The sequence below is a fragment of the Erinaceus europaeus genome, chromosome 21, assembly GCF_950295315.1.
Source record: "Erinaceus europaeus chromosome 21, mEriEur2.1, whole genome shotgun sequence".
In the NCBI taxonomy this organism is placed as follows: Eukaryota; Metazoa; Chordata; class Mammalia; order Eulipotyphla; family Erinaceidae; genus Erinaceus; species Erinaceus europaeus.
In genome coordinates, this window is record NC_080182.1 from 38,799,557 (window position 1) to 39,087,914 (window position 288,358).

At 39.8% G+C, this 288,358-nt stretch overlaps 1 protein-coding gene, 1 long non-coding RNA gene and 2 pseudogenes across 6 annotated transcripts; 1 reads left to right on the forward strand and 3 right to left on the reverse strand.

Annotated features, from left to right (window-relative positions):
• Positions 1–39,593: 39,593 nt before the first annotated feature.
• SATB1 (SATB homeobox 1) lies at positions 39,594–143,944 on the reverse strand. Of its 5 annotated transcripts, none has more exons than XM_060180870.1 (11): positions 143,569–143,944; positions 118,920–119,154; positions 115,026–115,202; positions 114,135–114,261; positions 113,266–113,389; positions 91,502–91,613; positions 88,781–89,235; positions 80,044–80,256; positions 70,196–70,351; positions 44,065–44,268; positions 39,594–41,333 (listed from the first exon to the last, which is right to left on the reverse strand). In XM_060180870.1, the coding sequence occupies exons 2-11, from the start codon at positions 119,128–119,130 to the stop codon at positions 40,833–40,835; spliced, it is 2,280 nt and encodes a 759-aa protein (XP_060036853.1). In that variant the 5' UTR covers positions 119,131–119,154; positions 143,569–143,944; the 3' UTR covers positions 39,594–40,832. The 5 variants fall into 5 exon arrangements, with proteins under 5 accessions (XP_060036853.1, XP_060036855.1, XP_060036854.1 ...); XM_060180872.1 differs by lacking the exon at positions 143,569–143,944 and adding an exon at positions 143,269–143,289; XM_060180871.1 differs by lacking the exon at positions 143,569–143,944 and adding an exon at positions 122,548–122,773.
• On the reverse strand, positions 132,027–132,067 carry LOC132535379 (small nucleolar RNA SNORD116; annotated as a pseudogene).
• Positions 143,945–167,648: 23,704 nt separating the features above from the next.
• Positions 167,649–190,269, forward strand: LOC132535258 (uncharacterized). The gene is made up of 3 exons (XR_009547027.1): positions 167,649–167,725; positions 169,416–169,492; positions 189,198–190,269. It is a non-coding gene; the product is annotated as an uncharacterized LOC132535258 (long non-coding RNA).
• Positions 190,270–236,002: 45,733 nt separating this feature from the next.
• Positions 236,003–237,446, reverse strand: LOC103119716 (26S proteasome non-ATPase regulatory subunit 5-like; annotated as a pseudogene).
• Positions 237,447–288,358: the final 50,912 nt, after the last annotated feature.

Consider the following 288,358-nt stretch of genomic DNA (forward strand, 5'->3'; position numbering starts at 1 on the left):
AATAAAATAAAACAGCAATATCTACCTTTTCATTTTCTCAGTTCTCTCAAATTCTCTTTTCTGTAAGCCTACTCCTCATAATCCTCCTCATAATAGTTCTTTTTAAAAAATATTTTATATTTACTTATTCCCTTTTGTTGCCCTTGTTTTATTGTTGTAGTTTTTATTGTAGTTGTTATTGGTGTTGTTGTTAGATAGGACAGAGAGAAATGAAGAAAGGAGGGGAAGACACAGAGAATTAGAGAAAGATAGACATCTGCAGACCTGCTTCACCACCTGTGAAGTGACTCCCCTGCAGGTGGGGAGCCCGGGGTTCGAACCGGGATCCTTATGCCAGATCTTGACCTTTGTGCCACGTGCGCTTAACCGGCTGCTCTACAGCCCGACTCCCAATAGTTCTTGATTTTCTTAAACTTGGATTACTTTATCTAATTCCAAAATCTTTAAGACTCTTTTCATTAGATTTCATCTTTCATCAATACAGTCCTGCTAACGCAGCGGATGGTCCCTAGATCTCTACCATCTGTCTCATCCTATTACAGTCCACATACAGAGAGCAACACAGAGAGAGAGAGAGCTGTAGACGTGTCTATGTACATACATACATGGATGTGACTGCCTATGAGACCTCTGCCTCCTTAAATGTATGGTATCCTGAAAAGCATTCCTCAACCACCCCCACCCCCACTGCCACGCCCATTAAGTTTCTTTGTTGGCTATCTGCTTGAGCAATTGAATTGCAAACCACCTTGCCTCCAGGTCAAAACCAAGCAAAATGCACACAAGTGACCTCTCTCCATTGTTATTTATATGAGTCGAATCACCTTGCCTTGTGAATTGGTTCTCTGAGATATTTCACAGATTCTTTCTTTGTCAACATTGACAACGCCTTTGTCATTGTTATAAAAACCACTAAAATTAGTATCTAAATCAAATCTGAGAAACTACCATACAGCTGCTTATAAAACAATATATTCTGAAAGCGAGACAGCAGTGTAAGTTTACAGTGAAGGAAATTCCCAGGAGGAAGTAAAATTATGATAGTATCATATGACTGTACTTTAACTTTTAGTGTGCATTTCTTTTAGCATAGTAACTTCCAAACACCAGAGCAAAAGTCATATAAAATCCTATAGTTATGTTGATACATTGATTTAATATGTGAGACCAGTTTGGGATTATTACCATTTTTTTCATCTTGGAACTATTCCAGTTTTACTGATTAGGATTCCATAATTTATTTGGAAGACTGCAGCATATCTGATTATTTAATGGAACTCTTTGGTGTGGAATTTGACCAACATTGCTGAAATTTTCATGGCTGTTCAGCTATCAGTGCTTCCACCCTTCCATAGAATCCATGGTTTCAACATTGGAAAAAGAAAAAAAAAATCACAGATCCTATTTTTATTGCAGCTATAACCCTGAAGGTATAGGTCTATAACTTTAAAACATTTTAAACTGTTTAAAACAAAATTAAAAGACAGTAGTGCCTTTTTTTTTTTTCCCCTGTGTGGAATTTAGAAGGAAGTCATTTCTGAGTAGAGATAGAGAAGTCTAGGTTGTGAACAAGCAATGCTTTCAATAAATATCCAAGAAAAAGCTATTTCAATATAGAGGCTCCAGATGGCTTCCAGCCAGTGTTCCCACCCCCTGCACTCCCCCTGTTACTTATGCAAGTCCTTTTATAGATACTCATATGCACATTGTTCTCTTCAAGGGCTGATGCTTCTTAATAAGTGTAAAGGGGTATTTTTCTGACTTGACTTGGAATCCAGGTGGTAGCTGATGAGAACAGCACTCACTCCCAAGCTACCTACCATCAGATGGTATAGGCTGAGATTCATGTTCTCAGGACTTAGTTAGATGGGAAGAATTTGGTGGAGAACAAAGTGCAGAAAATACAGGAGGAGGTGAGTACCCTGGAAGAGAGGATAAGTCGTCTCTGTGACTTAGTACAAGGGCTGGGATTGGATCTGTCTGAATCTGAGGGCCATTCTCAGAAAACTGCTTTGATGACAGACTCCGTGAAGTACCGGGCAGAGGACAGTCTGTGCCAGATCCTAGGATTTGAAGTGTGGCACGGAGTAAGGAACAGAGCCATACTCCCTTTCTTGGCATTGGCTGTTAGCACACAGCAACGACTAACAGGTTTGGGAGCTAGGAAAGCAAGACTTCTTCACAGTGTGCACCAGTGACCATGGTAGGAGTGAAATTCTGAGTGACTTTCAGAAATAACTAGATATGTCAAGTAGGAAGGAATGAAGGCCAGTAGCTGCAAATAGCACACAGCCTAATTTGTCAACACATACATGAGTGTTAGTGAAAAAAATATGTAACAACTTGACAACAGCCTGTTAGAACAGAAGCCAGTTATAAACCACTAGTACACCACTACCTGCTGGTGGAAGGTCAGCCCTTTAGGGAAGCTCCGGAATATTTGGAGGAGATCTTGATGGTGGGAAAGGGTTCCAGGTTGCACAGCCAAGAACAACAAGAACTTTGAGTTCTTGAAAATTAAGCTGCATATATAAAGTGGTGAGGTGTTGGTTTTATTAATAGTATGTGTGGATTAAATCTCAAGCCAAAATAAATAACTAAATAAATAAACATTTACCTTGGGAATATCAACTGTCATGAAGGTTTCTCATCATGAAAATGGGATATCTATGATTTGATTCCTCTAACAAGCAAAATAACCCTTAAGCCCCATCATGTAGAGAGCAGTACCCTGAACTAAAGTACAACTAATATAACAGTCTTCAAATAACTTCAGTATTTCAGTCAGTAGACTTCTTCATACAGAATACATGAGCTGCCAAGAATACATTCTTTCATAATATAGTGGGATTTCATGAACCAATTCTGGCAAGTAGACCAGGTATTTTGTAGAGATTAAGAATCAAAATTAAAACATTAGAGGACTGAGAAAATCCTATTCTTTGTGAGTTATGATCTATTGCAGAAAAAAAAATTGTGTTTTATTTTAGGATAATTAGGACAGCAAAAAAAAAATTCCTGCTGTAATTTCTCAATACCATTCTCTTATTTTCACAACATAGAACCTATTAACACTTTGCATGCATCAACATTTACTTGGGTATTGATCTTCCTAATGTATTAACTAGTCACAAATCTCCAAGCATCACTCGTTTATTACAATATCAAGAGTTGTCATTTATTCATTCCCACCCTATTTCTCTCTATGTAAAGGAAATAATAAAAATTAATTATTTTTATTCATAGACTTTTCTATCATGCTTGAAACCATCAAAAATTATTCTTCATTTTATTAGCACTTTTCTCCACTATACCACATGAGAACATTTTGTTTAAAAATAACTTGAACCAAACTAAGGTAATAGCAAAGAAATTTTGATAGAACTCCTATTTCAGGGAATGTATTCATAAATCCTGGTCTAGAATTGGTCATAAACTAACTTGGTAATGCTGAGTCTTGTTTAATGTGACTAGATCTCAGGTTCCTGATAGATAAATCATCTGAGCTCTATCTTGTAAAAAACAAACTATGTAAAACACAAGCTGAACAAAATTCCCCTTTTCAAAAGATGATTGACATATAACAAAAGGATGTGAAAGCAGTAACTTGAAATGATATATCTACCTCTTTGTTTACGGCTGCACTGTTCACAATAACCAAAGTATGACAGCGATCCAAATGTCCACGTATAGAATACTGGGTAAGAAGTTATCGGATATATATGTCCAATTGGATATTACTGTGCATTAAAATCATGAGATTATATGATTTGAGACAAAATGGATGCAACTGGAGCTTACTATGCTGAACACAATAAAAGTGAAAAATTATAATTATTAAAAGTGTGCCCGAAATCAAACAGGTTTGGAAACAGTTTCATATCGATTTTGATCCTATGAATCTATATGACTATTATCATAACTCAAATCTATGTATTTACTAATGAAATCATTTTTCTTAGAACATTATATATTTTTTTTACTAGTTATTTAAGTGTTTACAAAATTTCATGGTATATTTCACACCATAGATGGAGTAAGTCAACAGACCCCTCATTAAAATCCTATGTCCCTCCACTATCATAATTCTCACAAAGTCTGAGACACACACACACACTCATACACACACACACACACACACACACACACACACAGTACCTTTTTTTTTGGCAAATTCACTTGATTAATCTTCTGTCGGGTTGCATTGTAGGGGAGAGAAGAGACCAGGAACTTGTGGCTGAGCAAGAACACAATGCAATGCCTTTATTGACCAGAGAAAACGCATTTATATCCTTTGAAATGGAAGTGGCAGGTCGGAAAAGGAAATGGCTAGGAGAGGTGGTGGAGAGAAGAAAAAAGTGCAAGGAAGGTAGCAAGCTTCCATAGCAGCTGTTTCGAAGGTTCTAACCAGTGGGGATTAAACCAATACCCTGCAGGCAGGGCAGGTCTCAGGCAAAACAATGATTATGTAAATAGACCACAGCATCAAGCAATGCAGGGGACCTGGCCTACTGACCAACTATTTTCTATATTCCATATGTGATTAATACCATCTGGCAGTTGTGTTGCTGAGGACTTATTCTGATGCAGTCTCCGCCCCCAGGTTTTCCTATGCTCCGCTAAATCCTAGAGTGCCCCCTTTCAACCAATCCTGGCTCCGCCCCCAGGTTTTTCTATGCCCTGCTAAATCCTAGAGTGTCCCCTTTCAACCAGTCCTGGCCCTACACGTCACCCCTGGTTGTCGCCCAATAAAAAGCCCCCTCACCCCTCCCTTCTCTCTCTCTGGGCTCTCAGCTCTCCCTCTCTGAGGTCTCGCTCCCTGCTCTCCTCCGTGGTCGGCCATTGCTGGCTGGCTCCACGTGGTCTGAACCAAACCTCCCCCCCCATCCTCTAATAAAGATCTGTGTACCCCTTTGCTCTGGACGTCCGCTCTCTTCTCCGCGGTGCAGCCCGACACCAGACCGCCTCAACAACATCTGGCGCCCATCGTGTTCCGTACCCACACCACGCCTGGCCTGAGGTCTCCGAAACCGCCCAGACACAGGTAAGTGGCATCCGCCCGCTTCTGTGGCCCCGCGTTTCCCTCCACCATGGGATTTTTTCCGTTTTATGAGGAGGTGTCCCAGACATTCTATCCTTCTCTCCTGGGACAGGCTTTCGATCTCAGAGACGCTTTAATTTTTGCTACACCATGGGTTCTCATGGCTATATTTACTATTTTCAGGATATGTACAAGGCCTCCTGCCAAAAGGTTAAGTGACCTTGAGGCTGAGATACAGGAGTTAAAGGATATTTGCTTAGGACTTAAACACCCTAAGCAATCTGCAGTCAGCCCCCAAACCACTGCCTCCGGGGACACGTGTTCGGTTTCTCCTGCGGCAGCTTCCGCTTCCACGACCCCTCCCCCCACTGCCCCTGAAGACACGTGTTTTGCCGCTCCTTTGACCCCTCCCCCAGCTGTCCCCACAGACACGTGTTCGGCTCCTTCTGCAGACAAGTGTTCGGTCCCTTCTGTGGCAGACACGTGTTCAGTTCCTTCTGCTTCTCTGGCCCCGCCCCCTGCTTCCCCTGAGGCTTCCGGTTCTCTAGCCCCTCCCCCTGCCGTTCCGGTTTCAGCTCCGCCCCCGTCCCCTGCCGCCGCTGTTTCAGCTCTGCCTGCAGCTTCCGTTTTCCTGACCCCGCCCCCGGCCCCTGCTGCCGCGGTTTCAGCTCCGCCTGAGGCTTCCTCGTCCCTGACCCCGCCCCCTGCTGATACGTCATCATTAAGGGACCTAGTGACTGAGATACGAGAGCTAAAGGATATTTTTTCAGCACTTAAGGATTTTAAACCATGTGCAGTCCACCCCGGGAGCTCCGTCCCCGTAGATATGCGTTTAGTCTCCCCTGCAGCCACTACAGCAGTTTCTACTGAACTTTCCCCTTCTGTAGCTCCCTCTCCCATGCCATCGGACCAAATCCACACATTCCCGGTAAACTTGGCCCCTTCTAAACAAAACCCTCAGCCGTGGCAGCCATATTCCTCAAAAGAACTTGGAACGCTCAGGCAAGCAGTCAGGGAGGATGGTATGCACTCTCCATGGACCAAGTCCGTTTTGAGAAGCTTTTACCATCATTTAAATATACCACAAGACTGGAAAGAACTGGCTCGTGCTGCACTCCCAGACCCACTCTATCTTCAGTGGCAGGCATGTTTCCGTGATGAGTGCTCTAGGCAATCGCAGGAAAATAGTAACAAACAGGTAGAATGGAATTTTGATGCTTTGTTTGGAGCAGGAGCTTATGAATCTGGAGCTCAGCAGGCAGAAGCCAGGTTTCCAACCGGTTATTTTGAACAGGTACGCATCTGTGCAACACAAGCATGGGAAAGGGTGACCACACCTGATGTAGATCCATCAGCTCCCATTAACTCTTTTCACCAAGGCTCTGATGAGTCATTGGCGAGCTTCATCTCAAGGGTGAAGAGAAGCTTAGAGAGAAAGGTTTATAATCCTGACGTCCGCACACTACTCCTGCGCTCTATTGTCTGGGAAGGCATGACACCACAATTCTGTCAGGTATGCCTTAATCTTAAACACCTACACCCAGATAATTGGATTCTAGCGACACAGGAACTTACATCAGGCAATTATGGGACACCCGCTACGACGCAGGTCTATGCAGTTGCCCCACGTAAGCAAAACGGGGCCTGCTTTCAGTGCGGTCGCCAAGGACATTGGCGTAACCAATGTCCTGATAAATTGCAACCACGCCTCCAGTCAGGGAAACCACGCCTCCAGCCAGAGCAACCCCGCTTTCAGTCAGGGAGCCAGAGACCACGTACTGTTTGTCCAAAATGTCGTAAGGGGTTTCATTGGAAGAGAGATTGTTGGTCCCAATTTCATAAAGATGGTTCGCCCCTGAATAGTACAAATTCGGGGCCTGAGATTTTGTGGACTACTCCTGTTTTAGAACAAGGTCACCCTTCTATGACAGTAAAGATAGGCAACATTCCTTTTAAATTTTTGATTGACACGGGGGCAGCAAAGACGATTTTAAGGCAAGAAGAGATTCCCCAAGATTGGGAACTCATCCCTGGACCCAGTTTACATGGAATAGGAGGGATGACGAGAGCATTTTACACACGAGACTCGCTTATGTGGGAAGACCCAGAAGGTTCTACTGGACACTTCTGCCCTTTGGTAGCTAATATTAGCACCAACTTACTGGGCAGGGATCTTCTGGAATGTCTTAATGTTAGGATATCCACAGACGCCTCTGCAGAGCGTAAAACTCATTCCCGCGATACCAGGTCTATTCAGCACCCCCAATACTAAATGCCACTGTTCGTAGCCAAACACCCCGCTTAAGCTGGCTTTCTAATGAGCCTGTCTGGGTGGAACAGTGGCCTTTATCTAGGGATAAGCTAAAAATTTTAAAAGAGCTCGTCCGAGAGCAGTTGTCCTTGGGACACATTCATCATTCTCGAAGCCCATGGAATACTCCTGTCTTTGTGATTAAAAAGCGCTCGGGAAAATGGCGCCTCCTTCAAGATCTCCGTGCAGTAAATAAAACCATGCAGGTCTGGGGCTCCCCCCAAAGGGGTTTGCCTCTTGCTTCTGCAATTCCCACGGGAATTCCAATCATAGCTATTGATATACAAGATTGTTTTTTCTCTATCCCCTTGCATCCGCGAGATTGTAAACGTTTTGCCTTCTCTGTTCCATCTATTAATAATGCCAGCCCCGCTGATAGATTTGAATGGGTGGTGCTGCCCCAGGGTATGGCCAATAGTCCTACGATTTGTCAGGAGGCTGTTAAATCTGCCCTTGTCCCATATATTCATAAGGGCCTTAATATTTTTCATTATACAGATGATATTTTAATATGGGGAAAATCAGATACAGATCTCTATGCCTTACGTGATTTTCTCATTCCTGCATTAAAGAAAAGCGGCCTTAATGTAGCCCCTGAGAAGATACAGCTAATCCCTCCAATATCCTTCCTAGGTTCAGAGATTTCTCTAACGCAAATTCGTCCCTTAAAACCTAATATTACCTTCCCTTCTAACCTTACTCTTGCTTCTTTACAAAGTTTTCTAGGAAATTTAAATTGGCTTAGGCAGTATCTCTATCTGCCTACAAGCTGCCTCCAACCACTGTTTGACCTGTTGAAAGGAAACAAACAGCCCTCTTCAAAACGTAAATTAACTCCTGAGGCCTCCTTGGCACTGGAAAGGGTTAACCAGGCCCTCCAGGACATGCACCTTGTTCGATTCTCCCCCTCCTCTCCGGTAAACCTTCTAATCTTCAACTCCACCCCCACAGTAGTAGGGGCACTGTGGCAAGACCATGGGGTTCTCGAATGGCTTCACACGCCAGTAGGAGGAGCTCCAAGACTCCTCACTGAGATAGATGCGTTAGCATTCATGGTTCGCCAAGGGAGAAATAGGTCTGTGCAGGTCTTAGGGAAAGAACCGGATTTAATCATTCTGCCCTTTTCTCTCACAGATACAGAGTGGCTTATACGCCATCATTCCCGCTTTGCCATAACCTTCGTGGGGTTTCCAGGACAAATAGATAACCATTTTCCTTCTAATAAACTGATAGCTTCTTTACCTCTTCTGCCTCTACTAGCACCTAAACTTTTCTCTCGGGATCCCATTCCCTCTGCTCCTACAATCTTTACTGATGGCGGAAAAAGGGGAGCTGCTGCCCTTATATATTACCCAGACAAACAATCTCCTAAACCTCTCTTTACTGAGCTTCCTGATAATTCCCCTCAGTACAAAGAACTTTGTGCTGTTTTTCTTGCACTAAAAGCTGTACCAGAATCCTTCAACCTTTTTTCTGACAGTGTGTATACTGTTAACTTACTTCCATGGCTTGCTTGTTCGTATGTGAAAATTGATGACAACCCACTTTCCCCTCTCTTGATTCAAATCGCCTCTATGCTCTGTTCTCGAACCCAACCACTGTATATTCAACACCTTCGCTCCCACAGCCCTCTTCCTGGTTCCCTGTCCGAAGGGAATGCCGCAGTTGACCGCTTTGCCTCCACAGGAACTTTCCCAGTCTCTGTCTCTGATCCTGCTAATTTTCACTCTCTAACCCACGTTAATCTTAAAGGCCTTCAAGCTCGATTCCCTGATGTTCCTGTATCACAGTTAAAACATATCCTCGCTACATGCTCTTCTTGTGCAAGTCTCATAAAGACACCTGCTATCCAGACCCTTGGGGTTAATCCCCGAGGTTTAAAAGCTAATGCTATTTGGCAAATTGATGTCACCCACATACCAAACTTTGGCAAACAAAAATATGTGTTTGTCTCAATTGATACCTTTTCTAAATTTATGTGGGCTACAGCTCAGACAGGAGAAAGTGCTAAAAAGCTTGTAAGCCATATGCTTTCTTGTTTTGCCGTTATGGGGGTCCCATTATTTTTGAAAACAGACAATGCACCTATGTTTACAAGTAAACAATTTAAAGATTTTTGTTCCCTCTGGAATATTACTCATACCACGGGCATTCCCTACAATCCACAGGGACAAGGCGTTGTCGAGAGGGCCCATCAAACTCTGAAGGCTCAACTAAATAAAGATAAAGGAGGAACATATCCCCCAAATATCCAGCTAGCAAAAGCCTTAACTACGTTAAATCTCTTTAATATTTACAATAACTCAGCCTTACCCCCTATTATTCTTCACTGGCAAACACCATCTACCCTCCCATCTATTAAGGTCAAATGGAGAGACCCACTTGATAAAGTTTGGAAAGGGCCTGACCCATTATTGACCATGGGAAGGGGTTTCGCATGCATTTTCCCTCAAAATTTCTCTAAACCTGTCTGGGTTCCTGCCCGCCATGTCTGACAATACCCGCAGGATGGCGCTGTTATTCCTGAAGAACAAGAAATAACACAAGAGGACCAGATGCAGGATACATCCCAGGATCCATAATATGGCATGGCAGAACCTACAAAAGTTGGCTCACAGAGCCCTCTCTCCTACCCCTTCCCTGAATGTCTTATGTTATGAATGGCCAGTTGTGTTTTGTGAGTGAGTGTGCTGAATGACCAAAAATTTTTTGTATGACCCATCTGCTCAGAAGTACTCTAAATGTTAAAACCATTGTTACTAACATGCATTAACTCTCTAAGTAACCTGAGTCTGCTTATAGTCCAAAGTCAATTATAGTAAACCTCTAACTTGTTACAAGTTTTATTGTTTTTCACAAGTAAGTGATTACAGCTATCAAGCCTTCATATGAGGAATCATCTGTTCATACGGTAAGGTATTAAACTGTAAGAAGTTCCTCCATATCCAACCTATGTGAATTAGCAACATTCACATATTCTTGTAAACTTAACTGGTGTATCTTGTCTTGCCACCATAGGCCTGCCTTTGTCAGCCAACAATTTAAAGATGTTTCTCTTTATAACATCACCCATGCCACGGACATCCTTTACTACCCCCAAAGACAAATGGCTGTTCCCCTGGACATCACATTCACTGACTGCTTCCCTTAGACTTGAGATATGATCCTACCTCTTCATATCAATGGATACATTCCCCCTTCCTTACCTGTATACCCTTAGTTGTGGGACCCTAGCTTGTTTTACTTCTTCTGCTCACAATAGGTCCTATAATTCTTTTTTTTCAACATTTTAAATTTATTTATTAGTGAGAAAGAGAGAAAGAACCAGAATCACTCTGGTACATGTGCTGCCAGGGATCGAACTCAGGACCTCATGCTTAAGAGTCCAAGGCTTTAGTCACTGCATCACCTCCCGGACCACAGTCCTATAATTCTTAACAAGCTCATGGCCTTTTGCAGCAACAGATTGATGCCATAAAGATGCAACCTATACAAAGTCACTATCATAGGCTGGACATGGCAGAATATTGAGTTGCTGTGGAGGATTTGCCCCCCTCCATCAGAACGTCCATCATGTAGAGGGCTGGCTAGCCAATGACGGGTAAGAGGAAACTAGCGCTATCCAGTCAACCTAAGACAGGGCATCTGGTACTACTGGGCAAAAATGACCAGGTGTTCCAATGACGGGTAAGACGGAAGGCTGATCCCCAACCTAAGACAGGCACAGTCCACCCTGCCACAAAACAAAGTCCGCCAAACATCAAAACATGATATAAGACAGGGGGACATGTGGGGAGCCACATGTGCCCTCAAGGTTGCTATTGGCATGGCCATAGAGTTTATGTTAAAAGATAGTTCCTGGGAATTGGGTGGTGGCGCAGCGGATTTAGCAAGAACTGGCTTGAGGATCCCAGTTTGAGCCCCCGGCTCCTCACCTGCAGGGGAATCACTTCACAGGCGGTGAAGCAGGTCTACAGGTATCTTTATCTCCCTCTGTCTTTCCTTCCTCTCTCCATTTCTCTCTGTTCTATCCAACAACCACAATATCAGCTATAACAACAATATAATTACAACAAGAACAACTAGGGCAACAAAAGGCAAGATACAAGATACAAAAAAAAAAAAAAGGGATAAGATAGTTCCTGCTTCCCTACACCTTAGAGTCTTTGTCAAAAGATAAGGTCTTTCTCCCCACGAATCACCCAGGACCTTCCAGATAAACGGCTGACTACCATGACAAATAATATAAAATGTAATCATAAAGAATAGGAAAGATACATCCCCCAATACTCAGTTGGTCAAGGCACCAAACCTCTTCTTCTATAAAGCATTCAAATCAGATGCCCTGCTAACCACGAGAAGCAGATTGTTTGTGTTTCTTTACAGGAATCCCGGAAAAACCATCTGAACCCCTGCACACCCTGACGTCACTCACTAGATGGCACGACTACCGTGGCACAACCCCGGAACCCTAGATGTCACTCAACGCGATCTGAAGAATCTGATTCGCAGACTCCAAGGACAGAACCTTTTTACTGCCTGTCTGCCTTTCCTGCTTTTGCTTTGACCTGTCACGTTTTGGCGGTTCCAGCTCACAATCTACAGAAAAGCAGAATTCCAGAGGCTGACCTTCCTCATGCAGCATTTCATCCCCTGCCATTTCTCCCCCTAGTCGCCTACTTTGGACTGAGACTTCTATCGGACTTGCTGGTATACCCTTTGGACACTTTAGACAATTTTACAGCAGCTTCCTTCCCTTCACGTTGCTGGTTTTTCATAGACTGATCCTGAGTAATTCATAGACTTTACAGACTGTTGCCTTGAGGACTATACAATGCCAAATAGCCCCTCTGTTTGGTGGGTCATGCCTCCCGCCTCCCCCTCATTATGTACCCTTGCCCCTTTCCCCACCCAAACAGGGAATGCTCCTTTACACACCAATCCTTCCCTTCACACCACACTGGCTTTTACTTCTCCCCTTCGTGTCCCTTCCTATTTTGTTATGTCATGTAGGCTTATGCCCAAAAGGTTTCTGCCCCATGATAGTCTTTTATAGACTTTGTACATCTTATGCTATTACTAGGTAGAAAGATAGAAAAGATGTAGAGATATTGTGAAGAGATGGTTGAGCAGGCTGCGCTTAAACCTATGAGATGAGTCTCTCCAGGTAAGTCTCTCTCTCTAAAGAGGGGTTGAGCACAGGAAGACGCATAAATCTCACAAGGTTGGCAGCCATTTAAGCCTTCCCTTCTCCACAGAAAGTCCTACATCTTCCCACCTGAGCATGGCATTCCTCTAAAACATTTAAGCCTGCTCCACTCCATTTTTCTTTACTGTGTCCATTTAGATATAAAGGGATAGGAGGAGATGTTGCTGAGGACTTATTCTGATGCAGTCTCCGCCCCCAGGTTTTCCTATGCTCCGCTAAATCCTAGAGTGCCCCCTTTCAACCAATCCTGGCTCTGCCCCCAGGTTTTTCTATGCCCCGCTAAATCCTAGAGTGCCCCCTTTCAACCAATCCTGGCCCTACACGTCACCCCTGGTTGTCGCCCAATAAAAAGCCCCCTCACCCCTCCTTTCTCTCTCTCTGGGCTCTCGGCTCTCCCTCTCTGAGGTCTCGCTCCCTGCTCTCCTCCGTGGTTGGCCATTGCTGGCTGGCTCCACGTGGTCTGAACCAAACCTCCCCCCCATCCTATAATAAAGATCTGTGTACCCCTTTGCTCTGGACGTCCGCTCTCTTCTCCGCGGTGCAGCCCGACACCAGACCGCCTCAACAACACAGTTGTCTTTCATCTCTTTATTTGTTTCACTAAACGATTACCTATAGCCCCACCCATTGTCTTAAATGATACAAATTGACCTTCCTTGATTGCAGAGTAACAGAATCCATGTCTGTTTCTAGTTAAGAAAAACTCTTTAAATAACACATTAGGAACCAGGTGGTTATTTATCTGTTATAGTATACATGTTACCTTGCCCAATGACCTGAGTTCAAGTCTCCAGGCCCCACCAGCAGGGGGGAAATTTCACAAGCAGCACAGAAGTGCTACAAATATCTTTCCTTCTCTGTCTCTATCTCTCTCTCTCTCCCTCCCTATGTCTGTCTTGCTCCTTTATCACCAAGAAAGAGGAAGAAAGTCCACGGGAGACCATAGACACATGCAAGCACCAAATACCAGAAATAACCTTGGTGTCAAAAAAAAAATCAGATGTTATAAGAATAGTTGAAAAATGACAAAATTAAAAATGGTGACTTCAGTAAATATGACTTTATCTTATGGAACACTAATGTACAAAATTAATGCTCCACCCAGAGAGAGAAGGAAAAGGAGAGGGAAATATGGAGGTAGTAATGAGTCATGAGTGGGTTGTTGTCATGAGTGGGTTGGAGGGGAAGAGAGGATTGGATCAGGAAGAAAAAGGGGGCAATTGTATATAAATGTAGATAAATAGTTGTAGAGGTAATGGTTAGCCCATGTCTACAACCTTGGGGGAGCTGTAGTGTCTTGCAGTGGGGAGACTGAAGATTCAGAACTCTGGTGGTGGGAATGGAATGGATTTAAACCCCTCTTTACATGCAATTTTGTAAAATAAAAAATAAAATAAAAACAAAACAAAAATAATGCTACAAAATTGATAATATTATTTTATCATTCTCATAACCTTGTCAACATATTGTTTTTATAAGTAAAACATTAGTAGAGTAGTGAAAAATGGTTTCTATGCTAGCAAGTAGTATCATTCTAAGAAATATAACTGCCATTCTGAAAAATCCTTATTGATGTTTTTAGCTATTCTTTGGTGAAATGTAGCCACATATAGCAAATGAACATTTGAAACTTTCAGTGACTATTACTTCAAGACATAATAAGACCCTGTGGGGACAGGAAACCCACACATACATGTGCACACACTCACACACACAGACACATTATATTTGTATGTATCTCTCCCACTGCACTTGTACCAGCTTCCTTAAGATATTGAACCAAACCTTTCAACCACTATGTGACTTTATCCACTGAACTAGAAAAGAAACGAGTGATCTTATCCTCCTTACCCATATTCATAACCTGTCCCATTGGCCAAGGTCAAATTAACCTCTGCACCCACACAGATATGCTGATAAGAGTCCTGATGGCTCCTCTGAACTTAACAAACTTTGGAAGGATGACTTTTTAGATTGTGTCTTCAAATATAACTTACTGAAAGATTTTAAAAGGTCTATATTCATCTAGTTTCTATTTTCAGTGATATCAAGAAATTTTGTTGATTAAAGTCTTAGCTTCTTTCGTTTAGTGCGTTACCCATATTAGGCATGCTGATCTTTATGGTTAAAAAAAAAAAAAAAAGAAATACTTCTCTTTCAGTGAGCCAAGTAGAGGGCTTTGTCTCTTAGGAATAATTATGCATTAATTCAAATAAACTCTATGTTTAGATAGAAATTAAATCCAGGGGCTTGGCGGTAGCAGTGGTTTAAGCGCACATGGTGGGTTAAGTTCTCTTGGCAGAAGCGCAAGGATCAGCGTAAGTAAGGATCCCGGTTCAAGCCCCAGGCTCCCCACCTGCAGAGGGGTTGCTTCATCTTTCTCTTCCCCTATCTTCCCCTCCTCCCTTGATTTCTCTCTGTCCTATCCAATAACAGCAATGACAACAACAACAACAATAATGACAACAAGGGCAACAAAGTGGGAAAACATGGCCTCCAGGAGCAGTGGATTTGTAGTGCAGGCACTGAACGCCAGCAGTAAGCCTGAAGACAAAAAAGAAAGAAAGAATGAAGGAAAGAAAGAAAGAAAGAAAAAAGAGAAAAAAAAGAAAAGAAAGAAAAATAAATAAATTAAATCCAGGCAGTAGACCCATGTAAAGAAGAAGTTGAAGTCTCAAGAGAGAAGCTCCTCCCCCACCCACATTTTGTCTTTGATCCTTGTGGTGAATCTAAATTTGATAATAAGAGGAAGTGCTGTTCTTCCTTTGTTTTTTCTACTAGAAGAGTTCCAGAACATAACGAACATAACTGCCACTGGCAGTAAATGTCTTCGCCTCCAAGATGTTTATTTCCCCCTGCAGTCTCTGAACATTGACAGCCTTGCCTTTTGCTAGCAAGACCCAGCAGGGAATCTGCCCACCATTTTTTTTTTCTTTTTTTAGCTTGAGGTTACTTCAGAAATACTTGCACAGATTTGATTTATGTCTTCAGCCTGTTGATGGCCTTTTTTTTTTTTTTAAATCACACCTGACTCCAAATAGTTTCAGCATGCTGTCAGACTCTGTTCATATTTCTGGGTGGTGATTAGAGAATACTGATTTGTTTGTTATCCCAAAACTAGAAAAACTACCCAAGGCTTGAAGGGCACTTGAATATTAACCCTCCATTGAGTTGGAAAAAAAAAAAAACATAGAAAGGGAGAAAGAAAAAAAAGGAAGAATAGAGAGTTGGGCGGTAGCACGGCGGGTTAAGTGCACATGGCATGAAGTGCCAAGACCAGCTAAGGACCCCAGTTTGAGCCCCAGACTCCTCACCTGCAGGGAAGTCGCTTCACAGGCGGTGAAGCAGGTCTGCAGGTGTCTGTCTTTCTCTCCCCCTCTCTGTCTTCCCCTCCTCTCTCCATGTCTCTGAGGATGTTGGGGGAAAAGGGACACTTCTTCACTGCTGGTGGGAGTATATGTCGGTCTAACCCGTGTGGAAAACACTTGAAATTTCTCAGCACACTAAAGGTGGATCTTCTCTGACCCAGCAGTTTCTCTCCAGGGGATTTACCTAAAAGAAACAAAAACACCTATCCAAAGAGATCTATGTACACCTCTGTTCATAGCAGCATAATTTACAAAATGTATTAGCTATTTAATATTGATTTGCAGAATTATAAGATCACGACCCACATAGTCAACGACTGCTACCTCTCCAGATTCAAAGGAGGTCTCGAAACTTTACATCAGGCTCAACCTGACGCTGTTGACTGGCTACTGTCTATGGAAGAAGGGCAAATGCTAGGAGAAGAAGAATAAGATCACAGGGTATAAGTCCACACTTTTCCCACCATCAGGGTTCTGTATCCCATTCCCTCCATTGGAAACAGCAGTAGTCCTCCCGAGATCACAGATATGGATTGACTATTTAGCAAATATGCATATATTGGAGTTCAGAGCCCTGTGGTCATCTTTTCCTAACATTTACCCCTCTAGGAGTATGTTGTGTAGTATGCCAGCTCCCCAGGCTTAAAGCCTCTGTCTCTAATCCTGCTTAACTAAGCACCTCCCTCCAGGGCATTGGTTTAATCCCCACTGGTTCACGACGTCTTTTTGCTCCGCCCCCTCTCCTTGTCACACCATGATTTTCACCAATCTCTTTTTTCACTCCACCCTCTCTACGTCACACCCTGTTTCCATCCACTTTGGCTAGTATATATACAAGCTGCTTTTCTGAGTAAAAACACTTGGAATTGCTTTCTGGCTCCGAGAGCTCCAGAGTGTATCTCCTGCGATGTTAGCTCACACGAGTTCCTGATCCCTCTCCCATGCAGCAGCCTAGGTTGGCTCCAGTTGAGTTCTCTCCAACTCAGAGAGCATTTGCTTGGGAAGAAGCACTCTCAGGCTATCCCGGCAGGAGTATAGACCAAAATTCTTTATGGGGCACAAAAGGCGGAGAGTCTGGCTTCTGTAATTGTTTCTCTGCTGGACTTGAGCATTAGCAGGTCAATCCGTACCCACCCCCACCCAGCCTGTTTCTAGCAGCACAATTAGCCAAAACTAAGAAGCAACACAGATGTCCGAAACCAGACAAGTAACTAAGAAAATTGTGGTATAGATTTACATAGTAGAATACTACTCTACTGTTAAAAATACTGAAGTCAGGCTGGGCAGTGGGTTAAGCTTACATGGTGTGAAGTGCAAGGACTGGCCTATGGACCCTGGTTTGAGCCCCCAGCTCCCCACCTGCAAGGTCCTAGAGAGAGATTCCTCTTTATATCATGATAGTGTTTTCCACATGGCAGGCTTTCTAGTCATGACTCCTTTGTCATCAATAATAACATATCACAGCATGTTATCAACACTACTCCAAACCTCCATGGATGCAATGAGTTAGGTAAGCCAAAAAGGGAAGGACAAATACTGGATGACCTTACTTCCAGGTAGAACTTAGGAAACAAGGATAGACAGAGAGAAAAAACAAAAGCAAACTTGGACTGAGTAGGGTGTACTGCACCACAGCAAAAGACTCCTGGGAGGGAAGGCAAGGGGGAGTGGGGTGTGTGGATGTGTGAGCCTTGGGATCCTAGTGCATGGTGGCAGAGAAGGATGTTCATTGGGGTTGAGAGTGCTCTGAAGACGCCTATCACAGTGAGATGAGAAATTGTGTGCCTGTGTCGACAACTGTGTTCCTCAACAAAATTTTTTAAATGGGGCCACAAGATCCAAGTGACTCATTTCTAGGTTCTTCTTGTTGTTGTTGTTGCTGTTCTGGAGTGCATATTAACAACATCCCCACCACCGAAGGTCTGTATCACTACCTGTACCCCCCCCCCCATAGTGAAGCTGAAAATTCCCCCTGCCAGAGCTTTTTCCTTTGGTGCAATAGTCCAAACTCAAGTCAATTTCTGCTTTGAATTTCTGTTTTTGTAACATGTAAATGTTTGCTTACAACTGCTTGTCAAAGACTGGTCATACAATAAACACTAATTAATGAATTTGTTAAAACAAACAAACAAACAAAAACCCTCCATGACCATGTGAAGTGGGCGGTAGAGCAGAATGGAAGAGATTGTGATATACAGAGTTGGGGGGGGAGGGACTTCAGTCAGAAAGTTAGACATCTTTTAAATAGTGCAAGAAACGGAAACCATGAAGAGTGGTTTTCCTTCATGAACAATGGCACCGAATCATCTGTCTGGTCCAACAGTTTAGTATTTTTAGATGACTGGGAGACAGTGAGATAGAGAAAGGCAGAGAGAAGAAATAACCAAGCATGAAAGCACTGCTCTGCTGCTCTTCCATTGCTCCAACACGCAAATCTTCAAATGATGAGCTCCTTAATAAGGAATTTTCAAGAATGAAGCATATATGCTCTTTCTCCAATGTATCATGCTTTCCCTGCTAATAGGATCTTACTTTGGGGTTTAGGGCATGCCAGGTCATAGTTAAGTTTTATGTTGGATAAATCTCCTGACACTTCGTTGATGCTAATCTTCCTGGGAGATTTAGAAATCCGTATTTCTAAAAATCGCTGGAGGCATTTTTCTATATACCATATGATAAAGTCATGGCCCTAGTCAATACACCGTTGATTCATGCTCTCAGGTCAGTAAGCCTGAAATAAGTTTCACTCTAGTCGTATAATTTTTTGTTGTCCAGGGCTTTCCTGCTGTGTTTGAAAACTCATTGCCAATCAAGTTATGTAAAGAATATTTCCCACAGAGACAGAGACTTGACAAAGCCAAAGGCAACTAGAACCAGTGAGAGGAGAGAACCACTGGCTAGAAACCTCAGCCTTCCCAGGAGGTAATTCTAAGTTTCTTTTTATGTGGTTCCTCTGAGTCCTAAGGAGGCTGGGCTGTGATCTGCTGATTAGCATAAGCCTCATTGGCTTTCTTCTTTTCCCTGTCTAACTCCAATCTTGTCCCAAATACATTCTGGCATCCAAGTTTATGTTCAAGGGTCTTTGGGGATGCCTATAGGACCTTTGGGAAGTTTCTGTGTGTAAGACTTTCATGGGAATCTAAAAAAATAAACTAGATATTCAGTAAGTTTGTTGGATAACTTAAAAAATGTAGTTTTATCAAAAGAAAACATAATGTACATGAGATTAAAGAGAGAAGATGCAACAAGACATTGAAGTTTTCTAGGAAAACGCCTTTTATAAAAAGTATCTATCACTATCTCACAACCTCTGTATTTTTTTTCTTCTTTTGTTGCCACTGGGGCTTGGTGCCAGCATTATGAATCTACTGCTCCCAGCAGCCATTTTTCATTTTCTTTCTTACTATTTAATTTGCTAGGACAGAGAGAAATTGAAAGGGGAGGAGGACATACAGACGAAGAAAGATAAATTCCTGAAGACTTGCTTCACCACTTATGAAGCTTTCCCCCTGCAGGTGGAGAGCCAGGTCTTGAACCCAGATCCATGTTCATGATATTATGTGCATTCAACAGGGTGCACCAGCGCATAGTGCCTCACAACATCTGACTATGGCCTTAAATCAGGAAGTCCCTTGCTGAAAAGAGCCCCCTTGCAAGGGCAGAGAGCTCTTCCTTATTATTTCTTGACACTTCTCATCAAAAATATTTACTTTGGATACACAAATGTATATTTTTAAGTGAATTTTGCTCTGACCTCATTCAAGGCAGGCTTAGTGATCACAATTATTTGATTGATGTTGTCCATTTGTTTATCTTCTTGTCTGAGTAATGCTGGTTCTTTATATATTTCCTTCAATTCAACTGGCAAGATTTAGGGCTCAGTTGATCAGTCATTATCACAGTTATACTGTATAATGAACCAGTGCAGCAACACTTAACAATAAACATGTATTCTTCTGGTCATGAGCCAGAAGTTTGATGGGAGAATCATCTAGTCTAGGTTAGGTTCAATTGTGCTCTCCTCCAGGGTAGGCATTTGATTGAGCTCGGTTTCTGTCTCATGAGCCTCTAGTTGATAGGGCAGGAGTTGACCTCACCCATGTAACCTGGAACCCCACTTCTGCAGAGCCCTGCCCTACCAGGGAAAGACAAAAACAGGCCTGCCAATGTCCATGTCCAGCAGAGAAGCAATTACAGAATCCAGACCTTCCACCTTCTGCACCCCATAATGATCCTGGGTCCATGCTCCCAGAGAGATAAATAGAAAAGCTTCAAGTGGAAGGGATGTGATGTGGAACTCTGGTGGTGGGAATAGTGTGGAATTGCACCCCTCTTATCCTATGGTCTTGTTGATCATTATTAAATCAATAATAAAAAAAAAGAAAGAAAAGTAAAGAAAGCATAGCAGTTTCCCTAAATATTTAAAGTTCCTGCTTGCCTGATGAGAGAAAATATCTTCTTGGTCAAAAGCAAGTCACATGGCCACATCTCAGATGAAGGGGTGGGAAAATGTACTTGGTCGTGGCAGTGCTGATGCAAATTATATTACAGGAGAGTGAGAATTTTCACCCACTGCTTAGTCTACCACAAAGCTGTAGCTTGTTAACATATTGAATGGTATTATTTTGTGGTTCTCAAAGTGTCATCTGGAAACCTGTGGAAGTCCTCTGAAGGGGTCTGCAAGTTGGAAACTATAGTCGTAACAATAGCAAGATTTGACTAGTATTTATAAGTGTGCAGTGAAGTTTTCTTGTCTACAAGACTGCAGAAATAGAAAATTTCAGTGATCTTCTGAGAAGGCAGATACTAGAGATGTGCAAAAATGCAAAACAATGCCCCTGTTTGCACTAGTTATTTCAAATATTTGATCATTTTTAAGAAACAGCCATATTATTATTAAATTTATTTAATTTATTTATTTATTTATTTTGCCTCCAGGGTTATCGCTGGGGCTCGGTGCCTGCATTATGAATCCACTGCTCCTGGAGGCTAAGTTTTTTCCTTTTGTTGCCCTTGTAGTTTATCGTTTTTGTTGTTATTAGTATTGTTGTCATTGCTGTCATTGCTCTCATTGTTTTGGGATAGGACAGAGAGAAATGGAGAGAGAAGGGGAAGACAGACAGGGGGAGAGAAAGATAAGACACCTGCAGACCTGCTTGTGAAGCAACCCCCCTGCAGATGGGGAGCCAGGAGCTTGAACCGGGATCCTTACGCCGATCCTTGCGCTTTACGCCATGTGCACTTAACCCGCTGTGCTACCATCCAACCCCCCATGTTATCATTTTTTATGCAATGCTAGAGATCAAATACAGGGTCACATATGTGTATTACCACTGAACCTACAGATGATGATGTTATTATTATAAATTTTAAGTAAATGTATCCCCTTGAAACCAATGTGCCAGAACTGAATGGTGTCTAGTTGCAATTCTCTCTTCTCTCTCATACACACACAACAAAAACAACAACATACTACTTAAAACTAAATTGACTATTTAAATAGTTCTAACTTTTTTCATTTTAATGTCAAATACATTATTAATATATATAATCTATCTAAACAAAAGCTTTGTGGAATCTTCAGTAATGTATTTCTATTTTCCCATTATGTATTGTGATAAAAAAAATAGTATGTATTCCTTGAATATAAACACTTAATGTTTCAAGTTTGTAAACTGAATTCTAACACAGGGCTTAAATTTTTAATGCATTTCTAATAATAACTTTTTTGAAATATGAAATCACTTATAATAGGCCAGAGAGACCAGAAGCAGCCAGTCCTGTCAGTATCTAAGACATAGTTATAGATACACATACATATATATATATATATATATTTTTTTTTTTTTTTTCTACTCATGTTTAGGAGCTACTCTCTGCCCTAATCCAGTTTAGTAGTCCTGTTTTCAACTCTGACACCATCTTCCCAGACAATAGTCCTAGCCCACCTGCATGTTTGCTATAAGGCTTAGGCAAAAATGATTAAAGCCAGGGGCCCCTTGGAATATATCTAAAATGGACTGCCTAGCTTCTTCCCACACTAAGACCCTTAGGCCTGCTCTATTCTGACCTTTAGCTTGTTGATTATTAAGCAAATTGTCCTGTTTTATATCTTACTGCTTTTCAGCTACCAAGTTGCAGATGCTACCATGATGCCATCCTGAATTCCCTGGGCAGAGGGCCACACCAAGATGTCCTAGAACCTCACCTTCCCAGGTACCTTCCCACGAGGGAAAGATAGAACCAGGCTGGGGGTGTGGACCTACCTGCCAACATCCATGTTCAGTTTCTGCTCCTATGAGGAATTTTGGCCCATACACCCAGAATAGAGAATAGGGGAGCAGGCTGGGTGGTGGTATACCTGGTTGAGCACACATACCACAGTGCTAAAGGACCCAGGTTCAAGCCTCTAGTCCCCACCTGCAGGAGGGAAAACTTCACTAGTGGTGAAACAAGGCTGCAGGTATCTCTCTTCCTCTCTATTTCCCTCTCCCTTCTCTATTTCTGGTGGTCTCTATCCCATAAATAAATAAATAGATAAATAGATAAAAGATTAAATAAAATAGGGGAGCTTCCACTGGAGGGAACAGGATATGGAACTCTAGTGGTGGAAATTGTATGGAAGTGTACCCCTTTTACCCTACAATCTTGTTAATAATTTTTAGTGAAGTTTTTTAAATATTTATTTATGTATTCCCTTTTGTTGCCTTTGTTGTTTTATTGTTGTAGTTATTATTATTGTTATTGATGTCATCGTTGTTGGATAGGACAGAGAGAAATGGAGAGAGGAGGGGAAGACAGAGAGAGGGGAGGGACACCAGCAGACCTGTGAAGCAACTCCCCTGCAGGTGGGGAGCCAGGGGCTCGAACCAGGATCCTTACACCAGTCATTGCGCTTTGCACCACATGCGCTTAACTGGCTGCACTACCCCCTGACTCCCATTAATAGTCATTAAATCACTAATAATAATAAATAAATAAAAACTAACTAAATAAATAAATAACATGAAATTCCTCATCTTAATAATTCTAAGTGTATAGTCAGTAGTGATGGTAGGCTAATCAAAACAGATCCCCAGAAATCTGAAACACTACACCCATGAAACAGCACCTCTCCTTTTCTTTTCCCAAGTGTCCCAGGTAAAAACTATTCTAATTTGTGTCATTATGAGCTGGATGGACTGCTGCATATGTGCCAATAAAAGAGGATTCATACAGTATTTTTCTCTTTATGACTGGCTTACTTCACTTAGCATAATGGTCTCCAGATTGATCCAAGTCCCATTCTACCGTATATCTGTGTCTCATTTTGTTTTTCTATTCATCTTTCAACAGATATTTGAGTCATTTCAACCTTTTAGCCACTAGGATATGCTACTACAAACACAGGTGTGCAACTATCTCCTCTAGTCTCTGGTTTCCATTTCTTTTGTATGTACATGCACTCGTGGGATTGCTACATCATCTAGTAGTTCTTTTTTTTTTTTTCCTTTTTTGTGGAGAAGAGTCCTCATGCCTGCATGGTTTCTCTGCTCCCAAATCTTTTACATTTCTAATGAAACAGACATAGACACACACACACACACACACACACACACACACACACACACACTGACTACAGTACCACTGCTTTCCCTAGTGTCATTGCACCTCCCCTGTGCTGCCAGGGCTGGAACTTGGGTTATATGTATGCAAAGCATTCACTTGACTGAGTGAGTTATCTCTCTGACCCTCAGAAGACAGGTCTGTTTTTAATGCAATAATTTATCTTATGGTGGTTTGTATAAAATTGTACTCCTAAAACATACAATCTTGTAATATAACTTTATAAAAAGTTAATAGAAAAACATCATGTATCAGTATTGGTTCCTCAGTTGTAACAAATTTAGCACCCCAATCAATTTATTAACACTTGGTTAATCTAGCAAAGGAGCAAAGATTGCTTAAGGGAACTTTTTGGATATGCTACATTTTATGTCAAGTATTTATTTCTTACTGCTTTCAAAATAATTTCTTTTTCTTTGGTCCTCATAAATTTGATTAGCGTTTGTCTTGCTGTGGATTACTTTGAGTTTATCATATTTTGGATTCTCTCAGCTTATTGAATATGCTGTTTTGTTTTTATTTACTAAAGTTTGGAAATTTTTAGTAGTTACTATCCTAATTATTTTTCAGTTTTTCTTTCTTTGACCAGAGTCGTTTTTTTCCATGATAACATGTTCTAGAACTTCCATTTTGCTTTTGTTAATATCTTCTAAGTCTTTGATGAAAATTTCTGTTTTTCTTCAGTTGCTTTAAACATGTGTGCAATTGTTCTCTGAGGTTTTATGACTGCATTAAAATTTCTATTAGAAAATTCTAACATTTCAGTAATCTCAGTGTGTGTAAATGTAAACTGCTTTCTGTATGCCTAGTTTGAATTTTACTGGTTATTTCTGCATTAAAAAAAAACTCTGGATATTACTTGAATTCTCTGTTTCAGCTGACTTTATATTTATTTATTTATTTTTTGACATTACTCTGACAAGGGCAGTAGAAATGCCTCATTATTACTACCAGGTGAAAACAGAAGTTTAATTTCATCATTGACATCTGGAGGTTTCCCCTCATTGTCACTGAGGAAGCAGTGGAAGTTAAAACTCCCTTCTAGGACTGCAGTGATATTACTTTAACTGAGAAAAGAAAGCCTTGTTCGTATTCCCCATATGATCTCTACGATATCATTTGGGGGTGGGGGTGGGCGCTATCATTTCATTACTGGGCAGTGATAAGAGCCCTGACTTTATTTACTAGAACTTTTCTTACACCCCTCTACTGAAAAAGACTGGAGCACCTTGTCTCAGCTTCCCAAGAGTGGAAATCTAGAATCTTCTTCCATATTTATTGACTTGGGATAAACGCAGTGTCTTTTGTGATCCTTAGCTAGATCTGTAAGGCAGTTATTGTGTAAAAGTTTTCTATCATTCTAGGCCATCCTTTTTCTTTTTCTTTGGTTTGAGATAGTAGACTGTTGACATCTATTACATTTATGCCCACTGGAGTTTCTGGGCCATGAACAACTGATTAAATATAAGTGTTTTTAGATTTTTGACTCCATGGGTATATAAAATAAAGTAAAAAAAGTTATGTATAGAAGTGACCTTAAGAATGTTACTTCATTAAGTCACCTTAAATGAGTAAAAAAAAAAAGGTACTTTTATAATTTATCATTATCCTTTCCCCAAAGTTGTGATCTTTTAAATGTATAGATATAGTATTGGATATAATTTTAACACCATTTTTCCCCACCTCATGATGGTCCAGTGAAAACTCAGTTTTTCATAGGGCACATGGGACAAGCATATGCAAACTCTTACTTTAGTTTACGTTTCTGGACCTGGGGGTTTTAAAATAACAAACCCCTAAACATGAAATTTTCTAAAATGAAATTCTCCCCAGATGCCGGTCTCTGTTCAGGCACCAGATGCCAGGCTAGCTTTGCAGGCGGGAGACAGACCACCAGGGACTCATGGCTGAGCTGTAAACTCAGTTCAATCTTTATTGATGAGCAAGAATGCAGTGCAATCAATCTAATATCTCTTCATTAGAAAATCCTGTCCTTTATATCTCCTGAGGCAGAAGTGTCAGGTCAGAAGAGGAAATACATAGGATAGGGGGTGGGGGGAAGGAAAAAGCATGCGAACAAGTGGTGATTAAAAGGTGGAAAACAGGATGTGACAAGGAGAGGGGGCGGAGTGGAAAAAGAGCTCAAACCAGTGGGGATTAAACCAATGCAGGTTTCAAACAAAACAATGATTATGTAAATAGACCACAGCATTAAGCAATGCAGGGGAACCTAACGTGATGATCAAAACAGAAGGGGTCTTAGAAGCAGAATTAGAAGCAGACCAACACCCAGACTCATTTTGTAGGGCTTAAAGAGAAAGCCGGGAGTCGGGCTGTAGCGCAGCGGGTTAAGCGCAGGTGGCGCAAAGGACAAGGACCAGCATAAAGATCCCGGTTCGAACCCCGGCTCCCCACCTGCAGGGGAGTTGCTTCACAGGTGGTGAAGCAGGTCTGCAGGTGTCTATCTTTCTCTCCTCCTCTCTGTCTTCCCCTCCTCTCTCCATTTCTCTCTGTCCTATCCAACAGCGACAACAACAATAATAACTACAACAATAAAACAGCAAGGGCAACAAAAGGGAATAAAAAAAAGAGAGAAAGCTGTCTCTTAAAACGTGATCTATAAAATCAAGTTACTCATTTCCTGTAGAATACTGGACCATATATACTCAAGTTCTTGGATGACTGTTCAATATGGTGATATTCATGTTGTCAGATGGTTCATATGTTGTCCAGTACAGTGTTCAATAATTTCACAAGAAAAACTGTGATGGCAGAAACTCATTGCTACTTTTGAATCAATAATCATTACTGCAGATTGTTCTTTCTGATGTTTTTCTTCATTTTTTTGACCCGAGGCTATTGTGGTGAGTATATTTTTAGCTACTGTTTCTTTAGCTAATAATGTTGGATCAAATCCAGACAGAATTAGACACAGCAGTTGGTCTCCTCTATGTATATTCACATTAAGTCTCTGCAGGTTTCATGAACTCAGGCATCAAGAGTGATGAGTGCAAGGTCCTTTGCTCCTCCTGGTTTTTTCAGTAGTCAGAAAGTATTTCTCTAATACATGGCATCCAACTACTGCATGTCAGGAAATCGCTTTTTCTGAAGGAGTAGAGGATTTGTATGTAAGAATAATTTGTAATCCTGTAGTCTTAGTTAATTTCATCAGAACTCTCTCTAGACTGAATTATTTCCCAGCGGAAGATCAAGTCAAGTGCCGATTTAATCTCAGTCCTCAAAGGAAAAGTTTATAGTTGTCAGTGGCATGTCCTTCTCAGAAGAAAATAAGACAGTTAGTTGATTTTTGCTGGGCCAGGAAGCACTGATTGCAGGAGAGAGCAAATACTCCCACAGTCTAATCAATCTCACAGAGCAGATGGATACAGCAATTAGTGCAAAAATTATTTTGCCAAGAATATTAACACTTCTTAGATTTATCAAGAAGGGGTGAAGTTTCTAGTCAATAATTTTCTAAATTTATAGAACAGTTACTAGTGATCAACAGGGTGTAGGTTCTCTGGTCCTGTTATCTTGTGTAAACCAGTGAGGTAATTTGTAGAATTTGAAGAATAGGTTCCTCATACATATAAAGTCAAGTCCAGAATTGAAAACAAAAGAGTTTTCTAGTTAGCATATACCCCCACATAGTCTCCTAAACTGAATATGGGCCCCAGATCACATCAAATCGATGGGAATTATAGTCAACAATATTTATACCCCTTTCCCATATTTGGGAGCTACTCTCTTCCCTGATCCAGCTTTCTGGTCCTTTTTCCAGCCAGGACATCATCTTCCCAGACAATAACTTGGATCCACAGACATATCAGATTTCAGGCTCAGGGGAAAAAAGAAAGAGAGAGAGAGAGAGAGAGAGAGAGAGAGAGAGAGAGAGAAAACTAGTATAGCCATAGGCCCTTTGGTATATAAATAAAATATGCCTACTATCTATCTACAAAATGGAGTACCCCCCATCTCTTCATCTGCACAATTCCAGCCTTTAGGTCCACAATTGGTCAGCAATTTGTTTGGCTTTGTTTGTTAACTCTCTTTTCAACCACCAGGTTCCAGATGCTAGCATGATGCCAGCCAGACTTCCCTGGACAGACAAGCTCACCAATGTGTCCTGGAGCTCAGCTTCCCAGAACCCTTCCTCACTAGGGAAAGAGAGAGACAGGCTGGGAATATAGACCGACCCATGTTCAGCGGGGAAGCAACTACAGAAGCCAGACCTTCAACCTTCTGCATCCCACAATGACCCTGGGTCCATACTCCCAGAGGGATAAAGAATAGGAAAGCTATCAGGGGAGGGGAAGGGGTACAGAGTTCTGGTGGTGGGGATTGTGTGTAGTTGTACCCCTCTTTATTTTAAATTTATTTTTTATTTAAGAAAGGATAAATTAACAAAACCATAGGGTAAGTTGTACCCCTCTTATCCTATGGTTTTGTCAATGTTTCGTTTTTATTAATAAAAAAAATTAAATAAAATATATGATTAAATAAAATAATAAAAGACTGTGCTGAAATAAAATTTATTTATAAAACTAACTAGATTTGGCCCACAGACCATCTTTTGCCAGTTTTTGATTTAGGACACACTGATATATGATTTGATCCACTTTAACATTGTATAGAGGTATAATTTTTTTTTCAATTTCAGCACTTATTGGGAGTACCAACTTAAACACTGTCTTTAAAATCATTAAAAGAGGTTATTTTGCCATACAATTTTCATATTTTAAGATATGAAATTTAAATACAAATGCTTGTTATAAGCACTTTATAATACCATCATTATATACATATTTTTAAATATATTTTTAACTTGATATGAAAGAGATATTGAGATGGGGAAGGAAGATAGTGACAGAGAGAGAGGAGGAGAGACACTCCTTCAATACCTGCATGTGGAGACCTGAGGCTGGAACCCATGTCATTGTCATCTTTAATAATTCATACTATAGAAACATTCAAAATTTGTGTCTCCTCTTAGAGTAATCTCACTTTCAAGTCAAAATCTGGTTGTTGTTGTTGTTGTTTTTCTGTTTTCACTGGGGAATTAAAATTTTAAATCCAGCTGTGGACACATGAGTACAACCTCTCCCCATTATAAGTGTCTACAAAAGACCACAACTTAAGGTCATTTTCCACCTGTTGCCTTCCCGTGTCTCTTTTCTGTATCCCTCTTTTTCCTTTGAGTGCTTCTTCCTTATGATCTTTTGACATATTTTAATTTTATTTTTGCCAATATGGATATTGGGGAATAGAGTGACAAATTAGTCAAAGTATGAATGTTAAATTTATGACTCTGTATCAAGTATAAAGCAATAAAGTCAGGGGCAAAAACCTATGTGACATTTTGTGAAGCGAAAAGAATTATTGGGAGATATAGCCACTGGGGTCAGTTACATAGCATCTCCAGGTCTCAGTTCAATAACCAGTAATATGCTGATAACAATAATAATAATAAAAAAAAACCAGGGCTGGGCAGTGGCACATCTGATTGAGTTTACTTGTTACCATGCAGAAGGATCTGGGTCCAAGCCCTTGATGCCCACTTGCAAGGAGGAGAAAGCAGGACTGTACTTATCTCTCTCTTTCCCTCTCTAAATATTCCTGTCCTTCTCAATTTCTCTTTGTCCTATACAAAATAAATAAATAAGAACAAACTTAAATCCTAGAAAATTGTGATAACAATGGATGTACCTTACATATGAATTTGAATCATAAAGGGATTAGCACAGTGATAGCATAGGAATTAATGAACAAGACAATGGTTTGCTCTCATTTGCATTCAGTATTATACCAGATGTTCTAGAAAACAAAATAAGTAAAGAAAGCATTTATATATATATATATATATATATGTATGTATATATATATATATATATATATTTTAAAGAACTGGATAAAAAATTATGGGACACATACTCAACAGAGTATAATTTAGCAATTTAAAAAAATGATGATATTGTGTCCTTTGGGGTAAAATAGATGGAATTGGAAATGATTATGCCTCGTGAAGCAAGTAAGAAGGTGAAGGACAACTGCAGAATGGTTCCACTCATATGAGGAACATAGAGAATCGAACACATGTATGTGGGGGGAGAATCAACCTATATCTAAGACTGTGGAAGAACTAGAGTGGTTATCTATGGAGGTGGGGATGGGGACGCAGACTTTTGGTAATGGCAGTAGGGGAAAAATGACTATACGGTAAACCATTACCTAATAGAGCTCTAAAGTTAAAAGGAGAAGGAGGAAGGAGGGGGAAAAAAGGAGGTGGAGGAGAGGAGGAGAAAGAAAGGAAGAGGAAGGAGGAGGAGGAGGAGAAAGAGAAGAAGGAGGAGAAGAAGGAGAAGGAGGCGAAGGCGAAGGCAAAGAAGAAGGAGGAGGGGGAGAGGGAGGGGGAGGAAGAAGAAGGAGAAGGAAGAGGAAGCGGAGGAGGAGGAGAAGGAAGAACCTGGCACCACATCACCAGAAGGGCCTGGTGGGAGCAGCCCTCCTGCGCTGCACCCAAAATCGTGTCACACCCCTGCTTCTGACACCCTGCTTCTCCTTGAGATTCTGTGTCCTGTGGGTCACTTTCCCATCCACCACTGCCTGCCTGTCACCTCTCCCACATGTCACACCCTCACGCTCCCACACTTAAGCCGTCAAGTCTGTATTCACTGGCTCTTGCTGTGGTGAGGAACCGGGGGTACATGCTGACCTCTCTAGACTTCAGCTGACTTCCTGAAAAATGGACCTGTGCTGAGACTAAAATTTCTTCCAGGCTGAAAGACTCGAATTTTAGGAGAGATGGTTCCTAGTGCAAGGGCCAGTTGAGACGAGGCTTGCGTTTGACCCCCTTCTTGTTGTCCCCCTAAATTCTGTGTGCCCTTCTGTTGGCCTACCCCACCACGGCCCAGTGTAACCGTTCCCTAGTTATTTGACCTAGGCCCCGGACAGGTACACAGTAGGTACTCAATAAACGTAGAATGGAGAGAGTCAGACTGCTGTGTTCTTACAACCTACCTTCCTTTCCTTCCTTACTCCTCCAGAGATCTGAGACTCATTTCAAAGCCCTTGTCAAGGGAGTTAGTGGCTTAATAGGCCCTGTGATAATGAGGGGTTAAAGAGAGAGAGAGAGAAAGTGAGAGAGAGAGGGGGAGAAAGAGAGAGAGAGAGAGAGAGAGAGAGAGAGAGAGAGAGAGAGAGAGAAAACTAAAGCTATTTGTTGTAGATGATAGCATTGTCTACGTAGAAAATCTTCTGAAATATGCACACACACACAAAATGCAGGGGGCCTGGCGGTAGCGTGCTGGGTTAAGTGCTCATAGTACAAAGCGCAAGGACCCGCACAAGGACCGGCTCCACTATCCGGCTGGAGCCCCCAGCTCCCCACCTGCAGGATGGTCGCTTCACAGGCAGTAAAGCAGGTCTCCAGGTGTCTTTTTCTCGCCCTCTCTGTCTTCCCCTCCTCTCTCCATTTCTCTATGTCCTAGCCAACAGCAGCAACAATAATAATAGCAACAGCAACAACAACAATGGGAAGAAGATGGCTGCCAGGAGCTGCAGATACCTAGCGCAGATACCAGGGATCACCCTGGAGGCAAAAAAAAAAAAAAAAAAAAAAGGTCAATACAGAAGTCAGTGTACTTTCCTATACTATAAACAATTACAAATATTTAGAGTCATTTGTAATGGAATCCAAAATATGAAATAGTTTAGGGAGAAATCTGACAAAGAACTTCTAGAGCTGTACACCAAGAAAATATACAAAAAAACTGCTAAAAGAAAATGAAAGGAGACCAAAATAAATAAGTAGTTTAATTGTGCTCATGTGTCTAAATACTCAATATTGTTAATACACCAATTTTTCCTTAAATGATATGTGAAGTTAAAGATATCCCAATCAAAATCCAGTGATTGCTTTGTTAGAAATTGTTGAGTGAAGTGAAAATTCATAGGGAAACAAACAGACCCCAAGTCACCAAAAACAACTTAAGAAGAATGAAATTCAAAGACTTACATTACTTGACTTAAGACTTATAAAGCTGTGTTAACCAAGACACCACAGCTTGGATAGAAAGGGTGACAGAGAATAACAAAACAAAACAAAAATGTAACACACACATCTGTGGTTAATTGATTTTTAAGATTTATTTATTTTTTTCATGAGAGAGAAAGAGAAGCCAGAGTAGTTGTTAGGCATATGCAGTGCTGGCAGTGGAAACCTGGAGTTCTTGGAGGCAAGTCCTGTCTCCTCTTTCTAAGTCAATTCCCTATCAGTCAAATGGCCTTTAAGACCAAAGTGAATATATACGTGAATGAAAAAGAATAGTATCTTATGGAATTAATACTAGAATGATTAAAAATGCATATATAAAAAAGAAAGTGTTTATTTATAATTTGATTTATTGTACCATATACAAAAATTGAATTTCAGAGACAGGCTGGGAGTATGGATCAAACTGCCAATGCCCATGTCTAGAGGGCATTACAGAAGCCAGACCTTCCACCTTCTGCATCCCACAATGATCCTGGGTCCATGCTCCCAGAGGGATAAAGAATAGGAAAACTATCAAAGGAGAGGATGAGATATGGAGTTCTGATGGTGGGAATTGTGTGGAATTGTACCCTTATTATCCTATGGTCTTGTCAGTGTTTCCACTTTATAAATAAAAACTTAAAGAAAAAATTGAATCTCTATAGATTCAACTCCAAAGGAATTATAGATTTAAATGTAAATCCTGAGAGTAAAAAACTTATAAAGGAAAAGATAAGAGAATCTCTGTAACTTTAGGCACATACAACACTGAAATCAAACCATTAAATGAAATAAACTGTAAATCGAAGTTTACCAAGATCAGGTACATCTTTTTATTGTTCAAAGGATCCTGCTGAATGAAAATAAAGCCATAGACCTGTCTTTGTATACTGCATATCTGACAAAGGATTTGTAATCATAACATATAAAAGACTCCAAAAACTCAGTAAGAAAAAGAAAATAAATACCCAGTAAAAAAGGCGGGGCAATCCAATAGACATATAAAAGAAGATATGTAGATTGCAATTAACCTAAGAAGATACAAAATTAGGGAACCATGATTCATTATAGAAATGTACATTAAAACCATCATGAGAAATCATTGCACACCTAGTATCACAATTGAAATGAAAAAGATTCACCATATAAATGTCGGCAAGGACTTGAAGCAATGGAATGCTTATTCTTTGTTGGTGGGAGACGAAAAATAGTAGAGCCACGTTGGACAAGTTTGTCAATTTATTTTAAAAAGTCTAAATAATACCTATAATATGAGAAATGACTTTACTCCTAGGAACTTACTCAGAAGAAATGAAAGTCTCTGTCCACGCAAAGACACACAAATACATATGCCGGGCTAGCTTCACGGGTGGGAGAGAGACGACCAGGGACTCATGGCTGAGCTGGGAACACAGTTTAATCTTTATTGATGAGTGGGGATGCAGTGCAATCAATCAATCTCTATTCATTAGAAAATCCTGTCCTTTATATCTCCTGAGGCAGAAGTGTCAGGAAGAGGAAGTATGTAGGATAGGGGGTGGGGAGAAGGAAAAATCGAGTGAACCAGTGGGGATTAAATGGTGGAGGACAGGATGTGACTAGGAGAGGGGGCAGAGTGGAAAAAGAGCTCGAAGCAGTGGGGATTAAACCAGTGCGGGTCTCAAACAAAACAATGATGATGTAAATAGACCACAGCATTAGGCAATGCAAGCAAAGCTAATGTGATGATCAAAAGAGAAGGGGTCTTAGAAGCAGAATTAGCAGCAGACCAATATACATATATAACATCTTGCTTTATAACAGCCAAAAAATTGGAAACAACCCAAATGTGCATCAACTGGTTACTGGGAGAATGAGTTGTCCTATATCTCCAAGTGGAATATTTCTCAATAGTAAAAGTAATTAATCAGTAATCATTAAAATAATGAGTCTTAAAAGTAATGTTGCTTGGTGAACAAAGCCAGACAGAAGTGAGTAGATTTTGAATCGCTCTATCTGATCTATGAACAGTTCCACAATATGCACATCAATCATACAGAGACAGCGGTTTCATAGCAGCAATGGTAGATAAGGACATGGTGGGGAGAAGGGAGATGTTATAAAAATGACACAAAGAAAATACAGTAATGACGGGTAAGTTTAGAATGTACCCAGTTGTGGGTATATATGTATGTGCTTTTTGATGTTAGGAATACATTGAAAAACCTGTTACATTTTGTCCAAATGTGCACTTTAAATATGTTACTTACTGTATGGCAACAAAGTTGAGATTTTTGACAGTTCCCTCTAATGATCTGCATTTGTGTCAAGCATCGTTTTCAATTTGTATCACTGTCCATTCAAATTTTGCATTGTTTAGTTGAACTTATTATTTTGTTTATCCTTCATTATTATAGTAATCTGAGAATCTCAGGGAATTCATTTTGTGATAATATAGGGCAAGGGGCCATGTTGACTGGACACATACTATCATGCTAAGGACCTAGGTTCAGCCTCCTGTCCCCGTCCTCACCTGTAGAGGAAAGCAAGGTCTTTCCCACTTCCTCTTCCCTTCCCCTCTCAATTTCCTTCTGTCCTGTCAAATAAAAGAAAGGGAGATGAAAGAAAAAAAGCCTGCTGGGAGTGGTGGATTTGCCATTCAAGCACCAAACACCAGTAACTCTGGTGGCAATAAAAAAATAAATAAATAAAATGCATGGGCAAAATGGACACAGATACAGTGTTGCCCTATTTCAGCGGGACCATGAGATATTAAAGGTCAGCAGTAGTCTCTTTATTAATAAATTCTAAATGCTCCACAATTTGTCTTTGCCAGCTAAATAGCTCACCTGGATAGAGTACCTGTTTTCCCATGTAGTTGACCCAGGTTTGAGTTCAATTGCCAATCTGCTGGAGTCAACATCAGTGCTATTCTGTCTTTCCCACCTGTCTTTCTCATTCTATCTGAAAAGATCACCCTGGATTATTAAAGACAAAAAAAAAAGAAAGGAGAGAGAACTTTTTTGGGATATGAACCATATTTCATTCTATATAATCAACATTTCTACTAAATTGATCTCATGCATTTATTCACTTCTTAAATGGATGCATTATCTGAATTCAAAATCATTCATACAAAATGATTTTCAGATATTTCTGTGGCAGGATTTGGATAGTGTAAATACGTAACAGTGAATTTACTTGACTTTCTATGAGTGATTATAACTCTCGTTTGACCAGTTTGAGCACTGACTGAGAAACTATTAGAAACTTCTCCTGGTTTTAACTCCACAGTATTCTTTTTCTTAAACATTCAGGAGAAAAACTTATTTGCAGAATCACTCTGACACACTGACATTTGAGGTGCTTGATTTGATTGGACGCATTTCCTTTTTAAAAAAAACGGGACAAAAGCCAAACACCTCTATGAACTTCAGTGTTTAGATCATTGAATTATTCATTAAATTCAGTTCTTCATTTGAAAAATAAGCTTATGGGACTGTACCAATTTGAGTGAGAACTTATTTAATGTATTTGGAAATAGATGAATTACTGAATGCAGTTAACTTTCTACAATGACATTTCTATTGCTTTCAGTATATACCCCTGCTCACAGTTCACAGACCCCCAAGATTTGTACCCCTTTTATTTTTCATAGGCATGTGCAAATACTCTGCCCATGTTTTTTCCGTCCTATTGTAATACAGCCAATTCTTCATTTCTCTGCTTCTCACCTGTTCCTATTTATTTGTGTATAAGATGTCAAAGGAAAGTAAAAAGTAACACCTCAAATACCACCTTGAAAAAGAAAATGCCAACAAATTCTTTTCTGCACCCGAAGCTTTTAATTCTTTAATCCACCATGGAATGTTGCTTAATTACATATTTTATTATGCATAACTGAAAATTATGTACTTTAGTTTCAACAATGGTATGAAAGCATGTATTGTTTATAAATAAAGAGAGGACGGTTTGTCTCTATTTCTTATGATACAAATATTTATAGAATCCTCACAGCTTCCCCTTCTGAAATTGGCCTTTGAAAAATTCTCTGAACTCTGAGAAAAAGCAAGTTTGAGTATTTCCTTTAGAGATCAGAAAATTCATTACTTTGCAAAACATATGACGATGTTATAATGTCACTATAGTGAAAACCATCAAAGAATTTGGCTATTTCCATGGATTTTTTTTTTTAATTTTGAGGAGTTTCAAAAGGTACTTCTTATTGACAAAAAGGTGACAATTTTTCAAGTAGAAGAACTCCTGGGAGTTCATTGCACTACTCTCAAATTTTCCATATGTGTCTGAAGATTTGTGTACTAAATTGTGTACTGAAGATTTGTGTTGGATGTTATCCTTGGGTGGAGGAGCTTTGGGGTTCATGTTTCATAACGAAACATTTCACACACTTGATCTCAGTTACCTAGGAATGGAGTTTTTCATATTAGCAGAATAATTTCCATTATATTTCTGAAAATGTTCTTTATTTTAAAAGATCTTTAATAAGGAGAAAGTAGACACAGATATCAATAGATAGAAGACCTGCAGCCAACGTAGTCACTGAACCCCTGAACCCATCAGGTGCCCTATTTGAGCTTCCTCTCCATTGTCTTTGAGGTGGAATTCTCATTGTCTATCTTAGATATTCCCTAATGGAGTAGAGTGTGTTTAAACCAGAAATGCATGTAGCACGATTCTTATAAAATGAATCATTGTACAAATGTTATTGCTGTCAGTGTTGGAGCATGATGCTAGAAAGGGGACCTGAGAAGATAAGAGAGCCTTTATATAAGAAGTAAACACTTGGAAATGAAAAGCAGCAACAAACATGGAGTAAGAAAAACCTGCCCCCACATGAAGTTACAGCTGGACAGATGTGTACTCTGGACAAATCTTCATTTTGCATCACACTGCCACAGCGTCAATAAATTAATAAACATGTTTAAATATCTGAATCACCTAACCTTTCTCATCTAGCAGGCACTGTTGGTACTATTGTGCATGGAAAATCAGAAACACATGTGGTATTCAGCTTTTTCCTTTTTTTTCGGGGGGGGGTGTGGTGTTAAAGTGAGGATGGCTTAAGGGTATGAACAATTATTTGAATGCCACAAAAACAAATAGTCCCTAACAGTTAGCAATTCAGCTAACCAGATAGACTGCTCAACATTGAAAGTAACGCAAGTAATGTCACTTTGGAGTCTTGTTGCATTTTTACTTTGGAAGGCAACAAATACACAGTATTTCTACTACATCCCCCCCATCAACCACTGCTACAGAGAGCAGGATCAACTCGAGGGCTTTGGATCAGAGTAGGTATTAGCCACTGAAAATTGTGGGTGGAAGGTGACTTAAAATACCACATTAGTATAAGGCAAGAAGCCTTTGATAACATTTTTGAGGAATTGTTTGTTGACAGTAATCATACAAGCCACATAAGCAGAGCACTGTAAGAAAGACTTTAAAATGTTGCTCATCTCTTAAAACATTGATTTCAAACTTTTTATTTCACATTTGGTATAAACAGGAATAGTGTCCTGGATATATACCTTCCTCCATAATTATTTAATAAACATACTTTGTTTTATCAAAAATGTGCAAGTTAAATAGACTGTAGTTTAGCCTTTGCCAAAAAACAAGCAAGTATTTAGTAGTTATACTAAAAGGATTGCCTTAGAAGGAACATTGAATTCATGACACAACCCCTTAGAAAGTTAAGAAATATTTGTAGGAAAAACTCTAGTGCTGATAAGCATCTGATATTTTAGCTGATTACCATGTTGAGTTTTCTTTAGTTTCCACACTCTCATGCAAATTCCTGACTTGTTTTAATACAAGTCTTAGTACTATTAGCAATATAGTAGGGTGTACACATTTAATGGCTTTTTGAAAATATCACCAGGCAGTTCAGAATACCTCATTTATTGATCAAATTGTGACAATCAAGGACTAGAATATCAGCCAAAAATAACAACGGGGAGTAGGGCAGAAGTTACTAATGGAATGTATGGGATTGTCATGTTTACTCACGCTGAAGATTTGAAAACTGTTTTCTACTCAAGCTCTGTATTCTAGATAAGCACAGCTAGATGAAAGTATCACTACCTGGGGGGAAAACCACTTCTAAGCTCAAAATTCCTTAGGACTAAATGCTAATTGATACACATATATTTACAGATTATGTAGCCGAGTGCCATATAACCAGGGCACTTATTAGTTACCTTGGTTTTCAAAGGTTATGTGTCAACTCTGCATATTATATGCCAAGGAGATACTATCAACATTATTTTTTGCAACATGTACAAGTTTTATATGGCCACAGAGTGTATTACAAATTCGTGGCAAAGTGCTGAGGGAAGGAATCCATGACAGATTCAGATGCACAAGTCTGAATATTACCCGTAAACTTCCTGACTCTGCTAAGGTCTTAACAGCACTGAGCAGTGTGTCATGCCTGGCTTTTAAACCTCTGAAATACTCGGACACAATGAAGCTTCTTCAAAGAACTTTACCAGTCAAAGGCAACAAGAAGACTGATGTGGTCAAAAAGTGAAGAAGGGAGGCTATGTGGACCATCACCCGGAGGGAACTTCTCCAAAATTCACCATCTTTCCTGAAAACAATTGTCTTCATTCTATCATGACTGTCATTGTTGACATATGCTGTGTGTGTGTGTGTGTGTGTGTGTGTGTGTGTGTGTGTGTGTGTAAAATAGCAAATTTGCAAAACTATGCTGCTTAGGCTAGAACCTAAGTGAGAATTTTGCATTATGTTATTTATTATTATTATTTCTTAACACACTTCTGGAATCATTAAAAATGCTACTTCAAAAGAAGTTATTGGGAATGTGAATATTACATTTGCAACTCAGTTTTTGTCTTCCAAAAAATCAAATTTCATACTTATCTGACCCATTGTTAGACTAGTTCAAAAAAACAAATCTACCCCCTGCTCTAGCTTTCTTCCTTAAAACTCAGCAGAAAGGGAGAGGGAGATAGTTATTTTAAAGCTACCTGGCATTCTAATTTCTATTTTACTAATTTAAATTCCTTATGCTCAGATAACATCCTAAACTATAGTGAGCAAGTTCAAAGTCACTTTCTTAATAAAGGCAACTGAAAACGTAATTTCGATACAAGTTGAAGTTTGCTGCAAATACTTCTAGCTATGCTTCAAAAGCACACGCTAGTTTTAAATCTAAATTGGAAACTTTTCAGCAATCCCACTTCTTGTTTCTTAAGGAAAAGTTTAACAATGAAGTAGTTCGATTGCTTATCAATGATCTCAGCAGGGTCTACAGGCAGAAAGAGAACAAGTGATTTCAGAACAGGAAATCAATAAACCCAGTGTCTTCTCTTAGCATCTAGGAAACCTTCAAAAAAGGGGAAAGTGAATTAAAAAAAAAATCACCCAAGGCTACAACAGAGTTCTTATCTGTTCTATGACCATCAACATGCTTCATCCTTTCTGTTCAAGTTTAATGAATTTTAAGTTGTAAAAATTTTGAACATCATGCTTCAATTCCAGGTGTTATTTTTCTTCATGTAGTTCTTAGAGTTAGTATATATACAGCCAAGTGAGATCAAAGTTACTAACTTATACTTCATTTAGAACAAAAAATACATTACTAAAGATTTTTTTTTTTTTACAGAAGGTTCATTTCTCCCTTTTTATTAGTGGTTTTTCAAATATCTGTCACTAGCTTAAAGCGTTGCCATAATTTAAGTATTGTGAAATAAATGGGGGTTAAACTTTCCTAAGCACAGGTTAGAAGATAGATGTATGTTTCTGGTGGTGAGTCTTCTGACCATCTTACTATCTCTGCTTATTAAGCAGAAGCTAACTTACACCAGGCTGTCACCTTCATTCTTAAATCTAAAAAAAATGATGAAGTGTTTGTGACTTAAATTTACAGTGCCTCAAGTGACTTTTCAATTGCTCTTTGAAAAATCAGAACTATATTATCAAGGAAGTATTAACATGCATCTGAGGGTCATCCTCGAACTCTTCTTTAAAAGTTAATTCACATAAGCAGACAGACCCTAACATGTCATACCATACAAACAATTTTAATTGTGTAGTTACAGTCAATAACCACTCCTAATCAGAACATTTCTGCATAAAGAAAACTGTGATACACTTATAAAAACAGCCAGCTGTAACAAAATAGCTGGTGTTTTCATAGTTATGAACTCATAAAAAAAGAAATACACCTTTATACAGAAATTTTATACAGATGTAGCTTTAAAATTGATTGTAAATCAAAGGAAGACACATTGCAAACATCAATTATTTTCACATTAATTGCATAATTTTCTAAGGTGATCTATTCATTTTATTTACCTAAGCTTATTTGCATGATAGTAAAAATTGCATACGACAGTAAGAGTGAAGCTTATAGTATGAATTGCTTGGATAACATAGAGCACTTTTTATAGGCAACTGTGTAAAGCACATTTCCTCTATTTAAAACTTTTAAGACACTTTGTTTTACTGCCCATCAAAATACATTTATAAATAGAAAAGAATCAGTATGGTAACAAGAGAAGCAATATTACGCTTAACGGAAACTTCCAAAAAATTAATTACAACATGGTGCTGCAAGGATCTACAAATAAATAATGAGGACTGACTTGTGTTTCACATTTTCTTTTCTTTTTTTTTTTTTTTTTAAAAAAAATCATGTAACAATGAGAATGAAAAAAATTACAGTGAACTTTTATTTCCAAAATAAAAACAAATTTGAATTACGGCAGTGCCATATAATACAAGGCATTTGTTGGCATATGTCATCTTTAAACTGCATTCCACAGTCTATAGTTCTTTTGTAACATACAATAGAGTAACAAACTCTTTTTTTTTTCTTTTTCTTTTAAAATAAGGGGCGAGTTTCCAAAGATCAGTGTGGAGTGTTACAGAAATAATTAAAGGAAGGAAATAATAATCACAGAAAATGATAATGCTTGTTTGAGGCTCCAGAATAATAATAATCAAAAAAAAAAAAGTACTGGTATCAGCTAACTGGGTTCACACCTCTGTGTGGCCCGTTAACACGAATTTTAATCGTGAGTGCCAAACTATCCTTGGCGCTTCACCTGGGGCTGCCAAGTAGTCTGTAAAAGAGAGTAAAACAGTTAGTGCAGTCTGTACGATTCTTTCTCAACTTTCCTGTTTGTGCAAGTTTCTGAAGATTCATTGGCCAAACAATGAACAACGAAGGTTGTCTGGAATATTCCTTTCGCTAGTAAAGACCAGTGGCACTATTCAGTGAAAATGATACTTTGATCTCAGTCTTTCAAGTCGGTGTTAATGTCTGTGTTTGCCTCCACCGAGAGCTCTTCCTCCAGTTTCACCGAGAAAAGGGTGTTAGCATTTTTATCTTGGACGCTCTCCTCTAAATCCTTAAGCAGCTCCTCTTCTTTGTATTCGGCCACATCCACCTCTAGGCCAGAGTTGTCCTTCAGTTTGCCATGGTGCTTGAGATAATACCGCTGGTTCTGAAAGAACTTGATGATGGTGTACTTGGGAAGGTCAAGTTGGGCGGACAGAGTCTGGATTGCCTCCTCGTCTGGGTACAGACCTACGTCTTGGATGAAACTCTGGAGGATGCCCAGGGCTTCCACGGAAATCTTGGTTCGGGGCCGGGTCTTCTGCCGGCACTCCTCCTCTGCCTCCGCGGGCGAGGCCACCGTGGGCTGCCTTGGGGGGAGCCGGGGGCCAGCCGGCTGCTGTGCCTGAGGCTGGGGGGGTGGCGGTGGTGGCTGCTGCTGAGGCTGTGGTTGTGCTTGCTGTGGGGAAGGAACAAGCACAGAATCAGAGCCCTGAGTTCTGCAGCTCCACCCAAGGCTAGAATTCCAACACAGGCGGGTATACACCCCACTTAGCTTCCTGCATGGGGCAAAGGTGCTGGGTGAAGAGGCCAGGCAGCTCAAAGGCCCATGGCACTGAGAGACACACACACACACACACAAAAGAAACAAAGGAAGGAAGGAAGGAAGGAAGGAAGGAAGGAAGGAAGGAAGGAAGGAAGGAAGGGAGGGAGGGAGGGAGGGAGGGAGGGAGGGAGGTCTCCATAGGAACTGGGAGTGAGCTGGGGGGATGGGGGTGAGGGGCTGCAAAGAGGTTACCAGGCTTCCTCCTCTAAATCAGTCAATCAGTGGAGTTTCCTTACCCTGGTTCAGGACAGTGCAAACTCTGAGCTCTAAAAACACGTGAGCCATAAACTTCATTAGAGGGATAAGCATCAAAGGGGAAGACCGAAAAGCAAGTTAGGATGTAAATAATTAACCGAGATTTCAAATGAAGATTGAGAAGGGTTTCAAAGGCATTTGAGAGAGGAGAGCTACTGAGGCAGCAGGGCAAAACTGAATGGTGAAAACAAAGCAAGAAAAGCAAAGCCTTCTTTGAATTCCATACAGAAAGAGTGAGTGAGGACTCCTCTTCAGCACCAACCCTTACGTGGGCCTGAGGGTTTGGGGGATCCTCTCATGCCCTACCAGACAGTTCTGACTTTACACACACAGCACTTCTTAACACACTGCACAAGGAGGACGCAGCAAGTTTTTTCCCTTACCAACAAATGAATAAATAAATAAATAAATAAATAAATAAATAAATAAATGGCTCTGTCGATAGCAAACTCAGAGATGATTACAGACACTTTTTCGTAACTAATATCTGTATATGTGTATACAGACAATTTAGTGTATACAGACACTTTTTCATAACTAGTATCTGTATATGTGCTCTGATTTCCATATGCAACTACTCATAGCAGATGCACGACACGTGAACGTACTGCTGTATCCATGATTCTTATCAGAAAAGTGAATCAACCTGAGTAAGTGGAAATATACTGGCTTGTTTATGCTATGCCTGAGCATTTCCTTTTATCCCCCTAAGAAGCAATTTTATTAAAAACAATTCACATCTTCAAACAAGTTCTATTTTTATTATTAACATCTATCTTTCTCTCTTTTTTGCTAAACGGTAAGTTTTTCACAATTATTTTAGTGTGTGGTATCCTAAGGGATTCTGCTTTTCAATTTGTTTTATCTTTGATACCCACTCAAGGATTTTTTTTTTCCTGGTGGATGGATAACCCTATTATTGTTTTTAGCTACATGTATTTGTATACATAATTTTTTTTTCACTGCAATACCAAGACATAATGCAGGTGGTTCCACAAAGATAACAATCACTTTAGGATCTGAGACAACAATGGCATTTTCAGTTAAAGGAGAGAGCTAAAAATATTTCCTAGATTTAACAGAAAGAAGTTAGCCAGCTGAAGTTCAATTACAACATACTGGCTAAGCAATCAAGGGCATAAGAACACCAAGGAGCCACGCCTTCCCGGAACTTTCCAGTCTAAATTCATTTTCTCATTGGAAGAACGGAAACTAGCTGAGAAACAACAAGCCAAGCAGAAGGCTGAACCTGCAGGCACAGTGGTCTCTGGCTACTGCCAGGTTAGTCTGAAAACCATGGCCGAATGAGCAGGTCTGGATGCCACCCCCTCTCTGGTTGTCACAAGTAACACCTGCAGCACTGAGCCACGGTGTGGGGGTCAGCAGGCCTGGTAAGGAAACTCCTCTAGACTCTCCTTTCCCAAGGTTGGTGGGAGAGGGACTCTAAAGGAAAGACAAACAGACATGACTCACCCCTAACCTGTGTTCCCTGAGGGGGTGGGGCGGGAGTTAGTTGTAAGGTGAAGAAAAGGCCAAGGAGTCAGAATTAAGAGTTCATTTTGGACCCTCCCCTCAGAATCCAGGTATACCCTGGTTATGACTCCATGAGGTTCCTCTGCAGAACAGCTGATACTCCTTTCCTTGGAAGCCAGCACTGGTGCTCGTTATAAAAAATAGGTAGTGGGAGTCGGGCGGTAGTGCAGCGGCTTAAGCATACGTGGTGCAAAGCGCAAGGTCCGGCATAAGGATCCCGGTTCGAGCCCCCGGCTCCCCACCTTAGGGGAGTCGCTTCACAGGTGGTGAAGCAGGTCTGCAGGTGTCTGTCTTTCTCTCCCCTTCTCTGTCTTCCCCTCCTCTCTCCATTTCTCTCTGTCCTATCCAACAACGACAACATCAATAACAACAATAACTACAACAATAAAAAAGGGCAACAAAAAGGAAATAATATATATAAAAAAAGAAAAATAGGCAGTGTTTTTAAAATTCCAGTTAAAAAAAAAAGGAAAACCTCCTAAATTCTCAACACAAAACAACCCAAGCCTCATTTAAAAAACAAACAAACAAACAAAAAACCATACTTGCCAAACACAAAGTGTAAAAGAGAGTTCTGGCCACACGGAGGTTAGGAGGAAAAGAGACACAATATGCATGTTGGGAAAAGTGTGTGAATACGCCTTTTATTCCCCTGAGCAGGGTGGTCATTCATTGCTATGTCTTGCTAAAAAGCCCATGTTTAGACTTGCAGGAAGCAGAGGAAGCCTCATCTCCCTGCTGACTGTAAAGCTCACACTGACTGAGTGCTCTCCGGAAGTGGCCAGGGTGCACCAACCTGCATCTGCTCTGTGGGAACATGGATCATGTGGGGTGGCCGGTCCCCATGGTGATGCACAGCGTTGCTCTCCTGTTCGTAGATGGCATCACGTTCTGGCTGAGGAAGACTCAGGAACCTTCGGATCATGGAGAGGTTCTCCCACAGGGTCCGATTTTCTGGAGAAGGATCTTCTTTCCAGCGTAGCAGCTCACACAACCACCCCTAAGAGACAAAAGAAGCATCGGTCAGCACAGGCGGAGGAGCAGATGGCTATCCCATTATAAGCTAATGATGCGAGGCCCTGTAAAGTCGACTTTAAAAAAAAAGAAAATTATTTATTTATCCCCTTTTGTTGCCCTTGTTTTACTGTTGTGGTTGTTACTGTTGTTGTTGTTGGGCAGGACAGAGAGAAATGGAGAGAGGAGGGGAAGACAGAGAGGGGGCGAGAAAGAGACACCTGCAGACCTGCTTCACCACCTGTGAAGCGACTCCCCTGCAGGTGCGGAGCCAGGGGCTCGAACGGGGATCCTTGTGCTGTTCCTTGCGCTTTGCGCCACTGTGCGTTTAACCTGCTGCGCCACCGCCTGACTCCCCTGAAGACTTTTTTAAAAAAAATAAGTTTAAACAACCCTCAGGTGTTTTTTTTTCTTCTTCTTCTTCTTCTTTCAGACCCATTAAGAGACTAGCTGTGGCTCTTGAGGGTGGGCGGGGGGGGGGGCTCTATTGCTAATACACATTCAGATAAAGAAGAGTTTAGTCTATTATCCAAGCTCCAAGGGCAAGACACATTTGCCGTGGACTTCACAACATATAAAGAAAGCAGGAAGAAAGCAAAGCTTTCCTATATTTCAGCCTTGCCAACTTGCTTTTTCGGATGGGCAACCACTTGAGGACTCTAAAGATAATTAAGAGACAGAAGAAGTTTTTAGAATCACGTTTCCCTAGAAGATTCCTAAGTTTATGATTTTCTAATTAGAAAGGAGCCAAGGTATCAATACTCGTGTACGGGAGACAAGAGGTAAGTGTGCCTGTGTAAGGACACTGTTCAGGGATAATGATAAGAAAGATCAGAAAGAACTGTCCAAACACATGGCACCTTCCAACACTGCTTTCTTCCCCCCCCCCCCCAACAGCATTCTATATACATCTAGGACTTGTTGAGCAATGATTTCCATAGAAGACGGTATCATATGATTGCCAAAGCCTGAGCCCCTCTGAGTCCTCCGAAAGCCCAGCTGTTGACTCTTGAATTTTCTAAGATTTGCGTGGTCCAGGCAAGTGCACCGACTATTCATTTCATCACCACTTCCACCCTTCTGCATCTTGAGCACCACGGCAGGACACAGGAGCGCTGTGCTCTCCTTCCGGTACTCTCATTTTCTGCCGCTCTTTTTCTATTTGAATAATAATAATAACAGCAATAATAATAAGGAGGCGGAGGTGGAATGAAAAGAGCAGGAGGAGGAGAAAAAGCAGCAGGAGGGGTCATCATTATTACCCTGGGAGTGGGTAAAATTGCACATATCTTAATTCCACAAAAAAACAACCTTCCTTCCTTCTGGACTGTGAGAACCAGAGGAGCAACAACCACCAAGACAGGTCACACTCTTCCATTTGGAAATTACTTAGTCATCTCACCTGGAGACGCCTGGGTGATCGCTCGGCACGCTTTCTGACCCATCTTCACCCTGCGGTGACCGGGGAGAGGATGGCCTCGTGCTATCAGGTAGCCAGCCTTTCCTTTCCCAAAGTAACTTCTTCTCTTTGTCAGGGCTGAGACCTCACTTACCCCTTCTTCACTCTTTCTCTTTCCAGGTCCCTCACTACATCATGAGCACCTGAGCCATTTTAGACTGAGCACCAGAAAACAGAGCCAACGACAAAGGGGTTTCATGGAAGTTCTAATACATTACTGGGATGTGAAACTGTATTGTTTAATATCTAATTTTTAGAAAGCCAGGGTTTTCCATAAAATGTTATCTCTGTAAGGAGGCCAAAGAATGAGATGACTTTTTTTTCTGAACTGGAGCCACTGGTGAGAAGCTTCTCTAGATGCAGTGTGCAGCAGAAAAAGCAAGCTCTGTTCTCTCTAAAATGTCTTACCAGAGAGATTTGAAGTAAAAAGATGCAGAAGAGGTATATTTCACTTTTCAAGACTCACCTGCTACCCAGTCAACAATTACAACAACTAAACCTCACGAGATTTACCAATCTGAGAGATCTGATTCCATTCTCTACTCCACGGGTCTTTTAATTAAACAAATATGTACAGAAGAACATTCATATTCTCACAGCCAATACCAGTGAAAATATAATTCAAGGCTAGAAAGCAAACTGAAGATCAACCTGAAAGAATATATAGTTAATTGAAACACAAAACTAATTTTGATTGAATGTACTTCTCATCCTGGAAATTCTATTCTTAGTTCTAGAATCTGATGAGACATGCCACAAGCTAGTCCCATTTCTTGTGAGTGTAAGTAACATCAACTACAAAGACGCATTATTTGAAATATCGAGACCCACTGACATATGGTGCCCTTAAGATGTTTATTTAGCCTTCCTGCAAAGATTTACAACCTGGATTAAGTCATGAAAATATTTTATATTTTCCTACATCTAAGCTATTTCTTTACACTCCACCTATAAGTTTTGATGCTGTGTAGGTTTTCAATAGGTATTTCTCTGTAGGCTTGAATATTAACTATGGTTAAGATTACTTTCCTCCTCTCCCTTGTCTTCATTCTTCAGCTGCAGACCTCCATGTCTGAACACAGCAAATCGCTACAATTTCATTGACATTCCAAAAGATGTTATATGGAAACTTTACCAAAAAACAGCAAAAAAAAAAAAAAGTTATCCCCCCCTCAAACACATAGCTACTATTGTAATATTACAGTTAAGTCCTAAACATTAACTATCTAAGATTGACAACTAAAAATTGCTAACACCTAAATTAAGAATGATTCGTGTGAGCAAAGTTTCCTTAAGAGTTGAAAAACATCCATAATTTTTCAACTCCTTTAGTAACTTTTTAAAGTAAAGCAGAGATCAGTTAGCACTTGGATAAATGTGAGGAAACATGTGGATCACAGATGTTCTTTGGAAAAGAAAATCATTAGTTCTTTTTAAATGGCTAATAGTGATAACTAACTCCTAAACAATCACATCCGTGCTGGCTGGGCAAATATTTCAGAAAAAGAGCCTTGACTCATTCAACAAATATTTTGCTCATCTTGTCACTTCTGTGTCTCTACACTTGTAAGATGGATTCTTCTTCTTATTAATTGCCCATGACTAACATAACATTTCCAGTAGTTAGCTATTAACCTCTGCCCTTAAATAATACTTCTAATTCCTTATCTAAAAATAATTTGATGAATTATAACTTTGAAGCATGTCTCTGATAGCCTTTCATGAGACGTGATGATTTTAAGAGACTGAAATCAGATGCTTCTTAGAAAAATATTTAACGGTGCAGCTGGGAGCTGTTAGTGCTGCGAGGGTATTCCAAAAAAAGGGGGGAGAGGGGGTGTTTTCCTTCAAGTACTTATCTCTTAAAAAAAAATCAAAAGCTTGCTAATTCCCCAAAATATTTTTCTCGGACACTGTTCTATAAGTGATACTAAAAAAATAAATAAATAAATAAATAAAAATAGAAAAACAAGAACATATCAAAATATATGCAACATTTGAAAAATAACCACAATTACTTTCCTACTGCATTTGGTTTTTAAATAATAAGTATACATATTTACTTAATAAAGAAAGAATGAAAGGCAGCACTTATGAACGTAATTATATTTTTGAGAGCTTTCTGGGACATGAAATATTTTGAGATCAGAGGCAGGAAGAGGGAACTCATCTCAAAATTAAATTAGATCGCAAGCGTTCTGAACAGTAGAAAAGACGGGAGAGTAGCAGTCTTAAAATAAGGAGGACCAATCCATTCTCAGAAAACTAAAATGGTACAAGAAACAACCTAAGCTTTAAATGTAGTAAATTTGCCAAGCAACATTACACTGCATATAAAGAGGGCAAAATATAAACAGTAGCCACATGTAAATACATTAGTAAAACTTTCAGGATGTTACTACTTTTCAAACTGACAAAGTTTAATTTGACACCTTCTGTTCTAAACCCTTTGTTTCTATTCAAAATCACGCCTTGAGCTGTTGCTATCAATCACAGCGCTCCCCCTATTACTTAAAAAAACTGGCATGGACCCTGAGTAAGCTGAAAATGCCATGCAGATGAATTCTGAGATAATATGTTCAAACCTGTTATATACAACACAAATCCTGTAAAGTTATGTATTGTAAACCTACATGTATTGAGAACTAAAAGTCTTAAATCCATCTGCCACAAAGGAAATACTGTTATGTACTTTATAGTAACCAAGAACCATCTGCAAATGTCTTGCTACCGTAAGCAAGAAAATGGTGCAAAAGATGCTAATTCAAAGACCGCATGAAATAAACAGAATTCTTTTGACTGGTTTTGGTTAGGGCTCTATTACAGAAATATAAGACTGAGGGGAAAAAAGCATCAGAGAAAATGCAGAATGACTGCCAAACTAGTTCTGGGGGAAACACACACACACACACACACACACACACACACACACACACACACACACACACACCCCTCAATGACAACACAATAGGAATTTATTATGGTCCAGGAAACACAAGACTGTATGCTCATTTTAAAGGAAGAATTAGCAGTTCTAAACTCAATGTTCTAATGATGTGCTTTACTGACAGAATCTTGTTGTACCACATTTAAATAAAAATCCTGGCACCTTCATCTCTCGGCTGCTAATTTCCAACCAAACTCAAATCTCTGATTTCCACCCCACTCTTTTCAGAACAGCTAATTCAAGTCAATTCACTTTTAACATTTTTAGGTATAAGAGGCTCATTTTTGGAACTAGAGAAGTAACCTCCCTTCATGAATGACTTTATTATACCTACAAAGCCTCAGATACATAAAAAGAAATCTATCAAGGGCCTGATCTCTGACAAAGTAGGGACCACAGAGCACAACTAGTTTTCTAAGAAAAAAAAAAAAAAGATTTCAGTAAGAAAAGAAAATGTCATTTAATATAATACACAGATCTGTATATGTTACCATTCTGTACATATACATTCTAAAAGCAAGGGCTATAAAAAGAGAAAGTGACAAATAATCTTTGCTCCAACAAGGAAGGAAAATACATTTTAAAAAGCAGAATGGTAATTTGAGTTCTAAAAAGCAAAACATTTTATAGTCTATATTTATTCCTTCTCACCCTCATCTTTTATGTGTTATTTGCAGGAGTATTTTGTTCCAATCTCTGGGGCATATAGTATAATAATATATGATATTAAAAGAAATCAATCTAAATAGGGAGGTATTTGATACAAACATTTTAGTGGAAAGCATGGATTACATTTTAGCAAGTAGTAGGAACAAGGATTAAGTACATAATCCATTAAATAGTACTTCTAACACAGAAAAAAAACTCAGTATTGTAGACTAAACTACAGCAGGCATTTTGAATGAGTACATTTTCAACAACAACTAACTATAAAGCTAGCAATTTATCATTCAGCAAATAATTTTCTACTTTTAAAAGAATCTGTAAGTGTTACTTATGCTAATGAAGATAGTTTTTAATCTGCCCACAAACATGCTAATAGAGGGCAATTTTTTTTATTTACAAAGCTGTCTGCACTCAAGGGTAATTTCAAATCAATGCTCTATAAGCTGGGGGTGGGGGAGATGGGTTCTAATTGTCAGAGCAACTGAACCCCTCACCTTTATCAGAAAGGTTTAAAGATATCACAAAAGACACAAAGTGAGTAAAGATGTTTTAAACCAGCTTTCAACATTGCAGAACAATTCCATTTTCACATTTTTGTGCTTTACCTACATACTACCTATAAGGCAGTGTTAAATCATATTACTTCGTGGGAGGAGGCTGTCCTAATGCAGAGACATGGGGGTGGGGGGTGTTCAACCTCTCTTCCAGGTCCGAGGTCTGAACGCTTCTTACACGTCTCACCTCTTTTTGCGAATAATCCTAACACTTCGAGCAGTGAGACTCATAATGGTGGCAAACCAATACTGAAAGCATTTTAAATTATTTACTAGGTTAAAAGGGTGAAATGATACTTTAAATACATCAAATTTCATCATCTAGGCCATTTTTGGGGGGACAAAGTGGTATTGATCCTTCCAAATGCTTAAAATTAACTATTTTCCAGAAGGTCATTATTTGATTAAAGGCATTAAAGTTGAGGGAAAGAAGTGATATGCTTTCCCCCCCCCCATTCAAATCATATAATTTAATAAAAACCATACCATCATGTCCTGTAATAAAAACACTTATCTTAAGCTATTTTTCTCTCCCTAACATATTAACCTTTAAATGTTATGAAGTTCTTTAGAGGAAAAACCTTTGCTAAAGCATATTATTCTATAAGATAATGAGAGGCACCACCATTAACATTAATAAAGATACATGTTCTCTATGGACTTAGCAGGAAATACATTAATCTTTCTCCCTGGTTTAATAACATCCACGTCGCGTAAAGTCAAGGTAATGTCAGCAAGCTCTGTAACTTTCCCTGTTAAGTTAACATTGGTCTTATTAAAGGAAGCACGGGAAATAAATCCGCTCAAGAGACATACGAATAAATGCATCTTCTAACCTTAACATCCCACTTCTCCACTTCATTCAAAGATGAACTTTTAATTAAAAAAAGAAAAATAGTTAAAGGCATATATGTGTGTGTGTATGTGTGTATACTCTTGAAGCAATCTTTTCTGATATCTAAATTTGTTGCAAAGGAAAACCAACCATCACAATCTTTTACATTATTACTATTTTTAGACTTCTACACTGTTACTATTTTGAAAATCCTTCCAGACTCTACAGTTTATTTAAGGGAATTGAGAACCTAGCCAAAAGTGTGGATTTCATGTTGTGGTAATAACAGGACATAAAATGGTTATCCACAGTTGAGTAAATTTTTGCCATTTTGTTTGTAAGAGGCTAAACATACCTTTGCAGAGTTTCTAGAGGTTTGTCATTAGCAGAAAGAAATGTTTATACAAAGTGGTAGAAAGTTTCCACTAAAAGGAATATTCAAACTCACTGGTAAAGGTCTTTACTGTTCAATTTTGCTTAAAATTTCATCAAGTGAACAAGTAATATCATTTGTTTGATGTGTCTTTGATGTTCACATCTCTTCTACCTTTCTCAAAGACTCTGACTTGAAAAATAACATAGATTTGGTGCTTTTCCCTTTTACAGCAGGACATTGGGCACTTTACAGGATTATCAGATGACAACATGGCCAGAGTAGATAAAAATGGTTTTCTCTCTAAAAGGATGTCAGTCAAGGAGATCTCACATACAAAGGATTTCAGGAAGGAGAATGGGGAAGGGGGGGAGAAGGAATGAAGATAAAAGAAAAAGTATAGACAATGTATTAAACTGGTTATGGAAGGAATGGGGACACTGAACTCTAATGATGGGAATGGTGCAGAATTATACCCTTATTATCTCATAATATTGTAAATCGGTATCAAATCACTAATAAAAACTATTTTTTAAAAAAAGAAGATAATCTTTTAGTATGATTAAAATAATTTCCAACGAAAGCCTTGGTTCTGTTTTTAAAATATTAGATTTGCAAACTATCTAATTTAAAGGCTTTCTTCTCTCTCAAATATTCCAAACCTGCTTTCAGGATAGTTTCTTCATAGCTTAAATGAAATAAATAAAAATCTGGTTTATGTATCTGATGCTTTACTTTGGAAGAGAACTTGTGTCTCTGCCACCAAATCTATAAGATGTATTTTTGACACTAGATAAATTTTAGTGATTATTTGGCCTCCATGGATTATTATTTTTTATACACCTTGCCTTAAAATCTTCCTTAAGTGTATATTCTCTCCATATTCGTATTTAGTATCACGAAAAAGACAAAACTCACTACTCCCAAGGTTCGTACTATGTACTCTGACCAATGGTAGCCCATGCTATCATGAGGAATTATCTATTTCTTTCCATTCTAGCTTGTTGGAGTTGAGGTCTCCCTTCCTTTCTACAGTGTTCAGAAAACACAAAACACACTTTGAAATCATTTCAATGGACCAGTTTTTTGATTGCTCAATGATACAAATCATCCTTTTTCCTCCATCAATAGTATTTCAAATTTTGATTTCTTAAGTAAAATACACATAACATTTAGTTCAACCTATGGGACTTCCTAATAGGTACATAAATGGATCGAATTAAGCTTTCTTAATCATCTTTGAGATGCCTTTGAAAGTCTTGTTTTAGTCTTCTCCTTTCAAGTTGCCCAGAGTTATCTCACTGTTCAAAATGATCATCAATATGATTGTTAATTTCCCAATATGGAAAAAAAATTCACACTCTCTAGAACAAGTTTCATTCTAATTATACTCATATCCTCATTTTGTGGACTCTTTATTAGCTGTTATCCATTCTCTTTCCCACATTCTAGTTTCTAATCCTCATAGTATTCTTTAATGAAGTTCTTCCTCTTTTTTTCTTTGTATTCAAAATGCAAACCGCACCTTTAAAAACAGGGGATGACAATTCAGGACTCTAAAAGTTACGGGAATCATATACTAAGGGGAATAATTCAGTAGCAGGGCCCTTCTTACTCCCAAATCGCTTATGGTTTTACTGAGAAAGTGACCCTCAGTTTGTGGCCCCCAAGCCACATCAGTTTACCCATCACACAAACCTACTAACAGACGCTGACTTAACTGAGAGACTCAAATCTGGTAATTTTTAAAGTAAAAATTTTAAAAAGCAAGCATAAATATGACTAGAGGTGTCACACAGGTCCCACTCACAGTAGCTGAGTTAGGACTTTGCTACAAAAAGGAGACCAGGGAGGCTGGGGTCGGCTGAGGACGTGAACCTAACTTTATTTACCCTGTCGTTTCTAAATCCAGAGACCTCGTGCCCCCCACCCAAACTCCCTGAGGAAGTATATGTAGGCTTTTGTCAAATCAATATTGTGAGCAGATAAATTTGCTTTTAAATCTTTCCGTTGCCTTCCCTGGTATTACTAAGCAGTAACGGTGCTACATCCTGGGCCAGCAATAGGAGATGAAAGGACAGATACAATGGAGACTCATTTCTTCTAATGCTTATTGTCCAAGGAGTTAAGAACAGTTTAAGCTGGGAGTCGGGCAGTGGCACAGCGGGTTAAGCGCAGGTGGCGCAAAGCGCAAGGACCGGCTTAAGGATCCCGGTTCGAGCCTCCCGGTTCGAGCCCCCGGCTCCCCACCTGCAGGGCAGTCGCTTCACAGGCGGTGAAGCAGGTCTGCAGGTGTCTTTCTCTCCCCCTCTGTCTTCCTGACCTCTCTCCATTTCTCTCTGTCCTATCTAACAACAAGGACATCAATAACAACAACAATAACTACAACAATAATGAAAAACAACAAGGGCAACAAAAGGGAAAATTAAAAAAATTTTTTTTTTTAAAAAAGAACAGTTTGAGCTTTAGTTGTAAGCTGCTAGTTTTGCTATGTGAATGACCCAGGCTGAAGTCTGGCCTCAGTGTCATGCTACAAAGCTTCAGCCTAAGGGCAAAGGTTCTCTCACAAAGCTTTGTCCTGTCCCTTTTAAGTGGCAGAAGGATTCAAGGGGCTGGAGAAAATGTTACCAGCATGGCTTTTGTTGCTTCACTTGTTGTTACAATGATGGCAATGCTGACTGTATGTTCTAGAGTAAAAAGCACTTAGAAATAAGTCCACAGTAGTGTAACAACAAATTTCCCAGGGAAGCCCAAGAATTCCCTGTTTAATGTGTTAAAACTACTTTTACATTAATATGCTTTAAAAAAATTTTTTATTATATTTATTTATTTCTAGTATAGAGACTACCAGAAATTAAGAGGGAAGGGGAATGTAAAGAGAGAGAGAGACAGAGAGACACCTGCAGCCCTGCTTCACTACTTGTGAAATTTTCCCCCTGCAGGTGGGGACTGGGGGTTTCAAGCCAGTTCTTGTGCTCTGTACCATGTGCTTAACCAGGTGCACCACCACACGGCTGCCTGTAAGGTTTTTTGATTTTTCTTTCTACATGTAATTTAACTACTTATTAATCTCATCTAATTTGTGCTACAGAGATATCTAGCAGTTTGGTAGAACCCACGGACGCTTTCTTTTCATAACAATAGGTTTATGGGAGGCTGGCTGGTGGCGCACATAGTTGAGTATACATGTTTCAATGAGCAAAGACCTGGGTTCAAGCCCCCCAGTCCCCACCTGCAGGGGGAAAGCCTTACAAGTGGTGAAGTAGGACTGCAGGTGTCTCTCTCTCTCACCCCCTTCCCTCTCAATTTCTGGCTGTTTCTATCTAATAAATAATTAAAGGTAATAAAATAATTTTTTAAAAAAATAGGTTTTTGGTGCTGAAACAAATTATACGACAAAAATTATATTGAAACGGCTATTCAACACTTATCACATAGTAATGTGTTTATTAATACATTAAATAAAAAGATCTAGCAACAAGGTGAATGACTTATAGTCATGGTGATAAAGAAAATCGTATTTCAAAATACAAGCTGAAGAGAAGGCTCCACCCCCCCATCCAATCCTCAAGTCAATCAAAATAAATGAAGACACACACACACACACACATTTATATAAAAGTTGTATCAAAACAATGAAGTCATTCCCTTTGAAAATGTAAGAATGTAAGCTCCCTGGGAAATGAGTCCAAAAGAAGACAAATACCAGGTGATCCGAGTTATGAGTGGGATGCAAGAGACAAAGCAGATCAGGGAAAGATAAAGCGACTGTTGGGCTGGGAGGACGGACTGCACCAGCACAAGAGACTCCAGGAGGAGGGTGCTGGGAGAGAGAGAAAAGGGGCAGGGTGTGATGCTGCACCCACAGACCAACCACAACCCCTAAATTAAAAAAAATAATAAAAATAAAAAAATAAATTACGCTTGGTGGATAAGGTTTTAGTTCTTTCTTTAAATTTTTTTAATTAATCTTTTAAATATTTATTTATTCCCTTTTTGTTGTCCTTGTTGATTTATTGTTGTTATTATTGATGTTGTTGTTGTTGGATAGGACAGAGAGAAATGGAGAGAGGAGGGGAAGACAGAGAGGGGGAGAGAAAGACAGACACATGCAGACCTGCTTCACCGCCTGTGAAGCGACTCCCCTGGGGGCTCGAACGGGGATCCTTAAGCCGGTCCTTGCGCTTTGCGCCACCTGCGCTTAACCTGCTGCGCTACAGCCCAACTCCCAAGGTTTTAGTTCTTATAGTTAACCAGGATCCAAAATGTTTAATCTCTTTCATCAACATACTAAAATAAAAAATCATTACCCAGTAAGCGTTTACCTTTCTCCCAGTCTCCAAACATACAAGCAAAAATTAATTGCAAGTCAGGAAGAAAGAAGGTGATTTAGCTATAGTGATGGCTAGGCTCAGACAGACTTAGATTCCATAATAGCATTTGTCTGTTTGTGAATGTATATTTTATTTCCGTCTTTGCTTTCTTGATCCTAGCGAAAGTGACTGATTGTTACCTAATCTGCATTTCATTTAAATACTCAAAAATACTCCATCAATGAACCAGTCAAACAGTTCCCGTGACAAGTAGTCGTGATGAAACTGTGAGTAAAATGGGCAGATGAAATATTCTGGGAGCGAGACATCTCCTGAGCGGCTATTACACTACAGGTACAGACATGTCCAGACTCACAAATATGACCTTTGAGGTATTTCTTCAAGGGCTGGAGGGATAGCTAGTTGGGTGGAGTGCAGGCCTTATCGTCTGCTCAGTTTGGGTCAAATCCTGTTAAGAAACAGAGACCCAGAGCAGTGAAATTTGCATGTGCAAGGAAGGCCCGGCTGCCCCTTGGGGGAGAGGGAGGGTGTGGAGGAGGAATTCCTGCAGATGAGTTGTTCTGCCCTGCCTTTCTCCACATCAGCTCCCTTTGTTTCCTTATCTTTTCTGCTGGGAACTGAACCCATACATACATACATACATACACACTCATACATACATACATACATACATACATACATACATACTCATACATGCAAAGTAGATAGTCTACACAGAGCTATAGTCCAGGGCCCAAATCTGTTATTTCTTACAGACTGAGCAAGAATTTCTTTTTTATATTTATTTATTTATTATCTTAACTATTTTGCCTCCAGGGTTATCTCTACGGCTCAAGAATCCACCGCTCCTGGAGGCCATTTGTTCCCTTTTGTTGCCCTTGTTGTTTATCACTGTTGTTTTTATTGCTGTTGTTGTTATTGGATAGGACAGAAAAATGGAGAGAGGAAAGACAGAGAAAGGGAGAGAAAGATAAGACACCTGCAGACCTGCTTCATTGCTTGTGAAGCGACCCCCCTGCAGGTGGGGAGCTGGGGGCTTGAACCGGGATCCTTACTCCAGTCCTTGAGCTTTGCGCCATGTGCACTTAACCTTATGTGATACCGCCCAGCCCCCTGAGCAAGAATTTCTATCAATCTAAATAAAAGTAGACTTCTAAATAAAAGTAGACTTTCAAACACCAGTTGCCCCCCCTACCAAAAAAAAGGGGGCATGTTTAACAACCTTCAAATAATGCTGTCCTGGCAACCATCCCGTATGAAACCAAGTTCATGCCGTCTCATCTCTTCACTCTTCAGGGCCTCCACTAGGTCCCTACAGTGAGAGGGTTTCCTAGTTGAATTAATCTCATACTATGTGACAGCGAGTCCACACACTGAATTCCAAGTCATCAGTTCTGCACAGTCTATGCCACTCAATCCGTTTAGTTTTAGACTCCAAATCGCCTTCTGCCACCCCCAACTGAACAACTCCAGCATTCAAAGCCTCACCTCTGTGAGTCTTTCCCAGACTAACGCAGGGCTGTCAGTACCTTCATCCAGAAAAGCATTCTCTTTCTCACCTGAACATCTTCTTCAGCAATACACTCAAAGAATGCAGAACCACAAAGGACTAAGACAGAATCTGACTCAATTTATTTTACCTCCAGGAGGGGAAGTTCAAAGTCTCAGCGGGGATGCAACATAATGGTAGCCATGAATTGGGACCACTCCTCTTTCAATCCTCTATGCTCACTCTGAACAATGAAGCCAATGTACAAGTTGTCATGTGAAGCATCTCTAAGTTTACCTATTAGTCGCTGAGGTGCCGTCCCGTCCCATTCCTTTCAGATGGGAGTGAAAATATAAGCGGTACTGTAAATGGTGGATAACCTCAACAATGATGATGAAAAAAAATGCAGAGTGGACCCAAAGAAAAATAGCAAAGAGGATTACAAAGAACTATTCCTTTTTCCTCCCCCGCACACATCTGCAATAGAATCTGAGAACACTGGAGAAGAGCAACTGTAGGGAAAGAAAGAACAAAGGTGAACTCCACTGAGGCAGGACACAGCCTGCGAACTTCCTCTGTAGTGACTCTTTACTGGTAATCTGTTATCAGAAACATGAAAAGTGTTCTATTAGAAAGGTGCCTTGCAGGTTCCGTCAAGGAACTGTCAGGTTTTCTTTGAACTGCAGGGGGGGTTCCTGTCATCTAAACTGAATGGAATAGACACGCTGATCCCCCACACTCAGAAACACAGAATGTCTCCAAACGCCACACACGCCACACCATCCCTTTATGGCATCTTTCTCTGCCTTTTTTTTTTTTTTTTTTTTCTGTTCACTGTGGTATCAACAGGTACACTATGTTCAAATAATTCCTAGTTCAAAAGTTAATCTCTGAAAAAAACAGAAAACTGGGAGTTAGTTTTACCACGTTGTAAATGGAATCTGTCTTGTGAAGGAACAGTTGAAAATTCCTTTAAGTGGTGAACACTAATTTGCATGTTGACTTATCCTTAATAAATCTTGATGAGACGGTACAAAATTGTCTGGGTTATGAAATCAAGGGCCTTAGCAATGAAGGCATAAGCTGTAACTTTTTTTTTTTTTTTACATCTGCTGTTCTTACTTATTGGACTAACTCCTCTACACAACTGCACTGTTGATCAAAGTCTTCACAACAAATACAGTGACTGAAACAGCAGTGGGCTGATCTCATTGATCAGTAACTGGTGCCTTGTCCTGTGCTAAGGATTCTGAGCTGGTAATTTTGTAGTGAATAGGAAACAATGTTGTAGCTAATCAGTGATGTGGGGATTTAACAGATCTCCCTCAATAACTGAATCTTGCACAATGACTATAAAGTTAAATAGAAACAATGCAGAAACCTGACCTTAGCAGCCAAGACAGAATGTTTCTAACAAAAATGAAAATTATTCTCTTCAAAAGTGACACACAGACCTGAGGAAGATAAAAGTAGGATGAAGCAATGTTAGATTTCAAAGTTGGAAGGTATCACAAAACAAACACAAAAATACACAGAAAATAGAACAAAGGAGAACACCCCATTAAAGAAAAGGTGAGAAATAAAATATTTTATTTTTGAGAAAGTAAGAAAGAGACAAACAGAATTGAATAAGAGAACAAGAGGGAAACACCATTATCCTATGGAAAGTGATACCTGTTATCAGCTAACAAAAAGAATTGCAAAATAACAGGAAGCTTCAGCAAAAGTCATGACTGAAGCAGTACAAATAAATAAATAAATAAATAAATAAATAAATAAATAAATAAATATAAAAAAGTACATGTTACTTGGCATTAAAAGAGGGAGAGCTGGGCTAGACCTATCTGCCATGCTTTCTAGAACAGATTACATGAGCCTTCCCCCGAAGAATGATTCTGTTTCACCTGTAGTCCCATTTCTCTCCTCTTAAATCTAGTTTTCCAACAGTCTGTCCTCAATCCTGTACATTTTTTAACGGCTGGATTCTGAAATTGGCAACAGTAGTGACTTCCATGGTTACCTACAGTGCTTTCATTTTGTGCCAGTACTTCCACAGAAGCTTAATTCATCAACTTTTAACAGTCTCTTAGAATGATTTGTAAAAATCAACAAACACCAATATTAAATTTCCATAGAACTGACAACTCTCTGCTTAAAAACTATTTATGCTTGGTTGTAGAAACTCAGAATTTATGTTCAAATAAAAGATCTTAAAGCAATAGTTTGTCTTCCATTAAAAAAAAAAAAGGATAAAGATCTATGGGGAAAAAATGGACAGCCTAACTGAGAATACAATCTTTTTTTTAGTTTTATTAAAAGTGGATGCAATTTGATGCAAGTTTTGGAAAGCCTGGAAAAGAGTAGGCAACTTCTCCATTTTCCTAGACACTTAACTTCTTTTGATTGCATTTTTATTTTTACTTAAGCACATCTTCAGCACACACACACACACACACACACACACACACCCTTAAAAGAGGGGGGGGGTCTGAAATTTTAGTTACACCACATGTGGTTTTCATTTGTGAAAAATGAACAAGCTGTTTGTGGTTAAACTGTCTAATCGCCTGTTATCAATCTAGCACTGCATTCAAGATTTACAGGGTACATCAGCTCAGTGCCACATTAGCTGTAAAGGGGGGAGGGGGAGAAGGGGGAGGGGAGAGAGAGAGAGAGAGAGAGAGAGAGAGTGTTTATCCTGAGGAATAATATTTCCAATGCAGCCACACTCACACTACATCTGGTTGTGCTGGTAGCGGCAGTTAAATTGAAATATTTCACAGCGTGTGTCAGAAACATGCAGAATGGTAATTATGACAGATCTGATTAAGCCGGAGTGCCACAAGCTCCCTGGCCAGCGCTGGTTGTGCAGGTGTGACCTTGTGCGTGCCTGCGTGTGTAAATAAAATTAATTACAAGCGAGAGGGTGAAGGCTTCAGTGACATCACAAAGCGGAGAAACTCCCAAGGGGGAGACCTAATGGAATATTTTCCCTCAGTCTAATAATACAGTTCATATTGACTTGAGGTAATTAGTGGGATCATTAAAGCAGTTTTCCCGGCGTATTTGGCTGCCTGATCAGATTAGTGAAAATGTTCTTCAGAACAAGCCCTGTGTGGTCTGCCAGAGAGGAGGAAATAAAAAGCAACAAAGCATATTTTGGAATGATAAGCCATGCTGGACTTTTACTCTAGAAAAAAAAAAAAAACAGAAAAGAAAAAAGGAAGTTAAAAAAAAAGAAAGAAAAAACTCTACCTCTCCCTGAAGCCTACAGATCTAAGTGTCCTGTCCATTTTAATTCTCCACTCTACACACACACTCAGAACTATTTCTTCCACTCTCCCACTTGCCCTTTCTCTGTTAAATCAGGCTGTTATCACTAGGAGCTATCCCAACTCTCCAACAAATCTCTCTTAAACAAGGCACTTTTAAAATTGAGGGAAAGCATCTTAAATGACTGCCTGACTATTAACTGACACTATGGGCCAGCTGGGAGAAGTGTAAAAATAAGAAAACTGGAGGGAATGTCACTTGAAATTTACCTGCTAAACAAAAGATCCCCGCCCCCTCTTAGACAACCCATCACAGAGATTTAAATATTTCTTCACATTCGGACCTTCCAATGGGTTTAGCATCGGCCAAGGTTGAGGCAAACATCTTCCAGTTGAACAGAACACAGAGACCTCGTCAAGAAAAGGGCCATTTGTTTGAAAATAGTCTACTGAGCATGCTCCACCTTGCCACTGGATGATGCCAAGCACTGTCACAGATGGCAGGCTCTGACAGTTCCCATCCGTAGCGTCAATACTCGACAGTTCAGCACAAGATCAGTGACATTCTGTCTCATTAGAACCACGCTAATTATCACAGCTAGTTTCAGGGGAAACCATGTGTTGCAATGGTCAATTTGAAGGAGTCTGTGCATCAACAAACTGGTAATAAGGATCAGACACCTTATTATATGACAGCACGCTGCCTATGATCTGATTTACGGAATCAGAGGCACTGAGGCGGCCGAGGAGGCTGGCAGTTTATGAAACAGTGTGTTTAAACCCAATTCCTGAAGCATACTGGTTAGAAAGGGAATTGTTAAAACACACACACACACACACACACACACACACACACACACACGCAACTGGAATTGATGAATCAAGAAACCAAAGGAGGATAGAATCTCAATTATTAACACACAACTGAAGTAGACTGAGATTTAGAAAAGGGACGACTTTGTGAATTCAACAACTGAATGGCAACTCCACAAGCAGTTTAAAGCTCTTAATTTTATAAATTGCTTGCCAGTCATTTATAAGAGGAATACACAAACACATATGTGTGTGTGTGTGTGTGTTTGTGTACATATATGTATATTCCTACTAATCTGACATTTATTTTTTTACTAGGTGGTCTGTGATTTCATTGCGTCATTTTGCTAAGCAAAAAAAAAAAAACCTGCCTCTGGATTAACATTGAAAATATATTTACTAACTATTTATAAATAATCTTAAAGCTTACTTTTTATTAGCGACTTAATATCGATTTACAAAATTAAAAGGTAGCAGTGGTACAATCCCACACCATTCCCATTAAAGGTTACTTTTTATGATAGTAAAGGTATTCTTTAGGCAGGGCAGAAAAACTGACCTCAGATTCCTATTATCAACATAAGTTCTTCCATCCCTTCTTGCCTTTCACTGAGGTGTGATTTTAATGGTGCAGTTTCTTCCACAGCTATTTTTCTATTGTCATTTTGCATAACTACATTTTCATAGCTCATTCATTTCGTAGGGCTCTTATTTTCATTTCTCATATGAGGAAAAAGATCAAGCTAAAATAAAACTCACCTTTACTACCAAAAACATAAAAGACAATTGTTGAGACTTCCAAGAAAGCACTTCATATTTTTTTAAAAAAATATTTATTTCCTTTTGTTGCCCTCGTTTTATTATTGTAGTTATTGTTGTTGTTATTGATATAGTTGGATAGGACAGAGAGAAATGGAGAGAGGAGGGGAAGACAGAGAGGGGGAGAGAAAGACAGACACCTGCAGACCTGCTTCACTGCTTGTGAAGTGACTCCCCTGCAGGTGGGGTGGGGGGGCTTGAACTGGGATCCTTCCGCTGGTCCTTGCACTTCGCACTACGTGCGTTTAACCAGCTTCGCTACCGCCCGACTCCCAGCACTTCATCTTTTAACGTAGTACTTTGTTAAAAGATTAGATCAGTGTTACAGGTATGCACTAAGCTTAACTGAATGATATTCAGCTTTAAGATTAAGTCCTATTATGTGTTAAATCTCCCTGGTGTGTTCCTGTCCCTATGTGTACTACCAGATGCCGGGTCCTACCTGAAGAACTAACATTTCAACTTTCAAATCTCATAGAAGGCCTTCCAGAAAGAGGAACAATCATAGCCAGTTCTTCAACCTGTACTAACATTTTTTTGGACAAAGGTAGCCTCAGATTAAAGCTGATTCTACAAGTACACCATTGGTATATCCGTGCTTTAACATACGTGCACTGAACTGCTTGAAAGAGGCTCACTTCTCTGGCAAACTCTTTGGGTCTCCGCACATGATAATCTTCTACGAAGATTTTGCCCAAGAGTCACAAATTGACTCTTTCCGTGTCTTGTCTAAAATTTTCTTGTGACATCTTCAAACGATGGGGAAACTTGGCTTGGTAATGTATCATTGTATTTATACCAGTCAACTAAGTGGATCAATGAGGAAAACATGTTTCCATGACTTGAGTTAATTTCATATTTAGAGGAAAAGAGTGAAACCGTTCAATTTAAAAGAGATGAGAAAATAACTGGAAATATTCTGTTCAACTTGTTATAACAGATAGTACCAATTATCTAGGGAGGAAACCACCCTTTTAGTGACTTGTTAACTAAAAATAAAAAATGCAATGAAGAAGTAAAAGTTCTACTTAAAATTTCTTAGTTAAATCACAGGTTTTACTAAAAACCTATTCATTTTTTATAATGCAGAGATATTAAAGAATATATATTCAGATTCACAAGTTTACCTATCCCTTAAAAATGTAGAATTTACATTCATATGCCTTTAAGCTGTTAGTGTGTCAGTGTTTCTGTATTTAAAACTATTAATTTCCATAATTCTCATTAGGAACCAACTAGAAACACAGATAGGATATATTTAGAAAACTAAATCTAAGATGAACTTCTCTCCTTTACCAAAATATTGCTCAACTCTTGTTTTACAAGGATGTACTAGGGACTGAATTTGCAATTTTTGGTGTCTTTAGGCACGGAAGTATTTTTGGATAATCCTAATGCCACCTCGTCAGCTTAAGATTTTAAATATTTATTTATTTATTGCCTCTAGGGTTATTGCTGGCGCTCGGCGTCTATACTATGAATCCACTGCTCCTGGAGGCTATTTCTTCCCTTTCATTGCCCTTGTTGTTTATCATTGTTGTTCTTATTACTGTTGTTATTGCTGTCATTATTGTTGGATAGGACAGAGAGAAACGGAGAGAAGAGGGGGAAGACAGAGAGGGGGAGAGAAAGACAGACACCTGCAGACCTGCTTCACCGCCTGTGAAGCAACTCCCCTGCAGGTGGGAGCTGGGGGCTTGAACCCGGATCCTTACACCGGTCCTTGCACTTTACACCATGTGCACTTAACCTGCTTGCATTACAGCCCAGCCCTGGATTTTAAATATTTAAACAAAAAAAAAAAATTAGAAGTGACCACTGGAGCAGAGTATGTATGATAAGAATAGGAAACGAAAGGAACTACTTCTTATAAAAAAAAATGAAGTACTGGAGCTTCCAAAATGCGTGTTAAGCTGAGCACAGGAAGGCTGTTGGGAAGGATCTGCTCTGAACCCCTTCTCGCCTTGTTCTTCCTACTCTATTCTTGCCCCTTCCTATTCCAGGAAGTTGATTCAGTAAAACCTCAGTGTTCTCCCCACAGTTTCCTTCACACCCAGTAAACACACACACACACACACACACACACACACAGAGAGAGAGAGAGAGAGAGAGAGAGAGAGAGAGGGGCAGACCCCATTATTTGGAGAATGTGTAGACACAATTCTTAGGCTGGGGAGGTAGCTTTGCCCACAAGATACTAAGTTGAATGCCTCAGGTCACAGGTTTGACCCCCAGCAACACCTTACATAGTCTTTTGCCTAATCTGGACAGTACTCTGGCCACTCTCTTTCTTTCTCCCCTTTCTCTCAGTCTCAGTCTCTCTCATAATATATATATATATATATATATTCTTTTATTTATATATATTCTTTTATTTATATACATTCTTTTATTCATTTATTTTAAGAGACAATTCTTTTCACAGACCCTGGCCTAAGAACACACTGCCCAAAAGAAGGGAGTTCAAGGACAAAAAATAAAGCACTTCTCACACACTGTTGTTAAAGAATGTGACACCATAAATAACAGACACATGATTCTCAATCTGCACGGGCCTCCTGCGTGTCTGAAATAGAAGGCTGCACAGGTGAAGTCACGTTGCAGCAAAGTCTGTTACATGAACGTTCCAAAACAATGAATCAGCACAGAGCTTCAGAGCATAGTTTCTGGGAGTGTGATTTAATTTCGACAAAAGACGTCTCCATGAACATGCCAGAATACAAAATGCAACCACAGTTCCATGATTTTCTTTCCTGGACTATGCTGCTCTAGCGTTTTATTCTCAGGATTTAAAATTAGGTTTTCTTTTTCTTTTTCTTTCTAGCCCTATATCATGTCTTACATGAATTTAAGATAGTATAGTCATCACCTACAAACTTCAACTTCAAAGTTCAAAAAACATACTTTTTTTTCATTCAAGCTTCAGTGTCCATTAGTTTTCTCCTCTCTTCTTTCCTACTTTCCCTTCTTTCTCTTATTCTAGAACTGTTCAACCTCAGTGACAACAGTATCTGAAGAGTAGATGTGAAAATGCAACACTCTGAATGAGCTGGTCTCTCTACCAGTCGTGCTATCTTCATAGAGGCAGAAATGCTATTTAAAAAAATCATGAAAAAATCAAGTATCAACCATGAGAAGTTGGAGCTGACAGAGTCTTAGGGTTCTTCAGGATAGGTCAGTAGACATGACAGAAAAAAATTCAACTGAAAGAAGTTGCAATCAAATGGAAAAATCCCCAGCTTAAAACAGCACTAGAGAGAATTCATCTGCTAAACACAAGTGACGGTGAGGTGCTACTCCGTAAAAGTCCTTTGCTCTGACAGTACTACAAGTGCTGCCTCTGCAAACACGGAAATCAAAGTACCTATTCTACGTTGAAGACAAGTTCTACCCTGCTGCTAACGTCCCCTTGCTGGACACACACCTTACATCTCAGGGCTCTTAAGGGGTTTGCTGTGAAATAAAATGATTCTAACATCTGCCACCATTAAGAAAAGAATTCCATTTCCATCTCCCATATGAAAAACACTATACCCAATGAACAGGAACCGAACCTCAATACTGTAATGATTATTACCCAAGTCGACTCTTTGTTAACCAGTAAAATTAGTGAATTCTGCTCTCATCATTATTTGAATGTTATCAGGCTAAATGTTTGATGAAACTCCAATATGATTAACTTGGAGGAGCTGCTTATGTGAAAACCCAGACTGGAGAGCGTTCACTCGCAGCCCTACACATTATGTTGGAAGCATCTCATTTTTCTTAAAAGTTTGTATCAGTCTGTTTTCCTATGAAGGCACAAAAATTAGCCTATCTTCATTTTTCCACCTTCGTATTTTATTCAGACATTTCTGTTAGAGGAGTTAAAAACAATCTCTTGTCTGCTACTCATTCAAAGTGAGGTAATATCATACATGTGAAATGGTGGGATCTAGAGTTGGGTTCCTTTACTTAAAATACCCTGTGCATTAGTCACTGCATAGCACAACTATCATGTGTCGGTTTCCGTAACATTCAGGAACTGTAGTAAGTTTACCATAATCGTGATCTCCGCCATTCAGGGTAGCTATCTTTTAAAATGAAATTATTTAAGATACACAAACAGATAAGTCACTGAGTAAGGCCTGAGTCTGTTAGCATATAATAAGAGTTCTTTTATAAACACTGTAATCCCTTCTAATACTGAAAGAATTATGGGTTCAAAAAGGTTAAAGCATTGCCCAATATCATAGCACCATTTTCAGAGTTAGAGCATGGCTGTCACTGAACTGCCTCCCCTGCACTTCCTCCTCACACCTCATTCTTCCCCAGCAATGAAGAAGCCTGAATGCCAAGGGCACGGCATGGGCAATCTTTTGTACTCTATGAATGTATCAGTGTAGAAAACGTCCCCACTGTGTCCACTAACTACCACCTATCCACTCCTAATGCCTCTTCCTAGAGCAAGTTGTAACATCAGTGCCATGAAGCAGTGAGGAGATAGTCACAGAGCTCAGAGAAATGCACAGAACCTAGGGATGGCTCTACTACTGGCTAGTTACTTCTATATGTGGAAAACCACAACTCATGGGCAACTGGGCAGTGCCAATAATATGTGATCCATAATGAAGTCAAGTACCAGTAAAGGTGATGGATGTTTATGCAACCCAGAAAATCAGGGGGAGACACAGAAGCAGATGTCGGCGGATGGGCAGAGACGGAGGCTACTCAGGTAATTCTCTTCCGACATTCACTTCATGTGGGGTGGGGGTGGCTTGGCCTCATTCTAAGCCTTGGGTACATATTTTTAGGCAGAAACAATCCTTTTATTAAAAGTTAAGAATTTGCCAGTTTTTTTTTTGTTGTTTGTTTTTTTTTAGTATTTTAATATAAAACCCTTGGTTAGAAAACAGCACTTAACTAAATGTCTACCTGCCCTTGCTAAAGCAGATCTTAGTAATTCAATTTTTGGACTGTTTTAAGTAGTCCACCTTGCTACATATTTTCATAAAAAGACTAGTGCTAACATCTAAAAGGGATGCATAAGATATAAAACTAAAAAATACTAAAACGTCATAGGAAATTAGTGGCAAGGAGAAACTAGATCAAGAGGGAATAAGAATAATCAGTCTGCCTGATCCCACAGCCCACACCTGACCCCTGGGGTTCTCTCTCAACCAACACTGATGGGGGGGAGGGTTGGGGAATAGTTGGAGGATGGAGGTGTAAAACAAATTATCCTAGAAAACTTAATCTCTAGTTTTCAAAGAGAAGTCACCAAGACCTTAGTAAAATAGAGGTTGATTAGCAAAGATGTTTCAATGTCACCAGAAACTCACCCACATGATATTAGCTATCAACCATTGATGCCTCTGACTTAATAGTGGCAAAGTCAGTGTGGAGAAAACTGCCGTATCAGGAGAACAAAATGAAGCAAAAGGTAGCAGCGAGGTTGCTAAGCATAAGACTTTATGTTGAAGGAAGGAAGGAAGGAAGGAAGGAAGGGAGGGAGGGAGGGAGGGAGGGAGGGAGGGAGGGAGGGAGAAAGAAAGAAAGAAAGAAAGAAAGAAAGGAAGAAAGAGGTGGGGAGAAAGAAAGGAGAAGAGAGGAGGGGAAGGGAGGGGAGAGAAGGGAAGGGGAGGGGAGGGGAGGGAGGAAGGAAGGAAGGAAGGGAGGGAGGGAGGAAGGAAGAGAGTTGGGGTGAATTAAATTACAGATGACAAGGAATCAAATGACAAGTTTTGTTTGTTTGTTTGTTTTTACTGTCTCTGGGGCTCCATATCTGCACAAACCTACCACTCCTGAAGTCCAGACAGAGACAGAAATGGAGAGAGAGACAAAGAGAGGAGAGGCACCACAGCACCGCGCCCCTTACCATTCATGGAGGGTTCCCTTGGTTCTGTGCAATGATGCTTCCACCTAACGGCAGGGGTGCTAACCCACCTTACCTTCTCATGCACGGGAAACTATGTGCCTTAGCAGGGCCAACTGCCTCCTAGCTCCAACAACAAGTTCTGTTTGCTTTCTCTAAGGCCAATCTTTATTTTAATCTAATGTCTAATGTCTTTTACTCTATTTTTGTAATGTGGGAAAGAATCTGACCATGTAAGAACAGTTTGCTAAAATTTAATTGGGCAGGTCAGAGGAGACGGAGAATCAGAAAAGAGGGAAAGGTAACGTATGTTTAAATCGGAGATGCTCATCCTAATTAGACAAAATAACCCAAACAAGACTGTGTGGGGTGGGTGGGCGAGAACAGGACATTTCTCCTTAATGCATAGTCTTGGCATGTAAATGAAGACATCTGAAGAAGCACACAGGTTTGAAGCGGCTCTAACATTCTATCATAATTAGAAACATTTCAAGAGCCCTGTAATTTCCAATCAAAATTACAGTAATTTCTGATATACAAGCCATGATTCATGACAGAATTTTACATTCCACGAGAGATTACGGTGGCCTGGTGTATGACACGCTGAGTACAGCACTAACATAAACAATTTGGTTTAATGTTTAAACAGCACTTGATGTTTAGAATCTCACAATAAAAGAAACATATTATTGTAGAAATTATCACTTTGACAGTGATTGAAGGGTAGACAGGCATGTGGCCTATAAAGCTGTAATTTTTACAGTCCACAGCTTGAGTTTAATCATTTTATATAACATTTCCAAGATATCCCTTAAGTACTTCATCCAGCCTATAACTTAAACAAGAACAACCTTTTCCAAAGCAACACTCCTATCAAGTACGATTAATGTTCAGAGATGACAAATTTAAGTCAATACGACAGTATTGTAAATATTCTGAGGAATCTGATTTCTAACCAGACAGTGACAGCAGTAGGAGTGTTTCATTAATGATGGTAACAATATTTATTTGATTGTAATTCCAAGTTCAAATTAATAAAATCTCAGCTGAGCCCTTATTAGCTCTTAATCTCACTTTCTTTTTTTTAAATATTTATTTATTTTATTTACCCTTTTGTTACCCTTGTTGCTTTATTGTTGTTGTTATTGGTGTTGTTGTTGTTGGATAGGACAGAGAGAAATGGAGAGAGGAGGGGAAGACAGACTGGGGGAGAGAAAGACAGACACCAGCAGACCTGCTTCATCGCCTGTGAAGGACTCCCTGCAGGTGGGGAGCCAGGGACTCGAACCGGGATCCTCATGCCGGTCTTAGCACTTTGCGCCACGTATGCCTAGCCTGCTCCGCTACCACCCGACTCCCATCTTAATCTCATTTTCATAGTGTTACCAAACCTTTTTCCTAGGAAGAAACTTTAGTATGACTCTAGTTCTTTAGAAAGTATTCGTGGTTTTAGCAAAGGTATATAGATTGTGAGTTCATGAGATAATGCTACTTCTGATATACAAGATGTATCAACATATAACAACTTGATTGAAAAAGACTTTGTTATGAAGCCTTATGCTTTTATCTTTTTTTGTTGGAGTTTGTAATGTTTTTAATTTACGTTGATTAGAATTGGACAAATGTTGTAACTGTAACTCAAATTGTATGACTACATAGACTAAATTAATATGCAAAAATGTATGTGTTTGAGTGTCAGTATAGTTTGGTAAGTGCAATGATTAGTTGTAGCTACCTGAATTGGAACAAAGGAGACTGAATAGTATCTGTAGTATTTTAGGATGAAAATCAAGATCATCTAAATAATAATGACACAATAGTAATTCAAATTCTTTGTCCCATTACAGTAAGGTACACTGAGAAACATTCTACACTTTATGATATCCTCCCAGAAGCAACTATTAACTGACTTGAATGTTTACTGAGAAGTTCTTGATCCACAGAAATGGTGATTCAAGGGAGTTGGGCAGTAGCGCAGCGGGTTAAGCGCACGTGGCACAAAGCACAAGTGCCGGTGTAAGGATCCTGGTTCACGCCCGGCTCCCCACCTGCAGGGGAGTCACTTCACAGGCGCTGAAGCAGGTGTGCAGGTGTCTTTCTCTCCCCCTCTCTGTCTTCCCCTCTTCTCTCCATTTCTCTCTGTCCTATCCAACAACAACAACAGCTTTGACAACAATAACAACTACAACAAGCACAACAACAAGGGCAACAAAATGGGAGAAATAGCCTCCAGGAGCAGTGGATTCACAGTGCAGGCATCAAGCCCCAGCAATAACCCTGGAGGCAAAAAGAAAGAAGGAAAGAAAGAAAGAATTGGTGATTCAGGAAACAAAAATAATTATTATTTTAATTTTACCTCATCATCAAGCACTGTAAATGATTCCAGTAATTGTGATCTCTTGGTGGTAGAAATTAATTTTAAAGGTAGACACCCCTTTCAATGAAATTTTCATGGACATTGCAGATAAATGTTCTCAGCGCCTGACAGAGGCTCTTACCTGGCTTTTGGTTGCTGCAACCTTCGCAAACAGTGCTTGGGAAACTTTAGCACGCTTCATTTCCTGCTGAATCTCATCATAAATGGAAGCATTAATGTTCATGCTATTGTTCTCTGGCTTCCCATTCCTCTCAGTGGCAATAGTAGCTGTTTTCACCTACAAAACAGTGTGGATGGACATGACTGTCATTTTTCACTGACCCAAGCGCTTGGAAGGTTCTCAGGCTCAACATCCAAACTGGACACTGATGCTCTTTTTATGATCAGTGTGATCCACGGTGTAGTCATTCCACATCAGTTACTACCCTGAGACCAGATTGCGTAAGTTAAGAAAGTCACATTAACATAGGTGACTGCATCTGTAATGTGACAGCAACTGGCAGATGACAACCAGGAATTATAATGCTATAAAATAAGTTTTCTGGAAAACAGGATAGTTTCAAAGACTTGAATACCCTAATCTAATTGTTTCCCAATTACCTTCCGTCGCAATTCTAACAAAGGAAATTCACAATTAAAATCATAATGCACAGTACTGTATCTTCACTGGGCGTGCACTGCCTAATAGACAACTGCGTCACTAATAGCTATTATCTAGTATAGCCTTTTTAATTTTAGATTCTTTTTTATGCCTTTTCCTGTGTTTCATTTAAAAAACTCTTCCATAACAAAGCCATTTGCAGAGCTGCATATTTAAATCTTCTATCCATCCATGAAACAGGTACAGTGCCTTGCTGAATTATCATAAAGGCTGGCTGCATTTTTCACGTGCATGCCCAAGCTGCTCTGTGTAATTATTTCATTTCTTCCTGGCACCCCTGTATAAAACTATTTCCTTTTGACTTGTGGAACCAGATGATAAGAAAATGTTTCGCCATGTTTAATAGAACATTACTGTAAGTTACACAAAATGTACAGTGACTCAACAAAAATATTTAGAATATGTAATCTTAAGTGAAAAATAAGTATCAAAGTCTTTCATAATGATGAGCAGACCCACTCCCCACCTGCAGGGGGAAAGCTTTTGCAAGTGGTGAAACAGAGCTGCAGGTGTCTGTCTCTCTCTCTCTCTCTATTACCCCTTCCCTCTCAATTTCTGTCTCTACTCAATAAATAAAGATGATTTTTTTAATGGAAAATGATAAGTAGAGATAAGTAGGAAAGTGCCACAAAATTTTATGGGGAGAATCAAATCTCAACCTCAAGTTTTTATCAATATTAATAATAATCTTTAAAAACTCTAAATTTGGGAGTCGGGCGGTATCATTGCGGGTTAAGCGCAGGTGGCGCAAAGTGCAAGGACCAGAGTAAGGATCCTGGTTTGAGCCCCCAGCTCGCCAACTGCAGGGGAGTCGCTTCACAAGTGGTGAAGCAGGTCTGCAGGTGTCTATCTTTCTCTCCCCCTCTCTGTCTTCCCCTCCTCTCTCCATTTCTCTCTGTCCTGCCCAACAATATTATTATTGAAGACATCAATAACAACAATAAAAAAAATAAAAATAAACCCAAAAAGGGTAACCACAGGGAAAATAAATATCAAAATTTTTTTTAAAAAAAAGAATGAAAAACTCTAAATTTAACTGCTATTATAGAATAACCAAGCTGAAAATGTTATATATGAATTACCTATTTTCTTTAAAGGAGGAAACTGAAAAAATGTAAATGTAATGGTTATGCAAACAGACTTTCATGTCTGAGGCTTCAAAGTCCCAGGTTCAGTCCCCTGTACCACCCTGAGCTAGAATTAATCAGTGCTCTGGTAAAAGAAAAAAGGGAAAAAGAAAACGTAAATGGCAAGTTAGCATAGAAGCAGGACTAAGTTTTCCCCAGAGGTGACTAAGGACTACTTTTCACTCTCTGGATACTTAACATCTCTGAGGCTTCTCATACTATGAACAACAGGAGAAGGAAGTACATTTTAGGATAATGGTTGATTTGTTTTGTTAATAAACATCTTAATCTGTATAGTACTGCAGATCTATTCATGTTAATATAAAATGTTTGGGGAGTCAGGCAGTAGCGCAGCAGGTTAAGTGTACGTGGAACAAAGTGCAAGGACCGGCGTCAGGATCCGGGTCCAAGCCCCCGGCTCCCCACCTGCAGGGGAGTCGCTCCACAGGCAGTGAAGCAGGTCTGCAGGTGTCTGTCTTCCCCTCCTCTCTCCATTTCTCTCTGTCCTATCCAACAACAACGAGATCAATAACAATGACAATAATAACTACAACAATAAAACAACAAGGGCAACAAAAGGGAGTAAATAAATATATATATAAATGATATCAAAAGCCAGGCAAGAGGTTATCCTAGAACATTTGATCCTCTGTATTTTAAAGAGTTTAAGTACATTCCTGCTAGAACTTGCCTTTTAAATCTGCCCAACTCCCATCCAGCTAGCAAAGCAACTCACTCCATGTTCATCTGGAGGAGAGACTCCACTTCTAAAGTTCTGAAAGCATAATGCCAACGTTGTTGGCCTACAGGGATGAAGTGAGGATACAGAAGGACACAGAGCAAGTACAAGCCACCAACAGAAAGAACCTCATTTCCTCTCCTGAACTATGAACTGGAGATAGCAATGGCAAAACTGGGAGCTAGATTTCTAGAGTTCCCTTTCTAGCTGAGACTCGCGTTGAGGCAAGGGAACAAGGGTACCCGCCGAGGTATACTAAGGACCGGAGGCCATGAAGCGTGTACACGGGGCTTTGAAGCAATAATCTGCTAAACACCACTTTAAGAGCCAGAAGAGTTAACGCATTACCATAAATTGCTTACAAAGTTGCTTTGGTGAGATTCACAACTTTGCTCCGGGGTGGTCTTGCTTAGAGGCAGAAGGATAGATTTGATCACCCCATGCAGTCTCTTTTAATACCTATTTTTCTCACTACTTAAATGAAAGAAGGAAGAAAAGCCATTTCAATTGCTTTGAAAATTGAATCTTATGGGAGTGAGGGTATGAAGTCCATTGGAAGAAACAGCACTTTGGTAGCTACAAGAGACATCTTTGTTGGTATTTCAATGTTTTTAAAATAATTTTTACTCAAAAAAAGAAAAAAAAAAATTTTTACTCTTGAAAGCAAAAGCAAAAAATTTTGAATTCTTAAATAACTGTTTCTTAATAGTCAACACAAAAACAGAGGTAGTGGGAATACAGATACAAGTGAGAACAGCTTAAAAAAATTTTAAGTAGCAAACTGTATTACTCATTTTAAAAATCTTTAGAAAAGTGCTTCTTTTTACCAGATTGTAGGCTCAGATATCCATCTTATCATAGATAACCTATTAGAATTCTGGAATCACATTTTTTTCCCCCTAAACAAAAGCTATTGCTTAAGGGGAACTGACTTGGATGGCTTTTCATATGAAAGCTGAATTTTCCCCCAGGTGAAAATGGAAACAAAAATCTTTTATACTCTACTCTACTAAGTACTATTTTAGCTTAGTACCCCAAAAATCTTCTTTAATCCTGGTTTAGCTTTTAATATTATATCACACATTAAAATTCATAAAGTAGTTCATTCCAGGCAAAACACACTACTCTTGAGCTCTTCTCTTCTCCACAAATAGCACAGGAGGTAAAATAAATGTAGTCCCTTTCTGAATCGCTTTTATCAAGGTAAGGTGTACAACTCCCCCTCATTATAGCGGCGCCGAGGAAGTAGTTAAGAATTGGAACTCCTACTACCTACCCTCCAATGTGGGGAGAAGGTTCAGCACTAAGGTCTGCTTTTTATTTCACTGAAACTGTACAGCAGGAGACACTTTTCCCACAAAAATTCTAGCTTGCTTTCTCATGGACTGCTGAATGCATTAAATCATGTTACCAAATACTACATCCTGTACAGGCCTGAAATACAGCTTTTGCACTGCATACTGTGTTCTTGACTGGTGAAGATGCTATTCCCTGATGTAGGAGGCTTTGCCTCAAAGCATCTCACACATACATGGGCTCATGCAACTAATGTTTCATGGAACTGTGGTTACAGTCACTGTGAAAATAAAAGCCGGCATTTACTAGCTGTGTGTCATATGCCGGGCACCGTGTTAATTTGCATTAACTCCACCCCACACAATTTTGTGAGTGGATACTGTATTTTCACATTCTAAAACAAAGAAGAATTCTAAGAGAAAAAAGACTAAGAATTTAACCTGGGGTTCAAAAACAGTTCTAAATTCAAGTCTGTGTGATATTAACATTTATCTTAGAAATCACCATCCTGTGTGAGGTCATGATGCTATACAGAATTTCTGTATCTGGAAAATTCTTGTTTGACAGGCTGGGCCTGCTTTGAACTAGTTTAGTTTGCTAGTTATTTCACTTATTTATTTTTATTTTTTAAAAATATTTATTCCCTTTTCTTGCCCTTGTTGTTTTATTGTTGTAGTTATTGCTGTCGTTGTTGGATAGGACAGAGAGAAATGGAGAGGGGACGGGAAGACAGAGGGGGGAGAGAAAGACACCTGCAGACCTGCTTCACCACCTGTGAAGCGACTCCCCTGCAGGTGGGGAGCCGGGGGCTCGAACCGGGATCCCTACGCCAGTCCTTGCGCTTTGCGCCACCTGCGCTTAACCTGCTGCACTACCGCCTGACTCCCGTTTGCTAGTTATTTTGTTGTGGTTTTGGCTAAATCTCAATCATTAATGCTAACTGGTTTTATTATTAATTTTACAAATTCAACCTGAATTTACTTTTCATAGTAGGCAAATCACATTTTTTTCCTAGTAATGTTAAATAAAAAATATGTTACTGAGGTTTTCTATTGGTGACACACAAAAAAAGTCCCTTGCTCAAGTTGTGTATTAGCACTGTTTTGAGTATCATGTACTAACTTTTGAAGCTTTTCTTTCTTTTGAAGGAATAATACTAACTGAGCTCCAAGAGTTCGCATTAAAAACTCTTCAAGCTTCTAAAAGATACCTATTAATGGTAAGCATTCCATAGGCACATAAGATCTTAAAATAATGTCAGCCAAGGGATCCATAACAATTAAAAACTTTTATCCAGTGTTAAATTTCTGCTCACTACTCTATTTGTTTCATTATAGGAAAAAAAATTAAACATTGCTCCTATGAACTGCATACATTTTCTAGAGCATTGTTATATCACCTATCACTTTAAAGCATCTAAGGAATTACCTAAAGAAACATAACATACAAGGAAAGGAAAGAATAGCGGAATTCATGTAAAAATTGTCTTGATAAAATTGCAGGATCTCACAGTGCGTGTGACAATATAAATTGCTATTTAACTCTGAACCAAACATTTCAAAACATACAAATAAAGCCAATATAAGCATACCTAGGGCACAAATCAACTTAAAAGTAACTAGTGGGAGTCAGGCTGTAGTGCAGCGGGTTAAGCGCAGGTGGCGCAAAGCACAAGGACCGGCATAAGGATCCCGGTTCGAGCCCCTGGCTCCCCACCTGCAGGGGAGTCGCTTCACAGGCGGTGAAGCAGGTCTGCAGGTGTCTATCTTTCTCTCCTCCTCTCTGTCTTCCCCTCCCTCTCTCCATTTCTCTCTGTCCTATCCAACAACGACAACAACAATAATAACTACAAGAATAAAACAACAAGGGCAACAAAAGGGAATAAATAAATAAAATATTTTTTTTAAAAAAAGTAACTAGTGAGACAATTCCTAGAAAACAACTACCAATTATTATTTTTAATTCCTCTTCTATGCATTTGAAAATTTTGCTAAGCCTACTCAGAAAACAGACTTTTGAGACCAGGGATCTTGAGAAATTTTTCATTCTTCCAAATATTTGCACCTGAAAAAAAAAGTTTGGAAGAAGGACTTTCCTATAAATACAGAAATGTCCGAAGTCCCTCAGAGTGGATTTTTATTTAACATTTCATATATTCTTTCAGAAATATACTCCTCTTCTTAATCAGACAGTAGAACTGCCCATCCTCTATGACAAACAGAAAATGTCTCAAAGTTCCATCTCCCTTCCTCTAAAAGATGCTACTGTGACGTTTACTGAAGAGGTGGCTTGAACAACAAATCTGTTGGGAATCTGACAACAACTAAATCTAAGATTTAGTTTTCTTGTCTCTCCACCCCACAAAAAGGTTGGTTTGAATTCAATGAATGAATATACTTTAAGGTGCCTAGAAAACTGGGACCCGGGAGTTGGGCGGTAGCACAGCGGGTTAAGCACAGGTGGCGCAAAGGGCAAGTACTGGTGTAAGGATCCTGGTTCGAGCCCCCGGTCCCCCATCTGTAGGGGAGTCGTTTCACAAGCGGTGAAGCAGGTCTGCAGGTGTCTGTCTTTCTCTCCCCCTCTGTCTTCCCCTCCCCTCTCCATTTCTCTCTGTCCTATCCAACAACGATGGCAACAACAATAACTACAACAATAAAAGAACAAGGGCAAAAGGGAATAAATATAATAAATAAATATTAAAAAAAAGAAAACTGGGAACCGCTATCAAGTACAAGGCATTCTTACTTTAAATTACAGCATTTAGTGAAAAAAAAAAAAGCAAACAAATCTAGCCTACTTCTTATGGCCCCCACTCAAGAAATGAAGTTCATGGCACAGCAGTGACTGAGAGACACAAGCGAAAGGTTTCAGCAAGAGGCAACAATAGAGACATCTGAGGCTACCTATAGTTTTTCTAGTGTTCCTCAAACCTGGGTTTGACAAGAAATTGAAAAGCCAGGGAGTCTTTACTTAATTTCAAATTCCAGTCCCTCAAATAGTTTAGGCCCTCGGAACTTTGATCCAGGAAAATCTACAGCTTTCCCCCTAAACTATACAGGGAAAGAACTGGAATAAAATGTAGTTCCTCACGTTCACCCGCGATCTGGATCACTTGTGAACCATGAGAGGCCTCTGCCTCTTACCTGAAGTACTTTGGAAGGAAGTCAGATATCAGGTCTAGTCTAGATCACGATTGTTTAAAATAAGTTCCAAAGCTTTCCATCTTAAAATGCATAGTGATTTTATGTAGTTTCCTCACTGTCAGTATCTAAAATCAACTAATCTACCTGCTTATATAATTTGTGGCTTACCTCTCTCTGTATCACTGTATTTTTCTTGTTTCCAATACTTCTCTGCTCTGGGATGATGTTTTTAGATAGACAGATAGACAGATAGATAGATAAAGTTATATAGACAGACAGACAATCCCACAACACTGAAACTTTCTGCAGTGCTATGGAGGCTGGGTCACATATGTCTATGGAGGGTGGGTCACATATGTCTAGGTCACACACATGTGGCAAACACGTCCCAAGCTGTGTTAACTTACTGGCCCAAAATCTAAACTAAAAACACCAAGTTTTGTAGTCCCCTCTGTGGTTTCTCCTTACCATGTTAGTCATTCGTAATAAAGCTTTATATGTGGTATACTGATTCCAGTTTAAGCACTTGGTTTCAACTGCTACCAAACAACACTAATATAGTTGATCTAGAACATGGTTATTTAAAGTTCTGATTCTAGACTGAAAATACTTTGACCATCTCAAGGGTTTTATTTTTTAATTTAAATCACTGATCACCATGAAAGGAGAAAAGGTAGACACAATGGTTGTGAGTCCCATTATAATACTATTAATTAATGCAAAGGCATTTTCAGTAAGACAAAAGAGATGCTGTGTTTTAAACATTTATATTATACTGGTAAAATAAAATTATATTTGTATATCAAACAGTCATTTTGAAATTTGGCTTGATGACCATTCAAACTGAAATAAGGGAATTTTTTTCTTTGAAAAGATTTCACTAACTACAAAATCCTTGTGCTCATCATCAGTTAAGTATCAGAGCTAAGGGTAATTTCAACCCCTATTGAGAACAAATAAACATAACAGTGGTTCAGCCAGTTAATAATTCATGCCAAAATAAATTATATTTTCTATCTGTGCTTATCAGCAGATATAGTCCTTGTACATATACCTAAGAGTAACTTATAGTATATGAAAAGAAAAAGCACTTAAGATTAAGTAATAAGACAAATAATTCTCTGCCTAGAGTTCTCTTAGTGCCAATGTTAAGTAGCGATGTGTGTACATTAACATCAAGCACTGCAAAGCTGGTGTCAAACTAAGTTCAAAGTACAAGAATTGTTATTTACTCACTATTATAGAAGTTTATATATATATATATATATATATATATATATATATATATATATATATATATATATATCCTGTTTTGTTCTGCTCCCACAGATTTCAAAGACATCAGAGACCAAATTCAGTAACCCTTGTGGGGGGGGGGGGGCGGGAAGGCTGTGCACACTATATAGACCCATTCTTTCATGTCAAAGAAACCCAATCTTATTTTCATTTACAACAATGATTTCTGTAGTTCCCTAAGAGACCAAACTGATTGTCATCACACAAACTGGACAAAATGTTGTGTTCTAAAACAAACTTAAGTGTCTCAACAAGTGTCTGGACACAATTTCACTTATTTATAGAGTATCTGTAAGCAGTCTAATTTGAGTGTTAAGTTTCCCCCCTCTATTTTCTTACCCTTCCCTCTCTCTCCTATCCTTCCTTTTATACAAAGACAGGGAGGCAGAGGCAGTGGGCAGGGGGCAGAGAGAGCCAGAGAGTGTGTGTGTGTGTGTGTGTTTAAAAGACCACAGCACTGTAGCTCCCTTCAATGTGGTAGGGGCCAGGCTCAAACCTGGCTTGTGCACAAAGCTTAACCTGCACACCACCCAAGTGAACTTTTACGCCAGCCTCCCTCCCTATACCTCTATGCTTAGAAATAATGCTATTTTTACTACTGAGGACAATTAAGTAACAAGGAAATAATTATATTGTGAACATCATGTGACGTGAAACCTTTCAATTTGTATTCTGCCTTCAATTTTCATTCGGTTTTAACTGAACTCATTTTAAAAAATATATTTATTTATTCATTCATTTGTGGATAGAGACAGAAAGAAACTAAGATGGAAGAGAGAGGGGGAGAGAAAAAAGACGCCTACAGAGCCTACTTCACCATTTGTGAAGCTATCCCATCCCTAGGGGTGGGGTCTGGGGCCTGAGCCCAAGTCACTGTGTAAGGCAATCCAAGTATTCAACTGAGTCAGCCAACACCCAGCCCCCCGCCTTATTTCTAGGAGCTGTGCAAAAGCCACACGTTTGCTTATGGATTCTGAATCAGACTCATTATCAGACTTTTATCTCACAACCTATACTGACATTCAACGCAGTAAATTCTTACAATATGAAGTGACCATTTAGACTGAATTTTTTCCACAGTAATAAGTACATAAATAACCATGATGACTTCTGTCCTTTATAATATGTCCAACAAGCTGGAAAACAGAAAATGTGCCCATTTCTGTGACTATGGGTAGCATTCCTATCCACCCCATTTAGAGCTGCCTTCCTGGACTGTATCAAACTTAATTATGAAAGATTACAAACGAGATGGTGTGTAATTGGTACCAGCTGCAGTTCGTATTGGAAAGCGTAAATACAAATGGATTTATTTATTTATTTTTATTTATTTACTATTCAAATGGTGGATCTAACACTCCTAGGGATAAAACTGACTTTGTTGCATTTCTGTTTCTATTGAGTTTAAAATACTACTTTACTTAATGATAAGAGTAGAGGAAAAGATTCCATTTAAAGATAAGTTTTTTGCCCCCTAAAGAGCTCCCCAAATTGAAGCAACAGTCATTTTTTTCCCTTTATCTAATTAGTAGCTTAGGTTTTAATATAATAATTTCAGGAAGAAATTCACCTCAAACAACTGTATAGATTTTTATTTATTTTTTAATTTATACCCAATTCATCTAATTAATTCTTGTTGAGATTCTTCCTCGGATTTTTTTTGTTTTTTTTGAAGGGGAGAAGGGTAAGACGAAAAGAGAGATTCACCTGTGGGGGACGGCTGGGCGGTGTGCTTATCAGGGGGGCAGGACCCATCGCTGAGGCGGCATTCAAACTCCTTTCTCTTTCATCTTGGTAAATCCGATCTCTTTCAGCTTCTGGCAACTGCAAGAAATTCTGCATAGCCCGAAGGTTTACCAGCAAAGACTGTGAGGCAGTCTTGGGGTCCTCTTCCTTTCGAAGGATCTCTGAAAGCAAGCCCTGAGGGGAATAAGAGGTACCCGGTAAGCCACTTTGCTCCTCTACTCTGTGCCCAGCCAGGGCTGAGCCTTCTCTTATCTTCACTTGATTTGGAAAACGAACAGTCAGAAGCATTAACTCTTCATAGGAATATATTAGTTACATTGAAGTGGTAAAGGAGAGAGCCTCGATTGTATTCTTAATTTTATTAAGCATCTGTTTCACATATAACAAACTGAAGCTGCTTAATAGGGTTCCTTATTTTGAGTGGCTTAGCTTGGCATGAATCTTTCAGAGAGATGACCAGAGGAAAGTTGAGAATAAACTAAACGGGGTATGAGTGGTGGGTAAAAATAACAGTAATTAAAAAGAACAAAGAAAATGCTTATAATACAACAGCACTCAACTATATGGTTCTCAAGCTGTCTCAACAAGAGCAGATGACCAAGAACTCAATTTAGAAATATTCAAAGTCGTTTCTAGAAAAGTAAAACTCCCAAAGAAATTTTGGAAAATTGACTAGGAATATTAGAAAAGAAACAAGATTAATGCAGCCTTATTCTAAGTTAATGGCAGGCTTTCCCAGGCAACATACACAGAATACTCCCAAATGATTCAAAATATTATCTTGCTATATTATAACTCTGAGGCTAACAAGTAGAAATTTTGAACTTTGAGAATCATGGATGGAATAAATAATACCACTTTTCTATACTATAAAAATTTCCCATAGAATGCCAATGAAAATAGTGTACAACTATCAAATTTACTGAGTAATAAAAATCCTTATTATTGACATAAGAAATGTGCAAACACTAGTACATTGTCTTAAAATGCCTTTCTTTTCCTAAAAGAGAACATTGTCAATGAGTTTTTTATTTTTAACATTTGGAGAAATAATTTTATTTAAAATGGTTGAGATTTTTTTCCCTGACTTTGTTTAAACCACTGTATGCATACTTAATTTTTTAACATATTAATTAGAGGGGAGAAGAGAGAGAAAGAAGCAGAGCATCACTCTGACAGATGTGAGCTCGAGATCTCATGCTTGTTAAATCCAGAAATCAAACAGACTCGAAAACAATTGTACACAATAGAAAATGTTTCTATCTTCAGGCTGGTGGTATGCATCAACCTGCCAGTATCCATGTCCAGCGGAGAAGAAATTATAGAAGCCAGGATTCCCACCCTCTGTACCCCAAAAAGAATTTTGGTCTATACTCCCAGCAGGGGAAAAATGTTAGGGGAAGATGACTCTGAACTCCAACTCCATCAGGACCCGGAGAGAGAAGAGGAAAAAAGGACATTCAGGCGTAATAATAGGGGTAGGTGTGATTTAGAAAGAAAGAGAAGATGGGGGCCATGGGGAGAAGGGGGTGCAAATATATATAAATATAAAGAGTTATAGAAATAATAGTGAACCCATATCTGTGACATTGGGAGAACTACTACAGATTCCAATGGAGGGAATGGGGACACAGAACTCTGGTGGTAGGAATGGTGCAAAATTATACCCGTTATCTTATAATTGTATGAATCAATATTGTCACTAATGAAAAAAGTTTTAAAATTTTAAAAAAGAAAGTAGTGTCTTTTTATAAGGACTCGATAGTCTTTGCTTCTTCAATTTTGTAGGTAGAATAATGCTTGAAATACCAAGACACACTTACTTTTTAACATATAGGCAGAATATAAGTTTACAGATCAGAATAAAATTCTGTCAAGATGTCTTTTGTATTTTACCAACTTTCCTTTCTTTTTCTGTGCAGCACCACTATTTAAGGGCCTCCCCTAGGCCACTTTCCTCACCTACTCATTTTAGAGAGAGGAAAGGAAAGAAGAGGCAGAATACAGAACCCTGTCAACATCTATGGGGACCCCCACTCCTTGGTGCTGTCCATTCGCAGTGCTCTTACGCAGTGCTCAAACCTGGGCCCGGGGCCAGTAGGTGATTGCAAGGCGCTACCTGACCCTACCAGGTGAACCCTCTCTCAGCTCCTTCCACTTTCTACCCGTCTTAGAGAAACGATCAACGTGTAATGTTGATGAAGGGGCAGTAAAATAAATGCCAAACAGTTGAGTCAAGGTTTTAAACATTTAGGTCTCATGGATGGCCAGACCTAGATTGCTCCAAGTTTCTTGGAAGTAATATATTTATTGCCCAAATATAACAAGGAGACAGTATTATTATTATTTTTAAGAAGCACTGTCCACTTTAAAAATGGCTTGAAGATTTCTATTGCAAAAGAACCTCCAAGAGACCAAATATAACAAGGAGACAGTATTATTATTATTATTTTTAAAAAACACTGTCCACTTTAAAAATGGCTTGAAGATTTCTATTGCAAAAGAACCTCCACCAGAGTTAGTCAGGGGACTTAAGAATAGAATTTAGAGTCTCTGACTGGGTCCAGCAACCAAAGGCTGGAACTAGATGGTTGAAACTTTGCATTTCACCATAAGAAATGTGAATGGAGTATTAAAGGTTTATGGTCTTTTATTTGTGATACTGACAAGTAATGTTGCCACTGTGTTTATACAAAAGCAAGACATCTAGTCAATTTAACTAAAATTCACTCAAACAGGCAGTCAGCCATCCAGCTATTTAATTTACACAAGGCCAGCTAATTAGATTGACTGTTTCTGATGTGTCACATTGAAATAAAAATATATAGGTCCTAAAAAATGCTTTAAAATTCTTGTTAAAAAAACCCTTGTACTCTACTTACCCCCCCCCACCACCCTGGCAAATGTTATATATTAAAAGATGTCCTTGCTGAAGAAGACAGCATAACGGTTATGCAAAAGACTTTGATGCCTGAGCCTCTCTGGTCACAGGTTCAATAATACTCAGCACCATCATAAGTCAGAGCTGAACAGTGCCCTGGTCTGTTTCTCTGTATCTTTCTTTCTGAAACTTTCTTTCACTAGTAAATTTAAGTATTAAAAATATTAAGATAAAGAATGCACTTAGCAAGGCACGCTAACTATACGAAGATACAACATTCTTGAAGAAGAATGATATATTTGTTTTTGTCACACCAGCACAATGCCTGCCACTTTAAGTCTTTGATCAATTCACTATGTATACAAGCAACTAAAAGGAAAATGCCAGTGGTGACAGATACCTAAGAGCGAGCTATGCGGCCCACATGTAACTTCTAAGGACAGTGATTAATAAATACATCAGACGAGTTTTCAGTGAAGTTTGTGATAGACTTTGTGAGATGCTTGTCTGTGCTATGGTTTCAGTGACTTAAAAGTAGACTAGGTTATAACAGATCTTGGATACAATTAAAAACGTTTTAACACCAACAGAAATATTAAGTAACAATATATGATCTAGTCCTATTAAAAATGTTTCCTGAGGTAGCACACAAGTAGAGGAAAAAAGACATGAAAAAAAATATGTTAACACTCTCTATTAGAAGTCTTGCTAATGATTATTCAGCTAAATCATTTCTCTGTGGCTTTGAGTAGAAGATAATCACTTTGAGAAAAAAAAAACTTTAAAATTTCTGTATGGAAAATTTTGATGTAGGCATGATTTTCCATTTAAATGAATAAAGTTTTAGGGGCAAAGCATTTCCATTCCACTTAATTATCCTGAATTTCTCTGTCTGGAAGATGCCAGAAGTCTAAAACAGTTTTTCAAACTCAGGAGCATTCAGAGAACTCTAAGGTAGACAGTGTAAACTGTCTCAGGTGTTTTAGAAACCTTTGGGGCTATATATGCATTTATTTATTTATCCTGGTCCAGCCTTTCAATGAGGGGAGTGCCCCCTGGTGGAAATGCTAAAAAAAATATACTATTAGAAAATGTTTTTGATTAGAACGTGTTAATTACAAAAAGGGGGGGAAAAATAATGTCACCTGAGAATAATTTTTGGTGTGAAATGACTACTATTAGAATCCAGATATTGGAATGCATGTTTTTCCCCTGTTCAAATTGTTATAGCTGCATGTATGAACGCAGAATGTGATTACCTGAGTAAAAAAATAAAATTAAAATACAGTTCAAATTTGTCACATTGTGTCAAGGTCATTTGTTGTTATACAAAATGGCGAATACATGTCTTACCAAAAATCTTTCTTTATGCTAAACAACATTGTTAGGTCATTATCTACCTTGTTATTTCAGAGTGTATGTAGAAACACCCACACTAGAAAAGCATTGGTATTATGCTACATAAGTGCTCAATAAATTTGAAGATCAACAAAATCATCAGCCATTCATATTTTTGTAAAAGAAAAAAAAAAACTTGAGGATTTTTGTCACCTAGCAATTTATCATCACCTCAGAAATACTGCTTTCACTGGAATGAGAAGCTGCTTTTTAAAATCAGGACTACGTCTCCTTCAAATAATTCAGTATGTATTCTATACATGAACATTAGAAATATTTTGCATCATCATTGGACAGTGGATAGTAATTCTAATTTTTTCAATTAAAGTGTGTACTTGCTAATGTGTTCCGAGACATTTTTTACATTCCGGAGTCTACCAGTTGTTACAAGTAAAATTCATTAGTAATTGTAAAATAAGGGGAAAAAAAAACTTGAATAAATATTATCACTACTTCCAAAAGCTGATTATGAATTTTTGTTAAATAGCAGATAAGTGAAAGAGACTGCCCATGTGAACAAAAAGCCTCTCTGGCCTCCCATTTATCTCCTCTTTGAACGTAATCACGGATTCAAATAGATGTTATCAGCATCATGGGACTTCAAAGCCCTCTGAAGGGAAATACAATTTGATGAGACCTCCCTACTAAAAGGAGAAAATAAGTAGACTATTCTTCGAGGATACCTGCCTCTGGTGTGTGGGGGAATTTTTAATTGTGTGTCCAGGTGAAACACTATTTTCCAACTCCACCTACTGCCTTGGACTCATGCCAAGTAAGTTATAAGCAGATGCATTTATCTCTGCCATTTGGAAAGCTGAAAGAAAGCTGTCACACTGGGGGGGGGGGGGGTTAATGGTACCTTTTTACCTCTCACTCAACAGTGATAGGAAAAGTGGACTTTTCTTCAATTACACTGTGAAGAATTATAGGAAAACAGTAGCAATTTCTGTTATACTTAAGCAGGCAAATTTCTCTCGACCACATAATTTACAGAACTCAAATTCAATAAAACATTACATGATGGCCCATTACTGTTATCAGTTTTGAATAATCCATCTTCATTCTTTATTTTACTGGCAAATAATGTGTGTCAAAGACAAGGGAGTGGGAGAGAAAAAAAAGGAAAAAACAAAACAAAAAAAACCTCCCAACAATATCTGACTTAAACCTTGTGTGTTTTTTTTTAAGGCACTAAAATATATCTTCTCCATCACAACCTTTAAATAGCAATAATACAGAGAAGTGACTTGGAAAATACAAGTCTAGAAGCTACAGCAATTATTTTCAGCCATAGGTTTCCATTAAAAAGACACCAAGTAGGAATGACTGAATGAACGGCATATGCTAGAAGCAGCTATCTTCCATGGCAATTAAAAAACATATGTCCATCAATTCAGAAGGGGGAAAGTCCTTTAAAAAAGTCATTATCTGATTTTTACCATAAATTTTCAGAAAAGGTAGTGTTTTGGGTTTTTTTTTTTTTTTTTGTAAGTCATATGTGAAAAGTCTTAAGAGAGGGATATATTTTAATTTAGAAGACCCAATTAAGCTGATGAGGAAATCTTCCAACTGAGAGTTAAAGCACGAGATTCACGATTTTTTTAAAGTTACACGGAGCTACTGAAAAAGAAGACACCCTCGACCCACAGTTATGTATGACTGACGCTAATGCTGTAACATATTTCCAGGGCACTGATATCTTTATCTGATAGTATCGCACAGCTTGCATTTATATGTACATATTTTAAATTCATTTTTCTCTTGGAGTCGGAATTGCACATTCTATTAAGTGCACACAAAAGTGTGATGTGCGCTGGAACTCTGCGGAGCTCCTTGTCTATACATATGCATTAGCATGTGTATTTCTGTACTCCAGACTCACACCATACACGCTCACTCTGCACCTGCTTTTATTGAAATGCATACACTTTGAAATAAACACACTACATGCATTCATATGAATGTATAATCATTAAGATAAATGCAGCTGTGTGTGTGTGCGTGTATGTGGTTTTAAAGCATGACCACCAAAAATACATGCGTGCTTGTGTGTTCAAAAGCTACTACTCAAAAAAGTGAACACTTAAATAAACACTGAAAATGACTCCTCTTTAAGTCAAACAGCATTAAATATGGTCCAGTGTCTATTCGACTAAGGAGTACCAATTACCAACAGGAAGGCTAAAAATCAAGTCCCTAAAACTGAAGCCCACCCAGGGCTTCAAATACATGTTTGGCAATGATTGTTATCAAATGTGTATTAGTAATGAAGAGTGGTCAACCACCAAGTATTCATTCTGCTCTGACCTTCGGAAGAACTGTTGCTATTTTTTATGTTAACCCCTGAGATACCTCTTTTCTAAAAAAAAAAAAAAATTTAAAAACTTAGTATAGTATGAAGATGGTGAAAATCTGGCCCTTTCCCCGTAACACATCCTATGTACTTCAGAACAGTGACTATGCCATCAGTACCTCGGAGCAGGAATCCTGCACTGGGGGTGATGACCTCATTCTTATCTCCACCAGCCACTCCCCTGCCATGCTTCACCAATAAATACACTCTGCTTGGTGCTTTGAAATATAACGATCTGCTCAGTTTTTTCAACTTATCAGTAAATCTGTGTGCCATTTGTGTATGCCAATGCTGCCTTTGTCCAGGAGCTTTTAATTCAATTCAACAAGCATTTTATTGAACTTTTATGTCTATCTTTTGCCTTGTACTGACATCTCCTAGTAGTTAGGGTTATTTATACAAAATAGCAGTGACTACTGCATGAAGCAGGTCTATCTAGAAGGCTGATTTCCTTCTTCTTTCAGAAGGCTGTTTATTCATTCACTCATCTAAATTTTTTGGTTATTTCTACCACCACTGAGTATTGGTAGCATATTAAAATCAAGTATGTATAAACACAGTTTAAAACTGTAAAGATGCAGAACAGGAAAGACCACACTTAAACCTATGGCATAACCTTTTACAACAACCCTTTCAAAAAAAGACAAAAGCTGTGTAAAAATATAAGCCAAAGAAACTGAAAACAAACACTAGGTTAAAGCCTTCCTAATTTTCAATATAGTCAAGCAAGCCAAAAATAAGTCACAGTTGGGATTTTGTTAGGTAATGAAAACTCTGCCAACAAGGAACTAATAGTAGATTACTCCTGTGCCTGAAGTTTAGTCTTATAATCAAGTAATAAAATAACAAATATGAGAGAAAGCATGAGTCAGGCAAAGGAAAAAAAGTGACAAAAGAACAGTGGAAAAGTAAGAAAGTCGAAAGGACATAATGTCTCCATGGTAATCAAAGTTAAGACGTCCTTTCACACATCCCTCCCCCCCAGTATAACTGTGCCAATAAACACCACATATAGCATACTTGTTCCCCCACCCCCCAAAAGACAATTTTTAGAAAGCTTCTTATTATGGTTTAATAGAATTAAGTTATAAAGGACTTTTACTGTATCTCTGTCTTGGGCATTTTTATATCAGGCATGAACTTTTCTCCTAGTCTCTCTAAACATCTTCCATGATGATAATATCTTCACAGGAATTTGCCCAGGAGGACAAAGGTATGAACACAGTGATATATGCTGGTATATGCTGATCTCAGTGAGAAGTCTGCAGACTAGGGCAGGCCGGCCAGAACTACCCCATAGCCTGTTTTGTATGTAGTTTTACTGAAAGACCACCTATCACTTACCTGCATTCACTCATTGTCTACAGTTTAACACTCTACGCTGTAACAAATCTCCTATGGCAATTAAAAGTATAAAGTATCTTCTATCTGGCCTATGACAGAAAAGGTTTGCTGGTCCTTTGTGCAGAGAAGGAGTTTATAGAACACTAACAATGTGGCAAGTTAAGCAATATGTTAATAAACAATACTTTTTCTCCACAATGGCTGCTCAAAATTAAAGAGACTGTTGTTGTGCCCCCAATTTTTAAGGGAAAAAGCTTGTAGGGGGACATAAACAGGTGATGTTTATATACTTGTGTTAGATATATGTCTTTCACATGAAAAAGACAGTGCTTCTAGTACAGAGGCCTGGAGTCTCAAGGCCACATCGTGAAACTTCCTCATCTGCTCCTAAGACGTCTCTGATTTCATTATGTAGAAGCAAAGGTAATGCCAGTTTGAAACATTCTGGGAATTAAATTTATTTCTTCAAGAGCCCTGAATCAGTGTCAATTGATACAAGCTCTCATTTGGTAGTGGAGTTATACGGTTGGCGCATTTGGTAATAAAATATCTATAGGCACCAACAGGAACAGACAATGTGATCCCACAGAGAGATGTGTGGATTAATACTAGTAGAGATAAGACTAAAGAAGAAGAGAGGGAGGGAGGGATGGAAGGAGGAGAGAGAGAGAGGTGAAAAAGAGTGAAAGAAAAGAGCCATTTACAAATAGAACACAACTAACCTGAGTTCTGTTAAAAGCCACTCGTGCAAATACTGCCTGGGAGATTCCTGCTCGTTTCAGTTCATCGCGGACCCACTGGTAAATTTCGGAAGACACCTCTGTGTTGGTTGAAACTTGTTGCTCCAAAGGCTTATTCATAGATCTACTGACAGGGGGAGGGTGGTTCAAGTATTGTTGGTTTAAGGACTGCTGGGCTAAAAGTCTGTTCACTGCATACTGCTGGTTCAGCAGCTGAGCCATCACCAGTTGCTGGTTGACCAACTGAGGACTGATGGGCGTTGACACCAGCCCAGGGTGCAGGTTTGGAAGAGGGGTTCGGACAGAAGGTTGGCTGCCATGCGAGAGCTGTGCGGGGGATGGAGGCTGCTCGGCTGTGCTCCCTGGGACCGGCTGTTGACCAAAGTTGACATGGTTGGCACCTTGCTGGGACAGTTCAGAAAGACTATCCATTTCAACTGAAGTGAACAAGAAATAAAATCATGTTACGTCAACAATAGTGGGTATTGATAAGGAATTCTAACTATTCCCTAAGTATGGAAAACAGACATGGACAGAAAACATCTACTAAACACATTTTAGAATGGAAGTCAACCAAGTGTGTTTTTAGTTTCCTGTACAATTTCACAAACTCTGAAAGGGTGACATTTTAAATCTAACTGTATAATGTGAATTAGATTTAATTCATGCATGCCAACTATTTTCAAACTCCTTGTGACTTCTTTTCAGGACAAACATATTCACTCACACATATATAACCCTAAAAAGTTCATAATAAGCAAATAGTTATTATAAAACAGTTAATAAAAGAATATCACCGCTTAAGGGAAATGAGGAAGATTGAGCCAATCTGAGAAGAGGTATCAGAAACAACTAAAGAAATTTACAAGTATTTTCTTATATGTTAGTAGTTATTACCCTATGAAAGAGAAAAAGATGATGCAATTGTTACCTATGTTTCATTTTTGCCTTGCCATAAACATAAAGAATATAGTAAATAATGAAAAATGGTAATGAAAATAACTGATAGTATATCGAATGGCATGCTAAGTTATCTTTTATGGGAGCTTGTTTCATTTAATTTTAACCGACATAGGCAGTGGGTCATGTCTGTAAATACTTCTTAATGTGGAGTCCATGATCTGCTGCATCATAAGCCAGTACCCCCAGTGTTGCTAAGCTCTGGATATTTCTTGAAGAAGCTGTCACCGGGTGCTAAACCTTCCAAGGAAGGGAAAGACCGCTGTTCTGGTATGGCGGGGATACTGTTAGGACTGCAATTTGTTACCGCCCATCCAAGATGAATACTTCTCCCTTGGCTAGCTCCTTCATGTGGATTGGATGAGAATCAGTTCTACGTGTGTCAAATGCTTTACTGCCACTGCCACTGCTCCAGAGAGAAGACTGTTCTGATGCTCTTGAGTGGAAAGGCAGAGCACAGTGCTGCCTATAAATAGGTGAGTTGGCCTACAGAGCACACAAGACTCTGGCTTGACTCTCATCATCATTTCCCCTTTCATAAAATATTCAGGTTTTATATTTCAATGAACTTATCATATTGCGATAATCACTGATACATGCAAAAAATATAACTTAGAATTGGGGGGAAAAAATCTTCTATTTCTACCAGTGATATCAACCCAAGTGGGCCATTCACAGAGACTAGTAATTCAAGCAATTATTCCAAAAATGATGCACTGTCTTCATTACAGCTCTGAGCTATAAAAAGCAAAGTATCTGTTTTGGTAGATGAATAGTTTTTCTTGAACTATTAAAAGCTGAAAACATGCTCAAAACTCAGGTTCTCTTGCCTCTTAAAATCTTTAGGAAAAGTTATTATTGTTGTTATTAAACAAATGTCAATGAATGCTAACAGAAACAGATTCACAACTGGGTATAATTCTCTGCATATGAACTATCTTATTCCTATATTATTCTTTTAAATAAAGTACTTGGACAGCACAAGTATATGTAAGGAAGTATTAATAGAAATTAGAACATTCACCTTAATCACAGTGTTTGTTTTTGTGAACACACACAAACTCAACGGAGAAAACATGTCATATTCTAAATATTCAGGTGGAATAACTGTCACTTGACATGGTTTTTAATGTACTTACTGTATAACAAAAAATGACCTACAGTTGAATATTCAGAGAGGACGCTATGTTTGGAATGAGAAGTTGGAAAATGATGTAGTGATTTTTCTGCTATGGAGAGTGTGCTCAGCAAAATGCCCAACTAGGCATCCTAAGGATTTGAGCTATAAAAGTCACTTGATCTCTACTGTAGAAACTATAAATACATTTTAAATTCCTGAAAAATTGAGTGTAAAAATAGGCACTTTCTCTTTCAAACAGGAAAAAAAAATACACACACTTAAAAGCATGATTTATCTCTGATAGAAATCATAGTTAGTATTAGTTATTCAAGGCCTGGTTAGGCCTTCACTGAGATGTTAAAAAAAATGACAGCTCCACACCTCACGCCTCGATTTCCTGCATGTCTGACAACCAAGTCAGTTTGGCTGATTTAAACACAAACATTTATTGAATTTAATGATCTCATTATAGTCATACCCACTCCCCACCCTCAAGAAACAGTCTAAATTGATCTCTAATTGGCCAATCAAAAGACCTGGCTCTAGATGTGACTTTGAAAAACCCCAAAATGATATGTAATAGTATATAGCCACTACTGCAGTGATTTTTTTTTTTTGCTTACCCATCATATCTTTTGTCTTCTTGAAATGTTTGTACCACCTTCCAAATTCTTGACATTTTGCGGCTGAGACATTTGCATAGTAAGTGCTGTTCACAATGGAAGAAATCATACTCTGCATGAAGAGGGGAACATTTGTAATACATAGCCACACAAGACGGAACGCTGAAATAATTTCAATTATACAAACTACTAGGATTTCTTTTTTTTAAAAATCAACTGAGTACAATACATTTTTACTTAACACTTGAACCAAGTTTATCTTCTTAAAATTCATTAAGGACATCATCCAATGCTTATGGAAGTCAGAAGCAACAGCCTACAGAGACGAGGATAAAGCTATGAAACCCACAGATGTTGCTCTAGCTTTTACGGAATCTCCATGCATGCCTTCTCTACCTAGGCTGACAGGCATTCATGCATTCCCAAAAACTCCAAGCACATGAAGATGACTTTATGAGTGCAGTTCGCAATGAATGCTACTTTGAGGGTTAGTGACGGTACTACACAGCCTGGGAGTCCGCTGTGGTTCAGGGGCCAGAAGTATTGATATCACTTGGAAGCTTATTAGAAATGTACAGTGTTGGGCTCTCCTCCAGACGTAGTCATTCAACACCTGCATTTTACCAACATCCCTGGGAAACTGCACATTAAATTTGGGAAACACTATTTGCAGAGTCTACTCTCATTATCAGGGGTTTCTGTTTGAATAGTATCAGCATTATTCAAAAGTTGACTGGCAGTATTTGACAAGAAAACACAGTATTTAAACAGATCTTCTGTCTGAAGAAAAGTACACTCTCAAGCTTCCTTATAAGAAAAGCTAGTCTGCTGTTTTAATATAAACATTACAGTAAAGCTACACTAGATTCCCATCTATGGTGAAGTTTGAGTTTTGAGTTTCTAATATAAAGATTTTAAATACATAGACTTAACGTTGACTAAACTGTCAAGGACACCCTAAGAAAATAACTATATTGGGGGAAGTCAGGTGGTAGTGCAGCGGGTTAAGCGCAGTTGACACAAAACGCAAGGACTGGCGTAAGGATCCTGGTTCGAGGCCCCAGCTCCCCACCTGCAAGGGGTGTCGCTTCACAGGTGGTGAAGCAGGTCTGTGGGTGTCCCTCGCTCCCCTTCTCTGTCTTCCCCTCCTCTCTCCATTTCTCTCTGTCCTATCCAACAACGAAAACATCAATAACAACAATAAAACAAGGGCAACAAAAGGGAATAAATACATATTTTTTTAAAAAAAGAAAAAATTAAAATACATTTTAAAAAAAAGAAAGAAAATAACTATAGCATACCTTGAATTCATCCTACTTTCAACGAAAGCTCCAAAAAGAGTCAGTAGTCTTAACATATAAAAAAAAAAAATGAAGGGGGGTCAGGCGGTGACGCAGTGGGTTAAGCGCATGTGGCGCAGAGCACAAGGACCGGCGTAGGGATCCCGGTTCGAGCCCCCGGTTCCCCACCTGCAGGGGAGTCGCTTCACAGGCAGTGAAGCAGGTCTGCAGGTGTCTGTCTTTCTCCCCCCCCCCCCCCCGTCTTCCCCTCCTCTCTCCATTTCTCTCTGTCATATCCAACAACGAACAACATCAACAATGGCAATAATAATAACCACAACGAAGCTACAACAACAAGGGCAACAAAAGGGGGAAAAAATGGCCTCCAGGAGCAGTAGATTCATGGTGAAGGCATCGAGCCCAGCAATAACCCTGGAGGAAAAAAAAAAAATGAAGACAGACACAATTTGTGATAGAAGAAATTGCTTTCTTTTAACTTGTTCTCAGTAAATAAAAAAAAAAAAGTGTTTTCTAGCAAATTTTGGATATGCAAGTTTTGGAGACTTAATCCATGGTTATTTTTAACTATAACAGTCCTGTTCTCCAGTAGCAGTTAAATTAATTTTCAACTGAGTTTTCAGAATAATTAGACTGTGTAATACCAATCTATCCTCCACTCCTATGTTTAGAAAAACAACAATTTACATTTCAGACTTCAGTTGGTCCACGGTGAAATAGTTTACAGAAGGCAGCACTGTTTGGGAAGCAATGAGTGACCAGAAAAGCTGGCTTGGGAACAAAAGTATTTTTATATCATTATCTTCTTTATGCTACTTCTAATGGAAAGCTCTACTAATTTTCCCGATACCGTTTTTGTAATAATCACACATTGCTGTAATATGTCAATCTTGGGGGACTTTGATAAAATTTCCAGTGAAGGATACCCTAAAATTGTATTATTTATGTAAAACATGGCTGTCTTCCCCTAAGAGGCACTGTGATTTTTTTTTTTTACACTTTCTACTCTATAGTCACTTTCACATTTTATTTCACTCAAAAGGCATTCTTAATGTGCTCATGCTGCCGCCATTAACCCAGTAGCTTGCAATTTTGCTAAGAGCCTCCTCAGTCTAGAGTACAGGAAGATATTTAGCAAGGTTGCCAGAAACCAAAATCAGAAGATGACCTGATCCAGTTGACAATCCGTCAGCTTCAATCGCTTACTCTACTATAATCATGGATCAATAAAGTCAGACACTAATCAAACTGTTAAGATTGCTGATGGATAATGGCGATTCTGCAAATAGATGACACTCGATGTTCTTCCACTTTGGTCTCATTTTATAAAAATTATTACCCATATCTAGACATTCCAGCACTTTGTTAAATGTTAACATAAGAGCACATATGAGTTTTACATGAAGCTTATGCTTAATTATCAGAACCATATAGGATAAGGCAAAAAAAAAATTAATATAGGTCTCCTTCCATTTGTTGGTACTCTATGTGAGTTTGTTCTTTATGGTAGCTTTACCATGTAAAGGAGGAAAAGGCAGTAAGATAGTCTCTGCCCAGGCTGGGAGTATGGATCAACCAGTCAACGCCCATGTTCAGCAAGGAAGCAATTACAGAAGTCAGACCTCCACCTTCTGCATCCCACAATGACCTTGGGTCCATACTCCCAGAGGGATAAAGAATAGGAAAGCTATCAGGGGAGGGGATGGGATACCGAGGTCTGGTGGTGGGAACTGTGCGAAGCTGTAACCCTCTTATCCTATGGTTTAGTCAATATTTCCTTTTTATAAATAAAAAATTAAAAAAAAAAGATAGTCTCTGCCTACAAGAAGTTATCACCTGTTAGGGAGACAAGGACATAAACAGATAATTTGAACTTAGGGTGGTTTAGCATACCAAGACTGAAAATAATAGATATGTGGAAAAAGGAAAGAACACACACTGTGTGGGGAAAAAAAAAAGTCTGAAATATTTTTATGAAACTAGTGCCCATATATAATAGTGCTGGCTGTCCAGTTCATTATTACCCATATGTGCACAGTCATCAAAGCTTCCTCTGCCCTTACTTGACCCTCAGATGGTGGACTCTGTCCTTAAGTGACTTTCTGGGGGACTTCTACTCTATCAAGTGTGTATTGTTAAGGAACTCTGATTAATGTAAATATTAGCCTAGGCCAGACATAAATCGAAAGGCTAATCCATAGGCTAAGGCACATAGCAAGCCAATGTTTTAGATTCTCTTATCTACTTGTGCTTTAGGGAGAAAAGGGCTGAGAAAATTTTCATGATTCATATAACGGGGTCAGCTCTACTTTTATTAGAAAAATGTGCAATAACATATATAAATTAAATTCCTCACGTCATCACAAAATGAGGTTTTTGTTTTTTCTTCTTGTGGCTTCAGCATTGTATTTGACTAGACATGGCCTTGTCAAGAGCAGGAAAGAGAATTCAGGATCTTGTGGGGGCACAAGGCATCTTAAATACCACACTGTAACCTTAATTTTTAATAAATGGTAAAATAAATGTATACTTATGAATTTTACAATGCCAAAAAGTCAAAGTTGACAACACTTTCCTAAGTAGGGAGGGTATATCTGCATTTATTAAATATATACTGAATGTCCATTTGATAAAATTGCTAAGTCAGAATTCAAGATGAGTCACACAATGACAGAATGATCTTGGCCACATGAATTGACCACTCACCCCAATTCCTCATCCTAAATGAGATGACAAGACCATTCACCTCACGGGTTTGTTCTGAGTATCTGTTCATTTGAGCAGTTTTCAGGCACTGAGCATATATTTAGTGGCTTCTTACAATACATCAAGCATTAGAAGTCACTAAAAAGTAATGATTTAAATAGACACACTAACCACCGTGCACAGGTAAATAAATAAAATAGTAAGTGTGATCCAGTCAGCACAGAGCCTGGGACATACCAAGTATGAACTTAAGAGATGTTTCATTCACATGATCTTCCCAAAAAAATACAGAACTAGAGGAACAGCACTGTGAGAATATGATGGTGATCTTTGGGAGGTTGGAAGGGTGGGATACAGAGCTTTGGTGGTGGGTATGGCGTGGAACTCTACATTATAATCTGGTAACATTCTATGAATAGCAAATAAAAATATTTGGAAGAATTTAAAAGAGAGAGAGAGACAACCCTAGGACAACCCTCTGCTTCCTCCTCACTGGATTTTCACTATGGATTTCAGATCAGTCAAGAGACTGTTTAAAATAGAAAAGAAAGTACTAGGTAAATTTCTAATAATAAATGTTAAGTAAAATAAATTTTCTTTGCAGAATATACTAAGTACTAGGTAACAAGATGGGAAAAAAGCAAAACAAGGTAAAAGAGGCCTTGTGTGTTCCAACCTTTTGATTTGGTATTATGTCCTGAAGCTGGCCTGTACAGAGCAGGTACAATCAAGAAGCACATCTCTTCTCTGGCTTGCTGTTAGATCCACGCCTTCTCCTGTGTCTAGCTAGCAGTTGCTCACCCTTGAATATTCATTTCCGATGTCTGTGTTTTTCTAAGGCCTTCCCTGACTTCCCAAGCATCCTGTGCATACAGCTAAAGCAACTGTCACACCGTTTGCCTCCTGCTACGCCCTGAAACACCACTTGGCCTTTTCTCCATTTAACTTATACTCATCACAGGGGAGGGCACACACTGGGTAAGCAGGGAAGGCTGTTATGTGAAATCAGCCGTTCCTGCAGGCTGACAGAAAGCCTGCCTCTTTTTTTTTTTTTTTTTTTTTCTTAAAGGTCAAAGGGAATGCCAGCTTGTCTTATGACTCTAAAAAAAAAAATCCCTCATTTTTAGCTGTCAGGTTAGAACTCAGTCTTCAGGACCTTTGCTCATCCATTTGCAAGAGATCCCATTCCAGGTTTTTCAAATACATCCACACAGATGTCTCGGAAGTCACAGAGCTCAGTGCTTATGTCATTCCAGTTCTCTTTCTGTGTCTATTTATACAAGCTCTCCTAAGCACTAGAAAAAAGGCACAACTTGTAATGCAAGTTTCCAGACTCGGTGGTCAGGCTGTAAAACACCCAAGTTCGGTGTATAAAATAATCAAGTTGACGATACTCAGTTTAAATCCAAGTTCAAATGCCCGTACACAGACCAATGAACAGGCTGCAGCTTCTGGTGTGAGGAAACAGCATTGGAAAGTTGGCAGAAATTGGCTGTGGGTCTCATAACCCCAATGTGACACAATACTCTCATCCTAGGAGCCAAGTTGCAAGCTTTCCTAAGATCCATAAAGCACATGTCTACTCCCTATGAAGAGCTTCGGATCTTTCTGAGAGTCTGCTCAAGTTCCGATCTGAAAGAATGCCATCTTCACAGAAACCCCAGCACTCTAGAATGATACCATCTGCCACAGGCTGAGCTTCCTTTGCAGCCAAATACATTATTTATAACCTTTCTAATTGTGAAAAGGTAAGGGTGGAATTTTTCTAAGGGCTTACTTAGACATAGAACATTCTGAACCTCTGCTGTAAAATACTGCAATCTCCAAATTAAAATATATATATATATATATATATCCCCAGCCCCCCTCTAAGGGGGAAAAAAAAACCTACATGGTAGAGATTATAAGATTTTTTTCTAAACAAAACAATCTTTTGAACCTCTCCTAGAACATGACACATATACTATAGATATATATTTAGGACACATTTAGGAACTAAAGGAAGATTAACTTATTTTTCTATTTGATTAATAACCAATGAAAAGCTCTGAAGAGAGATAAGGACTTGTGGGGAGCAAAAAAGGTTCATCAACTAGGGATAAGCAGTGATCTGATTACCCTTAAAATTGCTTTGCTGTGCCTTTAACAACAACAACAAAATAAAACAAAACAAAAAAACCCACCCCAAAACAATGCTAATCAGGTTATTCAATCATTTAAACCAAAACTGTTCATGCTTTTCTGCCAAATCAACCAACCACAGCAAAATCTGTTATCTCTGATTGCTCAGCTTCCAGTCAAAAAACAGTTAACCCCCACTATACCAAAAGTTTTCCAAAATACCCTCAAAGCTCTGCACACTCATAGAGAATGAAGAGAAAACCATGTTGGTTTTAAAGGGTAATTGAAGTGCTGCACCGTGTTTGCATCTGACAATATACTCTAATAAACTAAACAGCCTGTTTAGCCAGTTGCTAGCTCCCTAGCATTTCATGTGAGCACTATACTGGCTTCTAGTGTGTTATTTCTGTTCTGTCTTTTTTTTGAAGCAGGACTGTGATATCACGATCAAAACTTACTACAGACTTGCTCATGGTTTAGCTGAGGTGAGAGGAGGCAGCAGCAAGAGGATGTACAAAATGGTGGCTCACCATGTTTAAAGCTTTCAGGCTCCATCAGCAGAGAGGGCAAAGGCTACAACATCTTATTTACACAATTATCTAAATACGATTAAACAGCTGATGGACAAATATTAAACTGGAAAATGTATAGTCATTTCAGCTTAATGTAATCCTCTTTCTGTAAACACCCAAGATGATTTTTTTTTTCAACCAGAACAGTCCTGACATCTCATAAGCCTAAGGGTGAATAGCAAGAGATTGTTTTTGATAGTTATAAATATTCAAAAGACATGCAGACCATCTGCTTTCATAATACAGGTAAAGCAAGACTGAAATGGTGACTGCTGTATAAAAATGATTCTTTTAACAAAGTCTTCCTCTCCTCGAAAACTATAAAGACAGATGTCAAAAACTGTTTACACAGAGCAATCAGGAGCATGCAAAATGTAATATTCCTTTTACACACAGTGCTTGCTAAAGAGATTTTTTTTTTCTTTTTCTTCCCATCTGTGTGTTGCAACACATTTCTACAAGTTAAAAACATTTTTTTCAAACAGAGATCTCATGAATACCCAAAAACATGCTATCTGGTTTCTGCATGCTAATTAATTTCAACTAAGGAATCTGAATATCTTTTTCTGTAGGAAGAAATGTATGTTTTGAATTGGAATACTCTGGAGAGATCGTAAAGAAAATAACCATGTACAGGTTTAATTCTGTCAGACCATTGTTTTTTAAGGTTCTACTTTATCTGTAGGACATATCAGCTATGACAATGTTTTAAATGAAAGTACATCACTGCTAATATCTAATGCAAAATGTCTAAGCTAAAATAATTGTTTTCTGAAATAGACATCTGAACATACAAAATGTATAGGCAGCAACCTTTATCTTCTCAGTTGATGCACATGGTCGTAAAAAGCCCTCCAGTTAATTTCCAGGACTAGAACACGAATCTTGACAGTAACCTTTTTATGTATTGTATTAATGGCACAGAGGCATTAAGCACCTTTTTTATAATTTTCAATAAAATGAGCATTTACTGAACAATCTGTCAAACTGCTGGCACTAGTCTTTCACATTTTATTTTTTGAGAAGTGCAACTTCTTCATATACTTTGTGTCTCTTCTTTTTCTCCATATCCTGATTGCCAGTGGTCTGTAAATATGGCATTTTTTAATATGTGTGTGTGTGTGTGTGTGTGTGTGTGTGTGTGTGTGTGTGTGTGTGTGTGTGTAAAACTCAAAGGTCAAGCTTAATTTCTGATCAAATGGAATCAACTCCACATTTGAACACAATTTTAACTGGGAGTCTTAGTGAGCTGGCTTTTCTTTTAATCCTAAAGGATATCAGATGCTAAGAACAAATTCTAAAAACCCTTATATGGGATGGTGATATGAAATGAATTTGTTCAAAATTAACAGGTAGTCACCATCTGATATTTAGGGGTGGAGGGAAGGGAAGTGGGCTTCAATTTATGAGAAGAAAACAGCAGGATTTCTAAGTGTAATATTCTGTGTGTGCATGTTAGTTTATTCTTCAAATCTTTCCCTCTGGATCGTCTATTGCTTTCTAAGCTATTCTCTTGGGAGAGACAATTGGGGCATATTCAGAATCTCAATTTGTTGAGACTAATCACTTCTAAATTTTACTTAAACTCCAGTTGTTATGGTTCTAGCCATCTTGATCAGTCCCAGAGCCTGAAAATGGCTTTTTCACATATAGTAACTCTTGTAGTTCTTTAAAAATGGAGACTTGATACAAAGTTACAAAGAAATACATAGAAACCACATTGATTCTGTTTCAATATTCTCTTTCTCAGGGAGTCCAGAGGTAGTGCAGCGGGTTAAGTGTGGTGGTGTAAAGCACAAGGACCGGCTTAAGGATTCTGATTCAAGCCCCCAGCTCCCCACCTGCAGGGGAGTCGCTTCACAAGCGGTGAAGCAGGTCTGCAGGTGTCTGTCTTTCTCTCCCACTCTGTCTTCCTCTCCTCTCTCCATTTCTCTCTGTCCTATCCAACAACAATGACATCAACAACAACAATAATAACCACAACAATAGAACAACAAGGACAACAAAAGGGAATAAATAAATAAATGTAAAAAAATATTCTCTTTTTCAGAGCTGGGTAGTGATGCACCTGGTTAAACTCACACATTACCATGTTCAAGGACCCAGATTCCAGCCCCCAGTGCCCTCCTACAGGGCAGAAGTTTCAGGAGTCTTGATGCGAGTAATGTAGGTATATTTCTCTTTATCTTTCCCCTTCCCTTCTCAATTTCTCTATGTCCTATCAAATAAATAATATAGTCAATATATACATTTTATTTGCTCTAGAGATGAGATTGTGATCACAGAAATTTTATGCAACTACTTAAATTCCGATTCATAACATTTAAGGAAAAATACTGGTTCACAGTGCCGACAGCTTCTCCACATGATTAAAGTGATCTTATGTAGTTCCAAATATCTTTGACCAAATTCTATATACAGTTCTTTTATATGTTAAGTAGATACATCCAGGTTGTTGTTTGTAAACTGAAGATTGTAGTAAGTTAATAGGTAAGCAAAGAGTAAAAATTAGAATATATAAGTTAAAATATGTATTACTAAGGGCATGTAATATTTCAAATTAACTACACAGAGGGCGCTCATGTTTTTTCACTTCCAATATGAAAGGACTTGAACTAAGTAATATCCAAGGTCCCTTTTAATTGCTTTAATATCCTATGAAATCTATAAATCTTCCCAAACAGAGGTCCTATAGGGTCTATGTGATTTAAGTGAGATTCACATGCAATACACATCATTCAATTGGAGGCACTCACTGTGAAAATGTCCACACTACAGTTTCAGTTTAAGAAAGGTTAAAGCCAGGAGTTGGGAGGTGGTGCAGCGGGTTAAGCACAGTGGATCCCAGTTCAAGCTCCTGGCTCCCCACCTGCAGGGGTCACTTCACAAGCAGTGAAGCAGGTCTGCAGGTGTCTGTCTTTCTCTCCCCCTGTCTGTCTTCCCCTCCTCTCTCCATTTCTGTCTGTCCTACCCAAAAACAACGACATCAATAATCACAATGTTAAACAAGGGCAACAAAAGGAAAAATAAATATTAAAAAAAAAAAGAAAGGTTAAAGCCCCTTGGTATCTGGCTTATAGTAAGATTATTTATAATACACCCATAGCTATGTTAAACATTATGCTAATCCAAAGAGAATTTTCACACTTTTAATAGATAAATCTAAGTCAAATGAGTTTTAGTGGATTTTATACTAATATTGTTTCCTAAGATTCTAAATCTTAAGAGCTCTTTATAAAGTCTTTTGTTCTCTGGTGAACCTCAAGTAGTTAAAACTCCCATCCTCCAAAGAGATCAAAACCTCTAACAACTGTGCTTAGCATTAGCAAAAAAATAAATAAATAAAAACATTTGTATTTTTTTTTTGTTCCAGTGGTCTTAGAATTTTTTTTTGGGGGGGGGGGGCTCAGTTCTTAAGTTTTTCGTGAAGCCAGAACTTTCTTTAGGAATCTCAAGAAACCTGTGAAAGTTTTCTTCATCCCCCCAAATTTCTTAAACCTTAATGGTTTGCATAAAACTGGGAGCTTTAAAAAAAAAAAAGAGCTTGAAGGACCCCTCTGCCCCCCAAATCAGATACAAAATTTCCCAGGGGGACTAAGAGCTCAAAGCATGTCCTTGATTTCTGAGTTTATTAGTTATTTTTAGCTGATAGCCCAAACTTCCTGTGTCTAGGAGAGATATGCCAGTGTTGCCTCTGGATTAGGTCACAGAGAAAGATAATATTATCTGACGTGCCTCTGCTAATAGTATGAAATAGCTTCTCAACTTAGGGCAACCCCATCTACTGTTTAGGAGTTACAGTGCAAAGGTAAAATTGCCCTGGACATACCGTCCATCATGAAATAGCACACTGTCCATCATTGCAGTGTGTGTTTCAGACTAAGCTGGAGCGGTAGGCAGAAGGATGGACACACTAAAACCCTCAACACCGTTTGCAAGTGGATGGACAGTTATCTATACTCACAGCTTGCTTGCTTTCTTTTTGTTTTTTTAAGTATTCATTATCTTTTGTTGCCCTTGTTGGATTACTGTTGTAGTTATTATTGTTGTCATTTTTTATGTTTTTTTAATATTATTTTATTTCATTTTTGAGAGAGATGCAGAGAGAGACACAGAGAGAAACACCAGAGCACTGCGCAGCTCTGGCTTATTGGTGGTGCGGGGGATTGAACCTGGGACTTTGAGCCTCAGGCATGAGAGTCTCTTAGCATAACCATTATGCTGTCTATCCCCGCCCTTGTTGTCATCATTGTTGGGTAGGACAGAGAGAAATGGAGAGAGGAGGGAAGACAGACAGGGGGAGAGAAAGACAGACACCTGCTTCACCGCCTGTGAAGCGACCCCCCCTACAGGTGGGGATCTGGGGACTAGAACCGGGATCAGTATGTGGTCCTTGCGCTTTTTGCCACCTGCACTTAACCTGCTGCGCTACCGCCCAACTCCCTCTTTCTTTTATTTATTTTTTTAAAGAATTTACTTATTCATGAGAATGATTGGAGGAGAGAGACAGAAAGAACCAGACAACACTCTGCTACATGTGCTGCCGGGGATTCAACTTGGGACCTCATGCTTGAGAAGCCAATGCCTTATCCACGGTGTCACCTCCAGACCAGATACAGCTTTCTTTTTAAATTAGAGTTGATTCTGGACCTTTACACATTCTATATCTATTGTAGAGAGGCCTCACTTCCGTCTCCAATGACTAATGTGGATTTTAGGAATCAGCTGAGGAATGGGTAGTCTGAGCTATATAGGCAGGGTGGTGCCTGCCGACTGTTAGCTTCTCCATGTTGGCGGCATCAGCATCTTGACCTAGAAATCACGTGACTCTGCTATCAAAGTTTCCCTCTCAAGCATGACGAGGAGATAAGTGGACACTTCTAATACAATACGACTGAGACAAGATGGAAGGTATTAGCCATCCTGAAATGCTTCATTTTATAGGGGGGAAAAAATGAATGTGCCTAAAAATGTATTGAAATCTTACACAATAATGACATATAATTGGGCCTGTTACAGTTTTTGTTTTTTGGGGTTTTTTTTTAAAATCTCTGGCTTCTATTTACCTCTAGGATTATGGCTCTGCTTATAAACATGATTTTTGTACATAAATTCAAGAACATCAAAATAGCTTATGGTATCAGTTAATTTTCCTACAGAAAAATCCCAGGAGTCATTTGTTCTTGCTCGGAGAAGTTAAAAAGTCCTAATTCAATATAGTCAAATATATTTCTATAAGGTGGGATACTACAGATAACAGCAGTTATACAATACTTCTAATAAAACTACTAGCATGGCTTTTTGGTTCACAAAAATAAACATGGTCATATGAGGGTTTAGCTTACCAAATATTCCCGAGAGCCTAATGTGCACCGATATCTACCACTGAGAAAATGAGTCAGCAACAGTGTTCTTAGAGCCTTACTAGTCGACAGACTATTTCAAAATTACATGGAAAGTACTACGGTGAGTAGAAGGATGAAGCCCTGAGAAGGGGAAGAAGGCAAAAGGAAGCTAAAGGACAGGACACTGGGAAAAAAGCACGGCTTAACAGCATCCTCACCTTTATCCTTTCGCACTGGTTAAGTATCATATCATCTTAACTTACAAAAAGGCTTGTTTACGATGAATTTGAGGAAGCCACGCGGTAGCGCAGCGGGTTAAGCACACATGGCGCAAAGCTCAAGGACTGGCTTAAGGATCCCGGTTGAAGCCCCCAGCTCCTCACCTGCAGGGGGGTCGCTTCACAGGCGGTGAAGCAGGTCTGCAGGTGTCTGTCTTTCTCTCCCTCTGTCTTCCCCTCCTCTCTCCATTTCTCTCTGTCCTATCCAACAACCAACAACGATGACATCAACAATAACTACAACAATAAAACAAGGGCAACAAAAGGGAATAAATAAATATTTAGAAAAGATGAATTTGAGTCCTTTTCCACTTCCAACTTCAAAATCCATGGCAACTTTACAGTGATTTTATGGACTATGCTGAGAGTGCACCTGACATCTAAGAATGTGTCACAACACAATCTTTTAACTTCTTCACGTTAAAAATTTTGAGTTGTTCGTGCAAACAGTGATGCCAATATGATTGTGCTTAGGGAAGAACAGAGGCAGTGATGGATAAGTACCAGATAATCTCACTCACAAACTTGGTTAAAGGGGGGGGGGCAGGAGATACTCCCTGGTTCAATCCACCATACGCCAGAATTAAGCAATGCTCGGGTTTAAAAATATATATATATATGTATATTTTATATTTTTATATTTTTTATATATATATAAAAATATATATACACACACCCTTATAATCTTGTAAATCGCTATTAAATCACTAAGAAATTATTTAAAAAATTTTTTAAGAAAAGCATTTAACTGATACGGTATCGTCTCACTAACATAGAAAGACTTCACTTTGAATATGCATCCATTTAAGAAATGCTACTAATTTTTATTTTGGCAAAGTAATACTTCAGATATTTTTCTCTTTCTGGTATTACATCAGAAAAATCATTAAAAGTGTAATTAACAAGTAATTGATCTGATGCAAAACCTTGGGAAAATCAATCATGTGTTAGAAGATTATACATGACTCAAAACCATTCTTTCTAAAATAAACACAAAATAAAAACTGGGAGGGGGGAATAATTCCTACATCAAAAATCGTATATAGCTGCAAAGTTCCTTAAATCATGCAATGCTCAGAAGTGATTTCAAACTTCTAATTCTCATGTGTTAAATAAGAAAATATCTATACACTTTAGGATGGAGCATTGTTCTAAATGTTACACAACTATTAATTCACCTAATTCACACAGCAATCCCAAAAAGTTGGTAAAACTATCCCCTACACTGTAAATAAGAATACAGGTAGGGAAGAGTCTCTTGCCGGAGCTTACAGTGACTAACGCCAGAGCGTCATTCTCGCCTCTTAAGCGAGAGTACTATTCACCAGTGAAAGTGACGGGCAAAGACCAATGACACACAAAACTAGGAAAAGTGACACGGTGAAGTTACTGAAGAAATTTATTACTGCTTGAGACATTTCCACTAGAAAAGTAAAAAGAGAAAGAAGTCAAGCTTTGTCCCAGATTAACATACCCTGGAGTTTTGATTTGGAGAAAGAGTGCGATGTTTTATAAAGTCAATTCTTATTTTAGTTATCTCCATAGAGACAGAAAGGCCAAGGGAGAGAGAGAGGCTACAGCACCAAAGCTTCCTTAAGTGCAGTGAGGATCTTGCTTAAACTTGACTCACAGACATGGCAAAGCAGCATATTAGCCAAGGGAGCTCTTTTGCAGCCCACTCTCCATACTTGCAACTAACTTGGAATAAATGTTGACTGACAGAAAAATGGGACCAATCTGGAACAGCTGGTTTCCCCAATAATTAATAATGAAGATCCAGTCTTGTTATCTGCAAAAGACTGTGTCAACAGTGTTGACACAGTTTAAATCTTAACTCTCAATCTTTGCATATCATGTTTTGTAACTCCTATGAATATACCTAATGTCAGATTAGCATTTTATGGGGAAATATTGTGAAACAAAATAGAGTGGTTTTTTTACAGAATTTTTTAAAAATTTCATATTTATTTACTTATTCCCTTTTGTTGCCCTTGTTGTTCTATTATTGTAGTTCTTATTGTTGCTGTTACTGATGTCATCATTGTTGGATAGGACAGAGAGAAATGGAGAGAGGAGGGGAAGACAGAGAGGAGGAGAGAAAGACAGACACCTGCAGACCTGCTTCACCGCCTGTGAAGCGAATCCCCTGCAGCTGGGGAGCCGGGGGCTCGAACCGGGATCCTTTTTCCTGTCCTTGCACTTTGCACCCCCTGCGCTTAACCCACTGCGCTTCTGCCCGACTCCCATAATAAGTGTTTTTTAAGAAAGAAAAAGTGGCAACAGAGGATGAAGTTTTAGAGTAACAGAAAGAAAGAAAAAAGATTAATGGAAGTCAGCCACCTTCTCTACAGTGAGGAAGACTTCAAGCTTATGAACTGCCCCTGATAAAATGCCGGCACCCAACAAGAATTCTGTGTATCAGGACACAGTAGAATTTTTCTATCCTGGAGCGTCCTTCATGCAAGCATCCCAGGGTGCTTTACAATCATTATGAGTTAAAATTAAAACTGAAACACATACAATTCCTAGTAGAATCATTGAAAAAATGCTCAACAGAACAAATAACTTTTAAGTCTAGATTTAAAAGTCCCAACAGCCAGTGCGTTCCTTACTTCAATTGGCAATGAGCTGCAGAGCCTGGCTGAGGCGCTCTGTTATTAGAAAGGCCCTCTTATGTTTTTTAAAATTCAGGTTACGTTATAATCAATTTCCAAGAAAGAGGGAAAAAAACTGAAAAAAACTGAGTGTACAGTTTTTTTGTTTTTTTTTTTTTACTATTCTGAATATGAGGTGTTTGTTTCCCAGCTTAATTCTGGTACCTCAATCTGACATGACATAAGCAAATTTAAAGAGTGAATCCAGATAGAGTTCAACTTGAAATTTATAATTGTGAAAAATAAAAACAAAAATCTTGAAAGCTATCTGTCTCAGAAAGAAAATCAAATAGATTTGTTTAATTTAAAAAAGAAAACAGCATTTAATAAACATTCTCTCAAGCCATGTCTATTCCTAAGTCTTAGTCTGAAAAAAAAATTAAAAGAGAGGAAGTATTTTTGTGGTGTGGTAATAATATTCCTTACATTAGTGATTCTAAGGTCAAAGGAACCCTGTTCAGAGCTAAAACAAAGCATAGGTAAAAATCTATTAAGTGAAATTGAAGTACTTACACATTATTAAGCACCCTATAAATTGGCATGTTTTAAATCTTTTATGTTTTACTGCTGTGAAAAGATAGTGGCTATAAAACATTTGACATCATCTATTTTAAGTTAGATGCTTTATTAAGTTCAGCTTTTCTGATTAATATATCTGAAAGGTTACAGAGCGCTAATATCAAGCTACAGCAAAATCTTTATGTTTCTAAGTTGACTAAAAATAAGCTGAATATCTGAGATTCAAAAAAGGAAGATCTGTAATTTTGAGGACAGTAATGTATACTCCAGACATTTTCTCAACACAAAACAGCTAAAGTGAAAAATGTCAGTACAGTAAAGTAGGAGGCGGATCCCGCGTCAGCCAGACAGCTCACCTGAGAGTGAGTGTAGTCCTCTGCCGAGTTGGAACCTAGGTCTGGCCCCAGCCCCACCCACCACCACGCTGAAGGAAGCTTCCCCATTGTGGGGGGGAAGGGGGAACTGTTCCAAAAACAGAGAGAGAAAAATGATTCGGTGTAAATTTAGCCATTCACACAGCTCTCCAGACAGCTTCCACCACTTCTTCTATGGACTGCAACTGCTCAAAGTGATAATAATATCCAATTAGTATCAAGTATTCCACTGCCTGGCTCAGCAGATATTTATAACCTCAGATTTCCACCACTGGTAGGGTAAAGACTGGGCAAAGTTTTGTAATTTGAAAAAGAGAAAGGGGAAAAAAAAAAAAAAAACTCCTTCGTGTAGCTTTTACTTGAAATACATGATCTTTAAGAACAAGGTTTTTAACTTCATACTTGGGAAAAGTAAACATACAAATCTTACAAGCAGAGCTCAACCAAGGAAGCTGTCTATTTTTAGACAGCACTGCCAGTTTTATCCTCCATCACAGGCTCATGGATGACGAAGGTCTATACCTCCCAGCAGAATGAGAAATTCTACAACCTCCTGGTACCCGTGAAAATGTCTGACACTACCTGGTGGTTCAAAACCAGGCACTTCTACTCCATCAGACCTCCTGATCCAGACAGATGTGAGAGGCAGAGGGAAGGAAATAATAGCAACAGAGATGTCACACTCAAACCTCTGGGAACCTCCAGCAGACAGATTATTCCTGACGTCAGTCCCAACGATCTAAACCACCCTCTCAGGTTCTAAATTAAGGGCATAAGTGATGGTACTTTTAAAGCAAATGTGTCAGATTTGGGTTTTTTTTTTTTAACCATAAGTATAAGATCAGTAATTATTTCATTTTGGTAAAATATCTACAGAAATGACTTGAACTTCAGAGTCCCAGGATAGTTAAATGTTATGCTTTGAGGTTGGAGGCGGGGGTGGGCTGGGGGGGGGGGGGAAGACAGTAAACTCTGTTTTTCTCCTACTACTTAGACATCTGTGTTCTTATATACTGTCAAAGAAAAACAGAAAAATCATGTTCTCATTTCTAAATGAAATGTTCAAGTTTATGTACCTTAAGCTACTTGAAAACAAAAATGTTGATGTTATGTAGAATTCAAATTTTCATGTACTCTTCCTCCGGTAAGAAAGGACACAGCAGAGCTGCGTGGTGGCACACCTAGTTGAGGGCCACACATGATAGTGTGCAAGGACCCAGGTTCGGATCCCTGTCCCCCACCTGCAGAGTGAAAATTTCACATAAGGTGACATGAAGCTGTAGGTGCCTCTCTCTCCTCTTTATCTCCCCCTTCCCTCTCAATTTCTGTCTTTATTCAAATAAATAAATAAATAATATCCTGTTAATTTTTTTTAAAAAAATGAAATAGAAAATGGTCCGGTGCTTTAGCATATGAAAGTCTGGTGGTGTGGTGTGGTGTGGTGTGGTGTGGTGTGGTGTGGTGTGGTGTGGTGTGGTGTGGTGTGGTGTGCTGTGCTGTGGTGTGCTGTGGTGTGGTGTGCTGTGGTGTGGTGTGGTGTGGTGTGGTAAAGGTAAAAGTTACTGGATACAAACTTAACAAGAATTTTCAACCTCAACATTTTAAAGGAAGACATTAGGTTGGTAGAAATAATTACTGACCTTTTTACTTAGAGGAAAAAAAATAATAATCTATCTTATACTTATCAAAGTATACTTGTTTATTCAGGGTTTAAGTTCAATTCCTAAAACTTCAAAGAAAATTAGCATCAAAATGAAATGTTTTAGTATAAATCCAAGCATTACTTTTTAGATTCCTCATTTGCCTCTTGAATGCATGCTCTCATATTTATCATAACCTTAAGCTTTCTTGTCCCCAAGCCAGATGTTATTTTCTCCACCTTGCTTGCAATTCAGAATACAACATCTACCTTATCTAACCACATCCACAGGAAAAAAAAAAAAAGGTAACAAAATGCCCAACCTCAGATTTATAATGAGCTAAGTGCTTTTTAAGTCTTATGCCACTTGATAAAAATAAAGACAGGGTACAAAAAAACCCTGATAAATGGATGTCACTCTATCTGGGCATATTTATGATGGGAAAGCAATAACAGAAATAAAGGCATTCGTTGTAAATGAAACCATGCAAGCATGTATAGGATTCCTACAGCTGGAGGAAATAAATACTACTGAACAATATTGTACCAGAAACAAGCATTCATTTTAAAAAACCAACACTTATCTTAAAATGTATCCTTGGGGAATAACTTTTCAGTTACTAACTAGTATTTTGACTTTCAGCGTTAGGGACAATTGACCATAGCATCTACCAAGTAAGATAGGAGTGGATGAACCTCTAAGTTCTAAGAAGCCAGGTGATTATTTATTTATTTATTTATTTACTTACTTACTTAGTTAGTTAGTTATTTATTTTAGCAAGTATAAGACATCCCTCCTAAGAAAGTTGGAAGCTGAGCTTGTCAAGACACTCTGGGCAAATTCCTGGATACTTCTCTTGACCTTCTGACTATGTGGAAAAGTCTCTGAATCCAAAGGGTGAAATTTCTGCCCGATATATTATTAAAGGACCCTATAGTGATACTGACCACTGGTCTATTTTTATCATGTTAAGCAAGCAAAACCCTTGATGTACAAAATGCCTATGATAAATTCTAGACTAAAAGACCTTAGTGAATGAATGCAAACTCCATTAAAAAAAAAAATGTCAGGGAGTCGGGCAGTAGTGCAGCAGGTTAAGCACAAGGATCAGCGTAAGGCATAAGGATCCTGGTTCAAGTCCCCGGCTCCCCACCTGCAGGGGAGTCGCTTCACAGGCAATGAAACAGGTCTGCAGGTGTCTGTCTTTCTCTCATTTTCTCTGTCTTCCCCTCCTCTCTCCATTTCTCTCTGTCCTATCTAACACCAATGACATCAATCACAATAATAACTACAACAGCAATAAAAAAGACAACAAGGGCAACAAAAGGGAAAATAAATTTTTTTTAAAAAAAATGTCTTAACACCTCATATTTCTTGGTATAAGACAGAGGCGGTGCTTGTTTGCTTAGCATTTTTCACTGTAGCATGTTCATTACCTAAGCTTAACTACTATGAAAAACAAAGAACGGTTTTGCCCAGCTCAGCACTAACTTTGGACCTACGCCTTAGAAAGCCTGTATTTCTTTTAATAACTTCGGTCAGAAAATAAGGAAATACATTGAAAATAATTCATAATTAAAATAGTCAATTGGATATCTAGTTCATAGATTCATTCTAGAGAATGAAAGAAGATGATGCAGAATATAAAATAACTCCCTCATTTAGCAAACAAGTTGCACTTCCTCATAATATTAAATACTAAGTTAATTTCAAGTATTTGCCACCATCATCACTAAACTATGCATAATTTTCTCAGGTTTTTTCCTAAAGAAGAAGGGGGAGGTTGGGTAGTGGTGCCCCTGATTGACTGCACACATTACAATGTTCAAGGACCCGGGTTCAAGCCCCCAGACCCCAGCTGCAGGGGAGAAGCTTAACGAGTGAGTAGGGAATTATTGCTACAGGTGTTTCTCCTCCTTCCTGCCTCCCTCTCCTCTGCCTCCATTTCTCTCTGTCTTATCAGTTAAAAAATCAATTCTTAAAAAAGAAGAAGGAGGAGGAGGAGGAGGAGGAGGAGAAGAAGAAAAAGGCTTCGTGATTCCAACTGATGGTGAAGTTACTGCATAGTCTCACTCCTTAACTACAGAGGGGTCTCCTGCTGCCGTGTTCTTCTGAAGGCCTCTCTGCAGAAATCCACCAGGGTACAACTCCAAAACCGAGTCCTGAATTTCATTTTGTCATGTGTTTTAATGTTATAATTATCTGTGTTCAATTCATTTCCCCTGATAACATTAAGTAATTCACAATCATATTTATAAGTTACAGTGCGGTGGAATTGATTGGTTCAATGCTGATGTCATTTAATAATCGGTCCTTACTGCCTGTATCGATAAATACTTGTGGTAGTATCTTCTCTAATTCAGAGTAAATTCTTCTATCTTTGCTTGAATTTACTTACAAAATCAATGGGACAATTACTAACATGAAGATGTAGGAAATTTTTGTATGGGGCACTTGTATGTATTTTAAAATCTGAGTTACAAAGTTTATTTCTATGACAATTCAGATGTTGCAATGCTAGGAACCAAATGATACATTATCTGAATTGTCTGCAAAACAAAGTCCCAGAGGAAAAAGAGTCACCTGCTTCATTATATCATCCTATTGATTTAACTGTGTTTAATTAATTTAAATTACTTTTATTTGATGGTTATAAATTCACATCCTCTCTATTACCAGGGTGAGAGAGGCAGGAGAGCAAAAAAAATAAGCAAAAATGGCAAAAAGATTTTGCTCTGAATTTCAAGAAATGAACACGTAAAAAGAGACTATTTTACCTGTGGCTACAGCTTACCTTAAAAGAATACAGAAAGCCATCTTTAATTATGTACTGAAAACATGAGCTTCGCTCCTATAATTGCTAACAAATGTCAAAGTAAGCCTAGCGGACCATAGTGCTGCAAACCTAAAATGCAGGAAGTTTCCTGAAACGGGAGCACCACAGCCCAGGAGCTCTCTTCCAGAGGTGTGCAGTATTTTCACAAGCCTCACAAGAGAAATCCATTTTGTGGGGCAGGGCAGTGGCCTATCTGGTAAAGAACACACCTTGCCATGTGTAAGGACCTGGCTTTAAGCCCCCGGTCCTCACCGGCGAGGGGTTGGGGGAGAGAGAGCTCCAAGAGCGATGAAACAGTGCTGCAGGTGTCTCTCATTCTCTCTATCCCTCTTTCCCCCTACCTCCTGCCTCTACTCTGTTTCTATCAAGTTAAGGAGGAGGAGGAGGAGGAGGAGGAGGAGGAGGAGGAGGAGGAGGAGGAGGAGATGATGGTGGTGGGTGTGGAGAGATACCTCAATCACAGAAATGTTTATAGCAGCATCACATACTCAAGTTCAAGTGACTGTCAGACTAACACAGTGACATTTTAAACTGAAATTCAAAGAAAATGATAAAAATATAGTTAAGACACCACACTTCAGTTATACTAAACCATGGAATGACCTTACAATGTCTTTGAACACCAAAGATGACATGATAACATATTTGTAACAGTGACCACAGAAACAGCCCACTAAGAGCAGATTCATTTAAACAAAAGCACTCTTACTTAAAATCAGGTTAGCATTATCAAAAATCATCTTTGGTTTTAAATTTAGTACAGAGAGACAGTCTATGACTCCGGTTTTAATTGCCCTCCACCAAAACTCATTCGAAGATATCACAGAAAATTTCTGCCTCATCTCAAAAAATCCCTTATGATAGGACAGGCATCTCAAAGGAAAACAGAAGATTCCACTTAAAAAAATAAAGTAAAATAAAACTGATGCCATAAAACTGATAAAAAAAAATCCTGATGAATAATTCCACTTTTAGTTACAGGTAAGCAATTTCCATTCTTACTTTGTAATTACTTTTACCAAATGTTCTTTTTCCCTTTTCTCATAAGCACGATACTCTTATTCCAGCAGCATGACAAGTTGCCCAGTGTTAATAGCACATACAAAGACACTGCCACTTGCAAAGCTTCCTGGAAGTCAGGCCATCTTTGCTCTTTCTGAAATAAAGAGTACTCAGAAAACGCAGCTTCCAGGCCTGGAGCACTCAAAGAAGAATCTAGGCATGAACCATCGTGCTGAACTGTTCTTCTCTTTCTCTTTTCCGCAAGGGAGAAAGGAAATGTAAAGGCCCTGTTCCGAATGAAGCGGGCATATATTTAAAAAAAAAAAAAATCACCAGTGGCCAGTCACTTTGCATCTCTTGGGTTCCCACTACAGACTGCCCAAGAGGTCATCATATTTGTTCCACGCTGTGCTAAATACCTGTGAGAGGGGGCACTCCTTGGCCAGTGAACTCTGATTCATGTCTTTGAGCAAGTCCTTCAGAGCATTCCTCACCGTGGTGTGCGACCACTGTTCAGGAGGCAAGTCTTCTAGTTTGGGGCAACTATTTGAGACACAGATTAGAGAGGGGATTATGACGAGATTGCATCCCGCTGCAGAACATTCCTTTAAGACAGACAGATTTCATTTTGTGCATCAAACAGATGCATCAGGAGATTGCTCCCGGTCTCCTGATTGTTCCGATTAGTTAATTACTTTATACAACACATCTGCTGTATCGACGCATGAATTATACATCAGCTACCCATGGTGGCTAGTTTTTCATGTTACTTCTACCTTCCTGCTCTGCTGCGCTCGGGAAGGCAATTTAAGGTGTACCGCTTTCTCACGAGCCACCGTGGACAGCATTTAACGTATTAACCATTTTTCCTCTCGTGACTCTGTTCATACGAATCCGAATGGCAGAAGAGAGATAAATAAATCAGAGAGTGAATAAGGCATTCTTTCACCAAACGTACACAGATGGCACTGTTCATGATATGCAAAAATATTTTTCTCTTAAGTAAACTTTATGTAAAATGCCTTCTTGTAATGCATTATTTAATTGACTACATATGAGAAGCCTGGTCTTTTGATAACCTGTGCACATCGACACATTTGGGGAGGGGCTTGCTTTTAAATTATACACTGAAGACGGGAAAATAAACCAGAAGGGCTAAGGTCACAAAACAGGACAGATTAGCCTGTCTGAAATAGAGTAAATAAAAATTCAGGGGTGGCTAGAGAGGTGTCTCATTTCAAGAGACCGGGTAAGGAGAACACCTGCCCAGAATGGTGTCCTCACTCACCTGTGTAACTGGATTTTCAATGTGACCACATGATACACATCTTGAAGCATGTCTGCTACCGTAGCGTCAGGGGCATCTGTCACGTAAGACAGTGGAACTGGATTCCACTTTCCAACCTGGATTAGCCCTATTCCAGATAGAGAGAATATGTCACCAAGTATTTTCCCTCCTGGACGATATAGCTATTAGAAAAGAATATTTTTATATGTTTCTTTTTTCCCCTCCACCACAAACAATACTGTTATCTCGCTCGGTCTGAATGATTTTCTTCCCTCTAAAAGACAGGTCAATGAAAATATTCACAGCTGAGCTTTCCAAATTGTGAGATTATGTAAATGACTCCTGGGTTGTTTACTATTTTGGAAATAAAACCTCATCAATAAAAACCTATGCAGAGGCCACATTTTCCTAACTTATAGGAAGTTCTAATGAGACATAGCTAAACCAGTTATAAATGGCTTTACGATTTAGATAAGATTCTCTACTGCAATGGGAATCGGCACTGAAAAATACTTTACAGCCCATAAAACCATCAGAAACAGAATAAAAGAAACAGAACTAGATATTCAGTCATAAATGCAAATTGACTCTCAACAGTCCATCTGCTCAAATACGCTCCTCACTTCCTTGTGGGTCCTCAGTGGAGCAGATTATTAAGGTCAATAAGCATACTAATGATTCAGCTGAAGTAATTTAAAAAAAAAAAAATCTACCTCGACATTCCACACGAGCAAAATGTGTGTTAACTAAACCAAACTGAATTAAGCCAATTTTTTAAAGCCACAGTCTACAAGAACCAATGTAACACACAGGCTACCATTCAGTGATGTCTCTGCAAGATAAACAAAGGATGCCAAGCAATTTTTCCGACCCCATGAATGCATTATTTACCTTTGGCCTGGGCAGCAGAGCTATGCGAATAGCCCAGAGACAGCAGTGCCATTTCTATCAGCTGGTTGAAAAGCATATCCTTTCTCACCAACACAAATTCTGCATGCTCCTCCTTGCAATCATATTCAATTGCGTTTTCATAATGTTCCACCACGCAGAAAACTGGTAGCATGGTTCCTATCAAAAAGACAGGGGGGTAAAAAGATGCAAACCGACAATCTTCAGAAATAGAGTTGGGGTGCAGAGGAGAGAAGAGACTCTAAGCCAAAAAATAAACCTTCATAACAGTGAGGGAAACGGAGACTGTTTCCAAGGCAGACAGGGCACAGAAAAACAGTCAGTCTCTCTCTCTCTCCCTCAGTCTCTCTCTCTCTCTCTCTCTCACACGCACACACACACACACACACACACACACACACACACACACTTATTTTAAGTTGTAAGAGAAATATCTAAATAGAATGTGAACTTGTTGGTGATTAGGGAGTTCCATTTTAACCATGCATTTTCTAAAGTCACTTATTGCAGAATTACCTTTTTGATCAAGTAAGAACACTGAGAAGTGTCTTGTCTGATCTGCTGAAAGTGATATACAACGTGCAACCATAGCTATTACAGTTGCATTGGAAACAACTCACTTTCCTGCTTCCTACACACTGATATGAAACTTTTCCTGTTGATATCCAAATTACCCTGATTTCAAAATTATTAGCATTTTCTTTCTTCCTTAAAGATATTTACTATAATGGTTCCATTAAAAAAAAAACAATTTCATCAAAATGGTGCTCAAAATATAGTTTCAAAATGCACATAATGTAAATATATTTATTTCATGATTAATAATGATCTCAATAAACATATATCTCTAAAATGAACAATCTGTTACAGTAAACAGTATACAAATGAGAGGAAAAAAAGAAAGCTGGCTTTATCAGGGCATACTAGGATCAAGGAAACCTGCCTAAATTCAATTTATTTATTTACTTTATTTACTTAACCCCGTGTAGTAACTCTATAGCAAGAGGACTAACAAGTACAGGCCACAGCACTATCAGAAAGGAACCTTCTAGAAACTGAAATCACAGAGTGCTCTAGCAGGCACTGAACTGTCAGACTTTCAGTGATGAACAGAAAAGGGTTAAAAGCAGACACATCTGAACTGTACTATGGCAAACTGCCAGGAGGGTATCATCTTTAGCATAAATGATGACAAGGGTTACTTTAACAGGGCACCCAGGATCCCTAATGAGTCCTCTAACATCCATGCCTCTGTAAGCTCTGCCCTCAGCCTCCCAGAATCCTACCAACTTCTCGAGATGACTAGTGCATACCAGACACAGCTAAAAATCAGGATTTTCTACTGACGCCAGAGATGCCCTCTGGAAATACTCTGCTTGCTTGCTTTCTGCTGAAAGCCAGCAGCCCAAGTTGCAGATTTCGACATGTGCACCTTCACCAGCTCTTTAGTGAGCTGTTATGAGAAAGCCTAGCTCTGACAAATAAACCCCCCTCCCCTTTAGGTTTTACTTAGAAAAGCTCACGAACTCATCTGGAGGTACCCAACAGCCTAGACACGAAAAACAAGCAGCAAAACTTTCGAATATTCTTGTCGTTCGTTCAGCTGTTTTATACCAGAGGGAGAGAAGCCATCAGGGATCATGTGGAGAGATGTGGGGAGACCACAGTAAGGAGAGCAGCAGTGTCACCTTCCCTGGTTTAAAGGTGCTCTGACAAAAACTTCTCAGCAAGTAAACAAAAGCACCCAACCCCTTTTACTAAAGTAGTGCTTTTTCATCTCAGCTAAATTTTTTCTAACACCTGCCAAAAAACAGAACCAATTCATGTGAAAAATGGTGCGTGTATGTATATGTGTTGGGGGGGGGGGAGCAGGGGGTAAAAGGGGGATTCACCACTACCAAAAAGCTTGAGGAACTGTTTTTGAAGTAAGCAGAGAACCTTCTACAACTGAACTCATTTTAAAAATAAGTCATTATGAATGTAACCTAAAAAAAAAAAAAAAAAAAAACCAGCATCTGAACAGGAAGTGAAATTACTGTACTCTGGTTTCTCCTCCCCCTGTCCTGATGTCTTCAAAGAGCTGGGTTAGTGCAACAAAAACATAGGCATTGGCTTTTCCTCACAGGATAATATGGATGAGTTCTATAGATGCTGAACCTTACACCTAGGAAGTACCTAGGTTTGTCACACAGATATGTTGGCTTTACTTTGGAACGCTACTGACCAAAGTTAAAGGGGCCCCCTAGACGATAAAGGTGGCTTTTAGTACAAAACAGTTACATCTAGCTGCAAAATGTTAACAAACTGTCATAGCTACCCTCGTGATACTGTGCTTAAGGCAGGACAGGAGCCTTCTCTGAACCATCCGATTATTTCTGTGAGAGTCTGGTGAGACTTCCAACTACAGCAACTTCATAACCTTTCAGCATTAAAAGGGGAGAGCACTGGTCACTGCTGAATGCTAAAAATACCACATGGTTTAAACCTGGAGGCAGTCTTAGAAGCTTTTGCTGAAGGTTTATGAGCCTGTGTAAACAGCACGTCTGCCATAAGGAGCAGTGAAGTCTGTAGAATCCTTGTCTAAAACTGTCCTGGCATTAAAGTTTGCTGTGCAAATATCACATAATACCAGAGACAGCTGAAATCTCCTATTTAGGAATTTATGGAACTTATATGTTTGCAGGCGTCAGAAAGTCTTTTTTATAGAGCCCCAGTGCTTCACAGTGCAATATTAATGCACTGTTTGAAAAGCCGTAATAAATTATATTTTTAATGCTCTTACCCTGGCTTTCTTACGATGCATACATTCTTGGCAAACAATCAATAAATAGGGTAATCATGAGTAGAGGCCAAAGAATTTGCTGAAGTGCTGTTTTTCCATTTTTAATAGATAAAGATCTAACAATACGGACTGCTGTGTCTGTTCATTTCAGGATCAATATATTCTTTGTTTTCTCCAAACCAAGGAAAAAAATAAATGATTGTATGATAAATGTTATGCATCAAACACAATGAAATTCCTCTGCCTTGTAACTTTATCTACTTAATATTCGTGGTTGCTAAAAGATGGTATTTGTATCCCTCGCTTAACAAAAGTAAGAAAAAATCTGAATCCTTAGAACAGGGAGAGACAAAATAAAGACTATTAGGAGGCACGCACACTATACCCTAACAGGCACTGCTTTGCACAGACAACTGCACTAAATACAAACTTGTTCAGCTTCATCCATTTCACATAAAATTGGCAAAGAAGTCACGTCTTGCAGTGACACAGTCTTCAACCAAACTTATCTAAGGCTGCTCTCAACATCCAACTATAGAAAAGAAAAAAAAAAAAGCAAAGAAAGAAAGGAGAGAGAAGCATCAGGTTTCTTCACTAATTCATGAATATGCCCTTAAGAAAATAAACCACAAAAATGGTCTCACGAGATGTTCCCATCATATCTCGCAAGGTTTCCCTTATCTCTGTAACTGACTTACAACTAGTAGTCATGTAAGAACACTAAGACGGTCCCTCAAATAATCTAAGAGCCTTGGTTCTTAATCAGTTTGAGATCCAGCAACATCCATCTCCTTTCCTCTCCTATAATAACAAGTTTGTCCACGGAAGCCTTGTGTAACTTAAGACCAAGCATTCCCTCCTTATCCAGCAAGCCCAGTGATGCTATTACAGTAGAGGTTGATGCGAGGTCTACACTCCTTCAACGTGGCTGACCCTGCAGCCAGGAATGTCACTAATTTCAAATCTGGAAAGAAAATCAAGGAAAGGAGCAGACAGAAACAAACTCTGCCTCTCAAGCCCACACAAGAGTGGAAACTGGTTCCATCTCCAAACTCAAGGCTTTCCAGGATTCTGCTTGAAAGGATTCTATTTACCTCTCCTCAGGTTGGTTTTCATCAGATGGCCTGAATGCTTTAAAGGCACTCCCTGCATTTTTGCACCTGTGCTCCCAAGTCTTCCTCTTCCTAGCGGACTCCCATTCTGCTCCAGGCGGGCAATCTTGGCTGGTGGACCCTTCGGATCGCTTACATTGTTAGACATTTCTGAGTGTTCCTTCCCCTGAGTTGCCTCGTTCAAATGATCCATACTCAGTTATCCTATAAAGTTCACCTGCCAGAATTAAAAAAAAAAAAAAAAAGATAAGAAATGTTATTATCAGTGGACTCTCAGACACACACACACACACTTTTTGCCACCAGATACATCTCTCCACAAGTAAAATGCATTTGTAAGATTTATTAGCCAGATATGTAATGCAGATATTACTATGTTCCTATACAGAAGCACTATATTTCCAATCAAATTAAGTAAGAATTAATGGCAACTATACCAAAACCCAAAACTATACAAAAGTAACTTATCACCTATCAAAAAAAAGAAACTAGGTGGGGAGAAACAGGAGTACTTTTAGAACATGAGTTACCATAAACATTGGTTGAGAAAAAAAAAAGTATAATTCTGCAGTGCCAACACTTTAATCATGGAAGGAAAGATGATCACAGTGTAAGATATTAGCTAAATGTGAATCATATGTCTACATAGCGTTTAATTTTTACGAGGGATGAAAAAATGCATTTGCCATCTCAAAAGAACATAGAAAACAATGCTCTCTAACAATTTTAATTCATAGACGTTTCCTCTTATCAAAGTCTCTAGAGTGATGCAACCTATGAAAGATCTAGTGAAGTCTCAGCTCAAGCATGTGACTAGGTCATTTCACCCATAAGCACAGAAGTAGAATGAATTCTTCAAATATCCTAGACACTGAGTCATTACAGGTGGAGGGTCTCAGAGTTAATATTTAGGTGTCCACTAGTAATAGAATGCTGTTCACAACTTAAAATGATTTTGTGGCACACACCTTAAAGCACCAAACCTGCTTTTTCGGGGGAAAAAAATGTTGGTGAGTTTGGTAAAACACAGTCACCAGCATTCAAAAATAATCTCAATACACAATGATGTCAACATCTTCATTAACTTCAGGAAAAACCAACAGAAAGCTAAAAATATAATGCTCTTCAGCTGTGTTACATACCCGACATTAACGTTCATACTACTCACATTAAAAACCAGTTGTACAATATCGAAGTCAGTTCTAAAGTAATTTTAACTAGATCTCTATAAGAGCAGGCAAGCAAAATCATTTATGGAACTTTAAAATGATACTTTCAAGTATTGTTCCTATCAGTACTAAGGGAAAGAGTTTTTCCTATTTAGGAAACAAGAGAACATATTTTGATTATCAGCTTCTTCCAGCTGTCTGGTAACTGGACATACTTGCACTTCAAAAAGTCAATATAACAGAGTGCCTAGTTAGATGCAAATTTGTTGAAGTCAGTTTGTATCCGCATGGCCTTTCTATTTGTTTCTGTTTAACTGTAGATTGCTTTGCCCCATTTAATGAAAAGAGTTAAATGGGGAGAAGGGAGCAATGACAATCTATATATAGTTTTAAAAGCAACCTTAAGAGTGCTGATTGAAGAACTATAAAGTTTGAGAAATAATGGCTATTTATCCTTGTACTCCAGGGTGGCACACAGAGAACTAAAGGTTCACCGCTGATTCCAGGTCCCATCTGTTTCTGGTTATGAGGTTCATTAACAATAAATGTGCCTCTTTTAACCACTTTTTATCAAGATTACTCTTTTCCATTATACTGAAATGCAGTCTAAAGCCAAAAATAGAGAGTGGTGATTATTAACTTATTCAAAACACTTTTTATAATGTTTCATGTGGATTATAATAGAGCTGCTTTTTCTGAAATTGGGTTGCCTTGCCCGAGAGCAGAAGATGAATTTTAAAACATTTGATCTGAAAAGAAAACACTTAACTCGTGGGGCACCTTAAAGAGTCAAAAAAAAAAAAAAAAAAAAAAAGGAAGGGGAGGAGGGAACAGACAACAGCATCAAAGTTAATACTATAAGAAACCTATGAAATAGACATAAGGCTTAATAGCACTGTAAACTGTACAGTAGATAAAAGATCATAATTTTGTTAACATGTTGACAATCATATAGGTCACGCAAAATTATCCTGTGAACATGCACCTATAAGCGCCTATTAAATTCTCAGTCATCTAGTAAGAGGCTTTACATTATAAAGCAAAACTGCATGCACATAAAACACCCAACTCACTCCATTAAACTCTATGCCCAAGGCGAAAGTTCACCAAACCTCAGTTTGGAATTGCAAAGGGACCTTCTGGACTGACAGCACTGAACTAAGATCTCAACAGATGCCAGGCTGAAGTTTCTTTTGAGTTACACATTTGAAAACCCATTTTTAGTGTATCGTCTGGTTGACACACAGAAAGCAGAGGAGTTCCTGAAACCCCATTTCCTAGGCCATAAACTATAAGTCCACTGCTGACAATTACTGAAATAAGTCAACTCAGGCGCAGCAATAATTTCCTTTGAAATGGAAAAGAAATGCAAGAAAGTCAGGTCTCAGGAACATTATTTTTGCAGTGCGGGAGTCTTTCCAGTGAGTTTCTTGCTACCTAGGCGCCTCCCTTGCCCCCACATACCCTGTTATCACATTTTTAAGAGATTGTGCCCTTATCCATTCCAGATGGCCGGCGCGATCCAGGCCAAGCTTTCACTGTGACCTTTTAAAGAGACAAAGAAGCAAAGTACTATCTAGAAACAGAAACACTGCAGTTTTACTGAGTGAAATGAGCAAAACCAACCTGAAACTCACCACTTCAAAACTTGACAGCATATAAATAACAAAAACAAAGGAGATTTCCTTTGCAGCCCGGGTTCTTGAAGAGAAGTTCAAGGCTGATCTTTTCTCTATCCTCCTTTTTTTAATTTAAAAAAAAAGCAGCAGACCTGAAGGCGACTTCCCCTAAAATTGTATTATTTTCTCTTCCCCCCCCACGCCGCCCCCCCTAAGCGGGGGAAGGGCAAAAATAAATATCTAAACGAGTTGCCATGAGAAGGGGGAAGAGTGCAAAGGAAGAAAAAAAAAATCACAATTCGAAAAACAACATATAGGGTTTGTAAAATGTCTAACCTCGGAGAACAGGTTTTCGATGGGGGAGGAGGGAAGAGTGGGAAATAAGGAGGAGGGAGAAGATAAAATTGATCGGACAGGTGATTCTTGGGGGGGGGGGGTCGTAAAAACAAAGCCAAAGCCTTTATGAGCAGTACATTGTGGTGGTGCTGGGGAGGCGAGGTGGTGACTGAGGATTCTTTTAAAAAGAAAAAAAAAAATTACTGTGGACAAGGTTTCCAGAAAAAGAATATAAGGAGGGAGGGAGGGGGAGAGAGAGGGAGAGGGAGAGGGAGAGGGAGAGGGAGAGAGAGCGGGCTCCCCTGGCTGCCCTCCCTCCTGTTTGCTCGATCAGGCTCTCCTGCGAGCACAGAAAGTCTACTTCTGGCTGTCACTTGCAGTGTTATCCTCGGCGAGCAGGCGGAGGGGAAGGCCACCTTGCCTCCCTTCCAGTCGTCCTCTGAGCACCCCCCACCTCCCCGACAATTGCGGCTGCTATTAACAAACCTTAAACTTTCTTCCCACAGCCTCGCACCCCCAGACGTGAGCAGCTACCGGGGGACAGCGAGGGAGGGAGGCCGGAGGTGGCGAAAAAAAGCCGCGGGAAGGCACTGAAATGCCCCTGGGGCTCCGGCCCTCGCTGACGACAGCCCCGAGGACCCTCTCCCGGCCCATGGACGCGGGGCGGCGAGCGTCTGGGGAGCCGGGAGTGAAATGGGGGAGAGAGGGAGAGGTGGGGGGGAGAGGGAGAGGGGGGGAGAGAGAGAGAGAGAGAGGAGAAGGGAGAAGGGAGAAGAGAGAAGAGAGAAGAGAGAGAGAGAGAGAGGGAGGGAGGGTTAGGGGGTGGGGGGAGGCGGACGCAGGGGGAGGGAATCAAAAAGCACCCCCAGCCACCTCCAGCCCCCAGCAGGGCTCAGCTCCCCACCCCCCGTCCCCCGCCCCCACCCTCCTCCCCTCCCCCCCAAAAAGTCTCCCAGCTCTCACTCCGCCGGAGTCCGAGGTAAACAAGGAGCACCACAATGGCACTGGGACTTGGGGTGCGGGGGGCGGAGAGGAACAAGGAGCCCAGGAAGCTCCGGCAAACTGCTGAGGACTTGGAAATGCAAGAGGGGGGTCGGGAGGCGAGGGGCGGGCGGCGGGCTCGGGAGGGTCCCCGGGCGGGCCGGAGGGCGGCCTGGTGCGGCGCCGGTGGCGAGGCCGGGCTGCCGGGTGGCACGGGGAGAGGTGTGCGCGCGTGTGTGCGTGTTTGTGTGCGTGCGTGCGAGCCGGTGCCGGACGGGCTGCCCCTCTCTCTCTCTCTCTCTCCTCTCTCTCTCCCCCCTTGCTGCCGTCTCGGCCCCCATTAAATTATGAGTTGACTCATCCCCGCCGCTGTCGCCGCCGCCGCCGCCGTGCCCCGCTCGGCTCCGCGCATCCGCCGCTCCCGCCGCCGCCGCCGCCGTGGCTGCTTCTTCTTCCTCCTCCTCATCTTAGTGCGGGAGCTCCCCGCGCCCCGGCCCCGGGCACGCAGCCTCCGCCCGCCGCCGCCCCGAGCCCTTCCCCGGCGGGGCCCGAGCAGCCGGCGCGTCCCGGGAGCGGGAGCGAGCGAGCGAGTGGCGGCGGGGGAGGAGGGGAGGAGGGGGAGGGCGAGGAGGAAGGGGTGAGGAGGAGGAAGGGGTGAGGGTGAGGAGGAGGAGGAAGGCGGCGGGGGCAGGGTGCGGGAGCTGGCGGAGAAGGGATGGGGATTAAGACCCGGGCCGGCGAGGCCGGGAAGGGGGGGGGGGTGGGGGGAGGAGGGCGGCGGGGGCGGCGAGTTAAAAGCAGCGAGACAAGTAACTAGTGAATGAGTAGGGGGGTGGCGGGGCGAGCACGATTTCCGGCCCCGGGCGCGCAAGAATTTGTAATGAGCTTGATTAGAGTGAGGCGGCCCGACGTTTATTACACACAATACCCAGAATAACAGGGCGCCGCGCGAGGGCCAGCGCCGGAGGGGGGAGCGGGGGGAGGAGGGCGGGGGCGAGGGGGCTTCCCTGGCAGTGGCCGCCGAGCGGGGAGGGAGAGAGGGAGGGAGGGAGGGAGGGAGGGAGAAGGAAGGAGGGAGGGAGGGAGGCGGGCGGGGAGGGAGCGCGCCGCGCGGGCGCAGGGGCAGGTGTGCGCCCGGGAGCCGCGCGGGAGGAGGGGCGGGGCGGGGCGGGGCGGGGCGGGCGCCCGGGGGTGCTGCGGGCTTGGGGTGCGGGGGCCGAGGGGGACACTAACCCACCACCCACTCGCCCTCGCCGCAGAAGCCACAGAAAGGACTCGGTCGGGAGCGTGGCGGGCCGGCACCGGGGAGCCCGAAGGGGCTGCGGGGCTGCGGGGCGCTCGGGCCCCGCGGGAGAGGGACGGGCCCGGCCGGCGGCAGGTGCACAGGACCCGGCTCCGGGGACCGTCGGGAGGGAGCTCGCTCCGGAGAAGTGCTGAGGGTGCAGGAACACTTGCAGAGGAAGAAAGGCCGGGATCCTTGAAAAGCTAGGTTATTTATTTCCCCCCCACACACACCCCCAAGGTGGAGGAGACCTAAACTATTTGAAAATCAAGGTTTTTTTGAAAAATGAAATAAAATACAAATCAGTACTAGTCAGGTCGGTTTTGAAACTCCCTCATTTCTGAGCCATAGAACACGTTGGAGGAAGGAATATGTGGCCTACAGTGGCCTAGCGAGACAAAAATGGGGGTCACTTAAAAGAGATGACTTGTGATTACAAAGGGAAAAAGAAATATGCCACCATCAGTCTTTTAAACTAATCCCCACTGAGCGAAAGACGGGAAAGTTTGGGAGGGTCAATTCATCTGTTATTAACAGTAAATACTTGAGTTTTTAATCCGGAAAGTTACTCAGTCAAAGCTTTATTGGCTCAAAAATATGATACTGATTTAGATAATTCATTAAATATAGTTTATATAAAAAAATGAGAGCATGACAGTCTCACCCAAAATAGAGGCAACATCAGATGTCGCTTAGTTTGAGTGTTAACATCTTACCACTCTGAAAGCTGTTAATCATGAAGCAAAAGCAAAAATGTAGTAAGCATTATTTTTCAGAATACACTATTAGGGAAGAGAGAACAATCAGTCAGATAAATATTTTGTTACACATAAAAAAGCAACAAGTTAGTACAAGTACTGAGATAAGAGGAAAATATGCAAATTAAGCTCTTTAAAGCTACCAATACACTCTTTGAGACACTGTTTACGTTAGAAATCTAAGAAAAGCAGAAGGTGAAGCAGAAGATGGGTATAGGAAATAATGGCCTCCTGGGGAGGACAAGTTTAGGAGAAACAAAGTGAAAATATATCACTCGAATGGCACCCAAGTTCCTCCCACAAACCGGAAAGGTTAGTCAAAATCGAGGAAGGCAACCTTGAATCTTGGCACCGTTAAAACCCAAACCTTTGAGCAAAAGAAAGAACATATGATAATAAAACACAGAACACAGCATTGAAAACAAGACAATGTATACAAGGCAACAACGCAATCTTTACAGAAAAGCCTAAATGACAATACATTTTTTAAAAGCTGAAATGTGGAGAAATTAAAAAAGTAACTTTAAAGGATGAAAAATATAGTAGGAAAATAAATATGGTAAGATGTTTACAGTGGTGTCAAAATACTAGGGATGAAAGTATGAAGGCTTATTTTTTAAATAATTTAAATGATTTAAAGAAGAGCAAATAACTGGCATCTTTACAAAGTTAGTGCCTTTTTTTTTTCAATATAATAGGTTATTTGGAATTGATTGGCTTTATAGCTGCTCCAAAGTGGTGATGTCCCAGAGTAATCTATGAACTTGCCTGATTTTCAGAGAAACAGCATTCTATTACCATGCTGTGTGTATTTCAATAACAAAATAGAAGAATAAAGAAAAAGCCTTATAGTAGACTAAAAAAAATTATGCATGCAATTTCACCTGAAGTTAATTTTTTTAAAGAAAGCTGTTGGCAAAACAAGATTTGAGCAACAAGAAAAGGGGTTAATGAAACTATCAATGTAAAATTGACATTAAAATAAAGTATTATTAGGGTATTCATCCCATTATTTACACAAATACACAAGACAAAGAGGTTCCTGATTACCTTAGCTTCTTAATGTAATATGGGAATTAAAGTAACAATTTTAAAATATGAATGGCATCTTTTATCTAGGAATTACAAACTAATTCATAAACAGGGAAGTGTGGAGACACTCATGGACATGGTCTTGGAAATGATAAACACTCCATGAGGATAAAGACACCTGACAGAGACTTGACTACAGTGAACAATATAATAGCACTATGAATCTATTAATCACATAGTTACACTAATTTCATCTCGAATACATTCTTGACTTCAGAACTCAGAAGCTTATAAATTATGTTGAGTATATTGGCACACAGAGGCATGTGCCCCTCCAAGTAATACAGTCCACTGATGGGACTTACGGTTACTAATACAGTCTCTACTCCTTTGAAGTATTCATTATAATCACTTAGGATTGGTTGGTTATAGATTCACTTTAAAATATGGAACTTAAAAAAATGATGACTTCAAAATACCTGAGGTATAAAGTATCAGAGGGACATAGGAAAAATATGAATTTACACACATATTTTGGCAATAAGGATGCAAACAAGTATTGGAAAAAGTTAAACTCTATAAAGCTAGCTATCAAACTAGAAAACCTCAGCAACAAAGTATTGCCAGTCAACTACTCAAACTGTTTAACATGTGGGTGTATAGTTAAACAGAGGGCATCAGGGTTTTTTTTATTTTATCACATGAGAAGGCATTCAAACTGGCTCCCCAGAGATAGCAAGGATAAAATCATGTCACAGATACACATGGCTGTTTAAAAAAAAAAACAAAAAAACAACTTAATAATGGAAGGACAACTGCATGTTTTCAGATGGCACCGCATTAAGATAAATATGCAGGCAGATATCCGAAAGCATTAACACACATTCAGAGTTCTGAATAGCACATACATTTGTAATAAACAGAGAAAGCATTGAGATTTTGAACGCTTTTAAGATATGGCAACTCTGCCAGTGACTATTTCAGCAAAGCAGTGCTTACCACCATAGCACTTTCTAAGGACATGTCTTTTTTTTTTCTTCTTCTTCTTCTTCTTCTCATCATCTTTTTACATTCAAATACAGTTGGCTATCTCTCTACACTCAGAGCAGCACCATTTACGCAGCATATTGCTCTTTTTGTCTTGTCAAGTCTTTGTTTTCTTGGCTTTAGCTGCAGGTGGTGTTTTCCATCTATGAATTTCTGGGAATATGGTCTGTGTTGGCCATATAAGGATGTGTATTTCAGCCATATGTCTTGTTGTCATGTGTCTCATTTTTGTCTCTCTGGGATGTCAGGGCTGATTTCCACATCGTTTCTTGAATGGACCAGATACACATTTGTAAGAGCAGGGAGGGAAAAAACTGGGGCGGAAGCCCAAACAACTTTGTCAAAACATATATTTGAAAGGAAATGCAATATCCTGTAAACATTTGCACCCTTTTTCTCACATCTTATCTGTGACTGACATCATCACAACTGCATGCAGTCTAGGAGAGAATTGATTTGAGTGAGTTCAGAAGTTTGCAGTGTGTATGTTCAGCTAAATCAGAAAGACCTCACACCTTTTGGAGGTCATGGCCTGGCATACATTAGCTGCCAGCCTGACCCTACCTTGAACTCGGGGGGAGGGAAGCTGCCTGTGCTTTTCTTGTTTAAATGGATAAAAAGAACTCTGATAGCTAGCGGTAGCGGTCCTGGTTCGAGCCCCTGGCTCCCCACCTGCGGGGGTGGGGGGGTCGCTTCACAAGCAGTGAAGCAGGTCTGCAGGTGTCTGTCTTTCCCTCCCCCTCTCCGTCTTCCCCTCCTCTCTCCATTTCTCTCTGTCCTATCTAACAGAGATGACATCAATTAATAATAACAACAACAATAAAAAAACAACAAAGGCAACAAAAGGGAAAATAAATATTTTTAAAAATAAAAAAAAGAACTCTGATTAAATTTTTTGGTTTAATTTTACAAGAAAGTACGAGCCCCATTTTGTATTTCCATAGCTTCCTGCGTTTCTTTGTAGCAGTCATCACAGTGACTCAGTGAATCATGCAACAACTTGGACAATCACTGGGTTAACATATGGCTCTTGTTCTAGATGTTCTGAGGTCAGAGACTGTCTTTCTCACTGCCATATTACCAAGAATCCATACACCATCCTTGCAACCTTTACATTATGAATAACTAAGTAGGAACCAAAATCTCACACTACCACTGTACATTGCAATGAACATTTTTAAAGGGATTGCAGAGTGAGAAAGAAGGAGCTGTGAGGAATGTGACTACAGCCTCTCAATTTGAATTAACTGAAATTTCAAGTGTTCAGCTGCCCCCATGTAGCTAACAGCTATCATACTGGACAGTGTGCATGTATCACTTCCACCACTCCAGCAGGTTCTATTGGGTAGTGCTTATGTAGAGAACTCTTAGAAAAGAAAAGATGACTAAGTCAATCCAGGACCCAGTCAGGAGGAGTCTTAAAGGTGCTGAGTAGCTTTCAGACATTCTAATGTCCAAGTTGGCATCATTTTCCAATTTAGAATCAGCCCGTATTTCTGTATAACTGCATGGGATGAGACTTGTGTGCCACTGAACACAATTTGAAGACAAGTTTCTAAGCGTGTAGATTTGAAGGGTTCCTGCAGTACATTTGGAAGTGTGTGCATTTACCTCCTCATGCTGCTTTCCATGAGTATTTAAATAGCTCATAGGTGAAGGTAAAAGCCAGTCATTCCCAACCCTCTCTCCCACCCTTATATAAATAAGCAGAGTTGCCACTGGAAATGGCTCTTCTGGGTGCCTGGCTGCAGAACATCTATTCAAACTGGTAGGACATCCACACACCAAATAAATAGTAGTATGCTGCAGAATAATCGGAAAAGCTTAAAAATGTTTCTGGGGAATTAAAGGAGAAATGATCATGAATTTTAAATATAGGGCTTCTGTTTTTTTGTTTGTTTGTTTTGTTTGTTTCAATTACACCCGGACTAATAGTGATCAAAAACTGTTTCCTAGTTATTTCTGGGGTGAATGTATGTAGCCACTGGTAGTTTGAGATGTAAGTTTAATAGAAAAGGGTCAGTTTCAGGTAGTTTGGGGAAGCAGGGAGAGTGGAATGAGAAGCCACCATAATTGTTTTCCAGAATCTGACAGGGGTGTCTGGGCGTCTGACCCAGCAATACCGTTTTTTGATAGCCAGTATTTACTGCTCAGAACTTTTGAAGTTTCCTTTTTTTTCCTCCTACAGATGTCAGAATGGACCTTGACAAAGAACGCTGCATCAAAACTGGTATCTCCTGCTAGGCCTAGATCCAAAACTGAGGGAGTAGGAGAGAGTCTCGTGATTGTCACTGAGTCTTCAGTGTAACCAGTACCAGTCAAGTGCTGACTGCTTCAAGTTTGCCCACTTTTGTCCCTCAGAGCTCAGGGAGCATCCTTCCTTCCCCTTTACACCAGGGGCCACCACCACCTCCCCCCTTCTGTCATCTCTTTTACTATCAAGCTTCCTTGTGCGTCCTGTCCAAAGCCTTCTCCAGCTGACTCACTTCTGGAGGTTCCATCACATTATCTACCCTGCAGTGCAGCATTCCGTCTTTATACATCTGTGGCTCCCAACTTTAAGTCTGGAAGCATCTTGAGGGGCTTCTTAATGCCTGTGTTCCTGCAGTTCCTCATCACAGGCTCTGCCCGCCCAGGGAAGGACTCCAAGTCCTGATGTTTGAGTCAGTGCTTGTGAAGAACACTGCTTGACAATCTGGGGGAGTAAAGCCAAGTGCCAGGATCAGAAGTTATCTCCATGCATCGTTCCCCAAATTTGCTGCATGTTAGCATCAACTAAGAGCACCTTGAACAATCCGGATGTCAAGTCTCTACCCCTGGCGATTAAATTAGAATGTTCAGGGGCAAGGGAAGTGAAATTAAGGTTTCCACCAGCCAGGCATTTGGTTTTGTAAAGCTTCCTAGCTGCATTCAACAAACAGCAGGTTCTGCGCCAACTAGATGAAGTAATGTTTTGAGAAAGAAAATCAAATATACCACCTAGGACATCCTCAGGTGGTGTTTTTAACCCGATCCTAGGGTTAAGTTTATTCTAGCAACCAGTTTATTCTAGCAGCAGTTCAAAATTAAAAGGAATGTGTGTGCACAGGGAAGTCACTCACCTCAAACCAAAGGGGGAACAAAATAGGGGAAAAAGCTATTATAATAGATCATTGATTTGGTGAATAAAGGTGTGCTGTTTAAGGAACCATGATAAATTAGCATTTGGGCACTTGATGAGGATTTACTGGGGTGCCAGAAATCCTGTGCAAGTATATGATTTATCATCTCAGACATAAGCGACTAACCACAAAATTACACTGGAAGTACAGTTCTAAAAACCAGTCTATTATTTACTGGAGACAGAACCATTCCAGTTTCCTATCGTTTATTTTTTTGACGTAGTTGAGTATGATTTTTCCCCCAGAAAACTTTAACCATTAGGGGGAGTCTCCTTAGACAGTGGAAAAGTATTCATCTTATTTTATCTTATTTTATACTAGGTCACTGTGTGTAAGCACAGCAAGTTTTCACTTCTATTTATTGATAAATATATCAAGGAGCGAAAGGCAGGGCATCAGAGTCTGTTCTGCTATGCACTGCTCTTTGGAAGCTCGGGCATTAACTCCAATGAATTCCAATAGCAAGCTCTCTCAGTCATCCTGCAGTGGAGTCAGAGTAACCAGTGGCCAGGCTTAAATGGAAGGAGGCAGGAACCCTTTGAGGTTACACTGAACTTGAATCTTAAGCCAGATCCTTTGAGAGGAGTGTCAGGTGAAAGGGAGTAGTGACACTGTATCTCTCTGCCCACTGATTATAGAAGTCACTAGATACGGAACTCTCCATTAGGAAGAAAACCCACCACCAGAAACAACTGCACTGCTTCTAGACTACGGTGAAATACTGCTAAGAGCTCACTCAACATTTGTTAAAACAAAGACATTTAATTCAAAACTGAAGCGCATTCTATTTGGGATGACATAAAAATGTAGGGGCAGATTACGGTGATGGTTGCACTACAGGAGGAATAGAATCAATGCCACCAAACTGTATACTACAGTTGTCAAAATGGTGTGGTTTTGTGCTACATGTCATTTACTGCAGTATGATTTTTAAACACATTTTAAAAAGCAGAAATCATCTTCTCTCTGCTTTTAAGATTGGAAACGCATATATTACCATGAAAATACCATGCCAAGAAGGAAAACAACAAGCTACAACGCAACGAACAGCCCCATTCTCACCACCAACCTTCCATCGCTGCGTCCTTAGCCACTAACAGTCACCGTCCACTCTATGCTAGATAATTAATTCATATGGTGAATACCTGACCCAAGGGTAATTAACATCGATTGGTAATTAGAGACCAAGATCCCACCTGAAGAAGGTAATATGATGTTGCCCAGATGCAAGAAAATGGTCCTCATTTCAGATATTCTTAAAAGCAGGTAAGTTCTGTACTATTATATCTTGGCAAAAGAAGGAAAGAAGCATAGACAGAAACAAGTAAATAAATGTGCTTTACATCCCAGTAATTCCTTGGGAATGCTTTTAAAGGAGAATAAATTGACTCTACTCGTGAAATAGTAGACTCTCCCAACTAATCAATGCATAGAGGGTCAAAGACATGTAAACCGTGGGCCCCCCAGGTATGTAACAGCTATATGAATCAACCAATATAATAATAATTCATAAATTGATTTTATACACTTTGGAGTCTATTTTTTAATGTATTTTGGTTATAATAGTACAAAAAGCTCTTAATTTTATTTCATTGGTTACTTTTCGGAGACAGTAATTTGGACCAGGGTTTTCCTTTTACACATAAAAATGGACAATACTGTCTTTTTCTATAATATATATTGCCTTATGTCCCCCCTCCCCCTTGGTGAGTTCTCACTCATTTTGTTCAGCTTTTCAAGGAAAGTCATCATTGATCATACTCCTTTCTCTATCATTTTTCCTTATTGGCCTTACATGAGGGAGTTTCATATTAATAATGGAGTTTTAATGAACTGGAAGTCCATGTGTGAAGTCTATGTCATTGAGGTTTATAACAAAGCATGTGTATTTTTCTGATGCATGAATAAGGAATATGGATGCATAGTAAAGCCAATTTTAAAATCACATATTTATTACATATATAAAAACATTAAGTACTGAAACATGTTTTCACAGTTTTGTTGTAGCTAGAGCAAATCCAGTTACCTATTTTGCTGGTGCCTTTTTATTAAGTGTGTTTACTGTGATGTGCAATTCATTAGGTAACTAACACAGAGTATAAATATACATGCAAATTTCCAGAGGATACAAAATAAAAAGTTAATAGAAAATGCAACACTATAACTTTAAAAACAGAACTAGGGAGCCTTGAGGCTATTTTCTAATCACTTTATTTACTCTGTAAAGATACTTTTGCTTGTATTGTCTTACATACGTATAATACACTTGTCAAAGAGATAAACAGCACATTTAAAAAATCGTTTTTGATGGTTACCAGCTTGTAACTGTTTTGAGGCTCTAGTACTTTAAGAATGGACAGTATTCACTGCTACACTACTTCTACAACAACAAAACCACCACGAGAGATTCACAATATATTTAGTGATAATTAAACTTGTGTCCCTCTGTGGAGGTAACAAGGCTTTCAAAGATAAGTTTTTAGTTCATTCTTAAGAAAAACTACACTAAAAGCAAGTGTAACGGCATTTCTGCAGCTGGTAGATACCCCAGTTTAGGATATAGACCAAATCTTAAGGGATTGACAATAGATTGGGAAATCTAGTTGTTTGGTCAATATCCAAGTCTGAATAAATGTAGGAATAATATGCACATAGCACAATTTGGTATATGTTCAGATAACTTTTGCATGCTACACAAAGTAGTGTTACATGCTGTTCAATTCCATCCAAAATTCTTTAAAACCCAAAATTAGCACAGTACCTCTACTACTAAGAAACTTCCACAAGAGTGGTCCAAGAGGTGGTGCAGTGGATAAAGCACCAGACTCTCAAGCAGGAGGTCCCAAGTTCAGTTCCTGGCAGAACATGTATCAGTGTGATGTCTGGTTCTTTCTCTCTTTCCTCCTATCTTTCTCACTAGTAAATAAATAAAATCTAAAAAAGAAGAAGAAGGAGAAGGAGAAGAAGAAGAAGAAAAAGAAGGAAAAGAAATTTCCACAAGAGAGAGAATAAATGACAGTAGGAAAAGCAGTGAAGAAAGAATAAGGAAATGAGATTGAGGTCCTGCCTCTTACGCCACTAGCTAGGTGAATGGTCCTTCTTCAGTGGGCCAGAATCTTCTTTCATATGTACAAAACAACAGATCATTTTAAGAACACATGAAAAAAAAAATCTGCCCTTTAACATAAAAAAAAAAAAAATTCACTTAAAAAAAAAAAGACAGTGGGCCAGGCGGTGGCGCCCCTGGTTAAGCACACACACTAAAGTGCTTGAAGGATCAGGGTTCAAGCTCCTGCTCCCCACCTGCAGGGGAAAGCTCCACAAGTGGTGAAGTAGGTCTGCAGGTGTCTCTCTGTCTCTTTCCCTCTCCCCTCTTACCTCTCAATTTCCATCTCTACCAATAATAAAGAAACATATAAATTTTTTTTTAAAAAAAGACATAAGAAAGCTTCTCACATTACATTATATGCTTATCTATAGATAAGAGACAGGTGTCAAAAAAAAAAAAAAAAACTAAACCAAACAAACAAAACAAAACAAAAAAACCACAAAGGCAAAGAGAAACTTTAACTCATCAGATTCCATCTGTTACATTTGAATTCATGCATAATTGATTATCCATAACTGGTAAGTTCTTTTCTCACTAGCCGTCTACAGTTTTCTAAGCATTATGTATGTATTAAATCACTACTAAAGTAGACTACATTTCAGAAACAGCAAGGGCAGAATAAGAATATTTTAAATGAAAAATTACATGCCGGTTAATAATAATACAGCTGACCTATGTTTAAGGGAGAGAAATTTTAATCATGTGCATATTAAATATTAATAACCTATTCTGTTATTGTTATAATAAGGTTAAGTAGGCTTCTCCACGCTTAAGGAAAGAGGAAAAAGTAAGAATGCATAATGGCGCAAAAAGATACAGAGAGAGGAGACAGACATAAGGAAAATGTGTCAACAATAAACAAGAGGAAGTGAGAACGAAGGAAAAGATGAAGGTGGAAACGGATCTGTATGTGTCATTATGACTGCCAGAGTACTGGCAAAGAAGCAGCATCCTTTTATTTCAATTTTAATCATTTCTGAATTTTAATACCCGGCTCCTTTTGTAATTCTCCTGGCATTCCCCATATGCCTCCATCCCAGCCAAAACACCAGTGTAAATTAAATGGCAGGCAACCATACCACTGATGTAGCCTCCCTAAAGAACCTACCAGGTGACCAAAAGGAAAAAAAAAAAAAAAAAAGCTACGTCTACCTTATATCCCCTAGGACCTCCAGCCAATTAACAGGCTGAATGTTGTCTGTTTCCTTTAACTTTGAAAAGAAGAACAGTAGTTAGGTAATCTACAAATAGAGAATCATTAAAAAAGATAAAGCAAGCCAGTAGTAATACAATAATCAGTGACCATCAGGGCCTGGAAAAATGAGTTTGCTCTCACTGGCACTAAGGAGCATCACATGATTATTTAATTACAGCTCTAATTTTTGTCTCGTGGATGGCAACATATCAACAATTAATAGGGCAAATAGAGGAGACTGTTTTTAAAGAGACAGAGTGTGCATGATAATGTAGTAGGTCACACAGCAGTACACCACGTAAGGCATACTTTCCTTTGTACAACTAGATGGGACTGTCTTGCAAATAGCCCAATACATATTTTACAAGGAAAATAGATTTACATTTTAAAAGTGTCTTCCTTTTTTTTTTTTTCCAAAAACTTGTATAGAATGAGAACTTTTCTGAAGGATTTAAATGCACCTAACACAACTCTGTTAGAACTCTTGTACTGATTTTAAGAACTGGAGGGAAATCTTTAATATAAATACCCTCAATCTGAAACACTGTAAAACAATGTATAGAGTTATCATGAAAAAATGCATTTCAATACAACAACCTTGGCTAGTACTTTTTCCATAAGATCCTTAAATGATAATAGTCCAAGGAACAAGTATAATAATAGTAGTCCAAGGAACAGTGCTAGTCTTGGTATTCTGAAGACCATAATAACAGAAAAGACCAGTGCACGGTGACCTCACTGCAAGGACCTAGGAAACTACTTTGCATTGACTCCACTACAGGTTGTTACAACAACCAAAACACCAAAGGACCATGAACCTAAGCACAGATACTTCACCAAATCCTGGAAGTCAGACAGTAAGGGTAGACCAGACCTATGTCAAAAATAAAAATAAAAACAAGAGTACATCGTTAAAGAATTGAGGCATGTTTAGATGAAGTGTTCAGTACAAATGGAAAATTAGAGAGGAAAAAATATCTTGTCCTATTAAATCATTATCAGCATAAGCTAAATCCACTAGTTTATCATTAATTTAGCAATCTTCAGTGAGGCGCAGTACAGAATGCTTACTGAGAAGCTTCTCCGATTTTATGGAACAGACATGCACTGTACAATGAAATTCTTTTTCTGTAGTTTATCATCTGGTAGAAAAAAATTCAGCAGCATCCACAGACTTTAGAAAGTAAGTACACTAGTATACTTTTTCAGAGCTCTATTACATGGTTAGAAAATCTCCAAATCGCAATTACAGAAGCCAGACCTCCAACCTTCTGCATCCCACAATGACCTTGGGTCCATACTCCCACAGGGTTAAAGAATAGGAACGCTATCAGTGGAGGGGATGGGATACGGAGTTCTGTTGGTAGTGGGAACTGTGCGAAGGTGTACCCCTCTTAGCCTAAGGTTTTGTCAGTTTCCTTTTTATAAATAAAATATCTTTTAAAAGAAAAAAAAAAGAAAATCTCCAAATCTAAAGCAGTTAAGAGGGTTTAAATAGTTAACCAGTTTGATAGAATTATCTAAGGAGGGTGGAGTCCAGCTTTGAACCTTAGTTTTAGTCTGTGCATTGTTCTGCCATGCCAGAAGTCAAAGCAAAAACCCAGATTTGAGGTTTGGAAAATGGTATCGCCTTAGAATTAACCACTGTAGAGAAAAAAAAGGGGGGGAAGGGGAGTAGTAGGTGTGACTTAGCAAGGGAGAGAAGGCAGGACCTTCTATGAATAGATGAATAGATGGTTATAGAAATAACAGTCAAGCCTTATCTGTGATCTTGGGAGAACTAATGCAGGTTGCAATGGAGGGAACGGGGACACAGAACTCTGCTGGTGGGAACAGTGTGGAATTTCACCTGTTACCTCAAAATTTTGTAAATCAATATTAAATCACTAGTAAAAAAAAAAAGTAAAATATAATAAAAAAAATATCACTGTGATAATCTATTGTATCATAAATGATGAGGTTACAGAGACTTGTAAGAAAATATAACTTGGTGAAAGAAACAGAGGCTACAATGATTCCACTAAGAGAAGTAGTAAAAGTCGCTAAATCAACTCAGTAATAAGACTTTAATGGTTTTTCTTGGCCAAAGCCATCAGAAAATGTAGGCGTCTCAGAACAATGTGGGAAAGCTAAAACTGCTAGGGCAGCATTGCCAGTGCCACAAGCAAAAGGGATAAAGCCAACCCTGATGACAAAAAAAAAAAGAGAGAGAGAGGGGAAGAAATCCCATATCCCAAGTAAAAAGTCCTAAAACTAAGCTGTTGTAGCACAAAACATTTTAGCTATTCTGAACAAAACAAAAAAAAAAAAAAGAAAAAAGAAAAAATCTGACTTCATATATTCTAAAAGAATATTTTGAAGTCAAGCAAGCAGCAGCTTGTATGTAAGAGTATACATCATTCTTTTTTAACACGACTGTTAATATAAAGTTAACATGTCTCAGAAAAGACTGTAATTAACTGTCTACTGCTTTAATGACTCTAATAAGCGTACAGTATTATTAAAATACAATGACTCCATACAAACCAAGGCAGTCATTTTTTTTTAAGTTTTAAGATAATGTCCTAAATTGGTTTTGAGTCCTCAAAAAAACCACCTTTAAGAATGCCCACCTCTAAGAATTTAGTTTCTAAAGTACAGTTATTAAAATATTGTTCTTTTCCCTCTACAATCTGGAGAACTCTGTCTCATGTTACACAGAACACCTAGCATCACTTCAGTGGGTAATACTTAGATTATTTGATCAATCCCATAAATTCTCATACAATTAAAGAGTACAAGCACTTTAATTCAGTACTTCATTTACTGATAAAATCACGTCTAGAGGAAAGAAAGGTTTCCTGCGCCAAGAATCACACTGCCATGTTGTTAGTCCCCAATGAGTTCCATTGTCTGGTTCACTGGGATAGGGAAACTCAATTGCATTCAATATCAAGCAACTAAGTACAGCTATACTATATTCAAGATTTCATTTCAAAAAAAAAAATCTGCATATACTAGGTTCTATTTCATTTGCAATGATTACTACAATAAAATATTAATAACATGAAACCTCATTTACCTTCAAAGTCCTCAGCATTGTAAACACCGAGAGGCCAAATTGTCATTTACCTGCTGTTAGTGGCATATCTGAAACCACTGGGTTAGACAAGAGCCTTTAGCTATGAACTCAACTATGCGCCTGACTTCCTCAGAAACTAAGTCTAAATAATTCCTCTTCACCTGGACTTACTACCTTGTTTCTCAAACAACTCATGGGAAAAAGGTCTAATAATTCCTCCTGGGAGCTTCTCAACTTTCACCACCCAAAGGATACTTACTCACTGATCAGAATGCCCACTGAAGACTTTTGCTGGTATCTGAGCCCCAAATATCTATGGCTGAGAAAAAGCAACATCCCAACAGAGATCTCATCTCTCCAGTCTCTCGCTGCAGCTTTAATCCTGATGCTCAATTCAGAACCGATAAACAACTTTTCTGGCACTTACCCTCCAGATAGCAGAGGCTGCACTCTGAATACAGTCCTGCAGGAGAGCCCTTCAAAAGTAGTCTCTGTTGAGGTGACAATGTCGAGGTTCTCTCAGACACTGCTAGGAAAGCAGGAGCATCCCCAAATGAGGTGCTGTGCCAGTTGCCTGTGAAGCAGCTGGACCATTACTGCAGTTCTGAGGGTGCGTCACAAATCAGGTCATGGCTCTGGGTAGAGTCCACCCACTTCACCCTGTACAACGCCCTCCACTTCCTGCACACCTGGGGGGAGAGGGCTCAGAGGAGGGGGCCAATCCAGTTCCAGACATTCTAGTAAGGGGACCTCCAGGTGCAGCTTGACATCTGCTTCTTTTGCAAGCATTTTAGCTACACTTGGGGGGGGGGGGGCGCTTGCACCCTGAGGTATGCAAAAAAAATTGTGCAATAATAAGAATGCTCTAAATTAAAAGTAACGAAATACTTCGCAATTAAAGGTTTTATCTAGCAAGATCTTTATTCCACTGGATATTGAACCAACTCAAAATGTTTTGTTTTGTTTTTATCACAAGACACCTCACTACCAAAGTCAAATAACTGGACTGAATCAATTTCAACAGAAACTTGGGCCATAAAAGCTAGAGTACCTGCTAACTAATTGCCATCTCTCATAACTAAACTAGATGGCTGCATAAACTGAATTACATACTTGAAAGCCCATTGGAAGAAGTGACTGGAATTTCTATGGCAAACCTCAGACAGCAACAACTATGGAAATGATAGAGAATAACTTGAAAGAATAAAAATAGGCCAGTATGCTAGAGAAATGCTACACTACTGAATCTCACCCTGAATATATATACACACAATCTGTATCTATTTACTCTGAAATGAAATATCTGATCTTAAAAAAGACTTAGAAAAAAACAAACAGCAAAAGGTACCATTGGCATAAGTTCAAAAGTACTAAATAATATGTGTTAATGTGTTGATCACACTCTATGAAGACATCAAGTTTAAATAGACTTACCATTGAGAATAGCACTTAGGAACAATATATAAATTACCATAGTAGATAATTTTTCCTTTGGTATACTGAAGGAGAAGAACCTTGTGGAACAGATTTGATTTATATACTGTATTAAGACCACAATTTCTTCTGATATCAATGGAATATGTGATCAGAGATTGACAACTGTGTGTAGATGATAAGCACAAGAGGTATTCTGTAGCATGTAGCTGAAATAAACATTTTCTCAAAGTAATCATACAGTTCGGAATTCAACTTCAATGGTATTTTGATGTTTTCAGGAGTCATGAAACAGAATGGACTTGCAGTGGGGAGGGGGTCTAACAGTCCTAAAAAAAAAAAAAAAGTCAAAATCTCCTTTACCTCCAGGTCACCAAGCTAAGAATAAGCTAGAAAGGTAGCAAGACTATTTCCAGATGCTAACAGTACCAATCAATTAATCATCAATACCCCCTCTTTATACTGTTATTTGCAAATCTCCATTAAATTCTGAAACATTCCATCTCTGACTTGGAAGGGGAAGGGACCTAGTCACCAGTTACTATCTAAGGAATCAGATGGTTTAAGCAGTCTGTTTGAAACTTTGTAAAAAGTTTGATTTAGCAAACACACACCAGAATGCACTGGAACCTCTGTTCTGAGGTTGCTATAAGGTGACTATTTTAAGTGCCGGAGAGATTCTTTGGGGGTTATGATGTGAGAGTGGAGGTATGCAAAGTCAAAGTGCGGAACATTTCTTTCAACTGGTTCTCACATGACAAAAAATGGGAAGATGATACTCTTCTTTAAAGTCCCGCCACGGGGGAATCATAAGAACCACTCCTCTCAACCCCTAGCCCCCAACCAGGAAGAGTCTGAAGCCCTGGGTTAGTACAGGTAGATATTAAAATGGAGACAGAGCCGTTATTTAGTGGTGACAGGAATATAAATACGTGCACTAACCTATAAACTGGTATTTACTTCAGGAAGGTAAGTAATATTTTTCCTCTGATTGCTGAGCTGTCAGTTTAATGCAGCGTAAATAAACAGTAGGTGCCTGCTAGCTTGAAGTAGGAAGTGTTCATTCCACACGAGGAACAGATTACTGAAGCCTGATGCTCATCATGCTGAAACATAACTTTCATTTTACAGAAAATACACCCTTACCATGGGTGATTTTTCGTGCCTGATCTATTAATTAACTTAACTCTGGCTCTGTCAAAATGTAAACCAATTTGTTAAAATCATCCCAGAGTTTTGGAGTTTGAAACCAAATCAATGTGAAAAGCAACAGTAATGAATGTTCAGTAATTTGATCACAAATGCAAAAAATGAATACTTAATATAATAAGCACCAAGTATACAAAAGTAAAAAAAGAGGGGAAAACCATACTAAAGATGGAATTTAATAATCTGACTTACCGAATTCACTCACCATCTTCCTCAGTTGCTAGTTAAAAGCAACTGGCACCTTTACTATTTTGCAGCTCAGTACTACTCAGATCCTGTTCAGTAGGCTTACTTATTCTGCTCTCTGAAATATCTAGAGGTAAACCATTCATAAAAATCAAGCCCAACTCCTCAGTTCTAATAGATACATTACTAGAATCTCTTGAGAGTAAAGGTAAGTTTGAAAATTAAGCTTTAATCTTTTTAACAGCATTCACAGAAAATATAGGTTGCCACCCATTTTTATGTATCACATAGCTGTAATTGCGTATAGTAACTGATTTTCTCCTCATCTATATGTATCCAAAATATTTCATAGTTACCACTTAAAAAACGGAAACTCATGTGAAAAAACGTCTAAAAGGCAAACTCAGGGATGGAGTAAGAGATCTGCTTATAACATGAACAAATTCTGATAATCAATGGATGGATCATAAAGGACAAAGAGTGCGTGACAATAGTATTTCTGCATTCAACTACAACATGTCTAGACATAGTCTGAAGATTGATTCAGGCACAGACATTTGTTTTAAATGCTTCATCAATCGCAACCACTAACAGAAGAGTCATCCAAGACAACACTGAGGAAGGTGCTATGTCTGTATAAAGGACATATCTATGCATGGCTTTTGCTGGAGATTTAGAGAACAGATGAAAAGCCACCAGAGTGCTTTACAGAGTCCCTGCTGTCTATCAATGTTGTGTTTAGCTTAATAGTGTTTGTAACCATGAGTCTTACAATAATAGGAACAGGTGCCTGTCACCTGACCTTTAGGCCTAATTTACAATCTACAACCTGTCACATGAAAAAAGAAAATTGAAAACCTCCTTCAGTATTTGCCTTCACTAATTTAATGTAGTCTTTTTTTAACCATCAGTCAACACATCACATCCCATTTAATCGCAGGCTCATATAGCTGGCAACAGACTTCCTTACAGAAACAGACTGATAATCATTTTGGTGTCGTTCTTGGTTAAGATCCTGGGAGACAAAAGAACTACTTTTGTAGATTATCAACCAAAGAATATATTAACTTATTACAACAACTAAACAAAAGGCATTCCTTTTGAATACTTTTACATACAAAGGACTATTATTTATTACATATTTCAGCTGGTGGGAAAAAAGAGGAATGCATTGATTCTGGAAATAACTATTCAGACTTTTGGAAGTTCTGTAGGTCTTCTCTATCTCTTTATTTCTTCTCTCTTTGCCACCTCCCCCCACTTCCACCCCACACACATTTTAAGGCACTGGTACTCTATAAGGACATCCTTATTGTTGTTTTTCATATGTCATTTATAGTCATTATTCAGAAAGGAATACATAATTCAGCAGTGATTTTTTATTTCTGTTGCATAATCTTGTTAAATGTAGCCATACCAAAAAAATAATAATAATAATAATAATAATAATAATATTTTGTATTTTACAGCTATTGCTTACGTAGTATGTGCTACATCTGGTTGAACAACTCTTACTTAAAATTATTGTTGCCATTAGGAAAAACATTAAGTAATAAATGTCAAACGGTATATTTCAAAGTGCATAGTCATTTAGAATGTGCACAAATATGACACATTTTGCCACAGTTACATTTTACACAGTACACTCAATGTCTAAAATGTCTTTAATAATGTGCTTAACCAAGTTAATTAAAGTATTCATGTTGGTGATTGTGTTAAACACTTGGAGAGGTAGTGAAAGATGCAGCCAGTTACTTCTGCTAACTAAAGTTGAAATTATGCACTTATTATAACCTTTCCTAACAATGTGAGAAAAACAGAGTAAATATATTAAATTTGTTTCACAACAGATGCTTAGGTTGTTAATATTTAAGATGCCTATTCATGCTATTCCTGTCTGCACATTTGTCAAAAATGTAAGCTTGAATGCAAATGTTTGCCAGCAGACTGGAGCAGCCAGTATCTGAATGCACTACTGTTATACTAAAATAATGTGCAGTCGAAATAAAGAACTACTGCTAGGCCATAGTACGAATATCACTATCACGCAGCAGGTTAAAGGACTTTAGAGGAAACACACCCTTGCTTTCTCCAGTCTTAAAGTGTGGGGACCCCCCCCCCACCCCCAGCTGTGTTGGACTATAGCATAAATCTCACATTCTCACATTTCTGACATCTCAGAAAAATGCTCTTGACATAGGGTGGAAATTTCAATAAAGTTTCAACGGGATGAGTTATTCCATCAGCAGCACAAAACCTTGAGAAAATGCTTAGTACAAGATCGGACACCCAGCCTACTCACTCATCCCTCTCTGTCCTCTTGGGAAAGCGAGGCCCCTTAAATTCTCAGGATGCAAGGATGGAACCTCAGTCAATCTGGACAGAAAGGTCCTCCCCCTGAGAACAGGGCATCTTTTCTTTCTGTTTCCCTTGTGTCTTTTACTGGAATTAAGAATCCGAGTCTTAAGAGCAATTTGCCTACATATCCGAACTGTCGCTGAGAAACTTGGCCGCCTAGGATGGGCGCAGGGGTCAAAGTTGTCAAACAGGGCACTCTGAGAGGCGATCCTGTGGTAGACACTTGGAAGTGAAATTTGCAACGCCCTAGTGGAGGTCCGGGCCAAAACCGCCAGCAGGAGACCTAAGTCACTCTGTCTTCTTTGGTCATCCCTAGAGTCCTGCTCAGTGGTTTTCCTTCAGTGCCTGTGTGTGTCCCACCCCACCCCCCCACACACACACCCAGACCAGCTACCTGCCAGCTCCGTGCTCTCTGGGTGGTCGCCCAAACTGGTGCTCGGCGGCCGCGGGAGCCCTGGCGGGGAGGGGAGCGCTGGAGACGGCCGTCACGCTCGATCCACACCACACCGCACCGCACCGCACCGCACCGCACCGCACCGCACCGCAGGCAGCGGGACACTCTGAGCTGACCCCGCGGCCACACCTGTGATGCCTTGACTCCCGCACAGAGGGCGGCACTTCCTAGCGCCCTCGGCTCTCCCGGGGCGCTCGCGGTGGCCGCCGGAATCCCTCCAGCAGCCCCTCCAGGACTGACCTCACTAACTCGCGGGCGAAGAAGACTTGGAAGGCGGGCTGCCGCGGCTTTCAAACTCCCGGCTCCAACTTGAGCGCCCCGGCGCCCGAGCGGCTCCTGGGATGGAGAAGTTGCCACAAACTTCCTGGACCCCTTTCGGAGGAGGGCGGCGCTGGACCAGGACCGGGACCGGGCAAGGATGCTGAGCCGCCCGCGTGCGCCCCGGAGCCTCTCCACCGTCCCCGCCGCTCCCGCTCCGGCTCCCGCACCTTTCCGCCCGCCCGGCTCCGGGGCGCACGGGGCGGCTCCCCCCTCCCTCCCCGCTGCCTGGCCGCCTTCCGTCTGCTCGAAGCCCCCCTCGTCTCTCCAAAAGGGACCGAGCCCGTAGCTCGCTAGAGTTTGTCCGGCCAGGGTCCGCCAGGCAGGTGTGTTAGGGTGTCCACGCCCCGAGAGAGAACGACTGACATCTCCGGGTCGCCCATCCCAGGTGCTCTCCCGCAAGCCCACCGGCCCTCCCTCCGGGGCTCGGCTTTGCGCAAGTGGCGCCCAACAGGGAGAATCGAGCCGCCCCATCTGGGAGCATCGTGGGTGGGTGGGTGGGTGGGTGAGACAGATTAAGTTTGGGTCGATTCCGAAAAACAAAAAACAAAAAATAAAAAGGGGGGAAATAAAAGAGGGAGAGAGCTGATGGCCCAGAGATGGGGGAAGAGGAGTGGCGGGCGTAGCCGAGAAGTGAAGCGCGGAACTTACTCAGGCATGGGCGCGACGGGCGCCGGGGGCGGCGGGGGCTGCGGAGCGCGGCCGGGGCAGGACGACTCCGGGGCGGCCGGGCGCGACTTCCCGGGCGGCGGCTTCTGCCTCTTGTGCCGCCGCCGTCGCCGCCGCCGCCGCCGCCGCCGAAGCTGCAGCTGCCGCGGAAGTTAATTGCAACTTGACTTCAAGTTGTCTCTTCTCTCCCCATCCGAAGTGGGCGTTTAAAGGGGAGAGCCGGGCGAGGAGCGAGCGAGCCAGCGAGCGGGCGCGCGGGGCCGAGGGAGGAAGAGAAGGGGTGGGGGGGAGGGAGGAGATGTTAGCGGGGGAGGGGAGGGAGGGAGGGAAGGAGGGAAGAAGAGGGAGGGGGCGGCGGCGGCGGGGCGAGCGAGCCGGCGGGCGGGCGCTGCTCGGGGCTCGGCGGTCGCGGCGCCCGCAGTCTCCAGGCGCAGCGGAGCGGCCGGGGCGCCCCCCGCGGGATCCCGCAGCCCCTAGACCCCTGGGCCAAGCATCCAGCCGCGGCTTCTCCGGCCGGGCCCCGCCGCGCCCTGGCGGGGCCGGGGGGGGGGGGGGGCGGGTGGTCCGCGTCGCCCCCGCCCCCGCCGCTGCGATCGAGCGGCGCGGGCTGGCCGGAGGGGTGGAGAGGGCCCGGCCCGCCTCCCCCGCGCCCGCCGCGGCTTCTCCCCCTGGCGGTGGAGTCTCGGCGGCCGCCGGCCACACGGAGCGCGCTGGAGCCCGAGCCGAGCCGAGCCCGAGCCGCCGCCGCCGCCGCCGCCGCCGCCGCCGCCGCCGCTGCCGCCGCCTGGCTCCCTCCCTGCGCGCCGGCCGGGGGCGGGGGGCGGCGGGCCGGGGCCGGGGCCGGGGCGCGGGCGGCGAGCGGGGGGCGCGCACTGATGGGCCGGAGACCGGAGCCGCGGTCGCGAGGGGTAAGTGTGGGCGCCCGGGGGGTGCTTGGGGGTCGTGCTGCGGTCCTCAAGGCCCCGCCAGCCCTGCCCCTCACCTCTTGGCGGGGGAGGGGGGATGTGCCCACCCCGCGCACCCCTCCTCCTGCCGCCTGCAGTTTCCTCGTGTTGGTTGTTTGGCTGGTCTCTTTTTTTTTTTTTTTTTTTGGTGGAGGGGGCGATTGTGGTGGAAGGAAGGAGGAGGAGGAAGTCAGGTGAGAGGCCCAGGCGCACTCCCCCACCCCAGCCCAGCCTTCTTGGGGTGAATCGCTCCCCACTAGGGGCATGCGGGCCAGTTTTCTCTCTCGTCCGTGTTCGGCCGAGACAGTCGTTCCTAGAGGGCCTTCTTGCTTTCCAGCCTCCACTGGGCTTCTCCCGTCACCCCGATGTCGCCCCTGGCGGCACCCCAGCCGGGAGTTCTGCACCCGCACGTGGCCGAAGGAAAGGAGGGGGTCCCTCCTGCAAACCCCCAAGCTGCGCCTCGACCTATTTCATAGTCATCCTTCCCTGAGCAACTCTACTGCAGTCCCACCGACTGGAAATGGACACCTACGTGGAGGTCCACTTTCTCCCAAAAGTTGAAAGCTAAGAGATGAGCTAGGAGCATTCAAATGACGGGAGCTGGAGGGGTGGGGAAAGGCAACATCCCCCGAAAAGGGACTGAAACTCCTGAAGCCTGTCCAGAGTTTAGTGCCCCAGGCTAAGAGACAGAGACAGGAACTGGATCAGCAGACCCCATCTCCCTCTGCCATTCTCCCTCGCCTTCTGCTTCCCCCCCAACCCCCCAGTCCGCAGCTGCCCCAAACTCAGAGGATGCAAACAGGCCTTTGTTTTGTGTTTTGTCCTCTTTTGAGAAATTTGCATTGAGTATGGCAATTGAGAATTGCTACTGTTTACTCAGAGTTAAGGGAATTGCAAAAGGTATAAATAAGCTTTACTTTTCTCTCTCTTCTCTCTCTCTCTCTCTCTCTCTCTCTCTCTCTGTGTGTGTGTGTGTGTGTGTGTGTGTGTGTGTGTGTGTGTGTGAGGTTCACAGCATGAACTGGAAAAACGTCACTTTATGACAATAAGGACCTAGAGCTGTCTCGTATATTTTTAGAAGCTGCAGTTTCAGGAGCTCCTTTCACACACGGCTTGCTCTTTCATTAAGTTCCCATAAATAATTGTATTTAGAGAGAAAAGAACTCTGGAAGCAGGAGGGAGACTGCTATGGTCTCCATCCTGCCAGCATTGAGCACTGTTGGGGAGTGAAGTTCCTGGAAAGTGACTGTGGGCTGAGAATTCAGCTTTTCCTAAAAGCTCTGTTAGGTCTTCTCCTGTCAGATGTCTATGAATAAAGCATGCTGGGAAAATCCTGGTATCCTTGCAGTCTCATTTATCTCTTACACAGTAGTTGATTCTACTTCCAAGTGCTAGTAACCAGCACATTGGCTGTGCTGTATTTATGTGTGGTTTTTCTAAATAAAGGAGAGTAATGCATGTATTCATGGTGCTTCCTGATATGCCAGTGCTTTTCTGTCCGTGGGTATTGAATTCATTGCTACTTATCCATCTTTTTTTTTTTCAGTTGATTGTCATTGTATGCAGAGACAACAATCCCAAAGACATAAGAATATAAAACTCTATGAAGTTAAGTCTCCTATTAGAGAACTAGGTGCTCATCTGAAAGATACAAGTGCCCAGCTCAACTCCTGGTTCTGTCTAGCAAGTAGAAATGTGTGAATGATTGTATTTGGCAAAACATAGTAAAATACAGTTTTTTTTTTCCTTCTAGACCACTTTCTACCTTATTAGGATCCAGCAGACACCAAATCATTCTGCCTTAATTTACCAAAATGCTAAATTGCTTATCCCATACCAAAATCTCCATCTGGGAATGACATCAGTTTTGGAATGGAAAGAATAAATTCTCAGTCTTTAATTACTGCTTATTAGTGATTTCTTGTAGCAGGCAGGCGGCTGATTCTCCAATTCTGAAAGCCTGAAGCAAAGCTTAATAAAAATTGAAATACAAAAAAACGGATTGTTTTTTTCTTTCTTAAAAATTCGTATGTACTTACCTACTCTCCAAGTTACCAAGTAAACCCACACATTTTAAGGTGTGATGTACTTTCCTGCATTAAAGAACTATGTTGCCCCAGCCTTCTAAGCTCGCTTTTAATTTCAAATAGAAAACTTGCAGACTTTATTACAGCACAAACACAGAATTATGTAATGCTTGGTGGAGTAGATTAAGTAACATCTTGATAAATTCTTATGTAAGCCTTGCCCCCTAGCACATAGTAAGAATTCTGAGTGAATTGTGATGTTAATGAGACATTGACTGGCCACAGATTCAATAGTGTAGAGCTAACCCTCCCTTTTAGAAGAAAAAGGCATTTTGCCTAAAAGTTAGTATGCTAATATGTTCTTGCTATTAGATTCTTTTTTAACCAGTTCAAATCAAACTTAAATGGTTGGAGACATGTTTGAAACAGCAAATAGTCAATAATAATAGCTTGTATCAACAACTAAGTATTTTTATAGGGGGACGGCCACACAGTGTTGTCTACAATAGTCTGAGAAAGAGGCAAAGGAGGAATAAAGCAGTATTGGCCTTTAAAGAACTGATTTTCTGGGAAAATGTTGTTAAACTGAAAAGAATTCTAAGGTTTGAATCAAAAAACGGCACGTGAAAAACCTTTTTCTATTTTTTTTTTCTTTTTTAGGTGAGAGGAAACCTACAAGATGCTCTAAATTAGAAGATAATTTAAACCTCATTTGTTCAGTCAAGTCCTGAAACTCACCAGCACCTCTTTAAAGTCAGGGACTTGACTTGTGGACCACTTAGTTCAGTAAAGCTGGGTGGATATATATATTGTATGAATGAAGGAATAAGACCCTAGTTAGCTTACACACCTTTCTACACCTCTTTGCGTTATTTTCTTGCACACAATGGGACTGTGGGGACTATGTCAATGTCTTTCGTGCTTGAGACTGAGTTCTCATGTTCAGTCTCCAGCACCTCCATAAGCTAGAGCTGAGCAGTGCTCTGATGTGTCTTACACATGCATTAAAAAAATAATAAAGTTTTTTTTACGGAGGGTGGTAGCACATAGTGGGAAGCACCAGAATCCTAGTTCAAGCCCCCCCCCACCTCCCCACCTGCAAAGGGGTTGCTTTACAAGCAGTGAAGCAGGTCTGCAGGTGTCTAGACGTCTTTCTCTCCCCCTCTCTGTCTTCCCTTCCTGTCTCTATTTCTCTCTGTCCTATCCAACAACCGCAGCAGCAACAGTAACAATAGCAACAAGAACAATGGGAAAAAAGATGGCCATCGGGAGCAGTGGATTCCTAGTGCAGGCACCGAGCCCCAGCAATAACTCTGGAGGCAAAAAATAAGTAAAATAAAATATAGGTGTTTTTTTTCTTAATTACACAGATTGGGTCCTCCTGAAACTTGCAGTCGTTAGTCTTAGTTCTGTTATTTGTAGCAAAACATCTGTTGTATTAGGATCAGTTGTGTTCAGTTTGCATTCAGTTTTTAGTGGTCTGTAATGGTAATGATAAAAAGTGTTTATAATCTGGTCGTGTAGATCAGCGGTCCAATACGAGAGCTCCTTATTCCAGATCCCAGACTGATGGAACAGTGGTCATTTTGAATGTGTCATGTGGCTATGGCAAAAATAAAGGTCACTCTGGAGGAGGTTGGGTGGCATGTTGGTATTTAAATGCTATGGCCAGAAATGACCCACATCCTTTGGGTTCACAACTATCAGTATTTTACCAGGATTGATCCACACAACACAATGGCTACAAACAGTGCTGCCTACCTTGTATCCCAAAGGAGAGAGCTATGGAGAATGGCTTCATACTCAGGTGGCCCTTAACTACACAGTAGTAGCCTGCTGCGGTGCCCAGTTCCTGAGACTCAGCACTGCCTGGGAGACCATCCGCTCACAGGCAGAGAAACAGAACTCCTCTCACTTTCTGCACTCTTTCTGAAAGCGGCATAGTACTCCAGCTCCAATCCCCCTGCCCCAAACGGGGTACTCTGTCAATTTCAAGGCATTCTGGATGTTTACTTAATGATGTTATGTGCATTTTATGTTGTCAAGACTTGTTTTCTGGAAAAGAATTCAGTGAACAGAAATTTTCAAAACTGTCATCTGATGATGTCATGATCATTATCAAAATTTGACATTTGGTCTTGAGTAGTTTATTTTAATTTCAAAAAATCATGTCACATACATTAAAAAGAATTACTCTCTCAGAAGTGTTCATTCATTAATTCAGCTTTTGTTTAGTCAATAAATATCCACTGTATACATACTAGATACCAAGTACTCCATTAAGGTTTGGAGATATGGAGATGATTAAAAATTCCCCTCTTGAAAAAAAAAAAACATTTTTCTGATTGACAAGAAAAAAGGCACTGCAATCCTGGTAGAGGCACAAAGTGTTATGGAAACACTTTAGGAGAGGCAGATAAAGCTGACAGGACTTTGGAGGTGTGTGGAGGGATTTAAGTTGTAAGAATGGATAATGAAGGGCAAATCTTTTTATTTTATTTTATTAATGATTTAATATTGATTCACAAAATTATAAGGTAACTGGTATTACTCCCTACTGTTCCCATCACCAGAGTTCTGGATCCCCATTCCCTCCATTGGAAGCTACAGCAGTTCTCCCAAGGATGTAGACATGGATTAATTATTATCTCTACAAGTACCTGTATATTTGTATATATGTGCTGTCGTATGCTTTACATTGGTTTGTTCTAGCCCTCCCCCGCCAAGAGAATTGGATGAGTCCTGTTAATTTCGCGGGCCTGCTTGGCCCCGCCCCAAGGAACCCCGGGAGAGGGTTTCTGGGAGAGGGTTCCTGAGTTCGAGAGTTGGAGGGTTCCAGAGTTCCTGAGTTCGAGAGTGCGAAAGTTTCTGAGTTCGAGAGTTTCAGAGTTACAGAGTAAGAGAGAGTTCCACAGTGGAAGAGTTTCAGAGGGTTCCCCAGTACGAGAGTTCCAGAGTTCTAGAATAAGAGAGTTCCTGAGTTCCAGAGTAAGAGAGAGGGTTCCTGAGTGCGAGAGTTTCAGAGGGTTCCCCAGTACGAGAGTGCCAGAGTTGGAGAGTTCCTGAGTTCTAGAGTAAGAGAGAGTGCTTGCGCCGCCGCAAAGAGACAGCAGAGTTCTGTTTGGTGATTAGTTTGTCTTAGTTTATGAATCCTTGTTCCTGAATAAAGAAATACAGCTTCCCTGCCCAGCCGTTGTCTCCGCGTCTCTGTTATCCGCCGTGAAGCTAGCCCGGCCAGCCAGAGCCTTCCGAAATTTAACAACAATGTGCACATTTTTCCCCATGGTCCCATCTTCTCTTCCTTTCCAAGTCACACCTGTACCTATTTCTACTTGCGAATGTCCTTCCCTTTTTCCTCTTCTCTACCCAGATCCTGATGGAATTATAGTTCAGAGCCCTCTGTTCATCTTTCCCCTATCATTTCTCCCCTGCTGTGTGTATGGACCAAAATTATTTTGGGGGTGCAGAAGGTGGGATATCTGGCTTCTGTAACTGTTTCTCCACTGGACATGGGCATTAGCAAATAGATTCATACTCCCAGCCTATTTCTACCTTTCCCTAGTTGGGGTGGGCCTCTGGAGAGGTAAGATTCTAGGATACATAGATGAGGTCATTTGAAAAGCAAATCTTTCAAGTAGAGAGATCAGCAAAGACACCCCAGATAACAAAGCTTGTTTAGAGAGCTACAAGGAACTCATAGTTGGAACATGGGGTCTTAAGAAAGCTTGAAACTGGGAGTTGGGCGGGTAGCACAGCGGGTTAAGCGCAGGTGGCACAAAGCACAAGGGCCAGCATAAGGATCACGGTTCAAGCCCCCAGCTACCTACCTGCAGGGGAGTCTTCACAGGTGGTGAAGCAGGTCTGCAGGTGTCTATCTTTCTTTCCCCCTCTGTCTTCCCCTCCTCTCTCCATCTCTCTCTGTCCTATCCAACAACATCAATAACTACAACAATAAAATAACAAGGGCAACAAAAGGGAATAAATAAATTATTTTGTTTTTAAAAAGAGCTTAAAACCAAACAACTACAAACTGAAAGAAACTGCAGACATTCTATAGAGATTAGATAACTGCAAACTCTTACAGCCACCTGAGACAAGTGTGGGTATATGTGAACTGAGCAGACTAAGCAGGTGGACCTGTGACACTTTGAAGAACATATTCTCAGGGGTTGGGCTGCGACGAACTTGGTTGAGTGCACATATCACCATGCATAAGGGCCCAGGTTCAAGCCTCTGATCCCCACCTACAGGTGTGTGTGTGTTTGGGGGGGAGCTTCACAAGTGAGTAAGCAATGCTGCTTAATCTCCCACCCTTCTCAGTTTCACTCTGTCAATATCCAAAAGTAAAATGAAATTTTTTATTAGCTTTATTTATTTATTTGATAGAGACAGCAAGAAATTGAGAGGGAAGGGGGAGATAGAAAGAGAGACAGAGACACCTACAGCCCTGCTTCACCACTCATGAAGCTTTCCTCTTGCAGGTGAGGAGCAGGGGCTCGAACCTGAGTCCTTGTGCACTACAGCATGCGCTCAACCAGGTGCGCCACCACCTGGCCCCTGAAAAAAATTTTAAAGCACTTATTTTCTATTTAAATGAGAGTCAGTACCAGTGAGGCTGAATGGCAGAGCTCCTCACTATTAAAAAGAAACTGCTGGGGAGTTGAGCGGTAGCACAGCGGGTTAAATGCAGGTGCTGCAAAGAGCCAGGACCAGCATAAGGATCCCAGTTCGAGCCCTGGCTCCCCACCTGCAGGGGAGTCGCTTCACAGGCGGTGAAGCAGGTCTGCAGGTGTCTGCCTTTCCCCCTCTCTGTCTTCCCCTCCTCTCTCCATTTCTCTGTCCTATCCAACAACGACGCCATCAATAATAACTACAACAATAAAACACCAAGGGCAACAAAAGGAATAAGTAAATAAAATATATAAAGTAGAACATCCTTGCTACCATGACTGTCAATTCAGATCTGGTAGGGTCAAACTAGTATCCAACAATCAACATGTTTTTAGGAAATAGGCTGTGGAGAAAAGAAATCCAACTCAAAAAATGAAGGTTTCCTTTTTGGTTTTGATTCACTTTTTAACCCCTTACCTCAGTCCTGGAGGACTGCTACCCGCTACCGGTGTGGATACATCAAGATACTGAAATGATGTAGCCAAATGTTTCTTCTGACTTTTGCGTCAACTTCCATTTTAACTTCCTTCTGGGTTGCTTTTTTTCTTGAGTAAGCTAGTTTCTCTGAGCTACCATTCTTCTGAAGAAGAAACCTCAGTATACAGAGCATTCCTCTTAAAGTTTCAAGCAAAAGACCTACAGCTGACTATGAATCCATCCGATTGTTTCATGTACCCGTGTCTGCACTGATCATCCTAGGAATGGGCTGTGGTTCTTTAACTCACCAATCTTGGGCCCAATGCCTACCTAAAATTTGAGACTCCAACAACCATACCCAAATCATGTAGTCTAGGTGGAGGGAAGATATAGTAAGAGGGGAAAATAGATGCTGTCAGTCAAAGCATCAATTAAACTCTCTATGTCTATCTGCTGAATTTCTATTGGCACTTAGGTGGAAATTATCTATGTACTGTGTTAATAAAAGATAACCAGTGAGATAAAATACTGAGACCTTCATCCTTCAAGGAAATGATCAAGCCTGGAAGACACTGAGGATGGTCCAGACTCCCCAAGTTACTTACTTATTTGCCCCAGTGTTTTGGACAAATTTTAAGTGTTTTCTGTGTGTGCCATGATGCTGTTTTATGTGCAGTTTATGGTTGGGATGGTATAGCCATGGCTTATGTACTGGGACTTGATTAGTTTTGAGAATGAAACACTTAAGCTTTCCTCAAACATGCAATAATATTATTATGCTGTGATCTTCAAGATAGAACTCTGAAGTTGGTTTATATCTGGAGAAGACAGTTGAAGCTCCAGCTATGGGAAGATGAAATGGGACAGACAAAACAGGATATATGGATCTCTGTCTGAGTTATCACTTTGCTTTATTTTTTTATTTTTTTATTTTCTGTTTTGTTTTTTGGCCTCCAGGCTTATTGCTGGGGCTCCATGACTGCGCCACGAATCCACTGCTCCTGGAGGCAATTTTCTCCCTTTTTGTTGCCCTTGTTGTCTTATCATTGTTTTGGCTATTATTATTCTTGATGTTGTTGTTGGATAGGACAGAGAGAAATGGAGAGGGGAGGGGAAGATGGGGGGGGGAGAGAAAGACACCTACAGACCTGCTTCACCACCTGTGAAGCGACTCTCCTGCAGGTGGGGAGCCGGGGGCTTGAGCCGGGACCCTTAGGCCGGCACTTGCACTTTGCACCACCTGCACTTAACCCTCTGCGCTACCTCCCGACCCCCCCCAATTTGCTTTATTTTATATTCCTGAGAAAATGTAGTCAATTCTATCTAATATAGGCCTTGCCTGAGTCTGCCTGAGGTAGGCAGGATGCCTTTGAAAGTTTGTAACATAAATGAGTGCCTATTGTGCAGACAATGGGGAAAGAGGGTAAGCTGATAATATCTTGGAACAGGAAACTGATTTAATTATTAATTATTACATATGGCTTAGATCTCATGCTAATCCTGGACAAGCTGAATATGTTGAATGAATTATGAATTAGTAGCCCATTCTCTTATTAGATAAAAAATTATCTTTTTAAACTTATTAATAAATTTAATAAATTAAAATATCCATATTGTTGGCTTATTATCTAGTAATCAATTAAGTTCCAAATGGTTTCTTTATGCCACTTTCATCTCCACCAAAGTAGCCCAACAAATGAATGCAAATATTTTCAACAAGTGGTGATATAATAATTAGATGTCCATATAGAAAAATATTCTTAACTAGGTCACACCATACACAAAAATTAATTGGCAATGATATATAGTTCTAACTGTGTAGCTGTAGAAGCGAGGACCATAAATATTTTAGGAAAACTGAGCTCCGTTTTAGATAGACAAAAGTTTGCTAGGTAAATAATAAGAACAATAATGATAAAAGAGAGATAGATAAACTATATGTTAACATGAAGACCCCTCATCTAAAGGAAAGAAGTGGCATAGCCTGGAAATTCCTGATTAAGCAGTTGTAGACACCAAGAGGATTTCCTCTCTTGTGTATTAACAAGTTATGTTGACTTGTAAGTGATAGAAGCTGACTTTGTGAACTTAAGCAACATGAGAAAAGCACAGTGAGACTTCTCATAAAATCTTAAACCAGAAGCCCGCCACACTAGGGAAAGAGAGAGGCAGGCTGGAAGTATGGATCGACCTGTCAACGCCCATGTTTAGCAGGGAAAGAATTACAGAAGCCAGACGTTCCTCCTTCTGCCTCCCACAATGACCCTGGGTCCATGCTCCCAGAGGGATAAAGAATAAGAAAGCTGTCAGGGGAGGGGAGGGGATATGGAGTTCTCGTGGTGAGAATTGTGTGGAGTTGTATCCCTCTTATCCTATGGTTTTGTCAGTGTTTCCTTTTTATAAATAAAATAAAATTTTAAAAAAATTCTAATCAATGCTATGGGGTCTCAGGAATTGATGTGCTAGAGTCCTATCCATATCTGTTCTTTGACTTCCTTCCTCATGGTCATCCTTCTCCTCCCTCTCTGTTGCACAGCAAATCATGATTCTAAGTTGTCCTTGACCCATGGATGTCCTGGTGAAGCTCTCCAGAGAAAGTCTATCATTTTTATCTTTCACAGTTCTGAGGTAAGAGTGTAATTCACCCACTTTGGTCCATTGATCATCCATAGTCCAATAAACTGTAAGCAGAGGAAAGGCATTTTTTTAAATGTTTCATTTATTTTTACTTTTATGAGAGAGGGAGAGAGATGTGTTTGTGGGGGGGGGTACAGATACAGATACAGTTACAGATACAGATACAGATACAGATATAGATACAGATACAGATATATAGAGAAAGACAAAAAGACCAGAGCACTGGTCAGCCCTGACTATTGGTGGTGTTGAGCTTGGTAGATCAGATCCGCAGTCTTTTGTATAACTATTATGCTGTCTCCCCAGCCCTGAATAGCACAATTTAAGGAACCGTGGAAGCTTCTCTTTTTTTTTTTAATTTATTTTCCCTTTTGTTGCCCTTGTTTTTTTATTGTTGTACTTATTGTTGTTGTTATCGATGTTGTCATTGTTAGATAGGACAGAGAGAAATGGAGAGAGGAGGGGAAGACAGAGAGGGGGAGAGAAAGACAGACACCTGCAGACCTGCTTCACCGCCTGTGAAGCGACTCCCCTGCAGGTGGGGAGCTGGGGGCTCGAACCGGGATCCTTACGCTGGTCCTTGTGCTTCACACCATGTGCGCTTAACCTGCTGCGCTACTGCCCGACTCCCAGAAGTTTCTTTTATCCATGGAAATAAAGGGTGAAAAGAAGCTGCATCTCAGCTCTGTGCCTCTTCATTAAATGAGAAATATGGGTCATTTTGTACTTGGTCATAGTTTGGAAAGACTACGAAAGACTACAGACAGGTTGGGTGTATCGATATACTATCTCACTTTTTATTTGATGCCAACAACTCTATAAGTTAACTAACATGTATAAAGGACCACAAACAAGAGTAATCCATTTAAAAGATGGGCATATTTATTTGTAAATTATTAACCAATATCTATCTGAATGCAGACATGCTTTGTTGTAGTCTGGAAATACAATAAAGATAATTTAAATAATGTTAATCAGCTTCAAAACAGCAAATTCCAAGACAATTAGGTTAACTTTAAGAACTCATATTTATTGAGTTAACAGATGGTAAATTAAAAAACAATGAAGCTAATTTTTAAAATCATTCATTGAATTAAAAAAAAACCCAGACATTTAACAAAACTGTTTTTAAGCTGGTTTTCATCCCAATATACAAATCCAATTTGGGGATTTCTGGGAAGACAAGGAATGAGTTGCAAAATGTGAACACTCTTCTGCTGAATTACTTTTTGAAAGCTTTAGAACCATTTGAAAAGATATTTATAACTTAACAACAAAAATAGAAGAGGTGAACATGTTCCAGTTAGAGAAAGAATGAAGGGGTCTACTCAGATTCATCCTCTGACATGTTCCTGTGGCCTTTGCCACTGGCCTTGGTATTACATTGAGGGTTGCCTATGCTAGCAGAGCGAAAGTTGCTCCGGACTAGAATTGCACTTCTACATACGGGTAGCTGAATGTAAAAGCCACCCTCCTGATGACTTCTTAAACTCTTGGCATCAGTGACTTGAAATATACAAGTAGAACAGATCCTTTCTATCTTTGTTGCTCAGCTGGTAAGTGCTACAAGTTGATTTTCCAAGCTTGTGGGGAGAAGAGAGAGTTCTGTAGAAGTCCATTGTAGGCATTAGAGCTTTCCCCTAAGTGTCCCAGTTTGTTTGGGTATCCCTATAGATTTTGGAGATGGAGCAGTGAATAAGTACGACTGCATGAAGTACAGAGAGGCAACTCATCATCTCCATAAGAGAGTTCAATCATTTCCCCTACTTCTTATTTTATAGATGAAGTTAGAGAAAGCATCATTAAAAGTTTAAAATGTTAAAAACATGGTTAGCATCAGAGTTCCATGTGTAGAACTGAAACTATTCCAGTGGTTGCGTGGTGATGCACTGGGTAGAATGTACGTGTTATAATGCACAGATCATCATCTCTGCATTACGATATCTGCACTGCGATCATCATCTCTGGCATTATGCTATTCCACTGCAGAATACTGTGCCCCAGTATGGTTCCGTAGCCCCCATGTCCACTTGGTCGATTCCAAATTATATTCCTCCATGAGGATCATTTCTGGAACCATCCGTTCCACCCCGGTTCCATGGCTGCCAGTTCTTAGCAACATCGCCCCGCCAGATATTCGTCGGGATGCAGCATCATCTAAGTTCATTTCCCATGTCTACGCTCGACCGGACCTGCCAATATACGCGGATATCTTCGCCCACCCTGTCCAACGCTTGACGTCTCGTCACCCAATCTGGTCCCCTACGCCTACACTGAACTTCTCTGTTCCAGTCTCTTGGAAACAGAGTTGGCAGTCAGCTGAGGTCAAGAACAAACACCTCATCACAGACCCCTGCGAGCGTCAACCCGGCTTTGACCTAGCACGTTATGATTGGGCCCTCCTCAATCGGTATCGAACAGGCCATGGCCGGTGCGCCGCTATGTTCCATCGCTGGGGAGCCAGAGACGACCCGAACTGCCCCTGCGGCTCCAGACAGACTGTGACCCACATAGTCAACGACTGCCACCTCTCCAGATTCAAAGGAGGTCTCGAAACTTGACATCAGGCTCAACCTGACGCTGTTGACTGGCTACGGAAGAAGGGCAAACGCTAGAAGAAGAAAAATGCACAGAGACCTCAGGGCAAGGCCCTTACCCCCGCCTGTGAGGCTTAGGAGTGCTGAAGCAGTGATGCTTGTGTCTCTCTTTCTCTCTCTGTTTTCCCCTCCCCTCTTAATTTCTTTCTGTCTCTGTCCAAAAAGCAAAGAAATAAATAAAATAAGATTTTTAAAAAAAAATAATAAAGGCTTTTAAAAGAAAGGAAACTATGCCATGAAAACATCTGAAAGATATTTGTTTGAATAGCTGGGTGCACTTTTGGTACTTTTAGCTCCCACCCTGGAATAGTTAAGAGCAGTAATATCAGGGGCCAGAGCGCGCTTGGTTAAACACACACATTACAGTGCGTGAGGACCCGGGTTCAAGCCCCTACCCCCACCTGCAAGGGGAAAGCTTTACAAGTGGTGAAGCAGGGCTGCAGGTGCCTGTCTCTTACCCTCTATCTCCCCTGTCTCAATTTTTCTCTGTCTCTATGCAATAATAAATAAATTAAATTAAAAAAAGAACAGTAGGGCGGAGGGTAGATAGCATAGTGGTTATGCAAACAGACTCTCATGCCTGAGGCTCCAAAGTCCCAGGTTCAGTCCCCCACACCACCATAAGCCAGAGCTAAACAGTGCTCTGGTGAAAAAAAAAAAAAAAAAGAAAAAGTAATATCATTTATTCTATGATCCTAAATCTCCTAATCTAAGATGTGGTCTTCCTTTACATTATTTCATCAGTAATGCTAAAAATTGTATTTACTACTTATACAGGACCAATTTATTACTTGTAATTTGAGTTAAAAATACTTAGAGATGTAAAAACATAATTATTATTGAAATTACTGTTAGAAAAATTATCTTCTTATTGTGCATTTGAAACTATCAGCCCCTAGCCCCTTTACTCCTTGGAATAATTGTTTTTATAATAACCTTTTGATAATAGGAGGCTTCTTAGAAATGCAATTATGACAATATAGCTGGACAGATTATATTGTTTTTAATTAAATAAGAACAGGTAAAAATAAGTATAGATTATGACTAAATGAAAAATTCAGTAGGTGAGATTTCTGTGTTTCAGAAGTAGAAATCATCAAAACAGAAGGAAAATGTTATAGCATAAACATTCAAAGCAACTAAATAAAACCTAAAAGGATAAGAGAAAATTGGGGAGACAAATTAAGGTGATCCAATTAAGAATATAAATATCTTGAGAGCAACAAATATATTATTATAACCTTACTCATAACAGAGAATTTTAATAATTTTAATAATAATTAAATAATAATAATTTTAATATGTATGTATGTATACACACACACATATATACATATATATTATTACAAGTACTGAATAGATATCACCTGAGTTCAGCTGAGATGCAAGACATATAATAACTCAGGAATCATTGTAAACTCCATGCTTTACGTGTGTGAGGCCCTGAGTCTGATCTCCTGCACTGCACAAAAAACAGGAAACACAAAAACAAATACAACTTTATAAATGGTGAAGCAGTGCTTTCTTTTCTTTCCTCCTTTCAGAAAGGAAAAGGAATTTTCAGGAGGAAAAGATTAGCTTTAACCAGGAATGGAAAAACAAAGTAATAAATAAGGTTTAATGAAAGCTAAATAAATTGGGAATTGATGCTGATAGCTAACCCCCCCTTTTTTACTACTAAACATAATGTTTCCTGAAAACATTGCTAAAAAGCATTGTGACAAGGTTTTAAAATTTTAAATGAACTGTCTGTAGATAATGAGCACAATGTGGAAAAGGAAGAAGGAGAAAAGAAAAGTATTAGCGTTGTTTCATTTTTAAATCATCAGATAAGATTGCATAGATAAGGAGAATTATGAACAATGCAATGTAGGCACTGGTTGAATTGGAAACACAAGATCCACTTCATCAGTAACTGTAAAGATAAGAGTAAACAAAACATGATTCATGCAAAAAGTAAGATTGGAAGGAAATAATAAAGAACTATTGAAGAGAAGACAATATAAAATAAGTCCAATCAAGCTTTAGAAGTATGACAAGTATAAATGGCTTAAATTTCTCTATTCAAATGGAAAAATCTTCACATTGAATTAAAATGGAAGTCATGATTTGGTGGGGCTTGCAAAAGTCATACTTAAAGAAAAATGACAGGGAAATTGTATTTCCATTTTCTACATTTGAAGGTTGATTTATTTTAATGAGATAGAAAGCGGACAGAGCACTGCTCAGCTCTGGCTTGTGATTATGCCAGGGACTGAACATGTGACCCCGGAACTTCAGGCATACAACTCCCTAACTCTTGTTCACAGCTATCTCCCTAACTCCACATTTCTGTGTGTTTGTTTAAGTAGCAAAGGTCTTCCGGCTTAGCACGCTCACATCTAAATCAGACATAGCAATATGAATTTACTTTACATCAAGCTATGGGGAAGGGAGTAGAGAAATAAGGACAGACACCCTTCTACCATCCGTGAAGACTCCTGTCATGGTGCTTGCTACCCCGTGGTGCCTGGACTTGGACCATGTGCCTTGCGTATGACAGAGCACACAATTCTCTGTCTGACCTACGTCCTAGCTCTAGGTCGATTTCTTTTTTTTTTTGTCAAAATCCAGTAAATAAGAGAAGAGGGACTATTGAACAAAAAAAGGAATAACCCTGGTGGCAATAAAAGTAAAATAAAATAATATTAAATAAAATAAAAAATACCAGACAGTAGTGCACTGGCTTTAGTGCACATGGTGTGAAGCGCAAGGACCCGCACAAGGATCCTGGTTCCAGCCCCCGGCTCCCCACCTGCAGGAGGGTCACTTCACAAGCAGTAAGGCAGGCTGCAGGTGTCTATCTTTCTCTCTCCCTGTCTTCGCCTCTCTCAATTTCTCTCTGTCCTATCCTGCAACAGCAGCAGCAACAACAACTACAATGGAAAAAAGATGGCCTCCAGGAGCAGTGGACTCATAGTATAGTCACCGAGACCCAAGGATAACTAACCCTGGAGGCAATAAAATGAAATAAAATAAAATAAATAATACAGTATTGTAACCATACACGAGGAGAGAATTTTATAGTTCAAAAGCCCAAAGCAATCAATGGAAATATGAACACTTAATAATAAAATATTAGAGTACACACAAACAATAACATCGGATGTATTACTGATTAGCCACCACCTGCTGATAGACTTCTCAAAGACTTATTTTGCCTGCTGTGAGATGGTGCAATGGCTAGAGCACTAAACTAAAAAGTATATGGCCCCAAATTCATGCCCTGGCATCACACATGCCAGGATAATGTCCTGGTTCTCTTGGTCCTCTCTCTTTATCATAAGTAAATAAATACCCTTTTAGGTAGCAACAGAAATTAAAAAGTTCTGTGACTGATACTAAATAAAATGTGACCTATTTTAGGGGGAGCTACAAAAACATGGAATTAATTAAAAGACTAGTTTCTTGTTTAAAAAAGACATATGAAACTGTTCATTCTAGCTTGGGCTCTGGCCTCAGCCACGTAAGTCTCTCTGCCCTTGCTTTCTCTCTCTCTCTTTCTGAGACCACCATGTGAGCAATATGTAAGTCAGCTCTCAGACTTTCTTTTTTTTATTTAAATTTTTTTAAATATTTATTTTATTTATTTATTCCCTTTTGTTGCCCTTGTTGTTTTATTGTTGTAGTTATTATTGTTGTTGTCGTTGTTGGATAGGACAGAGAGAAATGAAGAGAGGAGGGGAAGACAGAGAGGAGGAGAGAAAGATAGACACCTGCAGACCTGCTTCACCGCCTGTGAAGCGACTCCCCTGCAGGCGGGGAGCCGGGGTTCGAACCGGGATCCTTATGCCGGTCCTTGTGCTTTGCGCCACCTGCGCTTAACCCGCTGCGCTACCGCCCGACTCCCACTTTCTTCCTTTTTTCCTTTCTTTCTTTCTTTCCTCTTTCTTTCTTTCTTTCTTTCTTTCTTTCTTTCTTTCTTTCTTTCTTTCTTTCTTTCTTCCTTCCTTCCTTCCTTAATTTCATTTTCTTTTTCTCTACCTCTCTCTTTACCTAACACGTTTTGCTTTCAATAAACGTTTAATTTACTTGAAAAAAAACCACATCTGTTCATTTTAGGGGTTGGGTGGCGGCACACCTAGTTGGGTGAGCAAGGACCCAGGTTCAAGGTCTCAGTCCCCACCTGCAGGGGGAAAGCTTTGTGAGTGGTGAAGCAGGGCTGCAGGTGTCTCTCTGTCTTTCTTCCTCTCTCTCACCTCCTTCCCTTTCGAGTCTGTCTCCACCCAATAAATAAAATTTTAATTTTTTCTAAAAAAAAAAAAAAAAACAACTGTCCATTCTTTCTAAAATATAGACTAAATAAAACCCAAATAGTGAGAGAAACTTGATTCTGACATAAATCTTGGAAGGAAGTAGACAAGAATAGCATAATCAGTTTTGAGAAAGAAGAATAAAGAGGACAGTCTAGTCTGATAAAAGATTAAACTACTATGAAGTCATATAGTGAGAACTATGTGGGAGGAGTCTGGCAGTGGCACAGTCTGTTGAGCACATGCATCTCCATGTATGTATGATGACCCGTGGTCCAGCCCCCTCTCCCCACCTGCAGAAGGGATGCTTGATAAGTAGTGAAACAGGTTTGCAGGAGTATTATCTTTCTCCTTCTCTGGATCCCACCCTCTTAGTTTCCTTCTGTCCTATCAAATAGAATAGAAAGTGGATTGACGGGACAGCATAATAGTTCTGCGAAAGATTTTCATGCTTGGGGCTCTGAGATCGCAGTTTCAATTCTCAGTACCATTAAGCTAGAGCTGAGCAGAGCTCTGGTCTTACTCTCGTGACTTTCTCTCTTTCATCAAAATCAAATGATAAAACATGTATTTGTTTATTGCCTCCATGGTTAATGCTGGGACTTGGTGCCAGTACTATAAATCCACTGCTCCTAGAGGCCACCTTTTCCATTTTATTGGATAGGATAGAGAGCAATTGAGAGAGAGGAGGGAGAAATGGAGTAGGAGAGAGGATGATAGATACCTGTAGACTTGCTTCACTACTTGTGAAGCATCCCCCCTGCAGGTGGAGAGCAGGGGCTCGAACTGGAATCCTTGTGCTTAGTACTATGTGTCCTTAACAGGGTGTACCATCGTGTGGTCCGCTAAATAAAATATTTAAAAAAAACAAAATACAAAAAAAAAAAAGACCGCTGGAATGATGGATTCATAGAGCTGGCACCAAGCCCTAGTTATAACCCTGCTGGCAATATAAAGAGACAAGCAAGTCAACCTGTGTAGGGACTAGGAGGCTGCTTACCTCTTAGAGTGTAAACTCTACACCATATGCAAGGGCCCAGCTCAAACCCTGGTGCCACGCAAGGGTGAAAGGCACCAAGGGAAATTCTGCAGATGATGGAGCAGTGCTGTCGTGTTTTTTCCTCTCTCTGTCTTTTTTCTTTCTTTTTCTATCTGAAGTGCAGGCAGACTAGTCCCAGGAACAGTGTAGATTTTCCTACTGCAAAATAATCATTTCTAATAAAGTCATGGGCTACTAGTACCAATGTCGATAAATGACACACAAGAAATGAACAACCCATGTTACGACTGTCTTGTAAACCATTATTTCCCCAACAAAACGAAACAAACAAAAAAGTAAGGGTCAAATAAATTGTTTCTATAAGAATGAAGTATTGGGAATGAAAGAATGCAAACCAATGGATAGGAAAAACATTTTCTACACATGAACTTATTAACTGTTTGGGGGAAATTTTCATTATATACATAACTCATAGATTTCTGAGACTTAGACTACAAAAGGCCTAAAAGGTTTTGTTTTTATATGCTAAAACTAGTGCATTTAGTTGCAAAGTGAATGATAAAATAAACCTCATTACATTAAAACAAGCAAAGAGTAGTCTAGGTATAATTATTCAAAGTTAATAACAGAAAGGGTTACTGTGGCTGTCACATTGAACCTTTATAGACTCATAACATTGTGAAGAAAAACTAAAAGATAAAAACAGATTCACAGGAGTCAGGCAGTGGCTTAAGCGCAGATGGCACAAAGGGTAAGGACCAGTGTAAGGATCCCAGTTTGAGGCCCCGGCTCCCTACCTGCAGGGGAGTCACTCCACAGGCAGTGAAGCAGGTCTCTGGTGTCTATCTTTCTCTCCTTCTCTCTGTCTTCCCCTCCTCTTTCCATTTCTCTCTGTCCTACCCAACAACAACGACATCAATAACAACAACAATAGTAACTACAACAATAAAACAAGGGCAACAAAAGGAAATAAGTATAAAAAAAAGAGAAAAAACAGATTCACACTGAAATAAAATTACTTTTGGTCATCAGATGACTAAAGTCACACTTCAAAAAAGATGAAATTTGCAAATGCAGTGGTCTGGGAGGTGGTGCAGTGGCTAAGGCACTAGACTCTCAAGCATGAGGTCCTGAGTTCAATCCTTGGCAGCACATGTTCCAGAGTGATATCTGGTTCATTCTCTCTCTCCTCCTATCTTTCTCATTAATAAATAAATAAAATTTAAAAAAGGAATTTGCAAATGCATGAAAATATTTAGCCTCACCAATAACCAACTGAATATCAGCTGAAAAGTTCTTTTTGGGCTTTAATCAGTTACTTTTAATTCCTGTTAAAGTATCACAGATTATTTTCATTAATATCAACTCATCCTCCAAGAACAAGCACAAAAGTTCCTCCAAAAGTAAAAAAAGAAAAACTGTATCAGACCTGGGAAACATTGTTAAAAAATAGCAGAGAATTTCAAAATACCACTTAAGGAGTCAAGAACCTAGATCCAGGAGAAATCTTACCTCACTGCCTGTCAGAAGCTAAAGTAAGACATCACATGATGAAAATACAACCATCCAGAGGTTTAAACCATCCCTACAATCTTTCACCCTTAGAATCTGATATGCAATAAAATAACCAGGGGTACTAAGAAGACAAAATAAGATGACCAAAAACAGTCTTATCTGAGATTCTGCTATGGGAATAAGAGACTATAAAGAATCTGTGATTGATAGAATAAGGAAATAAGTAAAATGATAGAGAATTTCTGCAGATTATTGGCAGTTATAAACAGATACTCAGAATTGAACAGATTCTAGAACTCAAATAAATTGACAGAAATTAGTAGTTCAAATAGATGGGTTGCAGAGCATCTAAGAAAACTGAAGAACAGGCTGATCAACTAAAAGACAAAACAAAACAAAAAAAAAGTAACTTAATACTCATCAGCAAGAGTGCCTTGAAAAATGGCTTCTTCTTCATAACTAGTAGAATATAAATCTGTGTAACAGTTTTTGCAAATACTTTTGACAACATAAATCAACTGTTAGAACAACAACAACAAAGATTTATATCTTTGAACTCAGTAATTGCATCTCTGGGAATAAATCGTAAGGAAAGAATTGTTTACAATGTGAATTGTTATGTGGATGAAGATGCTCACAACAAACTTACTTATGATCATCATTGCTTTACGCAGACAATGTTTTAAATGCGTTGCTTTGCTTAATGCAGTTAATTGTGACAAAAGTCAGAGAATCATCTTCATATTAATGTCCTCATTTTACAGACAAGAACACTGAAACATAGCAAGGCCAAATAACGTACTCAAGATCATGTAGTCAATGAATAGAGGTTCAAGTATTTGAACCAACATTCCACAATCTGCATTTGAACCTGTTTCAGGCTATAAATAGCTAAAACCTAGAGACTTGCTAGGTAAGTGCTATCTTATTTATATAATATTATGAGTTAAAACTGTATTAAGTACTAATACCTAATACAAGCAATTATTACTATTATTATATAAGTACCCTTAAGGCTACATAATAGAAATTGTTATATTAATTATTAGAAGTAATTATTATATAGGTATTCACTCATACATATGTTATATCTGCACTAATATCTATGTATGTAATCTAATACAGAAATATTAATACTTATGTATTAAAATAAATACTACAAACACTTCTGACAACATGGGAAATACTTGTGATATAATGTTAAGAATTAAGAAGATCAAAACAGAACTACAATGAATTGAAAAGTGTACATGTAAAAAAACAATTATGTGAAATGAATAGCATTATTGTTTCACCTTTTCCATTTATTTTATTCATTTTTAATAAGTTTACTATACTGAAAAATATCATTACCAGCATATATTGTAGGCTATACTGGTAAGTGCAGAGTGCCATGTTACACTCAGTAGTATGTGGTCCTGAGTAAGTTGTTGAACTTCTGCTTCTAAGTTTACTATTTAAAATGAGCATGAGGATCAACACCAGTAGAGAATGGTTCATCCTCTGAAGAGAGGCTGGACAACACACTCTATCTTCCACCTGAGGAAGATGGGTCCTGAAATTGGGGCAGCTTGGAACATTCCTACTCATGACCACAGAATGTGAGCTCAGATCTACAGGGATGTAGAGGTCACACAGGCTCCTAAGCTAATTATTGGCCCCAGATCACATCAAATCAATGGGGTTCACAGTCAACAATATTTATACATCTTTCCCATATTTGGGAGCTACTCTCTTCCCTGATGCAGTTTTCTGGTCCTTTTTCCAGCCATGACATCATCTCCCCAGATAATAACTTGGGTCCACCCACATATCAGATGTCAGGCTCAGGGGAAAAAAAAAACAAACAAAAACTAGTATAGTCATGGGCTCTTTGGAATATAACTTAAATAGGACTACTAACTATCTATACAATGGAGACCCCACAACTCTTCATCTGCACTACTCCAGCATTTAGGTTCATGATTAGTCAACTATTCGTATGACTTTATATGTTAACTCTTTTTTTTAGCCACCAGGTTCCAGATGCTCCCATGATGCCAACTGGTCTTCCCTGAGCAGGCAACCCCACCAATGTGTCCTGCCCCACTAGGTTAAGAGAGAGACAGGCTGGGAGTATGGATCCACCTGTCAACACCCATGTTCAGCTGGGAAGCAATTCCAGAAGCCGGACCTTCCACCTTCTGCACCCCACAATGACCCTGGGTCCATATTCCCAGAGGTTTAAAGAATAGGGAAGCTATCAGGGCAGGGGACTGGATACGGAGTTCTGGTGATGGGAACTGTGTGGAGTTGTACCCCTCTTATCCTATGGTTTTTGTCAGTGTTTCCTTTTTATAAATAAGAATTAAAAAAATAAAATGAGCATAATCATAGTACCAAACTCAGAGGGTGGCAGTGAAGTTTAAGTGTGCCTCAGGTGACTTGAGAACAGTGTGTAGCACTTAGAAAGTATTCGGCGAGATCTAGTATTGCTGTTGTTACTGTTCACACAAACCTCATTGTTTCAGAGTTCCTCAGTGACCAGGTGTCAGTACCAGCTAGTCCTTAGACAGGCACACCCATCAGCAGGAAGTGTTGTTTCTGTATGTGGAGCTGGCTTTGTCCCTGCTATGAATTCCCCAGTGAGGACATTTCTAGGAACCTACCTCTCTTTGGTAAAAAGAGCACTTCTGAACTCTACTTTCCAAGAAGTAGTGACAAAAACAAGAGGTCTGATGTTTTTGTTTTCAAGAAGCTCAGATATATAAGGGTGTGTGTACACGAGTGATTGAGTCTGCCCGTAAGAGCCAACTAAACATTAACGCTACCAGCTCTAAATGAGAGAAGACATGTACTGCTTCCCATACTGTCCCTCCTTTCTAGATATCTGACTTTATGCTAGCTTCCAGCTCTGAGATGTTTTTGTTTGTTTGTTTTTGTTTTTAGGAAGAATAGCATGTTGGATGTCACTTTCTTTCTCGGACTTAAACACCCCATGAAGCCTGAAAATGTACTTTGAGTCTTTTTCATTTAGAAAATTTTGACAGAATTTCTTCATTATTTGAAGCAATTTCATTGAAATTGGAAAGAGAAACAAACAAACAAAAAGTCTGTTAAGGTTTTGAGATATGTTATCTGTCCTACCGTATAATGAAGCTGTAAGACCTTGCAATGAATATCTCCAGTTGAACTGATGATGGGTGTTGGTCAGGTGCTAGCGGAAGGATATTCATACACTTGCAAGAACAATCACTTTGAATGTGTCTGTTTGGTTCTTAGGATGATGCAGACCTCTGACCTCTGTGGCCTGCCCGCAGAGTTCACAGGGGTGAGTATATCATTGCTTCAGTGCGGTTAAGACCTCTGACATTCTTGGACAATATTATTTGGTTAAACTATTATAATTCTGAACTCTATACTAGAGTAATTTGTTTTAATATCTCTTGAGTTTTCAATTTTTGCTAAAGCTTTGAATAACCTTCCTTTGGAGGTTATTCAAGAAACTACTTCTGGATTTATCAATCCTCCCACACCTCTTTTTTAGAGAATTTATCCCAAACCTGTCCATTCTTTTTTCTAATAAGTATATTCTGTTATAACACAATATCACTTGTTAAAACATATTTACTGTCTAAGTCACAGGCCACCAATGACTTATGGCTGAGCCAAGAGAGAACAGGAAAATAATATAATACTAATAAATTTTCTTTCCACTTTTGGAAAAATGAAGCAAAGGATTCAGCCAGCAAGTAGAAAAATTAATGATCAGTCAATAATAAGGCTAAAAAGATTGTATTACTTAAAAGATGCTCTCAAGAATATTATTCTACTAGAAACTAATTCCTCATGTAGCCAGACACAGGAAAATTTCTAATTGTCGTATTATAATCTGGGGGTGATTTCATATATTCATATTGTCACTTGCTGAGGTTAAAGAGACCTGAGTTTGATTCCTTCGTTAACATGTCATCAATCTGTGAACTTGAGCGAGTGTCTGAAGAGTCCTGAGTCTCACTGCCTCTGACTGGAAATATAAATAACAGTGTTTGTTAGGTTGTCAAGACAAAATGTCATAACATGAAGAGCCTAGAACCTGGCTGTTAGTGGTAACCCTCCCAACCCCTTTGTGGGGATACAAATAAATGACACAACTCTAGTTTCATATTTAAATAATTTCTCAATTAATTGCCATATGAATATAACCCTTAGCTCTGAAAGTAGGGAGAATTTTCATCTCTTCCATCCTTCACACATTTCTAAGTGCTTTACTGAGCATATACCAGAAACTACCATCTGAGTGCTCTGGGAGGCAAACAAAAAAAAAAAAAAAAAGGAGGGGAATTTTGATCCTGTTTTCAAGAAGTCTCAAGTTTAGAAAGTGATTCTATTTAAATATCTTAACCCGGTAATATTTGACCATAGATAAAATAAAGCACTGTCTAAATGTATAGGCAGTGCTTTATTATTAAATAGGACAAACTATTTAAACTAGGACCACCAGAGAAGGTAGTATGATTGGGTAGAAACAGCATTTACTATAAGGACTGGCTAGAGTTTTTGCGTTATCATGGAGGAACCACTTTTTCTCTGTCGCCTTCAGTTGCTTCATCTGTGAACTGTGTACAATATTTCTATCCTGTTTTCTCTTCTCTTTTTTTTTTTTTTTTTTTGCCTCCAGGGTTATCGATGGGACTCAGTGCCTGCACTATGAATCCACTGCTCCTGGAGGCTTTTTTTTTTTTCCTTTTGTTGCCCTTGTTTATCGTTGTTGTTCTGACTAGTGTTGTTATTGCTGCTGTTGTTGGACAGGACAGAGAGAAATCAAGAAAGGAAGGGAGACAGAGGGGGAAAGAAAGACACCTGCAGACCTGCTTCACCGCTTGTGAAGGGACTCCTCTGCAGGTGGGGAGCCAGGGGCTCGGACCCAGATCTTTCCTCCTGGTCCTTGCGCTTAGCGCCATGTGCACTTAACCCACTGCGCTACCACCAAGCCCCCTTACTGTCCTGTTTTCTTTCAGCGTTCCAAGGGAGATCAAATGGGACCTGAAATGTAGAAACTTCCTGGTAACCAGAAAGCTCTCTACAAATGAAATCGGTAATGTATCCTGAAGTTCTCCTTTCTTTCTCTTCCCAAAGTGGCTGTTACTGCTAGATGCCTCAGGTTAGGCAAACAGTCACCTAGGTTTCAGAAGCACAACCTTGAGGGCAGCAGGAACCACCATCCCCATTTTCTGGTCACAGGGGTAGAATCCAATCAAACACCCTGAGGCCATCCAGGTGGCCTGACCTTGTTTTTCTTTGTCTTGTGGAACAGCATGCCTTGCATAGTCAGCCTAAAGGTGCGGGCTGACTTGTGGCCAGCGAGGTGATTCAATGGATAGAGAGAAAGACTTTAAGTTTAATTCCTGGCAGTGCATATTGCATATGCTAGAGTGGTGCTTTATTCTCTCTCTCTCTCTCTTTCTTTTTCTCTCTCTCTCTCTCCCTCTCTCTCTCTCTCTCCCTCCCTCTCTCTCTCTCTTTCTTTCTCTCTCTCTCTCTCTTTATTCTCTCTCTCTCTCTGTCAGTAGTAAATAAGTAAATAAATAAATACAGGGGCTTAGAAGTGGAAAGGACCTGGGTTGGCCTATGCTCATTCTTAGAATAAGTATCTTGATCTCACTCGTTACATATCACTCAGCTATACAGTGGAAGTTTAGTTCTCTTCCATGCCTCTGCCTGGCCTGATTGTACTCTTAACACTATAGTCAAACAAGGATAATTTCCACTTCATCAATAATATTTCATTGTCCTCTAGCTTGAACATAATTCTTTCTCTTAAAACAAATTCATACGTGCAGCAGAATCACCCGGAGGGTACACACACACACTTGGCTCTACTCCCAGGGTTTCTGATTGTACCCCAGGTGGAGACTTCTGCATAGCTAAGAGGTTCCCTGGTGACGCTGATATTGGTCCAGGAACCACACTTTAAAGAGATGATTCAAAGTAGTCAGCGTTCAGTTCCCACCCAGAAGCGATGCTTCCAAAAATCTTTCGAGTGAACTTTTCTTTCTTTTTTTAAAAAAATTTTTTATATTTATTTTATTTATTTTCCCCTTTGTTGCCCTTGCTGTTTAACATTGTTGTAGGTTATTGATGTCGTTGTTGTTGGGTAGGACAGAGAGAAATGGAAAGAGGAGGGGAAGACAGAGAGGGGGTGAGAAAGACAGACACCTACAGACCTGCTTCACAGCCTGTGAAGCGACTCCCCTGCAGGTGGGGAGCCGGGGACTAGAACCGGGATCCTTACGCTGGTCCTTGAGCTTTGCACCATGTGCGCTTAACCCCCTGAGTGAACTTTTCTAAATAGATTATCTTCCTAAGCAGTCATGGTTCTAGTAAGAATATGGTCTTCCTATATGTATCTTGTGGGCAGTTTTTACCACAGACCATGCCAGTTCAACATACTTGAACTGTTCTCTGTCCAATGAAAATACACTGATCGTATTCTCGGATGTCATAGCACTGTTGCCTTACATGATTAAAATGTCTAAACATAAACACTCGCCTACTTATCTCAGTTCATGCTAGTTCTTCTTCTTCTAGCGTTTGCCCTTCTTCCGTAGCCAGTCAACAGCGTCAGGTTGAGCCTGATGTAAAGTTTCGAGACCTCCTTTGAATCTGGAGAGGTGGCAGTCGTTGACTATGTGGGCCATAGTCTGTCTGGAACCGCAGGGGCAGTTCGGGTCGTCTCTGGCTCCCCAGCGATGGAACATAGCGGCGCACCGGCCATGGCCTGTTCGATAGCGATTGAGGAGGGCCCAATCATAACGTGCTAGGTCAAAGCCGGGTTGATGCTCGCAGGGGTCTGTGATTAGGTGTTTGTTCTTGACCTCAGCTGACTGCCAACTCTGTTTCCAAGAGTCTGGAACAGAGAAGTTCAGTGTAGGCGTAGGGGACCAGATTGGGTGACGAGACGTCAAGCGTTGGACAGGGTGGGCGAAGATATCCGCGTATATTGGCAGGTCCAGTTGAGCGTAGACGTGGGAAATGAACTTAGATGATGCCGCGTCCCGATGAATATCTGGTGGGGCGATGTTGCTAAGAACTGGCAGCCATGGAACCGGGGTGGAACGGATGGTTCCAGAAATTATCCTCATGGAGGAATATAATTTGGAATCGACCAAGTGGACATGGGGGCTACGGAACCGTACTGGGGCACAGTATTCTGCAGTGGAATAGCATAATGCCAGAGATGATGATCGCAGTGTGGAAGCGCTCGCGCCCCATGAGGAGCTGGCCAGTCTTGCAATGATGTGATTCCTCGCGCCCACCTTTGCTGCAGTTTTTATGAGATGTTTGTGAAATGACAGGGTGCGATCGAGAGTAACGCCAAGATAGACTGGCTGGGCTTTATGCCGGATTCTCGTATCGCCCAGCTGCACATGAAGCTCACGCAAGGCTGAGGCATGGTGTAGATGGAAAACAGATGATACCGTTTTTGCAGTGCTGGGGATTAGTCGCCATTTTTTACAGTAATCAGATATCAGAGACATGTCTTTCGTGAGTGTTTCCTCGAGGATGTCGAACTTGGATGCCTGAGTTGCACAGCAGATGTCATCAGCGTAGATGAACTTCCTTGAAGAAGTTTCTGGGAGGACATTGATGTTAATATTAAATAGCCTAGGAGCCAGAACAGAGCCCTGGAGAAGGCCACTTGAGACAAGTCTCCATCTGCTAGACTACACACTGTGACTGGCACTAGCCAGTGGGTCATGTTCTGAAGATCCAGGTTTTAGAGAACTTAGTCTTCTTCCGGTCTTCTACCTCTCTTCCATTTTTCCTCTCAGATATGAGAAAGGAACTGACTGAATCCAGTGGTACCCTTGTATTGTGCAGTGTCTTCTGGATGTCAATTATTTCTAATAGACAGAGCCTGAATTCATCCTTTCTCTGGAAGAGGGACCACTGAAATGTGACTGGGGCCCATCTCACCTTTCAGAATGTTGTGTACTGGTCCTCACTATTGTTACCATAAGCCTGAATCATTTTTCCTGGTTTTAAGTGTGGCTATTTCCTCTTCCTTAAAATAAGTTTTAGCTATCTCTGTTTATTGGATAAAGACAGCCAGAAATCAAGAGAGCCTTAGGGGGAGATAAAGAGGAAGAGAGAAGGGAGTCGAGGCTTAGCACAGCAGGTTAAATGCAGGTGGCGCAAAGCACAAGGACCTGTGTAAGGATCCTGGTTCGACCCCCTGGCTCCCCACCTGCAGGGGAGTCACTTCACAAGCAGTGAAGCAGGTCTTCAGGTGTCTGTCTTTGTCTCTCCCTCTCTGTCTTCCCCTCCCCTCTGCATTTCTGTCTGTCCTATTCAACAATGACGACAACAATAATAACTACAACAATAAAACAACAAGGGCAACAAAAAGGGAATAAATAAATAAATAAATATTTTTTTAAAAGAGGAAGAGAGAAAGAGAGACACCTATAGCATTGCAAAGGTTTCCCCCTACAGGTGGGAATCTGGGCTCGAACCTGAGTCAGCTTTCTCTCTGGAGGAGTGAGAATTTCTGTAGATCCCTTTCTCCCTCGTAAGTCCCATAAGGAGATAGGAATGCTTTCTAAGGCCTGCCTTTGCATTCATTTCATGCCTCTGTGCCGTTCTTTCTCAGCCACGTAGGATGTGACACAAAGCACAATGATTAGAAGCCTCCAGAAGCAAAGGATTGTTGGAGAGAACCGGTGGCTAATTTTTCAGCAGTGTTGTACCTCAGTTGTTTATCAGCAACCGTTGAAAGTTAAATAATATAACTAAGCAAGTAACCAGTATAGATAAATAATGAAAATATAAATATAATTTATAATCAATATAAGTGTACTTTTAAATATATGATATAGAAATCAAGGAATGTGAATGCTCAGAATCCTCATTTCTTATTTCACTCACTATATTTTACCTTTGTCTCTAGTTCTTATATATCTATGTGAGAAATCCTTCGCAAATGTGGATTACTGTTTCTCAATTCTAGTCAGTAATGTTATGGTCAAGGAAGGAGTGTTAATGTTATGGAAATGAGCAACCATTATAAATCAATGCTCACACTCTTGCATTCCCATCTGCCAGGACCAGTTAAGATTTACCAGCGCTAAGACTCAAATCTGGGAGAGTGAACCACTAGCCCCGTGGCTTCCAGGAATTTGATTCTTATCTAGATGACACAAAACTGCCCTTCTTCTGAAAACTGAAAGCAAAATGTAGAACAGATCCTGAAAAATAGAGTCCTAATGATAATATTAGCCACTTGCTGTAATTTTCCCCTGCTTCTCTTCTCATCATATATTTGGGACTAGAAGGAGTCTCTCTCTCTCTCTCTCTCTCTCACTCTCTCTCTCTCCCCTTTATCCCCCCTCCCTCTCTTTTTTGTTTTCTTTTCTCTTTCATATTTTTTTATTTATTGGTTGGAATCTTCTCCACAGCTTATCTTTACACATAAAAATACGCATCCATGACCTAACATCACCTCTGATATTCTTCCCCTAAACCTATACCTTCAGTCTGACCATGAGCAAAACAGTAGACTCAAACTGAGGGGCATTTATTTTGTCACGCAGCTACTCAGTTCTCTTCAGAATCACCAGGATCATAATAAACAAACCAAGAGACAGCATAGCTTGTGGTAACATGGACTGCACCGTGGAAAATGAAAGAAATTAGTGAGAACCTAAAGAAAGAGCACTGTATCAACGTTGACTTCTTCATTTCAATCACCTATCATGGTTGTATAAAATGCTGACATAATGTGTGGGTGAGCAAAAGGTTTATGGAACTTCTCTGTACTATCTTTGTAGATTTTCTGTGAATGTTCAGCTACGTGAAAATCAAATGAATAAAGGAAAAGAGTCACTGTCTACGTAATAGGTGGAGAGCTTATAATCTGCATCTACTTGTTTTCTGGTGTGAAAAAAGGAAGAAAGGTAAAAATGGTCAGGAAATCATTTTCCTTTTAAAAAGCTGACTTTTGAATCTTTCATCTTTTACAGAATGAAAGGTGTTTTGGAAATTGCAGGTCAAATATTAACTTTTTTTTTCTTTACAGCCTTCTGTAGCAAAAACTATCTCCTTATCCAAAATTAGAAATCTATATGAAGAACCTAGAAAGAGCTTAATGTACATTTTTAAATATTACCATTCTTCCATGTCTACGTGAAAATGGGCCATTGTTGACGTAATTGCTCTCTGCTCTCTTTTTTTTATTGTTTTTCATTATCATTATTTATTTATTGGATAGAGACAGCCAGAAATCAAGAGGGAAGGGGGTGATAGAGAGGGAGAGAGACAGAGAGACACCTGCAACACTACTTCACCACTTGTGAATCTTTCTCCTGCAGGTGGGGGCCGGGGACTTGAAGCTGGGTCCTTGCGCATTGTAACATGTGCGCTCAACCAGGTGTGCCACCACCCGGCCCCTTTGTAACTGCTCTCTTTCCAAACAGAAGAATAGCTCTGGAGATGAGCCCCCAACATATGGAAGAGTAAACTTGTAAATGTAAGCAGATGTACTCTAGGACAATGATTCTGAAATTTTGATTTTTGGTGCTATAAATTGGGTGTTTGATTAAAATGCAGATTCCCATACAGTAGATTTGGGAGCATGAGCTATTTTTTAGTTATCTGGTGAATTTCCAGATGAGATCATGCTGCTTGCTTCTGGTTGGCAAGCACCTAAGACTCTTTCTGAGGTCTTTTGTTGGTAGAGTCAACAGAAGGCAAGTGCTTTCTGGCTACAGGCTTTTTTTTTTTTAATATTTATTTATTCCCTTTTTGTTGCCCTTTTTTTATTGTTGTTGTAGTTATTATTGTTGTCTGTCTTCATTATTGGATAGGACAGAGAGAAATAGAGAGAAAAGGGGAAGACAGAGAGGGGGAGAGAAAGATAGAAACCTGCAGACCTGCTTCACCACCTGTGAAGCGACTCCCCTGCAGGTCCGGGAGCCGGGGCTCAAACTGGGATCCTTATGCTGGTCCTTGCGCTTTGCACCACGTGCGCTTAACCCGATGCTGCACTACTCTCTCTGGCTACAGGTTTAAGGACACGTGGGAATGCACAGAATCTCTATATGAACAGAGGTAAATGAGTCAAACAGAAGAAACACAGTAATCAAAATAAGACATTACTGTACTCACTGAGATGAAGTCAGAGATAAACTATTCAGGCATTCACTAGATGTTTTTGAAGTTTTAATTGAAAATCTAGTGTATCAAGTTATAGTCTTTCACTAGATAGAGAAAAACACAATATTTTCTTTTTGAAGTATTTATTTATTTGATTGGACAGAGAGAAAGTGAGGGGGGAAGAGGAACTAGAGAGGGAGAGAGAAAGATACCTGCAGCGCTGAAGGGAACTTCCCCGAGTAGGTGGGAACTGGGGAACTGAGTCCTTGTACATTGTAACTAATTGTTCCTGGAAAGTAACTTATCCCTTTTCCAATGTATACTCAATATACAAAGCAAAGCAAAACAAAACAAAACAAAAAAAAGTTTCCGAAAATTTAAGTTAGCAAAAATTAAGTTAACAAAAAAAGGTTAATTTGCTTGTAGCATAGACAACTCTTTCTCATCAATATATACACATTTTGCAATTTAGAGTATTACACAAAGGACACTAAAACATTAAGCATACATTTGTGCATTAAAGGAAGATTCTGAGGTGTAATATGCATTCCATGTTTTTAAACTTGGAAACATTTTTCAAAACACTTCAATCAGTGGTCTGTAGGCATGCTGGCAATCTTACATATGATTGTGATATGTATTGTGATGTACTTGATCCAGGTAGACCTGATGTTGTTAATCACTGATCAGTTCTTTTATCCACTATTTCTTTTTTTTAAGAATCAGTGCTGCTTGTCTTAAATCCCCCAATGTGCAGAAAGAATAAATAATATTGCAAATAGCGAGATGAGATCAAGTACTCCAATTTCTGCATCCTGGTGGGCACAGTCCTATTTAGTAAAAGCTTTTCCTTGCACTCTCATCAGTGCCAAACAGACTGCTTATGCCATCCTTGGCTTTCTTAATGTCTCTTTAGGGATCAATAAAGTGTTTCTTTTTTGCTAGATGCCAACTTTGTCTCCTTTATACTATAAAAATACAGCATTTGTGTAAGAATTCTTCAAGAATGCAGTACTAGGTTCAAAGGGCTATTTGCTCCCAAGGCAACCTTGTAGTGAGTGATTTAGTCACCTAAGTTTGAGTTCAGTTGAGCAGGAAAAGAAATAAGAGTTCATTTCACCCTCTATTTTTTTTTTTACATCTTTAAAGGGTAAAGGAGACTAGGTTTCACTTATTTTTTAATTTGTGATTTGATAATGGTTTACAGAATAATAAGATTTTAGAGGCAGAGGGTCACACTGCAGGACCACCAAAGTTCTGTGGCCTGCCCCCTCCTCCCGCACACATGCTTGTGATTCTCGCAAGGTGTGAGAAAGCTTGATTGGCTTATTATCTTTGCTATTTCTTGCTGCTGCTTCCAGTTTGTGTATTTTAATGATCTGTATTACACGCCTGAAGGAAACCATCCTATAGTTCTCTCACCTCTGTACTTTTCTCACTAAGCATAATTACCTCCAGGTCCGTCCATTTGGGGAAACTGTTTTCTAAAATGGCTCAACCATTTGAAAGTGGATGGTCTACATTGCTCTTCAGATTATATATATATTTCAGTTCCTTTAGTCTCAGCACTTTCAAATTTGTAAACTGTTTCAAATTTGTAAACTGATTGAATTCTGACCCTGGGCTTAAATTGTTAAAGCATTTCTAAAAATATATATATATTTTCAAATTCTATCTTACCTACAATCTTAGGCCAGGTAGATCAGAATTAACGGGTCCTGTCACTAAGACATAGTTATGTATAAATAGAATTAAATGACATAAATCATGGTGAGGTCATGTATGGTATAGTAATAAATACTAGAAATCATTAAGTCACTGTCTCACATGAAATAAAAGTATATTAACATCAAAAAGACAAAAAATGGAAACAATTAACAAAACCATAGAACTTAGAGTTGTGTTAGCATATTTTTATGTCTGCTTTTCATGGTCTTATTGGTCTGTTTTTACTTGCATTGTTTTGCTTACCACTTTTGCCATTTCAGATAGAATCAATGTTTATTTCAAATTGCACAGTGGCGAGTATATATGTAAATTCATGTAAATAATTAATAATGGCAATTCTACCTGGAAATTTCTTTCTTTTTTAAAAAAATTACTTAAAAATGGAAATATTGGGGGCTGAGCGATAGCGCAGTGGGTGAGCATATGTGGCATAAAGTGCAGGGACTGCCCTCCGGGTTTGAACCCCCAGCTCCCCACCTGCAGAGGGGGCCACCTCACAAGTGGTGAAGCAGGTCTGCAGGTGTCTATTTTCTCTCCTCCTTTCTGTCGATGGGCTATGGGCTGTGAGTTATGGGCTGCGGGGGGGGGGGGGGGCGGAAGGGTGGGGGAAGCATCAACATGGGCTCCTTTCAAATACTCATCAATTATGGGAATAATTCACTTAAAAAGTCATCCATGGGGAGCTGGGCGGTTGCGCAGCGGGTTAAACGCACATGGTGTAAAGTGCAAGGACCGGCTTAAGGATCCCCACCTGCAGGGGGGTCACTTCACAGGCAGTGAAGCAGGTCTGCGGTGTCTGTCTTTCTCTCCCCCTCTCTATCTCTCCTCCTCTCTCCATTTCTCTCTGTCCTATCCAACGACGACATCAATAATAACTACAACAATTTTTTTAAAAAAGGGCAACAAAAGGGAAAATAAATAAATATTAAAAAAAGAAAGAGAAAGAAATATTGACAAGACCATAGAATAAGGGGTATAATTCCACACAATTTCCACCACCAGTGCTCCATATCCCATCACATCCTTTGAAAGCTTTCCTATTCTTTATCCCTCTGGGAGTATGGACCCAGGATCATTATGGGATGCAAAAGGTGGAAGTTCTGGCTTCCGTAATTGCTTCCCCGCTGAACATGGGCATTGGCAGGTTGATCCATACTCCCAGCCTGTTTCTGTCTTTCCCTAGTGGGGCAGGGCACTGGAGATGTGGGGTTGTCTGCCCAGGGAAGTCAGGTTGGCATCATGGTAGCATCTGCAACTCAGTGGTTGAAAAAGCATTAGGATATAAAGCAGAACAAATTGTTTAATAATTAGGAACCTAAAGGTAAGAATTTGCAGATGAGGTTTGGGATCTCGATTTGGAAAAAGCCAGTAGTTTTATTTTAGGTATATTCCAAAAGGCCCATGACTTTATTTACTTTTGCCTGAGCACAACAGCTTACATGCAGGTGAACCAAAGGCATTGTCTGGGGAGATGGTGTCAGCGTTGGAAATAACACTAGAAAGCTGAATCAGGGAAGAAAGTATCTCCCAAATATGGGAAAAGAATACAAATATTGTTAACTGTAAACCCCACTGATTTGATCTGGGCCCATATTCAGCACAGGAGCCTGTGTAACCTCTGCATCCTAGTGGGTCTGAGCTCACATTCTGTGGTCACAACTTGGAACATTCTAGGCTGCACTAACTTTCAGGACCCAGCTTCCTCGAGTGGCAGATTATGTTGGCCCAACCTCCCTTCAGAGAATGGGGCTGTCCCTACCATTGTTGATTCTCATGGAGGTCAAGGTCTTGTAGGGGCCCAAAAAAGGGAACACTATGTTGTTCCTGATGGAGATCATGAGTGACAGTGGATAGAGGCAACTGTTAGAGGTCTAGGCCCATCATGTGTGTGTGGGAATCTCAGGACTCCCTGACTAGGGCCCCAGGTGATGGGGTGGCCTGGTAGTAACCAAAAGATCCTCCATTAAAGTATGTCACTCTCTTGCCCTTATCCAGCTTTTGTAGTCCTTACTTTGGCTGACAAGGTTAGCCTTGGAGGAAGTATGCAAGGAAGTAGATGAGGAGGGTATCTAGGTGTAAGTAGAAACTATTTGACTAGGTACTTTATGGTATTTTTTTTTTTTAGGTCTTTCTACTTGCTTGCTACACTTATTGAATTACTGCGAACTATTGTGCACTTAGGCTTTTTTTTTTTCCCTCCAGGGTTATTGCTGGGCTCGGTGCCTGCACCATGAATCCACCGCTCCTGGAGGCCATTTTTTCCCCCTTTTGTTGCCCTTGTTGTTGTAGCCTCGTTGTGGTTATTATTATTGCCCTTGTTGACGCTATTCGTTGTTGGATAGGACAGAGAGAAATGGAGAGAGGAGGGGAAGACAGAGTGGGGGAGAGAAAGATAGACACCTGCAGACCTGCTTCACCGCCTGTGAAGCGACTCCCCTGCAGGTGGGGAGCCGGGGGCTCGAACCGGGATCCTTACGGCGGTCCTTGCGCTTTGCGCCACATGCGCTTAACCCGCTGTGCCACCGCCCAACCCCCGCACTTAGGCTTTAAGGTCTATATTTCTCCCTAATTTATGGACACCTGTGTACAGGTGGTCTATCTCATGGGCCCTGGTCTATGTCTAGGTTATGAGACTTTGTTAGGAAGTATGCCACCCAAAATGGAAGTAAGGAGTCCTATGAGCTAGGAAAGGTTTCATCTCTACCTGGAAATTTCTTTCTTTCTTTTTTAAGTTTACTTAAAAATGGAAATATTGGGGGCTGGCTGGTAGTGCAGTGGTTCACATCTCTCACCTGCTGTCTCTGGACACAGTCCGAAGTGAAACATGTCAAGGTGGTAGTGGTTGCATGAAATTTCTTACTATAAATATGGAAGTGAGGGCCTGGTGGCCAGGCACCCTGTAGAATGCACATGTTACTATGCACATGAATGCACATGTTACTATGCGTAAGGACCTGGGGTTCAGTCCTCCAGTCCCACCAGCTGAGTGGAAGCTTTATTAGAGGTGAAACAGTACTGCAGGTGTCTCTCTTCCTTTCTCCCTACTAAACATCTCAGTTTCTCTCTGTTCTGTCAAAAATGAAATAAAGATAAATGAAAAAGAAGAAAGTAAACTTTTAAAACAGTGGAAAGCTATCTTTAAATTTTTGTGTACATGCCAGTGTTGATTATTATATAAAAATTGTTGAATCTAAAGTATGAGTGCAAAATATTATTGTTTTTGCAACTATACTAGTAGTACTAAAGAAAGCAAGAAAATGTATTTAAACTTGTTCTTCTAAGATTATTAATAGAAACTGAATGAATATGTGCCATCATTGTTCTTGTAAGTGATAGCCCCTGCTCTCTTGGACTTTTAAAGTTCTGGATAGCCTTGTACTTTCTTTGCAACTTACACTAAATAATGTGCATTGTTTTAGCATTTGTTATATCAGGAAGCAAAATATTAAAAAATTAATCAAAGTTGTGGTAAAAAGCACTCCCATAATAGAAAACTAGAAAATGTGGCTTTATTTAAACTTTCTAGAGACTCTCCAGGGAGAAGTATGATTCCTTTAAAATTATGAAGTAGCATATAGTTTGAAAGTTGCTTCAACTACTTCTGCCTCCCAAGGAAAATTGGCACAATAGTTGGGCAAATGTTATTAAAAATGGTGACCATGTATAGGCATTTATGCTGTAAGCCAAACATTCATTTGTAGCAGTTTGTGCTAAGGAAATAGTGACATGTTCACAATTAAGCACATGAATATTTATTCTGGTGGCCTGGGAGATGGCACGGTGGATAAAGTGTGGATAAACTCAGATGTGGGGTACTGAGTTTGATCCCTGGCATTCCATGTACTGGGATGATGCTGTGGTTCTGTCTTGTTCCTTCTCTCTCTTGTGTTATAAGTAAATCTTAAAAAAAAAAAAAAAAAGAGGACATGTCAGTCTGGTGGTGGGAATTGTACCCCTCTTATCCCACAATCTTGTTGATCATTATTCAATCACTGATTAAAAAAAAGAAGTTGGAAAAAAATTTTTAAAAGAATATTTATGGCAACATGGTATGCAACTGGGTAAAAACTGGAAACACTCTAATGTCCAAACATGGAAACTAAATAATAAATTATAATGTATTCAGATCTATAAAATCTCTTTCACTATCACAAGGAAATAATGTAGAAAATATGATGTGAAATATTAAGTGAAATATGAAATATTAAATTGGAATATAAATTACAAAATAATTTGGTCTAACAGTGTGCTGGGAACTAGAGCTAAAAACAGAACTGGCCTTCTATGCCTGAGGTTCTTGGTTTGACTCTGAGCACTGTAAGCGCTAGAGAGTTGTTCTTTTTGTCTCATGTGAAACACTTCTCTCTCATGCACGTAATGTAATAATTATTTTTTTTAATTACTGAATAATGACACAAACACTGTATTTGGTATTTTAAATAAAAAATAATAATAAGGACTCAATTATCTGCTAGTGAAGGTAAAACATGTTAATGACGGCTGTTTCTGAGTGTTGATCTTATGGAATTATCGTCTTTTTTACTTATTTGTATTTTCATGATTTTCATTGAATAAGTATTGTGTTTTAATAAAAATGATTTATCTTTTAATCAGTGTATTTTACTAATACTCGAGATAGTTGTTTTTTTAAAAATGGAGTTAAATCAGATTGTCGTTCTATAGGAAAGTAAATAATGAAACGTGTAAAATATCATAGGGATATTTTACAAAGTGTTGGATCCCCAGAGACTTACTTTATTAATAAATATAGGATCACGTTGCCGCAAGGCTACCTTTTCTTGGAATATCATCAAAGCCATAGCAATTTGCATAGCTATTCTAACTTTGTATCTTTACGAGTAGAGTAGTTTTCTAACATTCCTGCATAGATAAGATAGCTCCTGGAAACTTCCCAGTATTCAACTATTTCTTTGATGACTCATAGCATTTGATCTGTTGTTAGACTGACATTCACTTATTAAATAGCTATTAGATACTTAGATATTGCTAACTACTGAGCATACCAGAATATAAGGAATGGCTCTGATCTAAAGTCAATACAGTATTGTTGGACAATAAATAATATGAAACAAAACAAGTTTTTGAAGTTGTCAGTTAGGGATGTAATGTAATCCCTAACTGAAATGATAAAATCATAGTCTATACAAATACAAGAAGAGAAAAGTGTAGGCTGATAGTCAGGGAAAAGGCTCAAGGAAAAGATCTGACTTACCCAGTTGTAGAAAAAAGAAGTGACAGTGACGTTTGGGTCTCAGAGAGGAGGAAGACATAATTTCAGGAATTATGAAGGCTTAAAGTCCAAGGGGGCTGGATTTGTAATTGTGGCTCTGTTTAAGGCAGTTAGGGATTTAGTTTGCTTACAACGATGAGGATTATCTGACTCTAAGGTTCCTATTTTTCTGAAGGAGAAGTAAGATAAGTCAAAGTTTCTCCCTATCTTTTTTTTTTTTTTTTTTTTAATTCTTAGACTAGTTGTGATCTTTTGCAGCAGGGCTATTTTAAAGGAGGAATATGAGAAGGGGTCGGAGGGCTTTGGGGACCTGACGTTCTGTGGTGGAGGAAGATTTCAGTTGATCGGAACGCAGGTACTGTAGAGAGAAAAAGAAGCTGCATTTATATGACAGTCCAAGTTTGTCTTTGTGTTTTATCTCTCCATCTTTACTTCTTAAGCTCATTGTTTTGTTTCAGAAAAAGATGAAGAGGCACTACAATACCAGAGCAGGGAAAACACAAAACCATTTTATTTTAGTTAATCTTTTATTTTTTATTAGTGATTTAATATGAACATACAAGATTTTAAGGGATATAATTGTCATAGTTCATGTTACATAATTGTAATTCCATATAGTTCCCACCATCTGAGTTCAGTGTCCCATCCCTTCCATTGGAAACATCCCAATGGTTTTTCCCTGTGGGACTATGGACTAACATTCTCTTTGGGGTGCAGGAAGTGGGAATTCTGGCTTTTGTAATTGCTTCTCTACTGGACATGGGCTTTGGCAGTTGGATCCATATTCCCAGCTTGCACAGAACCTGTTTATATGCATGCTTTCATTATTCTGAGCACCAGGAATTCTCTTGTAAATACCTCATTGAATATTAGTTTGTTGTAACTATGAACTGTCCAGAAAAACAAGCCACCATGTTAAGCAAACAAACAAATTAGCACTAGAAGTCATAGAGAAAGTAAAAAAATGCACATACTATAAAGTAGGCTTATTTAATTCTTTAAGATGAGAAGAAAGTGATTGTACTGAAATACAAGTAGAGGTCAGTATCACTGAGGAAAAAAAAAGATTGAGCAAATGAATTTCTATATTTTCTATAATAACGTACAACCAATTAGAGACCATTGGGAAGAAGAGGTAGATACGAGGAAAGAGATCTGAGGAAATTAGCCAGAGTAAAAATGAAAGATATATAGAGAAGACAACTTTGCAAAGGAATTGAAGAGTTGTGAGGCTAAAAGCAAAGAACATTGAGATGCCATAGCGGTGGTACACTTAGCAGAGCAGAGCACAGAACATGCTATCAAGTTCCAAGGCCACAGTTGAAGTTCCCAGTCCCCATCTGTAGAGGAGAAGCTGCAGGTATCCCTCCTTCTTTCTGTTTTTCTCTCTCGCTTCTATATATATATATATATCCACCAAGAAAAAAAGAAGAGAGAAAAGAAAGGAGGAGGAGAGTGGAAGGAGGATAAGCTCAAAGTCTTTCTATAAGCCAACTTGACAAGGCTAGGAGAGAGAGAAGTAGTAGTGTTTGTATTCTGTCTGTTCAACTTTATAATCAAGAGTATATGTCCAGGGGCCTATTATGTGTGATAATATCAGCAGAATCAACCCTGACAATCCATGAGGTGACAGGTATCACAGCCTGACCACCCTCACCCTCACATCCTCCAGCATATATTTGAGTCTTATTTTTCAAAGTTGCATGAAAATTACTTAGTAAGAAGCATTGTCCTATAATTTCTTTCAGTGTTTTATTTATTGTTGAGAAGAGAGAAAGAGAGAGAGAGAGAGAGAGGGAGAGAGAGCGCATCTGGTTGGGTTTAAATGTTAAGGTGTTTCGGGACCTGGGCAGGTAATTCCACCATGTGTCCTGGAGCCCTGCCTCCCCAGATCCCCACCCCACTAGGGAAAGAGAGAGACAAGCTGGGAGTATGGATCTACCTGTCAATGGCCGTGTCCACTGGAGAAGCAATTACAGAGCCAGACCTTCCACCTTCTGCATCCCACAATGATTCTGGGTCTATACTCCCAGAAGGATAAAGAATAGGGAACTTTGTTGGTATGCATGAGACCCCTTCTGTTTCATTGATTTAATATCCCCTGCTTAACACTGTATTCTATTTACATAACCACTGTATTCTATTTACATAACCACTGTATTCTATTTACATAACCACTGCAGGGCATTGGTTCAATCCCCACTGGTTCATGATATGTTTTTGCCCCGCCCCCTCTCCTTGTCACACTCTGATTTTCAACAGTCACTTTTCTCTCCACCCTCTCTATGTCACATCTTGTTTCCACCCTACTTGGCAAGTATATATAAAGACAGCATTGTGAGTTTTAGGGTACTTTAGTTTAGTTTAGCTTAGCTCGGCTTAGATTGTGCTGCATCCTGCATGAATAAAGAGATACTGCGTACAGCTCAACCATGAATCCCTGGTCGTCTGTTACCCGCCTGTGAAGCCAGCCCGGCGAAAACAACAGAACTTATCAGAATAGGGAGGAGATTGGATATGGAGTTCTGGTGGTGGGAATTGCATGGAAATCTACCCCCGTAGTCTTGTCAATATTTCCATTTTATAAACAAAAAAAAAATGTTCAGTGAGGGATCGGGTGGTGGTGCACCTGGTTGAGCACACATGTTACAGTGCTCAAGGACCCAGGTTTGAGCCTCCAGTCCCCACCTGCATGGGGAAAGCTTCACAAACAGTGAAGCAGGTCTGCAGGTGTCTCCCTTTCTCTCTCCCTCTCTGTCTCCCCTACCCTCTCAATTTCTGACTGTCTCTGTCCAATAAATAAAGATAATAAACACATTTAAAAAATGTTTAGCGACCTGGGTTTGAGCCTCCCAGTTCCCACTCGCAGGGGGAAAGCTTCATGAGTTGTGAAGAAGGTCTGCCGGTGTCTCTCTGTCTCTCTTCTTATCTCCCCCTTCCCTCTTGATTTCTGGCTGTCTATCAATAAATAAAGACAATAAAAATAAATAATTTTAAAAGAGAGAGAGAGACAGAAAGAAAGAGATCAGTACACTTCTCTGTTATGTGTGATCTGGTATGGAACCAAGAGTCTCACACTCGCCTTGGATGCACCCTTCCACTGATTCGTCTTCCTGACCCCATGTCCTGTGTTCTTTCTCTTTCCAATACATGTACGCCAGCTATGAATCATCTTCAGCAAAAGCTGACACATTGAGATCACAATCGTAAGAAGTGAATGTAACTTTGTAATGCAGAACAGAACCAAAAAAATGGGGGTGATCACTTCTGTGCCTTAGTTGCTGTTAGACACCATCATATTTTGAATCTGTGCTGATGACCTGGGTCAGTGCTATGGGATGGTAGAGAGCAGAGAGGCAGAGGTTTGGAACCACATCCTGCTGTGTGTGTGGCATAACCTGGAGGAAGGAGTTGAGAACCAAACAGAACCTGGAATCTGGACTACCTGACCCAAGAGATGCACTGAGGAACAAACTGGGTAGGGACAGTGCTTTAAGGCTCAGTGGTGAACAGCTTCATGGTATAGTCACCAGCGAAGTGGGCTGGCTGGACTAAGTTCTACATCTGGAAATAAAGACATACTGTGAGCAGGGACTCTTGGGGGAGAGACTAGAGCATCAGACAAACTCATGCGCAAGTTTGAGTGGGTCTCCTTCTTCTTCTTCTAGCGTTTGCCCTTCTTCCGTAGCCAGTCAACAGCGTCAGGTTGAGCCTGATGTCTGCTTGTTGCTGGCTTTGAAAGTGACTGGGATCCATGTGGATTCAGTCGGCTAGGAAGGATCATCAGTTTCCCCAATAAATGGGTACTCACGGGATGCACCACGAGAAGGTCGATCCAGTGCATCCCAGTGGGTCTCCTGAGGACATGAAACTCAGGATTTCTTTATTGAAAAAGGTGTAGATGGGGCTAGGTGGTGGCGCACCTGGTTGAGCGCACATGTTACAATGCGCAAGGATCCAGGTTCGAGCCCCTGGCCCCCATCTGCAGGGGGAAAGCTTCACAAGTGGTGAAGTAGGGCTGCAGGTGTCTCTCTGTCTCTTTCCCTCTCTATCTCCTCCTTCCCTCTCTATTTCTGGCTGTCTCTATCCAATTAAGTAAATAAAGATAATAAAAAAAAAAGAAAAGAAAAAGGAAAAGGTGTAGATATCCAAGTAAGTAGAATGTTGAGTTGGCTATTAAATTCTTTTGCCTGAAAACAGATGAGAGTTTAGAGACTATGGTGGTGTTGGCCATAGTAGGTATCAGTTCTCTTCCCCTCCCTAAGTTCACTGCACATCAGCAGTAAGGGAAATGGAGCTAAACATGACAGGCTAAACATGACCGAACCTCTGACACATAGTATACCATTCATGACCAAGGAAAGAAACTTGAGTGAGAGATGTCTAAAACAGAAAATAAAATTGAAAATTAATTTGTCATATTCTTCCAAGAACTCTCTAAGAGCCTTGATTAAAAAAAAGAAAAAGAAAAAGAAAAAGACAGTCTATGACAAACTAGAGGTTGTCTGGTGGAGCAGACGCTGTCACTGCTCTGCTCACATGCTCTTGGCATTCATCGCGATGTGCAGAAGGCCACTCACTGTGAGCACCTGCACCCGTCTGCAGGAAGCTTTGTTCTGGTGGTGAGCAAGCTCAGTTGTGAGCGCAGCTGTCAACGGCTGTAAGAAACAGTCATTAAGCAGGGATGGTCTGTGGAGTGGATAACTGTCTGTCCCAGCTTCTGAGCCCTTCAGGTAGAAGAACCTGAGTCACCTTCTACCTCTGTTCTATCCAACACAGAGCTAGGAGCCACATGTGGGGACTGAACTTCCAGACTGTGTCTAGGGTTCACTGAGGAAGTGAATTTTCTATTTTATTTTTCATAAATTTAAATAAAAAAATACACATTTCTGTCATTGGGAAACTTTTCAGTATGTTTGGAAAAACTGGGCTCTATGAGTTTATTTTTCCAACTGCCTACTTGATAAACTCCAAGCACATATCTGGATGTGTCCACGTCCAAGTCAAGTTGTCCTCTAAGTATATATTTAAAAAAAAAACACACCTGGTTATAAAAAATTGTAAGTATCCCATTAGAAATTTTTATATATTCAAATGGCTATAATAGGTCCACTAAACTATGACTGACTAGACCTGTTTCTTTTTACTTTTTACCATGTAGCTCAGAGGAAATTTAAAACTAACAGTTTGACTTGTAGTCTGTTTCTACTGCAAAGGGCTCTTCTGCAGTGTCTCCATTGGTAATGGGCTTGAACTACTGTGCATAGTGCTAACTAGTTTGATTACTTACTATCTCTCTGTTGGATTCTTTGATGGTTAATTTTCCTGTTTTGTTGTTAAGTTTCCTAGTCCTATCTCCCAGGATGACCTAGTATCCAGGATCTGTTTTAGGGTCGTCTGAATCTAGCTGAATGGCATTAAGAACTAGATAGAATTTTTAAACAATGAGCTAGTCTGGGTTGAGGAGATAGTATGATGATAAAGACTGCTACGTCTGAGGCTCTTAAGTCGCAGGTTCAGTCCCCCGCACCACCATAAGTCAGAATCACCAATTGGATTCAAAAATAATGAGCAGGGGTCCAGGCAGTGGCATACCTAGTTAAGTGAATACATTTAGGGTGCAAGGACCTGAGTTCAAACCCCTGGCTCTCACCTGCAGGGGGGAAGCTTCATGAGTGGTGAAGCAGGACTGCAGGTGTCTCTCTGTGTCTTTCTCCTCTATCTCCCCACCCCCTCTCAATTTCTGTTTCTATCCAATAATAAAATATTTAAAAAATGTTAAAGAAAGTAACAGAGGGGAAAAAAAAGAAAATATTTTTATGTTTCTTTTTTCTCTCTTTCTTTCTTTCTTTCTTTCTTTCTTTCTTTTTTGCCTCCAGGGTTATTGCTGGGGCTCAGTGTCTGCACTACAAATCTACTGCTCCTAGAGGCTCGAATCGGGATCCTTGAGCCAGTTCTTACGCTTCATGCCATGTGCACTTAACTTGCTGCGCGACCACTTGACCCCACCAAAGAAAATATTTTTAAAAAATAGTGAATGGTCCATAAATCAGAAAGAAAGAACACTGGGTAGAAACCATACCATGTTATGCACAAGACCCAGACTCAAGTTCCAGCACCACGTGGAAGGTACGATGGCAAAGGACAGAGGGAGTTCTCCTGCTATGGTGTCTCTCTCTCTTCTCTCCTCTCCTCTCCTCTTCTCTCTCTCTCTCTCTCTCTCTCTCTCTCTCTCTATATATATATATATATATATATATATCCTAAATTGGTGAATTGACACATGTGTGAGTCTCTGACTCTGCAAAATGAACTATTTGAATTGCTTAAGTTTATAATTGCAAAAATCAAGACCCACTCCATCATTTGAAGTCCTAGTCAGGGAATCCTTGGATTCACCTTTATACATTATGGGCCTAGACCTCTTTCTCCTAGTCCTATTCTCAACTCTGACACCATCTTCCCAGACAGTATTTTTAGTCCACTTGTATGTTAACTATCCAGCTAGGCAAAAATGAGTAAAGTCATGAGCCCCCTGGAATATACGTAAAATAGACTTCCTAGCTTCTTTCCACCATAAGATCTCTATTCCCATCTGTTCTATTCCTGCCTCTTGGTTCCTGCTTATTAAACAATTTGTCCTGCTTGATATCTTTTCATTTTGTAGGCACCAAGTTGCAGATGCTACTGTGACTCCCTCCTGACTTCCCTGGGCAGACAGCCGCACCAATGTGTCCTGAAGCTTCACCTCTTCAGAGCGTAGCTACCGGACTATGGAAAGATAGAAACAGGCTGGGCGTATGGATTGACCCGCCAATGCCCATGTCCAGCAGAAGAGCAATTACAAAAGTCAGAACTCCCGCATTCTGCACCCCCAAAATAATTTTGATCCATAGTACCTGTGGGGGAGAAATATTAGGGGAAAATGACCAGAGGACTCTGAACTTCAATTCCATCAGGACCCAGAGAAAGAAGAGGAAAAAGGGAAAGGGGCATTCAGAAGGAGTAATAGATGTCGGTGTGACTTGGAAAGGAAGAGAAGGCAGGGCCATGGGGAGAATGAGCAAACGTGTATAAATGTAGATAGTTCTAGAAATAATAGTCAACCCATATCGCTGACCTTAGGAGAACTGCTGCAGTTTCTCGTGGAGGGAATGGGGACACAGAAATCTGGTGGTGGGAATGGTGCAGAATTAGACTCCTGTAATCACATCATTCTGTAGTCTATTGTAAATCACTAATAAAAAAGAAACAAAAAGGGGTCGGGCGGTGGCGCAGTGGGTTAAGCGCATGTGGCACAAAGCGCAAGGACTGCCGTAAGGATCCCGGTTCAAGTCCCCAGCTCCCCACCTGCAGGGGAGTCGCTTCACAGGCGGTGAAGCAGGTCTGCAGCTGTCTATCTTTCTCTCCCCCTCTCTGTCTTCCCCTCCTCTCTCCATTTCTCTCTGTCCTGTCCAACAACGAACAACATCAACAATGGCAATGACAGTAACCACAACGAGGCTATGGCAACAAGGGCAACAAAAGGGGGAAAAAAGTGGATTCATGGTGCAGGCACCGAGCCTAGCAATAACCCTTGAGGAAAAAAAAAAAAAAAAAGAAAAGAAACAAAAAGAAAAAAACAAGGTCCAGAGAGGTCAACTTACTTAGTTAAGACCACTCAATTTGTTAACGGTAAATTCATAATTTGATTTCAGATCTCATTCTCACAAGCTCATTACATTTTCTTTCTTTTTTTTTTTTAAATATTTATTTATTTATTATTGGATAAATGAGATAAATTGAGGGGGGAAGGGGAGATAGAAAGGGAGAGAGACAGAGAGACAGCTGCAGACTTACTTCACTACTTGTGAAGCTTTCCCCCTATAGTTGGGGGTCAGGGGCTTGAATCCAGGTCCTTGCACACTGTTAAGTATATGCTTAACCAGGTGTGCTAGTTGGCCCCCTCTTTTTTTATTATATACTATTCTGCCTTTTTAAGAGATTGACCATTTTAGAGAAAGTGGTTTCAAAAAGGACAATGGAGGAGTGAGATGGCTGTGTAGCTGGTAGGGATCACATATCACCATGTGCAAGGAGCAGGTTGAAGCCTCCAGTCCCCCGGGCTTGGAGTGGGGAGATGAGAAGCTTCATGAGTGGAGAAGCAGTGTTGCAGGTGTCTCTCTGTCTCTCTCCCATTCTACACCTCCATCCTCTCACAATTTCTCTCTGTCCTATCAAAAACAAGCAAGCAAACATAAAAGAAAAATATCAAAAAACAAAACAGTAAAAAAATTGAAAGAAAAAAAAAAAAATAATAGTGATGACTGCTGGTATCTGTGGTTTCCTTACTCAGTCACCAGGCCCCAGCAATACCTCTGGTGGAAAATAAAAAAGCAAGTAGCACTCATGAGAGAAGTTCCAGTAAACAATTTATGTATTTGCCAGGTGCCCTTCAGACCCACCCAGGTTGTAGTTTGTTTGTTTGTTTTTTCCCTCCCACCCCATTGTATTTTTTGTTCCTGGTCAGAATCCCAGAGATGTTTATCCATCTTAATATTCTTTGTTTATAACTCCAAGGCTCCTGGCCATGTTTGGCAGTCAGTCCCCAGTGCTGTCATGAATCTGACTTAATTTAAAGTTAACTCTGTTCTCCCCTTCGCTTCCCCCAGCTCACAAATTACGGTAATCTAACAGAATTTGGAATAGAGAGGCAGAGGAAGCCCAATGAGGTGGAGTGGGGTAGGGTGGGGTGAGGGGTAATGTGTGTGTGTGTGTGTGTATTTTAATGTTAATGAAAGGAAGATATATAGAGAAAGACCAGAACCCTGATCAACTCTGGCTTATGGTGGTACTTCCGGCTCAACTGGGACCTCAGAGCCTCAGGCATGAAAGCCTTTTGCATAGCCATTATGCTGTCTTCCCAGCCCCCGAGGTACCATTTTAAGATAAGCAATGCAGATATTTACAAGGATGGACACTTTGTCTCATAGTCTGGAAGCTTCTTAAGTTTCCACCAGGCCCTTGTGACTGAAAGTCCTTTGATGTGGTAGTGACTTTTTCCTGCAACCACACCCCAGCCCCTCTTGTTGTTTCTTTTACCAGAGCACTGCTCAACTCTGGTTTATGGTGGTGTTGGGATTTAACCTGTATCCTCAGAGCCTCAGGCATGAACGTCTTTTAGATAGCATAACCATTATGCTCGCTCCAGTCCCCTAGCCCTTTGTTCTTTATTCTATTAACTTAATTGAATTTTCTGCCACCAGAAAATTATCTTGCAAACTCTGCCTGTACACCTCCTTTGTGCCACCACTTCCGACACTTTCTTTTTACATAGATGGTGAGAGACAGAGGGAGTAGACAGAGAGCGAAAGGGAGACACTTGCAGTACTGCTCCACTGCTCATGAAACTTCCACAGTGGGTAAGGGTTTGAACCCAGATCCTTGCAAATGGTAATACTTGCACCATACCAGGTGGACCACCAACCAGCCCAGCTTCTCTTGATAATGTGATAGATTTGTTGTGGAGACCTCTTGGAAAGAATTTAAGCCACTCCTGCCTGACTCTCCTGCTCTGGGGTCTATGAATCTCTCTCTCTCTCTCTAATTTATGTACATTTTACCTGCCGCCAGTGGATAGGCTGGTACCCTACCTTTCCAAAGTGCTGTATATGTCCCTTTACCTTTGTCACACAGGGCCAAGCAAAGGTACTCTGCATCCTATCTCCCCTCCCCCACCCGCTGATGAGAACACAGGCGAAGCAGCATGCTGAGTGGTCTCTGAACTTTCTTTCCTTAGGTCTGGGGCACGACACAGATGCGGGTGACTCCCCCACATCATTGACCCGGGTATAAGAGCAATCTCTTTCAAATTCAGTCCCTTTCACAATCCTCTTTCATTTCCCAAAACTCACTTAAAAATCATTAATAAAATGGAAATATTGACAAGACCATAGGATAAGAGGGGTACAATTCCCACCACCAGAACTCGGTATCCCATCCCTTCCCTTGAAAGCTTTCCTACTCTTTATCCCTCTGGGAGCATGGACCCAGGGTCATTATGGGATGCAGAAGGTGGAAGGTCTGGCTTTTGTAATAGCTTCTCCACTGAACACGGGTGTTGGCAGGTGGATCCATACTCCCGGCCTGTCTCTCTTTTTTTAATTTTTAAATTATCTTTATTGGATAAAGACAGCTAGAAATTGAGAGAGAAGGGGGATACAGAGAGAGACAGAGAGACACCTGCAGCACTGCTTCACCACCTCCCTTGCAAGTGGGGGTTGGGGGCCTTGAACTCAGGTCCTTGCACATTGTAAAAGGTGCACTCAACCAAGTGTGCCAACACCAAGCCTCAGCCTGTCTCTCTCTCCCTAGTGGGGCAGAGATCTGGGGAGGTGGGGTTCCAGGACACAATGGTGAAGTCATCTGCCCAGGGAAGCCAGGTTGGCATCATGGTAGCATCTGGAACCTGGTAGCAGAGTAATGAAGCTGGAGGATTGAAGTTCCAAGCCTGATGTCTCTGGAAGCAGTCGGAAGTGAAACATGCCTAGGTGGTACTTGCTGCATTGATGAGGGTGGGATCATGCAGGAAAGTGAGCCCACCCTAGAGGTTCCAGGACTGGAAGAAATATGGGCTTTATAGAGAAAGGAGAAGGGTCCTGCTGCCTTAGGGTTTAAGAAGCAATAGATAGTTATTGCTATATTTATATATATTATATATCCCGAACCGGGATCCTTACGCTGGTCCTTGCGCTTTGCGCCACCTACGCTTAACTCTCTGCACTACCTCCCGACTCCCAGATATCTGTCTGTTATAAAATGACACCAGCAGTTGCTTCTCTTCTCCCTAGTCTAAGCTTTTAGGAGATCGAATATGTCAAATAACAAATCATTATTAGAAATGTATTAACAAATTGAGCCTACTGTTAAAATTCAACCTGACAGCCAACTTGAAGTCTTAAGTGCTTAGATTAAAGGAACATAACCTCAGAGCTATGGTCTATGCATCAGAAAGTTTGAAACTTTCAACCCATTTTCCCCCCCTCTGATATTAATTAAACGCATCCTTTTATAACCTGGAGGTAAATGAAGGGGATCTCCAGAAAATTTGCAACCATGTTTCCCCGTTGTAAATCCCCATATGGTCTAACACCTTTGTCGCACGGCATTCCTCGTGCGTGTTAACCCAGCTGAAACTGCTGACTTACTATTTTGATAGAGCTGATAAGAGTATTAAAAAATGTGCTGTTAGGGAGAAATATAAAAATTGGCATTGTCAATGTGTATCTCTTTTAATTGGAGCTCGACAGTGAAAGAAATAAGCCAGTGGGCAGGGATGTAGTGGATTAAATGAAGTTAGGTTGAGGGTTCGCACTATTTTTCAGATCATCTCTACAAGTTTTTGCGTGTGTGAAAAGATGCTGGGTGAAACTATAGAGAAAAATTTTATCTTATTGTGATATATATTTTTTTACTTCAACTGTGTGCTCTTTAATGAAATAATAAGTTTTGGATGTCTTGTGAACTGTTTGATTTCCTTTGATAACTGCTAAGACACCAGAGGCTCCGACTGTTTTTGATCCTCTTTGATCTTCCTTAGCTATTCTCTTTCCAGCATCGGAGCAGGTTTTTTTTTTTTTTTTTTGCAACTTCTATATGAGAATGAACAATAAAAGTTAACACTGCCTTTATAATTAATTTGAAGGCTGTGACTATTATAAAATAAAATCACTTGCAAACATCACCTTCATCTGTTTTTGGTAGATTATTATTGTATGTGTGTGTCTCTATGTGTGTGTGTCTCTCTCTCTGTGTGTGTCTATGTGTCTCTCTCTCTCTCTCTCTCTCTCTCTCTCTCTCTGTGTGTCTGTGTGTGTGTGTGTGCATATTGTACAATTGTAGCAGCAGAGAGCATATCTCTTCTTTTCTACCCCAAAGAAATACTTTTTTAAAATTTACATCATAGGGCTCACAGTCTCAGAGTTTAGAGCTGAACCATTAGGAATAACCATTCCTGACTGAAACTGAATCCCTGTCTTATATAGGAATTGGAGGCTATTTAGTAACCAAACTCCAACCACATCAAGCTCTAAGTTTCTTATTATAAAATAAAAAAAAAATGCCTCAGTTAGCAGTGTATAGTGGATTCTTTCTATTAGTGTTTAGACAACGAAACAGCTAGGTCTTATTATAAGGATGATTCATGAAAGATATCCACTAACAAGCATGGCCATTGAATTTTATTTGGCTTTGATACTGTATGTGCCTAGTATAAACCATGTATGCTTTCTAAACTTTTAGTTTTTTAGTCGGTGTTAACCTTGCTTTAAAATGAACAAAGAGAAGAAAGGGAGAGATGTAATGTTAATAGGTTTCCTTTTGTGATCTCTCAGGGAGAGGTCTTTTTAAATAAGGGCCTTGAACTTGACCTTCTGTGGCACAGAGGTCCAATGCAGAGTTTTAAAAATTATGTTTAAATTTTAATAGTTTTACTCATCAGAGGCAGTTTGAACTACGCTCTTAAAATCTAGTCCTCAGTCTTTGAGTATAACTGCCATAGAAAGATATATGGGGTTGTGAGGGTGTGGTGGTGGCTATCAAAAGCACACAAGTCTTATCTTTATTTCTATAAGCTATATAATAAACATGTTTTTAGGTTATTATTACTGGAACAGTTGAGCTTGAAAATACATTTTCATACTGAATTATATTGAAAAAAAATCCTTAGATTCACAATAAATCTAGCTTTAGGGACTGTTGGTAGACATTAAAAAACTTAAAAACTAAAAACAAAAAAACCCTAAAATCTAGATTTAAAAATTACACTGTCGGTGTTGGTAAAATAGTATGGAAAGAAGTATTGCCGTATATTTATGGTGAAAGTGTAAGATTTTAAAATCTTTCTGGATGACAATTTGCTCAAATTTATTGAATACTTTAGGTTGTCATATAAAACTTTTCAATCAGCATTTTTACTTTGGGGGTTCACATTATATAATAGTCAGAGGTTTATAAAAGAAGAGCTTTAAGATTTTTTTTTCTTAATTACAGTTATTATTATTTGCCAACAGACTTGTAGCTGGGGGTTTGGTGGCTATAAGACAAATCCACTACTCCCCACAGTCACTTTCTTTTCTCTTCTTCTCTTTTCTTTTTTCCTCTTCTCTTTTCTCTTTCCTTCTTCTCTTCCTCCTACTTACATTTCTCTACCTCTTCCTCATCCTTTTCTTTCAGAGAGAAGAGAGAAATGGGGAAAGAGAGAGAGTAAGAGACACCTGAAACATTGCTTCTACCTATTTTCAAGCTATCCCTTTTCAGGTATTTGAACCTGGGTGCTCACACCAGTAGCTGGCTTCAACTTTATGCATCGTCTGTGTGTGTGTGTGTGTGTGTGTGTGTGTGTGTGTGTGTGTGTGTATGTAGAAATAAGGACTGGATAAAACAAATATTTAACAAGACTTTATTAACCACTAAAATAATGCTAGAAAAATATTTGGTACTATGGAAAAGGTGGGAAAAGCTTACTAAAACAGTATGCACAATCTGATTCCCTTCTGTAAAAAGAAGATATTCACATAAAAACTTATGGGATGGAAATTAGCTTGGCAATCTAGCAGAAACATCCAAAGAAGACAGATCTCCAAAACCTATTTCTGGTTGGGTACAACAAATGACACTCAACACTTAAACAACTGGGAGAAAGTCCAAGGTCATCAGATAAAGAGAGGACTACAAATTTGGATAAGAGCAATGGACTGACTCATGTAATAATGGCCTTTGGGTCAATATCATGCCACTTCATCATCTGGGGCCTTATTCAGGGAATCCTTGGATTCCCCACAAATATGATGGGCCTAGACCTCTAATGGGCCCTTCTTTCTACCATCACTGGTCACTTTTATCAGGAATATCATCCTAAATCTTCTTGAGGGCCTTTACCAGAACCTTGCCCTGACCATAAAGTAGGGATGGTGAGGACTGGGTCATCCAGCACTGTCACTTGAGGAAGACTGGTCCTGAAAGGAGGACAGCTTGCAATGTTCCCAGCTGTGACCATGAACTGAGTTCAGACCAACAGGGACTCAGAAGCTACACAGGCCTGGGGTGCAGGACTCTCTGGTGGTAGGAATGGTGTGAAGTTATACGCCTGCTGTCTTATAATTTTGTAAATCACTATTAAATTATTAATGAAAATTATTAGATAGAAACATTACCAGCAATATACCTAGATGTAAGAACTATACAGATCCATTTCCAGTATGAAAATATATTCACAGACCATATATTTCAAATGAAAATGCCAAAGTAAAATGAAAAAAATAAAATCTGTAAGTCCTTCATTTTGTAAGTGCATGATTTAGTAGAGCAAGTGCACAGTCTCCTCTCTCTCTCTCTCTCTCTCTCTCTCTCTCTCCATCTTGTTCTATTTGGATTTAATCAACTAGATATAGTCTATTCTTTTAAATTGCTGTATGGTTTTCCATGGCAGAAACATGTAATAATCTTTCTTATTCCCATCCTGATTATTCACTCCGCAGGATGTCTAGATTACCGTCCTATTTCCCCTGCTCATCTCCCTTTTCCTAGATTAGTGATTTCATTAGACGTTCCTCATTCTAACCCTTTCTGCAGGATGACACCTCTAGTTGTCCTATAATCATTTACACAAGTTCCGCTGGAAAAAAAAAAAAAACAACTTGCCATGACAATAGCAATACCCCATCTCAAAGAGCTGACCTATGCTACCTGGGGACCCTGGTCATTTCTTAGGCTAAAATCACACTCTGAGTGTGGGTGGAGAAATGTCTGAGCTAGAAGAGAGTCCACTTACATGCCTGGGGTACCTCATTTGAGCCTCGGCATCTCAAAGTGGTCCTCTGGCTTCTTTATCTCCTTTTCTCTTCTCTGCATGTTTCATGTGAAATTCTCGTTCTCATATGTAATAAATCAAATAGATCCTTTATAAAAACACACTTTCACCACTGCCACAATTATGTCACCTTACCCCTCCATTTTCCTCAACTGTCAGATTTCTTTTTTTTGTTGTTGTTGATTTGTCTGTCAGCCTTCTTAACTTCAACTTGCCTTCTCAGAAAGGCAAGTTGATACTTTCTTTTAGAGAAAACTAACTTTTCAACTTTAATGTATCAGTTTACAAACTTCTCTATTGTATGCCTGCTCCTTCCTTCTAACCCACTGGGGGCAGACTGCTTTGCTTTGCTTTACTGTTATTTTAATTAGGGATTATATACATATATACTTACAAGGAGTTGGGAGTAGTGTTTTTCAATGATTTTCCTGTGTATACTTAGTTTCCTTGCTCTTGATAGTAAGGTGACTCTTTCTGATTTACAAATGGAACTCATGAGCACTTTCCCCCCATTTTTTTCTAAGTGCTTACATAATCAAGAAAAATTTGCTAGCATATTAACATGTGTCTTCAGTAGTTGAAGACAGCAACGAGAGCAGTAGCAGTCTGTGAATATTTTATTGCCTTTCAATTTATCCAGCAAATTTTGACCTCATTCTTTCTTTTTTTTTCCTTCATTTTCCTTTTGTTTTTTGTAATCACTGGGGCTTCACTGCTCCTGGGAAAGTACTTTCAGATGGAAAGATACACACACCACTACCACCACCACCACCAAGTTTCCCACAGTGAGTTGGGAGCTGGGCTCAAACCTGGCTTGAACACATGGAAAAATAAACACCTACCCTGGTGAGCTATCTTGTTGTCTCTTATCCTATTTTTAAAATATATAGACAGAGAGAGAGAGAGAGACTATAGAACCAAAGCCTCCTTCAACGAAGTGGGGCCAGGGCTTCAATCTGGATCTCTAGTAGGCAGAGCAGCACAATACCCACATAGGCTATCATGCCAGCACTTTCTTTTCCCATTAAAGAAAAATAACCTTTGCTCCTCTAGCAGATGAATATATATATATATATATCCCACTTCTTAGAATCATTTTTTAAAAAGTGTTCTTCCTGGAATTTGACTCATGTTATGAGTGTAGTCACATGGTTTTTCACAACAAATAAACTGTGTAGCATCTTCCTCCTGATTGTTTTCATCATGTCCCCACAATGTTATTCTCAACATGGTAAATATTTTCAAGAAATAAAAATGCACAAAATCGACTTGTCTATCATCCTCTGTGTGCTTGCCTTTATCCCTAACACAGTTACAAAACAGGAATTGAAGGGGAAACCAAATAAAGAAAAGAGACTCTGCTACTCAGAACTTGCACTGCACATGCCTGTATCGCTGCACAATCTGTGAATACTAATCAGTTACTTTAAATAATACTTCAGCAGTTATCTCAATCATGTGATTTGTCTGAACTTGCAAGACTTATCCTTGTAACTCACTCAGTTATCTGCACTGCTAAGCCCAGTACATGCCTTATGGAGAGTTAAAACAAAGTTCTCATTTCAACAGCCCTGGTTTTACAAAATGTCAACAAATAAATGTGGAGGAGTTAATCTCCTTTTAGGGATTGATGGATAGATTTAGGTGAGACTATGAGAGAGTAAAATGGGGCAGAAATGGGGGGGTGGGGGTTGAGATGCCGATGTGAGAACATGGATAACCAAGCATTTTTGCTGGAAAACAGGTACTTGAAAATGGTGTACATTCTATAGGTTGACCTATGGGGTGCCTTAAATGATGTTTTTATGTTTCTGGTCCAAACAAGAAGGGATACAAATATGTCTGTGACTTGCATAATCAAAGTCACAGTATTGCTAGTATGTGCACAGATACTGCAAAGGCCTAGCTACATACCTGAAAGCCCATGTTAAGTTCAGTTAGAGGGTGGCTGAAATCTAGATTTCATTTGCTTTGCCATCTAAGACTGTGAGACTGTGGAATAAAGAACAGATTGTTTTAGATAGAAGGTTTTGGGGTTTACCAAATTTGTAAAGAAATGTATCGGAATGTATAATATCAAGCTTTTTTAAAAAAAATCTTTTTTTATTCCCTTTTGTTGCCCTTGTTGTTTTATTGTTGTAGTTATTATTATTGTTGTCACTGATGTCATTGTTGTTGGATAGGGCAGAGAGAAATGGAGAGAGGAGGGGAAGACAGAGAAGGGGGTGAAAAAGACAGACACCTGCAGACCTGCTTCATTGTTTGTGAAGCGACTCCCCTGCAGGTGGGGGCCAGGGGATTTAAGACCAGGATCCTTATGCTGATCCTTGCTCTTTGTGCCACCTGCGCTTAACCCGCTGTGCTACCACCCGACTCCCAATATCATGCTTTCTTATTTTATGTTTTCCCATTTGTCATTTAAAATATTTGAGGTTTTGTGATTTTTATATAGAACTTTAGGAGTTTCCGAGGCATGACAATGGCAGGATTTTCTTAAATTTCATTTTGTAATGAGAATTTAATGCAATTGGGGCTGGGAGATGTGAAGCAGTGGTGTATGGCATTTGGATCAAACCTGATACCAACAACAGCCAGAGCTGAGCTGTGCATTGTGCTAGTTTTTTTTTAAACACACACACACACACACACACACACACACACACACACACACACACACACACACACACACTCACACACACACACTCACACACACACACACACACACACACTCACACACACACACACACACACTCACACACACACACTCACACACACTCACACACACACACTCACACACACTCACTCACACTCACACACACACACTCACACACACACACTCACACACACACACACTCACACACACTCACACACACACACTCACACACACACTCACACACACACACTCACACACACACACTCACACAGAGACACACACTCACACAGAGACACACACGCACACACTCACACACACACACTCACACACACACTCACACACACACACACACACACACTCACACAGAGACACACACTCACACAGAGACACACACGCACACACTCACACACACACACTCACACACACACACACAGAGACACACACACACTCACACACACACACTCACACAGAGACACACACGCACACATTCACACACACACACACACACACACTCACATAGACACACACACACACACACACACACACACACACACACACACACACACACACGTGTAGCTTAACAGTCTTTCCAGATACTTTTTTTTCCTTTGCTTTACTTCAGTATTGTGATTTTCAGTCTGTTTGATTTTCCTTATGTTCTCAATACTTTTCCCAACACTCTGGTACATGATTGGTATTTTTTCTGTATATAGACTTCTGACTTTGAAACAAGTTCATCTCTGAAACCGAGAAATATTTTTCCATATTCTAGAATTGGGTGTGTACCTACATCTGCATTTTTATTGTAACTCTACTTTGAAGCTAAATTAAACTCTTAACTATTTCTGTGACTTCAGTTTTTTCATAATTCTTGCAACTGGATTTTCTCTAGGTTGGAACATCCCAGCTTGGCAGTTGGTAGCCCTTTCAAATGAAATAATGGAATCCTCATTCTTTTTTTTTTTCCAACTAAATTCCAGGGGAATTTATTGAACTATTTAAAAATTATTCTAGCCTTGCATCTTCTTCATTCACTCTTGCTAGCAATCCTATTAAACAGAAATTAGAACAAACAATCTCTGGGGATCAAACCCAGGACCCTTAGTTTTCCTAGTAGTTTTCCTTCACACGTTTCTCATTATTACCCTTTTTACTACATTCTGAGTGAATTTCTTTCTCTTTTTATTAATTTTTTTATTATTTATTTTTCCCTTTTGTTGCCCTTGTTATTTTATTGTTGTAGTAGTTATTATTGTTGTTGTTGATGATGTCATTATTGTTGGATGGGACAGAGAGAAATGGAGAGAGGAGGGGAAGACAGAGAGGGGGAGAGAAAGATAGACACCTGCAGACCTGCTTCACTGCTTGTGAAGTGACCCCCCTGCAGGTGGGGATCCTTACACGGATACTTGATATTCGCACCACGTGTGCTTAACTAGCCGTGCTACTGCCCAACTCCCTTGAGTGAGTTTCTTTGTTTGATCTTTCAATCTACTTACATGTTATGTTTATGCTGAAAATTTCTCTAGAACCTTAGGACTCATGGAATTTTGAGGCCTTCAGCAAATTACATGTTACCAAACTTGAGTTTATAAATTTCACAAGTAGTTGAAGGTAACTCTCCTTCTCTGCCTCTCTCTGTCTCTCATCCTCTATAAAAGATGGACACTGGGAAAGATGCAGTGTGGTGATAAACCTGATGGGGCAAAAAAAAATTCTTGAAATTTTATCACTATTTTTTTCTTCTTCTTTTTAATAAAATAAAAATATCGACAAGACCATAGGATAAAAGGGGTACAATTCTACACAGTTCCCACCACCAGAGTTCTGTACCCCATCCCCTCCATTGAAAGCTTTCCAATTCTTTCTCCCTCAGGGAGTATGGACCCAGGATCATTATGGGGTGTAGAAAGTGGGAGTTTTGGCTTCTGTAATTGCTTCTCCACTGAACATGGGCATTGATAGTTCCATCTATACTCCCAGCCTGTTTCTATCTTTCCCTAGTCGGGCAGGGCTCTGGAGTGGTGAAGAAGTTCCAGGACACATTGGTGAGGTCGTCTACCCAGAGAGTCAGGTTTGTGTCATGGTGACATCTGCAACTTGGTGACTAGAAAGCATTAAGATATAAAGCAGAACAAATTGTTTAATAATCAGGAACTTGAAGGCAATATAGTAGCTGAGATTTGGGGTCTCCATTTTGGAAAAAGCTAGTAGTTTTCTGTTGTTATAGATTTCTCTATTGGATTGAATATATCAATGATGACATGTTGCTCAGATTCTCAAGTGAGTTCATTAGCTCTTTCTTTCTTTCTTTCTTTCTTTTTCTTTTAACCTATGTTTATAGCACTGCCATGGACACATTGTTACTTTCTTTTTCTGTGACTTGGAGTGGAGAGAAGTTAAAAGTTTTGATCAGCCATTTTGAATCTGGACTCTGATTTGTTAGTATCCATTAGGTTTCCAATTTCATGGTAGTTGCTGAATAAACCAAGAAGCTGGAGATCCTGGTCAAGTGGGACATCATGGTCATCTCTGAGACCAAGCATTTTTCTCTGAGGAACCTGGAGAAAGATGGGAGGTAGTAAGAGAGTAGTCTGAACGACAGTTTGAGCTTGTATAAGGTAACTCTTTTTTGTGTGTTGCTGAAGAAATTTGGATTTCATGTTATGTGTAGCACAGGGCAAGCTAGCAGGAATTAAAAAATCTGGGGGTGGGGGGTGGGGAGACAGTGGCAGCACAGTGACTACACAATCAACTTTCATGCTTGAGACTCTGAGGTCCCAGGTTCGGTCCCCATCATGACCATAATAAGCCAGAGCTGGTTAAAAAAAAAAATCTTCAAAAGACAATTTGGTCAGTACTATGTTAGATGAAAAGGACAAGCTCAGGACTGGAAAAAGAAAGCTACTTAGGAAATAATTTCTGTAATTGAGAAGGAACACTTTATGTGAACTTAAAAATATTTTTATTGATTCAACATTGGTTTTTTAGTATAATAATAGCAGGAATACAGTTTCTCTCTCTCTTTCAACTCACCACAACTACTATGAAACTTCAAGTACCATTAGATCTGAGACCCCTCTTTTTATTCTCCCCCTCATACCAGCCCTTGTTTTTTTTTTTTCTTTGGCAACCATCATAATTTTCACAGAGTCTAAGAGCTTGTTTAGTTATCATTCAATATTTTCCAAGTTTCTTTTAATTATTTATGTTCCACACTAGAAAGACAGTACTCAGTAGTTGTCTTTTACTTATTTCTGTTGGTATAATTGCTTCACCTTTTGACACAAAAGGCATGATTTCCTCTTTCTAATGGCACAGTAGGAATTGTCTGGTAATTGTGAGGAGCCTCACAAAGCACCCTGTATTCCTGACACTATGGCCTATCTACATAATCATTGTTTTGCCTGAAAGATCCCCATCCATTCCATTCCTTTGATCTGTCTTCTTTCTGCTCTCAGGACCCTCCCAGCCTCCAGGGTATTAATTAATCCCACCAGTTAAAACCCTCACAACAGTTACGAAGGAAGTTTCTACCTTCCCGGTCCCCTTTCGCCTTTCTCCACCCCCTTCCTAGCCATTTCCATTTCTGACTTGCAACTTCCAGTCTATCCTATAAAAGTGTTGTCTCTCTGATCAATAAAGGCATTGCATTGACACTCCACCACGAGTTCCAGTCATCTCTCCTGAATCTCTGAGTGAGGAGCAGCCCAGGCTGGCTCCGGTCAAGTTCTCTCTAACCCAGAAAGTACGTGCCCAGGAAGAGGAATACCATTGAGCATGTATCACACAGCTTCTTTATCCAGTCCTCTGTTGGTTCACCTGACTTTTGCCCTGGCATCAGGGACATATAGGAGCACAATGCCTCCAATCTGGTGCCCTCCCTACATGTTCTTTTATTAGAAAGTAGCATGATATCCCATGTAAAGAGATACATATTAGATACATACAAGAGGTATAGATCCTAAGAAACCCAACACACTTATCCAAAAAGATATGTGTATACCTATGTTCATAGCAGCACAATTTGTAACAGCCAAAACCTGGAAGCAACCCAGGTGTTCAACAAAAGATGAGTACTGAGCAATTTGTGATCTTTAGACACAATGGAATACTACTCAGCTATTAAAAATAGTGAGTTCATGTTTTCAGCCCATCTTGGATGGACCTTGAAGAAATCATGTGGATGGACTTTGAAGAAATCATGTTAAGTGAAATAAGTCAGAAACAGAAGGATGAATATGGGATGATCTCACTCTCGGGCAGAAGTTGAAAAACAAGATCAGAAGAGAAAACACAAGTAGAACCTGAACTGGAATTGGCGTATTACACCAAAGTAAAGACTCTGGAGTGAGTGGGTGGGGGGGGCGGGGGGAGAGTACAGGTTCTGGAAAAGGATGACAGAAGACCTAGTGGGGGTTGTATTGTTATGTGGAAAACTGGGAAATGTTATGCATGTACAGACTATTGTATTTACTGTTGAATGTAAAACATTAATCCCTCAAATAAAGAAATTAAAGAAAAAGAGAGAGACATATTAATCAATAACCACAGTAACTTGTTGTATTTTGTTTTGTTCAGTGCTTTATTTCTTCTCACACATGTAAATCATGTACTTTTCCCCTAAGCTACATCCCCTAACTTTTGATATACTTTTCATACTCATACACCAGTAAAGTGCTATCATTAAATCACTATAATTTTGCTGTAAAATATTGCATGGATTCAAACCATATAGTTGATATGTGATGGATGAATTAATGAGCCATTAGAAGATGAAACTGCATTAGGATCAAAGACGTGCTTGAATGTTAGTGGCAAGGAATCATACAGACCTATACTTATACTTAGAGCTATGGGTATACCTTGAATAGAGCTAGAGAGAGATCAGGAAGGAAAGGAAGAGGAAGATAGATAGAGAAGGAAAGAATCACCTGCAGCACTGTTCACCACTCATAAAGCTTTCCCTTTTTTTGAGGGGGGGGACTGGGGCTTGACTTTGAGATGGTACCTTGTAGGCCTGGCCCCTGTGGCAAGGAAGTTTAATCATTCCAAGTTGTGAGCCCAAGTTGTATAATACCTAAAGGATGAGACAATTTATCTCTGCTCTCCAAAGTAGTTTCTAAGATTCCTTTCCAAATATATGTTGGAGAGTTGAAAGAGAAAATTTTCTCTTGCTTCTCCAGAGCTCTGGCCCACTGGAAAAGGACAGAAGTAGGCTGGGGGTGTGGCTCGACCTGCCAACATCCACATCCAGTGGAGAAGCAACTACAAAAGCCAGAACTCCTATCTTCTGCACCCCCAAAACAACCTTAATCCATACTTCCAGAGGGGGAGAAGTGATAGGAGGAAGAAAGTAAGAGGGCTCAGAGCTCCAGCTTCTCCAGCACCCAGAGAGAGAGAAGGGAAAGGAGAGGGACATATGGAGGTATTAATGTTGTCATGAGTGGCTTGGAGGGGAAGAGAGGATTGAATCAGGAAGAAAAATCAGACAGTTATGTATAAATGTAGACAGATAGTTGTGGGGATGGTGGCTGGCCCATGTGGTGGCTTGCAGTGGGGGTGACTGAAGACCCAGAACCCTGGTGGGGGGAATGAAGTGGATTTATACCTCTGTTGACATGTAATTTTGTAAATGAATATTCAATCACTAATAAAATTAAAAAAAGAAAAGGTTCCCAGGGAGAGCAAGGTTGTTGTCAGACCAAGGAGAGTCTCATTACTGTGGTAGTAGAACTTACAAACAAGGTGACACTCTTCTAACTACAAAGGTAGGCAGTGAGAACACTTAATACAAATGTAAGATTTAATCAATGCGTCAAAATTGAATACAAACCTTGCTCTAACCATAGTCTTGCATATGAAGAAGCACAGAGTTTATCCTGGCAAGACAGATGTGTAGCAGGTGTTGAAATTTAAATGGATGAGTCAGAAGTATGGAGGCAATCTATGAATAATGGATGTGAATGAGATCATCAAGAAAATGGGTCTATAATAATGTATTATGAAAATGTCTTTTGAGATTTTTGTAATGTCATATTTAAGGCAGAGTTTTCACATTCAAAATGTTGACTCTGAAATGAACTTGATTCCCTAGATACACATCTCTAAACCTATAGACTAGCAAACAAAATAGGTTTTACAATGTAATGTATAGATAATTCAGACATATTCATATTAATAAAATATATTTGAAAGCAATTTTCTGAATATTGCAGTTTGATTTTAAAATTGCTTGAAATTTATGCCACAGCTTAATGGCAAACAATATGTAAGTTCAACATTTATACATTGGTAAGATGGGTTTTAATCAAAAATATTTTTGACTATTTCAGACAGCATGCAAATTCCTTCAGAGTCAACTAATATTTATTGTTCATGGATCATGTACCAACTACTCTCATAGATGCATGCAATATAGGGCTTGGAATATAAGATAGAAACAGTCTATTGGAGTTAATATTCTCATGTGGGGAGAGAGCCAGGTAGAGGTGGACCCCATTACTATAACAGCAAGATTTACAAACAAAACAATAAGCAGTAGATGCAATAATTAGGAAGAAATATGAAGACACACACACACACACACACACACATATATGTGGTTTTTGCTTTTTAGATATGAGAAGAAGAGAGAGGCAATGAGAGAATGAACAAGTGAAGGAGACCAAAGCACTAAAGTTTCCTTCAGTATAAAAAAGAAGAGAAAGCAGGACCACAGAGAAAAAGGGCAATTATATAATTATAGAAATAATAATCAGCCCATATCTGTGACCTTGGGAGAATGACTGCAGTTTCCAGGAGAGGGAATGAGGACACAGAACTCTGCTGGTGGGGAAGGTGTGGACTTGTACCCCTGTTATCTCATGATTTTTGTAACTCAATATTAAATCACTAATGAAAAATAAAAAAGACATTTAATTATGAAAAACTTGTGTAAACTCACCCATCAATTCATCTGTCAGTCAATGAAGGTAATAGTTATGTCCTTTCTTTAAAATAAAGTACTTGTTTGCATTCTTACTTTTAGTTAAGATGATTCGTACACTTAGTTCAAATAAAATTACTAGATTGTTCCACAGTAAGACACAGAGAAACAGAAAGATCACTGTTTTCTCAGTTCTATGGCTGATGTTTTATTGAACAAGACGACAGGTCAGAAAACTCTGTTATCTCTGGTGTGTGTGTGTGTGTGTGTGTGTGTGTGTGTGTGTGTGTTTGTATAATGGTGCAAAATTCTAATTACACTTTAAGTTTGAAGCATTTCAACACAGCATGTCATACTGCTCTCTTAGTTATATCTTGATGTACATATTTCCTGTTGTGGGTGTGTGATTTGTTTGACTTTCTTAGTATAGTTATACATTTTACAACTATTGATCACCAGGGCTTTTTTGTTTGTTTACACCTCAGTTATTAATGCTATGCTTCACTAGGATTTATTGTGTGGCAAATACTTTTCAGCTTTAAAAAACCCACATACTTTGCTAATACTTTTTTTTTTTTGGCTACCATGGTTATCACTGGGGTCCTATGCCTTCTTTATATCTCTGCTTCTGGTGATCTCTCCCTGGTGAGACATTTCTCAGTCCCTGAAGATACTTTTCATGCCTATCATTGGTTCAGCCTCAGGTATGGAAACAAAGTGAATGAAGTTTTGGAGTCTCTAGACTTGAAAATTGTTGGTGGAGGCAAAGGGACAGTGAGTATCAGAGTCTATGCACACACTATCCTAGCACTAGTTAGGTTGAGACTATGAAGAAGTGTTTTATTCATGGAGTAAAGTTCTGGGAGTTGGAATGTTTCAGGGAAAGTTCCCTGGAGGAAGTGATGTCTGAACTGAGTCCCAAGGGAAAGCAGGATTGGGTTAGGTGAATAAAGTATAGGGATACATTTCAAACAGAGGAAGCAAAGGCTACAAAGCAAAGATACAAGATAGAACATTGGGAATAGTCTTCTTTGTTATACACAATGTCATTTCCACAGAAAACTAAGCAAGTCAGGATGTCATGTCTGGAAGATTAATATTCCATTTCACATCTTCAACAAATTACTTTTTAAACTCATATATTCTTAATATTTTCTTATTTTCTTTATTTGATAGAGACAGCCAGATATTGAGAGGTGGAGGGGAGATAGAAAGGAAGAGAAAGACACCTGCAGACCTGATTCATCACTCGTGAAGCTTTCCCCCTGCAAGTGTGGGGGAAGGGATGGCTTGAACCTGGATCCCTACACATTGCGACATGTGGGCTTAACCAGGTGTGCCACCACCCAGCCCCTCACACCTGAATCAATGCAAAATCCTCAAGCACAAAATGTGTACTCTGTTGCCATTTTTTTCCCCCCTCCAGGTTTATTGCTGGGTTCGGTGCCTACACCATGAGTCCACCGCTCCTGGAGGCCATTTTTTTCCCCTTTTTGTTGCCCTTGTTGTTGTAGCCTCTTTGTGGTTATTATTATTGCCATTGTTGATGTTGTTCGTTGTTGGATAGGACAGAGAGAAATGGAGAGAAGAGGGGAAGACAGAGAGGGGGAGAGAAAGACAGACACCTGCAGACTTGCTTCACTGCCTGTGAAGCGACTCCCCTGCAGGTGGGGAGCCAGGGGGCTCGAACCGGGATCCTTACGCCAGTCCCTGCGCTTTGCGCCACATGCGCTTAACCCACTGCGGCACTGCCCGACCCCCTCTGTTGCAATTTTTGAAAACTGGTTGTTTGGCCATTTCTGCTTTTTTCTAAAAGTAAACTCTTCACTTGTACTTTTTGGGAACTGCCTTCCTGGGTTTGCTAGTGGATCTGAGGCACTAATGATGCGCACATCTGAGAGACAACTGCAGCACCATTAGGGACAAGAACATAGGGGAGAGAGGGAGAGGGAGAGGGAGAGGGAGAGGGAGAGGGAGAGGGAGAGGGAGAGGGAGAGGGAGAGGGAGAGAGAAAAGTTATTTTCAGCATTTTCTTTAGGAACAGAACAATGGTATGCTTTTTTAAATAAAGTAGCATGCTGGCCATTATGTTGGATATTTTGATATTCTAACTTGGTTACTAAAATACAACCTGCAAACTTTTTCTATTGGGCCCAGACAATTGTTAAACAAGGTAACAAACCTTAGACTGGGCAGGCCAGAATTTCCTGATATTTCAAGAGGGTAGATTTTTCTTCTGGTCCTCCTTAGGATCTGCTGAATCCAGATCTCTGGTTGACAGGCATTATGTTTTCAGAAAGTCCCCACTCTGACTTCTGATGGTTCCCAGAGTTTATGAAACACTGGTATAAATCTTACATCCATTTCAATGCACAGTAAGATTTGCAGGGTTGGCGGTGATTCATCTGCTTGAATGCATACGTTACTGTGCACAAAGGCGGGGGTTCTAGTCCCCTGCTCTCAACGTGCAGGAGGATGCTTCACTAGTGGTCTCTCTCTTTCTCCCTCTCACCTCTAAATTTCTCTCTGTCCTATCAAATAAAATATATAAACAGAGAGAATAAAACACTCCTCCTCTTCAAAAGAAGAAGAGGAGGAGGAGGACAAGGAAGAGGAAAGGGAAGGGGAAGAGGATGGGGAAGAAGAAGAAGAAGAAGAAAAAGAAGAAGAAGAAGAAGAAGAAGAAGAAGAAGAAGAAGAAGAAGAAGAAGAAGAAGGAGAAGAAGGAGAAGAAGGAGAAGAAGGAGAAGAAGAAGAAGAAGAAGAAGAAGAAGAAGAAGAAGAAGAAGAAGAAGAAGAAGAAGAAGAAGAAGAAGAAGAAAAGAAGAAGAAGAAGAAGAAGAAGAAGAAGAAGAAGAAGAAGAAGGAGGAGGAGGAGGAGGAGGAGGAGGAGGAGGAGGAGGAGGAGGAGAAGAAGAAGAAGAAGAAGAAGAAGAAGGAGAAGAAGGAGAAGAAGAAGAAGAAGAAGAAGAAGAAGAAGAAGAAGAAGAAGAAGAAGAAGAAGAAGAAGAAGAAGAAGGAGAAGAAGGAGAAGAAGGAGAAGAAGGAGAAGAAGGAGAAGAAGAAGGAGAAGAAGGAGAAGAAGAAGAAGAAGAAGAAGAAGGAGAAGAAGGAGAAGAAGGAGAAGAAGAAGGAGAAGAAGGAGAAGAAGGAGAAGAAGGAGAAGAAGGAGAAGAAGGAGAAGAAGGAGAAGAAGGAGAAGAAGGAGAAGAAGGAGAAGAAGGAGAAGAAGGAGAAGAAGGAGAAGAAGGAGAAGAAGAAGAAGAAGAAGAAGAAGAAGAAGAAGAAGAAGAAGAAGAAGAAGAAGAAGAAGAAGAAGAAGAAGAAGAAGAAGAAGAAGAAGAAGAAGAAGAAGAAGAAGAAATGGCTAATGGATGGTGGCGATAATGTCAGAGTCACCTAAAAATTTTTATTCTGGTGTTTTGGATGGATGCTAAAATATATTTAAATTATTTCTGGAAGTATATGGCCTCCCTTCAACTGCCAAAACCATTTTCTTGTCTCACCAGAAAGCTCACCACTATTTCCTTCTTACTTTTGACTGTTTAAAAAAATGCTAATAGCCACTGTTCTTCAACAAAGTATTTGGCCATCTTTTTAGATATTGTGTTAATTCCCATTGCTATGCTTTAAAAATATGCCTTAAATTCATGATGAAAGAGCTGTATTGTACTGCTGATGCCACATAAATGTATGTCTCACTGGGTGAATTGAATGAGGTTTCTGCAAAGTTAGTATCTTATCTACACACATGCTGTTTGGAAGAGGTATGAGAAGTCCGAGGACACTGGGAGCCTTGTGCTCATTATCCTAACAACAAGTCACTTACCGTTCTGGATCTGGCCCACTAGATTTCACACTAGGATCAGCTTGCCAGCAGCATACTTTGTGTTTATGCCAGGGGATCATGGTAGACATTCCTGCACAAGAAACTTCCCTGAAATAGAGGTCTAAAAAAAGGTCTAATTCCTTATTTCTCTTGATTCCACAAATTGAGTCTTTCTTTTCCTGGTTTATCCAAGTTCACTTTAGATACTCCATGAGCTGGAGAATTCTGCTGGCCTCAAGTCCCAGATGTCTTTATTCATACATCTAGTAGCTGGGATGTGCTGTCAGTTGAAGGACTTTGTTTAAGTGTGTTCTTTTGTCCAGGAGTCTAGATGAGCTTCCTTCCCTGGTGGCCTCAGGGAAGCAATAGAAGACTGCAAATTGGAGACTATAAGACCTTTAAGTCCTCGTTTCAGTTGGTAGGGCATATCCCTTGGGAACATTCTTTAAGTCAAAGCTACTCACAAGGCAAGGCCAGATGCAGAGGAAAGGCTGCATGTACCAAATTTTATGACAGGGCATGCCTGCGTTACAGTCCGTACTTTGCGGTGCACAATGCCAGATTAAAGATGGAACGATCTTTCTGCTTGTTTCTAGTAAGAATCCTTCCCCTCAATATGATTCTCAGATGGGAGAAGTTTATCCCCATCTTTCCTCAAGAACATTCAACAATGTCTGGAGACATACTGGATTCTCAACTGATGATGCAGGCTGCTAATGCTAAAATCTAGAAAATAAAGGTCAGGAGTCTTGGCACAGGTCCTAGAAGGAGCGGGGAAGTGGCTCGACAGTAGGTAAGGGCTTATCCCTTGTGTAACGCTCAGGGTTTGACACCTAGCATTGCACAAAACAAGAACATCAACAGCAACAAAAGCAATCACATATGGAAGAATGGAAGAATGATAGAAGGATGTCCTGTTCTCACACATAATATAAATAAATAAGTATCTTGGAAGTCACAGAAAATTGAAACCTGCCCTGGAAAACAAGGCATTATCTGATCCAAAACTATCAGTAGTGCTGAGGTTGATTAATACTGCCTTGTATGGAACATATAATTCTAAGCAAGTTGTCAGAGAAGAACTTAGGTCAAGAATAATACCTGAAGGTATTCTTTTTACACAGTCTGAAGTGATTTAAAATTTTGAAGGGATCATAAATTTCTTTTTGGATGTAAAGGGACTTTAGGCATTCTGCCTTTCTAGCATTTATTATTTATGGACAAACCATTTTAGATAGAATATGAACCACTCAAACCCTTCTTTAAGATTCAAACTGAAAACAATACTTAGACTTTGGAGATTTGCTTATCAGTTTAACCTTCAACTCTCATTCTGATTTCTAACTCAAACCTAAGGGAGGCGCAGATATCTGTGCAGAGGCAGGCCTACCTGTGCTTACTCTTTTGCACACACAGATACTGGCTTTTTAAAATCTATTTCTTTATTGGATAGAGACAGAGATGAATAGAGAGGGAACCAGGAAGATAGAGAGGGACAGAGACACAGTGGTATCGGTGCACCACTTCACCACTCCTGAAGCTTTCCCCCTGCAGGTGGAGACCGGTATTTGAACCCAGGTCTTTGTTCATTATAATGTGTGGACTTAACCACATGTACTACCACCAGGCCCCCACAGATAATGTTTTCTGTGTTTTGAAAAAATTTTTTATTATCTTTATTTATTTATTGGATAAAGATGACCAAAAAAGGGAAGGGATGATAGAGAGAGAAAGACACACCTGCAGCACTGCTTCACAACTAGCAAAGCTTTCTCCACACAGGTGGGGACCAGGGGCTCGAACCCTGGTCCCTGCACACTGTAACGCGCACTCAACCAGGTGCACTCCCACCTGCCCCCCCCCCCCACAGATAATGTTTTAATGATGTCTGTCAGAAATATTTTAAGACTTCTATATATTGCTTTAACAACTAATAGTTGTACATTAATTGGCCAAAGCTTTGGTCTCATTAACACAAGGATAAATATTTGCATACCACCCTGTGCCTTTTCAAGCTGTCTCTGTAGATTTAGGCTAACAGAAGCTACGAATGTCACCAGACATTCTCCACTGTATTGATTTTGGAGAGGTTTCCATTGCAAGGTCAGGGAGACAGCTCAGCATTTCAGAGCACAGAACGGGAATGTCCACAGAGACCTCAGGCTCTGTTCCCTGCACCACTATATGCCAGTGCTGAGCACTGCCCTGAATTTTTCTTTCTTCTCATTCTTTCTTTCTTGCTCCCATCATAAATAAATAAATAAATAAATAAGTAGATAAACAAACAAGCAACTGCTTAAAATAAATACATTTCAAGGTTCCCCATGCAGGACAGAGGAAAGTAAAATTCACAGCAAAATGTGACACATTAGTAATAAGACAAAGCAAGTTATTTACAGCAATAATAACTTAGGACAAGGAAAATTTAAAAGAGGAAAGGGTCTTCATGGAAGTTTCTTTGTGGGGTTTTAAAAGACGGGTTTAAAGTACAGAAAACGGGCAGAAGTCATTTATAACTTGGATGGTCACCAAGTTTGATTATTCACCTTTCTCACCCAGACACATCCCATCTGCTCCCTCCTGTAGGTGTGTGATCACAGGTATCTAACCTTACCAAGGAGATACTGACATCTCTCAGCCAACAGAGGCTGTCTGTTGTGGAACCTGCTTCAAAACAGTGTTTAATAACGATGGTAGGGGGGCTGGATGCCTGAATTTGGTAGATGTGTACAACATCAGCTGAGGACTGCAGATTTCTGTGTAACTGAGACGAAGAAAGAAAGAGAGAGAGACGGAGAGACAGAGAAACAGAGGGAGAGGCAGAGAGAGAGACAGAGAAATTCTTAGAAATTCAAGTGTCCATTGAGCTCAATAAGACGGTTCCTCTAATCTATGGATGAGATCAACTTCATAGCTATAATTAAGATCATTTTAGTTGCCTCAGATGAATTCTTCGTTTTCAGCTAAAGGGCTGATATCATGAAAGCAATATTTAACTGGAGAGAAACGGCTGAAATCCATTTCCTTAACAATGCAATTATCGATAACTTGCAAATGTTTATTGCTTTCCCAATTATTAACGTGTCAGTAAAAGCGATCTCATGTCTCAGTGGCAGTGTGTACTTCTGTTTTGGTGAAGACTGACAGATGACAACTTCATAAAGATGAGTTAGAAAACAGTAGCCACTGAACTTACATGAGATGCCCCATGCACATACACAGAAGGTTGTTTCCACCATTCTAGACACAGTTTGAGTTTTCTGCTTTTGAATCTTGACCCTTGACCTTCAGCTGATATCTTGATGGAGAATAACAGCTATGAGCACTAGAAATAGGTATGCTTAACTTGCGGTGACATAGAAGCAAGATCTTTTCATGAGCCACCTTAGCGTGGAGGTATTTCCCAAGGAGCAAATAAAGGAACTCATTCTGAAGTACTCTCAGAACGCAAACCTTTTCTTTGCAGCCATAGCAGCAGGCCTCCTTCAGCCTTGAAGTAGCTCTTTTATTTACTGATTTTTTGTCAAGCCTTCTCTTCCCCCCCCCCCCCACTCAGAAGATAACAGTAGCCTCTGCTGATATTGTCATATCTAGAGTTCTTGAAATTATAAAAATCTAGTTTTGAAGTCTTCCTGTACCTCATTCGCCAGCTAGAACTAACTCCAGGCACTTAAGTGACTCACAGGGATAACTGTCCCATTCAAAGTACTTTAAGACATTTCTCCCTTAACAGTAACAGTAACAGTAACAGTAACAGTAATGCAAGATAAAGATGCTTCTCTAACATATGATAATATCATAATACCACCTGGCATATAGAGAGTGTTATACTTTTTCAAAGTATACTTATATGCTTAATAGAAAGAGGCTATATTGTATCTTGGTCAAAATCTTAGACTTTGGATTCAAGACACCATATGTTTCTTTCTTTCTTTCTTCCTTCCTTCCTTCCTTCCTTCCTTCCTTCCTTTCTTTCTCTCTCTTTCTCTCTCTCTCTCTTTCTTTCTTTCTTTCTTTCTTTCTTTCTTTCTTTCTTTCTTTCTTTCTTTACTTTCTTCTTTCCTCCCTCCCTCCCTCCCTCCCTTCCTTCCTTCCTTCCTTCCTTCCTTCCTTCCTTCCTTCCTTTCTTTCTTATTGGACAGAGACAGAGAGAAATTGAGAGGGGAGGGGGAGGTAAAGAGGGAGAGAGACAGAGAGACACCTGCAACCCTGCTTCACCACTTGTGAAGCTTCCTCCTGCAGGTGGGGACCAGGGGGCCTGAACCTGGGGCCTTGCTCATTGTAATGTGTGTGCCACTGCTCGGTCCCTGCAATAATATATTTCTAGCCATCTAAAGCTTCCATTTTCTTTATCTGTAAAATACTGAAACCAACACTTGGGTTCTAGGATGACTGTAAGGAATTAATGTGACTAGTTTCTTCTAGTTGTGTCCTAGTTAGCGCTACACAGCTGGCCACTCTTACTGGTATTAGATTCAAGTATCCACTCTACTATTTATGCTTGATATTTTTTAAATCTTAAAATAGCCGATTCAAATTTACTTCTGAAGCACAGAATTAAAAAAACAAAACACATTACAACTGGGGTCCCTGGAAACTTTTTTACACAGTCCTTTAAAGGACTTAAAAGAAAGTTCGACATTTGAATAACCCATAGCCAAATGAATCACACTCCCATTCAAAGCTTGTCCAGGATTCTAGTTATCATCTTCCTACTAGTTTCTCCAAACCTTGTAAATATTGGCTAAATACACCTAGGCTTTCATCTATAAGCCGAGTCTAGGGCTGGTAATGCTGACAGCATACAGAGTCTTGCTGAAACAGATTGACTGCGCTTCTTATTTTTGCTGCTGCATGCCACCAGGAACACCTTATGATTTTTTTTTCCTGAGGTGCTAATTCACTAAGCAAACAGTGCACATTACCCCAGGCACTAAGTCCTTCAGGACGCTCCCAGGTTACCCATATTCTTTAGAATGGTTTGGGGGCCACAGGAAGCCCAACAGCCTGCCCGCCTGGGGTTCCAGGAAATTATGCACGGAGAAAACCCTGGGGGGGGGGTGGTCGGGGGAGGGGAAAATGTAAGATGCTAAACTAAGCATCTTAAAGAATAGAAAGGACTGAAAGGCTTTCAACCACCCAGCCAAGCTCAAATTAGAAATGGATAGGTAGTCACAGAAAGGGTTTGAATTAAACTACAAAAATGACACAAAGCTTGACACACAGAAGTAGCAAACCCATGTGCTGAGTCTGAAATGGGAGCTTATCTCGTGTGTTGTCTCCTAGAAGTCGCAATTGCCAAAATGGGAGCTTAAGACACACTTAAATTGCAAGTGGGCTAGGGTGGGGATGGGAAGGATAGAATCCTCTGAACAAGAAACTCTTATTTTGTTTCAAACTGAAGTAATATTGTATTCTGATCATTGTCACGTGTTTCAGTTCTGTATCATCACACATCAGCAGGTGCAATGTACTGTATTAAGTTCCCCATTAAAACTTCAGTTCTATCATTCACTGTACAACGGAGTTCTCTTACCCAAGTAGACTCTTCCAAAGCATTTAAGAAAGAAGACTGACAATCTAAAAATTGATATACACCAAAAAATTGTTATACACCTATCGTTTATGGAAAATGCATGGTGGGGTTAGACTGCACAATGGTTATGCAAAAAGATTCATATGCCTAAGGCTTCAAAGTCCCAGGTTCAATCCCCTATACTACCATAAACCAGAGCTAATCAGTGCTTTGGTAAAAGAAAGAAAGAAAGAAAGAAAGAAAGAAAGAAAGAAAGAAAGAAAGAAAGAAAGAAAGAAAGAAAGAATATGCATCAAATATATTGAAAACCTGAAACCTGAAGACTTGGTTGTAGTCAAGTGATGCAGAGGAACCCAAAGCATGTGACGTCATTTAATGTTTACCCAGGGTTGGAAGTGCAAAGAAGGAAAGGAATAAGCTTTTCTTGATCTCATTCTCAACTGTTAAACCATTTGCTTTTCATTTTCTCCCAGTTCTGACTAAAGCACTAACAATGTTTTATTTTTTTTCTCTCTTTAGATTTTCACAGAGAAGAAAGCAAGAATTTAGATGAACGGTTTAAAGATTATAAATACGTCCACTCGATCTTTAAGTAATCTGTCATTCTATTTTCATCTTCTTGGTTCTGTTTCTATAGTTTCAGGTCTGGGGATAAAGTGAGTGCTTTCTGGGTGTGCGTAGCATGCTAGATGGTTCTCTTCCAAGAGAGAACAATCCTTAGGATGTGGCATCTCAGGAGAGGGGTTATATTTATGGAGTTCTGCTCATTATCAGGATGTATTTTGCTTGAATATCGATGAATATTTTTACCCTTCATTTTAGTACCAAAAGATGACTATCAAAACAGGTGTATTCCAATACCAAAGACACAACAGGAAATTCTCATTGAGTAAAGTCTAAAAAAGAAAGCAATATTTTATTGCAGTTTGCTATTATTTTATGAATCCTTGATATATTTCTACCTTGATGTTATACTTGGCTTTATTTACCGGTCACTCTGAAATTTAAAAATGTCATTTAAAATCATGGGCATGTTCATTTATTTGGGTTGCTGTCCAATCTTTTATATCTCTCAACTTTATCAAGGTAGAATAGGGTGAATTAGTCTTTCTAGTTTCTAACTGAAATTTCATCCGAGGGTATGAGAAAGCAAATCTTCATAGCCTTTTCCCTAAACAGATTCCAACTTTGAAGCAATGAATTCAAATGATTTCTTTTGGTGACTGCCTGAACATTTCCTGTTTTTGATGTAAAATTTTTAGGAGACATTCTCTCAACAGAAAGCATCTATGTAACACAGCTGGGAAACATGGAATTACTTGGATGTTCTCTGCAGTTCTTTCACTGTAGGGAATGTTGGTGGGGGGTAAGCTAGTATTGTTGATCAGTTCCTCTAGTCAAGGTGAAGTTGTTCTGTGGGTGGGTTTTCAATGGGTCTCTGCAGTAAGAGGATGAATGCTAGAGAACTGTAGGGCAGAGTGGCTAGAATGGGATGGGACAAGAGTTTGAGGCAGTGCCAGGAGCTGGGGTCTGAACCCTGGAAGTTAAGACAGTGTGAACTCCAGGTCAAACGTTCCGACTGAAATCTAGTGACACCTGCCTACCAGGGTTCGGAGAGTCAATCTACTATATTTACAGAACTTTGGGGTGAGAGTAGACCTCAGTGCACACTAGGTGTTTCCACTTAACCTTATTTTGGTATCACACATAGTATGTTTTACATTAAAAAAATATATATCTTGAATTGTTTCTGAACTTTGGGCATCAAATGACATTGCAGCAGGGGAGGAGATCCAGTCTAGAATATTGCATATTTCATTGAGGGTTTAAATTATGAATGAGTGAACATTTGAATTAGATCTATTTATAAGCTAACAGACTTGGCACCTTGATAAACAAAAACATTTTTTTTTGTTTTGGCTTCATGACAGAAAATTTAACATTCAGGATTTTCCTGTTAAAACTGTAACTTTCACTCAAGGGTTCTTTTGTTTGTTTGTTTGTTTTCGCTGACTCTTATATTCTTCTCTGCCTTCACAAACACACACTCACTCTACAGTGTGGTGTGTCATTTTATGGTGTCCTCTAAAACCTTTCAAAATCTCTTCCCTTTTTATTCCTTTTAGCTTCTGCTTATTTTTCCCCCATTTCCCAGGATGTATATGAACCCTACAAAATAATGTACCTCTAATTCTCTTTCTTACTGACCTTGTCATTTAGTTTAATTTATTCGATAAGTTTGCCTGCTTACCTCCTCAGAATTCCAAAGTGAAAAAAAATCATAAAATGTGTTTCTGTTGATCCAATTGGCCACATGTCTCAAAGCTTTGATGTCCTTACTATTTGATCAGGAATGAAAAAAAAACATTACATGAAAACTAAATAATTTATACAAATTAGTTTGAAACTTGGGATAAAAATAAAATCAGTGGAATATATCCATGATCCTTTTTTTTTTTTCTCCTGATCAGATCCTTAAGGATCACATCTGGAACAGAGCATATATTATTATTTTAAATAATTATGAAAATGGTTTGAGTAAGTTCTAGAAAATTCCTTTCAGAGTTAATGTGCACATTGAGCAATGGTCAATGAGTCATGAGGATGAGCAAACTTAATACAAGTTATTCACATGTGTTTCAGTGAACAAAACTTTATTTCTGGGAGGACATGCCCCATGGGAGTTAAGTTAATTGTATGCTGGGAATTCCAAGATGATGTCACCCAGTTTGAGAAAGAACATCACCATGATGTAGTAGTGACATATGCTACATTTGTGTGTTTTTTTTACAAGGAAACTGAGTTTTCTGGCAAGCAGGATGAACATCAGGGTACACAAGAGACACGTCTTGGTGACTTCCTCCTGAGAACACATGCACAGCTTCCTGTTTTGGTCTGATAGCTTCCCTTGGGCTTTCATAGATGCAAAATCACCCACATAAAGATGGTTGCATGGGTTGCCCATGCAAGAAAAAAAAAAAAAGTAGGTGTTTTATTTTTGGAAACCTTTGTTCCACATTATCTTTGTCATTTTATTCATCTGGCCCATTTCCTCTTATATCATGTACTTGAATTTAAGGCTTTGCTTTATCTGTTTGTGGAAAATACTTTTTCTCTACTTAGGCTTGTCCCTACTGATGTCTGTTTTCTTCTGACACTGTTCTAGTGTCCAGTATGCTCTAATGTTTCTGTGATTGCAGCGTCAACGGTCAGTTAAAATGTCTTAAAGCTCCTTTTTAACATTCATTTGGTTAACCATTTAAAACTATTTTTGAGGCATTCATTTCTCTCCAAGTAGAGTTAGCATGGGGTAGGGAAAGAGGTGGAGGTGGTGAAGCACAAAGATGTCTCAGATACTCATTTTGCTTCTAGGTGGTTTAGAGTTTGCAGTGGAAGTCAAGCTTTCACGAACTGCAGTGCAAAATGAATGTCTCCTAGAAGAGGCAAAGCTGTAAGTAATGCTGCGATGAATGTCATCGTGCATCTTAGGGTCACTCTGTGTCATAAGGAACAGTCCAAATGCTTTGCTCATAATTTAGCATTGTAGCAGAACTATTTTTTTAAATTGTTGTTGATAGACATAGGAAAAAAAGGGGTGGAGGGAGAGAAACAGAGAGAGAGAGAGAGAGAGAGAGAGAGAGAGAGAGAGATAAGACCACAACACTGGAACTTCCTTCAGTGTGGTGGGGACTGGATTTGAACTTGGGTTGAGCACCTGGCAAAGCAGTGTACTATCCAAGTGAGTTATTTTGCTGGCCTATCATATTCTTCTTTTGATTAGTGTGTTCTGAGTTCTAGTAAAGTAGTTTTTGCCAACTCTATAAAGTCATAAAGATATATTTTTGATACTCCTGTTTTTCTTCAATAATGATTCATATGTATAATTGTCAATATTTGGCAAATATGCACGCAGGTTCTGTGGATTTAACTGAATTCATATAATGTCCCCAGAAAAACAATAAAAAAATTTTAGAGGGAAGGATTTAGAATTTGTTTGGTTAGAAATACATTGAACACATGCATTACTATGTGCAGAGACCTGGATTCAAGCTCCTAGTCTCCAGTTGCAGGAGAGGAAGTTTTGTGAGTGGTGAAGCAGTACTGTGAGTCTCTCTCTCTCCTTTTTTGTCTCCTTTCTCTTCTGAATTGTGTCTCCATCCTATGAAATAAGAAATATATTTAAAAAAAAGAAATACAAAAATGAGTTTAATAGTGATTTTTTTTTTTTTTTTTACTCAGAGAGTGCTGAATTAAGTTCAAACTTATTAGCTGTGAAAGTTGGATAAGTAATACAACTTCCCCTGAACTTCAGTATGTTTTTGAAGTACTGTAAATGCATTTTCTTTTCTTTTTTTACTGTTTTGCCTCCAGGGTTATCACTGGGGCTTGGTGCCTGCACTGTGAATCCACTGCTCCTGGAGGCTATTTTTTTCCCCTTTTGTAGCCCTTGTTTATTGTTGTTGTTATTGTTATCGTTGTTGGATAGGACAGGGAGAAATGGGAAGAGATGGGGAAGATGGGGGGGAGGGGGGAGAACGATAGACACCTGCAAACCTGATTCACCGCCTATGAAGTGACCCCCCTGCAGGTGGGGAGCCAGGGGCTTGAACCCGGATCCTTAATCCTTACACCAGTTCTTGCATTTGCACCACGGGCGCTTAACCTGCTTTGCTACCTCCTGACCCTAGAAATGCATCTTTTATGAAGAAATGTAAGACTTAACATCTTAAAAATAATACCATTTAAATAATTTTGTAATCGCCCTTTTTTCTTCTTGTCATTGTTGAGCAGTGTCAAGTGGGATTCTGAAACTTTGACTGTTGGTATTCAGGAGTAAGGTAAATTGTTCACAGAAATACAGAACACACTCGTAAGATCATACTTAAGAATGTGAGTTTTTTTCAAACTAATGAATTTGAAACAAATAGAGATGTTCTGAATACACTTGTCAATAAAATATTTGGAATTTGAGCAAGAAATCAGAAAAGGAACTCTGAATTTGAACCGTGCTGAAGTGGGTCAGAGAACAAGAGACTCAAATCTGTCCTTACCTTGTACTCAGTTCTCTTTCCAACAGAATTATCTGTGTTTAAGTCCATTTGCCATGAAAACCCATTCCTGAATATCTACTCTGATTTATATGTGTTTCTGCTATGATATGGAAATGTCTTAACCTTTTACAACTATTGCTTGTTAAGTAAACCTCTATTCTGTTGATGAGATGGTTTCTTTATTCTCTTATAGTCATGATTTACCAGGGGAACCCATTTGGACTCCCAAGTTTTAACCGAGGAGGGATTGAAGCTTATCTTCACTTCTGAGAAGAGCAGACCTTCTTTCAAACTGCTCAGTATTAGACTCTTCTTTTGCTTAAGTTTATATTTCATTTTTCCCTTGCCAGAGAAGAAAATAGTACTTGCAAACCAAGGTCTATTTCTCCTACCTCTTCTCTTATTCTTTGCCCAGTGCATAAACCTGTATTTGGCTGAGCCCTGAACCACATGCGGCCAGGGTTCAAGTGTCTTCCCATGGACTGTTGGAATGTTCGCAATTATGGAATTAGGTTAGACCTATCTATTTTTAATAAAAATGAGCTATCTTTAGTAACAAGGACATATTGTCTAGAGCACATGAGATAACCCTTAGGCCAGCTAACATATTATGTTAAATGTGTATTTCCAGAAATTCTTTGTCCTGACAGTCAATATGTAAAGCATTTTTTTACCCAGATGTTTCCTTTCAACACTATTTATCATAGCACAATCAAAACAACTTATATGCCAACGTTTCCATCACAAACCATGGCAGATTCATGTAAAATAACATCACATAGCCCCTGAATTACTTATGAAAATGATTTATTTACATGAACTGCATCTATGCTACACTAAACTGTTATATGTATCACGCTGACCTTAAAGTATGAGGAATTATTGGAAATAAACTTTCCACTTATTATCTTTTGGTGGTAACAACATGGTTTCTTGTGGTGATTCTTGGAATTTTATACACATGTAGTGAAAAATTGTCTTTGAGAAATATCAAGACTCTAGAAATTGTACCTGTGTTTGAAAATTCTTGGCTAATCTACTCCTGATATATATTATGTAAAAGTCCATGAAACTCTATAGAAAGAGATTTTTAAAACTCTCTGTCTTATCTTGTGCCATGGAACTGGTATCCTGCACCAGGGCTTTGTAGTGTCATTTCTCTGGCTAAATCCTGCTCCATTTAGGACAGCAGGATTGCTGGGTTGGAGAGACTGTGTAGTGGCATCAAGGAGGACATGCTGCAAGAGGTCCAATTTGGATTTCAGGGACCACCTATAACCAGATCTGAATGGTGCTCTGGAAAGAAAAAGTAGTTTAAAAATAGAAGCCTATGCTTTCTTAGATGCACTGAACATTAATTTGAATCGAATTCAAACCCTTTTTAAAGAAGCATAAGTATTAATACACTTTTGAGTTGTATTTCCCCAATGTTTCACCATGGAAAAATTAAAATATAAAAGGAAGTTGGAAGAATGTTACAGAAAACATTCATAGATATAATTGCTAGATTCTGTAACATTTTAATGACTTAAAAAGAAAACACAGACCTGTTTATCTATGTTGACATGACATTTCACTTCTAACTACTCCATCATGCATATCTTTAACTGAATTTCAATATCTTTTCTAATTTTTTTTTTTTAGTTTATCCAGGTAAAATGTATATGCAATGAAATATGGAAACCTTAAGTAATTGTTCAGTGACTTATGACAAACGCATTTACTTGTCTGTGTCACCCAAACTCTAATACAGAACATAATATTCACCCAGGAAGTCCACTCATTCTCTTTTCTCAGATTTTCTGAAAAACCCTTCCAGAAACAACCATTGTTCTGATTTGACTCCACCACATATCAATCAAAGTCTCGAACTTCCTATGAAAGAAATCACATAGCGCTAGTTTTTGGTGATTGGCTATTTTTACCTGGCATAGTCTTCTATGTTGCTATGCTTATACATATGAATATCTGCTTTCACTTCTCTCAGGTAAATACCTAGGGATAGAACTGTTGAGTTACAGAGTTGGTGTACATTTAGTTTTGTGAAAAACGACTTCAACTTTTTTCTAAAGAAGTTGCTGTGACTTAACGTTCACTGACTCTATATGAGAGTCTCTTTCATCCTCATTCTTGACAATATTGGCAACTCTTTTTTCCCTGAGATGTCATTGCTCCAGGCTCACTTTTTAGGTCACCTGCATATTAGATGCCAGGCTCAGGCAAAAACTAGAAGGGTCATGAGCCCCTTGGAATATAGCTAAGATAGACCTACTAGCTTTTTTCCAAAACTGAGACCCCCAAATCTTCATCTGCAATATTCTTGCCTTTAGGTTCATGGTTAGTCAACAATTTGTTCTGCTTTATACCTTAACTCTTTTTCAGACACCAGGTTCTAGATGCTACTTGACTTCCCTGGACAGACAATTCCACCAATGTGTCCTGGAGCTCCGATTCCCCAGAGCCCTGCCACTCTAGGGAAAGAGAGAGACAGGCTGGGAGCATGGATCAACCTGTCAAGGCCCATGTTCAGCGGGGAAGCAATTACAGAGGCCAGACCTTCTACCTTCTGCACTCCATCAAGATCCTGGGTCCATACTCCCAGAGAGATAAAGAATAGGAAAGCTTCCAGGCGAGGGGATGGGATACGGAGTTCTGGGGGTGGGAATTGTGAGAAGTTGTACCCCTCTTACTTTATGGTTTTTGTCAGTGTTTCCTTTTTTTTTTTTTTTTACAAATAATAATAATAAAAAAAACTATACTCATGTGCCAACAACTGTACTGTAAATTGTTAACCTCAGCCCACAAAATATTTTTTTAGAAAAGCAAGAAAAATGATAAGGAATAAAAGCTAATGTACTGTCATTGTAAAAAAAAAAAAAAGAATGGGAAAGCTTTCAATGGAGGGGATGGGATACTCACTTCTGGTGTGGGAATCATGTGGAGTTGTACCCCTCTTATCCTACAGTGTTGTAAATATATCCATTTTATAAATAATTGTTTAAAAAAGTCCTTTGAAATATTTATTTATTATTAGACAAAGACAGAGAGAAATTGAGAGGGGAGGTGGCAACAGAAAAGGAAAGATGGGAGTCAGGAGGTAGCGCAGTGGGTTAAGCGCATGTGGCGCGAAGCGCAAGGACCGGTGTAAAGATCCTGGTTTGAGCCCCCGGCTCCCCACCTGCAGGGGAGTCGCTTCACAGGCAGTGAAGCAGGTCTGCAGGTGTCTGTCTTTCTCTCCCCCTCTCTGTCTTCCCCTCCTCTCTCCATTTCTCTCTGTCCTGTCCAACAATGACGATGTCAAAACAACAATAATAACTACAACAATAAAACAAGGGCAACAAAAGGGAATGAATGAATGAATGAATGAATGAATGAATGAATAAATAAATAAATAAAAAGAAAAGGAAAGATACAGACACCTGTAGCTCCAAATCACCTCCTGTGAACTTTCCCCCGCAGGTGGGGATCAGGGGTTTGAACCTGGGACCTTACTCATGGTAGTGTGTGTGCTTAACCAGGCGTGCTACTCTCTGGCGCCCGGGTGTAGTTGTTTTTCCAGACAGAACAGGGGTGGGAAACAGAGAATGATCTGGGAGGAGGGAGAGACACCACAGTACTGAAGAGCTGGGGTCAAGCCTGGGTCTCCTGCAGGGCAAAGCAGGTGCCTTGCCAAGTGTGCTCTCATGCCGAGCGGCTTTAGTCATTCCTGTGGGTGTTTGTAGATAAGTTCTATGGCAAACAGATTCATTTATTTTATTTTATTTTATTTTATTTTATTTTATTTTATTTTATTTTATTTTATGGGAAAGAGAAAGTGCGGAGTCCTGCTCAGCTCTGGCATATGGTCTTGCTGGGGGCTGCATGTGTGGGCCTTCTGGGGATGCAGGAAGACAGGTGCTGACCTAATGCTGAACTAGCTTTCCATTCCCGATAGAACACATCTGAAAAATGAGTAGCAGCACGGTCAGGTCAGTTTCTTTGCTGCTCACGTGGGAGAGAAGATAAGAGATTTGCTTCTGGACGTATGTTTTCACGCCTGCTCCCTTCCCCCACCATCCATTCTGTAGACTTGAGAGCTGCTTCAGATTGCCCTGTCCTCTCTGACTTTTTTTTTTCCCCCCTCCTTCCTTAGGGTATATGTCTATGACACATTTCTCTCCTTAATATATATACATATAGTCATTTTAGAATGAAGACAGTGTTTAATTTGCCTTAACACAATCCCATGCAGCTGCTAGGTGCTCACTATATACTTGAATGGGTAATTGATGGTGAGGTGATGGAATCGTTTTAAGCACAAATTCTACCACCCTATGAACTACAGGATGTCAGAAAATTTGTGTAGGGTGGTAGTATACCAGCCTTGCATTCCTAAGGCCCCAAAGGTCACATGCCAGAACTGAACAGTGTGCTGATGTCTTCACACCTACCCCTATGAAAGTAAATAAATAAGTAAATAATAAATCCTAAAAATCAACAAAAAGATCAGTTATTTATTTTTTCTTTTCATTTCTTTTAAAAATTTATTAATATATAAAGGAAACACTGACAAAACCATAGGATAAGAGGGGTACAGTTCCACACAATTCCCACCACCAGAACTCCATATCCCATCCCCTCCCCTGATAGCTTTCCTATTCTCTATCCCTCTGGGAGTATGGACCCAGGGTCATTATGGGATGCAGAAGGTGGAAGGTCTGGCTTCTGTAATTGCTTCTCCACTGAACATGGGCATTGGCAGGTCGGTCCATACTCCCAGCCTGTCTCTCTCTTTCCCTAGTGGGGCAGGGTTCTGGGGAATCTGAGCTCCAGGACACATTGGTGGGGTTGTCTGTCCAGGGAAGTCTGGTTGGCATCATAGTAGCATCTAGAACCTGGTGGCTGAAAAGAGTTAACGTATAAAGCCAAAGAAGTTTTGACTAATCATGAATTTAAAGGCTGGAGTAGTACAGGTGAAGTGTTGGGGCGGGGGGGGGTCTCTGTTGTGTAGATGGCTGGCTAGTAGGGATATTTTGGTTATATTCCAAAGGGCCTGTGGCTATATAAGTTTTTTTTTCCCCTGAGCCTTAAATCTGATATGCAGGTAGATTCTAATTATTGTCTGGGGAGATGATGTCATGGCTGGCAGAAGGACCAGAAAGCTGGGCCAAAGAAGAAACTCTCTAATATGGGAAAGGTGTATAAATATTGTTGACTATAAACCCCATCGATTTAATGTGACTTGGGGTCCATATTCAGCTTAGGAGCCTATGTGACCTCTATATCCCTGTAGATCTGAGCTCACATTCTGTGGTCATAAATAGGAACATTCCAATTTCAGGACCCATCTTCCTCAGGTGTAGCATAGAGTATGTTGTCCAGCCAGCCTCTCTTCAGAGGATGGAACATTCTCTACCGTTGTTGATCCAAGTCGAGGGCAAAGTCCTATGGGGGCCCGCAAAGGGGTCTGTTTTGTTGTTCCTGATAGAGATGACCAGTAACAATGGAGAGAGGGATTTATTCAAGGTCTAAAACCATATCATGTCTGTTTGGGAATCTCAGGACTCCCTGAATAGGGCCCTAGCTGATGGGGTGGACTGATAGTGACTAAAGAGTCATCATTAAAGTATGCCAGTCTCTTGCCCTTATTCAGCTTTTGCAGTCTTTGCTTTGATAAGGATATCTTGGGAGTGAGTGAGGGAAGTATAATAGGAAATAGATGAGGAGGGTATCTAAGTCTAAGCAGATACTATTTCATTAGGAACTTGATACTGACTCACTGCAGACTATTGTGTACTTTTGCTTTCAGGTATCTATTTTGCCCTGATTTATACATACATGTGAACATCGGCCCTATCTCATGGGACCTGGTCTATATCTAGGTTTTGGGATTTTGTCAGAAAGTAAACCACCTGGAATGGAATTAGAGAATACCATGAAAGCAAAGGTCTTTACCCAAGTAATGAGACTGAACGGTTGACATTCCATGCCTGACGTCTCTGGACACTGTCTGAAGTGAAGCATACGGAGGTGGCACCCATTTCGTTTATTTATTTATTTATTTATTTATTTATTTATTTATTTATATTAACCCTCAGTCTCCATCTGAAAAATGAGAATGATAATAATATCGGTATCAGTGAACTTTTGTGGTGAAGAGTAATTTTTTAAAAGGCGCTTAGAAGGTTTTAAGCAAATACAAAAAAAGGAACTCAAATCTTTTGAATTTCATGTAGAATTTTTAAAAAAATATTTATTTAATTTATTTATTCCCTTTGTTGCCCTTGTTGTTTTATTGTTGTAGTTATTATTGTTGTTGTCATTGTTGGATAGGACAGAGAGAAATGGAGAGAGGAGGGGAAGACAGAGAGGAGGAGAGAAAGATAGACACCTGCAGACCTGCTTCACCGCCTGTGAAGCGACTCCCCTGCAGGTGGGGAGCCGGGGCTCGAACCGGGATCCTTATGCTGGTCCTTGTGCTTTGCGCCACCTGCGCTTAACCCGCTGTGCTACAGCCCGACTCCCTCATGTAGAATTTTAAAGAAAAAAACAACAACTGGCTTTCTAAATCTATAGCCAGTCTATAGTTTGAAGATGTTTCTTAAAAAGCCCAACTCAACAGCAAACAACTGCACTAGTTCACCCCCCTCCAATCTCCTTTTTTTTTTTAAAGTGCTCTCTCTAGACCTGTTTTTCCAGGATACTGTGAACAAGTCTATTTAGTCACAGAGTTTTGTAACTCTGATCATATCCTTTTTACCCTCCAGCTTTCTAGATTATTCTTGCCCCCAGTATGAGTATCTTTCCTTTTTATCTCAGGTCTTAGAGTCTTTGTTGAAGTGCCCAGATTAGACCCGCTATATAACTCTATTCCCCTTCCACCTTCTTTTAAATGAAAGGACAACCAAGTTCTTAGTGGCCCTAAATATTATTTAGGAAATTTGCACTCAGTTACTTTACATAGGAAAAGTAGTAATTGTCATTGGTGGGACCTTCTTTCTCTGCAAGATTACAATGTACATTCTTAAAGGAAACTTAGGAATTTTCTTATGAATAGATTTGAAAAGGAAGACTTAGTAGGGCTTTGTTTTTAAAGACAGACTTCAAAAATATTAATTAATTACTTTTCATTATATATATGCATATAAATATTTAGAGAGAGAAAGAAATTGAGAGAGAAAGAGAAGATAAAGAGAAAGATCTAAACATCTGCAGTACTGCTTCATCTTCCCTCTTGCACATAGGGACTAGGAGCTTGAACTTGGACCCCTGTGCATGGTAACATGTGTGTTCAATCAGGTAGGCCACCATCCAGTCCCTTGTAGAAGAATCTTGAGAGAGGTTTACAAAAGAGGAAAAAGCCAAGCGATATCCCAATATTATTGATTATATAGTTCTCTCTTCTTCCACTGGACTGGATTCCATGTCAGAGAGTTTCATTTCCTAGACTGAGAGTGCATTTGCTTGTCTCCTTACAGCATGGAGGAAAATACGCTCATAAGATCTAAGGAGTACTCCATGTACTGTTTCTGTCCTTCTCTATTCAGTTCAGCTAAAAGACATCACTCTCCGTGCAGACTGGTATCTGTGTTTCAATGGAGGGACTGGGGACACAGAACTCTGGTGGTGGGAAAGGCCTGGAATTATATACCCCTATTATCTTATCCTTTTGTAAATCAATATTAAATCACTCGTAAAAATATATTTTAAATGGTATCAAGTCGAGTCTCAGTTTTAAAATGGTGGGACACGTTGACTCAGAAATCCCTAGTATTATTATCTTAACATCTTGATTCATCCTCTGCGTCATCAGAACAAGGGACAAGATAGGAATGGTCACCTTAGCTGTTTCCTCGTGACCTCCACCAAGGCTTACATTTTAACGTGGGATCTGGATCAAGGATTCTGGGGGCAGGGATGACAATCCACAGGGTGCTGAGTCGAGTCTAGGTGTCCACTTGGTATTTAAAGGAATGCTTCTGCAAGCAAAAAGAGAGGCGGTGTTGAGTGAAATGAGTGCTGCTTCCCCTGCTTTCGCATCTGCTCGCCTTCACAATGGCCTCAGTATTTCTTTACCTGGTAGGTGGCCTCTCCGTGTATGAGGAGACACTGCGTGAGAATGTGCCTCCTTCTGTTGGAGGGAAATTTGCTTTCTCTTCTTCCTCCGGCTTTTCTGTGCCTCCCTTTGTTCTAATCATACACGTGAGGAGCTGTACCAGCAACCATTTTCTTCTCCAGCCCCTTTTTGGAGTTAATCACACGGATCTTTTTACAAATGCTCATTTTATTCTTAGAAATGGCCTTCTTGCTAACAGTCGGCTCTCCAGTTGTACTTTATCAAGCAGCAGATCTGTTGTAAAATGTGATGACTGGATTTCATCTGTTTTGCCACCCCCTAAGAATTCATTGCCCACAGTGCTTCAACTGCTGTTAAAAGAGACGGTTTAATTTTTGTGCAACATTGATTGATCGCTGGGCTCCCTGGTAACATGGTCTTCCTTGAAGAGGACTGCTGTTTTCTAGGTCTCAGATCCCCTGAAGTTGCTTCATAACTCCCTGTATGACACAAATCTCCCACACCCTAATAGTAATATCCCAAGCCCCCAAACGATAACACATACAAGTGCCTATAGGTATCTTCATGCCCACAGGTGATACAATCTGGGAAGGAGAGGTCCCCTCGGTTTTAGGTATGAGGAAATTAGGGACATAGGAAAGCAAACAAGCAAGCAAGCAGACAAACAGAACTGTAAGATTTTCCCCCAATTCTGTAAAGTTGTTTCAATTAATCATGATTATGTAATGAAATTCCTCACTCCTTGACTAATTTCCGATTGCTTTAAGGTGAACTCTGTAGAAACCCTGCTATGTATCTTGCATTGAAATAATAATAGTAACAATAACAAAAGAGAGTCAAGATAGGAAAGAGTTGGCAAAGAGACATAAAAAGAGAAAATCCAGAAAACAAAAGACAGGAGCATCAAGCAGACAGGTCTGAAGATCCAAGATGTGGGGCCCATTCTGTTGTTGATTTATGTAAAATTCATGTTCATTTATTTTATTTTTAAAAATTTACTCTCTTCCCTGATCCAGCTTTCTGTCCCTTTTCCAGCCATGACATCACCTCCTCAGACAATAACTTGGATCTACCTGCATATCAGATTTCAGGCTCAGAGGAAAACAACAACAACAAAAAAACTAGTATAGCTACAGGCCCTTTGGAATATAACTAAAGTATGCCTACTAGCTATCTACAAAATGGAGGACCAGAGGACCCTCCCCCCTTCATTTGCACTATTCCAGCCATTAAGTCCATGATTGTTCAACAATTTGTTTGGCTTTATATGTTAACTATTTTTTCAGCCACCAGGTTCCAGATGCTAGCATGAGGCCAACCAGACTTCCCTGGACAGACAACCCCACCAATATGTCCTGGAGCTCCACTTCCCCTGAGCCCTGCCCCACTAGGGAGGAAGAGAGGCAGGCTGGGAGTATGGATCCACCTGTCAACGCCCATGTTCAGCAGGGAAGCAATTACAGAAGCCAGACCTTCCACCTTCTGCACCCCACAATGACCCTGGGTCCATACACACAGAGGGATAAAGAATAGGAAAGCTATCAGGGGAGGGGAGGGGATACAGAGTTCTGGTAGTGGGAATTGTGTGGAATTGTACTCCTCTATCCTATGATTTTGTTAATGTCTCCTTTTTTAAATAAATAAAAAAATTTTTACTGCTGCTGCTTCTACTACCATTGTTTCTGTGATTGCCACTGGGACTTGGTGCCTGAATGATGATTCCATGTTTTTTTTTTTGTTTGTTTTGTTTTTTACCTTTCTTCTCCTGACAAGTCAGAGAGGGCAAGAGAAGCAGGGAGAACATTCCTCCCCCACTCTGTTGAGTTCCTGCTACACTTCTAGTACTTGGAGATTAGGCAGTGATTAAAACAAACAGAAAATATTTTGTCTTCTTGGATCTTCACTTTATCGAGCCAGACAGATAATAAGCAAATACAAAAATCAAAGAAAATGGCATGCTAACTAGTGATAAGGGAGGGGAATTCATGAGATGTGGGTAAGGGTAGCTTTTCTGAGAAGGTGATTTTCAGTAAAGACCTGAAGAAAGTGGGAGAACTAGTCATGCAGGTATCTGTAGGATGAGTCATTTGGAAGGGAGAGCAATAGGTGCATAGTGTGGAGAGGAGAAATTAAGGGGGAGAGTTTTAGAAGCTATACAGTTATGTTACAGAGGTAAGGGAAATTAAACCATGTAAAACCTTGAAAATGACAGAAAAGACACTGGCCTTAGCTTTGTTTCCCATGGTCAGTCATAGACGGGTTTTTTGCAGAAAACTGAGATGACCGTATCTATGTTTGAACAAGATCACCATAGATGTTATGTTGAATGAGGGTAGATGGAAGAGGAACAAATATAAGGAAGCCAGTTAAGATGGCGTGGAAATGATGTAGGTAGAGCTGCATGAGGGTGTTTTGAGTATGTGTCCTGGGGGAGAGAGAAGAGACCAGGAACTCGTGGCAGAGCGGGAACGCAAATCTTTATTCACGAGGACATCCCAGAGTTGGGTGTGAGCACAACGATTTAGGCCAAGTGGAGCTAGCAAAATGGCCGCCTCCCACTATGCCCACCAGCCCTTCTCCAGGTCTTCCTTCTCCAGGTCAGGACGCGGAAGAGAAAAAGGGACGAATGTGGAATAGCAGCGGGTTTTATAGGGTAAAAACTGGAAGTGGCAAGTTGGAAACAGAAATGGCTAGGAAAGGGGGTGGAGAGAGGCAAAAGGCATGCTGGCAAGGTGGAAGCATCCTTAGCAACTGTTGCGATGGTTTTAACTGAATTAGCGACTCTCTGAGGGGATAAGGTGGTGGGGATCTTTCAGGCAAAACAATGAGTGTATAAGCAGAGCAGGGGGGCTGGCTTTAAGGCCCAACAGGTATGGGTGTTAGGAAGTCATCTTCTAGATCTATTCTGAAGTAGAGATAATAGGACTTGATGATGACAACTAGAACAACAACAGAGTTATAAATGACACAAATGACTTGACTGTCAGAATGGAGATTCAATTACTTAAAATGGGTAAGATAGGAGAAGAGTTGTGTGTGTATGTGTGTGTGTGTGTATAAACTATGCTAATTCTGAACATGTTAAGAATTATATGTCTGATCAATAACTATATGGAGTTATCAAATAAAGTACTTACATCATTTTAAAATAATTTTTTATTTATAAAAAGGAAACATTGACTAAACCATAGTGTGAGAAATATCCCAGTTGGCTGTAACCTTTTCATTGATTTCTATCAATCCAGTCTGACTATAGATCCCTGACTTTTACATGTCTATGTGACTATAACCATGCCTTGTTTTTCTTCAAAATTAGCTTAGACTTCCCAGCCCCTTCCTAAATGTCTCATTCCCATTATAGTCACATTGTAAATTCAGACTTCCCGGCCAAAAGCCCCTTCCTCAACCTCTCTCCCAGTATGGCCACACTGTCCTGGCCAAAAATCCTTGCACTTCCTTTCCCACTATAGTAAACCCCGGCTGCCTCCTAATATCTGCTCCCATCCCCTTTTCCTGAACGTGGTTAGATTTTGAGCCAATTCCCTCTTGCCAAAGGGGAAGAGGACAGGTTGTTCCCATGTGCAATAATGTATAAAAAGGCTCTGAAGATTGCCTTTGGTGTGCTTGCTAACTTATACCCTTGCACCCATATATATATATATGTAAAACTTTTGCTTTACTCATGACTCTCAGTGTCTCAGTCCTTGTTTTAAGGCAGAGACAGAGTGAGTTTTGCACTGTTTCCCGCAATAGAATAAGAGGGGTACAACTTCACACAATTCCCACCACCAGAACTCTGTATCCCATCCCCTCCCCTGATAGCTTTCCTATTCTTTAACCCACTGGCAGTATGGACCCAAGGTCATTGTGGGATGCAGAAGGTGGAAGGTCTGGCTTCTGTAATTGCTTCCCCGCTGAACATGGGTGTTGACAGGTCGATCCATACTCCCAGCCTGTCTCTCTCTTTCCCTAGTGGGACAGGGCTCTGGGGAAGTAGGGGTCCAGGACACATTGGTGGGATTGTCCGGGGAAGTCTGTTCAGCATCACGCTGGCATCTGGAACCTGGTGGCTGAAAAGAGAGTTAACATACAAAGCCAAACAAATTGTTGACCAATCATGGACCTAAAGGCTGGAATAGTGCAGATGAAGGGGTATGGGGGTCCTCCATTTTGTAGATAGCTAGTAGGCATATTTTAGTTATATTCCAAAGGGCCTGTGGTTATACTAGTGTCTTTTTTTTTTTCTTTTCCCTGAGCCTGAAGTCTGATATGCAGGTGGATCTTAGTTATTGTCTGGGGAGGTGATGTCATAGCTGGCAGAAGGACCAGAAAGCTGGATCAGGGAAGAGAGTAGCTCCAAAATATGGGAAAGGTGTATAAATATTGTTCATTGTAAATCCCATCAATTTGATATGATGGGGCCCATATTCAGCTTAGGAGCCTATGTGACCTCTGCATCCCTGTATATCTGAGCTCACATTCTGTGGTCATGAGTAGGAACACTCCAAGCTGCCCCAGTATCAAGACCCATCTTCCTCAGGTGTAGCATAGAGTCTGTTGTCCAGCCTCCCTTCGGAGGATGGAACATTCTCTACCATTGTTGATCCAAATTGAGGGCAAAGTCCTATGGGGGCCCACAAAGTACTTATATCTTTAAGTCTGGAATTAAGATAGAGAAATTCAAGTTGGAGATAGAGATTTAAGGACCATTAGTTTTCAAATGTTCTTTAAAGTCATGAGACTGAATGATATCACTTTTTAGAGACAGGGACTATAAATTAAAGAGTCTGGAGAGTTGAGGAGCCATTCTCACTAAAGTAGTAAAGAAGTGGTGAAATAGAATATGTCTTAGGAAAAAAAAAAGAATTTGTCTTAGAAAAAAGATGAAGAACATGTTTCAAGGCAGAACTAAGGATTAGTTATGTCAGATGTTAAAGGGACCAGTAAGATGAAAATCATTAGATAGTACTTGACTGCTGCATTTAACAATATTAATCTCATCAGTGATTTTTAGAAGAGCTTGTTTTTTTGTTGGACTCAGGGTCTAAATACTTTAAAATAACTCATCAACTTCAGTGGATTAAGTAAGGAAACAGGTTCAGCTAGAAACAAGTACTTCAACAACAGGCTGAAGGGAAGAGAAGTAGATATTGATGAAGAGAGTTTTAAAATTACTTATTAGCACCATTCATAGCCTAAAATTAATATATATATATGACATTTAAACAAAAACAAATAAGCAAGAGAGCAACACCAATAATATCAAATAGAGCATTATTCAAATAAGATTACAATAGGTAGTAGGCTTCAATAGAAACCATGACAACAAGGAAGTCCTTGCAGAAAATTTGTGTGTGTATGCACTTTGCTTTCTCTATGTATTTATCAGGCGGTGGCCTTGGCAAGAGCAAAAGCTAGGGAAAAATAAATAAGCGATTCCTTATCCTTTGGAAAAACACAAAACTGTCTTAATGAGAGTGGTTAAAAATCCCTTCTATACTGATAAATTTGAATGTAAAAATCCTGTTGTGTGGGTGGCTATGGTAGAAAGAATAGTTATCTTAGTTTTCTTGGTTATGTGTGCATTTAACCAGGTGCACCACTGCCTAGCCCCTAAAGGCAATCCTGGTAAAAATAAAAGCATATCTAGTTGATTTTTAGAAGGCCTCAAACTCAGTCTGACTGAAATTAGAATTGGTTGAACGGGAGAGAGATGGAAGAGAGTGATTAATTTCAAACTTAGAAGAATGTACACCTTTAGCCCATAACTCTTAGGAAAGGCAAACACATGAAAAATTATGATGGTACTACTCCACTTATTTAAGATCACATGTTTGCAAGTCTCAACTGGCTCCAAAGAAATGTTTTAAGAGATTCCTGGTGCAAAGCTCATGGCGTGTTCTGGGGTAGAGGCAGTGCTGTCTCTCAGGGTGAAGGGGGTTGAGGAGCATTGAGCATACTAGTTCCTGTTGCTTATCTGATTTTCCCTTTAAATTGGGGACAGTGGATTTTTTTTCTCAAGTAAGAGTGGGGTGCAATGGTAGAAAAAAAAGAAACAATTTACAGAGATAATACATTTTATACATTATTGAAAGTCCTTTAAATGACTCTTCTTTGGGAATGGAGGTTTGATAGAGATAAGCAATCAACACCATCTTTGGTGTTGGCCTATGATAAGTGCTCTTTGTCTGAACTTTTAAGGATGAAACAAGTAGAACAAAAAAAAAAGGTCCTGGAGAGCATTCAGAATCAATTTGATTCCATTTTATTTGAAGCACATTTTTAAATAAGACATAAAGTTCATATAAAGTTTCCGGGTGTGAGAAAAACATTGACATCTTCCTGTAAAGACTAAAGCAGTCAAAATAACCCCAAAGCCATCTAGTTCCTTTACAACCAAGTTTTCTCTGCTTTCTTGATTATATTTCATACTTCAATGTAGAGACACAACCAACATTGGTGGCAAAATTACATCAGACATGATAATCTGGGGGGTGGGAGGGGAGGAAGGAGAGAAAAGTGTCTGGTCTTAGAAGTTTCTGGTCAGATATGGTCTGGACTCTAGAGGAAATCATTCATCTCCTTCTACTGCTATTGTGGAAACAGGTTTCATGAAGCATGAACATTCACTTAGGTAAGTTCTGAGCCTAAAATAATCTGGGTTCCCAAAGATTTCTGCGATTGTCTTAGAAGTCTGAATCTTAGCAGTTCAGATTGGGCATCCTCTGAAGCTTTGCCACGTTCCACGGACTGGTCCATTACACATTCTACAAAACCCGGACCAGGGTTTGTTTGCAATGGCCGTGAACACCTTTAAGGCAGCACAGCCTAGTCCAGGGAATGGCTGATTACTGATGTTATGAAAGAGTTTCACTGGGTCCTTAGATAAAGAAGAAAACCGGAATTCTGTTATCCTCAGGAGGCCATCTGTCTGTGGTGCAGGTGGTAAATAAGGAAGAGATGAAGTTGCATCCCACCACCTAATATTGAGCTCTGAGGCAGGCTTCGCTTTCTATTCTATTCTTGCAAGCAAGCATTCAAAGCCAGTTCCTGTTTTCTGTAAAACCTGTTTTCCTTCTACACTGGATCCCCAAGTTCCAATTGAGTCCACTGCTACACCAGTCATGTTGGAGGTGGGTGGGTGGGGTCTTGATTTTCTTTCACTTCAAAGACTATTTCCACAAAGCTAAGATAATGCTCACACATTTGTTGAGGGCTGTCTGTCATAGATTTCAAAAGAACTTCACAAATCTTGACAAAGAGAAACTAGAGAATGGGTCTGAATCTACTCCAACTATTATATTAGAAATCAACTCAATTACTTCTTCTTAAGCAAGGCACTGTCTCCCATGGTGAGTATATGCCAGTGATGTCACCATTTCTTTCCAGGTGATTCTGGCAAGCACATCACCACCAGTCAATTCTCCAAGGAGCCGAGTTATCAGTCCACTGTTAGTCCAGTAATTTAAAGATTGTGGTGACATAGAAATTTCCACAATTAGCTCATACACTCTGTTTCGAGCAATGTCATTTGTTTTTCATTACATTTTTCAAATCATCCAGCAGATTGCTTTCAAATAAAGCTTCAAGTCCAGCTTGGGTTAGTGATAGACTCTACCAATATAACAAATTGCTTTAGTAATTCTGCATTATTTATATTCTTAGTAACAACATCAGAATTTTCAACAATTCTTCCAACCTGGGACAGAGGAAGGATTTTTACAGAATCAACAGAGTGAGCCTGTCCCCTTTGCAGTTCAACCCTGAGGTTCCAGGTCATGTGAACTGGTTCTATAGCTTGAAGCAATCTCTCCACAATGGATACACACAAAACGGTTTGTTCCTGATGGTTCTGGTTCAGCGGGGGGGAAAAAAGCCAGCGGCCAAGGTGCATTTCTCTGGCTTTCTCAGGGAGCAAACACCACTTACTGCACCAACTATAGTGTCTGCAATTCCTCTGGGGGTGCTTCCAGTCGGGACACCTCCCTTAGCAGGACCAACACCTAGGCCGCCATCATGACCTCTGTCTGAACTTTCAAGTCGCCGGCCATATCCTGCACCTCAAATGCAGTTAACCAAAGGACAGACCGGCAGTCCCCTTTGGATTCTCCACTGTTCTTGTCCTAAATCTATCTTTGTAAGACCTCAAGCGCTTCTCTTCACACTCCAGCTCTAGTAAGTGTTCACGCTTGTCCCTGAGGTATTTATTTCTCTTATCAAGTGTCCCATAAGAGGCTTTATTCTAACTTCTGATGACCCTTTTTCTCATCCTAGCTCTGTGGCAAAGGGAGAGAGGAAAGAAAGCATACTGAGATCACCTTTCCTTAACACAGAGCAGAATCACGTTCACAGATTGGAAAGTTGTAAATTCGTGTGGGCTAAGCAATTTCTAAAGAATGAATTACTGTGTAAAAGCCCTGCTACTTGCCTAAAGTCTCCTTTAATTCTGGTAACCCACTAAGTATAATTGATTATGCATTATAACTCATCTGTAATGTGATGATGTAAATAGCCCTCTCTGGGTGTTTGTCTTTTTTTTTTTTTTTCAAGAACATTTGTCCACCTGAGTGCAAATCCGTACTTCTGAAACAGGTATTCAAACACCTTGCACTAAGGAAGTTAATATGACAACTATATTGGTCATTGTCTTAGGTCAGGATCCCAGAGGCAGATCTTGAGATGAGGACTTGTGTACAACGGGTTTATTTATTTAATTTATTTTTATTTTATTTAAGAAAGGATTAATTAACAAAACCATAAGGTAGGAGGGGTATAACTCCACACAGTTCCCACCACCCAATCTCCATAACCCACCCCTTCCCGTGATAGCTTTCCCATTCTCTAGCCCTCTGGGAGCATGGACCCAGGGTCATTGAGGGTTGCAGAAGGTAGAAGGTCTGGCTTCTGTAATTGCTTCCCCACTGAACATGGGCATTGACTGGTCGGTCCATACTCCCAGTCTGCCTCTCTCTTTCCCTAGTAGGGTGGGTCTCTGGGGAAGCTGAGCTCTAGGACACATTGGTGGGATCTTCAATCCAGGGAAGCCTGGCCAGCATCCTGGTGGCATCTGGAACCTGGTGATTGAAAAGAGAGTTAACATGCGAAGCCAAACAAATTGTTGAGTAATCATGGACCCAAAGCTTGGAATAGTGGAGAGGAAGTGTTAGGGAGGTACTCACTGCAAACTCTAGTGTACTTCTGCTTTCAGGTTTATTAAGGAACGGGTTTCCGGGAGAAACCAATAAAGGGGTGGGAAGCATCAGGGCAGGAACTGGGAAGCAGTCAAGCAATACCTGCTCTAACAGGTCACTAACAGGAACATTGATTCTAATGTCTCAGAAGAACCCCAGGGTAGAGGCTGAATTTCCTCCCACCAGGCAATGGGGAAAGAGGACGGCCTTTATGCTCTTGCACCATTAGTCACTGACCCCCCTAGGGCCATGTCAGCTCCCAGGTATTTAGCTCCTATAGCCCTCGGGTTGTGCTCTTAACGAGAGGCAAATGCATGCGGGCCTTGGTAAGTCTGTAAAACCATGTCACTGGAGAGAATTTAAAGGAATTCAAAGGAATCTGGGTGAGGCACTGAAGTGCCTCCCATTCCTTGAAAAACACATGTTAAGTCTTTGCTATAGTCGGCAAAGCTGTGTTGTTTCATGTAATACGACGTTTGCTTCTCATAATGCCTCATAAATGATCTCCTTTACAAGTTAAGGCTTAATAAAAACCTCTATTTTACATGTACTATACTAAGAAGCTTATGGGTGCATAATTTGTGAGAGAATTTGAAAACGGTTAGTGTCGGGATCATGACTTAAATTCTGTTTTTAATGACGATTTCTTTTTTTTTTTTTTTAAGATTTTTAAATATTTATTTATTCCCTTTTGTTGCCCTTGTTGTTTTGTTGTTGTAGTTATTATTGTTGTTCTTACTGATGTTGTTGTTGTATAGGACAGAGAGAAATGGAGAGAGGAGGGGAAGACAGAGAGGGGGAGAGAAAGACAGACACCTGCAGACCTGCTTCACCGCTTGTGAAGCGACTCCTCTGCAGGTGGGGAGCTGGGGGCTCGAACCGGGATCCTTACGTGGTCCTTGTGCTTCGTGCCACATGTCCTTAACCCACTCAGCTACCTCCCAACTCCCAGTGAATATTTCTTATAACTATTTCCTCTCAGAATATTCTTGCTCAGCCAAAATTATATTCCTTTTTTCTCTCTTTGTGTATCCCTTATTTCCCCTCTCCTCTTACATTTCTTCTTCTTTTTATTAATATTTATTTTATGTTAATGAGAGGGAGGCCAAGAGTCAGACTTCAGCAGTGATTTATGGTGATTGTGGAGACTGAACCTGGGACCTCAGAGGCTCAGGCATGAGAGTATTTTGCATAGCAATTAATCTATCTTCCTGCCCTCTCCTCTTATAGTTCCACTTTACCTTTGATTATTGCAGCCAATGTGAAGGGAAAATTTAGGTCTAGGTCAGTAGGAAAAACAGAAATAATGAAAGAGTTTGCAAACATATTATGTCAAATGAATGGGCATGAGGATGATGATCTTGCCTCCAGGGTTATCACTGGGGCTCAGTGCCTGCACTAGAAATCCACTGCTCCTGGTGGCCATCTTTTTCCCATTGCTGTTGGATAGGACAGAGAGAAATTGAGAGAGGAGGGGGAGACAGAGAGGGGGAGGGAAAGACAGACACCTGCAGACCTGCTTCACTACTTGTGAAGCAACCCCCTTGCAGGTGGGGAACTGAGGGCTTGACCAGGATACTTGCTCCTGTCCTTGTGCTTTGCACATATGGTCACTTAACCCAGTGCACTAACTACCACCCGGACCCCAGTGGAGATTATTCAGTGGTCAGGACCAGGGAAGAATTTAATAATGATCTTCAACATCATGAAATAGTTCAGTATCCAAGAGAGTAACCACTTGTATTCACATACCTATGAAATAGTACAGATACTTCTTTGTTGTTATAATTGGAGGGATTTAAGTTGAACTAGAGGAAGTACTCTCTGACCATACCAGCTATCAAATACTAAGGTGAAATTCTGTAAACTCAATTTTGAAAGGAAGATAAGAAAGAAGAAAAAAGTTGAGAGCCCAGACAGCCATGCTATGCAAATGAACGAGACATTGTCTGAATGCAGTTGCTCCTACCTGCAACCTTCCACTAAGGAATCTGTGTATTGGGGAAGAAAGCAAGAGTGGCAAACTTCACCAGAGCTACAGATGTTGGGAAATCCAATGGCTCTTAAGAAGTCAATGGATTGTTGATGGTGAGGAAGAAATACCTGCTGTTCTGGTTTAATAGTTTATTTCTTAGTGACAATGTTCCATTTCACTGTTACTCATTCTCCCTCAGAAACAAAGACTGCAGATATTATTACATAGTGGGAAAGCATCATTTTACAGAAAAATAACATTTCTGTGTGTGGCACAGAATCCATGAGTGGAAAGCAGAGGGAAGGGATTTTGCTGACTTAACTTGTAAAGCTATCTCTGAATAATTTATTTTCTTATTCTCTCTCCTCCCACTTCTGCATCCAGGCATTTCCTGTATGAGTATGTGAGATGACTCCATTTAGATTTACTTCTTTTCTTCTTTTTTACTTTCATTTCAGAGACATGCCTTCATGCATGAGTGTTTTCACCACTTCAAGTCTCTTTTTCATTCAGAAAGAAAGACAGAAAGAGGGAGAGACATCACAGCAGTAGTTTCCCCCTTGTGACGCTATGTTCCCACTATGTTGCATGGGTTCAAACCTGGGAGGGGCTGATAGCAAGACATATTCTCAACTCAGTGAGCTGTTTTTCCAATCCCAGGTTCCTTTTTAAAAAATTTAGAAAAATATTTATTTATTTATACCCTTTTGTTACCCTTGTTGTTTTATTGTTGTAGTTGTTATTGACGTTGTTGTTGCTGGATAGAACAGAGAGAAATGGAGAGAGGAGAGGAAGACAGAGAGGGGGAGAGAAAGACAGACACCCGCAGACCTGCTTCACCACATGTGAAGCGAATCCCCTGCAGGTGGGGAGCTGGGGGCTTGAACCAGGATCCTTATGCTGGTCCTTGCGCTTTGTGCCACGTGCGCTTAACCCTCTATGCTACCGCCCGACTCCCCCCAGGTTTCTTATGTCTGTATGCTGGGCTAGCGTGGGGGTACCTCTTCCCGGGTGCGTGCTCTCTGGGTTGGAGCCATCCTGGGCTGCTACTCACTCAGCGACGTGAGGGAGATGACTCAGGAACCAAACACATGGCACGAGGCAATACAATATCTTTTTTTGATCAGAGAGCCCAGGCTTTTAAAGGGTAGATCCTCAAGTGGCAAGTCAGAAACGGAAATGGCTAGGAAAGGGGCAGAGAAAGGCAAAAGGGGGCTGGAAAGGTAGAAACTTCCTTAGCAACTGTTGTGAGGGTTTTAACTGGTGGGATTAATACTACCCTGGAAGCAGGGAGGGTCTTGAGGATAGAAAGAAGATAGATCAAAGGAATGGAATGGCTGGGGATCTTTCAAGTAAAACAATGATTATGTAGATAAGCCATAGTATCAGGAATGCAGGGTGCTTTGTGAGCCCTGCAAACTCAACTACATCCGCACAATTTCCCGACATATGTCTGCATGTATGTACTTATTTAAAAAATAATAATTTATTTATTCCCTTTTGTTACCCTTGCTGTTTTATTGTTGTAGTCATTATTGATGTTGTTGTTGTTGGATAGGACAGAGAGAAATGGAGAGAAGACAGAGAGGGGGAGCGAAAGACAGACACCTGCAGACCTGCTTCACTGCTTGTGAAGTGACTCCCCCTACAGATGGGGAGCTGGGGGGCTCGAACCAGGATCTTTACTCCAGTCCTTGCGCTTTGTGTCACCTGCACTTAACCTGCTGTGCTACCACCTGAATCCCAACATGTATGTACTTTTTAACCAGAGCACCGCTGAGCTCTAGCTTATGGTGCTGATTTATGGTGGGGTTGGGGACATTGGAGCCTCAGGTGTGACAGTCTGTTTTGCATAACCATTATGCTATCTTCCTCATCTCATAGCATTTTATTTATTTATGTTTGCCTCTGGGGATATTGCTTGGACTCTATTGCCTGCACAGAACCATCCTTCTCAAAAGCCATCTTTTTGATAAAAGTTGAAAGAGAAGAGAGACACCAGTTATGAAGCTTCCCCCTCAAGGTGGGGACCAGGAGCTTGAACCCAGGTCTTCACATGGTGATGTGTGCATTCTACTGTTAGTGCAACCACCTGCTTAGTTTTCTTAGATATTAAAAAATATGAATGGTATATCTATGAGTCAGACTGAAATTATCCAGACTTCTTAGAGATCTAAGTTTTTTCTCTGTACTACCTCACTTGGTTATGTCATTATTTCGTGGGTATTGTGAGGGCAGTTGGTTGTGTCTCTGATTTCCATTTTCTCTATTTATTCAGTTTGTAAAAATTAGGCTCTCATTACCTGTAGCCCACTCGATACCACTCCACAGCCAGTTAACTTGTGTGGAATTGACTCCAACACCTGGTTTTGGAATGAACCCAGAGTGACTTAAGTCAGTCACTAAGTTCATTTCTTTTCCACCATCTTTCTTGACATAACTGCCTGACAAAGATAATAGAGGCTAGTAAGATAGCTCTACCATGAGTGTGAACTATGCTTGAGCCCAGATCCCATTGTGTGGGGGAAGATTTGGTGCTGTGTTGCCTTTCACTTGCTGTGTGTGTGTTTTTTTTTTTTTTTTTTTTTGAAAATAATGAACAACGAAGCCTCAGGGACATCAAATGACACCATCAAAAACGAGAAAGAAAAGAGAAAGATATTAGACAACTCAGTTATGTCACTGTGATAGAATACTTAATGGTCTTCTGAGAAAGAAAAGTTATGCTCCTTAATTGCATTGTATAAAGATACCAGTTCTGAAGTGATGGTAGCATTTTCTTACTTATAGGAGAAATGACTTTGTAGGGTAATCTCTGGGTGACTTCAATATGTAGAGTCCAAGTTTGAAGCCACTGGAGCAAAGAGAGCTCAGAGAAAGAAGGAGAGAATTCAAGTTCATGCAGGTCACTACTGAACTTCTGGGTCAAACCTTCTTTGAAGTTAGAGCTGCTTCAGGACATCACAGCAGACTAATTTGCTCAAAGTACCATTTTTAGTTTAAGTGACATTGTAGGTTTTAGGCCACTTTCACCTTAAGAACTGTGATTGACCCAGGTACTCTCCAGAAAATCCACTTTCATTAAAAAGTTCACATCCTCCAAATCTCTGGTATGATAAAAATTGACTTCCAGTGGTCCGTGGTCCGGGAGGTGGTGCAGTGGATAAGGCATTGGACTCTCAAGCATGAGGTCCTGAGTTTGATCCCTGGCAGCACATGTACCAGAGTGATATCTGGCTCTTTCTATCTCCTATCACTTTTCATGAATAAGTAAATAAAATCTTCTTCCAGAATCACATTCCTGAAACAATTCAGTAACCTAATTAATCAAGTTAAATTACACTCTGCTATTCACCTAGCTCAGTAAGAAACTGTCCACTTAAAATTTCCAAAGATTCTGACCTATGCTGAACACTACAGAATGAAAAGAATGTTTTGGTCAATCGCTTTTTTAAGTTAGGCAGAAAAAAGATAATTAAAAGATACTTGTCTCATATAATTGACATTCTGATTTCATAGCAATAACAAACAGTCTAAGTTTATGTTGAGAGGTAAAATCTTTCAAGTTATTTACAGCATACCAATACTTATCTGAACTAGCACTAATCTAACTTAAGTTGAGAATATTTCCCTTTATTTTGACAGTACTTAATTTTGCAGAAGTATCTTCAGTTCTTTCATTTATATGCAATAGAATGCACATTTAGAGTTCTCAAGTTATCTGTATAGATCACATACAAAGCCAAACGCTCACTATTGTACTACGAAATTTTATCTTTTCACTTAATACAACATGATGGACCTAGAGGTACTTGCTAAGTAAAATAAACCAGAAGGAAAAACAAATACTATATGACTTAAATCATATGTGGAAGATAAAGAAAGTAAATAAAGATGAGCAATCCAAACAAAAGGACAAAGAGGTAGTTAGTAGAAGTAAGTAGCTCGGGGGTGTATGGTAGTTGATGGAAACTAGATTTCTGGTGATGGCCATGATGTTATGTGTAAAGATTTCAGGTAATAATGCTGTACAACAGGAACCTATGTGATGGGCTAAACCAATGTCACATCAACATTTAAATAGCTAAATAAGGAGATAAGTAAATAATGAGAGTGTTTAAAGAATGGTTGTGAAGATAGAAACAGGCCGGGGGTATGGATCGACCTGTCAACGCCCATGCTCAGCAGAGAAGCAGCTACAGAAGTCAGAACTCTTACCTTCTGCTCCCCATAAACAATCTTGATCCAGACTCCCAGTGGGGGAGAAGTGATAGGAGGAAGATAAGAGGACTCTGCACTCCAGCTCCATCAGCACCCAGAGAGAGAGAGAGAGAGAGAGAGAGAGAGAGAGAAAGGAAAAGGAGAGAGACATATGGAGGCAGTTATGATGTCGTGAGTGGCTTGGAGGAGAAGAGAGGACTGAATCAGAAAAAAGAAGGGGCAACTCTGCATAAATGTGGACAGATAATTGTAGACACGATGGTTGGCCCGTGTCTACAACCTTAGGGCAACTGTGGTGGCTTGCAGTGGGAAGAGTGGAGATTCAGAACTCTGGAGGTGGAAATGGTGTGGATTCAAACCCCCTGTTGACATGTAATTCTGTAATCTAAAAATATAAAATAAATAAAATAAATAAAATAAAAAAGAAAAACACATAAAAAAGAAGAAGAATGGATGTGAAGGGAGTAAGCAGAAAAAGGCCAGGGAATAGGAAGGTGGTAGTCATTGCTCAGTTCCAAGGTCGTTTCAGAGTAAAACTAATGTGGCTCATGCGATGGGACCCATTCATTGCCAGGAGCCTATCCAAGGTATGTGTACCTTTAGAATTGTCCAAAGTTTTAAAGAAAATTAATTAAAGTTAATTTAATTTTCTTCTTGCTAATCCTCCTTACTGTCTCCTTCCTATTATATTCTACTTGGGTTGGGTAGCATTGGAAAAAAAACCACAGTCATTCTGGGGATCTGGCTAAGGGAAAGGTTCATTGGAGACACAGTTCAAGAGGAATGTTTGTATGTGGGTCATAGACCTTTCTGCTACAGACATGTGCTAAGATACTATTAGCCTCACCAGCATAGGATTGGCTTGCAGGAAAACTTGTTCTATCAACCTTGCCACCTTACTTGGTTGGCACTGTAATGAGAACGTGAAGTGTCAGGGATTTTTTTTTTTATCCTGATCTGAGTATATGCTGAGGTTATAGGTACTATGGAGAAACCTGAGCTGAAAGGTACAAAGACAGAAGGTTGTCTAAAAATTCTTCCACTTATCAGCAAAGTGTAATTGTTAGTAGAGTTCTCACTGATCTGAGGTCAAGAGGCATTTCTTCTGGTTAGATACGTAATAAACACCATCTACATAATTGCTAATGTATGCCTATAGAAGAAAGACCCAGTTATTCTTTCTTTTTAAAAATATTTTATTTTATTTATTTATCCCCTTTTGTTGCCCTTGTTGTTTTATTGTTGTAGTTATTATTGTCATCGTTGTTGGATAGGACAGAGAGAAACGGATAGAGGAGGGGAAGACAGAGAGGGGGAGAGAAAGATAGACACCTGCAGACCTGCTTCACCGCCTGTGAAGCGACTCCTCTGCAGGTGGGGAGCCGGGGTTCGAACCAGGATCCTTATGCCGGTCCTTGTGCTTTGTGCCACCTGCACTTAACCCGCTGCGCTACAGCCCGACTCCCCAGACCCAGTTATTCTTTTATTTTCTTGTGGGAAATATTTAAAATTGTCATACACAGAGACTATCAAAGGACTATCAAAATAGGCCCACTAGGATGGCATGTCTGTTTTTACATGTGGGGGACCCAGGTTCAAGTGTAGTTCCCATCACACTGAAGGAAGCTTCACTGTTCTTTCTCTGTCTCTCTTCCTCTCTCTCTCTCTCTCTCTCTCTCTCTCTCAAAAAGTCGGACCAGACTGGTGAAATACCAGTGAATACCAAAACAAAGGGGGGGGATTTACATGGAAAGGTATAAAGAAGTGGAACTTTTCAAAATATAATTTTTATTAATGATTTAATATTGCCTTATGAGATTACAGTGATAGTCTGATAACAGCATTGTTAATATGCTAAGTCTTATGAGCTGGGAAGTCAGAATGTTTCTCTTAGATAACCAAAGATTTGTAGAGTAATACCTTAGATTATTAGCCTGTAATGTGAACTTGATCAGAAAAAGAACCATATTGGCACAAGAAACCGTGCAAGGATCCCAGCTGGAGCCCCGGCTTGGTTTCCTACCTGCAGGGGGGTCGCTTCACAAGATGTGAAGTATGTCTGCAGGTGTCCCTCTGTGTCTCTCCCTCTCTATCTCCCCCTCCTCTCTCATTTTCTGTCTCTATATGGAAAAAAAAAAAGAAAGAAAGAAACTAGATTGGGACAGCATGTAAGATACTAAATAGTATGTGAAATCCACCAAAACACGGTTTTCTTATTTTTTAAATGTTTTAATAATTCTACCTATAGGATTTTGTAACAATTAAAATGTGTTAATAGATGACAGTGAAAGGTACATATCCTCTAGAAACTAAGTATTTCAAATAAATTACATACAGGGCAGGCTTTTGTGAAAATTGTATTTTAGAATTACAGTGATAGCTTCTGCCAAATGTGAAACTGTTTTCCAAGAAAAATTCACATAATAACATATTCTAGATCAAGATTCAACAGACATTATTGTTTTGTAGGAAAAATATGAACACCAGTTTGCTTATTTATTTGATAGAGACAGAGAGAAACTGAGATGAAGAGGGAGACAGAGGAAGGGAGAGACACGTAGACAGACACCTGCGTCACTACTCATGAAGTTTCCCCGTCTGCAGGTGGGGTTGGGGGCTTGAACCTGGGTCCTTGCATGGTGTAAGATGTGTGTTCAGCTGGATGTGATGCTGCCTTACCCCAAATGCCACATCTTGAGTTAATTGACTTGGGTGCTATATGGGCTTATACTTTTTAAAAAAATATTTATTTATTCCCTTTTGTTGCCTTTGTTTTACTGTTGTAGTTATTATTGTTGTTGTTTTTGATGTCATTGTTGGATAGGACAGAGAGAAATGGAGACACTGCCTGTGAAGCGACTCCCCTGCAGGTGGGGAGCCGGGGGCTCGAACCGGGATCCTTACTCAGGTCCTTGTGCTTTGCACCATGTGCTGGGTTTATACTTTTATGTTTGACATATATCTTAATTAGATAGGTGCTACATGTTCACTATAAGTAACTATAGTGAGTATATCTAGTTATCTGTTAGCTCTACTTTTCAACTTTATTGAGGCATACAAAATCAAACAGTAAGATGTAAGTAAGAAAGAAAGAATTAAGAAACCCTTAAAAAGCATCACATAGTGATTTTTGTGTCATTTTTGTAATTTTTCCACTTTTAAAATTTCAAATATTTTCTGGTTCCTTATTCTACATCAACAATTGCTTCAAGCCTAATTTAACATGTGTAATTTTATATTATTTTCATCATCATTATCACTGTTATTATTTTATTTACTTATTTTTCCTATAGAACCACTTAGCTCTGGTTTATGGCTGTGCTGTTGATTGAACCTGGAACTTGAATGCCTCAGGGATGAAAGTCTTCTTGCATAACCATTATGCCATCTTCCCAGGCCTTGGGTTACTTTTCTTAATGATGACCCACCCCCTCACTCAAACCACAAGCACCTGGATCAGCACTTGGCCTATTCAAATTTCAGTTAAAGAGAAATTGGCTCAAAGGCTATTCAGATGAATCCTATTACTTCTGAAGATTGTGGCTTACGGACTATTTGTGGGATCATTGCAGGTACTGAACTCTTATTGAAGGGCCTCTGGATTCTTACACAAAACAAGAAACTACGTTTAATTACCTCATACAAATTTTCTCATCAGTTTTATTGAGGAACAACTGACATAAAGCAAATAGTGAATATTTAAAGTGCACAGTTTGGTAAGTTTTGACATACGTTTACACCCATGAAACTGCTAATATAATCAAGATAATAAAAAACATCCATCACAGGGAGTCGGGCGGTAGCACAGTGAATTAAGCTCAAGTGGCGCGAAGCGTAAGGACCAGCCTAAGGATCCCGGTTCGAGCCCCCGGCTCCCCACCTGCAGGGGAGTCGCTTCACAGGCGCTGAAGCAGGTCTGCAGATGTCTGTCTTTCTCTCCCCCTCTCTGTCTTCCCTTCCTTTCTTCATTTCTCTCTGTCCTAGCCAACAACAACAACAACAATAACCACAACAACAGTAAAAGACAACAAGGGCAAGAAAAGGGAAAATAAATAAATAATAATAATAAAAAAAATCATCACATACCAGCACCAAAGTTTCTCCTTCTTCTTCTTCTTCCTCTCCCTCTCCCTCTCCCTCTCCCTCTCCCTCTCCCTCTCCCTCTCCTTCTCCTTCTCCTTCTCCTTCTCCTTCTCCTTCTCCTTCTCCTTCTCCTTCTCCTTCTCCTTCTCCTTCTCCTCCTCCTTCTTCTTCTTCCTCCTCCTCCTCCTTCTTCTTCTTCTTCTTCTTCCTCCTCTTCCTCTTCCCCTTCCCCTTCCCCTTCCCCTTCTCCTTCTTCTTCCTCCTCCTCCTCCTCTTCTTCTTCTTCTCCTCCTCCTCCTCCACCTTCCTCCTCCTCCATCTCCTCCTTCTCCTTCTCCTTCTGCTTCTCCTCCTCCTTCTTTCTTTTTCTTTTTCTTTTTTTTTGTGAAATTTCTTCCTGTGTCTCTTTGCAAGTCTCTCCCATTGCAGTCAATCTCTGACCTTTCTGTTACTGTTGCTAGGGCTTTATTGCTCCAGGACGACTTTTTCAGATAAAGAGAGACAGAGAGGGTTGGGATATGGCTCACTCAGTGACATGTACATGCTGCCATGTACCAAGACCCAGGTTCGAGCCCCAGCCACCACATGGGAGTGCCTGCAGTGCTAAAGTTCCTGGAGTTACCCTGTCATTCATTCATTTTTTTTTTTTTAAATTTTTTAAATTTATTTATTTTTACTTTTATATTTATTTTATTTATTTATTCCCTTTTGTTGCCCTTGTTGTTTTATTGTTGTAGTTATTATTGATGTCGTTGTTGTTGGATAGGACAGAGAGAAATGGAGAGAGGAGGGGAAGACAGAGAAGAGGAGAGAAAGACAGACACCTGCAGACCTGCTTCACCGCCTGTGAAGCGACTCCCCTGCAGGTGGGGAGCCGGGGTTCGAACCGGGATCCTTATGCCGGTCCTTGTGCTTTGCGCCACCTGCGCTTAACCCGCTGCGCTACAGCCCGACTCCCCCTGTCATTCTTTCATTCTTTATCTCTGTCTGTCTCTCACCCTCTATCTGAGGAAAAAAAAAAGACTCCTTTTAAGTCGATCGTCAATGTTATCTTATGGTTTTGATTTAATGCTATTGAAATAATTTTTTTTTCATGTAGTTATTTGCTTGTCTGGTGAAATATCTGTTCAAACATTCTGTCCACTCTTTTCTTTCTTTTTTTTTCTTTAAGGTATTTTGGAAAATAGTTTATTTTAAACTTTATTTATTTATTTATTTATTTATTTATTTATTTATTTTACCAGCGCACTGCTCACCTCTGATTTATAGTGGTGCTGGAGATTGAACCTGGGACCTTAGCTATCTCTTGTATGAAAGGCTCTTTGCATAACTATTGTGCTGTCTCTCCAGCTGCTCTTCCATTGTTTTCTTAAGTTTTAGACTTCTTTTGAAAGTATATTTTGAATACAAATCCTTGACTAGAAATGTGATTTGTAAATATTTTTTCATCAGTTTATTGTTCATTTTATAAGATAATAAGGGTATAATTGCACACCACTCCCACCACCAAAATTCTCTGGCCACTTCTAAAGGTGACCACCATAGTTTGTCCAAGGTCATAGTTACAGATTCACTATATATATTTCTTTTCCTTTTTTCAAGTTCATGTGTTTCAATTCTCTATCTCCTGTTTATGACTGAGATCATTCCATAGCTGTCCTTTTTTTTTTTTCTTCTTCTTCTTCCCTCTCAGATAAGAGAAATAGCGCCCGACTTCCCCAGGTGCTCTCCAAAATTTCTTCCCTCTCAGAGACGGTGCAAAAATAAAGGTTCCTGGTCACAAAACTTCTGGGTCCTGGTGGAACTGAATTTCAGAGGCCTCTGGTCATCTTCCTCTAATATTTCCCTCTCAGAGAGTATGGACAAAAATTCTTTTTGGAGTGCAGAAGGAGTTCTGATTTCTTTTATTCCTTCTCTGCAGGACACGAACTTGGCCAGTAGATCTTTGTATTCTATCCGGTCTCTGTTTTTCCCTAGTAGGATAGGACTCTGGAGAGGGGACATTTTGGGACACATTGGCATGGTCATCTGCCCAGGAAGGTCAGCATGGGATCATAGTAGCATCTGGAACTTGGTGGCTGAGGATACAGTGCTTGTACAGATGTCTCCACTGTAGCTTGATGAAGTCTGCTAAGTTCAATAGTTGTCAATCTTTGTTTTAGGGAGTGTCTCTGTGTCTGCTGTTACACTGTATGACTACACCTTCTGGAAGGCCTGTGTCTCCTCTATCTGAAAAAAATCAGGAGCTCAAGTGATAATAAAATATGTTTCTGCTTATTATTGGTTTTATCAATTGGATTATGCTGTGCCTTTAGTTTCTTCCTTTCTTTCTTTTTTTTTTTTGCCACCAGGGTTATTGCCAGGGATTGGTGCCTGTACCACAAATCCACTGCTCCTGGAGACCATTATTTTCCCCCTTTTGTTGCCCTTGTTGTTTTATAATTGTTGTGGTTATTATTATTATTGTTGTTGGATAGGACAGAGAGAAATGGAGAGAGGAGGGAAAGACAGAGAGGGGAAGAGAAAGACAGATACCTGCAGACCTGCTTCACCGCCTCCCCTGCAAGTGGGGAGCCGGCGGCTCTAACCGGGATCCTTACGCTGGTCCTTGTTGCTGGTCCTTGTGCTTAACCCGCTGCACTACTGCCCGATTCCCTGTGCCTTTAGTTTCTATTTAACTTCCAGACTTGTGTTGATAGTTTTAGTTTGCCTTTTAGTAAATTTAGAAATTGTCATTGATAAGCTATAAAATATTTTTGCCCTCCACAGTCATGTTAACTCTGATCACTCCTTTAATAGGCTGCTTGGAGCTGTCTCCCACCCAACTGATACTCTAACCACTTTTTTCAAGTTCTTTCTTTTTTACGTGGGACTGTTTCTATTTCTATGCTTTCAAGTTCACCAATCTTTTCTCCTGCAATGTCTAATCCAGCCTTCATCCAAGAAGGTGCATTTTGCATCTCACACATAGTTTTCATTGCTAGAAGTTTGATTTGGATCTTTTTTCATATCTTCCTTGGTTTTGCTTAACATTTTGAACATATGGATTACAGTTCTAATAGCCACTTTAATGCCCTTCTCTGCTAACTCTAACATCTGTGGCGAGTTCTTAATCAGATTCAATTGATTGATTGATGTCCTCATTATGGTTCATATTTCCTTTCTTCTTTCTGCGTCTGGAACTTTTTGATTGGATGCCAGACATTGTAAATCATACCTTGTGGGATGCTGAATATTTTTGTGTGCCTATAAATACTCTTGAACTTTGTTTTAGGACAAAGTTTATGTGGTTAGAAATGGTTGGACTTTTTGGGCCATGCTTTTTAATGACTGCCATGCAGAACTAGCGTATGTAGTCATGGGCTTTCGTATTGAGGGCAGACCATTTTGAGTTCCTATTCTGAATGCTCAGTGTCCTGTAAACATTGAGATCTTGGGCTTTCCTGATGGGCACAGGCACTGTTCTTACTGCTGAGCATTCTCTGAATATTTGTGTATTTTATCCGTTTGGGAGGGTGGTTCTTTCACTGATCTGAGGTCCTTTCCCCACACACACACTACTGACCTGTACTTTGCTGAAGACACAGGGGGTCACTGTAGTTATCTGGAGTGACCCCTGTCCAGCTTTTCGCTCTGGGGCTCTGTTGTCTGAACTACAGCTCTTCTGATGTCCTCAGACACTTAAGTCTGTCTCCTCACATCAACGGATCAATCGCACTTCACATGAGCTTCTGGGCTCTCTTACATGACACAATGTGGTACTTGATGCATTCCGGCGAAAGAATCTTAGGCCTTATTTTACTTTTTTCTCCATTTTAAGGGATTAGTAGTCTTCATTGCCTGATGATCCGAATGTGTAGAAAACTATTGCTTCATACATTTTTGGTCTAATTTTAGTTTCAAGTGGAGGAGCAAAGTTATTCCATTTTTTCCCATCCTGGCCAGAGGCAAAAGTTTTCATTATCTGATTTTTTTTCCCTTTTGATATCCCTCGAATTCTTTAAGGTCAGCATAAAAAATAAAGTAATATGGGAGTTGGGTGGTAGCGCAGCTGGTTAAGCGAAGGTGACGCAAAGCTCAAAGACCTGTGTAAGGATCCCCACCTGCAGGGGGGTTGTTTCACAGGTGGTGGAGCAGGTCTGCAGGTGTCTGTCTTTCTCTCCCCCTCTCTGTCTTCCCCTCCTCTCTCCATTTCTCTCTGTTCTATCCAACAAGGAGAACACCAACAATAATAATAACTACAACAACAATAAAAACAGCAAGGGCAACAAAAGGAAATAAATAAATATTAAAAGAAGATTAATCATTCAGGAATTCCCAAAGAGACTTCAGATATGCAATATAGGTTCGACAACTAAATAGACCAGTGAGTCCGTCTCAGTTTCAGTTTCATTAATCTGCTAAGGAACAAGAGAGATTCACATGAAATTGACAAGCTAGATTGTCATGTTAGCCACTGTGTCAGCAGGCTTATGAGCTGAGAACTGGAGAAACAAAATCCCTGACAGTTGTTGATGTTTTTGTAATAGGAGACTTCTGTTATTTTAGCAAACAGAAAGACTGCATAAAAATGTCAAGAAGGAACTACTTTTGAAGAAAAAAATAGAAACTGACTCACTAAAGGGACCTATTGGGGATAATTACCCAGAGCCTGCGGTAGATTGGGAGGTCTGATTTAAAGTTATTGTTTTTTTGCAAATTCTGTAAAAAAACAAAAGACAAAACAAAGAATATTTTCCCTGGCTTTGCCACTAGTGGAAAAATTCCCCCCTCCAGTTGTGATCTCATGTAAGCTGCGAAAGTAGATTTTTCTCTCTGATTTCTTCAAACATGATTTTATCAAATACACAAAAAGAAAGAATGGCTTATGATAAGTCACTGAAAGCTATAATTTGAAATAGCCTTTTAATTTTTGCCTTACTGCCTGGAAATAGATTAGAGAAGCTTTACTCCCTTGATTTCTTGCTGCCTTAGGTCAGTAAAGCCTGAACTTTCTCATCTGACACCTGTTCAACTAAGAGGTTGTTGATTAATTCATGGTAGATAGGTATCAATTTCACCATTCCAACCTCTACATTCCTGAAATTCTCTTCTCCAGGGAGACATTAGATGAGCTTTGAATTAATTGAGGTAAACAAATATTCAGTCCTGTGGATACTAGTAAATTATTTTTCATGCAGAAACAATTTTCTTCTCACTTGAACTTTATCAACAGTGAAAATACAGTTAAGAGCTCAGTTCAGTTTCGCTAAAGTCACCTCAGGAATGACTATCTTGTCTCTGAGTCATCTCTGTGTTTCTCTAGTCACCAGTTATTATTTACGTGTATAATTATACCTTTTATGAAAACTCCACCATTCAGGTTATTGTTATTATTAATTAATTTAATTATTTATTTGCCTTCAGGGTTATTATCGCTGAGGCTCGGTGCCTGTTGTAAGAATCCACTGCTCCTGGTGGCTATTTAGTTTCTATTTTGTTTTTGGATAGGACAGAAAGAAATTGAGGGCATTGGGGAAGCTATAGAAGGGGAGGGAAAGATAGACACCTGTAGACCTGCTTCATGCCTTGTAAAGCCACCCGCCTACAGGTGGGGAACCCGGATCCTTGCTTCTCACCATGTGTGCTTATCTGGGTGGGCCGCCACCTGCCCCCTGCACCATTCAGTTTAATGGGGAGAGATCCTTATTAAAAGAAAAATGTAAATGGGGATTCAAATAGAATTAACAACAACAAAAAGGTTAGAACTATTGATGTGGAGAAGCATTTGGTAATTGATAGGATTATTACATTCTTGGATGTAAGTTCTACCATCTGAGACTTGAAAGCTGCTTCCAGGTCATAATTCACATTAAGCTCTAGTGGCTGACACTGGCTTTCTTCTCCATACCTCTTTTGAAATGTGGACATCCTGGTTTGTGAGAATGAGGTTACCGAATTTGTACTCTGATTGATGCTAAGCAAAGTGTCCCTTCTTTCAGGCAGTCAATATCTGAGTTGCTAGAGGCTGACCAATCAGCTTTCCTTTGGGTTGGTAGGAAATGACATCATACCCAGTAACTAGCAATAGTGGTCGAAGTGATAATCGCCTTCCCCACTTCCCATGGGATAAGTGGGCATCCAAATAATGGAGATTGTTTAGATCTCCTTGGGGGGTGGGGTGCTGTCAGCATTCTTGATCACTGCTATATTCCTGTAGTTTTATTTGCTAAGTCCCCAAATATGTCAACCTTATTTTGTAGAAGACCATTAAGATGTCTCTCTCTTCTCCAAGATTTTAGTTCACGCTTCCCCAACTGACATTGCTTTATTTCTTTATATACCACATAGGAGTGTGATCATTTGCTACTTATCTTTTATTGGAATCATGTTAATATTTCTTGTAGGAGTGCTATAGTGGTAATAAATTCTTTGAGCTAATTTTTTGTCTGAAAATTTTTTCAAATCATTTTTTCAAATCTGAGTAATAACTTAGCTAGATGGAAAACTCCTAGTTGACATTCTTTTCCATCTAATATTTTGAATACATTATACTATTATTCTTTTCTGGCCTTTAGAGTTTCTGTTGAGAAATCTACTGACAGTTATATGGGGGGGGGTTGCTTTCTTTGTGACTCTGCTTTTCTCTTGCTAATTTTAGGATCTTTCCATATGCATGACTTTTATCTTTTAAATTATAATGTGTCTTAGTGTATATCGATTTTAGCATATTTTGTTTGGAACTCTTTAAGCTTCCTGGATCAATGTGTTTGTTCCCTTTCTCAATTTGGGGAAGTTCTAACTTATTCATTCAGATATGAATTCTTTTCCTTTCAGGCACCCCTATGGGATGCATTGGATCGACCTTCTCGTGGTGCATCCCGTGAGTACCCATTCATTGGGGAAACTGATGATCCTTCCTAGCCGACTGAATCCACATGGATCCCAGTCACTTTCAAAGCCAGCAACAAGCAGCTCCTGACAGCTTTCAACCTGACCTGTTGACTGGCTACGGAAGAAGGGCAAACGCTAGAAGAAGAAGAAGGCACCCCTATGCTTGAAATGATATTCTTGGTATTGTCCCATAGCTATTACATAAACTCCATTTGTTTTAACTTTTTTTTCCTGTTCTTTTTTGCTGGTAATTAAAAAAAATATTTATTTATTTATTCCCTTTTGTTGCCCTTGTTGTTTTATTGTTGTAGTTATTATTGATGTCATTGTTGTTGGATAGGACAGAGAGAAATGGAGAGAGGAGGGGAAGACAGAGAGGGGGAGAGAAAGACAGACACCTGCAGACCTGCTTCACTGCCTGTGAAGTGACTCCCCTGCAGTTGGGGAGCCAAGACTTGAACCAGGATCCTTATGTCGGTCCTTGTGCCTGGCGCCATGTGAGCTTAACACGCTGTACTACTGCAAGACTCCCTGCTGTTAATTTTTGATGGTTTCTTCTACTTTCTCCTCAAGTTCACTGATTTAAACTTTGGCTACTGCCTTTCTGCTGTTGAGTCCTTACACTATATATTTTTTATTTCAGCCACTCTAACTCTTTAGTTTTATCATTTCTGCTAGACTTTTTCTCATATTTTCTCTTACACTGTCTATTAATATTTTCAATGCATATCCTCAGTGACTTATTTTTATATTAATTTATTTCTATTTTATTGGATAGAAATTGAGAGGGGAGGAGGAGACAGAGGGGAGAGATAGAGAGACTGCTTGCAGCCCTGCTCGACCACTGGTGAAGCTTTACTCCATTCAGGTGGGAACTGGGGTTTTGAATCTTGGTCATTGTGCATGTTAATATGTGCACTTAGCTGGTATACCACTGTCCAGCCCCGTTCTTTATTTTTTTAAATAAACTGTTATCTGGTACTGAGAAGACAGTAGAATCCATGTCTTAAATGTGTTCAGATCCAGAGTGACACTAAAAACACTAAAGATACTAAAAATACTAAAATCACTAAAGAAAACAAAACAAATGGGTTATCATAAATGGCAGATTGGTGGTTTGCTCTCTCTCTCTCTCTCTCTCTCTCTCTGTTTTTTCTTCCTCACAGATTGAAAAATATTTTGGTCACTGAAATCACACATTTGAGGAGTGGGGTGTTATAAAGGTGAAGTGTAAGACACAAACCTGGTGAAACAACCTACATCGTTCCACTAATCACAATTACTAGATGCTATAAGTTGAATGATGATACATTCAGTGCAAATCTTGGGTGCAGTGTCTGAACTACGGAGAATATAAACAGTTTTCTTGTGAGCGTGAGTTTGAAATCATGTACATTCAAACTACTACAGTGCTTGAATGTTTAGATGAAACAAACTATGACTGTAAAGGAAACAGAGGTTATACTTTAGAATTAGATGCACGGAAGCCAGACTTCTCACCTTCTGCACTCCATAGTGATTCTGGGACCATACTCCCTGAGGGATAAAGAATAGGAAAGCTATCAAGGGAGGGGAGGGATATGGAGTTCTGGTGGTGGGAATTGTGTGGAACTATACCCCTCTTATCCTATTGTTTTGTTGGTGTTTCCATTTTATAAATAAAATTATAAAAATTAAAAAAAGAATTAGATGCATGGGCAGTTCAGTTAAGTAAGAAAAAAATCTAGTGGGGAAAAAAACGAGATAACACACTTTTTTCTTAAGTTAAGATGCGTCTAAGAGGGATTGTGTTTCCTTTAACATCTTTACATTCAATTTGAGCAAACACATTTGTCTTTACAGTAGTTTTTTTAAATAATAAAAATATCTATTTTATAATAATTGTAAAAGACATACACAATAAAAGGACTTGTTTATATACCAAAATAATTCTGTATGTAAAACAAAACAGCTTTGTAAAGAATAATGAGGTAGATCTATGTGTACTCACATGGAAAGATGGTCCAGAGGTAGGAGAAAGAAGTCTTTCAGAAAACCACATAAGACATATTTCCATTTATAAAAAAGAAAAAAAGATACACTTGCATTAAAATCCTAAGAGATATGTAGAAACCAAGTAATTATTTCCAAATTATTACATTGTAGAAGGGACTTCATTTCTTATTTTAACAAGAATGTCTGAAAATAGTTTACTCCCATTCTTATGTGATAAACTTCTCAACTATAAGGTTAATGCTAATTTTGAAGATGATCTTCATATTACTTTCCTTATATTTAACAAATAACCATGGAAAGAGAATATGAGAAAAAGGAAAAAAAATGAATTAGTGGAAGTTTCCCTCAGAGAGAAGGAATGTTCAGAAAAATGTCTGTGCTTACTAAATACATGTTTCTAATATCATTGTTTTCAAAGACTTTGAAAAACTAGTCAAGTCACAGGATTCATGCCCTGTCATAGTTCTACTAGATTCTTTGCAGATGAAGTTATTCCAAGAACAATAAATATTTCATGTTTTGCTACTGGAGATTTCTTTTTAAAATAGGGGTGGTTATCACTTAGGATAAATTAGGCCTATAGTACATTAACAGTGCCAGCAATCTCAGTGGCTAAAAACAATAAGAAATTATCTGATTTTTATGCTACTTTTCCCAAGTGAATCAACAATGGGATGCTGTTCATATAGTTACTCAGGAGTCTAGGGAGACAGAGGCTGTATGTAATATGTGAATCCACGATCACACTGGAATTGAAAATGGAAAATTGTGTGATGCTTTTCATTTGGAAGTAGTATCACTTGGAGGAGATCCACATTCTTACGTTTTATTGGGCCATGGATATTACATGACACAGGGAAGTGCTATCTTACCCTGTAGATTGTTTTTGTTTTTTATTAGGGATTTAATAATCAACAAGACTGTAAGATGACAGGAGTACAATTCCACACAGCTCCCAACATCAGAGTTCTGTGCCCTATACCCTTGATTGGAAGCTTCCCTACTCTTTATCCTTTTTTGGGAGTCTGGACCAAAATGATGTATGGCGTGCAAAATGTAGAATGTCTGGCTTCTGTAATTGCTTCTCCACTGAACATGGACTTGAGCAGGTTGGTCTATACCCCCAGCCTGTTTCTGTCTTTCCCTAGTGGGATAGGGTTCTGGAGAAGTGTGGTTCCAGGACACATTGGTGAGTTGTCTCCCAGGAGAAGTCAGGATGGCATCATGGTAGCACCTGCAACTTGGTGGCTGAAAGGCAGTAAGATATAAAGCACATTGTCCAAACAAACAGGCACCCAAAGGAAGTAATGGCACAAATGAAACTAGGCGTCTTCATGTAGAGGAAGCTGGGAAGTCTTTTTTAGGTGTGTTTCATGTGCCCATGACTGTAGTAATTTTTGCCTGAGCCTGATAACTAATATGCAGGTGGACTAAAAGTATTGTCTGGGAAGATGGTGTCAGAGTTGAGAATAGGCCTAGAAAACTGGATTAGGTTATATGGATATTCGGAGAGAGAGTGAAAGAGATTTATTGACCAGTAAAAGTATTCACAAATACATGATTTTTTTTTAAGCATTCCAGTTTATTTTTCCTGGAGGTTTAAATTTTATTCCTATATCATTACCCCTTACCCATGATTTGCTTCCCAAAATACATTCTACCTTTTACCCCATACCCACAATAGAAACAGAGATTGGTGGAAGGACAGAGACAGAGAGAGAGAAAAGAGAGAGAGAGAAACTGCCCACAGTTAAGTTACTACTGTATGGTTTTATTTCTGTTCTTAGCATACAAGCAAATAATTAATATGCAGGTGAATGCTACTACTATTAGGTGATCAGACTTGAATTTCTATTGATTTCTTTACCTTAAGGATATAAAGAAAGTACCTTCTGGACTTTCTTTAATTGTTATTTTCAGTAAATACAAATTAAATTGGTATGTTATCATATTCCCTGGGGTGAATGTGTGTGTGTGTGTGTGTGTGTGTGTGTGTGTGTGTGTGGCATTCAATAAATATTAAGTGGTGAGAATAGTTACCATGATTAAAATTACAAAGCAAATACTTATATATGAAAAAGTAGGGCAGGGGTAGATAGCATAATGGTTATGCAAAGAGACTCTCATGCCTGAGGCTCCAAAGTCCCAGGTTCAATCTCCTGCACCTTCATAAACCAGAGCTGAACAGTGCTCTGGTAAAAAAAAAAAAAAAAAAAAGTAAAACTTTGTTCACAAACTTGAAATGATAAAGGTTCTAATTCCCTTAGCTCCCAAGTATGATATAAAATATAATTTATTGTGTAATGGACTTCCTTAAATAGACTCACGATGTTGTTATCTTTACTGCCTAGTTAAACACTATCAGATACAAGTGCCATGCTTATTTTTGGCATTATTCTAACATTCTACATTTAAAAAATATTTTTTGTTTATTTTGTTTATAGCAGAGATGTCTTTCTATATATTTTCTGTTCAAATGTCACTTATTTATAATACAGCCAATTAAAGTTTCATGGCTAAATTCACACTTTTGATAGGAATAAATTTGAAGTGACCTTCATAAACACACATGGAAGTAAAAATATAGAGATTACTACATTTTGCAAGCATAACGTTAACACTGTGTATACCAATAAGGAATAAGAGTCCATATTGAACCATGGCAATAATGGCTAAAGCTTCCCTTGGATTGAAAGCTAATCCTTGCAATGTTATTTAATTGCAAAGAATCTACTTGTCTGATAGCACAGGAATCATTAATGAAATTAAAACATCATTATGAAAGAGTATATTTTTATGTTTATAGAAACTTAAGTGAAAGGACAGTGAAAAAGACAAGAAAAAGCATTAATTGTTGTTTTGAACTATTACAACAATGTCCACAGGGGAGAAATACAAGAATTTATAAAAAGGATTATCTCTGGGTGATGGGATTATAAAGGATATCTAATATTTTATATTAGGTATATAAACTATTCCAAATATTTTGGGACAATAAAATTATTAATTTTACTTATTTATTTATTCATTCCCTTTTGTTGCCCTTGTTGTTTTATTGTTGTTGTTATTGTTGTTATTATTATTGATGTTGTCGTTGTTGGATAGGACAGAGAGAAATGGAAAGAGAAGGGGAGATGGGGAGAGAATGACAGACACCTGCAGACCTGCTTCACCACCTGTGAAGCGACTTCCCTGCAGGTGTCGAGCCGGGGATTCGAACCGGGATCCTTATGCAGGTCCTTGGGCTTTGCACCACTACCCGCTGCGCTATTGCCTGACTTCCAAAATCATTTATTTTAAATAATCTGTTAGTTTTATAATTAGAAACATGTAAACTTTTTCAGGCTTTCTCCCAAGCTCCTTTTAGCTATCTTTGTTGATTGATTTTGCTTGTAGCTAATCAGATATTTCTTGAATTTAGTTTTGGAATTTTGAACCCTAAGATTTTCAGAACAAGAAGAAAGACTATTGAAGAGAAACATGAAGACAATTGATATAAATTTGGAAATTTGAATCAAGATTATTAGACCTTGGAGACAACTGGATAGAAATTATTTAAGTAGGTGATGGATTCTCACAGTGCATGACGGTGATCTGGGATACAGTATTTATTTGTTACCATATATTAAATTATTTTTTAAAGTAAAGAGCAAATGCCCGATTATTATACATCTCCCTTGAGCCAATTAGAAGAAATATTAAAACTTTAGAAAGTGCAACTTACTCTTAGTGTAAGGTGACACAGAGCATTTAAACATGGTAGGTATTGTATTGGCTCCTTTCACCAAGGAATGGGAGGGTTAGGAAGTGAGAGGCAAAATCAGGATGCTAATTAAGTATAACCTCACAAAATCTGAACCTTTTTTTTTTCTTTTTTGCCTCCACAGTGATCACTGGGGCTTGGTTCTGCACTACAAATCCACTGCTCCTGGCGGCCATTTTTTTTTTCCATTTTATTGGATAGGACAGAAAGAAATTGAGAGGGGAGGGTGAAATAGAGAGGGGGAGAAAAAGATAGACACCAGCAGACCTGCTTCAACACTTGTGAAGTGACCCCTCTGCAGTTGGGGAGTCCCGGGCTAGAACAGGAATCCTTATGGTGGTCCTTTCACTTCCTGTTACATGCGGTTAACCCAGTGCGCTTAACCTGGCGCGCCATTGCCTGGCCCCCAAATCTGAGCTTAAGTAATGGCCACAAAGCCCTAGCTTCAAACAATAATGTTTCTACACTGGGCAAGATGGATATATAGTAATATGGTGAATGATTTCTGAATTCTGTGAGATTATCATTTTGGGAAAAAATGCTGTTTCATAAAGTTAATCAACATCTATGCAAAGTACTGTAGCTAGTCTAGAGAATGTCTGTGATTAAAATATAATTTATTGGCACTTCTGGAAAGAATAAAGGCCTCGGTTGCATTCCTTTGATCCACTCATATTTGGTAAAGATTACTCAGCTGTATATACCTTGTTCAGTGTACACAGAGAGCTAATTTTCCTGTTAAAGGCATAAGGCAATATCGTCCATATCTGTGCCTTCAAGGAGTGTACTATTCATTACATACAAGCATTCACACAGATTCTATCTTCATTATTTGCTGAGTCTATATTTGCAAATTTGCCTACTTGGTAAATTTGTTTGCAACACAGCACTTTCATAGACATTCTAGGCTATGCGATTTCTCACCATAGTTCCCAGCTGATGTTGAACTTGACATTCTGCTTTTCTGTTTTCATTCTCATATGGTAAACAAGATTTGTTTTGTGTTCTATTGGATTTCTTTTTTGTTTTGTTTTGTAATTACCTGCTTTTGGTGATTTTGTTTAAAATGGTGTCTAAGCACAATTCTGAACCACTGAAGTACTATCTAGTATTCCTGTATTTCCAGGATCAAGAAGGTTGTGATGAACCTTGCAAGGAAAATTATGTGGGATAGATAGACTTCATTTAGGCATAAATTACAGTGTTATTGGCTGTTAGGTCAATGTAAATGAATCTACATATAGATCAAATAAGTTGTGTTCAAATAAAAAAAAAACAACTCATGATTAGCTGATGAAAATTTTATGACCAGTAAGTCAAAGAAACTAAACTTGTATGTCCTTTAATAAAGCTTATAGTTCAACCATATTTTTTGGTTGGCTGTATTTTTATTCTCTTTATTCTGATCTACTGAACTCCTTCCTCCTATGTGTTTTCAGTTTGTTGTCTATTTTCAAGCCCTTGGGATTCAAAGTCTCAGATACTTTTTTTTTTTTTTTTGCACCAGTCTTGTTATCTAGAGCTTTATAAAACTACGTATGGTCTAAGACATATAAAAGCGGTTTGTTTTATTCTGCAAAGCACATAATCCTTTAGAATAATCTATAGTTATTGAGTGCTCCTATGAAGGTTCTAGGAGGGGAGAACAGCTCCTCATATGACTGAAGACCGGCCTGTCTCTATTTGGGGAAGGCCGTCAGTTACTGAGACATGTATCTTTTTTGAAATCTACAAGAAGTAGACTGACATTTAAAAAAATATATATCTCAGGAATGTCATCATAAGCCTTCTTCTGGGCCTCTCCAGGGCCTTGCCCTCGCGGTAGAACAGTAGTGGTAGGGACGGCCCCACTCTTTAAAGGGAAGCTGCAGACTAGTTCTGAAATACGTGCAGTCTAGAGTGTCCTGTCTGTGACCAGGGACTGTGAGCTTAGACTGACATGGGCTCAGAGGTTACACAGGCTCCTAAATATGGATAGATAAGGACCCTACATCAGATTTATGCAGGGTTAACAGTAAATGTATTTATAGACTTTCCTCATATTTGAGAGCTACTCTCTCTCTGCCCTCATCCAGCTTCCTAGAGCCATTCTCAACTCTGACACCATCTTCCCAGACAGTACCTTGGGTTAACCTGCATGTGATCTAGCAGGCTCAGGTAAAAGTGACTGAAGTCATGGGCGACTTGAACATATGTAAAGTAGACTTCCTAGCTTCTTCCACACGAAGACCCCTACTTTCATTTGCTCTACTTGTTTTGGGAACAATTTGTTTTATGTCTTATGACCTTTTAGCCACCAAGTTGCAAACACTACCGTGTCACCATCCTGCTCTTCCCTGGCAGACAACCTCACCAATGTGTCCAGGAACCTCACCTCTCCAGAGCCCTGCCCCACTAGGGAAAGATAAAAATGGGCTGGGGGTAGGGATCAACCTGGAAAAATCCATGTTCAGTGGAGAAACAATTAAAAAAGCCAGACTTTCTGTCTTCTGCACCCCATAAAGAATTTTGGTCCCTACTCTCAAAGGGATAAAGAATAGGGAATTTCCCAGTGGAGGGCATGGGACACGGAACTGTGTGGAATTGTACCCCTGTTATTTTACAATCTTGTTAATCATGATTAAATCACAAATAAAAAATAAAAAAGTATCAAATCTTGACAAGGATGCAAAGAAAATAGACTTCTTTTGCTGAAAGGAGCAAAAATGATTTATTATTTATTAGAAAACAGTGTGTCAGTTTCTTCTTAAGTTAAATATCTACTTATTGCATGAACCAACATTTCTACTTCTAAACATTTGCTGAAAATAAGTGAAAGCAGTTATACACATTATATATGAATGTTCATGGTGACTACAGACACCTCAGACTGGAAGTAACCCCCAAAGTCTCTCAAGTGGTGAATGGATGAGCAAATTACGGCATATCCATATGATGGAACACTATTCACTGACATCATCAGAATGAAATACAGGTACAAGCAATAGGCGAATCTCAAAAACTTTAGCATGTGCAGAAACAGTCAACTCCAAAAGATCACATACTAAATTATTATTATTTATATGAACCTAGAAAAGATGATTCTAATTTTTAAAAATTTTAATTTAATTTTAATTTTTTTGCCTCCAGGGTTATTGCTGGGGCTCGATGCCTGCACCACGAATCCACTGCTCCTGGAAGCCATGTTTTCCCTTTTGTTACCCTGTTTGTTTTAACTATTGTTGTGGTTATTATCATCGTTGTCACTGATGTCATTGTTGTTGGATAGGACAGAGAAATGGAGAGAGGAGGGGAAGACAGAGAGGAGGAGAGAAAGACAGACACCTACAGACCTGCTTCACCGCTTGTGAAGCAACTCCCTTGCAGGTGGGGAGCCGGGGGCTTGAACCGGGATCCTTCCTCTGGTCCTTGTGCTTTGCGCCACGTGCGATTAACCCATTGTGCTACCGCCCCACCCCCAGATGATTATAATTTTAATGGACAGAAATTAGCTTCTTGGTTCTCTGGGGTCAGGGTTGTTACTGAAGTTGGTAATGAAGGAGGTAAAGGAACATTCTAGACTGATGGGAATTATCTGTTTCTTCACAATGACGCTGTCTGCCCAGATTCAACAACGTGAACATTTATAATGAGTACATTTTTAGTGCATGTCAATAGTGCATGACAATTACATAACAATAAAGTTGTTTAAAAAACTAATTAGAGGGGGTCGGGCGGTGGCGCAGTGGGATAAGCGCATGTGGCGCAAGGCGCAGGGACCTGCGTAAGGATCCCGGTTCGAGCCCCCGGCTCCCCACCTGCGGGGGGAGTCGCTTCACAGGCGGTGAAGCAGGTCTGCAGGTGTCTGTCTTTCTCTCCCCCTCTCTGTCTTCCCCTCCTCTCTCCATTTCTCTCTGTCCTATCCAACAACGAATTGCGTCAACAAGGGCAATAATAATAACCACAACGAAGCTACAACAAGGGCAACACAAGGGGGGGAAAAATGGCCTCCAGGAGCGGTGGATTCATGGTGCAGGCACCGAGCCCAGCAATAACCCTGGAGGAGGAGGAAAAAAAAAAAACTAATTAGAAATTAGATCTTCATTTTCTTTTTGCTTTTTGATCCTTTTTTTTTTTTTTTTTTTTTTTTTAAAGAAAATGTATCAATATCTTCTACTTGGGAATGAGAGAAGGGTTGTGAAACAAAACAAAAAAGAAAACTTGAGTGACTAGCCTGAAATTTCAAATCTTTGCTCTTATGAAAGATAGAGATAATATGTGGAAAGACCTTTTTAAAAATATAAGATTTAAGATAATGTGTCCAATGGAGACACTCATCAATCACCCCAGATGTGCTAAATCTTGATAAGTATTGGCAGTACATCAAAAAAGTAAGATACTTGACTGTAGGCATGATGAGTACAGGACTTAACTATTCAGTCTTGTGTTCCTCATTCTTGGTACTATATGCTTAATAAATGCTTAATGGATTTGTCAAATGATGACATACATGTTCCACCTTAAAATGGATATGAAAGTCTAGTGCAAGAGAAGGACATAGATTCATATTATTTTAATAGGCAAATGCTTACTAGATGGGGAGTCGTTCGGTAGCACAGCAGGTTAAGTGCATGTGGCGCAAAGCGGAGGGACCCGCATAAGGATCCCAATTAGAGCCCCTGGCTCCCCACCTGCAGGGGAGTCGCTTCACAGGTGGCGAAGCAGGTCTGCAGGTGTCTGTCTTTCTCTCCCCCTCTCTGTCTTCCCCTCCTCTCTCCATTTCTCTCTGTCCTATCCAACAACGATGACAACAATAATAACTACAACAATAAAACAACAAGGGCAACAAAAGGGAAAATAAATAATTTTAAAAAACTGAAAAAAAAATACTAGATGATGACAGGGTGTGTGATGTGGATGTAGGGAGCAGGAAAAGTTAGCTCAAATGAGTTTCTGGAAAACCTAATAGAAAGAGGGATGTTCATGTGTGAGAAAAAAAATGAATATAAGCATTACAGAAGAGTGAAGGTGGATATACGAGGCAGGAAAGATTGTCTATGCTGGGGTATGGGTGTTTGGAAATTAATTGAACCATTCAAGGAATACTTATTGCTCAGTTATTATAGTAAATGTTGAGAACCAATGATAAGACAATATAATTTCTGTTATTGCAGAATTTATATTTGTAGTGGGGAGACCCAATCAAGGCACTCCTCTTAAGGTATAGCTTTTTACTGATGAGAGAGAATGAAGTTAATAAAGAGAATACGAGATAAAATATGGACGTAGTAAGTGATGGGGAAATTGATCTAGTTTAAACCTTGTTACAGAAGGGTGCTTTCACACAAACTCTGGAGGAAGTTGGAATGTTAAACATGTGGATGTTAAGAGGAAAAATTTTCCAGGTAGATGGAATAATGGATGACACAACATCTCAAGCGAGCACATACGTGGCCTGTGAAGAAGGAGTAGGCAGGCCAGTGGATTCGGGGAGAGTGAGCAAGGGATCACGCAAACCATTAGGAATCATTGTAAAGGATCTGAAGTCTACTTAAGCAAAATGACTATACATTCATTGGGTGAAATATATGATCTGGAAAAAAGAAGGAAAGGTGATTGACTGACATCCAAAAGCATTACCCAGCTTCTTTGAAATAGTCTATAGGGAAGGAACGAGGAGGATTAGGAAATTCTCACAATAATTTAGGCGAGATGCATCATTTCTGGGACAAAAAGCAGGGGATGGCATTTGGCACATAGTAGGTGGCCAGCAATCATTTAATGAGTGATTGAATGTCACAAGTCTAGATGCAAAGTGCAGAGAGAACTAAAATAAGAGTATATGGGAAACAATGTTAAAACAGAATAGAGGTTCATAAAATTAAGAGGTATGGCTTGAATGTGACAAAGTCACATACAATTTTTGCCCTCAAATAGCTTTTGTGGATGACACAAAGCATAAACCCTGGAAATGCACAAGGCTTTTGAAAGTAGAATACCAAAATATGAAGTACAGGGTACACAAGTGTGGAGGCATTAAATGAGTGACATTATGAATACTTTAAAATTTATTCTCATTATAAAAGCTCAGAGGTTGACTCTGCTCTGGTCTTAAGCTACCCACTCATCACTCAGGGAAACAGGAAAATGGCACTATTACTGAGTATTGTTCAGAAACAAAATCTTTGTTGCCTGTTGACTCACAAAGATTTCAGCCATGCCTCTGTTTTCAGTTTTTATTATTCAAAGGTTGTGTGGTTATTACCATCCTATTTGTCAGTCATAACATTTCTACCAGCTGCATTTTGAAAATATCAATCACTGAATTTTGTGATCCTCACTATGAAAGAGAAGTTTGTGCGTCAGGAGTAGTTACTTGAGCATTATTATTGAGTTGGAGAATGGCTTTTGATTGCTTTCATGTGTTAGGTCTCATTTTAAATAGAACTTATCAGAGATGCCACTGTATGTTACTTAATGTTGAGAATGTTGTATTGCCGGTGACTATACATTGGTGAGGCTAGAGGTGGGCAAGATCTAATCTTGGATGTGGATTTTTCCATACAGGCACAGCTGAACACATCCATGACTCTACGTGATCTTCAGTGATCTCTGCTCACAAAGACGGTGGCATGCATGGTTCCACTTGGACTTGAGCTGTTAGTTCACCTGGGTCTCCAAGGAGATAGGCCTTCCCAGTGTTTGCACAACCTCTTCAGGTTCCAGAGATAACTCTGAATGACTTTTGACCAAAGTCAATTTTCTTTCTCTTTTGCTGCACGGCAGAGTGCCCAGTTCTGATGTTATTTAAAGTAAATTATATCTACCTAAATGAGCTCAGCAATTAATTTTTCACTGAAGAGTTTTCCTCTTCTGTATTGATCTGGTATCCATAGGCTTTTCATGGATTTTGTCTCTTGCACTGGGCTTAGATCAGCATCTTGGGCAGTGATCTTTTCTTGGGAACACACCCAAGTCTATATATTCTATTAATATTCAGGGAACATTGTTTTCTAAATTTGTTATAAAGACAAAGCTAAAACGGTATGCTTTGTTATGGCCCTTTATCCTACATGTTTAACTGAATTATGACACCTTTATTTCATTGTTTAGGCTCTTAAACCAAAGGTTAAAAAATGATGATTTTCCATCCTATATTTTCTGCTCTTTGATTCCTTCTCTGAAGCAATTAGATGGAAACAGCTTAGCTGAGTGAACAGTGGACGAGTCGAAGACCTGGTAAGAGTCCTGTTGTTAAAATTCAGAGGCTCTTGCCGGGCCGGCTAGCTTCATGGCGGGTAACAGAGACGCGGAGACAATGGCTGGGCAGGGAAGCTGTATTTCTTTATTCAGGAACAACGATTCATAAACTAAGACAAACTAATCACCAAACAGAACTCTGCTGTCTCTTTGTGGCGGCGCAAGCACTCTTTCCTTTACTCTCAAACTCAGGAACTCTCCAACTCTGGAACTCTCGTACTTGGGAACCCCCTGAAACTCTGGCACACTGGAACTCTCTCTTACTCTGTAACCCTGAAACTCTCGAACTCCGGAACTCAGGAACTCTCGACTCAGGAACCCTCTCTTGGGGTTCCTTGGGGCGGGGCCAAGCAGGCCCACGAAATTAACAGGACTGATCCAATTCTCTTGGCGGGGGAGGGCTAGAACAAACCAGTGTAAAGCATATGACAAGTCCACTTGTGATGAGTGGGTGCTATCATGCTGGCTAATATTTTAACATTATTACTCCGTAATTCTACTAAACGTCACCTTTTTATTTAAAAAATAGAAAATTTAAGCAGTGAAGCTGTGCAACTCAATATCTCATGCTCCATTCATGAACAGAGAGGTTAACGAGAATTCAAAGGGAAAATTGAGGTAGGAAAACAGGTATTAATGAACCTCTAATTCTTGAATTTCCTGAGTCTGTTAATGAGTTATTCTTCATGTCGTGAGTATGAGTACGTGAATAAGTGCAGTCTTAAGCTGATGTATCTCTTACACCCTCTGGGAAAAAAATCAATAGGTATATACCATAAGCGAGGGTTTTTATTTGGTGGATTCAATTCGTAACCTCTAATGACCTTCTTCCTATTCTGTAGCCCTGAAACCTCAGCACTCACCCATACACAGATGTCATTCTGGCTGCACAGTGTACAACATGCTTGTTCTCACACGTGTGCAAGTATATACACATGTATCTATGTGTGAGCTGTGTATATACAATACACAATACATGTATACACATATACAGGAACAGACACATGCTGAATAGTCACTTGGATTAAAACACTTCACTTTCAGAGTGCAAAACCAGTTCCTGGATAGGATTCTATCCAGTTACTGGATAGGATTTTGCCTCCAAAGGTGTCTAGGTTTGCAGATGGACGGCAAGAAGAAAACAGAAGGAAAAAAGAAAAATACGGAGATCGTAGCAATATTCTGCCTCTTTTATCTTCTTAAAAACCTAGATCGGGCACAGTTTTGAAAGTCGTGACACAGACTTCTACAGATCTACCTGCAATCAAATCATCAGGGTCTCCTAAGAATATTGATATCCAGGTTCCCAGGTACAGAGTCTTCTACACAGTAAATTCGGAGAAGGACTCAGACATTGGAGGAGTTTTTGTTAACAGTTTAGTCAAACTAATGTGCACTCAGGTTGGGGACCTCCAGAAAGCTTGCTCCATTAGCAGCTTTGTGAGGTTTTAGCAATGCCAGGGATCACAGACAATTAACACTCTTTCTTACCTGACTCAGCTGCGACCTGTAACTACAAACAGCTGCACCGTCCACTCCAGGTGTATCTTTCTCTCTGTCCCTCACATCTCTGCAAAAACCAGCAAACACAACTGTGATCCTCAGAAGAAGTTCACAGCAAACTTGACACCAAGAATGTTTTATTTTTCTTCCTTTTGCTCATGTGCTAATCTTCTTTTCAGAATTATAAACAGCGACTGGTTTATATTTTTAGCAGGGTTGTACTTGTGAGTGAATATTCATTGTGAGTGCCAGTGAAGCAAAAATTTCCCAAGAACTTTAGCATTGTTTGTGGTTTAGAGGTCACTCAGAATGACTTAAAGAGTTTACTTAAGAGTTTTGATTCTGCATTTTTTTTTTGCTTTTCCTGCAGAAAGCTATTATCTTCTTAATTAATTAAATATGTTCCTTCAAGAAGGTACACACAATACTATGAACAATTCGGCCATCTGATTTAATCTGAATATGTCTGCATTTTGAGGGAATTTGGGAAGTGAATAATAAGGCAGAATCTGTCGATAGTGATGCTGAAAAGTGGGCAGTATTGTAAAATTAATGAATCATCAGATGCCTTTGATTTCTAAATTTAGATGTCTAAATAATACCTTATGAAAATGTATTTCTTCAATGGCATGATGAGAAAATTTGGTATTTCCTAGCTCTAGCAAATATATGATCTGCAGAGCTAGGGAAAAATGAATATAAAATGTTTCTTTATCTCCATAAATTATCAAAGTATTGTGGAAATTTCATTACACTGGCATAGAGCAACACATCTCCAATTGTTTTCCTCGAAGCTATTCCCAAAGTATCTGATGTTGGGTTAGAAAAATAGGAATAAAGGAAAAGTAGAGCAAGTAGAACTCAAGGCAAGTACAATTAGTGAAATTCAGAAGTGAGCTCGTTTCACTTCAGGTAGAGCACTGAACTACTTTACTACAGATTGCAAGGGGACTAGAGGAATTAAATGTGTAGAGCAAATAAACTTATATTTGAATTTTAGTAATCTCAGTTTAAACCCCACAATTTAGTACAACCCCACAGTCTAAAGCATTCTAAGTGATCTTCATAAAGCTTGGCTGGAGTCAAAGGGACATTTAAGTTTTTAAATTGACACAAAAGCTGGAAGAGGAATCAAATTTGCTGTTTTTGGATTGAATTGTATTACTTTTGTACGAAGCCAATGTAACATTTATGTGAGAAAGAGGAGATTGAGTATGACTTCAAATAATTTATAAAAATTAATGGAATGCATTTATATTAAGATAGTGAATATAACATTTGATAGTTTATTTTTCCCTTATTTTTATTGTATTTGATAGGACAGAGAGAAATAGAGAGGAGATGGAGAGACAGAGGGATAGACATCTGCAGACCTGCTTCACTGCTAATGCAGTGTCCCCCCTCCCACTCCTGCAGGTGGGGAGTTGGGGCTTGAACCTGGTTCCTTGAGCATGATAACCTGTGTGCTTAATCGAGTGCACCATCACCGGGCCCCTGATTAGTGTTTTAGAGACTGGTTTATAAATCTACTTGTTAGGCCAATAATATTTGTTCTTTTCTTGATATAGAGAGTATTTAATATTTAGCTATGTTTTCTGTAATAATCTAGCCTCAGGGTCCAATGAGATAGAACATACCATGGATAGCAATTCCATCTAGGTCCTGGCTAAAGGCTATAATCCTCTACTTGTTGAAGACACTCATGGGAGATGACTCATCCCACTGAAAAACTCAATGAGAGTTTCAGTTGCTCCACGTTCTCGCCGACATTTGATATTGTCAGTGTTTGTAATTCCAGATATTTGGGTAGAAGAGTCAGGGCCTCTTATCATAGTTTGAATTCACATTTTTCTGATGATGAATGGTGTTAACATTTATCCATGTGCTCTCTGTCAGCTGTTTATCTTCTTTGTAGAAAGATCTGTTCAGATTTTTTGCCCATGTTTTTATTGGCTTTTTTTCTCATTGAGTCATGAAAGTTATTTATATATTCAGATGCAAGTCCCTTTCCAACTATGTAGATTGTCAGTATTTTCTCAGTCTGTTGCTTTCTTTTTCAGTTCCTTGGTGCTGATTATAGTAGGAACAGAAATTTAAATTTTGATGAAGACACACACACACACACACACACACACACACACACACACCCCCCACACACCCCCCACACATATGTATTACCTTTGTGGCTGATGATTATTTTTTTATCTAAGAATTTTTAATTACTCTAAGGTTGTAAAGTGTTTCTTCTGGGATCTTTATGATTAAAAGCACTATGGAAAATCACATGGAAGATGGTTTAACTTTTAAAAAGGCAAGTGTTTGCTTGACATATATCTCAAGCATTTTGCTAGTAGACCTTTTCCCAATAGAAATGAAGACAAGTGTTTTAGAAAAAGGTCAAAGATAAATGTTTATTGCATTTTTATCTATAATCCCCAGGGGTAGCAACTCAGATAACAGTCAACACGTAAATGGATAGAAATATGCAGTGTATACATACAATGTGATAGATAATGCTTACACAGCAGTAAAAACGTCACTGGTGTAGGCAACAATATGGATAAACTAAAACACTGAGTAGGAGTAAGATACAAAAGAAAATTCTGGAATGATAAATACAAATCTGAAGTCATAGAAAGCAGATCGGGAGTCGGGCAGGTGTGCAGCAGTTTAAGTGCACTTGGCACAAAGCACAAGGACCTGCTTAAGGATCCCGGTTCAAGCCCCTGGCCCCCCCACCTGCAGGGGAGTCGCTCCACAAGCAGTGAAGCAGGTCTGCAGGTGTCTGTTTTTCTCTTCCCGTCTGTCTTCCCCTCTTCTCTCCATTTCTCTCTGTCCTATCCAACAACGAAGACATCATCAACAACAACAACAATAACCACAACAATAAAAAAAACAAGAGCAACAAAAGGGTAAATAAATAAATAGAAAAAACATAAAAAAAGAAAGAAAACAGATTAGTGATTGTTTCCAGCAGTATGAGGGAAGACAATGGACATCTTCTGTATCTTGACATGGAGTGATGGTACGTGTCATAATAATCCACCAAACTGCTCCCTGTTCATTTTTGTTTGTTTGTTTGATTTTTTTTTTTTATTTTGACATCAGTGGTCCATTTTTTCCCCTCATTTTTCATTTGAGAACAGAGAGAGAAAGGGAGAGGAAGACTGAGAGTGAGAGGAGACACACCTCATCTGGTTCTACCACTGTTGAAGTTTCTTCCTGGTAGGCAGGAACTGGGAGCTTGAAACAGAGCTCATGGTTATGGGAACTCTAGTGGGAATACCACCACTTGGCCCTCATTTTAAGTTTCTATAATCTGGAAAATACGATTTAAGAGAATTCAAAAAATACCTTGGGGCCGGGTGATGGCGGCGCACCTGGTTGAGCACACATATTACAGTGTGCAAGGACCCAGGTTCAAGGCCCCACTTCCCACCTGCAGGGGGAAAGCTTTATGAGTGGTGAGGCAGTGCTGCAGGTGTATCTGTCTCTCTCCCGCTCTATCTACCCTCTTGATTTTTGACTGTCTCTATCCAACAAAATAAATAAAGGTAATTAAAAAAATTAAAAAATACCTCATTCTAGTGGACAGTTATATAATTATTGGAAACTCATACTGGCAGTTTTTATTAATAATTTAATAATGACTTTACAAAAGTATGAGGTAACAGGGGTATAATTCCACACCCTTCCCACCACCAGAGTCCTAATTCCAACATTTTGTCCACGCTTTGCCTTATTCTTTGTCTAAATAACTTGTAATTACACTCTTAATTTAAGGTAGTACATATTGCATTTAATATATTACTGTTTTATTATTTAACATAATAGAATTTCCCTAAATAACTCTTAGTTTTTATAAATGATATTTAAATAGTTGCAAAATATTCAGGGTAAAATATGCCATAAACTATAGCAAAAACTATTTATTTTGGATTCTTTCTTTTGTGTTTACCTTTGAATTTGTTCCTCATTTAATACCATGATAATTAACATGTAACATCTTCATCACTGAAGATAATCTTATTACAGATTCTTCAAAAGGTAGTGCAGTCAACATTATTATTTATAACTAAAGGATCAAAAGTGCTTCTGTAGACATGCTTGTTCACTCAGACTTCCATTCTAGAAAATCTTTTTATCTTCTTACTTTCTGGTGAATTATTGTTTTCTGAGGCAGGGCTCTAAGGAGAAAGAGAATTTTCACCTACTCTTGTGAATGTGCTACATTGCCTGAATTAGCCTCATCTATCTGTCAGAGTGCCCAGAAGCCATGATGATAGGAACTGGGGAAATAGATATCTAGCATATGGGAACCTGCTTATAATTTCTTGCTCACAGCATTTATCCCACATACAGCATTTATCTTTAAAAGAGCAAGACTAATGAACCCGTATGTATTGTTTTCTACTTATAGCATATTCTAATTTGAAATACATCCCATGGAAAACAGAGCTCTGTAAATGATTAAGGAATTGCAATGTTTCATAACGAGTGGTGTCCTCATGCCTTAGTATAATTCTTGCTTTTGCCACTGACTTTATTGGGCCATTATTTTTCAAATCAGAGAGACAATCCATTATCTGTAAAATGTTTTGAAAATTTCTGATCTAGATACAACACGATACATCTACACTATTCGGTGAAAGCTTAGCTAGTTTCAAGATAATTGAGATTGACCAAACAGATGCATGAGGAGGTCTGTCTGGGAAAGTTACCATTTCATTGACATAGGATTCACATTCGCTTTTTCAGAAATGCTTAATTCCATTAGTAAATCACAATTATGTTTTGATTGATAGAAATTCAGATTGTGATCAACTCATTCAGGAATACATCTGTTACTAACTAATAGAAAATGCAGAATAGTTGTTAAGCTTTGTTATTTAAAAACTGTGTGTTTGATTAAGTTACCAGGTTACATGATCTAAGTTTTAATTTCATGCTCTGTGAAATCAATAAATAGTGAGGACACAAACATCTCAGAAATACCTGTTTGGCCCAGAGAGGACCAGAGAGGTTCTGAGAACATTAATCTTCAAGCAGAACCCTGGAATCTAGAAACAGATCACGGGGAATAAAGACCTTGCACTGGAAGGACACCCTGAAAGACGGCTGTAAGGAGTGGGTAATCCCCAAGCTCAAACGCGACTAGGCTAATTGCAGAAATACCAGTACTGAGGACCCAGTTAAAACCCAGAAGATCCCTTCTCATCATAGTGAGAACAGATGCATTTTTCTCTATACCCACACAGTAGGGGTTTAGAGGTCATGGCAAAGAGGAAACTGATATTCTGAGTGTAACCAGAAGAGGTAAAGTTAACCTGAAGAGGTCTATTTATCAGAAAAACCTTCAATTTTCTTGGTTTGTTTCAAGGTCTCCTATATATATATATATGTATATATGTATGTATGTACCCATGTATCTATTAATCTATCATCTTTCTGTGCTTCCAGGGCTTGAAGCATGTAGGAGGAATTCAGTACTCAATATATATATATATATATATATATATATATATATATATATATATATTTTTTTTTTTTTCTGCACCTCAAGCTGTGGCTGACTCTATAACGAGACAGACCCTAGTAGGTGGGTTTCTCTTTGACCCAAGGTTACTCTTTAGTTTATATAGTTTATTATTTTTCTTTCTTTCCACTTAGTTGACAGCTACAAAGATGATTTTGTAGGAGACAATAAAAATTCATGACTCTATTCACAAAAGGGTGTGATGAGACAACTTTCATAAATTTTCGTGAAGATTAAATGACAGAATGTGTGAACAATGTTTCCCTCATACATTGTGGACACACAATCATGCGTACTGGTAGCTATGTGAGTATGAATGTAAGAGTAGTGCCCAGGAAAAATCTCTTCTTGCAGCACATGCTGTCCTCTCCTAACTTTCTGTTTTTTGAATTTCCACATTGAAAGTACTAGTTCAGGTCTTTACTCTCCCTTTCTTTTCAATTTTTGACACTCTTGCCTTGGGTGGTCAATCACCTTAGAGAGTCAAACTTTCTGATCAATATCCACTTGAGCACTGAGACACTTGGACTGAACTTTGACAATCTTTGGGAGACCTTTCTATTCAGCAGCCTCTTTCAAGGAGAGGCTTCCCACTTCCTTTTATCAGTAGCAGAAAGAGATACTATCTCCGTCTGCACTTTGCTGTTTATAGACCAGTTTCTCCCTCGTATCTACAAAATCTTTATACCTTTGGAATTCAGTTCTTCTAGACAGATTGGCATCTTCTCACAACCATCACTTACAGATTTTTCTACTAGTCATTTCCCTTAAATTTTGACTTCAGTATCATCATTTCCTTGCATCTTTCTCGAGAACCTGACTTCTTAGTTCTTTTCTTTCTCGTAGAGGCAGTTTCCTCTCCACCCACCCCTTGATCTTAAATGTGCAATGTGTGTGGCTCTTTCTCAGATGACAGCTGCCTGTTGCTCTGTATTTCCAGGCTTCATGACCTTCAGTCCGTTGATTCCACTGCTTACTGATGTCCTGTATGACCCACATAGTCAACGACTGCCACCTCTCCAGATTCAAAGGAGGTCTCGAAACTTTACATCAGGCCCAACCTGACGCTGTTGACTGGCTACGGAAGAAGGACAAACGCTAGAAGAAGAAGAACTGATGTCCCTTCAGCTCAGTTCTGCTACCACTGCCTTTTCTTTCTAGATTAGATTTTATGAACCATTATTATAAGTCACCCTTGAAAATATTTTCAATACTTTTGCCTTTTTCTGTTATATAAACTTTGTAACAACCCAGCTTTGGTCAAATTTGTTTGCTTTTACCCATATCTTCACAAGAAGTACAACATGAGAAAAAGAACCAAGCTGTCAGACTGAAATGTCTTACGAACATAACTCAGTAGCTCTATAGTTTCAGAAAATTAAGCACTATCAAAAATATCTCCTACTTTTACTTATTTCCCACTGATTTTAACTAGTCACCTAGTGTTATTATTAAAATAGAAACTATAAAATGAGAACTGTTTTTTTCTTTTCCTTCCTTTTTTCTCTCTCTCTTTTATACTTTCTCTTTCTTTTCCTTCCTTCCTTCCTTCCTTCCTTCCCTCCCTCCCTCCCTCCCTCCCTCCCTCCTTCCTTCCTTCCTTCCTTCCCTCCCTCCTTCCTTCCTTCCTTCCCTCCTTCCTTCCTTCTTTCTTTCCTCCCTACCTCCCTCTCTTCCTTTTTTCCTTCCTTCCTTCCTGTCTCTTTCTCTCTCTCTTTCTTTCTCTCTTTCTTTCTTTCTTTCTTTCTTTCTTTCTTTCTTTCTTTCTTTCTTTCTTTCTTTCTTTCACTTTCGCCTCCAGTGTTATTCCTTGGGCTCAGTGCCTGCACTATGAATCCACTGCTCCTGACTGCCATTTTCTTCTCATTTTGTTGTTGTGGTTGGATAGGACAGAGAGACATTGAGCGAGAAGGGGAAGATCAGAGAGGAGAAGACAATAGCAGATGTCTACAGACTTGCTTCACTGTTTGCAAAGCGACTCCTCTGCCACTGGGGAGACTGGATCCTTGCGCTTCATGCCATGTACACTTAACTGGGTGTGCTGCCGCCCAGCCCCTGAGCTGTCTGCTTTCCATCATCAGAATTCATGATTCAGTCTGTCAGCAACAGCACCTGTTCTCCTCTCTCTTATTGTTGAGATTATGTACATACTTAGTCTTTTCATATCTTGGTACTTCCACACATACTCAAGATTTCATTTTCTGTCCCTTTATTAAGGCTTCTGTTCATCTGGCCGTTTACCCTTTCTGCTGTGTCATTTGTCTCTTTCTAAGAGATCTTTTCCACAATGTAAATAAGCTGGCCCGCTCTCCTCTTTACACTTCATTTTGTCTGAAGCCTATCTTGCTACTGTTCCATTCCTGAGGGGAAGCTTTTCATAGCTCAGCTTCTGAAGAACAGACTGTTTCCTCCAGAGTGGTCGCCTTTCAATTTCCATTGGATTTAATCTTGAGAAGTCCCAGAATGACTTCCTGCCTTGCTACTCCACTGATAGTTCTTATTATGATCACCAGTAAGCGTTATGAACTCATTTGAAACATTGATTGCCTGTGCTTATCTTTATTAACTACCTAACAACATGTCGTTGTATTTTTTAGGTAAGTACAACTCCACGTCTCTAAAATTAGCCAAAATGAAGAACCTCCAAATGGAGGAGAGTTGTGCTATAAATTTCTCTGTGTTCCCAAGATACATATTTCACAGGAAAACTACATGTTGTCACAGGGTTTTCTACACCTGCTCTTTCTAATTCCAGATTTACATGTGAGACTGAGGTGATTCCTGTTATATCTCTAAGTATTTTTTATATTATATTTATTTATTTATTCCCTTTTGTTGCCCTTGTTATTTTATTGTTATTGTTATTGTTGTCATTGTTGTTGTTGGATAGGACAGAGAGAAATGGAGAGAGGAAGGGAAGACAGAGTGAAGGAGAGAAAGACAGACACCTGCAGATCTGCTTCACCTCTTGTGAAGCGACTTCCCTGCAGGTGGGGAGCCGGGGGCTCAAACCGGGATCCTTATGCCGGTCCTTGTGCTTTGCGCTACCTGTGTTTAACCCACTGCGCTACAGCCCGACTCCCTTCTCTACGTATTTTTATTCGTATGTTGACTTAAAGTTGTTTCAAAGATCTCTTAGCAGAAAGAAAATGTTAAAAATTTAAGTAAAAGTACAGAAATAACAAAATAAGATAAACCCAAACAAAATCTAACAAGAAAATATCCTGGTCTGTAAGTACAGCTTATTCAGTGATCGCTTGGGATTTTAAAGTGCCACCTCTCAAAAATGGTTTGTGTCCTTTCAAATGCCCAGTTAAGGTGTTCTTTAGACATAAGTTCTTTCTTTAATCCTTAGAAATAAAGGGTAAACAACATCTTACCTATTAAATATTAGATAACCCAATTGGCTAGATTATTCAATTGGAATCAACTAGTGCCAATTATAAGTAGGTATTCATAAACTGAACTAACTAAACAACTAAATTGTCAAAGACTTTTTTTTCTTTTAAAATATTTTATTTGTTAATTCATTCACTGGAAAGAGAGAGAAACTGAGATGGAAAAGGGAAGTAGAGAGGGAGAGAAACACTTGCAGCATTGCTTTACCACCTGTGAAACGTCTCCCCTGCAGAAGAGACCTGGGGACTTGAACCTGTATCCTCGCACATATTAACATGTGTGGTCAACCAAATGCACCACTGCCTGGCACTTCATGGTCTTTTCCCTACCGGTACGTGCATTCCATATTTAACAACATAGTAAAGCTCCCTCTGATCATACTTACAAGCAAGTAGACAACAAGACTACTAAATATGCATGAAATGGAAAGGGGACCTTTGATTTGACTTAGGAAATGGCAGTGCAAACACTCAAGAGCCACTCGTCTTTTCTACTCCTCCACATAGTAAATACTTTCTCAGCATCTGTCCAAAACAATTCTTTAATTTGCCACCAAGGTTATTGCTGGCACCTGGTATCATTTTTTTTTAAATATAGGATGTAAGAGATAGAGAAAGACAGAGAGGAGAGAGGAGCAGAAAAAGGAGAGACACTTGAAATAGTGCTCATGGTTCCTAAAATTTCCCTCCTGCTGGTGAGACTAGGGGCCAAAACAATTCCTACCACCAGAACTCCGTATCCCATCCCCTCCCCTGATAGCTTTCCTATTCTTTATCCCTCTGGGAATATGGACCCAAGGTCATTGTGGGATGTAGAAGGTGGAAGGTCTGGCTTCTGTAATTGCTTCCCTGCTGAACATGGGAGCTGACGGACCTTGCCCTCAATGTGGATTGGCAATGGTGAAGAATGTTCTGTCCTCTGAAGGGAGGCTGGACAACATACTCTATCTTCCACTTGAGGAAGATGGGTCCTGAAATTGGGGCAGCTTGGAACATTCCTACTCATGACCACAGAATGTGAGCTCAGATCTACAGGGATGCAGAGGTCACACAGGCTCCTAAGCTGAATATGGGCCCCAGATCACATCAAATCAATGGAGTTTACAGTCAACAATATTTATCAAACAGTTTTATAAAACATTGTGTGAATTAGATCACAAAACTGTATTATTATACTTTTACTGTCTATTTTTTCTATCACTAAATTTTTGAGAAAGTTTGGGTCATATATTTTTATCTTGGGTCAGTAAAAACAACGCCAACAACAAAAAACAAAAGACAAACAAAAATCAATATGACGTCAACACTCTCTCTGAAACTACGATAACGGAAGCTCTGTTTTGGGTAGTTGTAGGAAAGTGAAAATTTCACAGAAACGAACCAAGAATATAAGTATATGTAATCATTATGAGTGGAGATGCCTTCCTATACAATCGATTGGCAGTTTGTGGTTCATTTTCTTTAAAGGAACTGACATTTCTATAATGGAGCCTCCTCTCATTTCTGGAATTACCCTTGCTGAAACTGGAAAACAGAAGGTGTTCCTGCAAAATTTCAGTCTCTCCATACTTGCTTCTGTGGGACACTGGGAGATACTGCCAGTTCTGAGGTAGAATGCAAAGCAGAATTCACTTGATAACACTTGGGGGAGGAACGTGGATTCTATCAATGGCATCCATCTTTCCTTAGTCCCCAAGGGAGTTAAGTATCTTGGTTGTTGAGTCAACAGTTGGCAAGCAGGTGAGAGAGAGAGAGAGGTTCTCGAAAAAAGCTCTGACCTGTTGGAGGGCAGTGTGTTTAGGACTCAAGGGTACCTGCAAAGGAGACTCCAGAAGGGGTAAAGTTGTGGAGTAATTCTCCAAGCAGTTATCATGTACTTGAGTGTTTCAGCTGTTGTAAAGGTCAACTCTTTTCCTCGACCACTGATGATTTAGCTAAAAGGGAGGCTGAAACTGCTACTCAGGGCTTTTGTCCTTTTCGTTCATCACATTTTTTAACATGAAATTGTGTTGAGGCTGCTCATAAAACTAATTTCCATTGGGTTCTTTCCAGACAAACTCAATGTGGATAGATTAAGAAAACCCTAAATACAGGCCTCTATCCAGAGGCAGCATTTAAGAGTCTGTTGAGATTAACGCCGTGGAATTGGGCAAACAAACAAATAAAAAAAGATAAAGATAAACAGAGAAAAGGCGAGGGAGACTCTGGGAATTATAACTAATTTGTGGACCAGGCATCCTGTTTCTGCAGCACGGCACGGCACAATCTGACAGGGCTGAGTGAAGGTGGTTGTGGCTTTGTGCTGCTGAGTATGGAACTGCGTCGTGCTGAGGTGGACTGAAACTTCAAGGGCACCCAGTGACATGTTTCTTTCGTCACCCATCTGCCCACTCCTGCATTCATCAGCCACTCCATTCAATATCTATATATTTTTAACTTCACACTATGGTATCTGATTTATAATTTCCCGAGGGCCGTATTTTTTTCCAGCGACTGGCAGGATTTTTTTTCTTCTTCATTAGGCCTTTTATTAACCCACTGCCAGAGCTCTGTATCTAACCACTCCCAGTGTTTCAGTGATCATATTATCAGTAATAGCATATTTCCTCAGGGAGAGATGAATACAGTCTATTGTAGGTGGAAAGGCTGCTAGGAGGCGGGGACAGAATGAAGGAGTGTGAGGAGTGTTCGCGTTTCTATTTGAGCTTCGTCTTCACACTCTTCCCACTAAGCTTGCAGATGTTGCTGACAAGAGACTTGGATGGATAGTTAACTTAACTCCATTCGGATGTGTATGAGCCATAACTTTATTTGCCTGGGACATTTTAGAGCCCTATGACTTTGTCCTAAAAGTAAAGCTGACCACATACTGGGGGGTACAAATTCCTTGGGTTCCCTGAATATGCATATCTTTACCAATAACACAGTTCTTGACAGTTAATGCCTGGTGCAGTGTGGGAAGAGCCATGCCACATAGAGGAGTGGGAGAGGCTCTTTTCTTTCTGACTGAAGAAGTCAGATGAAAGGAAGTACAGCAGCCTAAAGCTTAATTATTATCATCACATTTCTCCCATTTAGAAAGAAAGCAAACGTCCCAATTACAGGGCTTGCAGAATACTTATGAGAGATGTTCTAGTGCCTTTCCTTATCTTTGCTTGAGGTCACATGACACAAATGTCTCATTCTGAAGAGACTGTACTTTGTTTCAGAAAGATTTCCAGGTGAGGAAATTCCATTGTTTTGCTTGGTACGCCATTTTCCTGAACATCATTCCTCCTCTCAGCATGAATTATTTACTAGCTGAATGTACTTAGACCAGTCACTTAATCTCTTGGAACCTCATTTATCAAATAGGAATTCTAGTAACGACCCAGACCCATAGTATTCATTTTATTGTTAGGAAGATGAGACCAAACAACCTTCTTAAAAGAGATTTTTCAAAGTGTGAAGTACTGTACAATGATAGTCTCCTATATTAGATATAATTCCTATTCATGTAGTACTTCTCAAAAAAAAAATACAAGCAACAAGATATACTGAAAATCTTAGCAGAGTTGGAAAACCAAATAGTCATACCCCAAATCTATAAACTTAAACTGAATAATTTAGTGGAAGATAGCTAAGGAGCATAGATGTGTCACTAAAATTTAGTATTTTAGCGTCCCGATATTTGGGTGTTCTTTTGATGCCTTGATCTCTAGCTTCTGTGTCATCTCAATCATGTTACAAGTGAAAAAGGAACAGAATAGCCTTACTCCATCCTCTGGGATCATGCTTATTTCAGCGTCTTGATTCTAAATTAGCCTGGGAAATGTCTCCCTGAGTCACTGATGCCTCCTACTAATAATGTGAGATTTTTTAGCTACTATATAATTCAACTTTGTTCTATATAATTTTATATAACTTAAGTTTTTTTTATTCTTGCTGAGGTATGACCTAGGGAAGAAATCACTAAAAATTGAAGTCTCTTAAGGTGGAGGAGACAATGTAATGGTTATACAAAACAGACTTTCATGTCTGAGACTTTGAGATCCTCGGTTCAATCCCCAACACCACCATGGACTAAGTCTAAACAGTGCTCTGGTATCTCTCTCTCTGCATTTTTTTCTCTGTATTCTCATTTTCATAAAATATTAAAAAACTGAAAAATTCTTTTTTTTCTTTCTTCTAATTTTTATTTTTGTTGTTGACAACAGGGTCTTACTACTCTAGGTTGATTTTTTTTCAGGTATATATATAAATATATACATATATATATATATATATATATATATATATATATATATATGGAGAGAGAGAGAGAGAGACAACGAGAGAGGGAGAGAGACACCACACCACCTACAGAAACTACCTTAAATGCACTGGGGGCCAGAGTTGCAAGCTTGGTAAAGTAAGCACACTATGTAAGTGCAAAGTCTATTAGGTTTAGGCAGTATTTTTCTGTGCCTATTTCCCTCCCCTCCCCCCCATTATTCTTTGGCAGAAGTAGCAGGTCTGGCATCTGGGCAAAGTTCTGATATGTATCCAGAAGATCAGTGTTTCTAAGGAGTTATCTGTGACAATAAAACGTGAACAGAGAGACAGTAACTGAGAAAGAAATCGGGCAAGTGGACTTTGTGGAAAAATCACTCTACCTCCTCAGGAGCTGTCACGTGACTGTCAATAACAACGTTCAACTTTTATGCATGTCTTCTAGTGTGTCAGAATGTCTCCTTTGATCAAATATGGCAAACGAAGACAAAGGAGAAAGGGGTGCTTTCAAAGTGTACCTTCATACTAAGTGACCACCCTCATCATCAGTGGAGAGAAACTAAAAGTAGCTTCTAATCTGAACAAATGAAATTGACAGTAATAAAAGTAGTACACTAACTTAACAGCACTTCTTAAAAGATTCATCTTAAAAGGCAACTCTGTAACTAGATCTTTTATCAAGCAGTAAAAGCCGGGCTAATTTCAAGAGTGAAAAAGAATTCCCCAAGCAAGTTTGACAGCAACGGTGTTTATTTGTTAACCACTTAAAAAAATTGAGCCTATTCTTTGTGTCAAACATATTATGCTGATCCCTCCTCGTGTTTTCTCACACTTCATTCTTAGAAAGATACAGGAAATGGTCCCATTAACATTCCCACATTTCAGAAGCTCAAGAGGTTGAGTAACTTGTTCAACATTATGTGGCCAGTAACTGTTAAGAGTCAGGATTTGATTCATTTCTTTGACTTTTTGGAGCTTTTATTTGCTTACCACCTTCTTCAGAGCTAATTTACAGAAGAATTAAGAAGTGTAGATTCAAACTGTCCACTTGTTTCCTTCCTTATAAGAAGTCTCATAAAATCACTGCCCCAAGCGGTGTTCCCCCAAAATTGTTTGTGTCACCCAGGTTATTTTATTTTTCTTCTTTCTTTCCCTTCTTTGCCATGGCTTTCATTCTCTCTCTCTCTCCTTCTCTCTCTCTCTCTCTCTCTCCTTTGATTGTTGTTCTCTACACAAGCCACAAGGTGGCTCAATGTAGAGTGACCTCCCCTCTGAGTGTGAATTCCCAGAGGGTTGCAAAGTATTGGAAGGAATTGTTGCTTCCTATTCTATAGGATTTCACCCTAGCTCAACCAGTCTCAAAGAGCTAAGATTCACACCTCAGCTGAATGCTTAAAGTCGTGCTTGCTTGGACTTCAAGGGTAACTTACTAGAAACTAGCTCAGACTTCTGACTGGAGTCTTGGTAAGCAGCTTTGCCTTCCAGAGATCAGATGCTAACTGGAAATTCCTTCCTCAATTGCTGATATTAAATCCAGAAAAAAGTTTACAAAATTTCCAGCAAAGAAGAGTGTGGCTTGCTAAAAAAAGCAACACCTTCCTTCCCCTTAACAACTGACTGCCAGTGGAGAAAATCTGGATCGATGAAAAAGGCCCTCAGGCAGTAGATGATGGAGTCAGTAAAGAACGTCAAGGTTTTCTAGGTTGTGATCAGACTCTTCCCTCCCCTCCATCAACCTTTGGAGGACAGAAGTTTTAAGAAAGGAAAAAAAAATTCTGTTTCAGCTGTGGAAGGGTACCATGGGGTTTGCCCTTCATTGAAGTTGAAATGAACTTTTTCACCCCGTTTAAATATTTAAGAAGAGAAAAATCTCCTGATACAGGCAAATAGGTCAGGAAGTGCATATATATATATATATATATATATATATATATATATATATATATATATGAATACATCTGCCTTTGAGATCAGTACTCTTGATCATTCTCTGTCCATTTTGGTTTGTTTTACTGCTCAAATGTGAATCACCAAGAATTTGAGCCCAGAGAATAACTTGCATGTTCCATACCACAGAAAGGGGGGAATCCCTTCAGGGTAAAGAAGATTAGTGTGCAGCAATTGAAATTGGTAGGGTTAGACTCATTGTGCCTCACTTCATCTATTCCCTTGGAGTAAGGGACAGATGGGTCAGTGTGAAAGAGTGATAACGCTCTGCTAGGAGGAGAGGACAGAGTGAGCATGAGGGCACAGGTGGAGTGTAAAGGTCTGGAGGGAGAAGGAAAATTAGGAACTTCGTTTTGACAACTATGCCTTGAACTGAACCAGTGATGAGACCAGATCCTTTCCACCTGTTTTTTTTTTTCCATATGTAAGAACTGCCTATAAATCATCAGTTTCTTGCTCTCAGTCTACAGTTCTCGTGATTTGCTATGAAATAACACTGCTCGGGGTGAGAGGACTTGAGAGAGGATGAAAAGAACAGGAGTGAAACTTTAAATACATGAAGTTAGCTTCCAGTCTTTTGAGGTGAAACTCCATCTTTTACATAGCCTTGGGTCTATAGTTTTGTACCACTGGTGACAACTTTTTGAACTGGAATTTGTTCTCAGTGTACTGAACTCTGCCACTTCCTGACATGCTTACTGAGAAGCAGGACTCCAGAAATGGGAGGAGGAGGGAAGGAAAGAAAGGAGAGAACAAAGAAAGAATGAAAAGCTAACAGAGAAGAGAAAGGCAGAGTGTTACAAATTTCTACTTCTGTATCTCAGGCCATCAAACTCCATGGACTGTCACTGTGGCTTCATGATAAAGGTATCATTCATGGTTAGCTTCAATTAATTTGAACTGGTTTCTGCTACTTGCAATTAAAGACTTCCGGGCTGACAAAATAGCTCATGTGAATAGTGTGCTGCTTTCCCATACATGCCACCCAGCTTCAAGCCTGGTCCCCACTGCTTTAAAAGAAGCTTCAGTTCCATGTGTGATCCTTTTAACTCTCTGTTAGAAAAAGAAGGAGAAGAAGAAGAAGAAGGAGAAGGAGAAGGAGAAGGAGAAGGAGAAGGAGGAGAAGGAGAAAGAAATATGATAATAAAATATAGTAGGATTTGGATACTAAAGTATATACTTGAAGCTCATGGGTTCCAGGTTCAGTCCCTAGAATCACCAGCTTTGAGCAATTCAGTTAACAAAAGGTCTTAATAGTGTAGGAATTTGTGATTGTTCCTGGGAAAATGGTTATGTTGTCATAGGTGTTTTCAGTTTTCATTTACAAGGGCCCTGAACAAATCTCTTTCTTCATATCCTCAGGATTCCCACATTTTCTTTTCCTGATTCCCCCCTACCCCATCCCATTTGAATTTGTAATTAGGTAGGTTTAGCAGGATTTAAGATTTAGAACTCTGCCATCTCCCCCCCCCCCCTCCAGGGGATCTGCCTCCAACTTTGTGACACAGAGAAAGTTCGTTTGTAGGTTCCTTGGGGACCACTGGCAAGATTTGGTGTAAGTTTTGTTTAAGCTCTTTAAAGCATCACTGGCACAGAACCAAGGCACAGGCCCTTAAAGAGGGGGGAAATCAATGTCCTAATCAATATGACGAATATATGGCTCCATTAGCTACTTCCCGGTCTCTGGGATCTGGATGATAGTTTCTGAGTTTTTTTTTCTTTCTCCTTTCTCTTGCAGGTTTTTTATGAGATTAGGGTAAACAAGCCTGTTCTGAAGCTGTCTCGTCTTATCCTGATGACTAAGTTTGGACATTTCCACACTTGAGAGATAAGAGACTTAAAGAGCCTCTTGGATCAACAAGTCTGTTTTCTTTTCATAAGCCCTCCCAAGAATTTAAGACTTCTCCTGAGAGGAAATTCAATTGCCTCCAACTTACTCATTACCTAGTCACTTCACTTAGTAGTATTCCTTCCTTCAGTAGGTTGGACTTTAACACTGACCCTGAATTTTTTGTTCCTCTCAAGTATCTTGTTTAACCACATTTTGCGACTACACTCTTGACTGAGGTATACAGGTTAAATTGTGACTTTCCAAAGAGAGGTTCACAAAGTGAAGACTTCTGAAGTAGTTCTGAAAAAAACTTGAGAGGGAATGGCTGGGGAGACAAAAGGGGCATAAACTAGTTAGTTTGCTGGGCTTCCATATTGAAGAATAATGGTCTTACACAGAACACAAGCACTCCTAAAAATGTTTCTACAATAAATAAATAAATAAATAATAAAACCAAAAATTCTTTTTTTTTTTAAACCAAAAATTCTTATCCTAATAGAAGTAGTATTGCTGAGAAAGATTCCCTGGTACAAGATTACAGAAAGAATTTTCTAAACTCTAATCAAATGAAAATGGGACTTTCAGAAATGTCTTCTTTCAGAGAGAGGTTAGTTAGTTACATACAGTGAACACAGAATCAATTTTTATTTATTTTTTTATACCACTCAGTAAATTCTAGCCAAGATCTTACAAAAACTGTGGTCTTAACAATGAAAATGAGATCTGGTTAGCAGTTTGTGTATCTATTGTGCAGGAGAATGACTTTCTATCTTAAGTGAATATGTCTTTATTAGAAGTTATTATGACATAAAGGAATTTCAAGTTCCTAAGGGTCATGAGGGGATAATAATTGAATCCTGTCTCTTTATTGAATTTGCTTATGAAATACATGACAGATCCCATACAAATCGCTAAATAAACCTAAGATATTAGGCCCTCTCTTCTGTGTATTCCTACAGGAAATAGACATGAGAGATGCTCTTTGGAGATTATAACCGAGTCAACAAGTTGGACATAAAATAGCAACTAAAGAATAGACAAACCCATTAGATTCAAATAAGGTATTTAGATAAGGGACCATTCATGTAACACTGAAGCCTATGAAAATTGAAGAGTCATTA

Coding starts and splice junctions, on each gene's coding strand:
- SATB1 (XM_060180870.1), bottom strand. CDS start 119,130: ATGGATCATTTGAACGAGGCAACTCAGGGGAAGGAACACTCAGAAATG. Junction 115,203..118,919: donor GAAAACCAACCTGAGGAGAG/GTAAATAGAATC, acceptor TCTTTTTGATAG/GAACCATGCTACCAGTTTTC. Junction 91,614..113,265: donor AGGAGTGCCCCCTCTCACAG/GTATTTAGCACA, acceptor CTCTTCATGCAG/AGTATGATTTCTTCCATTGT.